The 288,358-nt window shown below is 43.5% G+C and overlaps 2 protein-coding genes and 1 non-coding gene across 6 annotated transcripts in view; 1 reads left to right on the top strand and 2 right to left on the bottom strand.

The window, feature by feature from the left end:
• Positions 1-50,233: 50,233 nt before the first annotated feature.
• On the bottom strand, positions 50,234-50,306 carry TRNAQ-UUG (transfer RNA glutamine (anticodon UUG)). Its single transcript has one exon. It is a non-coding gene; the product is annotated as a tRNA-Gln (tRNA).
• A 38,273-nt stretch (positions 50,307-88,579) lies between these two features.
• On the top strand, positions 88,580-274,612 carry DCLK2 (doublecortin like kinase 2). Of its 4 annotated transcripts, none has more exons than XM_068989715.1 (17): positions 88,580-89,000; positions 110,947-111,278; positions 207,601-207,703; positions 213,070-213,171; positions 214,347-214,397; positions 218,379-218,473; positions 238,087-238,159; positions 239,506-239,614; positions 241,557-241,614; positions 251,410-251,529; positions 252,111-252,257; positions 260,436-260,569; positions 260,971-261,048; positions 267,240-267,336; positions 268,176-268,256; positions 269,471-269,587; positions 274,427-274,612. In XM_068989715.1, exons 1-17 carry the CDS (start codon positions 88,580-88,582, stop codon positions 274,610-274,612), a joined length of 2,304 nt encoding a protein of 767 aa, XP_068845816.1. The 4 variants fall into 4 exon arrangements, with proteins under 4 accessions (XP_068845816.1, XP_068845815.1, XP_068845818.1 ...); XM_068989714.1 differs by having other exon boundaries at positions 238,084-238,159; XM_068989717.1 differs by lacking the exon at positions 214,347-214,397.
• Positions 274,613-284,792: 10,180 nt separating this feature from the next.
• LRBA (LPS responsive beige-like anchor protein) overlaps positions 284,793-288,358 on the bottom strand; it is a 746,329-nt gene continuing 742,763 nt past the window's right edge. The window contains exon 58 of the mRNA XM_068990001.1: positions 284,793-285,857. Coding sequence (XP_068846102.1) covers positions 285,767-285,857 — 91 coding nt within the window. The 3' untranslated portion in view covers positions 284,793-285,766. The remainder of the gene's footprint in view (positions 285,858-288,358) is intronic.

Genomic DNA, 288,358 nt, shown 5'->3' with positions numbered 1-288,358 from the left:
AAGGAATCTGTATGCAGGTCAAGAAGCAACAGATAGAACTGGACATGGAAAAACAGACTGTTTCCAAATTGGGAAGGGAGTATGTCAAGGCTGTATATCATCACCCAGCTTATTTAACTTATATGCAGAGCACATCATGCAAAATGCCAGGTGGGATGAAGCACAAGCTGGAATCAAGATTGCAGGGAGAAATATCAATAAGAAAGCTGAGTGCCTAAGAACTGATGCTTTTGAACTCTGTTGTTGGAGAAGACTCTTGAGAGTCCCTTGGACTACAAGGAGATCCAACCAGTCCATCCTAAAGGAGATCAGTCCTGAATATTCATTGGAAGGACTGATGCTGAAGCTGAAACTCCAAGAATTTGGCCACCTGATGCAAAGAACTGAGTCACTGAAAAAGACCCTGATGCTCGGAAAGATAGAAGGGAGGAGAAGGGGAACGACAGAGGATGAGATGGTTGGATGGCATCCCCAACTCGATGGCCATGAGTTTGAGCAAGCTCTGGGAATTGGTGGTGGACAGGGAAGCCTGGTGTGCTTCAGTACACGGGGTTGCAAAGAGCTGGACATGACTGAGTGGCTGAACTGAACTGAACTGAAATCAGGTTGAGAGAAAGATTGATATTATCCCTGAGTAAACTATTAGTCTTCTTTATGACTCTGAATAATTCATTTATTCAACAAATGTTTATTTAGCTCTTACTTTGAACAAGGAAATGTGCTGGGAGCTGGAGTGAATAATGAACTATAGACTTGTAAGTTAGTATTCACAGTGATTCATTCTTTCAACAAATATGTATTAGCATGACAGGCCCTGGGCCAGGACTAGGGATAAGCAGATGAATAAGAAACAGTCTGTGCTACAAAATTGGAAGCCATATGAAAGGAACTAGCAGAATTTGAACCATAAAGAATCTTATTTTATCTCAGAGAACATTTGTAAGAAGACCAGAGGACTCTATGGCACTGCAGCGTCACATACACTAAAACTGATGTTAGTTTCATTCTGGTTCCCAGCGCATGAGACGGGCATTATACTCATCCCTGTTGTGGTGGTTCATGAGGAAGTCAACCTAGTGAGACTCTATAACTTTTCCAAGTTAGGGATAACGTTTCCAAAGACCTGGGTTTTATTGACACAAGTACTGTGCATTAACTTAGGTTAAAAATGTCTAAAAATGACAGAAGTGAATGTATTTACAAAACCAAAATGGTATCACAGATATAGAAAACAAACTGATGGTTACCAAAGGGAATAGTAGGGTGGGGAAGAGATAAATTAGGAGTTTGGGATTAATATCTACACACTCAGTTCAGTTCAGTTCAGTCACTCAGTCGTGTCCGACTCTTTGCGACCCCATGAATTGCAGCACACCAGGCCTCCCTGTCCATCCCCAACTCCCGGAGTTTGCTCAAATTCACGTCCATCAAGTCGGTGATGCCATCTACACATTACTATATATAAAATAAGGAAACAACAAGGACCTACTCTATAACACAGGGAACTATACTCAAAATCTCACAATAATGGAAAAGAATCCAAAAAAGTATATATACATATATATATGCACACACGTGGGCTTCCAGGTGGTGCCAGTGGTAAAGAACCTGCCTGCCAATGCAGGAGACCCCGTAGACTCTAATTCAATCCCTGGGTCAGGGAGATCCCCTGGAGGAGGGCATGGCAACTCACTCCAGTATTCTTGCTTGGAGAATCCCATGGACAGGGGAGTGTGGTGGGCTACAGTTCCTAGCATCGCAAAGAGACAGACGAGAAGGAAGCAACTTAGCATGCACACATACATATGTATAACTGAACCACTTTGCTGTACACTTCAAACTAAGACACTGTAAATGAACTATACTCAATTTTTTAAATTGTACTCATCCTTTATAAAAATCCTACATAGCAGGTATCATTATTGTTCATATTCTATAATGTGGATGCAGAGGATAAGGGAGGTTTAAGTCAGTGTTGCAATTTCATACAACTATTTGTAGAGCCAGGACTCTGCCCAGGACAACTGCTTGCCAAGCCAGTGCTCCCCACTATATGTGTTAACCTCCTATCCCAGCAGATAAGGAGAAGAATTGGAAGAAGGACCCCAGCCTCCCTGACACCAGACTCTGTGCTCTTCCTACCAGATGCAATTTCTCCAGCTCTGGTCCATGTCTGGTGGCCATGGAGGAACTGCCCTCCAGGACTTTTTGAACCCTTAATGAAATGAGATCCAAAAGGAACTACATAGACGGAATAGAATGGAACAATCTGAGGCAGACCAAAGCTCCTGCCAAGGACTTATCTCTTCTTAAAGAATACAAGAGCTTCAGAAATAAGAGGACCTCAGGACTGACATTCTAGAGAAGTTAGAGCCTCTCAGAGGTGAGCTGAAGGGCGGAGCTGTTCCCCCACCCCCCACCCCAAGGACATTTTACTAACTCTGGACGCAATTTGGGGTTTGGACTATGTAAAGGCACTGCCATGGGCAGAGAAAATGGCAAACTGTAGGCAGTGCTCAAGGGTTAGAATGACAAAAATTGGAGAATTCTGGAGCCTCAGATACACAGAGTTTAACCATCCAAGACTTTACTAAATTCTTAAGTTTCATGAGGCAAGAACTTAAAAACCTCTACCTAGAGTCTCCCATAAGCAGAGCTGACTTTCCCAGTGTCTCTCTTGGTGCTGAGGAAACAAAAACTTGCCCAACTCTGAATTAAAGCCCTGGAGGGCCATTTCCCAGGAAAAGGGACAATCAAAGTGAGACAGGATCTAACTATCTTCATAAGCTGGGGCTGCCATACAGAACACCATAGACTGGGTGAGTTAAACAACAGAAATTTATGTCTCACAGTTCAAGAGATGGGGAAATCCAAGATCAAAGGTGACGACTGAATCATTTTTAGGTGAGGGCTCTCTCAGCTGCCTTCTAGCATGTTCTCACATGAAGGACAAAGAGAAAGATCTCTCTCTTCCTCTTCTTATGAGGCCACAGTCCTCTGGGATTAGGGTCCCACCCGCAAGGCCTTGTATGCATGCTAATAGCTTCAGTCACGCCCGACTCCATGAGACCCCAAGGATTGTAGCCCACCAAGCTTCTCTGTTCATGGGATTCTCCAGGCAAGGATACTGGAGTAGGTTGCCATTTCCCACTCCAGGGAATCTTCCCCACCCTGGGAAGCACCAAAGTGGAAGTGTTAGTCACTCGGTTATTTAACCTTAATTGATGGACAGGGAGGAGGCCTGGCTTGCTGCCATTCATGGGGTCCCCAAGAGTCGGACACGACTGAGAGACTGAACTGAACTGAACTGAACTGAACCTCTTATAAAATCCTATCTCCAACTATCGACACATTAGGGGTTAGGGCTTCAACATATGAATATTGGGATGACGATTCAGCCTACAGCACTTATCAAAAAGGAATCTGGCCTCAACATACCTAAATGTGGTAAAGTAAATTAAACAGAATTTCCTAACAGTATTATGCTAAAGGTTGCAGCCTATAGTTTATATAAATATAGACTCTGTGTCTATATCCACACTCTGTGTGGATTACCTACAAAACAGTATTGAATGCATTTTTTTCCTCTTTGTTGAACCTATTACCTCAAACTATAGCCGTCTGAAAATAAAACCTAAGCAGTGAGCAGTGAGTGATAAACTTTCATAACAATTGATTCCATATTATCACCTTCTCTTCAATGCGGACACGTTACACAGGGTAGTTAATCAGCTCTTCCTGCAGAATTAGATGTTGGCTCAGTATGAGATTTCTGGGATTATCATTTGCAATATAATTCACTGATTTACTGAATATAGTTTATTCAGAGTATGAGTCCCTTTCATCAGACAACTCTTTGAGGTTTTACTCCTTCATTTGTTCTTAGAAAAATGTGTCAATGCCTTAATATTATAAGCAAAAGCATAAAGCAAAAGCAAAGGTCTCTTAGCTGATTCTCAAGTTGTGCTGGAGTCAAGGGTATTTCTTCCTAATTTGGAGTCAGCCAAGTTCAGACTCCAGACACAGGGAAAATGCAGAACAGGACTATCAGTCTTCTTTGTTCAAAACAGATGACTCTGTAAGTATTTGCCTAGTTAAAAATAACAGCATTCTTTCCCCAAGTCATCAGCTGGACAGTCTAGCCTGCTCATATTTTTTTAACCCAGTCAGGGGAATTAAGGTCAAAAGGCTATGTACTCAGAATTAAGTTTTTTTCATCACAGATTATACTTAAAAATTTGTCTACTGTTGATATTTTTCTTTAATGATTTTCCTACTTCTCATTGTGACAAATGTAATGTATTTACCTTCAGTTGCCATTGAACTGCTTCTCTTTCACCAGTTTTTCGTGTTGCTAATAGAAAAGGCGATTAGTTTTTACCAAATTGTTATTTAATTTTCTCTAGGAAGTTTCTAGTACTTCCAATAACAGTCTTGCTTGAATAATTCCATCTCTTGACGGCTGTTTGCTATGCTGTATATCACTTGAACAGTGATGACATTTTCTTTCGATTGTTTCATTTGTATAATTTCCATCCCCAAATGGATATGTCCTTTTATTTGATTCAGAAAGAAGCTTTGTCATATTCTCTCTCACTTTTCTTTTTTTTCACACTCTCATACCTACTCATTATTTCATGTTGAGAATTGTATGCAAGAGTTGGTGTTCGGTCGCTAAGTTGTGTCCGACTCTTTGTGACCCCATGGACTGCAGCGCACCAGGCTTTCTTGTCCTTCACTATCTCCCAGAGTTTGCTCAAATTCATGTCCATTGAGTCGGTGATACTATCTAACAATATATTTGGAATTTTAGGATAACATTTCAGTGGAATGTCCCAGACTGTTCTATCTCCTCCCCATTAATCTATGCTCTGCCCTGCCCCCAGCACAAAGAAAGAAACCATCCAGAGCAAAATAAAGTTATATGAACTTGTAAAGTAAATGTCAAAGCTCTCTCTTTTAAAATGCATGTATAATTTATTGCTATTATAAAAAAGTGACAGTGAAAGAGTAGTTGATAGCATGAATTTGGCTATCAGAGAGCATTGAAGAATAGTTATATTCCAGCTGAGAAGATTTCAGAGCCTTCAGAAAGCCTGCATGTGTTTTTTATTTTAATAATTCATTAGCTACTCAGGGTTAATCCAATGTTGAGCTATCCAGTGCTGCTTTTCAGATCTTCTGGAAAGAAAATGCTATGTTGTTGTACAATCCATGCCCCCTAGGGGGTTCCTATCACCTCTCATCTTAATGTCCAGGAGAAAGGGTACAAAACCCAGCACCGGATGATGTATGTCAATGTGGTTCCTGGTCCCGTTGATAAAGATCACGCAGTTGGCACTGCGTATTGCTGATTGTGATCTCAGCAGTTTTGCTCAGTGTGGGTCCTGGCTACCTGAGATCATCTTTCTCCTCTGAGGGTTTCACAGCAACCAGCAAAAAAGCAATGGAAGGCTGTAAACTTGGTCAAACACACATGGAGCCACGGGGTGCTCTGAGGGTCACTGAAGGGCAAGTATGCTCGGTGCCCCCTTTGTGCCCCCTCCCCTCTGATCACTGACGGTGAACTGAGGCATGCTTCCTCTAATGATTCCCCATAGGGGGATTTTTTTCATTGAGTTCATGCCCTTGACCTTCAGATCAAGCAATGAAATTAAAATGTTCAAGAGCAGCAAAGCTAGGAAAGTTTATGCTTCTCTAAATAGCCACGACATGGCACCCAGGGTGTGATTTCTAAGCTAATATTGCTAACATAGAATTTTTAAATATCTCACTTACTCCACGAATTTTTAATTAGGACATAGAGGTGCGATGACCCTCCATCCAGGCAAGAACACAGTCAGCCTTTTCAACTTTCAGTAGAATGTGAAGCTTGCCTCGTGCATCTTCCTTCAAATAATAACATGTGGTATTTGCACTCTGGGATTTTTGCCAGAATTTAACTTGAACAGGCTGCTCTGCAGCTTCTGTCAAAAAGCAACAGAGAGAAGCAATATTTAAGGAAGATAGTTTATCCAGCCATCTCGTTAGGTATTCTAAACTATCTTCTTTATCCAAATAATCTCCAGAAAGCTATTTACTTCAACTGCATAGACTTTTACCCTTGAAGAACTATCTTCACTGAATTTTCAATTTATTGTTATACATTTGGTAATTGTTAAAGGTTGGCTTAACAAATACCCACCTGAAAAACATTTTCAGCAACCTGATATGAAGAAAAGAAGAGCTGGAAGGTATTAGAAGTTAAGAGTTAGGGGACATTGCTTTGAGGCCTGCTGGTAACTCCATACTAGTTGGGTGATATCTCAAAAGCTCAGTTTTCTCATATTAATAAGGGATATACATTAATGATTAAAGTACCTCTATAGTAACATAGAGGTCTGACACCAGAGTAGATGCTTAAATATGAATTGAAGCTGTATCTTGTATGAAAAGTGTTTCTATTATGTTGTTTATAGTCCTCCAAATAAGAAACCGCTACTAAGAAAATATTCATTCTTTTAGGAAATCATCCCAGTGGCTCTATTGGTGAAGAACCCACCTGCCAGTGCAAGAAACATGATGAGAGGTGATTCACCCCCTGGGTTGGAAAGATCCCTTGCAGGAGGGCATAGTAACCAACTCTAGTATTCTTACCTAGAGAAGTCCATGGACAGAGAAGCCTGGTGGGCTGCAGCCCATAAGGTCACAAGGAGTCAGACATAACTAAAGTGACTTAGCACACAGGCTGATACTTTTTATGTTGACCTGTCTTTATACTTAGAAATGTCTCTTAACAGTAGGCTTCCCTGGGGGCTCAGATGGTAAAGACTCTCCTGCAATGCAAGATCCCTGGGTTGGGAAGATCCCCTGGAGAAGGAAATGGCAACCCACTCCAGTAATCTTGCCTGGAGAATCCTATGAATAGAGGAGCCTGGCAAACTACAGTCCACGGTGTTGCAAAGAGTTGGGCATGACTGAGCAACTATCACTCAATCATACTTCATTTTAAAAGATAAAGCCAATCTATGGCTTTTTAGACTTGGCTAACAGAAAGGGTATAGCTAAATTTAATGCCTAAAAATGATATTTATCTAAGTGTTTTTCATTGTTCCACATGGTCATCTTCGTTTTCTATTTCCGAATCACCCTATCATACCTTTGAAAGCTCAGGAAATATTCAGCTAAATTTTCACTTGATTTTGTCAGTTCCCTGTGTTTTTCCTCACAGTGATTCTTCTACACCTGCAAACACTAACCCACCACCAGTCTCAAAAAATGATCGTAAGTCTATACTGGATTCCTGGGCCAGAACAAGGGACCATAACCAGGTGGCCTAAAACAACATAAATGGGATCTTCCCTGGTGGTTCAGTGGTTAAGATTCCTGTGCTTTCTCTCCTGAAGGCCTAAGTCAGAGGCCTACAGCACGCCCCCCAGCCCCCCACCCCAGGGAACTACAATCCCACAAGCCGCTTTGCATAGCCAAAGAAAAACCAAAAACAATAATAATAATAGTAAAATAAGAGAAATGTATTCTCTCACAGTTCTGGAAGTGGGACATCCAAGATCAAGGGGCCAGCAAGGCCTTGCTCCTCTGGGTAGAGTCCCTCCCCGTCTTCTCCCAGCATCTGATGGTGCCTGGCAATCCTTGGCATCCGACAGCTGGTAGCTGCATCATTCCCCACTCTGCTTCTGCCATCACATGATGTTTTTACTCATCTTTTAAGGCCACTAGCCATGAGGGATTAGGGCACCTTACTGACCTTATCTTAACCTGATGCCATCTACAAAGACCTGATTTCCAAAGTAGGTCATGCTAACAGGTATCAAGAGTTCAGATTTCAATAAATCTTTTGGTGAGGACACAGTCCAACTCAGAGCAACTTCCTGCTTCTCAAAAAAAAAAAAAAACTGATATAATGATTCTAAAATATGTGCACAATTATCCCTCGTGACTCCAAGCCTTCTATATTCCCCCGCAGTATCTGAAGTCCTCTCCTCCTTTTCACCTGATCTCTGGGTCCCCTCTCCTCCCCTGCTTCACCAATTAGCCCCTCTCTCAATCACTCTCTCAGAAATTCACTTCTCCTCTAGAATTTCTTTGCTTTATTCTGCAAACATATCCAAGTTTTCCCATCTATTAAAGCATCTTTATTGTGAATCTGTTTGCCATGTTGAATCTGCTTTTGCCATGACTATTACACTCCTTCTCTTTGGGGTCCGAGTTTATGGAAAACTTATCAAACCTATAAAACTCACCCTCTCTGCATGCCTACCACATGCGCTCATTTCACAGGGGATTGCTGAGTGAAAAGGCACTGTCTGTCCCTGGCACTGAGGTCACAGCTGTGAGCCAGATAAATGTAGCCCCTGATTTCATGAAGAGAAAACAGACACCAAATAATACCTACTTTTCTCCATAAAGGAGAGGATCTAGGGCTGTGAGAGCATAAGGGAGCCCAGATGAGCCTGAGGAAGTGGGGTGTTCCCTGAAGAAGGAGCATAACTTAATAAAGAGAGAATTCAGAAGAATTCACGACACAACAGGGGAAGAGGCAGGCAGGGGGCAGAGGTGGGGTGCAGGTGGGGAGGGCAGAGTCCAGCCTAAGGGATTAGTGGGTGTGAAGATGGTAAGGGAGAAAGAAATTTGGCATTTTTCAAGAAACTAGAAGAGGGCCGGTGTGACTTTAGAGACTCAGGGGGAAACGGTACAAAACTATGTTGGTGGGACACACAATGGATGAATCCTGAGGGTCTTTGGGCCTGCTGAGAATTTGAAATTTACTTTTAGGAAAGTGAGGTGGGGGGAGGCTTTAGATAGGGATGTGATCTGACAGGTTTTCTTTTAAAAGGATCAGTCTGGCTATGCATGCAGCATAAATTGGAAGAAACAGGACAGATAGGAAATAACAATTCAGACATCATTATAGGAGTTCAGCTGAGAGACTCTTCACCCTGGGGTGACGAATCAAGACACGTCCTGGCTGGCCCCCAGGTTTCCAGGTAAACAGCTGGAGAGATGGCAGTGTCATCACTGAAAGAGAAAACACTGATTTCATCAGGAAAACAATGAGATCTGCCCGCAATGCAGGAGACCCGGGTTTCATCCTTGGGTCGGGAAGATCCCCTGGAGAAGGAAATGGCAATCCACTCCAGCACTCTTGCCTGGAAAATCCCATGGACAGAGGAGCCTGGTAGGCTACAGTCCGTGGGGTCACAAAGAGTTGGACACAACCGAGCAACTTCACTTTTCAATTAGGACATGTTGATTTCAAGGTACCCATGAGACTTCCAAGTCAAAGTAATAAGTAGACAATCCTCAACGTTAGTACAATGACCAATAACAAACCCATTGCTGAATGTAATGAGTCCATTTCACTAGTCAGCTCATTGGACCACTCTGAAGCATTTGAAACTGTAGGTCATTCCTTCCTTGAAGCAAGAGATCTTCATCTTTGATTTCTACTAGAGCACTGTCCTGCTTTTTTTTTTCCCTTCTCTGGCTTATCTCCCTCTGTCTAACTTTAAAATATTTGAGATTTTCAGAGCTATTGCTTCCCCCTTATCTCTTCTGATTTACATTTTCTCTATGCCAACTATCTCTCCATTCTGCCCTTGCAAGAGTTTCAAAGAGGATCTTGAATTAATAAATTCCAAATCGGTTTCACCAGCCCCAACTTCCTTCAAGATACAGGTCTGAGCTTCCTCTACCTATATTTTCCACAAGTCGTTCAGAGTCAATAAGCCTAACTCAAATTATTGTCTACCCTCGATCTCACTAGATCATTTCTTCTCCCAAATATTCTTCCTCACTGAATAGCATTAAAAGATGTGTGAGAAGGATGAGGGGTTGTCAGCAAAATTCAATCCGTTTCTTCTAAGTCCTTACAATTGCACCCGGGGAGCTCGTCTCCCATTCCTCCACAGACGTACCTTTCACATGGACTATGGCAACCACGGTCTAACTTGAGGACCAGTAAACATTTTCTTTTTATTTTTGCCAAAGTATAGTTGACTTACAATGTTTTAGATGTAGAGCAAAGTGATTCAGTTATATATACATATATATACACACACACACCCTTTTTCAGATTCTTTTCCATTATAAGTTATTGTTGCTATTCAGTCTCCCAGTTGTGTCTGACTCTTTGTGACCCCATGGACATACCAGGCCTCCCTGTCCTTCACCATCTCCTGGAGTTTGCCCAAGTTCATATTCATTGCATCGGTGATGCCATCCAGCCATCTCATCCTATGATGCCCTCTTCTTCTGCCCTCAGTCTTTCCCAGCATCGGGGACTTTTCCATTGAGTTGTCTGTTCGCATCAGATGACTAAGATACTGGAGCTTCAGTTTCAGCATCAGTCCTACCAGTGAACATTCAGGGATGATTTCCCTTAAGATTGACTAGTTTAATCTCCTTGCTGTCCAGGGGACTTTCAGGAGTCTTCTCCAGCACCACAGTTCAAAGTCATCAGTTCTTTGGTGCTCTGCATTCTTTATGGTCTAGCTCTCAAAACCATTTGTGACCACTGGGAAACCTTGACTATACAAACCTTTGTTGGCATGGTAATGTCTCTGCTTTTCAATACACTGTCTAGGTTTGTCATCGCTTACCTGACAAGAAGCAATCATCTTCTGATTTCATAACTGCAGTCACCGTCTGCAGTGATTTCTTCTTGGAGCTCAAGAAGAGGAAATGTCACAACTTCCACCTTTGCCCCTTCTATTTGCCATGAAATAATGGGACTGGATGCCATGATCTTAGTTTATTTTAATATTTAGTCTTAAGCCGGCTCTTTCACTCTCCTCCTTCACCTTCATCAAGAGGCTCTTTAGTTCCTCTACACTTTCTTCCATTAGAGTGGTATCATCTGCATATCTGAGGTTGTTGATGTCTCTCCGCCTATCTTGATTCCACCTTGTAACTCATTCAGCCCGGCATTTCTCATGATGTGCTCAGCACACAGGTTAAACAAGCAGGGTGACAGCAGACAGCCCTATCATATTCCTTTCTCGATCCTGAACCAATCAGTTGTTCCAAACAGGGTTCTAAGTGTTGCTTCTTGACCTGCATACAAGTTTCTCAGGAGATAGGTAAGATGGTCTGGTATTCCCATCTTTCTAAGAGCTTTCCACAGTTTGTCATGATCCATGCAGTCAAGGGTTTTAGTGTAGTTGATGAAACAGACATAGATGTTTTTCTGAAATTCCCTTGCTTTCTCTATAATCCAGTGAATGTTGGCAATTTGATCTCTAGTTCCTCTTCCTTTTCTAAACCCAGTTTGGACATCTGGAAGTTCTTGGTTCGCGTAATGTTGAAGCCAAGCATGCAAGATTTTAAGCATGATCTTACTAGCATAAGAGATGAGGGCAGTTGCCCAGTTGTTAGCACAGTCTTTGGTATTACCCTTCTTGGGAATTGGGATGAGGACTGACCTTTTCCAGTCCTGTGGCCATTGCTGAGTCTTCCAGATTTGCTGATATAGTGAATGCAAAACCTTGATGGTATCCTCCTTTAGGGATTTGAATAGTTCTGCTGGAATTTCATTGCATCCTCTAGCTTTCTTAGCAGCAGTGCTACCTAAGGCCCACTTGACTTCACACTCCAGAATGTCTGGCTCTGGGTGACTAATGACACCATTGGAGTAATCTGGTTCATTAAGATCTTTTAAAAATACAGTTCTACCATGTATTCTTTCCATCTCTTCTTGATCTCTTCAGTATCTACTCAGCCTCTACCATCTTCATCCGTTGTTGTGCCCATCTTTGGGCAGAATGCTCCCTTGATGTTTCCAATTTTCCTGAAGAGCTTTCTAGTCTTTCCCCTTCTGTTGTTTCCTTCTATTATTAAGCACTGTTCATTGAAGAAGGCCTCCTTGTCTCTCTGTGCTATTCTTCGTGAAAGTGAAGTTGCTCAGTCGTGTCCGACTCTGTGGCCCTGTGGACTGTAGCCCACCAGGCTCCAGTCCATGGAATTTTCCAGGCAAGAGTACGGGAGTGGGTTGCCATTTCCTTCTCCAAGGGATCTTTCTGACCCAGGGATCGAACCCGGGTCTCCAGCATTGTGGGCAGACACTTTTACAGTCTGAGCCGCCAGGGAAGCCCCCAGTGGCTTTGAAACTCTTGCGTTTAGTTGGACGTTCATTTCCCTCTCTCCCTTGCTTTTCACTTCTCTTCTTCATTCTTCCGCTATTTGTAAAGTCTCCTCAGATGACCACTTTGCCTTCGTGCTTTTCTTTTTCTTTGGGATCACCTTGTTCATCACCTCTTGTACAGTATTACCCACCTCGGCCCATAGTTCTTCAGACACAATGTTAATGAGATCTAGTTCCTTGAATCTCTTCATTACCTCTACTGCGAATTCATATGGGATATGATTTAAGTCATATCTGGCTAACCTAGTGTTTTTCCCGGTTTTCTTTAGTTTAAGCCTTAATTTTGCTATCAGAAGATGACGATCTGAGCCACAGTCTGCTCCAGGTCTTGCTTTTGCTGACTATCTACAGCTTCTTCCATCTTCGGCTATAAAGAATGTAATCAATTTCATTTCAGTATTGACCTCGGTGATATCCATGTGTAAAGTCTTCTGTTGTTGAAAAGGGTGTTTACTTGTGTTCTCTTGGCAAAACTAAGTTAGCCTTTGTCCTGCTTTACTTTGTTCTCCAAGGTTTGCCTGTTACTCCAGGTATATCTTGACTACCTACTTTTTCATCCCAATCCCCAATGATGAACAGAACTCCTTTTTTAGGTGCTAGTTCTAAGAGGTCTTCATAGAACTGATCAGCTTCTTCAGCATCAGTGGTAGGGGCATAGACTTGGATTACTGTGATGTTGAATAACTTGCCTTGGAATCGAGATCATTCTATTACTTTTGAGGTTGCACCCAAGTACTGTATTTTGGACTCTTCTGTTGATTATGAGGGCTACTTTGTTTCTTCTATGGGATTCTTGCCTGCAGTGGTAGATATAATGGTCATGTGAATTAATTTCACCCATTCCCATCCATTTTACTTCGCTGATTCCTAGGATGTCAGTGTTTACTCTTATCATCTCCTGCTTGACCACAACCAATTCTCCTTGAGTCGTGGACCTAACATTCCATGTTAGGCCCCTATCTTATATGTTATTACGAGGTATTAGTTATACCTCCCTGTGCTATACGGTAGATCCTTGTCGTTTATCTGTTTCATATATAGTATTTGTCCCTCCCCGCCTTTCTTCTTTGGTAACCATTAGTTTGTTTTCTCTGAGTCTATTCTGTTTTGTAAATAAGTTTATTTGCATCTTTTTTTTAGATTCCACATATATGATACCATATAACATTTGTCTCCCTCTGACCTACTTCACTTCGTATGATAATCTCCAGGTCCGTCCATGTCACTGCAGATGGCATTATGTCATTTTTTATGGTTGAATAATATTATATGCATATTATACATGTACGTATATATACACACACCACATCTTCTTTATCCACTCTTTTTTGATGAACGTTTAGGTTGCTTCCACTTCTGGGCTACTGTAAATTCTGTTGCTATGAACACTGGGTGCATGTATCTTTTCAAATTATAGGTTTTCATCTTTTCTGGATGTATACCCAAGAGTGGTATTTCTGAATCATATGGTAATGCTATTTTTAGTTTTTTAAGGAGCCCAGCAAATATTTTCTGTAAAGGGCAAGAGAGCAAGCATTTTAGGCTTTGCAAGCTATGTGGCTCCTGTGACTGCCACTCAACCCCACTGTTACAGTCCAGAAGCAGCAGCGGACAATATGCAAATGAATGGACTTGGCTGTGAGCCAGTAACTTAAGAATTTGAATTTATTTTTCTTTCCTAAGGAAAGAAAGATGTCTTCAGAATCACACCGACTGATAATATCACAAATGGCTCCTGTCATTGTCCTTAAAAAATTATTTTAAAAATAGAATGTGTATACTAATCATCAGGGAAATGCAAATAGAAGCCACAATGGGATATCACCTCATTCCTGTCAGGGTGGCTATCACCAAAAAGACAGGAAATAATGAATGTTGGAGAGGACGTAGTGAAAAAGGAACCACCATGCACTGACAATGGCAATGAGAATGTGCGGCCGCTCTGGAAAACAGTATGGAGCTTCCTCAAAAATGAAAAATGGAATTACCACACAAACCAGCAATTCCACCCTTGGGTACTTGTGCAAAGAAAATCCAAATACTATTAGAAAGGATACATTCACCTTTATGTTCATTGCTGAATTATTTACACTAGCCAAGATATGGAAGCAACCAAAGTATGTCGACAAATGAATGGATAAAGATGTGGCGTACATACATAGATATGTGTAAGTGAATACTACTCAGCCATAAAAAGGATGAAATCTTACCCTGTGCAACAGTACAGAGGCACCTAGAGGCTATTATGCTAAGTCAGACAGAGATGAATTGTGCATGATTTCACTTATATGTGGAATCTAAAAAGGCCAAACCCATGAATAGACATAGACTCAAAGATACAGAGAATAAAAAGGTGGTTACCAGAGGGGAAGGGGCCTGGGAGGGAAGAGAGAAACAAGTGAGGGAGATTAAAAGGTACAAACTTCTAGCTGCAAAATAAATGAGTTACAGGTATGAAACACACAGTGTGAGGAATATAGCCAATAACTACATTTGTGGCGACAGATGGTAACTAGACTTATTATGACGATCATTTTGAAATGCGTTGAAATACCGGATCACTATGTTATGTAACCGGAACTAACATAGTGTTGTAGGTCAATTATACTTCAGAAACAAACAGACTCATAAAAAGAGAGACCAGATTTGCAGTTACCAGAGGTGGGGTGAAGGGAAGGTTGGATGAAAGCAGTCAGTAAGTACAAACTTCCAGTTACAAGATAAATAAGTACTGTAGATACAATGTACAGCATGATAAATATAATTAACCCTGCCATATGTTTTGAAGTGTGGTGCTGGAGAAAGCTCTTAAGAGTCCCTTGGACAGCAAGGAGATCAGACTAGTCAATCCTAAAGGAAATCAACCCTAAATATTCGTTGGAAGGACCGATGCTGAAGCTGAAATTCCGTATGTTGGCCACCTGGCGTGAAGAGCCGACTCATCAGAAAAGACCCTGATGCTGGGAAAGATTGAGGGCAGGGATGAGAACGGGTTGACAGAGGATGAGATGGTTAATAGCATCACTGACTCAGTGGACATGAATTTGAGCAAATTCCAGGAGATAGTGAGAGAGGAGCCTGGCATGCTGCAGGTTGCAAAGAGTTGGACACAACTTAGTGACTGAGAAACAAATGTTTTATATATACATATATATGAGTAAAATCCTGAATTCTTATCACAAGAAAAAAAATTTAATTAGTCACAAGAAAAGAAATTTTTAAATTCTGTATCAATATAATATGATGAATGTTCCCTAAACTTATTGTGATAATCATGTCATAATGTATATGTTGAATCATTATTCTGTACATTTTAAGCTTATATAAACCATTAGACCCAGGACCAATTGGGGATCAGAGGTGGGGTGCAATTCTTAAGAGTAAAAACGATCTTGCTAAATTTTTATATCCCGTTCAATTATAGCTCAATAAAACTGAATGAAAAAAAATAGAATGTACAGAAAGGGAAAAGATCCAGGGCTATTATTTTCAATTTTCAATTATTTGTAGTAAACAGCTTTATTTTTTCTCATAAGAAGAGCTTTCCCTTGATGCACATATGCAGTTCCTACTGGCCTTTCATAGGAGGCATGTGCCTGCGCTGAAGGAGACTTTTTCCGTATTAGTTCACGTATCATGAAGTACTCTTCTTTTTTTCCCCACATAACAGTATAAAAGCCACTCTTAGCTCTCAAGCAGTACCAAAACAGGTGGCAGGCAGGTTTGGCCTGTAGGCCTTGGTTTATCTTGGTTCCCCAATCAAAATGGTCTCTCTGCCTCTGCATGGCACCCAGAGACGACTCTAAGCAAGCCTGGACATACCTAAGTCCTCTTTCTCAAAATTTTCTGATGTCGCCTTTGCACTAACTAGACTGAAATACAAGGCTCTTCCACCAGGTGGCCCCAAACTTATTTTCTAAACTCACTTCTTACAACCATTCTCCCCCACACAATGTTCCCAGGCTCCAGACAGACTAAACCCCTGGCTATTCCCAAGCCTCGGATGCTCTCACGCCTCTCTGCCCTTACATCTGCTCCAAGTTAACCTAAGGCAGCTTGACCACGCTCGGCTCTTAGGTGCTCTTGGTAGACAATGACAGCCCCAGAAAATATGGGAAGTAGGCCCACTACTCTCGCACAACTCAGCTACTTAGTTACAATGAAAGCAAGTCTCTGGTTAGATTCTTCCACAACTCTAATTAGTAAGCAGGCATAAAACAGAGAAAGCATGTGTTTAACTTGAACTGCACTGAAGTGTGAGATCTTTGCCTACACTATCTTCCTTTAAAATTTCCCTGAGGCAATGAAATAATCCTGGTAGCCAGATTCAACTATCCGCTCAGATTCTGGCAACCAAGAATCAAAGGAATAAGCCATTAAATCCAGAACCGATTGGTGATCGGAGCTGGGGTACAATTCTTAAGAGTAAAAAAGATCTTGCTAAATGTCTATATTCTATTCATGCAAAGCAGGAATGTCTCCAAAGTACACTCATCAGTACACATACACTGAATGCCAGTAATCTGACCACTGAAGGAACATTTCTAATATCCTTTATGATAAATAAGTAGCCACTAATTTTATATATAGTAACTGAATAACTATATATATGTATATAGTTATATGTATATACTGTATGCATAGTATATGTATACATACATACAAATATGTATAGTGTATATGTAACTATATAATATATATTATAATAAATATATAACATTATATAATCCCATATATATGGGATTATTGAGTTACTATATATGACATTAGTGGCTACTGATTCAGCATAAAGGATATTATATGTTTCCTGTAGTGATGATCAGGGATAAAAAATATTGAAGGCTTGCAGTAGCTTCCTCTAGAGTACAGTCTCATGATTAAATGGCAGTGTATACACCCTGGATGTGTCCGTAATCCAAACTACATCAGCTGAAGACTCCTTAAAGTGTAGCTTCAACTAATAAATATTACACACATAAAAACAAATGGCATTCCCTCTTCCTGGAATATTCTTTTTTCTTTGCCTAGAGAAAGCCTATTCATACTTTAAAACTCAGTTAAAAGATTGCCTGTTATTGTAATTCCCACCAGCATACAGGCATTCCCTGTGGTGGTGTTAGTTTAATCATTTGGTAGATGAGGAAACTGAGGTTCAGGTGGCTAAGTGGTCAGCCCAGATTAGGATACAGAGCTAGGATTCAAGCCCAGGATAATCGTGCCTAACCCTGTGAGTAAACTTTTGGGGACATGGTGGGAAAAAAACCTAATAAGTTAAATCCAACCCTACCTTAAGCATCTGTGCTATGTTTTGTGTGACCACGTGCTTGAAGGTGATAGGTGGTTTCGACACTACGCCACGTCTGAACTTTGTGACCCCATGGACTGTGACCCCATGCCAGGCTCCTCTGTCCATAGCATTTTCCAGGCAAGCATACCGGAGTGGGTTGCAGTTTCCTTCTCCAGGGATCTTTCTGACCCAGGGACTGAACCCGGGTCTCCTGCACTGCAGGCAGATTCTTTACTGACTGAGGTACCAGGGAAGCCCTGAAGATGATTGAACTGGGATTAAAGAAAGCAGAGAATTCCGAGAAACGAAAGTACTGAAATAACTGGCTCAGAGATCTGATTTTATTGCACAGGTTTGAGATGACCTAGCACTGTTTTATGCAGGGGTTTTTTGGTCAGGTGTATACCCAATAAAGTCCTTTCTCCTCAATAATCAAGATGCCTGGGTCTCTTACCACCTAAAATAAATGCATTTATGATATATACCAAATAGCCTAGCATGTAATGTATGTGTGTCCAGTCGCTCAGTCGTGTCTGACTCTTTGCGACCACATGGACTGTAGCCCACCAGGCTCCTCTTTCCATGGAATTTCCAAGGCAATACTGGACTGAGTTGCCATTTCCTTCTCCAGGGTAACATGTAATGGGTGTCTGATAAATATGGAATAACGAGCTACATGACTTAGCATTCATTTCACGGTCTAGCTCAATTCCAGGCTCCCAGACATAGGTTCTATCTAATACTCTCACAGAAACAATTTCTTTGATATACCTCTTCTCATATGGCTAAGGTAATGTGAAGATCTCCTTTTAGAATTCACTTTGTTTATTATTGAGCCCTCAAAGGCACCGAGGAACAATGTAATTTTCCCACACAAGGCATCTTTTAGGAGCAGATAACTCATACACACGGTTATTTAAATTCCTCAGACACACCCAGTATAAGAGAGAGACAGTGTGAGAAACTCACAAATGTCTATTTAGTCATCTGGGAAGGATGACTCAAGGCAGCTATAAAATTTCAGTCTTTCCAGCCAGGATAGTAAAGCATAATCCAGCTTCCCCTATGGCAGAAGAAGCAGGGCATTGGTATTTAAAGTCAGTCTTTCCAGCTCACAGACACGTCCAGGGACATGTGAACTCAACAAAAGACAGCAGAGCTCCCTACACAGTGGCTTCTTTAAGGATTTGGTATTATCCTTGTAAGAGGCTCACCATAGAGGCATTTGATCAATACTGCATAAAGACATGATATGGAGGTGGTCGTAGAACTTCTTGACGCTGCTGCTAACAGCAGTGATTGCCTCGTTGGCCTGATGGTCTACAGATGACCCAGGTTTCAATCTGTAAGCACTTGAGAATTCAATGTCCTCTCACACTTTGTGTCTTAGCACTGCTCTAACTCGTCTGGAGAGCAGAGTAATAAGAAACAGTCTATGTTCCTCATTATGTATCATCTTTGACTCAGTGAGAAACCAATAGTAACTCGAGATGACGGATGATGCCCTCCTACCAGAAGTCTGATAACATAGAGGGTCTTTGCTGAGCATGTGACAAAGTGCCAATTTTGGAAGGGAAGGGGGTAAACATTAGAAACTAAACAATTCTGGGTATTTGAAAGGTTTTTTTTTTTTTTTTGAGAAAGGGTCTTATGGGTTTTTCATGTCCTTTCTTGAGTAGGAACAAGACATTTTTACAGTTGCCTGAGAAGCATATTTCCTTTCACCTCTTTACTGAAAGGAAAACTTTCTGAGTTCATCTTCAGATGATATTCATCCTTGTTTCTTTCACAAACAAAATTAGAATTATTAGAATTCTTGAATCTGAAATCTGATTTTAAAACACATACATAGAATATCCCAGGTACAACAGAAATTTCTGGTATTTAACTCCAAAATCACCTTGTACAACAGAAATTTCTGGTATTTAACTCCAAAATCACCTTGTTGAATACTTTGTTTAGCTTTGGTGGCCTTGTTGATAAGCTATAAATGTTAGGTCTGCAAAGGCCTCTACCTCAGGAAGTACAAATGACAAAATTTGTTGAGAGCAGCCTCTACTTAGGGGCACTTCCTAAGTGCCTTATGCAAATGATCTTGGTTCCTGTGACTCTGGTATAGAATAACTGATACAGCTCCCAGGCTCGTGAACCTGGATGGGAGACATGCCCGTGTGTGGAGGATCTTATCTTGACTTGACACTGAACTTCTCTGTGCTTCAGTTTCTCCCTGTATAAAAACGGAGGTAATAGTAGCACTGCTGCGGCTGCTGCTGTACCGTCCCTGCAAAATGCTTTGAACAATTCCTGGCACATAGTAAATGCTCAATAAACAATGGCTGTTAAATTTTTTTCTGACCTTCAAGTGAGGTGAGGGAATAGTTCACCAAAAGTGATCTTACTGGATCCCTCTACTTCTTCTTTAAATTTCCCATTCCTGTGCAGTATACTGACATCTTCATGCCATTTAAGAAATTCTCAAAACTAGGAAGCACTAGAAAGATAATGCAGTTTACAAAATGAAACAATGATATCTTAACCAGTTCAATCATTGGACTGACTGATGGTGTTGAAAAGCCGTGTCTCCACTTATCTCGGGGTTATTTTGACAGCTCTGTTCTATAATTTAAGTGAAGCACGAGTGGGGATGGACTGTGGTGTGCCTTGAAATTTGCACATGCAGATTGCCAAGGGCAGAGTGTATCTCCGTTATTGGTTCTCTATTTGGTTTACTTCTGGGGAAAAATGGAAATTTCTAGGCTATGAAACAGAGAAAATAAGCCAATTAACATCAAAATCTTCAATATGCTCACTAGATAGTCTTTCACATTTTTCAAAAGTAACACATATTTAGTGCGGAATTTAAATTTTTTTCTATATCAAAAGGAAAATAAAATTATTTTGATTCAATCACACAGAGATAATCACTATTATCACTCATATATTGATATGTATAATTCCAGTCTTCATACCCCACCATGTGTTCATACAAATATAAGTAAAATTTGGATTATTCATGACATCCCATTTGAAAATATACTCTTTTTACTTAACACGTCATGAGTCTTTTCCCATTCAAAGAGAGTGTCATACACAGGAAAATCTTCTGGGAAAGAAATAAGTGGAGATCCTGGCAAACAGGCCATAGGTGTGGGGATCTTCTCACAGGACTGGAAGGAATGGTCAGAAGAAGGCAGGACGCTGTCCAAGACAGACAGAGATATGGACTAGGGTTGCAAGATATACAGGGTCAGATATCAGGAAATATCACAAGCACCAATAGCTGAAACTGGAATGCAAGGTAGAGAGTGGCAAATTGGAATAAAGAAAAAACACACAGAGTACAGCTATTAGACTTGGGACTGGTGACTTGACTGCCCTGGTGCTTACACATTACTGAGATGGGCAAGCAGGTCAGACTGACAGATTCCACACCGCAGTACTGGGTTGACTTTGGGATGGAGGCATTTGGGAGAAGAATCTGCTGGTTCTTCCTACAGAGGAAAAAGTAACAGTTTTGATATATGCTAGAGATCTCCATTATCCTTAACAAAGTCAGGCCATGACAACAGCATCTTGCTGACTTCTAGATTACAGTTACAGTGGCAAGAACTTGAAACCAAGGGTTCAAAGGCAGCCTTCAACTTCCAGTCACTCGGCCTTCCCTAAGATACTATGTGCTTCTAATCCCTTGTATTAAATCCCTTTCTGTTGACTTCTGGTCTCCACTTTGACATGTAAAGAGCTTGAATGCTGTGCCCACAACAAGAATAAACTGAAAACCAATAACCCTTCTTAGATCCACCAGAGAATAAAGTCATGGGGCAAACTGTCGCCTCCAAAACTAGAAATGCAGGCAATACAGAGAATTAGAGCTTAACCAGGACCAGAAGCGCACACAGGAGTCACTGTGAAGCCCGCCACGAGCTGGAGCTCATGTTGGAACACTGCAGCTGTGGTCAAGGAACTGCTGGAGGCTCAGCATAGACTAGTCTGAGAGTCAGAAAGTCCAAGGAGGCCCAGTCTTGAGGAAAGTGACTCCCACACTTTCCTAAGCTTCAACTCCAGGAGCCCCACAAGGCTTCTTACTGTGAAAATCAGAGAAGAGTCTGCTAGTTCTTCCCACAGAGGGAGAAGTAATCATTTTGAAATACGCCTAGAGATCCCCACTACCCTTAACAAAGTCTGCCCTCAAAAGAAATTGCATTAGGTCCAGGGGTTAAGACTCCACAGTTCCATGACAGGAGGCACAGGTTCAATCCCTGTTCAGGGAACTAAGATCCCACATGCTGCACAGCCAAAAATAATAATAATAATAATAAAATTACAACTTGTTTTACAAGGCAATAATGGACTGGGGTTTTCCCAAACCCTAGCCTGGGGAGGGCAGGTACCTCCTCCAGCTCCCTTTACCCGTCCTGTCTCACAGCAAGGGGGGAGAAGCTGAGAAGTACCCTTGAAGGTTGTAGGCCAAGGACACAGGCTCACTCTAAGGCAGACCTAGTCACAGGATGGTAGTTTCCCTCCCTCTGCACCCACCAGCACCCACGGGAGGCCTGTGAGAGACACAGGAGATGATGCCTGAAAGAACGGTGAGCCTCAGACCCTATTTAAGGAACCTATGGGAACACCTAGAAACAGTAGGACAGACGAAAGCAAGGACTAAGGGAAATTCAGCCTCTGACAGTGAAATAACTACAGCAAATAGGAAATCCAGCTTCACTCTTAGTCAAAGTAACATAAAAGCTCACACCAAAGGCGTATAAAGTATACGTGTATCAAAGCACCATGATGTACATTTTAAATATTTTATAATTTTATTTGTCCATTGTACCTCAATAAAGCTCAAATTTATTTTGAGGTTCTATTTAACTCATTTCCTTTTACCCAATGCATCACCATATTCAGCTTAAAAAAAAAAAAAATTACAAGCCATGATAAAATTACTGAAACACAGCCTAAAGAGACAAAACGAGCATTAGAACCAGACTCAGATACGGCAGAGATTTGGGAATTATCAGACCAGTGATTTTAAATAGTTGTGATTAATATGCTAAGGATTTTAATGGAAAATTAGACAAATACAAAAACAGATGGGTAATATAAACAGAGATGGAGACTCTAGGAAAGAATCTAAAGGAAATTCTAGAAATAAAAAAATATCAAAACAGAAATTAAAATTGCTTTAATGGGTTCATCAATAGACTGGACATGACCAAGGAAAAATTAGCAAGACTCTTCGCGACCCCATGGACAGCAGCCCACCAGGCTCCTCCATCCTTGGGATTTTCCAGGAGTACTGGAGTGGGGTGCCATTGCCTTCTCCAAAGAAGTGTCAATAGAAACTTCTAAAACTGAATCCAAAAAGAAAAAAAGAATGAAAAAGACAAAACAGAGTATGATTGCAGAGTATGATTCTTAAATCATGGAACAACTGCAAAAGATATGCATAATAGCAATAACAAAAGGAGAAGAAAGAAAAAGATAGAGAAGAAATTGTTGAAGTTAATGGCTCAGACTTTTCCAAAATTAATGACAGACACACAACTGCAGATCCAGAAACCTTACTAAAAATGAGCAGAATAAATATATAAAAATCTTCACCTTGTTTCTCATAGTTAAAATGCATAAAAATCAAAACCCTTTCTATTTGAAACCGCCAAAGTCATTTGTTTCCTTTACTGAACACTAGCTGTGTGACATTCTTACTAAACCACCTAAGCCTCTGTCTCTTATATAAAATGAGGTAATAATATCTAAAAGCTGTTATGATAATTAAATTTGATGTTACAGCTAAAGTACTTAACATAGTGATCTATTTATCTATCCTAAGTATGTGATAGTTATAATCATCATCATTACAGATGATAAGGCTGTAGCTCAGGAAGTCTTCATTTTTCTTTTGGCAAAAACCTGGTTCTGGCCTGAGCCCAGCCTCATGAGGAGCTACATGACCCCAGGTGTGAGGTGGACAGTTTCCTGGGCAGAAAGCCAGGCAGAGCATTCTATTAACCTCCTTAATTCTCGGGAACATGCTCTCTGCTTACCTCTTCAGGGTTCTTGCTACTTTTTTGCCAACTTCCTGCACCATATGGCCCAATCCTATGCCACATGGCTTCCATTCTTCCTAATTCATAATATCACAAGTTCCTTTAACTCTACTGAAGGATCTTTCTGAAATGGTCCTTTTACTCTTGGAATCTTTCCTATTTACTAACTCCAGATTTTCATCATTTTTGCTCTTCTTATCTTTTCAACACATCAGAGCTAATACAGTAATAACATCAACATTTCCCCACGCAGATAGAATAGTATTTGGAACATAGGAAATTTTATCCACCACAGAGACATTCTCGTGGCTATAATTAGGATATTCAGAGCTGATATTTCACACTGGAAGGGCACAGCGATACCCTGAATCATTCCTGGAGCCCAAGGTAGCTCATGTTGCTGGAAGTTGGATACAAAGATACAATCTAATTGCCAAGAGAACTGAAAGAGGATTCTATTCTTCATTTGTGCTCTTGAACAGCATTTGAAGAAACTGGGACTCAGAATGCATGCCAACACTCCCACATCTTCTCTGCTCCCCAGTTTTTGCATATGCCACAGTTATTCCCGAGCTTTTTGCTCAAAAATATGACCCAGCAATCCCACTCCTGGGGATACACACTGAGATAACCAGAACTGAAAGAGACATGTGTACCCCAATGTTCACTGAAGCACTATTTACAATAGCCAGAACATGGAAGCAACCTAGATGTCCATCAGCAGATGAATGGATAAGGATGTTGTGGTACATATATAAAATGGAATATTACTCAGCTATAAAAATGAATGCATTTGAGTCAGTTCTAATGAGGTGGATGGACTTGGAGCCTATTACACAGAGTGAAGTAAGTCATAAAGATAAAGCTGCTGCTGCTGCTGCTAAGTCGCTTCAGTCGTGTCCAACTCTGTGCGACCCCATAGACAGCAGCACACCAGGCTCTGCTGTCCCTGGGATTCTCCAAACAAGAACACTGGAGTGGGTTGCCATTTCCTTCTCCAGTTCATGAAAGTGAAAAGTAAAAGTGAAGTCGCTCAGTCGTGTCTGACTCTTTGCAACCCCATGGACTGAAGCCTACCAGGCTTCTCCGTCCATGAGATTTTCCAGGCAAGAGTACTGGAGTGGGTTGCCACTGCCTTCTCCATAAAGATAAAGACTGCATATTAATGCATATAAATGGAATTTAGAAAGATGGTACTGACAAGCCTACATGCAGGCAGCAAAGGAGACACACAAAGAACAGAATTTTGGACTCTGTGGGAGAGGCGAGGGTGGGATGATTTGAGAGAATAGCGTTGAAACATGTATATCACCATATGTGAAATAGATGACAAGTGCAAGGCTGATGCATGAAGCAGGGCACCCAAAGCCTGTGCTCAGGGACAACCCAGAGGAATAGGGTGGGGAGGAAGGTGGATGGGGGGTTCAGGATGAAGGGGACAAATGTATACCTGTGGCCAATTCATGTTGATGTATGGCAAAAACCATCACAATATTGTAGTTATTCTCCATTTAAAATAATTAATAAAAAATACACTCCAGAAAACTTCTCCCAGGCTATCAAGTTTCAGTTATGCATCTTTTTTTTTCTATTTCTTCAGTTCAGTTCAGTTCAGTCGCTCAGTCATGTCCAACTCTTTGCAACCCCATGAATCGTGGCACGCCGGGCCTCCCTGTCCATCACCATCTCCTGGAGTTCACTCAGACTCACGTCCATCGAGTCAGTGATGCCATCCAGCCATCTCATCCTTGGTCGTCCCCTTCTCCCCTTGCCCCCAGTCCCTCCCAGCATCAGAGTCTTTTCCAATGAGTCAACTCTTTGCATGAGGTGGCCAGAGTACTGGAGTTTCAGCTTTAGCATCATTCCCTCCAAAGAAATCCCAGGACTGATCTCCTTCAGAATGGACTGGTTGGATCTCCTTGCAGTCCAAGGGACTCTCAAGAGTCTTCTCCAACACCACAGTTCTAAAACATCAATTCTTCGGTGCTCAGCCTCTTCATAGTCCAACTCTCACATCCACACATGACTACTGGAAAAACCATAGCCTTGTCTATTGCCCCTTTATTATGTGGGTTGAACTAACCTCTAACTTAAGCAAGTTTCCCTATCCCCAACTGATTTCTCCTGATCCTACTTTACAAAACATTCTAAGACCCAGTTGAAAATAAAGCCGTGAAAAATCTGAATTGTTCTTGGATTGCAAAAAAAGAAACTAAATAGGCAGAGATGAAGTGCACCCGCCCGCAGCCCAGTCTCAGCCCCACCACAGATTGCTGGCATTCCTTTTTGCAGCTGCAGATTGAGTGCCCTGTCCTCCATCTCCTACGTTCTCTGTGGAGGGGCTTCTGCTCTGGGTCTCTGCCAGCTTGTAATGCAGCCCAGCAGGAGATCTCCCTCCAACCACGGCCACTTTCTCTACCGCCACAGCCCAGGGCCCATCCAGCTCCACCCCCGGCTCCTGCTCTCCTCTGGAGTCCGCCCTGACATTTAGTAGCTTTAGAAAAATAAAAGTACTTTCCAAACGAGACAAATGAGGCCCCTAAAGTACCTTTCCAGAGTCCCTAAAAATGAAAAGATTATTAATGACCCCTTCCTCTACTCCTCCACCCCCCAAAATGTTATGTAACTCTTGACGAACAGAAAAGGAAGAAGTTAGATGACTTTGATATCATTCTGCATCCAACTCTCCTTTTAGAGTCTGCCTTTGATGAAACAGCCAAGCTCTACTTCCCTGAAGAGACTAGGTGATCATCTATCTCCCCAACGAACAGATGATTTTGTACAAAACTCATTTGCTAATATGGCATTGATGCTGTGAGTCCATGGGAGGCGGCAGTAAGGAACAAGAAAGGGACTTTTAATTTCATTAATTATTTCAAGCATATAAAAGATATAGAATGAATATTAGGGCTTCCCAGGTAGCTTAGCAGTAAAGAATCCACCTGCAATGCAGGAGATACAGGAGATTTAGGTTTGATCCCTGGGTGGAGAAGATACCCTGAGATAGGAGATGGCAACCCACTCCAGTACTCTTGGACTTCCCTGGTGGCTCAGACGGTAAAGTGTCTGCCTGCAATGTGGGAGACCCAGATTCAACCCCTGGGTTGGGAAGATCTCCTGGAGAAGGAAATGGCAACCCACTCCAGTATTTTTGCCTGGAAAATTCCATGGACAGAGGAACCTGGCAGGTTGCAGTCCATGTGGTCACAAACAGACACAATTTAGAGACTGAGCAAGCTCACAGAGTAAATATAAAGAGCAACCTTATATCAACTATCCAGGTTTCACAAATCTGAACATTTTGCTCTATTTGCTTCAAAGCTCTTTTTCTATTCACATTTACAGGTACAGTTAAAGCCTCCCCATGGTTCCACTCCCCTTGTTATTGCCCAGTGGTGAACATGATCCTGAGTTACCATGAGGGCACTTTTATTCGTCTTCTGCATTAGACTATAAGTTCATCAAGGCCAAAATCCGTACCTTGTTTGAAGTGAAAACAATGGTCTGTTGGCTTTCTAGCCAGCTAAGGAAAAGCAGGAGGTCATTCCCACATCAAAGTCCTACCTCTGCCCAGTAATTCTGGATATATCCAGAGGGGTGATTCACAGAGCAGTTTGTCAGGTGCACTAAGCATTACATAATAACAATGGCAACGTTTATTAAACGCTACTGAGTGCTTCCTCTGCTGAACGTTTTGATAACCACTTTACACGTAAAGTTTTCACCCTAGCAGTTACCTATGGAAAAGTTGTTCTTGTTTTATTTTTTAAATTTAACTTATTTACTTTAACTGAAGGTTAATTACTTTACAATATTGTGGTGGGTTTTGCCTTTCAATGATATGAGTCAGCCATGGGTGCACGTGTCCCCCATCCTGAACCCCCTCCCACATCCCTCCCCAACCCATCCCTCTGGGTTGTCCCATGGCACTGGCTTTGAGTGCCCTGCTTCATGCGTGGAACTTGGACTGCTCATCTGTCTCACACATGGTAAATACATGCTTCAGTGCTCTTCTCTCAAATCATCCCACCCTCGGCTTCTCCCTCAGAGAGTTACAGAGACTTTTCTTCTTAAAGAAAAGTCTGTTCTTTACATCTGTGTCTCTTTTGCTGTCTCACATATAGGGTTGTCGTTACCATCTTTCTAAATTCCATACATATGCGTTAATATACTGTTTTGGTGTTTTTCTTTCTGACTAACTTTGCTCTGTATAATAGGCTCTGGTTTCGTCCACCTCATTAGAATTGACTCAAATATGTTCCTTTTTTTTTTTTTATAGCAGAGTGATATTCTATTGTGTATATGTACCACAACTTTCTTATCCATTCATCCACCAATGGACATCTAGGTTGCTTCCATGTCTTAGCTATCGTAAACAGTGCTGCAGTGAACATTGGGGTACACGTGTCTCTTTCAATTCTCGTTATCTCACTGTGTATGTCCAGTAGTGGGATTGCTGGGTCATATGGCAGTTCTATTTCCAGTTTTTTAAGGAATCTCCACACTGTTCTCCATAGTAGCTGTACTAGTTTGCATTCCCACCAACAGTGTAAGAAGGTTCCCTTTCCTCCACACCCTCTCCAGCATGTATTGCTTGTAGACTTTTTGATGTAGACATTCTGACTGGCATGAGATGGTACCTCAATGTGGTTTTATAATGAATTATGCTGAGCATCTTTTCATGTGTTTGTTAGCCATCTATATGTCTTCTTTGGAGAAACATCTGTTTAGTTCTTTGGCCCATTTTTTGATTGGGTTGTTTGTTTTTCTGGTATTGAGCTGCATGAACTGCTTGTATATTTTGGAGATTAATTCTTTGTCAGTAGTTTTGTTTGCTATTATTTTCTCCCATTCTGAAGGCTGACTTTTCACCTTGCTTATAGTTTCCTTCGTTGTGCAAAAGCTTTTAAGTTTAATTAGGTCCCTTTTGTTTATTTTTCCTTTTATTTCCATTATTCTGGGAGGTGGGTCATGGAGGATCTTACTGTGATTTATGTCAGAGAGTGTTCTGCCTGTGTTTTCCTCTAGGAGTTTTATAGTTTCTGGTCTTACATTTAGATCTTTAATTTATTTTGAGTTTATTTTTCTGTATGGTGTTAGAAAGTGTTCTAGTTTCCTTCTTTTACAGGTGGTTGACCAGAGTTCCAGAAAAACACCTATTTCTGCTTTATTGACTATGCCAAAGCCTTTGACTGTGTGGATCACAATAAACTGTGGAAAATTCTGAAAGAGATGGAAATACCAGACCACCTAACCTGCCCCTTGAGAAATGTGCAGGTCAGGAAGCAACAGTTAGAACTGGACATGGAACAACAGACTGGTTCCAGATAGGAAAAGGAGTATGTCAAGGCTGTATATTGTCACCCTGCTTATTGAACTTCTATGCAGAGTACATCATGAGAAACGCTGGACTGGAAAAAACACAAGCTGGAATCAAGGTTGGCGGGAGAAATATCAATAACTTCAGATAGGCAGATAACACCACCCTTATGGCAGAAAGCGAAGAGAAACTAAAAAGCCTCTTGATGAAAGTGAAAGGGGAGAGTGAAAAAGTTGGCTGAAAGCTCAACATTCAGAAAAAGAAGATCATGGCATCCGGTCCCATCACTTCCTGGGAAATAGATGGGGAAACAGTAGAAACAGTGTCAGACTTTATTTTTGGGGGCCCCAAAATCACTGCAGATGGTGACTGCAGCCATGAAATTAAAAGACGCTTACTCCTTGGAAGAAAGTTATGACCAACCTAGATAATATATTCAAAAGCAGAGACATTACTTGGCCGACTAAGGTCTGTCTAGTCAAGGCTATGGTTTTTCCAGTGGTCATGTATGGATGTGAGAGTTGGACTGTGAAGAAGGTTGAGCGCTGAAGAATTGATGCTTTTGAACTGTGGTGTTGGAGAAGACTCTTGAGAGTCCCTTGGACTGCAAGGAGATCCAACCAGTCCATTCTGAAGGAGATCAGCCCTGGGATTTCTTTGGAAGGAATGATGCTAAAGCTGAAACTCCAGTACTTTGGCCACCTCATGCAAAGAGTTGACTCATTGGAAAAGACTCTGATGGAAGGATTGGGGGCAGGAGGAGAAGGGGACGACCGAGGATGAGATGGGTGGATGGCATCACTGACTCGAGGGACGTGAGTCTGGGTGAACTGCGGGAGATGGTGATGGACAGGGAGGCCTGGCGTGCTGCAATTCATGGGGTTGCAAAGAGTCACACACGACTGAACGACTGAATTGAACTGACCAGTTTTCCTAGCACCACTTGTTAAAGACATTGTCTTTTCTCTATTGTATATTTTTGCTTCCTTTGTCAAAGATAAGGTATCCATAGGTGTGTGGATTCATCTCTGAGCTTTCTATTTTGTTCATTGATCTATATTTCTGTTTTTGTGCCAGTACCATACTGTCTCGATGAACGTAGCTTTGTAGTATATTCTGAAGTCAGGTAGGTTGATTCCTCCAGTTCCATTCTTCTTTCTCAAGATTTCTTTGGATATTCGAGGTTTTTTGTGTTTCCATACAAATTGTGAAATTATTTGTTCTAGTTCTGTGAAAAATACTGTTGGTAGCTTAATACAGATTGCATTGAATCTATAAATTGCTTTGGGAAATATACTCATTTTCACTATATTGATTCTTCTGATCCAAGAACATGATATATTTCTCCATCTATTTGTGTCCTATTTGATTTCTTTCATTAGTGTTTTATAGTTTTCTATATATAGGTCTTTTGTTTCTTTAGGTAAATTTATTTCTAAGTATTTTATTCTTTTCATTGCAATGGTGAATGGGATTGCTTCCTTAATTTCTCTTTCTGTTTTCTTATTGTTTGTGTATAGGAATGCAAGAGATTTCTGTGTATTAATTTTTTATCCTGAAACTTTACTGTATTTATTGATTGGCTCTAGTAATTTTCTGGTGGTGTCTTTAGGGTTTTCTATGTAGAGGATCATGTCATCTGCAAACAGTGAGAGTTTTACTTCTTCTTTTCCAATCTGAATTCCTTTTATTTCCTTTTCTTCTCTGATTGCTGGGCTAAGAATTCCAAAACTATGGTGAATAGTAGTGGTGAGAGTGGGCACCCTTGTCTTGTTCCTGACTTTAGAGAAAATGCTTTCAAACTTTCAGTATTGAGGGTAATGTTTGCTGTGGGTTTATCGTAGATGGCTTTTATTATGTTGAGGTATGTTCCTTCTATGCCTGCTTTCTGGAGAGTTTTTATCATAAATGGGTGTTGAATTTTGTCACAGGCTTTCTCAGCATCTATTGAGATAATCATATGGCTTTTATCTTTCAATTTGTTAATATGGTGTATCACACTGATTGATTCGTGAATATTAAAGAACCCTTGCATCCCTGGGATAAAAGCCCACTTGGTCACGATGCATGATTTTTTAGTATGCTGTTGGATTCTGTTTCCTAGAATTTTGTTGAGGATTTTTGCATCTGTATTCATCAGTGATATTTATGTGGCATCTTTGTCTGGTTTTAGTATTAGGATGATGGTAGCCTCACAGAATGCGTTTGGGAGTTTACCTCCCTCTGCCATTTTCTGAAAGAGTTTGAGTAGGATAGGTGTTAGCTGTTCCCTAAATTTTTGGTAGAATTCACCTGTGAAGCCATCTGGTCCTGGGCTTTATTTGTTGGAAGATTTTTTTTTTTTTGGAAGATTTTTTATTACAGTTTCTATTTCCGTGCTTGTGATGGGTCTGTTAAGATTTTCTATTTCTTCCTGGTTCAGTTTTGGAAGGTTATACTTTGCTAAGAATTCATCCAAGTCTTCCAAGTTGCCCGTTTTACTGGCATATACTTGTTAGCATCTGCCTTACATATTGAGGTGCTCCTATGTTGGGTGCATATTTATTTATAATTGTTATATCTTCTTCTTGGATTGATCATTTGATCATTATGTAGTGTCCCTCCTAGTCTCTTTTCAGTCTTTATTTCAAAGTCTATTTTATCTGATATGAGTATTGCTACTTCTGCTTTCTTTTGGTCTCCATTTGCATGAAATCTTTTTCCAGGCCTTCACTTTCAGGCTATATGTATCTCTTGTTTTGAGGTGGCTCTCTTGTAGACAGCATATATTGAGGTCTTAATTTTGTATCCACTCAGCCAGTTGTTCTTATTTTAGAGACAAGAAAATGGCTTCTAGAGAAGAAACACATCACAGTTTCCAGTGAGAATGCTTGAACCCAAGTAGCTGACTCCTGGATCCTTCCTCATACTTCTTCCTTCAGTGCCATTCTTCCACCAGCTCCATTTCCCAACCCACTTGTCCAAGTTCACTTGTAAAGCCACGTGGAGATAGCTCAGCAGTTCCCTGGTCTCTCATGAGACCATCGCCGCCCCTGCCTCCAGTGTTTGTCAAATGTTCCCAAGCAGAGCAGAAGGGCATCAGGGTGGAATTCTTCCTATATCAGGCTGGTCATCTTGAGAGATTGGGGCCCAAAGAGAAAATCTCCAATGTAGATTTAAAATTAAGTGGCCCTGAAAAACTGCCCTATGATTTTTGGAGTCTTTAAGTCAGAACTATTTCAAAAGTAGGAAAGGTATGATTTTGGCCAAGATGAGGTAAATCCATGTGTCTTTCCCACTGATTCAACTTAAAGCTCTGGACAAGATACAAAAAGAAACTACTTAAAGACTTTAAAAAGTAAATAATAGCAGAACCAATTATTAGATTGGAAAAGAACTAATCCCAGTGAATAACGAAACAATAAGAGCAAATTTTTCAAGGCATTCTACATCCATCTCATGTTGACTTTCTCTAACCCAGTGTTAGACTCTAATCTAAAGTGTTTTTGAAATGGACTTGAGACCCATGAGTGAGGCAATGAATCGGTTTAGTCAATCAAGTGAATGTTGATCAGCATCACTTAAATAGAATAGAATACATCAGCAAATTTTGCAAACTTTTGGTTTGGAAAGCCACTGCACCAACTGGTAGAGCAGAAAAGGGATGGTGAACTACGCATGACAGGACATCTGTCATGCTGGGGGCTCCACAGAAGAGTCCCACTGGAAGAAGGCAGGTTTCTCTCTCACCTAGTGAATGATGGCTCCAGAGAAACACAGAGATTACAAAAAATACTAAGAGTCAGGTTTGGAATTTGAAATTTTCTTGTGGATGGAATAGACAGTTTCCTCAAATCCATTTATGTCTCATCCAAACATGTAAACTTCCTGGAGTTTTTATTAGAAATCACAAATATAACAGCGATAGTTTTCAAGTCTCCCTACTTTCACTAATAAGTAGTTCCAGTTTTCAGCCAACTCTCGATTGTATAAACTGCCCAACTCCATTCTGAAAGAGAAAGATGTTAGCTTTTCAAAGTTAGAAACCAAAATCAAGACAAGCCATTTTGGAACTCTCTCAATGTATAGTGCATGCATGCTAAGTCACTTCAGTCATGTCCAGCTCTTTGCCACCCTATGGACTGTAGCCCAGCAGGCTCCTCTGTCCATGGGGTTTTCCAGGCAAAATTATTGAAGTGGGTTGCCATTTCCTTCTCCAAGGGATCTTCCCAATCCAGGGATCAAACCCATGTCTCTTGCACATCCAGCATTGGTAGGTGGATTCTTTACCATTAACACCACCTGGGAAGCCCCCTCCATGTATAGAGTTGTGTGCAGTTTAACAAACATTTATTGAGGGCCAACTCTACAAGTTACCATGGAGGACAAAGATAAAATGAATATGATAAATTTTCAATTAAAAAGCATGTAGCTAAATTTCTTTGGGGAAAAAAGGGGAGGGGTTATACATGATTTCACTTTAAGTCAATTAAGAAAGACTTAGTTTGACTTTAAATTTTTTTATGTTTATATGTAGATGAAGCTCAATGCAAACTTTAAGTGGGGAAAACTCCTAGAACTAAGTAGAATAATCCTACTGAATAAACATGTACACAAACCAAAACACTTACTCAGTGTTACATTTAGAATTTTATTCATCAAAACATGCAGTGTTTTCACCTGGTGATGTACAGGGTGCTTTCATTTTTGCTAACTTCAAATAGCCCAGGGGTTCAAGTAGGCTTCCCTGGTGGCTCAGATGGTAAAGAATTTGCCCACAATGCAGGAGAACTGGGTTAGATCCCTGGGTAGGGAAGTCCCCTGGAGAAGGGAATGGCAACCCACTCCAGTATTCTTGCCTGGAGAATCCCCATGGACAGAGCCTGATGGGCGACAGTACATGAGGTCACAGTCTGACATGACTGAGCAGCTAACACATTCTCTTTCAAGTAGGAAAGCGCTTGGAGATTCGACTATCTCTGGCATTTCACTTTCTCATAAAGTGTAGTAGCCCATGGAGGCCACGCTGGCTTGCACCCTCAGAAGTTCCATGTGAGAGACTTGAACCACCATCTTTTGGTTTAATGAAAAAATTACCCTGAATGACCAAAATAATATAAGATAAACTTGTGTCACTTAATATCCCTGAGTAGTGACTAAGTTAAAAGTGAAAGAAGAAACACCCAACTCATTGCTTTAAGGGTGATAGGCATTAATTAATTGCAGGAATTTGTTGAACTACAGGAATTTGATGATATTTCGACCTCAGACTACCTGAAATTAATTCCAACCCCACTGGTTACTGATTTCATTATTCCTTGGCAGTACTTAACTCCTTTATGTCTTAATTCCAAATTCACAAGATCTTGTCATGAAGAGTAGCTAAGATAACCCATGTAAAGCTCTTAGCACAGGGCTTAACACACCTTAAGAGTTTATGAAGGTTACCCTTCAGTATAATTATCGGTAATGCTATTCCGTTTCCTGAAAGTTCTTGCTAGCTAGATACTATCTGGTTTCCTGAGGTAATACCATGCTGTCAAAATATCTATATATATAATGTGGGGGAGGGGGAAACTGCCTACATTTTAAACTTTTTTTTAATGTTGGTTTTGTCATTTCTTTTGCTTAAACCCAGTGTTCAGGATGGCCTAATTTTAGAAGCAAATGAACTTAACATTTATTTTCATCACAATTAGAATGATTTGTTCTGCCCTTTCTGTGGGCAGAAACTTAAATCCAAATGAGATTCTGAAGTGGAAAATAACACTCACAAGTAAGTACTGTCACAGCTTGTGCCAGATGCCACTCTCAGGTTTTAGTGCATTAATCCCAGCATCGTTGTATTCTAATACTAGTTGACACCACCAAGATTCAAGTGTATCAAATCTTGTTTCTTCTCACTTCTAGTCCCTCCCTGCACCATTTGTTCGGTTCCAGGACCCACTCCCTGTTACCAGCAGGTTTATGAATTTATCTGCCTGCCTGTCTACACCCAAGACTAAATTCTCTTCTTAGACAGAAAGTGATTAGGTAGCCTCCTGTTCAGTATCAGATTTCAGTTTCCTCACCAGAAAAGTGGACATAGTCATAGTGTCTTCTTAGCACTGAGTCTTTAAGAATTTTCCGCCGTTTGTTGTGATCCACACAGTCAAAGGCTTTGGCATAGTCAAAGGCTCCGGGAGTTGGTGATGGACAGGGAAGCCTGGCGTGCTGCAGTCCATGGGGAGGCAAAGAGTCAGACATGACTAAGGGACTGAACTGAACTGAGAACAGAGTCTAGGCCTTCCCAGGTTTCGCTTGTGGTAAAGAACTCACCTGCCAATGCAGGAGACAGAAGAGTCGTGGGTTCGATCCCTGGTTCGGGAAGATCCCCTGGAGGAGGGCATGGCAACCCTCTCCAGTATTCCTGCCTGGAGCATCCCAAGGACAAAGCAGCCTAGTGGGCATACAGTCCATAGGGTTACACAGAGTCAGATGTGACTGAAGCAACTTAGCATGCAGACACAGCACAGAGTCTAGCCCACAAGAAAGAGTTTAACAGTAATTTGCTGTTGTTCAGTCACTGCCAGGTTCCTCTGTCCATGGGATTTCTCAGGCTAGAATACTGGACTGGGTTGACAGTTCCTTCTTCATTAATAGGAATTATTATTAGCTATCATGAGTTTTGTTATTATTATTTTTAACAAGCTCCATCTTGATATTTTATGTTTTTTTCTAAAAGACTATAATTAGATTCTGGCTTCTTATTTTCCCTTCTGGGATTTCCAAAATCACCCAACTAGGCAGCTGTCCACTAAGCCTAAGCTTACAACTTGGCCCAAATTAGTCCTTAGAGGACTGAGACAAAGTCTTCTTTTCTTTTTTATTCACTACAGAAGTTAGCACAAATGTTAACGAAGATTTTAAAATCTTCATCCAAAGTTGCAGAATAATTTTTAAGAAGTTGCTTTTTTCTTTTCTTATATATATTTTTAAAAATCATGATAAAACAATGTAGATTCTCCACTGGGAAAATAAAAGAGAGAGAAAGCATGAAAATCAGAGTCAATTAAAGAAGAAACGTAAAAGCTTTTGGCCCTAGATTAAGGATGTATGTAAGGAGAAAAAAACCCTTAAACCGAGAAGGTTCCCAGGGTAATAATTTCCTTGTGCTCAGTGACTCTGAAAGCACTGTAATTGTTACTTGGGAACAATTCACGACTTTAAGATTTGTTTTGGAAATGTATAACAAATACAAACCAACAATTGATGCTTCCAAGTTCAAATGAAAGAAAGTTTTGAATCCTTACCAATATTTACTCAAAATCTATGATATTGAGAAAATATTTGCTTTAATAATGCAGCTGCCCACCTAGATTATATAAAGAAGCCAAAATGTTTTTAAGTTAAGAGGTCCTTCTGCCAAAACCATTTAGAATCACAAACCTAGACTAATAGATTCTGAGGCCAGATCCTACTATTCTATAGCCACAAACACTTGGAACCCATGTCACACAAGGGAAAAACAGTAGACCGTCCATAGTAAAGTTCAGTTGTGTTTCCCACCATAGCTTCCTGCTGGCAGCCACTATGTTATTCTGCCACTGTAGGGAGACCCAGCAGATTTGCAAAGTTACACAAATCAACCGTTTCCTTGCCAAGCATAGTGGTTAAGACATGAGGCCTCAGTGTATATCCTGGCTTGGGTATTTACTAGACCTGTGGCTTTAGATGAATTACCTCTCAGCATATTTCACATATTTATTCATTCATTCAGTAAAAGTTTTTGAACACCTATGATGTGCCAGGCACTATATTAACATGGAGGGTACAATCAATGGCGTGTACAAGCAAGCATTGTTTTTGAGGCAGACTCCATAGGTGGGCTAACCAGTAGCCACTGTCAGCTCTCTCCACTGCTTCTGCTCCACCTTGAGCTGCATGGCCAAATTTAACTTCCTTGAGCCATTTCTCTCATTGGTAAAATAGCTGGGTTGATCTATATTTCCTCTATGATCTGATCTAGTTCCATGATTATGTCTGCCTGAACTCTAGGTGTGATTAGTCAAGTTTCTACCTTGTGCAAACGCTAAACACAGCTGGGCTAGAGAGGGAAGATAAAATATGCTAGCAGGGCCATGAAATCTGTGAGAGACATCAGCTGTTGCCTTCATAGCATGTCCATCAGAACCACAAGTGGTCTTGGCCCCAAATATCTCTCCTACCAAGACATCCATGAGTGGTGGGGCCCAGAACCTGGGGGATCACAGCATGTTCTTCCCAACACCCAGCAATCATATACTAGTTTTTTCAAACAAACAGAAAAAAAGGTTAAAACAAATATCAAGGACCGAAAGGGATCACAACAGAGTGAGATGTCATCTGTCCTAAGGAAGGAAGAAGGGCAGGTCCATATAATTTGCCTAGTAATGAACTGTACATAATACAGCATGTCTGTGGTAAAGAAAATTTGTTACTGAAGGAGTAGATTTTGTTATTTGACTGTGGTTGTTTTGTATAGTTTTGGTTATCCTCTTGTATTCTCTAAGCCTAGGTTACACCTGGATGGTAGGCCAGTTCTCTCTTTAAAAAAAAAAATTTTATGTATTTATTTGACTGTGCCATATTTGAGTCACAGCATGCGGGGTGTTTAGTTGCAAACTCTTAGTTGCAGCATGTGGGATCTATTTTCCAGACCAGGGATCAAATCCAGGCCCCCTGCACTGGGAATGCAAAGTCTTAGTCTCTGGCCCACCAGGGAAGTCCACATCCAGTTCCCTCTTGAAGGGTGCTGGAACTCCTGATGTCATACAGGGTAGAAGACAGACCCTGAAGAGGACTCAGGAACCAGAGAGCAGGCCTTAAGAAGTAAGGAGCATTTGCTCTCTTGTTTTCCTTTTCTTGACCTATACTTTGATGAGTAAACATAGCTAAAAACAGTCCTCCTAGTAGAGGGAATTAAGAAAGTTATTGAAATGGGATTTAGGAAGGAGGTTGTGCAGGCAGAATTGGAGCTAGGGGAAAAGGATTTATTATTTGCTCACATTATCCAGGTTCTTATTGCTCTGGTTTTAGTTTCCTTGTTATTATGCCCTAGCTTTGGGGTAAATTTATACTTAACTCTTTAGCCTCTTTTCTACTAAAGTGTATGGTAAGATAAAGTTGTGAAGAGAAGGCTCATTTCTAAGGGTTGTATCAGAGGAACAAAACAACTAGAAGGTATATAATCATAAGGGATTTGTTATAGGGATTTGATAGGTAATTACAGGATCTGCTTAAACAATCTGGGTGAAGCTGTTGGCTCTGCATCTGGTGCTGGATCCTAAAGCAATCAGGGCAGGAAGTTAGGGAAGGAAGATGGATGTGAATCAGAGAGAACAAAGACAAACCAGAGCCTATATTTCTCTTCCTGCCTCTAAACCTGCCACGTTGATGATGCAGTGTCCTGCAGGAGAAGCTGGTGCCCTTCATCACAGATCTAAATACGTACATGGTCCAAGAGTCAGAGAAGCTGCAGGAAGACCTGAAGGGAACTGAAGGGGCTGCAGGCTGGGCTGCACACCCAGCCAGCAAAACTGAGCCAGAAGATAAACAGTCACGCACACAAGCGACAACACCTGGTGCCTCTAGGCTGACTTTCCAGACATAAAAAGAATATGGCTGCTTCCTCACCTTCCAAATCTCATGAAAATTGTCTTTTGTGGCCTCTTAACCCAAATGTGCAAGGAAGGGCTTTCTGGGAAATGTAATTCTAGCTTAGGTAGCCTGACAAAATACAAATCCACCAAAATTCTCATTTCCACACTTGTACCTGATTATTAAATAAGGGGGAAGTTCTCAGGCCCTCATGGTGGAGAAAGCAATCACCTAGTGGTTCAAAGAGCACAGTCCAAGAGCTAGGGCAGCATGATCTAGCTGTCCCTACTGTACTAGAAATTCCACTTACAGTGCCAACTCACTAACTCATGAAAAGAGTCTATTCTTGTACAAGTGCATGAATCACAGATATTCTTCAGTATGAGCCAATAGAACCATCTCCTTAAATTTTCTTCTTCTTTCTCCTACATCCCTATTTCACTGCCCATATGCCTGTGAGCTTCTGGGTCTGGGACTTCCTTCCCAGTTCACTACACTCAAAGGAAGGCTCTTACTCCACCAACCAAACTGTGTACATATTTAACATTCCTACCAATTTTGAAACTATATCTCATGTTCATGATTAAAGATATATTTTCAACAAATAAGAATGCTAAAATTAAGGATTAAGGGACTTTTGCTTCTGGTTAGAGTGTAAAAAGATTCAAATCATTCAGTTCAGTTCAAGCTAAAAAAAATGAAAGTAAATTATAGTAAAAACTATTAAAAGGTAGTACATGATTTGACACAAGATCAAAGTATCAAATCATAGCTGAAACAATAAAAAAGCTGAATAATGAACCTAAATGAACTAAAGGAAACAAATTAAATTCCAACATGGAACTCTGTTTAAGAGAGGAAAGACACATGCCTGCTTTTATCCCTGGCAGAACAATGGCCTGTGGAATACATCTGTCATGGACAAGGGTATGGAAAAACCAGCCCTACTTTGAACACATGTGGGATGATTTGTGTGGCTAGGCTACATAGCAGAGAAAGATCACAAGATGCTCACTGATTCGCAAATCCCAAGACATACCAACAAGAAAATACTGATCATTTTCTCTAAACATTTGAATCAAAAGTAAATTGAACTACTGAAAGCTCCTACAAGTCTAGAAATGCATCAATTACAGGTTAGATTGACTTTCTCTTTCTATACTTCCTTCCTCAACCCAGCGGCTCAAGGAAAGAACATATACTTTTCTATGGATAAAATACTACTTACTTCCACCTCTACTATTTTTTACATATGTTGGTCATGAGTAAAAATATTTCAAAGCTATGCAGAGGACCAAAATCTAACCTAAATTCAATAGTAGAAACTTACCCAGAGATAATGTGATTTTGAAATTAACACAAAGTACTTTAAAATAACTGTGATAAATTTGTTAAGAATATATGGAAAAGGTTAAAAATATGATACATGTGTGGAATTTCGCTAAAGAAATACAAACTACAAAGAACAAAATGAAAAGTCTACAAATGAAAACTACAAAATAAAAAATGAATTCATTCCATGAGATTCACAGAAGACTAGACAACTCATAAGAAAGTAAAACCGAAGATAAATAGCTAGAAATTATTCAAACTGAAACAAAAAAAAGGGACAATGACCAAAAATGAACAGAGCATCTGAAACTGATAGAACACCATTAAATAGTCTAACATATGAAGGAAAACAACCCTGAATATTCATTGGAAGGACTGATGCTGAAGCTGAAGCTCCAGTACCTTGGTCACCTGATGCAAAGAGAGGCCTCATTGAAAAAGACCCTGATGCTGGGAAAGAGTGAAGGCGGGAGGAGAAGGGGATGACAGAGGACAAGATGGTTGGATGACATCACTGCCTCAATGGACATGAGTTTCAGCAAACTCTGGGAGATGGTAAAGGACAGGGAAGCCTGGCGTGCTGCAGTCCATGGGGTAGCAAAGAGTCGGACACAACTGAGCAACTGAAAAACAACCAATATGAAATTCAAGTTACACAAGAGGAGGAAATGAGAAAATGGGGCAAAGAATGACATGAGGAGAAAATATTTGATAAATTTCTAAAGTTGATGAGAGAATTTAAACCCCCTATTCAAGAAATTCAGCAAACTCCAAGCAGAATAAACACAAAGAAAAAAATCTAGATGAATCATAATCAAAGTGCTGAACACCAAAGATGAAGAATCATACAAGCAAACAAATAAAAGAGATGTAACACACTGAGGGGAATAATATTGAAAAAGAATCTGACGTCTCATCAGAAAGATTGAAAGGTAAAAGACAATAAAAGAGCATGTCAACCTAGAATTCTATACCCAATAAAAAGATCTTTCACACTAAAGATAAAACATATTAATATATTTGGACAGACAAAGCTGAGATAATTTCTTTCCAGCAGATGTGTGCTGTAAAAACTATGAAAAGAAGTTCTTTAAGCTGATAGGAGATGATGCCACATGAAAGCCCAGAAATACAGAAAGGAGAGACGAGCACTAGAAAAAAAATAAATATGTGAGAAAAATAATTTTCATTTTTTTGAAAAGATTGTTGTTTAAAGCAAAAATATTGGCAATGTATTATGTGTGTATGGAGGAAAAACTATGGCAATAAGGGCATAAGTGTGGGAAAGGGGTAACTAGACTTGTACTGTTATGTGTTACCTAAATCTTAATGAAGTAATGTATTATTCTTTGAACATACATTGTGATTACACATGGATGCCTATCATAAACTCTGTAAAGCCACAGTTATTAAGACAGAGTGGTATTGTCATAGAACAGACAAATGCTTAATGGAATAGAATGAGAGCATCCAAAAATAGAGCCACATACAAATGGTCAACTGATTTTCAAAAAAGGTGTCAGTGAAACTCAGTGGAAAAGGAACATCCTCACAAAGAACTGGAACAATCCAGATATACATATAGGGAAAAAATTGAACCTAGACCCCTACTTGATTCTATGTTTAAAAAATTAACCTAAGATAAATTATAGATTTAAATGCAAAACTCAGAACCATAATGTTTCTAGAAAAAAAAAAAAAGAATGATGTCATTCTTAAGATTTCCTAGGATACCAGGAACATTAACCATAAAAGAAAAAATGATAACTTGGACTTCATAAAAATTAAAATTTACTGCTCATCAGAAGACACTATTAAGCAAATGAACAGGACAGATACAATCTGCGAGGTCGTATCCACAATGTAACAAAGGACTTGTATTCAGAATAATAGAGAATTCCTACAAATCAATAAGAAAATACAAACAGCTCGAAAACAACAAAGCATTTAAATAACACTCAAGAGGAAGAGTCATGACAAGCAAGGAAATGCAGTTACTCAATATCATTAGTCATCAGGGAAATACAAATTAAAACCACAGTTTCATACATACCGAATGGTTGATGACAGAACGACCAGTGTGGAATTACTGTTAAGGATGTAAATAACCATTTTGCAAAACTGACAGTTTCTTCTACCTATACATAAATCTATCCTATAACCAAATAATTCCACTCATAGGTGTTTACTCAAGAGAATCTATAACTATGTCCACAGGGAAAAAAATACTAATTACTAGAGAATTAATAGGAGGCTTATTCTTAGTAGCTGAAAACTTGAAATAGGGGCTTCCCTAGTGGTCTAGTGGTTAAAAATCTGCCTTGCAATGCAGAGGATGTAGGTTTAATCCCTGATCAGAGAACTAAGATCCCACATGCCACAGAGCGATTAACCTACATGCCGTAATTACTGAGCCTGAATGCTTCAGAGCCCACAAGGCACAACTAGAGAGAGCCCATGTGCCTCCACAAAAGATCCCACAAGATGCAACTAAGATCTCAAGTGCTGCATTTAAGATTTAATGCAGCCAAATTAATTAATTGATAAGTTTTTAAAAGAACTGTTTGTCACCAAATTAAATCTTTTTCACACAAAAAAAACTTGAGATAATTAAAATGTCCATCAACAGGGAATGGAATAGTATACAGGAATAAAAAGGAACAAACTACTGATGAATCAACAACACAGATGCATTTCATAAACGTGAAATTAAGTGAATGAAACCAGACACAAAAGAATATATATTATCCCATGATTTCGGTTATAAGGAGTGCAAGGCCCATGGTAACTAACACATCTGTGGTAACAGACATCAGACATGGTTGCCTGGAGAAGGAAGAATTGACTAGAAAGGACAAGAGATCATATTCTGGGGTGATGGAAATATATTCTAGATTTATTTTTTTTCAGTGTGAAATTACTTCCCTTTATTTTTTTAATATAAATTTATTTATTTTAATTGGAGGCTAATTACTTTACAATATTGTATTGGTTTTGTCATACATTGACATGAATCCGCCGCGGGTGTACATGTGCTCCCCATCCTGACCCCCTCCCACCTCCCTCCCCGTACCATCCCTCCGGGTCATCCCAGTGCACCAGCCCCGAGCACCCTGTCTCATGCATCAAACCTGGACTGGTGATTCGTTTCACATATGATAGGATACATGTTTCAATGCCATTCTCCCAAGTCATCCCACCCTCGCCTTCTTCCACAGAGTCCAAAAGACTGTTCTATACATCTGTGTCTTTTTTGCTGTCTCACATACAGGGTTATCGTTACCATCTTTCTAAATTCCATATAGATGCGTTAGTATACTGTATTGGTGTTTTTCTTTCTGGCTTACTTCACTCTGTATAATAGGCTCCAGTTTCATCCACCTCATTAGAACTGATTCAAATGTATTCTTTTTAATGGCTGAGTAATACTCCATTGTGTATATGTACCACAGCTTTCTTATCCATTCATCTGCTGATGGACATCTAGGTTGCTTCCATGTCCTGGCGATTATAAACAGTGCTGCGATGAACATTGGGGTACACGTGTCTCTTTCTATTCTGGTTTCCTCGGTGTGTATGCCCAGCAGTGGGATTGCTGGGTCGTATGGCAGTTCTATTTGCAGTTTTTTAAGGAATCGCCACACTGTTCTCCATAATGGCTGTACTAGTTTGCATTCCCACCAACAGTGTAAGAGGGTTCCCTTTTCTCCACACCCTCTCTAGCATTTATTGCTTGTAGACTTTTGGATCACAGCCATTCTGACTGGAGTGAAATGGTATCTCATTGTGGTTTTGATTTGCATTTCTCTGATAGTGAGTGATGTTGAGCATCTTTTCATGTGTTTGCTAGCCATCTGTATGTCTTCCTTGGAGAAATGTCTGTTTAGTTCTTTGGCCCATTTTTTGATTGGGTCATTTATTTTTCTGGAATTGAGCTGCAGGAGTTGCTTGTATATTTTTGAGATTAATTCTTTGTCAGTTGCTTCGTTTACTATTTATTATTTTCTCCCATTCAGAAGGCTGTCTTTTCACCTTGCTTATAGTTTCCTTTGTTGTGCAGAAGCTTTTAGTTTTAATTGGGTCCCATTTGTTTATTTTTGCTTTTATTTCCGATAATCTGGGGGGTGGGTCATAGAGGATCCTGCTGTGATTTATGTCGGAGAGTGTTTTGCCTATGTCCTCCTCTAGGAGTTTCATAGTTTCTGGTCTTACATTTAGACCTTAAATCCATTTTGAGTTTATTTTTGTGTATGGTGTTAGAAAGTGTTCTAATTTCATTCTTTTACAAGCAGTTGGCCATATATCCTAGATCTTCACTTGGGTTGTGTTACATGGGTGTATACAGTTTTCAAAACTCATCAAACTATACACTTAGTATCTGTGCATTTTATTTTCTTTTTAAAGAACAGATTTCCCCCCCTCTTTTAAAAGCATTCTGGCTTGGCTGGTCATTGCTGCGGTGCACAGTCTCCTCACTGTGGCACGTGGGCTTTCCCTAGCTGCAGCACAGGCTCTAGTCACCCTGGGGCATGTGGGATCTGAGTTTCCGGAGCAGGGACTGAGCCCACATCCCCTGCATTGAAGAATCCCTTGCAGAGTCTTAACCACTGGACCACCAGGAAAGTCCCTATCTGTGCATTTTATTGTGTAAGTTATCTCAACAAAAAATGTAAAAATTTAAAAACATATATTGAAACTATAAGGAGTAGCTGCAATAACCTTACCACTGATCATTCTAACTCACCTGTACCATAGTAAGCAAGCATTCAGTTCTGAGCTTCCCTAAAACTAAGAAAATGCCTGTGTTTTACCTGAGAGAAAACGTTTTTGACATATAAAGGCCTTCTCCAGTGGTTCAGTGGTAAAGAATCTGACTGCACTTCAGGAGATATGCAGGAGACATGGGTTCAATCCCTGGGCCGGGAAGATCCCCTGGAGAAGGAAATAGCAATCCACTCCAGTATTCTTGCCTGGAGAATCCCATGGACAGAGGAGCCTTCTTCCAATCTATTCCTGTAACTTACAATAGGAGGTATTAAAAAACAAATATGACCTGACTTCCTACTGTATGTGTGCATGGTTAGTTATAACTCAGTTATGTTCAACTCTTTGCGACCCCACGGACTGTAGCCCACCAGGCTCCTCTGTCCATGGGATTTTCCAGGCAAGTATACTGGAGTGGGAAACCATTCCCTTCTCCAGAGGATCTTCCCAACCCAGGGATCAAACCCTAGTCTCCTGCATGCAGGCAATCCTATTGATTACAAATCAAATATAAACTTTGTTGTAGTGTGGCATATAAGATATTATATAGCCTCACTCTATTTAGCTCCCTAGTCTCATTTGCTACTACTCCTTGCTTTGTACCTTAAAGTCTTCTCATATACAATTGTTAAAGTGTCCTTGCACACTCTGTATTGTGTAAAATCCCCATGCCTTGCTCATACTCTTCCCTGTGCTCAAAATTGCCTTTTCAACCTATCTTATCTTCAGTATCTTCATCTTTTTAGGATATGTTCCTTGAACCATCACTTTCCCACTGTAACCAGAATAGACTTAGCCTTAGGCTATTTTAAGTGCTTCAACAAATATGTATTGAGCATCTCCTATGCACCAAGCACTGTCTTAACCCTTGCAATACATCAGTTAACTTATTGAACCACCTTAACATCAGATAAATTTGTTAATTTGCTTTATCCAGCTAAATTCCATGAAGCCAAGCCATGGTTTTCCAAGTTTGTACCCACCAAGCACTGTGTTGGGCACATGATAACTGTTCACCAAATGATGGAACAGGACATAAGATGGCTCTGTGCTGATCAGTAGGAAGGGGAAAGACTGATTCTCAGGAACGGTCTGTGGAGCCCCAGCCTCAGGGGAGCCCCTCAGCCGTGAGGAGCAGCGGTGCAGCTGAGGGCCACGGGGAGGGCCAGACTTTATCGACTACAGTTTTGCCTGGATCTGCCCCTGTGTGAAGCAGCCAGGAATCATTTCGAGACCACATACATGCTGGCTTTGAGTGGCGGCAGATCCCCGCTGACATCCCGCCGGGGGCGTTTGATTGCTGCCCTGTATCCCACACCAGATGTGTTTGGACGGCAGTCTACTTTCTCTCACCCTGGGGTGGCCAGAGGGGAAGTGGGATTAGAGGTAGGTGGGCAATAAGGTGAAGGTTTAAAAAATTATATGCTATGACTGATTCCCTAAGATGATGTATGAGGTGTGATTATAAAGTAATGAGAGATATTTTCATGTGTGACTTGTCTTATGTTTTAATCACACCTCATATATGGAATGTGTGTCATTTTATACAATGTTTGAAAATTACCACAACCTAGGGGATTTGGCAGGAAATGTTAAATTGTTATTGAGTGCTCTTTTGCTAGGAAACTGTACCCTGGTTTCTTCTCAGAGAATGTACGCAATTATAAGACTATGAAGAGTCTTTTCCTTTGAGAATATGTAGTTCTAGGCATGTCACTTAAGAAAAGAGAGAAACACTGTATGTATAAAGTAGTGATCATTTAAACACTTCTCAGCCCTGTAATGATTGTTGTAAACTACCAGGGAATGACGATAAAAATGAAACTTTTGTGAATATATAATAGACACTTATGTGGAATTAAAGAGAAAGGTTATTAATTAAAATTATGAAAGTGATGATAGTAAAGGATTTCTATACAAAACAACTGTCATACTTCTTTCAAACATTTGCCTTTATTATCTAAAGTTCTTCTAATAAAATTCAGGTGAGTATTTGACATGAAAACACTAACACTGAAACACATAGACAGCATTTTTAAAAGCAGAGACATGACTTTGCAATCAAAGGTCCATCTAGTCAAGGCTATGGTTTTTCCATTGGTCATGTATGGATGTGAGAGTTGGTTCTCTAAAGAAAGCTGAGCACTGCACTGAAGAATTGATGCTTTTGAACTGTGGTGTTGGAGAGTCCCTTAAACTGCAAGGAGATCCAACCAGTCCATCCTAAAAGAAATCAGTCCTGAACATTCATTGGAAGGACTGATGCTGAAGTTGAAACTTCAATACTGTGGCCACCTGATTTGAAGAACTGACTCATTTGAAAAGACCCTGATGCTGGGAAAGATTGAAGGCAAGAGGAGAAGGGGACAACAGAGAATGAGATGGTTGGATGGCATCACTGACTCAATGGACGTGAGTTTGAGTGACCTCTGGGAGTTGGTGATGGACAGGGAAGCCTGGTAAGTCCATGGGGTCACAAATAGTTGGACACAACTGAGTGACTGAACTGAATAGTTGATTCATGATGTTGTGTTAATTTTGAGTATACAGTAGACTTAGTTATATGTATTCAGGCTTTATATATATATACATATATATATTATATTCTTTTTCATTATAGGTTATTATAAATTATTGAATATGTACTTTTAAAAACAGTTCTTGCTGTAGCTAAAAGAACACTCATAACTGACTTAACAAGAGAATAACCATATTTTAAGAACTTAAGATTTGAAGTTTAAGATGTCAAATGCAAAAAAAAAAAAAAAAAAGGAAAGAAGAAGAAAAGTAGTCAATTATGAGATTGACAATAATTGGATTCTGTCTTTGGTCACATGAAACTAAATCCATGATTATCAATATTAGATCTTGAGGGACAGATATGGCCAATCCAACATAAGAAGTAAAAATGTCAGCAGAAGCCAGAGTTGCACACAGCAGGCTATAAAAAGGGAAATTCAAGGAGCCATTTATCTTGAGTGTGTAATTTTCAAAATGACTTAGGGCAGTAGTTCTCAAACTTTATGGCTCATAGAAATCACCAGGAATGCAAATTTCTCATTAGTGATAGGACAGGAATCTGCATTTTATTCTAATGTAGGGGGTCTTCTGATTATGTTTTTAAAGTAGCACATAGAAAGCAGGAATTCTTATATAATTTTCATTATGACTTTCCTACATAATTTAATATGGCTTCCCAGGGGGCACAGAGGTAAAGAATCTGCCTGCCAAGCAGGAGATGCAAGAGACACATATTTGATCCCTGGGTCAGGAAGATCCCATGGAGAAGGAAGTGGCAACCATTCCAGTATTCTTGCCCAGAAAATCCCATGGACAGAGGACCCTGGCGGGCTACAGTTCACTGGGTCTCAGAGTCAGACATGACTGAGCTGGGTTGCAAAGAGTCAGATACAACCGAGCAACTCAGCACATAATTTAATAGTGATAAGACTCAGATTTTAAAAATTTAGCAAAACTTACACTTGGGAAATAAATTCATTTAAAAATATTTCCCCTAAGTTTAATTATTTGAAGGGTCTGTATCCTTAGGGTATCTAAGAGAACGCAGTGAGAAGTTGATTTTCTCTAGACTATGATTAATGACTTGAAAATCAAAAAGAAATAGGAGAAATAACATAATATAAAATCTAAGGTTCAGTTTTCAAAGTTAGGGGTTATCATTCAAGATAGATCAGTGTTGCCAGAGGGTGATGATGTGATGTGGAAACCAGGTTGGAGGCACTCATATTCGTATGCATCTAATTTGAGTATGCAAATATAGACTTCTCGCTGAGAAGCCCTTTTGCAAATTTCGCCCAGAATTGCAAATGAGAGCTCAGAATGTACTACTCCCACAGCCTCCGAAGGGTCCCAAGCTGAGCAGATCCCATCTGCCCGGGGATTCTACCACTTGTAAAAGCAGCAGCTGCCACTTCTCTGGTGTATGTTGGTGTGAAACTCCCAAGCGAAATAAAAGATTGACATCTGGGCTTAATTTCACTTCAATAGAAACTATCGTGCTATGTTTGTCATGATTCCAAGAGGTATTTTTAAAATAATTAATGAGAAAGATACATTTCTCAAAACTCCCAATTGAGTTCTCACACATGTTTTGTTACAGAGATGTCTGTCACAGACAGGATTGTATTACTTACACTAATATAAAAGGAGGTTGATAAATAAGGTACTGAGCAACTGTATCATATTTGCTTCAGCAAATATAGAGAAAAAAGCTAAATTTTATTCCAGCTTATTTGTGATATTTCTACATAGTAGGAGCTGTGCACACAAGGTTTTAAAATCATTGGAAACATATTTACGAAAACAACACAAGGGAGATGGCTTCCTTTCCAGGGCCATTAAGAGTGAGGGGAAGGGAGGAACACAGGTCAAATTATATTGCTGCTATGATACAAGGACATACAGATCAGAGAAGGGGCAAAAGGGAGAGTGGACCATCTTACCTGGAGAAGCCTGAAAATTCTCCCTAAAAAGGTGAGCTGAGACACCTGAAAAAATGTTTAGACCAAGAGGATAAGTGTACCCTGTAGGATGTCCTGGGAACTTCCTGGGAATTTGAGGAATACCAGCAATTTGATGGGGTCCAAGGGGGTGCAGATAAATGTTAAAACTAGAGAGGCAGACAGGAACAGGGCTGGCGATTCAGGAGCTCTGTTTCCCATGGGAGTTACCTCAGAACCGCGAGGGTAGGTCTCCTGCATCAGGACCTTTTAACAGATCCATAAATGATGATTATATGTGTTGCCAAGATTGATAACTACAGCTCCAATGCATTCTCGTCAATGTTAACATAGGTGTGGTATGTGAATATTCCACATTTTAACGTGGGGCTTGATGTCATAATGTCCTATATATAAAACACTAAAACTTGAACATTAATTTACTGCTGCAAATAAATAATATATTATTTTCATTGTAGTTAGGAAAACCTATGTGGAAGGGATTTGAGAACGGAGATGGAGGTCCAGGCAGGAGGCTATTCCAGTAGTTCTGGTAATAAGCGTGAAACCAGGCAATATCCTAGGGGATAAACAGGAGGAATGGAAATAAGGCTAGGAAAGAGACCTAGGGACAAGATTTGATCACAGATGCAGCTGTGAGGTGGAGAGTTCAAGGGTGGCTCTGAGGTCTCTGGTCTGGAAGGCCTACGGACAAATTTAGCATGAATATCCCCACTTGAAATATTCAGATTTTACCAGTTCCATCCAAACCAGCAGGATACCGCTTTTTCCATGTGTTCCCTGCTATTCCTGATAACGATCTTCCTTCTGACCATCCTTAGAAACTCACCTACATTTCTCTGTGGTGCTTATCATTTCCAGCCATTTGCTGGCATGATGCACACATGAGTCTGCACAGTGGGTGTGCTCCTAGTCGTTTCCAACCGTGCACAAGACCTCACAGTTCTGCATGGTGAAGAAATGGTATTATGCCTACTAGGTCTCCTAGAAGTTTCTACCTTGAGATGCAGCTCCAAAGCCAGTGCTTTGTTTTGTTAAATTACTTATTAGAATCCTGTGGACTCTACTTAGGAACAGGTTCAGGGAAACTTGATGGTCCATGATTGTGGGCCTGGACAAGGAGTCCCATTTTTTTCTTTCAGAAATTATCAAGCCACAGACAACAAGAACTGAGATATATATATATATATATATATTTATTTATATTTATATTTATATTTATATTTATATATATATGGCTGCCCTGAGCAGCTTGTGGGATCTTAATTCCCTGACCAGGAATTGAACCTGGGCCCTCAGCAGTCAAAGTGCTGAGTCCTAACCACTGGACTTCCAGGAAATTCCCCAAGGCCAGTATTCTTAAACCTATGGGTGTATCATGGGCCCTGTTGGCACTCTAGAGGCAAACTGATCAAACCAGGGATCTCTTTCAGAATATTTTTTAATGCAAAGAGATCAAATACACAGATTTATAAGAGAAACCAATCACATTGAGACATGGCTGTCAAAACAGCTTTGAAAAACAAATGTGTAATATAATACTATGTGTTTCTTTATTAGTGTATTAAGTTCAAAAATACAACAAAATATAAATAAATTAAAAATAAGTTTATCTGTAAAGACTTATCAGTGGGAAGTCTGTTGTAGCTAGATTGAATAAGGACATTAATCTCTGGAGAGGGCTTTGAAAAGGCTATAGGCTTGTCTTGTTGGATAAACAGCTTATGTCAATTTTTTGTTATTGTTACAGACATTGAGACTGCTGATTTGTAAATGTAAATCCTTGTAAATGGTTTGAAGCTTTTAGAGCTACTTTACAAGACAAGAATAGTTTCTGTCGAGGAACACCTGAACTTTCCAAGGTTTTTTGAATTAAACTCCAACTGGAGTCTTTTTTTTTTTTAACCTAAGACTAATGAATTCCCTTTTGGCTAGCTCATCATCTTAATATACTTTATAGCAAAAAGAAAAAAGAGTAAGAGTTCATGGTTCAATTTTGATGTCATCAATATAAAATAACTGGTAGAACTTTCTGAACTGTTTCCAGATGTTTGCAAATTTGTCTTTTCAAAGGAACTGACAGAGACTTTTGCATCTCATCTTCCTGAGATAAAGCATCCACTCCAGCAGTGACAGCAAGATTTCCAAGAATATCCATTTAGGCGACAATAGAATTTATGCACTCTGTTCAAAAGTCTGCCTTACAGAGAGTGAAGAATTCTTATTTAAACTGTCTGGTTTTGCAAACATTTAGAAACTAATTTCTCATATTGATCAACAAACAATTGCAGGTGGCTAATCTTGTAAAGCAGCATAACTCTCTGGGATACAGGTCTAGGACTATTTTATTTGTTTGATGAAAGTATAGAGTTGACCAATAGCTGGCCAGCAACACTGCGCAGTATCTCTAAACATGAAGATTATGGTCCATGTAATCTTTCTAATTCAGAAATAACAATGAATAGTGATATTTTGCAAATCTGCAATAGCTACAGATATGAAAATATCTGTAGATTTTCTTGATAATGAAGTCACAAAAGAAATAACACCACTGTGGTTTGTCATCTACATTCATAATTGAAGGGTAATTAGAATTAGATATATTAAGGGCATATTTTTTTCCTCTTCAAGTTTATAGACTCCCTCAAATTCTGATTTCAATCCATAGAACTCCTGTTCTAAAGGTAAACCTGAGATTTCCGGTTTACTTCTGAAATTCCAAAGGAAAAATAGCAAATGTAAACCTCCAAGGTTCAGTTCAGTTCAGTCGCTTAGTCATGTCCGACTCTTTGTGACCCCATGGACTGCAGCATGCCAGGCTTCCCTGTCCATCACCAACTCCCAGAGCTTACTCAAACTCATGTCCGTTAAGTTGGTGATGCCATCCAACCATCTCATCCTCTGTCGTCCCTTTCTCCTCCCACCTTCAATCGTTCCCAGCACCAGGGTCTTTACTAAGGAGTCAGTTATTTTTATCAGGTGGCCAAAGTATTGCAGTTTCAGCTTCAGTATCAGTCCTTCCAATGAACACCCAGGACTGATCTCCTTTAGGATGGACTGGTTGGATCTCCTTGCAGCCCAAGGAACTCTCAAGAGTCTTCCCCAACACCACAGTTCAAAAGCATCAATTCTTCAGCGCTCAGCTTTCTTCATAGTCCAACTCTCACATCCATACATGACTACTGGAAAAACCATAGCCTTGACTAGATGGACCTTTGTTGGCAAAGTAATGTCTCTGCTTTTTAATATGCTGTCTAGATTGGTCATAGCTTTTCTACTAAAGAGCAAGCGTCTTTTAATTTCATGACTGCAGTCACTGTCTGCAGTGATTTTGGAGCCCAAAAATAAAGTCTGTCACTGTTTCCATTGCTTCCCCATCTATTTGCCATGAAGTGATGGGACCAGATGCCATGATCTTAGTTTTCTAAATGTTGAGTTTTAAGCCAATTTTTTCACTCTCCTCATAAAATCTCATTGTTCAAAACACCTTTGGTGGGGGAGCTGGGGGAAGTATATTAATAATTACATGAGAACGAAAGTCTCCAAACAAGATTGTCCTGTTGTTCAGTTGCTAAGTCATGTCGACTCTTTGCAGCCCCATGGACCACAGTCCACCAGGCTTCCCTGTCCTTCACTATCTCCCAGAATTTGCTCAAACTCATGTGCATTGAGTCAGCAATGCCATCCAACCACCTAATCTTCTGTCACCCCCTACTCTTCCTACCCCTCAATCTTTCCCAGCATCAGTGTCTTTTCCAATGAGTCGGCTCTTCACGTCAAGTGGCCAAAGTATTGGAGCATCAGTTCAGTTCAGTTCAGTCGCTCAGTCATGTCCAACTCTTTGCGACCCCATGAATCGCAGTACACCAGGCCTCCCTGTTCATCACCATCTCCTAGAGTTTACTCAGACTCACGTCCATCGAGTTGGTGATGCCATCCAGCCATCTCATCCTCTGTCGTCCCCTTCTCCTCCTGCCGCCAATCCCTCCCAACATCAGAGTCTTTTCCAATGAGTCAACTCTTCTCATGAGGTGGCCGAAGTACTGGAGCTTCAGCTTTAGCATCATTCCTTCCAAAGAAATCCCAGGGTTGATCTCCTTCAGAATGGACTGGTTGGATCTCCTTGCAACCAAAATATTTGGCTATGCTACTCAGAGTAGAAAGGAGGTTAGCATGGAAAATATATATTACAGAAATCAAAAGTGGCTTTATTTTTACAGAGATTCAATTCTCCCCTTTTACAAAGAATCACAGAATCTGAGGGAATTAGTGATTTCAATCCATTAATAGGTTAAGCTTTTTGCTTATATCTTACCAGATATAATAAGCCATAGCCATCAATAATATAATTTACTTGTGTATGTGAAGATGATTTAAACAAAGTTTTTTGACATGATGCAAAATTTGCCTTGGTCTAACACCCACTTTCTACTAAAAATTTATCCTAATGTGGGGAAATTATCTTAACATACAAGTCTAAATTGTTATTTAAAGTATTTAAAAGATCTTTTTAATCAATTATTGCGTCATTGCCTGTTGTAATCCATGAGCTTATGATACTTTATAGGCTTCCCTAGTGGCTCAGATGATAAAGAATCTGCCTGCAATGCAGCAGACCTAGGTTTGATCCCTGGGTTGGAAAGATCCCCTGGAAAAGGGAATGGCAACCCCCACCAGTATTCTTGCCTGGAGAATTCCAAGGACACAGGAGCCTAGCGAGCTACAGTCCATGGGGTCACAAAGAGTCTGACACAACTTAGTGACTAACACTTTCTCTTTCACTATGGTACTTTATAAGCTCCTTGTATAATACAAGAAAAAGAGAAGAGGCACCAACATGGTTGATCCTTTGCCTGTCACTCGGTACTCAAGGGCTTGAGTGAGCAAGGTTATTGGAGTTTCTGAACTTGACATTTTCCCTGCAAGCTCACCAGGCTGTAGAGTCCTGGTGCCCCAGAGACACAGGTGCAGGGGAGAGTTTGCAGTCTTCACAAGTCTTCCCAAGAGTCAAAGGAAGATATTTTTTCAGAGAAAAATCTCAAAAGTGGAAGTCACAGGTTTTTCTTTGTCGAGGCACAAAATTGAATGAAGCAGAGAAACTGGGAATGAAAAAGAGAAAGCACTCCTTTTTGGAGGTCTACATGTACCAGTATTTAAGATACCACCTCATTTAGTAGTAAGCCTGTAAAAGTACCATTATTCCTGTTTGAAGGTTGAGGAATTTATTAACAGAACTAATTAACTTTTTGGAGGTCACAAAGCTAGGAAGTGCCAGAGTTAAGTTTTGAACCTTAAACTTGATCCTTCAGTCCAGAGCACGCTCTGCTCCTCACTGATACCTCAGCTCAGTTTGAGAGACCAAGGACACCACCATAACCGTGATCCCTTCTTGCCCCTGGAATGTGAAGTCCACCTTCGTCTGAATCCAAGATCTAAGGATGGAAGGGAGAGAGGTAAGAAGGCCTGAGTCCCTGGGAGAAGAAATTCAGGGCTTTTGTGGGTATGGGTCAGGAAGGTGTTTCTTAGAAGAACAAAGTTGATATGAAGGTTAAGTCTCTTCTGTTACAAATGTTGTTGGGCTATAAGAACAGGAAGTTTCTTTCCAAATCTCAAGGAAGATTTTTCACAGCCCAGTGCAATTGTCACTATCACACAACACACTCATTGGGCTTTCAGCCAAGTCAATTATGACTCGTATTCATCACAATGCCAATACAGATTCATCGCAACATGTGTGGAAAACATGGCTTGAAATATTGTTTCATCAATCTTCTTCCCTGTCTAGGGTCCATCCCATAATTTTAGGCCTGAGCTATGTAACTGGAGCTGTTTCTGATTAGCAAAATTAGCCTCCACTCCCCTTCATGTTAACATGTAACACACTTGAAGATAAGACCCTTTACCTCTTTGAGTAAAGGGCTTTCAACAGAAATCACGGTTAATTGAAAAAGTTTCCCTTGAAATACAAAATACAAGGGGGGAAAACCCAGAAACAATAATGAAAAATTATCAGAAATTTAAGATTTTATCTTGAAAGGCAGCTTAAATGTAAGAGAAATTGTACTCATAGTTGTATTCATCTACTATACTTTTCGGTCAAGATACTCCAAAATGTAAATAAGATTATGAAATTTTAAAAAATGAAGGTGAGACTTCATTCATTCTTTCATTCATTCAATGATTTTTTTTTTTTTTAGCACTAACAATTTTTCACACATCAACAATGTATTAGGCATTGAAAATACACAAGTGAGCAAAACAGATATGGTACCTGCCCTCATGGAGATCTCAGACTAGTAAGAAATACAAAACTGTTTTAAAAGTACTCTGAGGATTAAAGAATCCTCAATTCTCTGGCAGCCAAAGACTACGCAGGCAGAGTCAGGGCGTGCAAAGAGAGCCAGAGGTTTTAAGTCAAAAGACTCAAGTTCTTCCCTCAATTCTACCACTATCTCCAAGAACACATTACTTAAAACTCTTTGATAGAAATAACAGAAACCAGATCATATCATTTTAGGCAAAAACCAGTTTATTATAAACATATGTAGCATGAGTAATATTTCTGAACATGTAAATATTACCAGTTTTTCTCAAAACTTCTATTTCCTCTCTATCCACTCCCGAGGTTCCAAGTTTCTGTGATGAGTAATAAAGATAAGGAGAGGAAAGAACAGGAGGGGGAAGAAGGGAGTGAGAACAAGGAGACACAAATCCACACATGCTGAAATGTTACAGAGCTTTTTGTTTGTCATGTGAGTAGTTTCAAAATAGGCCTGAGGAGCCAGGAATCAGGCGAAAGTGGGTTTTTTTTAAAGATGTTCTTATAAAAAAAACATTGTGAATTGTCCACAAGAGACCCAAGACCAGATTGGAATTCAGGTTATTTTTTGCATTCTATGTCACGATTCTTGCCAACACTGGGTCAAGCAGGAGTCCTACTTCCACCAGAGTTTCATTCCATGCGTCCTCTACTTCACTCCAGCGTTGCTGCTGCTGCTAAGTCGCTTCAGTCGTGTCCGACTCTGTGCGACCCCATAGACGGAAGCCCACTAGGCTCCCCCGTCCCTGGGATTCTCCAAATAAGAACACTGGAGTGGGTTGCCATTTCCTTCTCCAATGCATGAAAGTGAAAAGTGAAAGGGAAGTCACTCAGTCATGTCCGACTCTTCACGACCCCATGGACTGCAGCCCACCAGGCTCCTCTGTCCATGGGATTTTCCAAGCAAGAGTACTGGAGTGGGCGTTACATCCCAATAAAAGTGACAAGTGTCTTCTCTAGTCCATTCAGGTTTTGCTCCAAGCTCTGTCTCAGACGCAAGTCTATCTCGGGGACCTGAGGCAGATGAACAGCCTGAATCAGAACCCACAAAAGTTCTCCCACCTCCCTTCACCCCTCTCCCATTACTTTAACCCTCCTCTTCCTGCTTCACTATTTATGATAGAAGAACTGCACCCCAGATCCCCAAGGGACAAACAACTTGATTTTTGGTCACCTTTCCAAACCGTCTTAGAAGGATGTCTGATTGAGCCAGTTTGAGTCAGATGGCCACTCCTGATTCAAACACTACGGGAAGGGCTTTTACTTCTGTGAGACTTCCAATCTCTAGGACAAGTTGTGGGTTTTGTCCCCTCTGTGTTTCTATTTGCTTGGCTATAAGATGAAAATAATTTTAATTCTCCAGTTTTAGCACAGATTGCTGTATTTTAAAAAATTTAAACCTTTTATTTATGTTTAAAGAATTTTTTAAAAATGTGGACCATTTTTAAAGTCTTACTGACTTTGTTACAATATTGCTTCTGTTGTTTTATGTTCTGGTTTTTCGGCCATGAGGCATGTGGAATCTTAGCTCCCCAACCAGGGATTGAGCCTGCATCCCCTGCATCGGAGGGCAAGTTTTAAACACTGGACTGCCAGGGAAGTCCCACTGATTACTGTGATTTTTAAATGAGCAAATATAGATTAAAGTGACCTAGTAACTGTAAAGTTCTCTTTAAATAGAACTTTAAAGTTATTATTTATATTAAAATATTTGAAAGCAATGTGTATAATTACAAGTAATACTGTACTGATGCCAGTTCTGCACCTATTCTCAAGCAATCCTTTTGACTTAAGAGTAAATGTGTCTGCTTCCTGTTCAGATGACAGGATCCCCACTCAATGCGTGTACATGCATATTCAGTCACTCAGTCATGTCTGATTCTTTGCGACCCCATGGACTGTAGCCCACCAGGCTCCTCTGTCCATGGGATTCTCCAGGCAAGAATATCGGAGTGGGTTGTCATTTCCTTCTCCAGGGGATCTTCCCCACCCAGGAATCAAACCAGCAGTACTGATTACTCTTTTGGGATCACAGCCCCTTCAGAGGCAGTGGTAGGAGCTACGGAACCTCTTCCACAAAAACACTCCCACATTCCTAAATGCAACATTTTGTGTATGATTTCAAGGGCTCCATAAACCCCCTAAAGCCCTATCTCTAGCTAAAGATGCAGGGAGTACCCTCAGAGGCTTAGTAACCTGCTTCTCCCCTCTCCACTGACACAAAAGGGAAGTCACCTTCAATAGACTTCACTGTCACAGCTGAATAAGAGCAAGATTTCATCGGGGGGGGGGGGGGAACTGCATCCTCTCAAAAGGTTACAAACTCCACTTTTATCTCTCCAAAAACTATTGCCTTTTCAATTTATCAAACAGTAAGCATCCCCCTTGTGTCATTATGGAATGAGAATTAATGTATTACTATTTCTGTCCTGCTTATTTTCTTTAGTAGAAATTTTTAATTTTTGAGGTTATCATGAATTAAATAAAATATTATCAGGTTCTACTATATGACAACAAAATTCTGAAAATAAATCTTATATAACATTCATAATCAGATATATATAGACAAATGAGAGGTCAACATGTCCACTCAATTTGCATTTAAATACGATGAATTTCTAGTCACTTTTGGCCTCATGATGTCTGGACAGTATTCTAATTAAACTCAAAACTTGATTATTTATTCTACTAATTGTTTGACCCACTAATAATGTAAGTGGTTAAATCTGATGAGCATAAACATGCAACATAGATAACCCACTTTGTATAGGTAGATGTTCAGCTTGAGGTATGTGGAAATTATCACATCTACCAACAGAGAGCTGAAGATATTTCAATAGATAAGGACAAACTGTCAAGTCATATTTGCTGTTGATCATCATGTACCATCTAATATACTAAATCAGGTGGACATTTACCTAAGTCATGTGGAACTCTCACCAGCGTCTAGAGTCTCCCAATGAAGACATAAATTGGGATGACTCCTGAACTGAATTAACCTGGATAAGGCTTTTGAGCCCCTTAAGTGCCCTATTGCACTCCTTTGCTAAATCATACCCAAGTTTGTTTTCATTAAACCTGAGTTAAAAACCTAGTTACGGCATTCACCAGCTACCTGACCTTGAGCAAGTGACTTGGCTTCTCTGCACCAAAATTTTCATAGCCATAGAGTGGGGATGACTCGACAGGTTATTGTGAGGACAAGATAAGAAAATGTGTGTACCCCACACAATGCATGACACATAGTAACTATGAAATAAATGGTAAATTGTTAGTGCTAGCCAGTTTACAAAAATAGCGGCTGAATTTGTCAACTGTCCTTCCATGCTGTAGACATTGCCCACATTCCAAAGACAGGCATGGGTAAACTCTAGTCTTATAAAATTAAAAAATTGATATTCCAATTAAAAAGCAGGAACAATGCTGAAAAAAAGCTATTGTTTATTTGACATTCACAGTGTCCCAGCTTATCTCAGCAATGGGTCTTATGGACCAGAAGCTGATTTTATCATTCAAATGTATCTTTGTGATTTTTTTCTACATATTTTACTAATTTATTATAGTTTTAAGTAATTTATCTTTGTGCACATAATCCAAATAGACCTAAAAATCCATATTCAAATTACCATGGCCTATGTCAGTTGCCTGTAAACTTTTCAAATGAACACTGCTTATTTATTATAATACTTAAGAAACTAAACATACTAGATATTTGCTGGCATTTTAAACTATTACTTTGGTCTACCTGGCATCTGAACCCCCATGTGACTTCTTGTAGGACGCACCACTCACTCCAGAAGTCCAAAAAGGCCAGATTGGTTCTTTGCCAGCCTCCCTTGCAGCTAGGAGATGAGCCCACAAGGTAGGTCGACCCACTATCTCATCACAGATTTTGAATAGGCATGCATGGCACAAGGGGGGAGGGGAGGGGAGCAGAGAATCTGCTTGGCTAAACTGACTCAGCCTCCAAGAGTGGCGAGGGCAGGGGGGACATCAGCACTTGACAGCCAGGGCTACGGTGCCCCTGACAGGCTGATTCCATGAAAGATAATGAGTTAGACATGCAAGTATTTCTTCTCTCACGTTAAAGATGTGCAGAAGTAGGCAATCCAGAGGCATCAGAGACCAGACTCCTACCACTTTTCCCGCTATACTGTACTTGGACATCACACTCTCAATTACTTAATGGCTCAGGATGGCTGCTCTTGGGGTATAAGTCATCACATCCTACATTCCAGGCAGCAGGAAAAAGGCAAAGTGGTGCTCCTCCCAGGTGAATTGCTTCCTTTTTTATTGTAATTTTTAAAATTTATTTTTAGTTGGAAGATGACTGTTTTCCAATGTTGTGTTGGTTTATGCTATGTAACAATATGAATCAGCCAAATTTCTTCCTTTTAAGAAGCTTGCTTAGAAATACTATGTCAAGAACCTAGTCCTGGGATGATACTTCCATCCGCAGCTACAAGGGAGGCTGGAAAATGAATTCTTTATTCCAGGTAGCAAAGATGAGGTGAAGAGGTGCTGCTTCTAAAGTGAAAGGGGAAGGTGAGTGTGAAGAAGGCAGATAGTGTCTCGGCCACACCTCGACAGCAAAACTTGTCCCCGAAATGAAAGTAGTTTATAGTCATGCTCCTGCCACTGTCTGTCCCTCAGGATGCTCCCTCCTTCACCACCCTGAAACTGTTCTTGTCAAAGTCACCAACTTCCAAATTGCCACAGCTCATGACATGTTCCCATCTTTTCACCCTTTAACTTCTGAACAGCACGCGGCACCATGTCCCACTTTCTCCTCTTGGTCTCCGCCACCCATTCACTTTTCCTGGTGTCCCTGCTCCTTCAATGGCTAGTTCGTCTCAACCTTCTTGGCTGGCTCCTTCCCCCTGCCCTCCTCCTTGACAGCACACCCCCTCCAGGACAGTGTGTACAATCTCAAGCTTCAAATACTGTCTCTATTCGGATGGCCCCTAAAACTATACCCCTGCCCTGATCTCCCCTTCTGAGTTCCATACTTAATTTGAGAGGTATCTACTCCATAACCACATGATGCATATCATCTTTGGCATGTCCAGCGTGGCACTCTTATTTCTAAAAAAAAAATAGTGACTGCTCCTCAGATTCTGAAAATGAATGACCGTCTACATGCTGTGCTGTGCTTAGTCGCTCAGTCATGTCCGACTCATTGTGACCTCATGGACTGTAGCCCACCAGGCAATCCCCTCTGTCCTTGGGGATTTTCCAGGCAAGAATACTGGAGTGGGTTGCCATGCCTTCCTCCAGAGGATCTTCCCTACCCAGGGATCAAACCCAGGTCTCCTGCATTGCAGGTGGATTCTTTACCAGCTGAGCCACCCGGGAAGCCCCAGTCATCTACATGGAATTGGTCAAACCGAAATACCACTCACTAGTCCCTGATTCTGGGCCTTCTTTCACACCCACACATTCAGTACATAAATAGAGGGTTGCTAGCACACTTCTAAGACATTTTCTAAACCTGTCCACTTCTCTGCAGCTCCCTTGCTGCCCCCACAGTGCAAAGTTCAGAACCAGTATCATTTCTCATGCGGACTGCAGAACAAGATACCTAACTGACTTACCTGCTTTCATACTCCCTCATCCCACTGTTTAAAATATAAGACAACAGAAAACCCCTTTAATAGCTTCCACTTTTACTAAGAATCAAATCAAAAGGCTCACGAAGCTCTGCGGTGTGGACCCTGCCTGCCTGAGTGTCCTCAGCTCAGCCTTCTCTCTCCCTGTCCAGCAACACTGCCCACTCTGGGCCTCCTTCTCTCCCTTCCACACAGCAGGCTCATTTTCGTTCAGACCTCCTGCATTTGCTCTTCCCTCTGTCTGTACTATTATCCCCTCTGAGATCATCTGGTGGGCCCATCAGCCATTCAGGCATGCAAACGCCACCAGCTCAGACATCCCTTACCTCCTCATCTGATACTGCGCTCCCCTCACCCAGCCGGCTCGCTTTCAGTCTATGTGCTTTGTTTGAAAAAGTGGGATATGGTTGCTTTACACTATTGTTAGTTTCTGCTGAACAATGAGGTAAATCAGCTATCTATCTATCTACACATATATGCCTTCCCCCTTGAGCCTCCTTCCCACCCACACCCCCATCTCACCCCTCCAGGTCATCACAGAGCACCGAGCTGGGCTCCCTGTGCTTCCCACTAGCTGGCTGTTTTACTCATGGTAGTGCATACAGTCAATCCCACGCTCCCACTCTGAGGAGGTATCTTTTAGAAAGTGACTTTTAAGCTGGTATTACAAGTAGGTGGTTAGCCCAAAGAAAAGGATAGAGAAGAGCATCCCAAGCAGAAGGAGGAGCACCAGGAAATGCCCTGCGGGAGGACCAAGTCTAACCAAGGACAGGCCAGCGTAGTGCGGAGTGGCAGAAGCATGCAGGGCTAGGTCTGAGGGTCAAGGCTGGAGCCACACTGTATAGGGCTTTACAGACTACGGCGAGGGCTCTGATCATCCTACGAGTAACGAGAAGCCCTTACTGAATCTTAAAATGGTTCAGGGAGTAGATGCAATTAAAATTAGGAAGCAGGGCGGCTTCACTGGCTTCTGGGTCAGAATGATCGGCTGCATAGAAAGGGAAACAATCCACTCCCTTTTTCTTTTGCTTGACATCATACTTCAAACTAATTGGCATAAAATAGACAAGGATCCAAAGGTCTTAGCACCATCAGATCTGCAGTCTAAGGGAAGTAATATCACTGGACTGCTCTAATTTGACCTTCCTCAGTTGAGTTCAGATCGGAACCTGGTCTTTCGAGATTTGGGTATAATTATTTCAAGTCACCCAACCCACATGATCCAGTCCCCAACCAAGGTGACTGCAGACTCTGAGGGACTTCGGTTTGCCTGGTTACTGTGGCACGGGGAGTTATTCCAGACACATCCTGTAATTCTCCTGCTGGATCCTAGACCCAGGCTTACCTAGCTTCCTTTCTTCCATCTTCCCTCCCTTCCTCTCTCTCTGCTTCCCTACATCCTCTTCCCCTCTGCCTCCTCCTCTTCTTCTTTTTAAAATGGGTTTATTGACATATAGTTTATTTATAATGTCAATTCGATGTTAATTCCTTCTATACAGCAAAATATATACATTCTTTTTAATATTCTTTTCCATATGGTTTATCACAGGATATCGGGTATAATTCTCTGACTACACAGTAGGGCCTTGTTGTTTATCCATTTTATGTGTAATCTCTCCCCCATCCCCTTTTCCTGCTCATTTTCTTCTCTCCATCTCTCTCTTTCTCTCTCCCTCTCTTTCTCTCTCCCTCACATTCTCACTCTTACTGAAAGTCATGAGGTCATCCTGACACCTCCAATTAATTTCAGCCCAACACTGCAGGGCTCCTTCTTGTTTCTCTCTTTCTCTGTCTGTTACCCCCTCTTCTTACCATGAAAACCTTGACTCCCGTCCTCCTCAATATACTGACCTATTTGCTCATGCCAAGAATACACTGACAATTGTTTCAGAACTGCTAAACCGTACTGCTGAGAAAACACATATTCCATATCGTGTTGAATAAAGACCCTGCAGTTCAGAATGCTTAAGTGATTTGCTTTAGAGACTAGAAAGCAGCAGAGCCGAGATTGTCCTTCTCTTCTTCGGATGCCTTCTTCCATGTCCTTCCCACCATTTCTGTTTTTTTTTTTTTAAGACATGAAACAAAATAATTACTCTAAATATTTTATCTCTACTTATAATTTAGCAGCCACACACTTTTCAAACAGTATTCAAGGCGTCAGAAACATCAGGAAGTATAGATGTTGCCAGTTTTGACTGGAGAATTTTCAGTTTTTTCTATACTTTTCATGAGGCAAACACTGAAACACAGAAGCACCTTTAAAAATAACGCAATTTTTAATGCATATTTTTTGAAAAATTAGCCAATGAGATCAGTGAGTTAATTCTAATTAGATGGAAACAGATTTTTGTGAGTTTATTTTGATTCCTGTGACTTTTTTCTACACCCTCCACCCACTCACACCCCCAGAGAAGTGAGCTAAGCAGAAAGATGAAAATTACCCCTTCCTTAGATGGGTGGAGTGTTTCTTTGCTATAGAATCACAGGGTTAAGATTTTAACATTTGATGAAATAATGATACTTTCAGCAACATGGATGGACCTAGAGATGATCAGTCTAAGTGAAGTAAGTCAGAGAAAGACAAATATCATAAGATATCACTTATATATGGAATCTAAAAAATGAGACAAATTGACTTATTTACCAAACAGAAATAGACTCACAGAGGAAGAAAACAGACTTATGGAGGACTTACCTGGTAGCCCAGTGGTGAAGAATCCACCTTGCAATGCAGCAGATGCAAGCTGAATCCCTGGTGGAGGAACTAAGATCCCACAAGCTGTGGAGCAACTGAGCCTTTGGGACGCAACTGGAGCAACTGAGCCTTTGAGACGCAACTCCTGAGCCCACACGTTTTGGAGCCTGCATCACAACTAGAGAGTCCATGCACCATAAGGAAAGATTCTCTGCATGATGCAAAGAAGATCCCAGATGCTGCAATCAAGACCCGAGGCAGGCAAATCAATAAATAAATATTCTTTAAAAAAGAAAATAAACTTATGGTTACCAAAGGGGAAGGGGAGGGGGATAAATTACTAACAGGAGATTGGGGTTAGCAGATACAGAATACTGTAAAAAAATAGTAGGTCCTAATAAGGACCTACTATGGCTTCCCTTGTGTCTCAGCTGGTAAAGAATCCACCTGCAATGCAGGAGACCTGGGTTCAATCCCTGGGTTGGGAAGATCCCCTGGAGAAGGGAAAGGCTACCCACTCCAGTATTCTGGCCTGGAGAATTTCATGGACTGTATAGTCCACGGGGTTGCATAGAGCAGACATGACTGAGTGACTTTCACTTTCACTTCACTTCATGTATTCACAGCACAGGGAACTATATCCAACATCAAAGACCCTGATGCTGGGAAAGATTGAAGGCAGGGGGAGAAGAGGGATGACAGAGGATGAGATGGCTGGATGGCATCACCGACTCGATGGACATGAGTTTGCGCAGACTCCAGGAGATAGTGAAGGACAGGAAAGCCTGGCATGCTGCAGTCCATGGGTTGCAAACAGTTGGACAAAATTCAGTGACTGAACTGAACTGAATAACCTATAATGAATAAGAAATATATATATGTATAACTGAGTCACTTTGTAATACAGCATATCCTAACACAACATTGTAAATCAATTGTATGTTCATTTAAAAAAGTTTTGAGATTGTGCATAAATTTTTTTATATAATTTCAAGTTGCAATCACTGAAGTCACCTTTGTGGGGCTGCTAGAAAGGATATTGATGGCAGGGTCCACACATCACTAGTCAGGCTTAGGTCTCAGAGTATAAATAGACTAACTGAAAATAGCAGGAGTTTTTGTTTTCCCTTGAGCAATAATACCTGGGTAAGAAGCATTGTAATTAGAACGTATACAATAATTACAGATGTGCTGAAAAAGCATGGGTGTTATGCTCCTCAAAATCTATTATTTCATGGTCTTTGAAGCAACCATTATGATACCATGATGTTGAAGCTGTCATTAGAAGATAAGTCGTACCAACACATTTTTGCAAAACAGAGTGAAAAAATCTTAGCCTTTTCTTGTTTGGGGGAAGGAATAAGAAGATCTTACCCAAAGTGTTCAACATTAAGAAGTGTTGAGAATAAATAGGAAAAGCAACTCTATCTATCTATCTATCTATCTATCTATCTATCTATCTGACTCTGTGGGTCCCTGGAAGGCAGGTCTGCTGACTTTCTCTTCCGGGGGCAGCCTGAAGCCACCCGGAAGAAGATCCCACAGACTGTGAGATTAAACAGGAGAAGTTAATGTGCCACCACTGATTACTGCTTTGAAAGAAAGCCACTGTCCTTGAGGCCTTATTTGTAAAAGGGATCTATAAGTGGACTCTCAAGGAATATAGTTTTTGTCCCCAAAACCTGTAGAAAAAAAACAGAGTTCTATGGTCTGCTGTGGGTGGTGAGATGTAATGATGCTGGTGGAACATTATTGCGTCCAAGGACACGGGGACATGCCTTGGGGCCCGAGTGCCAGCCCCTCACTGGCCGCATCCTATCTCTGTGCACCACATGGCTACTGTCTTGCAGTAGTAGCTGCTCAATGAGTAACGCACAAATCTGTCACGTGAACCCCATACTCCACAGAGCAATGAGATTAGGTCCAGGGAGTGATTTGAGAGTCAGGGGTGGGGGTAGAGAGAAAGCACAAATTACCGGGTCCATTTTTAAGTTGGAGAAGTCAGGGGAGCACCTGTGTTTTGCATAGATAAATGTAATCTTCACAGCTGCCTGGTGACCATCAACTTCCCCATTTGGCACATAGGGAAATAAAACTTGCTGACGTGGCTTGGCAAGTGTCATGTTTCTGATGCTAGAATGGAACCCATTTACTTGTTATACTCCAAATCCTTACTCCACATCATACTGGGAGTAAAATTTGTTTCTGGCCAATGGCAATCAGGACCTCCCTGATAGTTCAGTTCGTAAAGAATCTGCCTACAATGCAAGAGAGCCCAGTTCGACTCCTGGGTGGGGAAGATCCCCTGGAGAAGGAATAGGCTACCCATTCCAGTAATCCTGGGTATCCACCTGCAATGTGGGAGACCTGGGTTGGATCCCTGGGTTGGGAAGATCCCTAGGAGAAAGGAAAGGCTGCCCACTCCAGTATTCTGGGCTGGAGGATTCCATGAACTGTATAGTCCATGGGGTTCCCAAGAGTTGGACACGACTGAGTGACTTTCACTTTCAATGGCAATCAGGTGGTCATCAACAGATACAGGAACACTCCTCTTACCAAGGAATGAAAACACTCCATTTTTCCCAGGCTAGGCTGACAAAAGAACTGTATATCTGACTATTCATGCTCCACATGTGAGCACAAACCAGTGTGTTAGGCCCAGGCTATGCATACTCCCAAGTCTACCCCCTCCTTGCTCCATGAGGAGCCCCAGCCACTGCTTCCCGTGTCCTGTCTCCCAGAGCTCTTCCAGAGGCTGCTTGAGGGACAGTCAGGCTGGGACACAGTCTACATTAAGTCCGTGATGGCAGAGCTACCACAGCCCTGGTACCCAGGCCTCGTCTGCCAGGATGCACAGAAGTTCTGCCTCTGGTAAAGTATTCCAGCTGGGTAATCTGCCTTCCCAATGGGGTCGTGTAATTCTGCTAGTGTGTGTTAGAAGAGGAAGTCAAACTGATCCATTCAAAGGAAACTTACAATACGGATCTGCTTTTTTCTTCTAGGCGTTGTTTTAGAACCTGGGGCATCTATGGGGAAGCAGTTCTCAAGAAGCTCATATTCTCTGGGGTAAAGTCAGGTTACTTGACTTGGGGCCGTGCTTTTCGTCTCTGCAGCACATTGGCAATTCCAATAACCCACCTAATATTACATGTATTTCTTTTAAATTTTTTTATTTTATATTGGATTATAGTTAATTTGCAACATTGTGTTAGTTTCAAGTGAACGGCAAAGTGATTCACCAAGAATACTGGAGCGGGTTGCCATGCCTTCCTCCAGGGGATCTTCCTGACTCAAGGATCAAACCTGCGTCTCTTATCTCCTGCATTGGCAGGTGGGTTCTTCACCACTAGCGCCCCCTGGGAAACTAGTTTTATACATACACATATATGTATAGAAGTTCTTTTTCAAATTCTTTTCCCCTTTAGGTTATTACAAAACATTGAGTACAGTTCCTGGTGCTATACAGTAGGTCCTTGTGTGCTCGAGCGTGCTCAGTCAGTCGTGTCTGAGTCTTTGAGATCCTATGACCTGTAGCCCGCCTGGCTCTGCTGTCCATGGAATTTTCAAGGCAAGAATACTGGAGTGGGTTGCCATTTCCTTCTCCAGGGGATTTTCCCAACCCAAGGATCAGACCCACATCTCCAGCATCTAATGCACTGGCAGGTGGATTCTTTCCCACTGTGCCACCTGGGAAACTAGTTATACGTGCGTGTGTTAGTCGCTCAGTTGTGCGACTCTTTGCAACCCCACAGACCGTGGCCCACCAGGCTCCTTCGTCCCCGGGATTCTGCAGGCAAGAGTACTGGAGTGGATTGCCATTCCCTTCTCCAGAGGATCTTCCCAACCCAGGGATTGAACCCTGGTCTCCTGCATCACAGGCAGTTTCTTTACCATGAATTCTTTATCAACTTTTTTCCCATTTCGGTTATTACAGAACATTGAGCACAGTCCCTTGTGCCTTAGCAGCTCCTCGTGTGCTCGTGCGTGCTCAGTCACTGAGTCGTGTCTGACTCTTTGACATCCTATGAACTGGCTCTGCTGTCCATGGAATTTTCAAGGCAAGAAAACTGGAGTGGGTTGCCATTTCCTTCTCCAGGAGGTCTTCCCAACCCAGGGATTGAACCCACATCTCCTGCATCTAATGCACTGGCAGGTGGATTCTTTACCACTCTGCCACCTGGGAAGCCCACAATAGGTCCTTGTTGGTTATCTATTTTAAATACAATAGTGTGTATATTTCAATCCCAGACTCCCAATTTATCCTTCCCAGTCACCTTTCCCCTTTGGTAACCACGCGTTTGTTTACTGTGAGTCTGTTTCTGTTTTGTAAGTAAGTTCATTTGTAGCTTTTTTTTTTCCTTAAGATTCTGTATATAAGCAATCTCATATATTTGTCTTTGACTTACTTCCATATCTTCTAATTCTCACTGCAATATTTTGTAAGAAAGGAGAAAGGAAATACACATGTATCAGTATATTAATAACAAAAACATCCCCAAAAGCTGAAACTCCAAGTTCTACTATTATCCCTAAATAATACTGGAAGGTGTGTTGGGTGTGATTCAGCGCGGGAAATAGAAACCGCTTTTCATACTTCAAACAAAAAAGGATCTAACGCGTGAAATTAGGGGCTGATGAAATGCTTGGAAGAGTTTGGTCTCTAGGAATCAATCACAGAACCGTTCCTTAGAACTGACTCACTGGAAGCTATTCTCTGAGACTACCATTGGAACAATTGAGTTCAAGAACATACAGTCATAACTGTAGTGATGAAATTAGGACGTGGAAATGAAGGAGCTGAACGCGACATTTAGCTTCCTCTCCACAGCAACTCCTCTGAATACATAGAAAGCTAGGTAAGGAAATTGGTAACATCACTAGCAGAAAACTTCACACCCCATGACCTGTTTGCCAATGGAATAAGGTAAAAGTCAAGAAAATGGCCTCCACTTCACTTCTGTCTCCCAAATCTCATGCAAGTTGGAGGAAACTACCATAGGAAATGAAATTTTCAGCATTCCAAACCCTACAACAGAGAAAAACATACTAGAAGAATGATCAAATAAAAATTGAATTAGCCAGTCCACCATGCCCACCACACAGAAGGAAAGGCTGAGTTCACGACGTTGAATGATCACTATGGAATTACCAGGTGAGTCACATCTCCAGCTGGTGCCTAGTGCAACATCCTGCACCTATTAGATGCTCATCAAAAATTTAATAAGTGAAAGAATGAGTCCATGAATAAATGCACTGTGGATGTCACAAAAATGAACCATAATGGTGGCTTTTTTCTTTTAGTCTCCTTTTAAGAAATTATTCCTGAATGATGTAGTGATAGTTGTTTGTTCACTTATTTCAAATACAAACTAAAATACTCTTAACTGTCTCATTTCCCTTTTGTGTTTGTCTAAGCAGCTTTTAAACTAACTTTCTAACTTCCCTGGTGGCTCAGACGGTAAAGCGTCTGTCTACAAGGCGGAAGACCCGGGTTCGAGTCCTGGGTTGGGAAGCTCCCCTGGAGAAGGAAATGGCAATCCACTCCAGGACTATTGCCTGGAAAATCCCATGGACAGAGGAGCCTGGTAGGCTACTGTCTATGGGGTCGCAAAGAGTCGGACACGACTGAGCGACTTCACTTCAAGCAGCTTTTAGAAAGCTCAGGAAGTAACGTTTTAAAAATAGAAGAAATCTAGATTCTTTTTCTTCTTCCTTTTGTTGGACAATGAGTTTCCCTTTCACACTTTTGTGGTTATTATTGCTAAATGTTTCCTCCAAGAAGAAGTCTTCCTATTTGGTTTATTTTTAGAAAGTCAAAAGAGAACTTCTAAGCAATGGCTCTTTATTTAGGCCAGGATAGCAGCAACTTTGAGTAGATTATAAGAATATAGCCCTGCAGTCGGTCAACCTCTGATTCTCTTTGTTCCACATTAAAGAGCATTTTTCAAGACTACTTTTCATTCTCTTTCCCTATAGCATATAGACAATCAAATCCATTTACCCCTAACAAAAAGTCATCCAGATATCTCTTTGCTTAAATCAGAACTAATTAGGATTGGCACTAAGTTGTACAAACTCTTATCACAGTGTTGGGACCAAAAGAAGTTTTAAGAGTCACACTGCACTACTCTATCACTTGTGGGTGAACCTCGTTTATAGGTGAGCACACCGACATGCAGTGAGGTTGAAGATTACCCTGCACATCCAGCCTCTTCTCCTTGCTTTGGTAACATTCTCTCACGTACATTTGTCCATCTAGTAGTCAGTGTGCTTGGCACACAGAGCACTGTGGGAGGACTTGAATGGAGATGCTGGGATGTTTCCAGCCACACACCGCAAGACTACATCTAATGAGCCACACGCAAATCCAACCACAGGGGACAGTGATCCACCTCCCAAAGTGGCATGCATTTTCATGATTGCTCGTCCCTAACCTGGGATTTCCCCCGCAAGACCCAACCCCTCCCTCTCTTCACGTCAAAATCCTTCATGTTCTTCAAAGCCCTGGTCGGTTGTTTGTTTCTACCATGGTCTGGGTGTCTGTGTCCCCTCAAAAGTCATCTGTTGAAATGTTGGTGCCCAGTGTGAGTATCAGAAGCTGGGACATTTGGAAGGTGGTTAGATCAGGAGGATGGAGCCATTATGAACATGATGAGAAAGTGACCCTACAAAACTCCCTAGCTCCTTCTGGGAGGATCCAAAGAGAAGTCTGCAGCCTGGAAGAGTGGCCTCAGCTGACCATGCTGGCAGCCTGACCTCAGACTTCCAGCCTCCAGAACTGCAAGCAGTACATTTCTGTTTGTAAGTGACCCAGCCTGTGGGGTTTTGATACAGCAGCCAGAAGCGACTAAGACAATTACCAAACCAAGCCCTTCTCAGATCCCGCAGTCACAATTGATTACAAGTTTTGTGAATTGCCAAGAGCTTTCTTTTGCTCTTCTGTTATGTCTTGGCTGTCTTCTGGCGGGGTAGATGTTATACAGATGGATACATACCATTTTGTCACGGTTCCAGCACTATGTTGAACTAAGACATGGAAGCCCACTGGCTATGAGCCCTTAGGAACACTGGATTACAAAGCAACATGACAGAAAAGTTTTTAAAGTCAATCTTTAACTGAAAGAAAGGGAACACTCCAGCTGGCAGAAACACAAAGGGAACTGAAAGCCAGAGTAAGAAATGCCAGGACTGGGGGTGCAGCAGCTTTGAGAAGCTGATGGAGACAGTGCTAATGATTTGGTAAGTCCAGGGTTTCAGCGGGGCTTCCCTGGTGCTCAGATGGTAAAGAATCTGCCTGCAATGCAGGAGACCCAGGTTCAGTCCCTGGGTTGGGAAGAGCCCCTGGAGCAGGAAATGGCAAGCCACTCCAATACTTTTGCCTGTAGAATCCCATGGACAGAGGACACTGGCGGGCTATAGTCCATGGGGTTGCAGAGAGTTGGATGTGATTGAGCATACACACACACACAGACATACACACAAACACACAGTGATACTGCAGGAAACCTCAAGCCTAGAAATTGCCATGGTCTTGGGCCTGTGTTGTCTCCAGGACACCAGGAGGATGTTGCTATTAAACTCTGCTACCCAGGCAGCATGGGACAAGCACAGACAAAAATGAGCCTCACTGCAGCGAGCTTGTACTAAAAATCCACGTATAATGTACAACAAATAACCAGGGATATAATAAACAGGAGGTTTTTTAATCTCAAAATTTAGTATACAGGAAAACAATCTAAAAGAAACCATAGTCCACATGTTTAAAATTTTGAAAATCTGAAAGGCATTGGAAAAAATAAACAAATGGCATCTGTGTATGCTAAGTCACATGTTGTGTCTGACTGTGTGATCTTATGGACTGTAGCCCACCAGGCTCCTCTGTCCATGGAATTCTCCAGGAAAGAATACTAGAGTAGGCTGCCATGCCCTCCTCCAGGGGATCTTCCCAACCCAGGGATAGAACCCACGTCTCATTCTCCTGCATTGTCAGGTAGGTTCTTTAACACTAGTGCCATCTATTAAGCCCCAAATAAATGGCAATTCACTACAAAAGAAAAGGCAAAAATTTAAAACAACAAATAGAACATCTGGAATCAAGTCCCCTTAAAACTGAGATCCCTTACAGAGTTAATGATTTATCTCTCTATCCACATCTTTATTCTCTTTTTGTCACCTCTGAATTCAGTCCTGTGCTAACTGACCACCAGAATCAGATGACTGAGACTGCTGGTGTTGATAACACTGTTAATGTTCTAAAATTGTTAGAGTGAGTGAGTGAGTGAAGTCGCTCAGTCGTGTCTGACTCTTTGTGACCCCATGGACTGTAGCCTACCAGGCTCCTCCCTCCATGGGATTCTCCAGGCAAGAGTACCGGAGTGGGTTGCCATTTCCTTCTCCAGGGGATCTTCCCGAGATATCACCATCAAACATGCAAGCCCAGGTTGTTTCTCCAGGGCAAGATGAGATAACAGATTTCTAAGTGACAGATCACCTGGACAAAAAAACTGCAAACCAGAGATACCCTAACACCCAAAGCTATAATTAAGATATGTCACAACGATTAGCCCTAGTTTCTTTGTTCTTCCCCTTTAAAAAAACCCTCTAACTCAAACACCAAGTTGGAGTGGCTCTGAGGCTTGTCTCCCCCTCCCTTGCTTGGCACCCTGCAATAAATCCTTTGTTGCAAACTCCCACTGCCAGAGTTTGGCTTTCTGAGCCACAGACACAGAATCCTTGCTCGGTTACACACCTAGATGAATGGTCATTTAAATTTACCACTGGACAAATGGTCTGAGCAGTAGATTAGAGTCAGCTGAAGAAGGGATTAGGAAACTTGAAGGTAGATTTGAACACATTTTCCTCACTCTAGGACAGATGAAGAAACAGAAAATACGAAAAGGCACAGAGAAAAAAATGTAAAGGTCCAGCTTAACATCTATTGGGAATTCCAGAATGAGAGAACAGACAGGATATGGGAGATAAAATATTTGCAGAGATAATGGCTAGTTGACTATATCAATGCAGATGGTGACTGCAGCCATGAAATTAAAAGACGCTTACTCCTTGGAAGAAAAGTTATGCCCAACCTAGACAACATATTAAAAAACAGAGACATTACTTTGCCAACAAAGGTCCATCTAGTCAAGGCTATGGTTTTTCCAGCAGTTATGTATGGATGTGAGAGTTGGACTATAAAGAAAGTTGAGGGCTGAAAAATTGATGCTTTTGAACTGTGGTGTTGGAGAAGACTCTTGAGGGTCCCTTGGACTGCAAGGCCTGGGTGTTCATTGGAAGGACTGATGTTGAAGCTGAAATTCCAATACTTTGGCCTCCTGTTGTGAAGAATTGACTCACTTGAAAATACCCTGATTCTGGGAAAGATTGAAGGCAGGAGAAGAAGGGGACGACAGAGAATGAGATGGTTGGATGGCATCACCGACTCAATGGACATGAGTTTGAGTGGACTCCAGGAGTTGGTGGTGGACAGGGAGGTCTGGCCTGCTTTAGTCCATGGGGTTGTGAAGAGTCGGACATGACTGAGTGACTGAACTGAACTGAACTGAACTGAATGGCTAGTTGATAAAATCAGTTGATAAAAGATATATTTCTTCTTTTACTGGATAACTGCTTTGGGGCACAAACTAATTATTCATATTTACATTCTTAGAGCATTGTAAAAAAAAAAAACAGTGTTAGCTGCTCAGTCGTGTCCAACTCTTTGCAACTCCATGGACTGTAGCCTGCCAGGCTCCTCTAGTCCATAGCATTCTCATAGACCATTGTAAGAACTCTTAAAATATAAATTTTTAGTATAATGCAAGTTACAAATATTAATAAAGGAAAAATATTCAAATAAGATGTGAGAGAAATACAAAGGAAGTGCTACTGATGAAGAATTTATAGCAAGAAATTGCTTACATCTGGGATTATTAAAGAATTCATGGAAGAAGGAAAGAAGGACACTTTGACAGGTAGGAAGGAGGGGTTGGCCATTCCCAGCAAACAGGATGATCTAACAAAAGGCACAGTGGTATTGATCTGGTAAGGCACAGAGTGGGAAAAGGCAAAAAGCACTCAAGAAAAGGCAAGTAGTCCATTCTGGGTAAATCAAGGACTCGTCGTGGGAGAGCAAGAAAATAGAGCCAGATGATACAGGCCTTGAGTGTCAGGTTAAATATTTCAGGCTAGTGGAGGAAGAAAAAATACTTTAAGTAACTGGCTGATGGAGGTGTTTCAGCAATGGGGTGACAAGATCAGAACCGTTGTTTAGGATGATTGATCCAACCAATAATTACACACAATATGAACTAGAGGGAAGACACAGGAGCCAGGGAAGTCAGTCGATTTGTGTGTCACAAAGGACGCTGGCTAGTGACAGGAAATGCAACTCTACCCGACTGGAGCAAATAAGTTTTACTAGGTCATGTAACCAAAATGTGCAGGGTAGATCTGCTCAGGTGTGTCTTTACTCAGCGTTCCATAATGAAAAGTTGAGGGACTTTCCTGGTGGTCCAGTGGTTAAGACACTGGGCTTCTACTGGGCGGGCTGTGGGTTTGCTCCTTGGTTGGAGAACTAAGATCTCACAGTCCACACACCATAGCCAAGAAATTTAAAAAAAATTAATTAAAAAATAATTTAAAAGAATGTGGCCTCTGTCCTTGGATACTGGGAACTAACCTATAATTCACTGGAACTTCCTAAGTAATAAGAATATTTTTGTCATTCCTAATGGACCCTGAGAGTTTATGCTAATACTGTGACTCATGTTGGGTCCCTCATTTATACTAAGATGATGACTCATGAGGGTTTGGGAACTGAGCCCAGTGATATCAGCCTGATCTCCACAGAGGGGAGAGGGCCTGGAGATCGAGTTTAAATATATGACTAATGGTTCCATCAATCATACCTACAGTGAAATTCTAGTGAAACACAAGACAACGAAGCTCGAGAAAGCATCCCTAGCTAACAATATTCTGTACATATTGCTACGCATCAATGCTTCCCGACTCTGCAGAGAGAAGACGCAGAAGCTTTGCTCTTGAGACCCTCCTAGACCTCCCCCTCTTCTTTTGGCTGGGCCCATTCTGCATCCTTTTGGCTACAACAAGACTATCACTGTAAATACAGTGCTTCCCCAAGGTCTATGGATCATCGCAGTGAATTATGAAAACTGAGGCAGTACTGTGTCCCCTGTAGCCAGTTAATCAGAAGAGTGGGTGGCCTGGGAGCTCCTGAGCTCACTGCTGCTGATGGAGGCAAAGGCAGCTTTATGCAGGACTATGCTCTCTACTTGTGAAGGCTGGCTGAATTCTGGGCCATTAGTGTCAGAGGTCATTGCATCCAGCAGTGCAAAGACCCTGAGGTGGGATCATGCTTGGCTCACTTGAGAAACAGCAGAGGGGCCCAGGTCTGAAGGTGAGTGGTGGTTAAAGTGACATATATATGAGTCTGATTGGTAGCCAGTCAGCTCACAAAAGCACTGGAGAGCTTTTAAAAGAAACGAGTGTCAGGGAATCTATCCTAGGTAGATCCAATTAGTTTCTCTTGGGGGTGGGCACAGGCATCTGTATCATTATAACTTCTTCAGGTGATACAGTCTGATGTAGGCCCTTGCTGGCCATAATGTAAGGACATTAGATATTGTTCTGAGTGTAAGGGGAAGTTGATGATGCCTGTTGAGCAGAGTGACATAATCTGTCTTAAGGTTTTAAAGGACTCACTCTAGTTGCTGTATGAAGAATATTCTGTAGTGGGACAAACTGGAGGCAGGAGGTCAGATGAGAGATGAAGATGGCTTAGAATAGGATATTTCTGTAAGTGGCAGAGAGGAACGGTTCTATGTGGGATGAATTTTGAAGGAAAGCAATTTGCTTATGAATTAGATGTGTGGTTTGAGAGAAATAAGTCATGAATGAGCACATGATTTTTGGTTTTTGTCTCTTTTGGGGCCTCAGCGACAGAGTGAAAGGTAGTGCTAATCACTGGGACCAAGAGAATGTGGTCAGCTGGCCAGGACTGCCTCACATGCGCATCCCTAAAGCAAGAGTGAAGTCAGTCTTGCCTGAAACACATATACTAAGAGCATAAGAGAGTATTCCACCAGAGTGAAAATCAGGGCATGCCATCAGAGGCCGGGGGAAGAGATGCTGGGTGAGCCAAGAACAACAGCTCATTAGACGAGTAAAATACACTTCAAAAAAAAAAAGCTCCTCCCTTTCCCTTCCCAAACGATTCAGCGCTAAGGCAGTTAGGTGTCCAAGAGGGTAGTCATGGTGGACCAGAGCACGGTGTCTGGCCCCAAGCAGGGTGAGGAAGGTATTCCGATCAGGAGGCACCAGCGGCAGCCAGGCACGGTTGCTGGAATCTGGGAGGGGCGGGAAAGTCAGCACACAGGAGGACTGGCCTGCGGGGAGTGTCAGAGCCTAACCAGGATGAGGAGACCAGCCAGGAGGACCAGCCAGTGTGGAGCATCCAGGTAGGATAAGGAAAGTGCCCGTGCAGGACGCGGCTCAACACAGGGTCCTGGGGTCTGAGTCGGGTGAGGAGGACTTCTGTGTGCAAAGGGGGCTTCAGCGTGAACTGACAGTTTTCAAGATACTGTGTGTATACACATATTTCCTAGTTCTGTCCACTAAGAAGCCCAAGAGCAGATGAAACCCAGGGACAATAAGCATGCCTATTACCCCAATCTTGGCTACCAATTAGCATTATTTATCAAGTTCAGTTTAGTAGCTCAGTCGTGTCCGACTCTTTTCGACCCCATGAATCACAGCACGCCAGGCCTCCCTGTCCATCACCAACTCCCAGAGTTTACTCAAACTCATGTCCATCGAGTCGGTGATGCCATCCACCACCTCACCCTCTGTCGTCCCCATCTTCTCCTGCCTTCAATCTTTCCCAGCATCAGAGTCTTTTCAAAAGAGTCAATTCTTTGCATCAGCTGGCCAAAGTATGGGACTTTCAGCTTCAGCATCAGTAAAGGAAGAAAAATAACTGATTCCATGACTAGGGCAGAGAAAGCACCACACAAGTCCAAAACTTAAAACCAAAAGTAAGTACTAGAAAATGATGGGGACAGCAAAAGGGCATAGACGTCAGCTTGAATGCATTGATGAAACTGGGGATGATTTGAGCATTAAACACAAATAATGATAGTAATTGACTAAAATAAGATACCATGAGTCAAAAGTGATAAATAAATAGATTGAAAGCTTGAGGAATATAATGATAGTCACATCAGTTACAAAGTGTCTTCTGACAATACTAGCTAGTTACAGGAAATACAATGAAATACTTACTAATTTCAAGGGGAAAAAAAGAGTGAACTTACATTGAAGAAGCCTGACAGGTATCACTTAATTAGGTGATCAAAGGGAACATCACTGGTAATGAGACAAAGTGAAATTGACCTCCCCCCCAGTATGATACCAAAGTGCACAGCATCACTACTCTGATATTCCTGCCAAAGACATATAACTTGAATCTAATCCTGAAGAAGAATCAGACAAACCCAGCTGAGGGTCTCCTCAAAATCACTGGCTGGTAATTTTCAAAAGGGCTTCCCTCCTGGCTCAGTGTTAAAAATCTGCTTGCCAATGCAGAATACAGGGGTTCGATCCCTGGGTTAGGAAGATCCCCCAGAGAAGGAAAGGGCAACCCAACCCAGTATTCCTGCCTGGGAAATCCGATGGACAGAGGAGCCTGGCAGACTACAGTCCATGGGGTCACAAAGAGTCAGACACGACTTGGCAATTAAACAGCATGCTCAGTTACTAGGTCACGTCTGATCCCTCTGCCAGGCTTCTCTGCCATTTCCTTTCCTGGGGGATCTTCCTGACCCAGAGATGGAATCTGCACCTCCTGCTTTGGCAGAAAGATTCTTTACCACTGAGCCACCTGGGAAGCTCCTCTCAACAACACAATCTTCAAAAGTGTCAATCAAAGTCATGGAGGTCTAGGAAAGATCGAGGAACCATTCTAGTTGAAACAGACTAAAGAAACAAGACAGAGAAGCACATAGTGATCCTGAATTGGATTCTTTCCCTTAAAGTGACATTATTAGGGCATCTGGAAAATTTGAATGGGTTCTGAGGATTAGGTGGTAGCAATGTTATCAGTGTTAAATTCCTGACTTTGATACTTGCATCATCCTACTGTGTAGGAGAATGTTTCCATTTTCAAAAAAATACACGGTAAATTATCTAGGGATGATGAGACATCATGTTGGTAATTTAATCTCAAATGATTCAGGAAAAAACTGCTTTGTACTGAATTTGCACTTTTTTCTGTCAGTCTGAGGCTTAAACAACAACAACAACAACAACAACAACAGGCAAACCAAAAAAAGAAAAACAGAAAACTTAAGGTACAGATTGTTTTGGTATGTCAAGAGTCTTCCAGCCCTATGGACTGTAGCCCACCAGACTCCTCTGTCTATGGGATTCTCCAGGTAAGAATACTGGAGTGGGTAGCCATCCCCTTCTCAAGAGGATTGTCCCAACCCAGGGGTTGAACCCTGGCCTCCCACATTTCAGGCAGATTCTTTAACATCTGACCCACCAGGGAAGCCCCATAACTAATAGTTCAGTTGCCCAGGCATCTCTGACTCTTTGCAACCCTATGGACTGTAGCACGCCAGACTTCTCTGTCCATCACCAACTCCCGGAGTTCACTCAAACTCATGTCCATTGAATTGGTGACGCCATCCAACAATCTCATCCTCTGTCATCCCCTTTTCCTCCTGCCTTCAATCTTTCCCAGCATTAGGGTCTTTTCCAATGAGTCAGTTCTTCGCATGAGGTGGCGAAAGTATTGGAGTTTCAGCTTCAACATCAGTCCTTCCAATGAACACCCAGGACTGATCTCCTTTAGGGTGGACTGGTTGGATCTCCTTGCAGTCCAAGGGACTCTCAAGAGTCTTCTCCAACACCACAGTTCAAAAGCATCAATTCTTCAGCACTCAGCTTTCTTCACAGTCTAACTCTCACATCTGTACATGACCACTAGAAAAACCATAGCCTTAACTAGACAGACCTTTGTTGGCAAAGTAATGTCTCTGCTTTTCAATATGCTGTCTAGGTTGGTCATAACTTTTCTTTAGAGCCCCCTAAAATAAAGTCAGTCACTGTTTCCCCTGTCTCCCCATCTATTTGCCATGAATAACTAATAGAGGAAAACATAATTTTAGAGCTGACTGATACCATTTAGTCTGTGACCCAATCCAGAATTTTAAAATCATTCATTTGCTCCAAATAATTATTAGTAATTCTTTAAGGCTTTCTTAAATTATCATAATAGATTTTTCTGATATTGAATGTGGATGCATTTCTTTAAAAGTATTTTTAATTAATATATGAACATTTTTTTAACATAATGCTATTGCATACATAAAAGACTGTAGTACAGTATAAACATAACTTTTATATGCACTGGGGAAACAAATTTGTATGACTCACTGTGATATTTGCTTTATTCTAGTGGTCTGGAATCAAAGTGGAAATATCTCTGAGGCATATCTATACTATTGTAGTAATAATAATAAACAGTAACTATAATTAATCATAATACTGAAAGAAATGTAATTTTACATTGCTACCAAACTATTAAAAATGAACATATCAGTTACATTAAAATATATATTATTAGGCAATCATATGCATATACCTCTTTACCTTAAATGTTTTATATATACATTATATATATGCAGATATAAAACATATACACACACACACCTACACATACAAACAAGTGAACAAACACAGATACACATGCATATATGACAAATAATTTGTATGACCAGTAAATCATGATCAATAGCAGTTACTTCACATAGGAGTCTGGAAAGTATCAAAGAAAAGCTATTTTTTTAAACTACATGCATAGCCAAGTGAGTACAGATTTACTAGCAGGGACTGAACAAGTCTGAATAGTATCATTATTTCTCTATATAAAATAAATATATTGTTTTAATATTCAAATATTTCAAATATGTATATGAGGTACAAAACATTTGTCCTAAAATAACCAGCTAATTTCCACTACAAACCTACCATAGGTATAAATTTTTTAACCATAAACTCCTAAAGAGACCTCCTTGTGATGAATGAATTTTGAAAGCCTGAAATGACCATCTTCTAGAGTTAGCATACCCTGGAGTCAATTTCTATTTCTGCTGCCTAATCTTTCCTATTTCCTTGACTGTAATCTGTTTCTTTAACTAGGTCATAACTGCTTATTAATCATTATGAAAGCTTTATTATCCTTTAAGTACTCATGACCATCATTATTTTAATCTCATATATAGAATGACAGGAACACAGTTTGTCATATTCAGTATTAATATAAACATGAAAGGTGCTATCGAGAGGAGGAAACCACTATCATGATTGATTTTAAGACAAACACAATAATTCTTTTGAATTTTAAATGAAGCAAAAAGCCTACATTCAAAGGGCAAATTGTATATTGGGTTTGAGAAATCTGATTCTTCAGAAACAAAATGAGAATACTGTAGTTCTTTCCCATGGTCTTCCACTTTGGATATTACTAAATATCAAATAATTAAATAACTGTTGAAAATCACTGACTGGATCTCCATCCCCTTATCTGAAAGTAGGAATACTAAGAAGTGCTCCTAGACTTTCTTCCTAGGGAGATTTAAGACAAATAAGTTCAAATTTCTAGAAAGAGTTACTTTATGATTTTCATGTTTCCATTATTTTCACTTTAACAATTGTTGCAGATGGTGGTGGTTTAGTTCCTAAGTTGTGTCTGACTCTTTGATGACCCCATGAGCTGTAGCCCACCAGGCTCCTCTGTCCATGGGATTCTTCAAGCAAGAATACTGGAGTGGGTTACCATTTCCTTCTCCAGGGGAGCTTCCCCATCCAGGGATACAACCTGGGTCTCCTGCACTGCAAGCAGATTCTTTACTGACTGAAAAATGACAAAATATTGAGTATAATTTGAATACAGAGAATTTACTTGAAATGTGAGACTCTTTGACTAGACACTTTGCGGAAGTGAAATGGACCAGTAGAACTATTAGAACTATTAAACCATAGTTTTCTTATAAGGAAAAAACAAACCCCACCCATTTGTATTCTACAAACATTTCAAGCATGCATATCTGAATTTTTCTTCCACTCATCTGATATTTTCATTAAAAAATTAAACTTGAAATTTTTGAAAGACTTAATCAATGTTCTAAACCTGAAAGAGTAGTTTTAATCCTTCTCTCATCTATATTTGCAAAGTCATTTTATTTGTGAAGTGCTACAAGCATCATTGCCGCAAAGGACAGTAAAGCTCTCAGGGGAACACAAATTGAGAGAACAGTGTGAATCTTTTTTCCCAGTCGTGGTGCCGGTTATACGGTGGGGTACAGAGTCTCTGAACCTCTGGGCTTTATACATTTTCTTGTAAAAATGTGATTTAAAAAAACCCACTAAGTTTATAATCATTAAAGATTATTAAATAAAAAATAATGCTCTTTCAAAAATTCAAGTTCATAGTCACCCAGCATTTTCACTGAAAATAGCTGTTTCATCACTGTTGCTTCTGGAAGAAATGCCTGGCACACAGTGAACAGAGATGAAAACATGAGACAGCAGAAAGTCTTAGCACAGTGCAGTCTAAAAGGCTCGCAAGCACCCTTTATGTAATAAATAATGGAGTGGCTGGAAAACTGCCTCTGAAAGCAGAAGGTTCTGGCCAAAAGTGAAGAGTAGCCAATGCATTTGAGAAATGAAGTAGTGTGAAGCAAACCCAGGAGATGTTCAAGCAGAGTTTCTTAGGTAAAGCTTCACATGGAAGCATGGAATAAATAAATCTCATTTAAACAAATTATGCCACATAAAAATTGGTATTGTATTTCTTAATCAATGTGGAAATGGGGGTAGGGGGCAGGAGTTACCACTTGGCTAAAGGCAGCTCTAAAATTCTATTGCTCACATGTGAAATCTGAAGAGAAGTGTCGAGAACAAAGAACAATCACCTTTCTTTCCAGCCTGGTTGAATTTTTTTGCCCCAGTGGTTTTCAGACGATCCGTCTTGAATAGCATCATGAAAAGTTTCATGTGCCCTGAATACTTTGTGATTTAAAAATATTATATATTAAGAGCAGAAAGGAGTTCTTTCTAACCCTGCATAAAATAAATGCAGAAGAGATTTTGGATTGAAATTCTTGGAGCTTAGATATGAAATTTTTTTTAGGCATTAAACAACAAGAATTTGTTTTCTCTTCTCTCGTGGTTCTAGGGGCCAGAAGTCCAAGAACAAAGTGTCATGGGGCGATGTCCCCCTGAGGTTCTATGAGGGGCCCTTCCTGCCTCTTCCGGCTCTGACGGTGGCTGACACTGCTTGGCTGGGGCTGCGTGCCCCTGCCGTCTCCTGGTGGGGATCCATCTTCATGTGACATTCTCCTCGCGTGTCTGTATCTCTTCTTATAAGGCATCTTATGTGAGATTCAAGGCCCACCCTACTCCAGTAGGACCTCATCTTAACTACTAACACCTGCAAAGGCCTTATTTCCAAATAAGGTCACCTTCTTTTTCATTTGTTTTTGTTTTGTTTTGTTTTCAACTGGGGTATAGTTGTTTTACAATGTTGTGTTCGTTTCTGCTGTACAACAAAGTGAGTCAGCCATACGTGTACATATATCCCCTCCCTGAGGAACCATTTTTAAGTACTTTGCACAACAATTTTTATTCAGATAAATGTTTGACTAAGAGGGGTTCCCCGATAGCTCAGTTGGTAAAGAATCTGGCTGCAATGCAGGAGACCCCAGTTAGATTTCTGGTCGGGAAGATCTGCTGGAGAAGGGATAGGCTACCCACTCAGTATTCTTGGGCTTCCCTGTGGCTCAGCTATTAAGGAATCTGCCTGCAATGCGGGAGACCCGGGTTCGATCCCTGGGTTGGGAAGATCCCCTGGAGAATGGAAAGGCTACCCACTCTAGTATTCTGTCCTGGAGAATTCCATGGACTATAAAGCCCATGGGGTTGCAAAGAGTAGGACACGATTGAGTGACTTGCACTTTCACTTGGAAGGATGAATGATTAGCAAATCAGATAGTGTTTCTTGGCTAGAAAAAAGGGGGTGCATCTCAGTAAAGAAAGGATATATCTTACTCTGCAAATTCTGCAGCCCCTTGCAAGGGGAGTATTGGCTTTATAAATTTTAAATCACAAAGTAATCAAATTAATTAATAGTTGCCTACCTAGTACTCCCAAATTTTGTTTGCATTAGAATGATAATGCTGAAACTAATTTTTCCCACCCCAATAAGTCTTTAAATTTGGGCCAGCTGGGTCTTGATATAAGCCATATTCACTATGCAAATATCTTATGAAAAGTGATGGCATCTTAATTCTTCTGCGAAGATCAGGGATAAAATTCTTCAAACAGATTAATGTAAAAAGCAGGCACAAAATGACTTTTTAATTTAGGAAACAGCTTTGGAAATATTAATACTTCTCTCTCCCCCCCCCCCCCCAACCCTCTTGAAAAGCCATCATCTTTGTCTACTTAGGGATAGAGCCTTAGGGAATAATGTTAAAATGCTGGCATATTACATCATTGTACTCACTGTTTAAGAAGGGTGAAATCTTTCATTAGGAATCCTTGAGTGAGAACATGTGTTTACATCCTAAAGCTTGACTGACTGAACCTGTGCTCCCAGCCTGCACGACGACCCCAGGGGGTTCCTGGTAGCCATAGCCCTACATAGTCCTTTCCCACATGAAGCAGGACTGACCTGTGTAACATCATCTCATTTGCAGAAATGACCGTGTATTACTTCCAAGCCTACATCATGAAAGACATCTGGCTTCCACCAAAATGCAGTGCTTGGGTGCAATCTCAAAAATGACAGAATGATCTCTGTTCGTTTCCAAGGCAAACCATTCAGTATCACAGTAATCCAAGTCTAGGCCCTGACCAGTAATGCTGAAGCAGCTGAAGGTGAAAGGTTTTGTGAAGACCTACAAGACCTTCTAGAACTAACACCCCAAAAAGATGTCCTTTTCATTATAGGGGCCTGCAATGCAGAACTAGGAAGACAAGAGATACCTGGAGTAACAGGCAAATTTGGCCTTGGCGTACAGAATGAAGCAGGGCAAAGGATAAGAGAGCTTTCCCAAGAGAACACACTGGTCATATCAAACACCCTCTTCCAACAACACAAGAGAAGACTCTACACATGGACATCACCAGATGTCAATACTGAAATCAGACTGATTATGTTCTCTGCAGCCAAAGATGGAGAAGCTCTATACAGTCAGCAAAAACAAGACTGGGGGCTGACTGTGGCTCAGATCATGAGCTCCTTGTTGCAAACGCAGAAAGAAGTAGGGAAAACCATTAGACCATCGAAGTATGACCTAAATCAAATCCCTTACAGTTATACAGTGGAAGTGACAAATAGATTCAAGGGATTAGATCTGATGGAGTGCCTGAAGAACTGTGGACGGAGGTTCATGACATTGTACAGGAGGTAGTGATCAAGACCATCCCCAAGAAAAGGAAATGCAAAAAGGCAAAATGGTTGTCTGAGGAGGCCTTACAAATAGCTGAGAAAAGAAGAGAAGCTAAAGGTAAAGGAGAAAAGGTAAGATATACCCATCTGAATGCAGAGTTTCAAAGAATAGCAAGGAGAGATAAGAAAGCCTTCCTCATTGATCAGTGCAAAGAAATAGAGGAAAACAATAGAGGGAAAGACTGGAGATCTCTTCAAGAAAATGAGAAATGCCAAGGGAACATTTCATGCAAAGATGAGCACAATAAAGGACAGAAATGGTATGGACTTAACAGAAGCAGAAGATATTAAGAAGTGGTAAGAATACACAGAAGAATTATACAAAAAAGGTCTTCATGACCCAGATAACCACAATGGTGTGATCACTCACTTGGAGCCAGATATCCTGGAATATGAAGTCAAGTGGGCCTTAGGGAGCATCACTATGAACAAAGCTAGTGGAGGTGATGGAATTCCAGCTGAGCTATTTCAAAGCTTAAAAGATGGTGCTGTTAAGTGTTGCACTCAATATGCCAGGAAATTTTGAAAACTCAACAGTGGCTACAGAACTGAAAAAGGTTAGTTTTCATTCCAGTCCCAAAGAAGGGCAATACCAAAGAATGTTCAAACTACTGCACAATTGCACTCATCTCACATGCCAGCAAAGTAATGCTCAAAATTCTCCAAGCCAGGTTTCAACAGTATGTGAACCGTGAACTTCCAGATGTTCAAGCTGGTTTTAGAAAAGGCAGAGAAACCAGAGATCAAATTTCTGACATCCGCTGGATCATGGAAAAAGCAAGAGAGTTCCAGAAAAACATCTATTTCTGCTTTATTGACTATGCTAAAGCCTTTGACTGTGTGGATCACAACAAACTGTGTAAAATTCTTAAAGAGATGGACATGCCAGACTACCATACCTGCCTCCTGAGAAATCTGTATGCAGGTCAAGAAGCAACAGATTAAACCGAACATGGAATAACAGACTGGTTCCAAATTGGGAAAGGAATACATCAAGGCTGTATATTGTCACCCTGCTTATTTAACTTACACGCAGAATATATTCTGCGAAATGTTGGGCTGAATGAAGCACAAGCTGGAATCAAGATTGCTGGGAGAAATATCAATAACCTCAGATATGTAGATGACACCACCCTTATGGCAGAAAGTGAAAAAGGACTAAAGAACCTCTTGATGAAAGTGAAAGAGAAAAGTGGAAAAAGTTGGCTTAAAACTCACCATTGAGAAAACTAAGATCATGGCATCTGGTCCCATCATTCATGGCAAATACATGGGGAAACAACGGAAACAGTGACAAACTTTATTGCCTTGGACTCCAAAATTACTGCAGATGGTGACCACAGCCATGGAATTAAAAGATGCTTGCTCCTTGGAAGAAAAGCTATAACCAACCTAGACAGCATATTAAAAAAACAGAGACATTACCTTGCCAACAAAGGTCCATCAAAAACCATAGCTTTGACTAAAGCTATGGTTTTTCCAGTAGTCATGTATGGATGTGAGAGTTGGACTATAAAGAAAGCTGAGTGCCGAAGAATTTATTGCTTCTGAACTGTGGTGTTGGAGAAGACTCTTGAGAGTCCCTTTGATTGCAAGGAGATCCAACCAGTCCATCCTAAGGGAAATCAGTCCTGAATATTCATTGGAAGGACTGATGCTAAAGCTGAAGCTCCAATACTTTGGCCACCTGATGCGAAGAACTGACTCCTCAGAAAAGACTCTGATGCTGGGAAAGATTGAAGGGAAGAGAAGGGGACAACAGAGGTGGATGGCATCACTGATTTGATGGACATGAGTTTGAGCAAGCTCTGAGAATCGGTGATGGACAGGGAAGCCTGGTGTGCTGCAGTCCATGGGGTCTCAAAGAGTCGGACACAAATGACTGAACTAAACTGAATAACAAAACAAATGAACCACCCATTTTAAACCATTTACATAGTTGAAAGGCTCTGCAGTTGCTACTACTGAAGGAGGACTTAAGAAATTGGGCATTTAGGTTCTTGTTTCTCAAAGTGTTGTACCAAGACTAGCAGTACTGGCATTATCTGGGGCTTCCCAGGTAGCTCAGTGGTAAAGAATTCGCCTGCCAATGCAGGAGATGCAGGTTCGATCCCTGGGTCAGGAAGATCCCCTGGAGTAGGAAATGGCAACCCACCCCAGTATTCTTGCCCGGAGAATTCCATGGACAGAAGAGCCTTGCGGGCTACAGGCCATGGGGCTGCAAAGAGTCTGACAGAACTGGGTAACTGAGCACGCAGGAGCACACATGCACGGAAACATCAGAAATACAGAATCTCAACTTTCACCAAAGACCTAGTGACTCAGAATCGACATTTTATGAGATTTCCCCTACTACGTGTAAGTATGTCAAAGTTTGAGAATCAACAATGATCTGTTTGAATCTTAATGTTACATCCTATCGTTGGAAACCCTGGCTGTACCTGATACGTAGTTCTAAAAATTACGGTTTGGGAAGCCCAACTCCAGAAATTCTGATTTAATTGGCTTGGGTTGAGGTCTATTATGCTGGGAGGGGTTGGGGGCAGGAGGAGAAGGGGACAACAGAGGATGAGATGGCTGGATGGCATCACTGACTCGATGGACGTGAGTCTGAGTGAACTCCGGGAGTTGGTGATGGACAGGGAGGCCTGGCGTGCTGCGATTCATGGGGTCGCAAAGAGTCGGACACGACTGAGTGACTGAACTGAACTGATGTCTATTATGGCCATGGACCCAATTTCACACGCCCACATGTGTCCTGAGCCTGTCCTGGGGGAACTATGGGGCCCTGAGCAAGAAGGAAGCTTCTGGGGCACTGCATGCCAGTTCAACTTCACAGCTACTGAGAAACTCCATCATATTTTCTGCCTTTTCTTATTCATGCTCCTTCAGGACTTAATTCATTCCAAGAAAAGCCTTTGGTGGTTTGGATTTGCTATCTAGGGCCACTAAGAGAACCAGGTGCTGAAGGCCTCAGAGTAATTTACCCACCTGTCAGATTAGCACCAAATTTCTGTTAGTTTCATCTTTTCCTAATGGTGAAATGGAAGTAAATATTATTTCTCTCAAGCCTTTGGAAAATATGCTTTTACTGTTGACCAGGCACTACTAAATTAAGATTTCCAGTATGACAGGTGCTTACAAATAATAGACCTATTACTTAACAAGAAGCTCAAATTGATAATAAGTATCACTTAGATGCAGGTGGTGGGGTGCGGGGATTGTCTGTTTATTAATGCATCCCCAGTAACAGAAACAATGCCAGAAACGTTGCATGCTTTAATAAATGTTTGTTAATTAAATTCCTCAAGAACCAATAATGTCTGACCTTTCATTCATTCAAAGTTACCGAACGTACCGTGTTAGCGAACCTGCAACAGAAAGTGTTTTACCAAAGGATTTTTAAATAAAGCTCCAGATTTCCTTTGAAAAATAAATTGTGTGCCCCAATCCAATGCCATGTTTCAGGTGCCCTAGTTTGACCTCGGCTCCTCAGTTGGAGGCTGGCAAAGGGATGTGATCCCTGCCCTTGAATCTCCTTCCTTTGTAGTTTTTTTGACCTGCGCGGTTCCGTTTCCCAGGCGGAGGAGCGCGCGCCGCGGCTGCGCCCATCAGCGCGCGGCGCGGGGTTGTGGCTGTCAGGCGGGCGGGGCCGCCTAGGACCCGGGAGGATCCGCTTCTCCGGCGCCGCAGAGCCTCGGCGCCCCCACGTGCGGCCCCCTCCTCCTCCTCCTGGCCCACCTCCCTCCCTCCGGGGTTTGGCATTCCTTGGGGAGCGGGAAGCCCCCTCCGGCCCTGCAGCGCGCCGGGCAGGCGGAGTGGTCGGGCCCGGGGGCGGATGCTCGTGGGTGGGCCGGGCCAGCCGGCTGCGGGGGAGGCGGGCTGCGCTGTTTCCCGCTAGGGCCGGACTCTGCGCGGGACGAGCCTCCGCGCGGTGCTCGCGGGCGGGGCCCGGGGGCGAGCGAGGCGGCGGCGGCGGCGCTGCAAGCCGGGCCCCGGGCCGGGCCGACGCCCCCGCGGCGCCTCTCCCACGCTCGCGGCCCCTCCCTCCCTTCCCCCGGGCTCCCGGGAGCGGCGGGCGGAGGAGCTTTGTGTGCGCCCGCGGGCCGGGGGCGGGCCCACCTTGACGGCGGCCGGCGGACTCCGGGGCGGGAGTGGCGCGGCGTGACCGCGTGGAGCGGGGGCGTGGGGCTCCCGGGCGGCGGGAGGGACCGAGCGAAGCGCGCCGGACAACGAGCCGGGCAGCTCGGCGCTGCGGCCACTTTTAGGGGGCGCGGGCCTCCGCGGCTCCACCTGCGCGGAGAGGGCGGGATGTCCGGGCCAGGTGTCCCGGCGCGCTGAGGCTCTCTCGCGGCCCGACGTTCCCGCGCCGGTTCTCGCCTTGACCGCGGGCTACCTGGAGCCTCCGGCTGGGACGTGCTCGGCCGGGCGCCCCCCCGGAGCAGCCGCGATGGCCAGCACCAGGAGTATCGAGCTGGAGCACTTTGAGGAACGGGACAAAAGGCCGCGGCCGGGGTCGCGGAGAGGGGCGCCCAGCTCCTCCGGGGGCAGCAGCAGCTCGGGCCCCAAAGGGAACGGGCTCATCCCCAGCCCGGCGCACAGCGCCCACTGCAGCTTCTACCGCACGCGGACGCTGCAGGCCCTGAGCTCGGAGAAGAAGGCCAAGAAGGCGCGCTTCTACCGGAATGGGGACCGCTACTTCAAGGGCCTGGTGTTTGCCATCTCCAGCGACCGCTTCCGGTCCTTCGACGCGCTGCTCATGGAGCTCACCCGCTCCCTGTCGGACAACGTGAACCTGCCCCAGGGCGTCCGCACCATCTACACCATCGACGGCAGCCGGAAGGTCACCAGCCTGGACGAGCTGCTGGAAGGTAGGCGGGGAGGGCCCGGCGCGGCAGGTGCGGCCCCGCGGGCGACAGGTGCAGCGGCTGGGCAGCCTGCGGCGGGGCGGAGGCGGCGGTGCTTCCAGGCGGCCGCGGGGATAGTGTGGTTCTCTCTGCTGTTCCACAGGCTCTGTGTGTGGGGCGTGCTTTCACAGACCCTCGGGCCTTCCTAAGAGATGTGTTTTTTAAAAAAGTGAGAAATCCTAATGGGATTTGTGACATCTCTCAATATGGATGAACTTCTTTTGATATTCGCTCTTTTGAAGTGCTCCATCATTGTGAAAGTGGCTCTCCCATGAGGATCTGGGTAACCCTCTAGCTCATAAGCTGTCTGTCCATCCCTCTGTGTGGAGCTCAGTACGGGCACCTGTGGTGTTTCGGCTTTCAGGACCCTGTTGTACCGGGTCTGCTCAGAAGCTGTGTTCGTGAAACACTCTAGGTTGCCTTTCCTGGTGTGCGTTGCAGCAGAAGTTCCATGAGGTCAGGAGAGGTGATCGGAGACTGGTTCTCAACCTTGGTTGCATCTTGGATCACTGGGAACTTTAAGAAGTAAGGGTGCCTGGGCCCCCTTCCCAGGTATTTGGATGTAAATTGGTTTGGGGTATGGTCTGACCATCTGGAGTTTTAAAAGCTCCTCAGGTGATCTGAATGTGCTACTGAGGTTGAGAAGGGCTGTGATAAGGGTATTCCACGATTGGTTGGTAATGAGGTGCTTCCAGGTTAATCTTTCCTAGTTAGGGAGATAGAGGCCCCAGAATCAGCAATTGAGGCCTGTTACAAATTAGGCCTAGCGTGTCAGCCGTGCTGGACTCAAGGCTGTTTGGCCTTATGTTGGGTCATCCTTTAATTCCTGCACTATGTAGACTTCCTTCCCTTCAGGGAGAGAAATCAGTTACTAGTTAAGAACCTATATGCAGAATGAAACAGGACCCATAAAGTTCAGAACCCAAGTATGTGCTGACTGTGTTTATATACAGCCTGCTCTCATGCATCTTTTGTATAATTTATTTTTTTTTAATTTTGGCTGTGCCCTGCGGCATGTGGGATCTTAGTTCCCAGACCAGGAATCGAACCCACACCCCCTGCAAGAAGTGAAAAATCTTAAACAGACCTCCAGGGAAAGCCCCTCATGCATCTTAATGCAAATGGCACATAGTGCTCTGGTAGTCGTCCCTGTATTGGCTTGGCAGGAGAAGGAAACTCAACTTGAAGCCAACTATTTTTCTTATAGTAACTCAGCATGTTGTTATGCTCTGAAGGCTTTATGTCCATTTTATGCATGGGGAAACAAGCAACACGCCTTGTCATACAGGACATGCAGTATATGTCCGTTCACCTGCAATTCACTTTTTAAAATTTTTATTGGAGGATAATTGCTTTACAATATTGTGGTGGTTTCTGCCATACATCAACATGAATACATACATCAACATAAGTATACATGTGTCCCCTCCCTCTTGAACCTCCCTCCTGTCTCCCACCCCATCCCACCCCTCTAGGTTGTCGGAGAGCACTGGGCTGAGTTTATAAAACAGTTGTAGCCACACTGTGGAGTCTTTAAAGTGGTTGGGTTTCTGTTTAGTCACTGTTAGGGAAAGTTTTCCCTGCCCTAGGCTAGATGAGGACTCAGCCAAAACTACATTGTCTTTTCTCTATGTGTGTGTTTGTGACTTCACAAATTCTCCTGCACATTTGAGTGTTTTGGTTTTAAAGGCTGCCTGAGGTGATAACAGCCAGCAGAGGATTAGAATGAAGATACATTGTTAAAAGGGTTTTATTGCTTCATCCTGTTGCAAACTTAAAAGTAACATTTGCCTAGATACTTCAAAACTGAGTAACAAATTTTCTGATTGACCGGAGGCTAGGCTAGTGGCCCCATGGAAGGATGGAGACAATGTCTTTTGCTTAAATATTCATTACTCACATGCGCTTGGGAAACTGTGCCTGGTGTGCCCTGAGAAGGGACAGTAGTTTTAATATCCTTTTCTGAAATAATTTTAACAGTGTTACCTGCATGAAATGAATGTAATCCAAAGGTGAATATCCAGGGGGCATGGTCAGTATTTCCGTTATGCATATTAAATGAGAACACATATTGTGTACTGAGTTTGTCATTGCTCTGGTGGCACATGGCCCACTGAGTCTAATTCTCAAATTCTCCTACTGATTTCTGTAGGACAGGGAACCGTAAGTATACGGAGTCCAAATTACACCACAATATGAAAAGTGATAGAACATAAATATTGGCAACAGAGATCTGTTTCCCTAGTATAGCCAATTGCCCACTTGTTTCAAATGTAATAAACTTATATATATTTAAATGTAGTAAAATCACTGCAAATGAAAATTTAAGCACTTCTTTTGTCATAGTGGCATTCTCTTTGACAATAGATCTTTGAGTCTTGAATTTCCCACAAAATGAATGGACTACCCTGTTTCAAGGCAGTTTTTAAGAAAGACCCATCGATGCTTAATACCAGCCATTCAGTAATTTATATAGTTTCAACATTTAGTTAAAATTGTGTATTAAATGTTCAGCTTTATCATGCAGCAGTACTAATGAGCCGTCTGTGAAGTTATTTGCATCAATATCACCCATGTCGTCAAAACTGACTACTGCATCTTAGTTCATCATTTTTAATAAAGATTTTCTGATAGTATGTTTTTACATCATTATGTTTAGCTGTTCTCTCCTCTGCTTCTTCCATTCTGTGAAATTTGTAGTTTAGGAGATACTGTTTTTCCTAAAATGTTTTTTTTTCTAAAATATTTGCTGTGAAGAATAGAAAATGATGACTCAAGATAGCTGGGCATGAACGCTCATTCAGAGCCTCAAGTTCACTGAACTTAGATGACAAAAGAAATTTGCATGGCCCAGATTTTTTTCTTCTGCCCTTGAAATCCTCTGGAGACTAAAACCTGTTCAGGTGTAGGCTGGTCCTTCTGCACTGCACTAACCAGCAGGCACCTTGAAAGTGAAAGTCACTCAGTCATGTCCGATTCTTTGCGACCCCATGGACCATACAGTCCATGGAATTCTCTAGGCCAGAATACTGGAGTGGGTAGCCTTTTCCTTCTCCAAGGGATCTTCCCAACCCAGGGATCAAACCCAGGTCTCCCGCATTGTGGGCGAATTCTTTACCAGCTGAGCCACAAGGGAAGCCCAAGGATACTGGAGTGGGTAGCCTATCCCTTCTCCAGCAGATCTTCCCAACCCAAGAATTGAACTGGGGTCTCCTGCATTGCAGGCAGATTCTTTACCAACTAAACTATCAGGGAAGCCCAGCCTAATGGTTTAACTCCTCTTGCTGCGTTAATTTCAACAAGTTGGTGCTGTGCATCCCTGTAATCCTATTTAGTCCATATAACTGGATAGGGACCTTCTCCCAGAGGACTGTGAGTCATAGCAATCAGTACTGGGAAACACAGGTTGAACTGTCTGAAGCCATGAGCTAGCCAACCGTGTCACAGCTCTGATAAGTAACTGAGGATGTCCGGCTTACACGTTCCTAGGTTCTCAGAACTCTTGGTCTCAGTGTTGGAGCTTGAGCTGTAATTATTTTGATGTTCCAAAGACAGATGCCCAAGGACAGTGGAAAAAATGCATGACCAAGTTGATGTCCCTAAGTTCTGCTGACTGTGGATTTGAAGAAAATTCACCTCCATTCATGGCCTCAGTGTCCTGTAGAATGGAAGGTTGGCAGATCCCCTAAGTTAGATCCCGTCTGATCTAAAATATATACCCTTCCCCTGCCTAAGTGGTTATTTATTGCGTGATGGTCTGGGGTGCCTTCCCTTACCCAGAAACTATCTTCCAAAGAATTGGCAAGGCAGCAAATGCCTACACTACAAGGAGTGGGTATGTGGCTCTGATAAATTGTTTGCAAGGAGCCTGAATAGTTGCTGCCTATATCTGCTTCTTTCATTACAAAGTAATGTGTCACTTTATATCATTTATACCTTTTCCCCCTCAGTCAACAATGAGTAAACCTCTTCCATTAAGCTGTCTTAAATTAGCCTGAATTTGAGAAAAATTAAGTTCTAAAAGAAATCAAACATTTGAAACTTCTGAGGTTTTCCTACTGTGCCTAGTTTATTGAATCTCTGGCTATTCAGTCTCTTTGGTTATTCAATCTCCTTGAAGGTGTTGGATCAAAATATAGTGACAGTTACTTTTGAGTAAAAAGAACTCACATAAGAACTCACATTATAGGTTTTATCCCCCTTGAAAGGTAGACTTTTATACTAAGAATAGTACCTGAGCTCTTGGAACTTGTTATAGTGAAAGCAACATAAACCCATGAAATATAAGATATTTGTGTGTGTGCGTGCTTGCTCAGTCATGTCCCATTCCATGACTCCATGAACTGTAGCCCTCCAGAGTCCTCTGACCATGGGATTTCCCAGACGAGAATACCGGAATGTTGCCAGAGGATATCCCAACCCAGAGATCAAACCTGCATCTCTTGCATTGGCAGGCACATTCTTTACCACTGAGCTACCTGAGAATTCCCTGTGAGATATTTGCACATGGTGAAAAGCAGGGCACATTTATATACAGCAAGTATGATGACTGGACATAATAGTTAACATTGGATCTTCACTCTGCAAAACCTTCTCTACCTGGGAGACTCCTGTCTCCTTCCAGACCCCTTCAAATATCAAATATCACCTTTCTGTGAACTCTTCCCACATCTCAGGGTCATTGGTCTCAAAAGTGTTGTGGATTGAGAAGATAGTAGTTTTTCAAGGTGTTGGGGGTGCAGTTTTTTCCCTCACGGTGCTCACATTCTAGAGGGGGCTTCACCGGTGGCTCAGTGGTAGAGTCCACCTGCCAGTTCGGGAGACATAGGTTCCACTCCTGGTCCAGGAAGATCCCACATGCTGTGCCGGACCAACGGACCCCGTGTGCCAAGAGAAGCCACTGCAATAAATAGCCCAGAAAATGACTTTCTTGATTGTCAAGAGAGAATTCAAACTATGAATTAAGTTTGAATAAGGTTGTTCCTGTATATCTGTGAAAATGTGTGTTTTGGAAAATTGGATTGTATTTCCAATGAATCAGAGATGCCCTGCTGACTCATAGTGGTGCAGGCGATGTACTCTTCTGCAGTGCTTGCTTCTATAAATCTGATTTTTTTTCCTTCATCTCATTTCCTCAAAACAGGGGAACTCAGGTCTGCTATAATGCAGCTGCATAGGAGGCTCTTTCCAGGGGCAAAGGGAATAGAAATTTTCATGTGAAGCATAAAGAATTCTAGAATGAATTCTAAGATGAAAGGAAATGCTTGGGAGAACATTTGTGAGATGAGGTTCTGACACAGTGATACGCTGGTAGTTAAGAGAAGATCACCATTTCACAAGGTTTTAAACTATGGAAATGGGTGTTTTTATGGTCCCTGATGTAAAGTGAAGGGAGCTAGAATCCTTAAGCAGTGATTATCACACTGCTTTCTTCATCATACAGAGGTCAGGGAATTTCTGAGCATCTGTACTGCCTGGCTAGGTCTCTGCTTCTCATCCCCACCAGCCTCTGCTCCTACCACTTCTGTTTTTTCTCTCTTCTATTGATAAAATAAACCGTTACCGTAAGGATGATATATCAGTCACTGTAGATGTAAAGACAGTTTTAGGATGTTTTGTGTATAGTTCCTAAAATGAACCCTATATTGACCTGTACACCTGCGCAGTAAGGTCTGTGCATTCAAATTCTGCAGGGTGCCTTACTTGGCTTCAGTGTCCTCATCTGCAAAATGAGGAAGGTTAGTCATTGCTAAGAAGTCGTCCTGCTTAAAGTTCAGTGATCTTGAGAAATGCTTCCGGAAGTGGGAAAGAGAAATGATCTGTCTGCCTCCATGTCTCTCTTTAAAAATTGGCCAGGTTTTGTGTTTGAATGTGGTTACCCAGGTTCAGATGGAGTTCTTAGGATCTCCAGTAACATCTTGGAGGTTCTTCTCCATAGAATGTTCTTAGGAAAGAGGAAATTACAAACCCATTGGGGGTGGGGACCATGGCCATCTTGTTCATTCCTTTTTCCTGTCAATAAATAATTCTGGCACATGATGTTTATTTATTTTACCTTTGTGCCGCATAGAAGATAATTTTGATAGGTGGGATTAAGTGGGTATTGGTTTCTAAAAAATCTTTCTTAGTTAAGACAACCGGCTGAACAGTTGGCTAGATTTGCAGAGATGGACTTAGTTCATGTCACTGGCAAATAGTCCTTGTCTCTTGTCTCAGTTTTGAAATAAGATTTTATTCAAGGAAAAGGGATGCAGTATATTTATATGTTAACAACTTGTCAATTTCATTAGTGTCTGAGATGCCTGACTTGTTTTTTCTCTCTGGAAATCTTTCATAATCAAATTCTTATACCTTTATTTTGAATGTGTGTGTTAAATCCCAGGACTATTCTAAGCCCCCTACTATTTTCAGCATCTGCTTCGAGTTAGTTCTCTGACATAACAAAGACTTAGTTTTGTTCATCTTTTCATATTTTTATTTTAAGCATTGTATTTAGAGAATTTATTTCATATATAGTTTAGATATGATGTGCGTTGTACTGTAGTTTTAAAATTCTCTGTGTTGGGACTTCCCTGGTGGCTCAGATGGTAAAGAATCTGCCTGCAATGCAGGAGACCTGGGTTCAATCCCTGGGTCAGGAAGATACCCTGGAAAAGGAAATGACAACCTACTCCAGTATTCTTGCTTGGAGAATTCCATGGGCAGAGGAGCCTAATGGGTTATAGTCCATGGGGTTGCAAAGAGTCAGACATCACTGAGCAACTAATGCTTTTCATTCTTTTATTCATTAGAGCATGCAGTAATTTCCATTCTAATTCAGGCTATTTGATCCTGTTTGCCATATCTCCTGCAGCCTAAACCGCTAGACTGGCCATATTGTAATCTGTCAGAAGCTACTACCTTTGAGACTGAAGGAATGGGAAAATATTGATTTGTGAGATCAACTTTGGTACTTTTGATTATAACATTTACTAACATCTCAACATAAATAATCTACTGTTGTGACCTACTATGTTTTTTGTTTATGCATTGGTTAAATTACAATCACTAGCAACCAAAATATATCACAATAGAAGTTTTAAAATTCTCATTGATTTGTTTCTTCCTTCACTGTATATGTTTTACAAATTTCAGATTACTCTGTTAATTTTTTGTCGTTTAGTCACTGAGTTGCTCTTTCCAGCATCTGGCTTTGCTTCTGTGACCAGTCACATCCACTATTGCATAGAAACCTGGAATGTTAGGTCCATGAATCAAGGCAAATTGGAAGTGATCAAACAGGAGATGGCAAGAGTGAACATCGACATTTTACGAATCAGAAAATGAAAATTGACTGGAATGGGAGAATTTCACTCAGATGAACATTATATCTACTACTGTGGGCAAGAATCCTGTAGAAGAAATGGAGAAGCCATCATAGTCAACAAAGGTCCGAAATGCAGTACTTGGATGCAATCTCAAAAATGACAGAATGATCTCTGTTCATTTCCAAGGCAAACCATTCAGTATCACTGTCAATATCAGTGTATCAGTATCAACATCACTATCACTATCAACATCAGTAATCCAAATCTATGCCCCAACCAGTAACGCTGAAGAAGCTGAAGTTGAACAGTTCTATGAAGACCTACAAGACCTTCTAGAACTAACATCCAAAAAAGATGTCCTTTTCATTATAGGGGACTGGAATGCAAAAGTAGGAAGTCAGGAAACACCTGGAGTAACAGGAAAATTTCGCCTTAGAGTACAGAATGAGGCAGGGCAAAGGCTAATAGAGTTTTGCCAGGAGAACACACTTGTTGTAGCAGACACCCTCTTCCAACTACACAAGAGAAGAATCTACACATGGACATCACCAGATGGCCAACACCGAAATCAGATTGATTATATTCTTTGCACCCAAAGATGGAGAAGCTCTATACAGTCAGCAAAAACAAGACCGGGAGCTGACTGTGGCTCAGATCATGAACTCCTTATTGCCAAATTCAGACTGAAATTGAAGAAAATAGGGAAAACCACTAGACCATTCAGGTATGACCTAAATCAAATCCCTTATGATTATACAGTGGAAGTGAGAAATAGATTTAAGGGACTAGATCTGATAGATAGAGTGCCTGATGAACTATGGATGAAGGTTCATGACATTGTACGGGAGACAGGGATCAAGACCATCCCCAAGAAAAAGAAATGCAAAAAAGCAAAATGGCTGTCTGAGGAGGCCTTAAAAATAGCTGTGAAAAGAAGAGAAGTGAAAAGCAAAAGAGAAAGATATACCCCTTTGAATGCAGACTTCCAAAGAATAGCAAGATGAGGAGAGATAAGAAGGCCTTCCTCAGTGATCAGCACAAAGAAATAGAGGAAAACAATAGGATGGGAAAAACTAGAGATCCTTTCAAGAAAATTAGAGATACCAAGGGAATATTTCATGCAACGATGGGTACAATAAAGGACATAAATTATATGGACCTAATAGAAGCAGAAGATATGAAGAAGAGGTGGCAAGAATACACAGAAAAACTATACAAAAACAATCTTCACAACTCAGATAGTCATGATGGTATGATCACTTACCTAGAGCCAGATATCCTGGAATGTGAAGTCAAGTGGGCCTTAGGAAGCATCACTACTAACATAGCTAGGAGGAGATAGAATTCCAGTTGAGCTATTTCAAATCCTAAAAAATGATGTTGTGAAAGTGCTGTACTCAATATACCAGAAAATTTGGAAAACTCAGTAGTGGCCACAGGACTGGAAAAGGTCAGTTTTCATTCCAGTCCCAAAGAAAGGCAATGCCAAAGAATGCTCAAACTGCCACACAGTTGCACTCATCTCACATGCTCAAAATTCTCCAAGCTAGGCTTCAACAGTACATGAACTGTGACTTCCAGATGTTCAAGCTGGTGTTAGAAAAGGCAGAGGAACCAGAGATCAAATTGCCAACATCCATTGGATTATCAAAAAGGCAAGAGAGTTCCAGAAAAAATCTATTTCTGCTTTATTGACTATGCTAAAGCCTTTGTGTGGATCACCACAAACTATGGAAAATTCTGAAACAGATGGGAATACCAGACCACTTAACCTGCCTCTTGAGAAATCTGTATGCAGGTCAGGAAGCAACAGTTAGAACTGGACATGGAACAGCAGACTGGTTCCAAATTGAGAAAGGAGTACATCAAAGCTGTATATTGTCACCCTGCTTATTTTAACTTCTGTGCAGAGTACATCGTGAGAAACGCTGGGCTGGATGAAGCACAAGCTGGAATCAAGATTTCTGGGAGAAATATCATTAACCTCAGATATGCAGATGACACCATTCTTATGGCAGAAAGCGAAGAAGAACTAAAGAGCCTCTTGATGAAAGTGAAAGTGGAGAGTGAAAAAGTTAGCTTAAAGCTCAACATTCAGAAAACTAAGGTTGTGACATCTTGTCCCATCACGTCATGGCAAATAGATGGGAAAACAGTGGAAATAGTGACAGACTTTATTATTTTGGGCTCCAAAATCTCTGCAGATGGTGACTGCAGCCATGAAATTAAAAGACACTCCTTGGAAGAAAAGTTATAACGAATCTAGACAGCACATTAAAAAGCAGAGACATTACTTTGCCAACTAAGGCGCATCTAGTCAAAGATACGGTTTTTCCAGTAGTCATGTATGGGTGTGAGAGTTAGACTATAAAGAAAGCTGAGTACAGAAGAATTGATGCTTTTGAACTGTGGTTTTGGAGAAGACTCTTGAGAGTCCCTTGGAGTGCAAGGAAATCCAACCAGTCCATCCTAAAGGAGATCAGTCCTGGGTGTTCACTGGAAGGACTGATGTTGAAGCTGAAACTCTAATACTTTGGCCACCTCATGCAAAAAGTTGACTCACTGGAAAAGACCCTGATGCTGGGAAAGATTGAAGGCGGGAGGAGAAGGGGACAATAGAGGATGAGATGGTTGGATGGCATCACCAATTCAATGGATATGAGTTTGAGTCAACTCCGGGAGTTGGTGATGGACAGAGAAGCCTGGCGTGCTGCAGTCCATGGGGTCACAAAGAGTCGGACACGACTGAGCAACTGAACTGAACTGAGTCACTGGGTTGTGCTTGATTCTTTTTGACCCCATGAACTGTAGCCTGCCAGGCTCCTCTGTCCATGGGATTTCCCAGGCAAGAATACTAGAGTGGGTTGCCATTCCCTTCTCCAGGGGATCTTCCTGACTCTGGGATTGAACTGGTGTCCCCGGCATTGCAGGTAGATTCTTTACCACTAAGCCACGGGGGATGCCCTTGTTAATTTTTGTGTAATAGCAGTGTAATTGTTTCTGGAAAACAGTGTTGGATGCTCTCTTCCCCAGTATCATTGGTCATTATCTCTGTTTCTTAACAGTACTTTTATCTCATCTGTTAAGAAATCAGGAAAAGAAAAAGGGAGTTACGGAAACTTGCTACTGGTTGTATTCTTCATCAAGCCTTGGAGAACGAAACAACTTGAGAAACAGCCTGATGTAAACTCGTCTTTTCTTAGTTTAGTGATTAAGGCTAATAGCTAGAAAGTTTCACATAAACTTTGTATGTGAAACACTTAGCAGAGTTCTAGCATGCTGGGGCGGAGAAGGCACTGGCACCCCGCTCCAGTACTCTTGCCTGGAAAATCCCATGGACGGAGGAGCCCGGTGGGCTGCAGTCCATGCTAAGGGTCAGACACGACTGAGCGACTTCCCTTTCACTTTTCACTTTCATGCATTGGAGAAGGAAATGGCAACCCACTCCAGTGTTCTTGCCTGGAGAATCCCAGAGACGGGGGAGCCTGGTGGGCTGCCGTCTATGGGGTTGCACAGAGTTGGACATGACTGAGGCGACTTAGCAGCAGCAGCTTGCTGTGGCTCTTTGATTAATGGGAGTGCTCCTCAGCATCTCAAGCAAAACTGTGTGTCCTTGTAACTTCCCCCTGTGATTCTAGAGCCACCCTTTGGAGCCGTAAGACTTCAGATGGGACTGAATGGCAGCGCTTCACACATCTCATGACAGTAGTCATGCTTCCTCTGTTTCCCCTTTCTGCCCATCCCCCAAATGTAACCACATTTTTTTTAATGAACATCTGGTTTCTTATCTTTTAACCTCTTGACTGAATTTTTTTGAGTTCTCACTATCAATCTCTTGCTTAAAATTGGAGCCAAGTCTTCCTCTAAGATGAGTAGTGAAATTTAAAGGTGGACTGGGGAAACCTTGTCGAGGATGGTTTACTTCTATTCAGATGATGAGCCAGTTGAAGGACTGACCCTGTGTCCATTATGCCCCAGCTTACTTACAGATAAAGCATGATGGGCAAAACTTTTTTCTATTTCTGTTTTGACTGCATGGCTCCTAGTTGTGGCATGCAGACTTCTGTTTAGTTGTGACACATGGACTCAGTAGTTGCGGTACACGAGCTTAGCTATCCCATGGCATGTGGGATCTTAATTCCCTAACCAGGGATTGAACCCGTGTCCCCTGCATTGGAAGGTGGATTTTTAACCACTGGGACTCCAGGGAGGTTCCCTAGATGGGCACATTTTGGTTTGAAGATCTCTTTCTCAGTATCCTTAAAACTGCAGCATTTCTCAAACTTCTTGCAGTGTTGGGATAATTAAAATTGAAAAACAATGTAAAAACCTAGCAGCCAAGTTGCAGAAACCCAGCACTGCCTTAGTTATTTTAAACACACTGTCACTTAAATATTTATTGAGGTAGATGTACCTGTGCATATAGGTCTTAGACACCAGTACAACTAGACAAACAAATTGATAACCTAAAAGCCAACAAAACTCTGTAACCAATAAAAATGCAAAATAGCGACATAAAGCTCCAGATACTATTTGCTTAAACTAAATTGTTATTCCCAGTGTGATCGTGGTGCTGAACACTGATCAGTCTTGGTGTGCTGAGTTTCAGAATGTCGTGTGATGAGTCTGTTTTGTACAAGTAATGAACCTTCATTCTCACAGGGTAAAACTGTGTCCTCTGGCCTTAACTCTCTGTGCAAATGTCTTGTATGTAGAGTAAGTCCCTTCCTCCTCTTTACCTCCCAGCAGAATTGCACAACATGATGCCAGAAGTGTGGAGGCTGTTTGCACAGAGTGGCCTGACTGCGCTTGGTTTAGAAATAGACATTCAGCTGTCCCAGATAGGATGGTGTAAGCATTTTAAGTCTTACTGTCAAATTAAGTACAGAACTGGGAGTTCCCTGGTGGCCTAGTTGTTAGGGTTCTGGGCTTTTACTGCCATTGCCCGGGTTCAGTCCCTGGTCAGCGAATTGAGATCAAGGAAGCCATGTAGCCAGAGAATCTCATGGACAGAGGAGCCTGGTGGGCTGCAGTCCATGGGATCGCTAAGAGTTGGACGCGACCGAGTGATTTCACTTTCACTTTTCACTTTTGTGCATTGGAGAAGGAAATGGCAACCCACTCCAGTGTTCTTGCCTGGAGAATCCCAGGGACGGGGGAGCCTGGTGGGCTGCCGTCTATGGGGTCACACAGGGTCAGACATGACTGAAGTGATTTGGCAGCAGCAGCAGCAGCAAGCCGTGTAGCTCGGCCAAGATAAATAAGTACAGAATTAAAATTGCCATGATGGATGCTTGTGGATTGTGGGGTATGGTTGGCTCAGGTTTGAGGAGCAAGAAGACAGATAATGAATTTGATCTGTGGGTTCCATCCTACTGGGAGATTGTTGTTGTTGAGTTGCCAAGTTATGTCTGACTGTTTGTGGAGATTAGACTTTTTCTTTTCCCCCCAGCTTTAAGGCTTTTTGGTTAGTGTGTAGCATTTTTGTTTTTACTTTTACATGATTTTGTTGGTCTTATGTTAACTTTGCTCAAATTTCAATGCCGAAGCACGGAGTTGTGGACCTGCTTCCTAGACGTTGTGATGTTCGGCGTAGCTTTCCCACCGCTTCTGCAGTGGAGGGCGCACAGGCTGTGTCCCTGCATGTCACTTCAGGAGGTTGTCTGCAGCCGTTGGCCTTCAGATGTGCTGAGGCGCGCTGGTCTTGGAGGTGAAAGATCTCGTTTTGCGTCCTCAGCCCTGCCCTGTGGGAAAGACTCATATTCGTTTTGTGAAGGTGGCCGCAGTGGTCCAGCATCCGGGTGAGAGCCGTGAGTTTTGTGTCACTCTTCCGGTTCACGTAAGTTTAAATTCTGGACGTTGTATGGTTTGGGTAGAAAACCCAAATTAAGCAGTTTGCCATGACAGGGTAGCAAGTCCGTCTAACTTTTCCTTACTCTGTATTTTTCTTAACCAGCTGGGTGTGGGAACTTATCTTCGGTGTGGTTTAGATGGAGATACTCACATTATTCCTGAGGAGGGCATGGCAACCCACTCCAGTATTCTTGCCTGGAGAATCCATATGGACAGAGGAGCCTAGAGGGTCGCAGAGAGTAAGACACGACTGAGCAACTAAGCACGGCAGAGCATTCACTTTATGGTAGGACAGTCTCACAAATGTTGTGCTTGACTAAGGACATCAAATCATCTTATAGGTGCAACATACCCAAGTTTATTTTTCTTGGTTACATTCCTGTATGTAATGTTTTTCCTCAAGTTTGGAAGTTGGGAAAGAATTTAGGTTTCTAAGATTTTTTTGGTGATATTGGACCTAAAGTTTCAGCCATAGTTTCTTTTTTTCTTTCCTCTTCTTTGTTACCGTATTTAAATCTGTGTGTGTGGGCGGGGGTGGGGTGGGTGGGGGAGGTTTTCTCTAAGCTTGATGAGTCCTTGCACTTTGGACTTGTAAACAAGTTTTCTTTTTCATCAGGAAGTTCTTGCTTGCTTCTACTCCCAGAGTTAGGTATAGTCTCAGTGTCCAAGTTTTGTGTATCTGAGTTTCTGCCATGAATGTCAAATAGTTTGTAAATATAGCTAATTAATGCTGTTAGACAGTTAATGTAAATAGTTTAACAGAGGCGGATAGGAGACTTTCATAGTAACCGGTAGGGCTAAAACATAGTGTTGTGGAACTTCCAACTGTGAATTTGCATTTAGCTGTTTACAGTTTGTAACAGTAAGTGGCTCAGTGGTAAAGAATCTTCTTGCCAATACAGGAGACATGGGTTTGATCCCTGGATCAGAATGATCCCCTGGAGAAGGAACTGGCAACCCACTCCAGTATTCTTGCCTGGGAAATCCCATGGACAGAGGAGCCTGGCGGGCTACAATCCATGGGGTTGCAAAGGAGTCAGACCCGACTTAGCAACTAAACAACATACAACGGTAAGTTGATGTTTTAAATGTTGAGGAGTTACTGTAATTTAGCTATTAAAATATATTTCATGTATAATTCACACAAAAACACATGCACACGTTTCATTGATTGAAAGACATTTATTGGGGGCCTCCCTGATGGTTCAAACAATGAAGAATCTGCCTGCAATGCAGGAGACCCAGGTTCGATCTCTGTGTTGGGAAGAGCCCCTGGAGAAGGAAATGGCAACCCCTACAGTATTCTTGCCTGGAGCATTCCATGGACAGAGGAGCCTGGTGGGCTATAGCCATAGGGTCGCAAAGAGTCAGACATTTCTGAGCAACTAACACTTTCACTTACATTTATTGGAGTGAAAACGTGTCATGGTCTGAAATGAAAACATTTCAGTAGGTACTAGGCAGCCCTCCCAGCCTGCTTGTCTTCCTCTGTGCTGCAGGTTGCCCTCTGAGGGGCTTTCGTGACCCGAGAGTGTCTTGGACCACACATGACATCCATCAGGAGCCTGGCCCGGGCCTTTCACGGTCACTCCATGTGACAGCTACACTGTGCAAATGTTTAACCCAGGAGCAATGCAAATCCAAACCCTGAGGTGTGCAGGTTTGCTCTGGAAATACGCGTCTTCGTCATGACTTTGACAAAGGTGTTCTGGGCGCCTTCTATGTACCAGGTGCTGGGCTAGGTGCGGGGAACATGAAGATGGGGGTGCCGGTATTTTCAGGGAGCTTCCAGTCTGGGCATTGGCTTGTAACCAGATTGTGTTCCAAGTCAACTGTGAAATTAGGAAGCCTTTCTCACCTACTCTGGTCACACGTTCCAGTGTTTCTGGTTCAGATGAATGGTGGTGAGGCCTGGGCATCTGGGTTCTACAATAAAACCATCATACACAAAAGAAATTCTCCCCTGAGGACCAGCAGAAGAGACAGATAAAGAATAAATGATTATGAGAGGTTAGCACACTGTAGACTCCAGATACAGTAAATACACCGAAGAGCAACCTAATTTTAAAAAGTTTGAAACTTACCTATAGAAAATTCATAAAACATACATGTATAGCCCAGTGAGTTATTAGGAAGTGAACACCTTTGTGACTCCTATCAAGAAACAGAGTAGTGGGAGCTCCCTGGCTGTCTAGTGATTAGGACTGTGCTTGCACTGCCAGGGCCCTGGTTCAGCCCCTCTTTAGGAAACTAAGACCCTGCAAGACGCAAGGCATGGAGAAAAAAAGCAGTAGGATGCTGCCAGCGTCTGAGAAGCGCTCCCTGTGTCCCTTCCTAGTCACGGTAGTCCGTGCTTCCCTGCTTCCCTTTGTGCTTCCCTTTGTGCTTTTACTGCTGAGGAGGGCACCTCTAATCAGTATAGTTCAATTTTATTTGTTTTGAGTTTAAGGAAATTAAATCCTACTGCATTCTATTCTTTTTTCGTCTTTTGCTCACTGCTTGTAAAATTCATCCAAATTGTTGCATGTGGCTTGTTTGTTCATCACTGCATAGCAGTACGTCATATGACCACACCGCGGGCTGTTCTCTTGCTGGACATGTGGGTTGATTGTCATCTTTGATTACTGAGCAGCACTTCTGTAAACACATTTGTGTGTGTGTGTATAAACTCTGGTGCCCATATACACCAGTTTCTTTTTTTTTAATTAATTTATTTTAATTGGAGGCTAGTTACTTTACAATACTGTAGTGGTTCTGCCATACACTGACATGAATCAGCCACGGGTGCACATGTGTCCCCATCCTGAACCCCCTCCCACCTCCCTCCCGACCCCACCCCTCAGGGTCATCCCAGTGCACCAGCCCCGAGCACCCTGACTCATGCATCGAACCTGGACCGGCGATCTGTTTCACATATGATAATATACAGGTTTCAGCGCCACCCTCTCAAATCATCCCACCCTCGCCCTCTCCCACAGAGTCCAAAAGTCTGTTCTATACATCTGTGTCTCTTTTGCTATCTCGCACACAGGGTCATCGTTACCATCTTTCTAAATTCCATATATATGCATTAGTATACTGTATTGGTGTTTTTCTTTCTGGCTTGCTTCACTCTGTATAATAGGCCCCAGTTTCATCCACCTCATTAGAACTGATTCAAATGCATTCTTTCTAATGGCTGCCATATACACCAGTTTCTTCAGGGAATTTTCCTGGGGTGGAAACCTGTATGATGTGTACATGGTCAGCTTACTTATCACTAGGTAATGCCCCCCTGTTTTTCTTCAGTGATTGAACCAGTTTAAAGTACATGGAAGTTCCAGCAATATATCAAAATTCCTATTGCTTTACCTCCTTGCCAGGGGTGATGAATCTTGACTGATCAGTAAAAAAAACAGGTAACGAGAGAGGAAGAGGAAGGCTATTTCAAGCATGTGAGTGAGAATGAGAAAAGAGGGTGTGGTGAGTTTGGGAGGAAAGTGCATGCATCTGGTGTGACGGTACCTTGGGAGCCTGGGCGGAAGTGGGGGGGGGTGAATGGAAGTGTGTGATAGGCCGGGCAGTTGGGCCTTTGTTCTAATGGCGGCAATGCAGGCAGAAGACATCAGATCTACACTTTTCAAAGCTTGCTGTGACAGCTCTGTGGGGGGTGAGCTGCTGAGGCCTGCCACTGACTCCTCTAATCAGGGGAGACCCAAGAGAGGGCACGGTTGAAGGGTGAGCTCCCGAGATACTCAGGCCACTGTCAACAGTTCGGCCAGTTCTGCTGAACGTGGGTAAAGAGAGAAGAGAGGCAGGAGTCTGGGTTTTTGCCTGGGTGTCTGTGTAAGTGGTGTTGCATTAGGCTGGTGAATTCCAGAAGTGAAGCGTTTGAAGTCGAGTGGCAGTGCTGAGGAGTGAAGTTAGCTTCAGACATGGCGTTCGAGATAACCGCACTTACCTGGTAGAGATGGTTTGTAAGTGGCTTGAACTCGAGAGGGCTGGACTGCAGGTGTCTTCAGCGTCCAGGTGGTTGTTGAAGCCATTTGCAGGGGTGGATGCTGCTGCTTACAGGGTCTGAGGAGGATGGGGTGGATGGAGGGTGGGAAGGGAACTCTGACAAACAGACCAAGGAGGAGCACCAAAGAAGTGAGGTAAGCCAGAAGAAATTAGATCGTGGAGGCTGAGGAAGAAAAGGATTTGCAGGCAACAACTCGTGACTGGTGTCCAGCGCCCTCAGAAGACATCAAGTGATATTTCAATATGTGCTTTTCTTGTGGCAGGAGAGACATGCTTGGCGTTAGGGCGTGTCAGCCAGGGGGGCGCAGGAAGCAGAGGTGATGCCGCAGGGGCTTACGAGCAAAATGTGGGTGAGGAAGTGGGGAAAGCAGATGAGGACTGTCCCGCTGGCCACTGCGTGTGTTGGTGGCTCAGTGATGCCCAGCTCTTTGCGACCCCATGGACTGTAGCCCGCCAGGCTCGTCTGTCCATGGGACTCTCCAGGCCAGAATACTGGCGTGGGTTGCCATGCCCTTCTCCAGGAGATCTTTCCAACCCAGGAATCGAACCCAGGTGTCCTGCCTTGCAGGCAGATCCTTTACCGTCTGAGCCACCAGGGAGTGAACGGAACCCAAAGCGCATCAGGTAGAGGGGGACGGGGAACGAAGAGGGGAGGATTTGTGTGTGGTAAGGTCGGAGACACTTGTATATAATCCTGTGTGAACAAAGAAGAATGTGCCTGACTGGAAACCTCAGCATGAGAGGCAGGAAGGGTCCAAATGTGGGCAAAGGGGCGTGACGTTGAATGGGAGGAGAGCGCCCTTGTCACCGAGACGGGAGAGGAGGCGAGAATTGGTGCAGACTGAAGCGTGTCTGTAAGAGATGGAGGTGTTCAGAGAGGAGGAGTTTGGGAAGTTCCCGGCTTCTTGCCTCTTAAAGAGGAGGCAGTTCATTTGGTTCAGTAAGGATGAAAGTTAACGGTTAACAGGTACCCAGGTTACATTACACAGCTGGTGACGGTCGGTCTGTCAGCCTGCTCAGCCTGAAGTTATAGGGAGCATCTCTGAACAGATGTCAGTGGTAAGAAGCTGCAGCCATGCCTCTGGAGAGAGGCAGAAGTCTTAACGCCTCTTCTCTGGAATATGAAAGTGAAACTAAAGTCGTTCAGTCATGTCCAACTGTTTGCAACCCTGTGGACTGCAGCCCGCCAGGCTCCTCTGTCCATGGGATTCTCCAGGCAAGAGTACTGAAGTGGGTTGCCATTTCCTTCTCCAGGGAATCTTCCCAACCAAGGGATTGAACCTGTGTCTGCCGCATTGCGGGCAGACTCTTTACTGCCTGAGCCACCGGGGATAATAATTGAGCATGTGCTTATTACATTTTATTTGGGTAATATTGCATTATTACTTTCTTAATTAAATCTGTGATTTAAAAGAAAAAAAAATTCTCTCACAATGTAGCATTTTATCCATATACCAAGGTTCACTACTTGAGGATATACTTTGTCAGCTGTGTCCTTAGCATAAAATGCACTGCCGTTTGGAAAACTTGTTTTCTCTCTGGAGAATGTGTAGGAAACAGAAGACTCTTTCACTGACCCAGGGGGGAAGTAGGTGCTGATGAGGGCAGAGAGGAGGGATATTTTTACGAATATTTAGAAGGTTAATACGACACTGTACAGCAGTGATGCTCCAATAAACTCCTTTTCTTGGTATTCATTTATTTTGGTTGTGAGTAGTCTTGGTTGCTGTGCACAGGCTTTCTCTAGTTGCGAGGAGCAGGGGCTACTCTCTAGCTGTGACACACGGCTTCTCATTGTGGTGGCTCCCCTGTTGCAGAGCACGGGCTCTAAGGCAGCGGCCTCAGCGGTTGCGGCCCTTGGGCTCCAGAGCGCTGGCTCAGTAGCTTTGGTGCACAGACTTAGTTGCCGTGTGGCATATGGGATCTTCCCGGACTAGGGATCGAACCAGTGTCCCTTGCATTGCAGGGCAGATTCTTAACCACTGGAGCACAGGGAAGTCCAAAATCTTTTTTTAAGAGAGAAACATTTAGAAGATAAAGCAGATGGAATTTGATACCGGAATATAGTTTGTAGGGAAAACCGTAAGGGTGAGGGATGATGCCTAGGTCTCTGGCTGAGGAGTTGAATAGGAAGTGATGTTCCTCACCAGGATGGGGAAAAAGGGAGCAGTGACACATTGGCAGGGGGGCAACAGATTTCAAACAGAAGCATAAATCTGGTTGTTGGAAGACGGATTGCTTCTACTCAATCTTGTAGTTGCCCGGTGTCTAACAAAGAATAAGGTTTTATTGTTTAATTGCAGGAACTATCACTGCCTTAGGAACCAAAATGTGTAAGTGCTTTTGTCCACATAGTCTCTCCCTGTAGGCAGATCTGTGTAAATGACAGAATTGTAGTCAGGAGATTGTTTGATGGAGGGGAACCAGGAGAGGCTAGTTGAGGCATCTCAGTGGCTACTTTGTCAAGGTGTGACATCTTTATATAGGGATTTCTGTGTCCAGAATACAGAAACTCAGGGCTGACCTCAAAATCATGTCTTGAAACTTTGTGCTGAAATGTTGAGTGCCAAGGATACCAAGGTGGGTTTGCTGTCATGGGGGCACCTGTCGTGTGAGCAGGCACTCCAGTGAATGGTGAGGAGGAAGTCTGGGCTAAACAGAAGGGTGCTCTATGAATGCTTGTGTCTGCCATGGGTGCAGAACAGGATGAAGCTCTGTTCAGCAGGCATTAGTCAGGCCAGGTTCAGAACTTTACATGTTTATTATAGAACTGATCCACAAGTTTCTAATAGAAACATTATGAAGAAAGGAAGAGAGAGGAAGGAAGGAAAAATTTATCAGTAACCACACACAAAATGGAGAGACGGGCTTTCTTTACCTGTTTTCATTCTGGCATTCTGAACTCATGTAAAGAGGCAAAAGGAAAATGTAAAAGGCAGCTTTCCTGGTTGACATATCAGCTTTGCAGGGGCTAGTTTGATCAGGGTAATCTGACATATTAAATTAGCGCTTGTTTTGCCATTATCATTTCTCTTTATGTTTGGAAAGACTCTCCGCTAGCTGATTTCTCTGGCCTTGAAAAAGAACAATCCCTTTTTCTTGCTGAGATTCCTTCTCTTATCTTCCAACTTAATGTTTTGGATCAAACATGCAATTAAACTTTATCATAGGTAAAAACAGTAAGTTTTTCAATGTGAGAATGGTTTTGTCTATAAAATGAAAGCAGGATTGTAATGGTTTATCTTAGCTCATGAATACATGTATGTGATATATAGTTCCATTTTTCTAAATTTACACTTACTTTTGAATTACATGCTGTTTTCCCACATTGTGAAAAATGATAAGCCTACAGAGATGGAAAATCTCTAAATGGTGGTGGTTGGGCTAGATTTCAGAGTAATGGTGAAGAAGAAGCATTGAAGCCTGAGGCTGGTTCCCTAACTTTTTGTGGGCAGTGGCCCAGTTGGACCTTTAAACAGAAGATGCTGCTCCTCCCTTCAGATACTTTTGTGTCTCATCTGTTCCTGAATTGTTCACATACCTTTGGGAATCTTTGCGATCTCCATTAATTAAGACTTCAAAACGTTCTGATAATAGTTAAAAATAATATTTGCATTAATAGGTTTTCCTCAAGAATTCCCCTCTACTTGTTTTGGTTATTTTGTTTTTAGCATTTAAGGCTTGTATCATCTATTTAAAATGAGGCCATTATATTACATATGTGACAAAAAGTGAATTCTTTTTGAGTTAGAAGATACTTTAGAGAAAATCTTAGCATGTAATCCTTTTATCTTTTATACCAGAAAGTTGAGACTAAAAGAATTAGGTGTCTTCTGAGTTTCCTGAGAGAAAAATTGTGATTTTTTTTTTTCCAATATATAATTTTGGAACTTAAAATTAATGAACATTTGGATCAGTTTAACCAATTGAAAAATAATACAGTGGTTATGTTTTACTTAGTAAAAATTAAGCCGAAGCCTACATGAATAATGAACACATCATTTTAACTAATAATCCTTCATTTAAGTAGACATTGCAAAGGGTATCTATTTAAATTAATTATTTTAAATTCATTCTGCCATTAAGAAAAAAAATCTTGTGGTATATTTCTTTGAGCTGACAAAACTCTAGCTTCATTTTTGTAGTTTCGTTGAGTAAATGATCATATAACTGAATATAATTTAGTCAGCTCTGTGAATTTTGTAGAAATTTTTCTTTGAGGGCTGAAATACATAATTGGAAAGAGGAGGAAAACAGTTTTACTTCTTTATGTGACTATATTATCTTGTGATATAGTTATTTCTTCCAGAATGAGACATTAAAAGTTAGTTAATGGGCTTTTGTAAGCAAGGAGTAACTTAGAATTCGCCTGGTTCAACAACTTCCCTTTATAGACAATGATGCTGAGAAGCAAAGTGCAGGAAATTCCCCGGTGGTCCAGTGGTTGGGACTCTGCACTTTCACTGCTGAGGGGTGGGTTTGATCCCTGATCAGGGAACTGAGGTCTCACAAGCCGCTTTATGCAGGGTGACATGTGACCAGAAAGAAACTCAGATCTTTAGTTTCTTTGTCCTGTGCGTTTCACTCATGCACGCATTATGAATAGCATCACACAAGATGCTGTGGGGAGAATGCTGAACCTATTAAGCTGAAGAGTCACTCAATGGACTTACAGCATTTGTGCTTCATAGAAAATGCTTCCACAGTGGGAATAATTACATTGATAAACCTGATTTTTTTTTTCTTTTTAGGTGAGAGTTACGTGTGCGCGTCAAATGAGCCATTTCGTAAAGTGGACTACACCAAAAACGTTAATCCGAACTGGTCTGTGAACATCAAGGGTGGGACCACCCGCTCGGCTCCTCCCTCCTCAGTGAAGAGCGAAGTAAAGGAAAGTAAAGATTTCATCAAGCCCAAGTTAGTAACTGTGATTCGAAGTGGAGTGAAGCCTAGGAAAGCTGTGCGGATCCTCCTGAATAAGAAGACTGCTCACTCCTTCGAACAGGTCTTAACCGATATCACCGACGCCATTAAGCTGGACTCAGGAGTGGTGAAGAGGCTCTGCACGCTGGACGGGAAGCAGGTAGGAGGTTTCGAGCCCCACATGCCCTAGCTTGCTTTTAAACCCCTCTGTACCACGGGAGTTACCTAGTTAACAATATGAATGTCAGAGTTGACTAGAAATGATTCTCCTAGTTGTACTTGTGAGGAGCGTGTGCATCTTGGTCTTTATCATGAAAAATGTAAGCAAGGGGCTTCCTTGTCTCTTTACCCAAGTATCTCTAAAGAGATGTAGAGAAATCTATCATAAACTTTTTGAAGTATAGTGTTACTGTTGTTTAGCAAAGTGATTCAGTTCGTTTCTGTTATGGTTTGATCATAGGCTGTTGAATATAGGTCTGTGTGCTATGCAGTAGGGCCTTTTTGTTTATCCATTCTGTATATAAAAGCTTCCATCCACTAGCCTCAACCTCCCACTCTGTGCCTTCCCCAGCCCTCTCCCCTTGGCAAGCACCAGTCTCTTCTCTCGGAGAAGGCGATGGCAGCCCACTCCACTACTCTTGCCTGGAAAATCCCATGGAGGAGCCTGCTAGGCTGTGGTCCATGGGGTCGCTAAGAGTTGGACATGACTGAGCGACTTCACTTTGACTTTTCACTTTCATGCATTGGAGAAGGAAATGGTAACCCACTCCAGTGCTCTTGCCTGGAGAATCCCAGGAACGGGGGAGCCTGGTGGGCTGCCGTCTATGGGGTCGCACAGAGTCGGACACGACTGAAGCGACTCAGCAGCAGCAGCAGCAGTCTGTTCTCTGTGTCCATGATTCTGTTTCTGTTTCATACGTGTTCATTTGTGTCATATTTTGGATTCCAAAAAGAAGCGATATCATCTGGTATTTGGCTTTATTTTTCTGACTTCACTTTAGTACGATAATCTCTAGTTGCATCCATGTTGCGGCAGATGGCATTGCTCCCTTCTTTCTGTGGCTCCGTAATCCTCCGCTGGGTGTACGTGGCGCACCTCTAGCCGTTCCCCTGTTGGTGGCCCTTTAGCGTGCTTCCGTGTCTCGGCTGCTGTGAGCCTGGGGGTGCGTGCACCTTTGGAATCACAGTTTTCTCTGGGTACATGCCCAGGAGTGGGATTGCTGGATCATACGATAATTCTGTTTGTAGTTTTCTGAGGAACATCCATACTGTTTTCCATGGTAGCTGTGCCAACCTAGAGGGAAATGTGAACTTCTGAGGGGAGAGTGTAAGTTGAAAAGGCTGCTACATGAAAATGAAATATTCTGTATTTAAGAATGAAAACATCTGTTGACCAGTAGAGTCATTATGAGTTTGGGTAAATCACAGAAGTAAAAATAAAAGATATTTAATGCTTTTAGGAAACTGTTTCCTGCCTACTTATGTATAATCTAGAAAATGTGTTTCAAAAATGTACTTTCATAGGAATGTCCGTGTGAGTTTCATAGGGAACAGTGGAGGTAATTAAGCAGCATTTCTGAAAAATCTACACAAATTATACAGGCATATGCAGGCCAAATTATAGTAACAATATACCAGGGAACCTAATATGCTAAAAAAAAGTTGAGTAGATAGCAAGAATGCATGAATAGTAGCTATACAAATATTGAGTTTCACCACAGTCAGATTATCATTTCTAAAAAGAAACATGAGACTTCCAAAGTGTATTTTTTCCTAATTTCAGTAGTTGTTTAGATTTACATTGTATTAAACATTGTAGTTTCCAGCATTCAGTTTGTTACTTTATTCCATTTTATTTCTTTCCTTGAACATACTTAATTTATTTTGAAGTGTTTGGCTTGTGTAGTGCTGAGAATGAATAATAAACACTGGAGCAATGTCTTCTGTAAAAACACAATTAGTTTCTAATTTTCTAAGACCAGATCTAGTTACTGGGTTGTCATCTTAAACATAAACAAAATTTTATACAGTAGATTCTAAAAGTTCTGGTACATGATAGTGAGTTTACAATGACTTTATTGATTAAAATTAATAGTGAGAAGGCATAACATTTCATAGAAGCCTGTCCCAAAATAGATTCACAATATGAATGGAAATAGACACTTTACATTTTAAGTTACTAGCACAGCACAACACAAAGCACCTTAAGATTCATCTTGCAAGTAAGTGAAAAAAAAATTAGACCACAGGACAGAAAGGAGATTTGGTAAATCAAATAGCTGGTTGTTGGTGGATGCATAGAAGACTAGAAGTGGGAAGACAGATGTGTAAGATGCCTGACAAAAGGAAAAATGAAAATCAAAGGTGCAGCAAATTAGAAAACATAAATAGAGTATAAACTGGAATTCAGTAAAGACTTTAAAAGCAGAAAAAGATTTGGAAATCTCCAAGTGATTGTTGTTCAGGGAAAATGTAAATAAACTATAGAAATTGAACACCTAATTAAAATAGAAATCACTGAAATTTTAGTATTCAGAAAATTATCTTTGAAAAAACTCCAGGTAGAAATATTTATATTTAAAAATGTTAAGTAAAGCACAAGCAATGCAAATCACCAACATATTAAAGACTATTGTTGTGAGTAGACTTAGACAGAAATTGAAGGATGGCTTACTATTACGAAACCCTTTCATACATGAGATCTAGAGGAAAAAGCAGAGTACACACGTTCCCAAACACTGCCACAAAGGCGTTGACAAAATACAAATCTATATTCTGTTAAAGATCTAGTAGTAAAATGGGGGATGAGTTCTTTAATACACTAAGAAAAGAAAAATTCTTACCTGAAACAAAAGCCCATGTCAGTTCAGTTCAGTTGCTCAGTCGTGTCCGACTCTTTGCGACCCCGTGAACCGCAGCACGCCAGGCCTCCCTGTCCATCACCAACTCCTGGAGTTTACACAAACTCATGTCCATTGAGTCGGTGATGCCATCCAACCATCTCACCCTCTGTCGTCCCCTTCTCCTCCAGCCTTCGATCTTTCCCAACATCAGGGTCTTTTCAAATGAGTCAGCTCATCACACCAGGTGGACAAAGTATTGGAGTTTCAGCTTCAACATCAGTCCTTCCAATGAACACCCACAACTGATTAACTTTGGGACGGACTGGTTGGATCTCCTTTCAGTCCAAGGGATTATCAAGAGTCTTCTCCAACACCACAGTTCAAAAGCATCAATTCTTTTGTGCTCAGCTTTCTTTAGAGTTCAGCTCTCACATCCATACATGACTACTGGAAAAACCATAGCCTTGATGAACCTTTGTTAACAATGTCTCTGCTTTTTAATATGCTGTCTAGGTTGGTCATAACTTTCCTTCCAAGGAGTAAGCATCTTTTAATTTCATGCCTGCAGTCAGTCACCATCTGCAGTGATTTTGGAGCCCCCAAAAATAAAGTCAGCCAGTGTTTCCACTGTTTCGCCATCTATTTGCCATGAAGTGATGGGACCAGATGCCATGATCTTTGTTTTCTGAATGTTGAGCTTTAAGCCAACTTTCATTCTCCTCTTTCACTTTCATCAAGAGGCTCTTTAGTTCTTCTTTACTTTCTGCCATAAGGGTGGTGTCATCTGCGTATCTGAGGTTATTGATATTTCTCCTGGGAATCTTGATTCCAGCTTGTGCTTCTTCCAGTCCAGCGTTTCTCATGATGTACTCTGCATAGAAGTTAAATAAGCAGGGTGACAACATACAGCCTTGACGTACTCCTTTTCCTATTTGGAACCAGTCTGTTGTTCCATGTCCAGTTCTAACTGTTGCTTCCTGACCTGCATACAGATTTCTCAAGAGGAAGATCAGGTGGTCTGGTATTCCCATCTCTTTCAGAATTTTCCACAGTTTCTTGTGATCCACACAGTCAAAGGCTTTGGCATAGTCAATAAAGCAGAAGTAGATGTTTTTCTGGAACTATCTTGGTTTGATGATCCAGCGGATGTTGGCAGTTTGATCTCTGGTTCCTCTGCCTTTTCTAAAACCAGCTTGACCATCTGGAAGTTCACGGTTCACATATTGCTGAAGCCTGGCTTGGAGAATTTTGAGCATTACTTTACTAGCATGTGAGACGAGTGCAATTGTGTGGTAGTTTGAGCATTTTTTGGCATTGCCTTTCTTTGGGATTGGAATGAAAACTGACCTTTTCCAGTCCTGTTGCCACTGCTGAGTTTTCAGAATTTGCTGGCATATTGAGTGCAGCCCTTTCACAGCATCATCTTTCAGGATTTGAAATAGCTCAACTGCAGATGGTGACTGCAGCTATGAAATCAAAAGGCGCTTACTCCTTGGAAGAAAAGTTATGACCAGCCCAGACAGCGTATTAAAAAGCTCTGAGACATTACTTTGCCAACAAAGGTCCGTCTAGTCAAGGCTATGGTCTTTCCAGTAGTCGTGCATGGATGTGAGAGTTGGACCATAAAGAAAGCTGAGCACAGAAGAACTGATGCTTTTGAACTGTGGTGTTGGAGAAGACTCTTGAACGTCCCTTGTACTTCAAGGAGATCCAACCAGTCCATCTTAAAGGAGACCAGTCCTGGGTGTTCACTGGAAGGACTGATGCTGACGCTGAAACTCAAATACTTTGGCCACCTGATGTGAAGAGCTGACTCATTTGACCCTGATGCTGGTAAAGAGTGAGAGCAAGAAGAAAAGGGGACAACGGAGGATGAGATAGTTGGATGGTATCACCAACTCAATGGACATGAATTTGAGTAAACTCTGGGAGTTGGTGATGGAGAGGGAAGCCTGGCATGCTGCAGTCCATGGGGTCGCAAATAGTTGGACATGACTGAACGACTGAACTGAAACTATGGTGGAGGTAGTGAAGATAATGGTGACCTCCCTCAAAAGATCCCATGCATGCACTGCTACAGTCCGTGCCCCCAACCCTGCAGCAGGCCACCAGTGACCCACGCCTTCACTGGAGATTTCCTGGATACCCACAGGCAAGTCTCCTGTGGGGTCACTGCTCCTTTCTCCCGAGTCCTGGTGCACAAGGTTCTGTTGTGCCCTCCAAGAGTGTATTTCCCAGTCTTCTGTAAGTTCTGGCAGTTCTGGTGGGGTTAATGGCGACCTCCTCCAAGAGCACTTATGCCACACCCACACCCAGAGTCCCTGTCCCTGTGCCAGACCACTGCCAACCCGCCCCTCCGCAGGAGACACTCACAGATCTGTCTCAGTCTCTGTGGGGTCCCTGGGTCCTGGTGCACACAAGGTTTGTTTGAGCCCTCTGAGTGTCTCTGGTGGGAATGGGGTTTGATTCTGAACACGAATTCGCCCCTCCCACCATCCCGCTGGGGCTTCTCCTTTGCCCTTGGATGTGGGGTATCTCCTCACAGCCACTCCAGTGCCTACCGTCTTACTGAGGTTTCTCTGACCTTGGGCATGGGGTATTTCCACACAGCCGGTCCGGTGAAGCGGAGCAGCCTCTCCAGACCTTGAACATGGGGTATCTCAAAAGCCCATGTATTGGAAAACAAATGAGTTTCAGGAAGTGTTTCTATGACACTCAGGCACCTGATAAGGATGCCTGATAGCACCTGGTACTGTCACGTTGATTTTTGTTGTTGTTCTGTCACTCAGTCATGTCTGACTCCGTGTAACTCCATGGAGTGGAGCACACCAGGCTTCCCTGTCCATCTCCTGGAGCTTGCTCAAACTCATGTCCATTGAGTCGGTGATGCCATCCAACCATCTCATCCTCTGTCATCCCCTTCTCATCCTGCCTTCAATCTTTCCCAGCATCAGGGTCTTTTCTGAGTCAGTTCTTCACATCAGGTGGCTGAAGTATGGAGCTTCAGCATCAGTCCTTCCAAAGACTATTCAGGATTGATTTCCTTTAGGATTGACTGGTTTGACCTTCTTGCAATCCAAGGGACTCTCAAGAGTCTTATCCAGCACTACAGTTTAAAAGCATGAGTTCTTTGGCGCTCAGCCTTCTTTATAATTTAACTCTCATCAACTCTCCTGATTTTTTGTACTGATTAAATGCAGTTTCCTTAAGAATGTAAATAAGATTGTTTTGGAGTGAGGAGAGCAATACCTGACAAAGTGGTTTTAAAAGTCAATCTGAAAAAATAAGCAGGAAAATTTTGGAAATAATGATTCATTGGCTGTCATGCTGCCAGATATCAAATCCACATCCTCATAACCATACCAAAAATAAGCTCCAGGTGTCTTAAGCATAGAGATGTCAAAATGAGGCAAAAGAACGAAAGGATGATATGTAGGTGGTTGCAATGGGAAAGGATTTTCTAAGTATGAAAGCAGTGGAAAAATTAATTATGAAGGGAAGGTTGATTGGTTAAGCATACCAATTTTAAGTTTCTAGATGTCAAGCAAAGATATGTCCATTTATATTGAGTCATAGTAGTTTAATATGAAAAAACCAACATTACAATGGAAAAGTAGATAAAGGGCTAAACAGACAATTTGAGAAGATAGGATTATAAATTGTATGCATAAAGAAGTTCAGTGTCGCTAACAAGAATGTAAAATAAGGCAATGAGATATTATTATTACTATTTAAAGTTGATAGTTTTTTTTAAAAAAGAAAATGTTATTGTTTAATGTGCAGTGAATTGGCATTTCCAAAGAGTGGAAGTGTACTCCATCTCATCTTTATGGAAAGCAATTTTTTTGTATAACTTCAAAATATTTTTCCTGTTTGAACTAGTAAATTAACTTGTAGGAATTCATCCTAAATAACTGAAGATGCAAACATAATTGTGCATACAAATTTTCTAGCAATCAGATCAAAAGATTGGGAATAATTTAAAATCTCTAAAGTAAAAAGCAGTTAAATGGTATTACCATTAAGATTTATGTGTAGTAGGTATTGAAAATTGTGGTGGAGGAATATTTAAAGATAAAAGAAAATGTTAAGTGGAAAAAGCAAGGAAAAAACACTGTAGTATGTTTTCAGTTTTGTGTTAAGTAAGAAAAGTAGAGGAATAATTATTTTTAATGAATTCAGAAGGCAACAAATTAGAGTTAACATCAGAAATCCAGCATTTGCTGTTTTGATTTCCACTGCTTCTTTCTCGTGTCTGCTTAGAAGCAGAAACTCAAGCACTGAGAAAGAAAATAAGACTGATTTCAATCCGATCATAGAAATTAAAACATTGAGTTAATCATTGAAATGTTGGCATGTGGTTACATGTATCATTTTTGTCACTGTTCATGTCTTAAAAAGATTAAAACATTATTTCCCATGTGCAAAGAAAAGAAAGATTTTTAAACTTTGAAATAAAATGTTGATTTGGAAAAATTATAGATTTCATTTTTGATAGACACAGCTTTGGCATATTATATTTTCAGATTGCCAGGTACCCTTAAAAACTAATTTTCTGGGCATGGATTCAACATTTGTACTGTAGGTGGATTTACTATTTAAAACATCAAGTTTATCTTTTTGTTGGTTTATAAGTGTGAAGAGATTAAATCTTGCTTTGAAATAGCCTGAGATTTGTCTTGTGCTTAAGATTAATGCAAACTTTTAAGAGGTCAGTGTCCATTTTAATTTTTTTTCCCATAAAATGAATTTCTCAAAACTATCTGCTCTCTAAAAACTCTCAAGAAAAGAACAGCTTTGCTTAGTTGATGAGAAAGGAACTAAGATGTGTTCATGAATTGTCTCTGCACAAAATTTTAGACTATCTGCGTTGACTTTAATGTTCTTTTTCCTGGTTACTTCCTACTCACGTTTTGTTCTCACTTTAATTAGTCTGCTCTTTGACACAAGGATAGAGGTTAAATAATTTGTAGGCAGTTAATCAGTTCTTCATGAACAGTCTAGTGATCCCATTCTGACACCTGTGCTAGAGTTTTGAAGGGCCCTGGTTATCTTTTCTGGCTTGAAAGCTTTTCTTGGTTGAAGAGGTACCTGTGTGCCATGTGCCTGAAGCATTTATGTTGTGAAAACCATGTCTGTGAAGCCTTTCCTCTCCTCTAAACCGGTGAGCCCATCTTCCTAGTAGTATTATCTCCATTTACAAGGTCTGACTTGGTTAGTCTGATGTATTTTATGTCTCTCTGCAAAATCACTTAAGATAAAATCACATTTCAAGATTTGTCCATGAGAATTCTTGGGTTTTCTTTAGCATTAAGCTGCAGTGCTCAGCTGGGTACACGTTTGCCTTTAGAGGACTTTGCAATGTCTGTGAGTCGTGCTTTGGTGATCTTGACTGGCATTTAGTGGGTAGGTGCCAGAGGAAACTGCTGACCCTCCTGCAATGCACAGGACGGCCACAGAATAATTCTTTGGGGTCCAAAATGTCAATAATGCTGAGTTTCAGAAATCTTGGTGTAAAGTAAGTGAAATGCTTCAAAGGGAAATGATACTTATTAAAATATCAGCTTTGTTATCATTTAGGTCACATGCTCCAAGTTCGGTTTATTGCATACCTCATAGATATTCTCATAACCTTTCTGTCTACTTTTAATCTAACTGACTCAGGTGGGTTTGAATGTCACGGTCTGTAGTCTTTATCCTCCTGGATTTCAGACTGTTGGTCTTCATTGTGCAAGGCTGACATACTGTTGGGTAGTGTAGTTTCACACGGAATTAAATAAAGATGTCCCAAGTCATTTTACCTGTATTTAAAGAGAAGCCTAAGACATCAGGATTTAATTTTGTAAAATCTCAAGTATTTAATACTTAAAAGTGATGTTATATTTATCAATTTTTAAAAAATATACAACCTAGGTGTTTGTAGATGGGATGACTAGAAAAAAACATTTGTATAAATAGAAATCGTTACTATTCCCCTAAGTAGTTTTTTTTAACTTGAAATTAATTTAGATTAAATGCTTGACTTTTGTTTTTGTTCTTAAAAACAAAATCTTCTTGAATTTTAAATTGTTTAGGAAGAGGTTTACTTTTTAAATTTTGTGAAAATCAGAGTGCCTTTCTTAGAATAAACTGCAGCAGGGGAGAGTTCTCTTTTAAAAATGTCTTTATTCTGTTAAGGGACTGAAAGGTCCAAATATAGCTTTTGTCCACATGTGTAAAAAATTCTAGCTTTTAGCTTTCACAGAAACAGCAGAGTTTTAATGTAAAAGAAACACATTTAGTGGAACTTTGCAACAAGTTGATTCTTGTCATGGGCAGAGGAAAACAGACTCAGAAATTACTTGCAGTTGACGCTTTGGGGGTAAAATGCTTCCAGACTTTGGGACCAGCGCCAGCCTCAGGATGCCTGTGTACCATGGGGCCTCTGTGGGGAACAATGGCAACCCCTTGGAGGGCATCCATCTTATCAGCTATCTTAGTTTATGAAGATTTCCATCCTCACTTTTTAAAAAGTTTTTTTTATGGGTACTATACTATGAATAATACTTCTTTTGTGTCTTTTTCCAGCATCACATTTTTCTAGTGGAGATTCATTTCTTTGTAATGACCCAACCGTATTTATTTAAAGCAAAAAATCTCTAAAATTGCTGCAGAAAAATCAAATGGTTGAATATAAATGTTTTCTATAATTCATCTAATCCTGATACTCTTCTCCCTTGAGGTCAACGAGAACAGTTCGGTTTTAATTCTCACATTGCTCCCAGTTCCCGCATTTCCTTTTGTAGATACTAAAAGTCCAGACAACAGTGTTTTGTCCTCCTAAATAAATTCACACCTCTGAAGTATGAATAGGTAATCTATCTCAAGTCGTGGAAAATTTATTCCAATCAGGAGTCAATAGACTGTGAGTAACTAGGGGGTTTTTTCAGTACAGCTGGGGTCCAGGTATAGAGAGGGAGAGAATGTTCACTTGTTTTTTGATCCTTAATCTAAGCAGAAATATCTCTTACTTTAAGAAGGAGGGGAAAGCTTATCTTTGTTTTTTATGTAACAAATCCCGTTTTTCAAAGAGTGATCTGAAAGGTGGGAAGAAAGACGGAGCATTTAGATATCACTCTTCAAAGTTTGTGTTTTGCTATTCTGATATCCATGGTATAGGCAATTTCCCCTGACCTTAAATAATAGTTTTTCCCTTTTATGGGAAACGGTAGGAAAACACTGAAATTCGGTAATGACTGCAATTGCAAACTAGGAGAAGAGATACTTAAAAACAATTTTAGTTCTCAGTGAATTATGCAATGTAAAGTGTAGGTGAAATAAAAATGACATCACTGAAAAATCTTGTTTCCTTATTTATGCCTTTGATGTCCAAGTTAGAGTAGTGCATAGAACATAAAGATTGTGTGAAGTTAGTTTCACTTTTGTTATAAATGTATTTTCAGTGATTATACTAATTATTAAAATGTATAATTTGTCACATATGTATTGTGCAGTGCTTAGAGTAATAGCTTAATTAGCTAATAGATATAGCTAGCTGCTTACGATGTCAGGCATTAACGTTATCCTTTGCATTAGTCTTCTCCACTAGTCCTCACAGCAGCCTTGAGAGTTGGGTATTGCAGTTTTTACTTAGCACTGAGCAAGCTGAAGTAGAGAAATCAAGTAACTTGCTCAGAGTAATGCACTGGGGTTCTTACCCAGAGAGGATGGTCCTGGATGCCATACTTTTCACAGCTACACTGTACGCCCTCTGTGGTCAGGCTTTGGGAAAGGCTCCAGTGATATTATTAATAATAATGAGGGACAGGACAAATAACTAATAAGTTAAGCACCTTATGTCAAACAAATTTTTTTAGGTTTTAGCATGATGCAACTTTACCTGGGGTTTCTCTAAAATCTGTGTAATATTAGGTGGTGTGGTTAAATTGTATTTTGAGTCAGTCAGTCATTTCACTTGCTCAGTCATGTCCAACTTTTTGCAACCCTGTGGTCTGCAGCACGACAGGCCTCCCTGTCCATCACCAACTCCTGGAGCTTGCTCAAACTCATATCCATTGAATTGGTGACGCCATCCTATCATCTCATCCTCTGTGGTCCCCTTCTCTTGCCTTCAGTCTTTCCCAGCATCAGGGTCTTTTCCAGTGAGTCAGTTCTTCACATCAAGTGGCCAAAGTATTGGAGTTTCAGCTTTAGCATCAGTCTTTCCAATGAATATTCAGGACTGGTTTCCTTTAGGATGGACTGGTTGGATCTTCTTGCAGTCCAAGGGACTCTCAAGAGTCTTCTCCAACACCACAGTTTAAAATCATCTATTCTTTGGCGCTCTGCCTTCTTTATGGTCCAACTCTCACATCCATATATGACTGCTGGAAAAACCATAGCTTTGACTAGATGGACCTTTGCTGGCAAAGTAATGTCTCTGCTTTTTAATATTCTGTCTAGGTTGGTCATAGCTTTTCTTTCAAGGAGTAAGCATATTTTTAATTTCATGGCTGCAGTCATCATCTGCAGTGATTTTGGAGCCAAAGAAAATAAAGCCTGTCACTATTTCCATTGTTATATTTTGAGTAGGATCTGAAAAGTGAAAAAAAAAATAGGTGAAGGAGTGATTATATGCTTGACAAAAAAATGCTTCAGTGTTATTTTATAGATTAAAAAAAAATAAATGTGACATTGCAGAAATTACAGGGAAGGCTAAATGTACAATCTTTCCACTGTAGCACTTTGTTTTCATAATCAAGTGTTTCTATCAATATTTTCATTTACACATGTTTCATTTAAGAGAAAAGTATTCTGGTAAAATCAGTATATTTTTACTGGAAAATGCAAAAGATTCAGGGAAATGCAAAGAATGAAAGGTTTTTTCCATGTCTGCCCTGCTTCCCCAGTCTCACTCTACTTCTTAAAAGGAACCATCTAATAACAGTTTTGTTAATGTGATTTATTTTTATTTTTACTTTTCATGGTACAGAAAGGCTTTAATATAAGTTTACATATAGTATATTGCATCTAGTGGTAAGGAACACAGTGATAATTTTCAGACATAAAAGCAATAATGGCGAATATTTACTGTACTACACTTGATACATGTTATCTCACTTAATTCTCACAAAAATCATTGAGGTGGGTACTATTTTATTACTTTTCTGTCCCTGTAAAGCAGAGACATTACTTTGCCAACAAAGGTCCATATAATCAAAGTGTGTTTTTTTCAGTAGTCATGTACGGATGTGAGAGTTGGACCATAAAGAAAGCTGAGCACTGAAGAATCGATGCTTTTGAACTGTGGTGTTGGAGACGACTCTTGAGAGTCCCTTGGACTGCAAGGAGATCCAGCCAGTCCATCCTAAAGGAAATCAGTCCTGAGTACACATTAAACTGATGCTGAAGCTGAAACTCCAGTACTTTGGCCCTCTGATGCAAAGAACTGAGTCACTGGAAAAGACCCTGATGCTGGGAAAGATTGAAGGCAGGAGGAGAAGGGGACGACAGAGGATGAGATGATAGGATGGCATCACCAACTCGATGGACATGAGTTTGAGCAAGCTCTGGGAGTTGGTGATGGACAGGGAAGCCTGGCATTTTGCAGTCCACGGTGTTGCAAAGAGTTGGGCATGATTGAGCAGCAGAGCTAAACTGAATGGATGAGAACTGTCTCAAAGAGGTGATGTAACTTAACCAGGGTTGCAAAGCTCATTTACCTGGGTATGTACGCACAGCGTTTTCATAACATGGATTTTACGTGTAATCATGTATCCTGCTTTTCTCATTTGTTAATCATACTCTTCCATGTCATATAATTGGCATATTGCATACTTAATGACTGAACCTAGTGGTCAGTTGTCTCAGTAGACTGTCATGTCTCTAACTTATTGTTGGACATTTGGGTTTCCAGCTTCTGTCTCTTTTTTTTTTTTTAATCCTGTGATCCTGTTGCTACATACAGATTTTAACATTACTAGATCAGTTCATCAATTAGATCAATTCCTTTCTTTAGGATGCATTCCTAGAGGCATATTCCAAGAAGAGATTTTTAGGTATTTGGGGATACCAGAGATACAGTCAAAGCTGTTGACACAAAGTTGTCTAGTTGGCAACACTCCTGGTTTGTGCCCCAGTGTCTCTGAAGCTTGGAGACACTTAAAGAGTGGATTAGATAGGACAGCTAGGCGAAGTGGTCATACTTGATTTCTTGCATGGAAAAATGCACTTTATGCAAAATATCTGTTGTGTAAATCGAAGCCCATATGCATTCCTCTTACCACCTTTGCTGCTTGCTGTTCTAGAGAGTAGTTTATAAGGAGAAAAACCAGTTGACCTGTGTTTATCGGTTGTGTATTCAAGGCGAGTGCCAACCAACCAGTGTTGAAGATGTTAAGCTTATTAGTAGGGAGAAACAATTTTTTTAAGCAAGTAGCCCACATTATGGTACTATGTCACCTTAATCTTGAACTAAAAACCTATCATTTCATTCAGTTATTACTATTTTTTTTAATAACTTTTGCCTAGATGCCAAAAGTCCCATGAATATATTTCTGGTATTTAGTGAAGTCAGGTAACTTTTAGCTGTATGATGCTTTGACTCAGAATTGAGTCAAGGATATTACTTGGAATAGTTACTTTGTAAAGTTTATCGCTTTTAGTCATAGCGAACTCTTGGATTTGTTTTGTTGTTTTCGTATGCTATCGTGAGTGTCCACTGATCATAATTTCTACCAATATATATAGTATATAATAGTACTTTACAAGTTTTACTGGATTTTATGGAAAGGTCATTTATTCATCATGCCTATGGTAATAGCAAGGACAGGTGGAAAGTCAGCATGGTGTTTTAGAATTTACCGTTGAGATAGGAAACTATTTAGTACAGCTTTCTAATTTTATAGATGAGAAATCTTTCAGGGCTCGTAATAGCTTTTGAGGACATGATGAAATCTGTGATTTTTCTCTTCCAAGTAAAGCCTGACTCAAAATTTTATGTATGATCAGCTTGTTTGCAGTTTAAGAAACTCTTTGGCCTGTTTTACTCTGATCCCTTTAGTTGGGGGAACTGTTTACTTTCAGCCTTAAAATCATTGATTTTCCTTGAGAGCAGAAGTTAAGCTTGATTATGGTCATCCACATTCTTAGAGTGCTGTCTCATAGAAGAGGAGTTAATTGGATCTAAACTAAAAATTACTTTATGAAGAAAAATAGTGCCAGAGTCTTTATTTGCTCTTTTAGTAATGCTGTGCAATCTCCTGGATTTAAAAAATTAACCTCTTGCATTTTGCTTAAGTAAGGAAGAGCACCACACTTGAACAGTAAAACTAGCTTTCATGAATATTTGCTGTGTGTGTATTTTTAGAACTTTTAATTGTAGCCTGATGCAGCTGCCAGACTCCCAGCAAAGTGTTGGAAAGCCCGTAGTCATTAGAGGTTCGCCTCCACAGAAGTTTAATTTTCTGGGCCTGAGGATTGTTAGAAATGAAGTAACACATACCCAGAAGGAGCATTCTGCTTTGCCATATGCATTTCAGGGTATAAGACTTGAAATAGTAAAGTTTATTTTAAACTTTCTTTTTTTGTTTTGTAATGGTTTATGGCAAGCTTCTCTAAATGTGAGCATAAAGACGCTTGATTATATTTTTAAATATTGCTCTTTGTTTGCCCACATGGTAAGTCATTAAATGCCATTTTAAATGTGAGTTGTGGAAGATATCTAAATATTATATCTATGTATTGGTACTTATTAAAATGACATCAGTTACACTATTGTGTTTCTGAAGAATTAAGTTTATTAAACACCTACGTTTAGTATCACTTATATGTTTTTAGTGGTAAAATATTATGGTTACACATGCTATTGTGCAAATGCAAATTAAAAAGACAGTATTTTTAATGAGATGCAAAAGTTGTGTAAATGGAAACTTGTGAAAGCCTAGCTATGTAATCCACATTTTAATGTTTTATGTGTCTTTTCAGTTAATACCCCTGGAGAAGGAAATGGCAACCCACTCCAATATTCTTGCCTGGAGAATCCCATGGACAGAGGAGCTTGGCAGGCTACAGTCCATGGGGTCACAAAGAGTCAGACACGACTGAGTGACTTCACTTCACTTTCACTTTCACTTAATACAGTCCAGATTTTTACATGCAGATAAAATGTATAACTCTTCTAGAAGGTATTATAGTGATTTTCACTTCTAGAGCATTCCTGCCTAGGCAGCATTAGTTCATCAAGGTCTTAATCACTTCTTGAGCTTCTAGGAGTTTAGAGAGTTGACATCAGTGTGATTTATGCCCGTAAGTAGCTGATTATATGCACTGGAATCAGAAAATACAAATTGAAATTTGATTTAAACATATTCATTTCCTGTGATGAGCTTCCTTGGTGGCTCTAATGGTAAAGAATCTGCCTGCAATGCAGGAAACCTGGGTTCGATCCCTGGGTCAGGAAGATCCCCTGGAGAAGGAAATGGCAACCCCCATTCCAATATTCTTGTCTGGAGATTCCATGGATAGAGGAGCCTTGCAGGCTACAGTCTATGGGGTCGCAAAGAGTCGAGCATGGCTGAGCACACACATGCGTACAGGGATTCAGTGACTTTCTGATTCAATGGTCTTGACTGGGGGGTAATTTTGCCCCAGAGTGGGACACGTGGAAATTTCTGCAGACATTTTTGGATGTGGTAACTGGAGTGGGCGGAATGGGGGAGTATGTCCTCCTCGCATGTAATGGGGTAGAGGCCAGCAATGCTGGTGTGTGCCTCCCAGCACACAGGACATCCCTTCACCACAAATAATTATCTGGTTGAAAACATCAGTAGTGCTGAGACTGAGGAACCATGGCCTACTTTAATGGGTGTAAAGTAGGAAAGAAGTGGGGTATTGAGGGACATGCAGATGGTTTTGGAATGGCCAACGTGAGGGATGTAAGTAGATACACATGGTTGAGTGTAGGTTTTGAAACTAAAAAGTTAGTCAAGGGAAGGTTATACACTGGATACACTGTATTTCCAGAGATGTGACCCTCATCTGTGACAGGTTGTCAGTGAAGAATGGTAACAGGATTGGGCTTGCATTTTATATTACAGTGTTTACTCTGGAGAGTGTAAAACGAGCTCACAAAGATGACCAGTCCTAAAGGATTGAATGTCCCCAGAAGCTGTCTCAGATAATACTATTTCTAAGGTGTAATATATTTTATAGTTTCCAAAAATGCTTATGGGAGTTCCTAAACTTTATTCCATATAGGACACAGACATTCCTAAAGAGATTTAAGTAGTTTCAGAGGGTAAAGATTTGGTTTTAGCAGGCAATGAGAAAGAATGGGTCAGAGTCATGAGATCTCTTTAAGTAAGTGGACAGAAAGCATCATTTGGCTGGAGATTTTCCAAAATCTTCATAGTGATTGGAAGTAAGTAACATTTTATCAATATTAGTGTTCAAAAAAGAGCATAAATTTTCCCTGTACTTTTTATGTTTTCACATTATTTGAGATGTTTGTGGCAGGATGGATATAGGGATTGTTACTCAGAAGTAGTTCTGGAATGTGGGTAAACACTACCTTTCTACCTGATGCAAAGAACTGACTGACTGGAAAAGACCCTGATGCTGGGAAAGATTGGAGGCAGGAGGAGAAAGGGAGACAGAGGATGAGATGGTTGGATGGCATCATCGACTCAGTGGACATGAGTTTGAGCAAACTCCAGGAGATAGTGAAGGTCAGGGAAGCCTCACGTGCTGCAGTCCATGGGGTCGCAAAGAGTCGGACACGACTGAGCAACTGAACAACAAGTGCCTTTCCTCATGTGCTGCTGGCCCTGTGGATGCTTTTTCTCCTCCTTTCACAACACACACCTGACAAGACCAGGTGATGTATGACCAGGGGGCAAATTTATGTTTGGGAGCACCTGTTACTGCAGTATGGAAAGTCCTGCAGTATTCTGTCCTCGGGAACACGTTTGCGAATGACTTAAAAGATAATCACTGTGACAGCTAGGAAACATGAATACAGAAGCGCTTCTTGGTAGCAAAAGAAAAGGTACTTTCCCTTAAAATTATTAGCATGGCTTAGAAGGTAAATGGTTCAGTCTTCATGAACCAGGTCATGATAGATCTATGAGAATACTTCAAAACCTTTGATAGCTTTAAAAAAGTGAACACTCCTGTGCTTTGGCTAATAAGATGTGTCTTCAGAAATACATTGATGAAAGTCAGTTGTTGAACTATTTCTGCTTTATCTTCCTAAAATCAAAGATAATTTTATTTCTTCCTAAAATCAAACTTTTCTTCTTTACTCGTGGACGTAGAAATTGCTTTGAAGAGGAGATCTCCATTAAATGATTTGACTTTTCATGCAGCTGTACACAGAGTTTTCATGCTGATATATTTAGGCTAATTTGATGACATGTGGGGTTATATTGTTTATGCTGTGCAGTGATGCTTGGTTAACGGCTTCCTCAAATGATGTTTAGAGCAATTTAGGCAACTATATGGAGAAATGAAAGAGCGCGATTAAGTCCATGGACTTTTCTCCTGGAAGGTTTTTTTTCCTTACACATATATAGGTATCTCGGAGAAGGCGATGGCACCGCACTCCAGTACTCTTGCCTGGAGAATCTCAGGGACGGAGGAGCCTGCTGGGCTGCCCTCTATGGGGTCGCACAGAGTCGGACACGACTGAAGTGACTTAGCAGCAGCAGCAGTTAGCAAACATCCAGTCTACCTAATGAACCTGTAATACTGAGGCAAAGTACTTAATATGTATTTACTTTGAGCTTCTGAATGCTCACCTGCTCAACTCATTCAGATGAAGTGAGGCCTCTGTTCTTGAGGAGCTTATACTCTTAAGTGGGGAGGAAATATAAAACACAAGATGTAATTAGACATTGACAAAGGCCTGGTAGATAGGGGTCTTCAGCTAAAGAATAGATGTGTGAACTGGAGGAGTTGGGAAGAGTTCATGAAGAAATAAGGATTCCCTGTTAGCTCAGCTGGTAAAGAATCCTCTGCAGTGCAGGAGACCCCAGTATGATTCCTGGGTTGGGAAGATCTGCTGGAGAAGGGATAGGCTACCCACTCCAGTATTCTTGGGCTTTCCTGCTGGCTCAGCTGGTAAAGAATCTGCCTGCAGGGCGGGAGACCTGGGTTTAATCCCTTGGTTGGGAAGATCCCCTGGAGAAGGGAAAGGCCACCCACTCCAGTATTCTGGCCTGGAGAATTCCATGGACTGTATAGTCCATGGGATTGCAAAGAGTTGGACATGACTGAAAGAAATAGGATTTAAATTGTATTATGGATGGGGAAGCTGATCTAGAAGGACTGTTCCCACCCCACCAGATACACACATACACAACAGCAGTAAGGGAAAAGAAAGCATAAAAATGAATGACAATACTAAGGGAAAATAATGTCAGGTCACAGTAGGAAAGGAGTTTGAGGAATTGGAGGGAGGAGTGGACTTACATTCAAAGAAAGAGCAGTGTGGAGAAGGGACTATCAGCTTTTGATGAAACAGCAATGTGTTAAAAATCTGCTTTGGAGGGACTTCCCAGGTGGTCCAGCGGTTAAGACTTCGCCTTCCATTGCAGAGGGTACAGGTTTGATCCCTGGTTAGGGAGCAAAGATCCCACAAACCTCAAGGCCAAAAAAGAAAAAACAACAACCATAAAACAGAAGCATATTGTAACAAATTCAATGAAGACTTTAAAAAAATTTATTTAAAAAAATCTCCTTTGGGGTCAGTCTGCCGCTGGACTGATTTTGGAATGGAAGGAGAAGGACTGCACGGCCCATCAGAAGAGCTTCCCCGCAAACAGGGTTTGGTCCAAAGTGGCATGGCAGAAGTGGGACAGAGGAAACGATGGGAAGCAGAGAATCCAGGCTGAATGGGTGTGAAAAGAGTATGCTGGTGCCCTTCATACGATCACTGAGCCGCAGAGCTGGCTACAGGCCTGTCACAGAAATGCTTCAAAGTCCTGGCTTCCTAAGGGGCCACCAAAGTTGGAACAAACAGAAATATCAGGGACCCAAAGTATAGCTTCTGCAGTAAGTTGATCTTTTTATTAAAGGCACATGGAAGCTCATTATTATGTTTGAGGTAGAAAAAAGCCCAGTACATTTCCATCCAGGAATAAATTAAACCAATTTCTCTTTTAAATACCCACTTCATTTTATGTTAGCCGCTTTCTGGTGGCCCAGACTGTAAAGCATTTGTCTGCAATGCGGAAGACCCGGGTTCTATCCCTGGGTGGGGAAGATCCCCTGGAGAAGGCAGTGGCAACCTACTCAAGTCCTCTTGCCTGGAGAATCCTATGGACAGAGGAGCCTAGTGGGCTGCAGTCCATGGGGTCACAAAGAGTCGGACACGGCTGAGCGACTTCACTTTCACTTTCAATGAGACAGCAATAACATTTTTGTTTAATTCCATATCACAAATTGCTTATGTGGGAGTTTTGTGTTTTTTCCCAATAGATGTTCTTTGTGTGAAGAAAACAAACTGTTGTTTTTTACCTAAGTAAAATTTAAGCCTTCTTTATGTAGCAAATATCCTTATTTTGCTGTTAACCTGAAAACGTGAGAAAGAGCTGCTTTGTGCCTGGAGCGGACTTTTCAGATGTGTAAGAGCCCATGAGACTGTTCTGTGAGAAGACAGCTGAGGTCCGCATATCTGGGTCTCTTAGCCGACCCTGCAACCATCCTCGGTTACCAGAGCGACTGGGTGCTCTAGTCGCTGTTGTTAGAAACCTTCTTACTTGAGGTGGAAACGCTGTAAGAATCCTGGGGAGCCATCCTCAGACCGTGCCACCATTAACTTGGTAGCCATTCATTTGTTTCCTATGCCTGTGCCTCTGTTTTGTAAATAGATTTGTAAATGAATGTGTTATCATGCTTCATATTGCGCGTGTAAGCAGTGTCTTAACGATCTTCGTCTTTCGCTGTCTCACTGACTTGACTTAGTGTGAAGATCTCTAGATCCATCCATTTTACTGCAGGTGACATTATTTCATTCTTTTTTTAAACATTTATTTTTAATTGATTGCTTTACAGTCTTGGCTTGGTATCTGTCATACATCAACATGAATTCGTCATCCATTATGTCTATGTGTGTCTATCACATCTTCTTTCTACATTCATCTATTAATGACAGTTTAGGTTGCTTTTATGTCTTGGGTATTGTGAATAGCGCTGCCATAGACACTGAGGTGTGTGTGTCTTTTTGAATTACAGTTTTCACCTTTTCCAGATATATCCCCAGGAGGGGGATTGCTAGATCTTATGGTGACTGTATTTTTATTTTTAGTTTGGTAAGGAGCCTCCATACCGTCTTCCACACTGGCTTTGCCAGTTGGCATTTCCACAAGCAGTGTATGAGGGTTCCTTTTTCTCCACACCCTCTGCACCATTTATTTGTAGACTTTTTAATGATGCCCATCCTGACTGGTGTAAGGTGTTCCCTCCTCGTAGTTTTGATTCACATTTCTCTAACGATAGTGAGTATGAACATATTTTCATATGCCTGCTGACTGTCTGCATTTCTTCCTTGAAGAAATGTCTGTTTAAGTCTTCTGTCCATTTTTTGATTTTTTTTCATATTAAGCTGTATGAGTTGTTAATATATTTTGCAAATTAAGCCCTTATTGTTTGCATCATCTGCAAATATTTTCTCCCATTCCATAGCCTGACTATTAATTTTGTTTATGATTTCCTTTGCTGCTCAAAAGCCTTTAAGTTTTATTAGGTCTCATTTGCTTACTTTTGTTTTTATTTCCATTACTCTAGGAGATGGTTTCAAAAAAGTACTGCTGTGATTCATGTAAAAAAGTATTCTGTGTTTTCCTCTAAGAGTTTTATAGTATTTGGTCTTAAATTTAGGCTTTTAATCCACTTTTAAGCTCATTTTTATATGTGGTATTAGAGAATTCTAATTTCATTCTTTTACATGAAGTGAAGTCGCTCAGTCGTGTCCGACTCTTTGCGACCCCATGGACTGTAGCCTATCAAGCTCCTCCGTCCGTGGGATTTTCCAGGCAAGAGTGCTGGAGTGGATTGCCATTTCCTTCTCCAGGGGAACTTCCCAACCCAGGAATCAAACCTGGGTCTCCCACTTTGCAGGCAGAGGCTTTACCATCTGAGGCACCAGGGAAGCCCTCTTTCACTGAAGCCATCCAGTTTTCATAGCACCCCTTACTGACGAGATTGTCTTTTCTCAGTTATATATTCTTGCCTGCTTTGTCGTAGATTAATTGACCGTAAATGCATGGGTTTATTTCTGGGCTTTCTATGCTGTTCCATTGATGCATGTATCTGTTTTTGTGCTGGTACCATACTGTTTTGATTACTGTTGCTTTGTAGTATAGTGTGAAGTCAGAAAGCCTGATTCCTCCAGCTCTGTTCTTCTTTCTAAGCATAGTTTTGGCTATGCGTGGTCTTTTGTGTTTCCATGCAAATGAAAATTTTTTTGTTCTAATTCTGTGAAAAATGCTGTTGGTAGCTTGATAGGGATTGCATTGAAACTGTAGATTGGTTGGGTAGTATGGTCGTACTAACGATACTGATTTTTTCCAATTCAATAACACAGTTAATTTCTTTCATCAGCATCCTATCATTCTCAGAGTACTGGTCTTTTGCCTCCTTAGGTAGGTTTGTCCTAAATATTTTTTCTTTTTGATACAGTGTTAAATGGGATTATTTCCTTAATTTCTCTTTCTGGTACTTAAATGTTAGTATATGAGAAATGCAGCTTTGAAATAGCTCAGCTGGAATTCCATCACCTCCACTAGCTTTGTTTGTAGTGATGCTTCCTAAGGCCCACTTGACTTCACATTCCAGGATGTCTGGCTCTAGATGAGTAATCACACCATCGTGATTATCTGGGTCGTGAAGATCTTTTCTGTACAGTTCTTCTGTGTATTCTTGCCACCTCTTCTTAATATCTTCTGCTTCTGTTAGGTCCATACCATTTCTGTCCTTTATCGAGCCCATCTTTGCATGAAATGTTTCTTGGTATCTCTAATTTTCTTGAAGAGATCTCTAGTCTTTCCCATTCTATTGTTTTCCTCTATTTCTTTGCATTGACTGCTGAGGGAGGCTTTCTTATCTCTTCTTGCTATTCTTTGGAACTCTGCATTCAATTGGGTATGTCTTTCTTTTTCTCCTTTGCTTTTTGCTTCCCGTCTTTTTACAGGTATTTGTAAGGCCGCCTCAGACAGCCATTTTGCTTTTTTGCATTTCTTTTCTTGGGGATGGTCTTGATTCCTGTCTCCTGTACAGTGTCACAAACCTCCGTCCATGCACTCACTCTATCAGATCTAGTCCCTTAAATCTATTTTTCATTTCCACTTATAGTCATAAGGGATTTGCTTTAGGTCATACCTGAATGGTCTAGTGGTTCTCTCCACTTTCTTCAATTTGAGTCTGAATTTGGCAATAAGGAGTTCATGACCCGAACATGTATGCCCATTTTCTGTTGAGGTTTTAGTTTTTATCCTAAGTTGATATTGAATTTTATCAAAAGCTTTTCCTGCAGCTATTGAGATGGTCTACCGGGATTACTCTTTAATTTTTTAATGTATGTCAGATTGGTTTGTGGACATTTAGAAATCCTTTCATTCCTGAGATAAATCTCACTTGATCATTGTGTGTAATCCTTTTAATATATCATTGGAGTTTAGTAGCTAGTATTTTGTTGAGTATTTTTGCAAATGTTTTTGTCTGTGATATTGGCCTATAATTTAATTTTCTTTTCTTGTGATATCTTTGTCTTGTTTTGATATCAAGGTGATGATGGCCTCAGAATGAGGTTGGAAATGTTCCTTTGTCTGCAATTTTGGAATAGTTTCAGAAGAATAGGTGTTAATTCTTCTCTAAATGTTTGGTAGAATTCACCTGTGAAGCCATCTGGTCCTTGACTTGCTTGGTGGGAGTTTCTCAATTAATGAATCAGTTTCAGTACAGGTAACTGGTCTGTTTGTATTTTCCATTTCTTCCTGGTTCAGTCTTGGGAGATTACAGCTTTCTGAGAATTTATTCATTTCTTCTAGATTGTCCATTCTGTTGACATATCAGTTCAGTTCAATTCAGTTGCTCAGTCATGTTTGACTCTTTGCGACCCCATCAACTGCAGCATGCCAGGCTTCCCTGTCCATCACCAACTCCCAGAGCTTGCTCAAACTCAATGTCCATCGAGTCTGTAATGCTAACCAACCAGCTCATCCTCTGTCGTCCCCTTCTCCTCCTGCTTTCAATCTTTCCCAGCATCAGGGTCTTTTCCAGTGAGTCAGTTCTTTGTATCAGGTGGCCAAAGTATTGGAGTTTCAGCTTCAACATCAGTCCTTCCAGTGAATATTCAGGACTGATTTCCTTTAGGATTGACTGGTTTGCTCTCCTTGTTGTCCAAGGGACTCTCAAGAGTCTTCTCCAACACAATTCAAAAGCATCAGTTCTTCAGCACTAAACTTTGTTTATAGTCCAACTCTCACATCTATACATGACTACTGGAAAAACCATAGCTTTGACTAGACAGACCTTTGTTGGCAAAGAAATGTCTCTGCTTTTTAATATGCTGTCTAGGTTGGTCATAGCTTTTCTTCCAAGTAGCAAGTGCCTTTTAATTTCATGGCTGCAGTCACCATCTGCAGTGATTTTGGAGCCCAAAAAATAAAGTCTGTCACAGTTCCCACTGTTTCCCCATCTATTTGCCATGCAGTGATGGAACTGAATGCCATGATCTTAGTTTTTTGACTGTTGAAATTTAAGCCAACTTTTTCACTCTCCTGTTTCACTTTCATCAAGAGGCTCTTTAGTTCACATATAGTTGCTTGGAATAGTCTCTTACTATCCTTTGTATTTCTGTGGTGTCTGTTGTCTTCTTTTTCATTTTTGATTTTGTTGGTTTGGACCCTCTCCCCTTTTTCTTAATGAATGTAGCTAATGGCTTATCAGTTTTATCTTTCCAGAGAACCAGATTTTAGTTTCATTGACCTTTTCCATTGTTTATAGTCTGTATGTCATTTGTTTCTGCTCTTTTTTTCTTTCCTTCTAATAACTTTGGGCTTCCCAGGTGGCACTAGTGGTAAATAACTCACCTGCCAATGCAGGAGACATAAGAGGTGTGGGTTCAGTCCCTGGGTTGGGAAGATCCCCTGGAGGAGGGCATGGCAGACCACGCCAGTATTCTTGCCTGGAGAATCCCATGGACAGAGGAGCCTGGTGGGCTACAGTCCTCACGGCTGCAAAGAGTTGCTTGTGACTGAAGCCACTTAGCACACTAACTTTGGGTTTTGTTTATTCTTTCTCTAATTGCTTTAGGCATAAGATCGGTTGCTTATGTGAGAATTTTCTTGTTTCCTGACGTTAGGTTGTATCGCCAGAAACTCGCCTCTTAGAAATGCGTTTACTGCATCCCATATGTTTCAGATCTGCATATTTTCATTTCTCTCTAGGTATTTCTTTAATTTCCTCTTTGAGTTCTTTAGTGATTCATTGGTTGTTTAGTAGCATATTGTTTATAGTCTCCATGTGTTTCTGTTTTGTGCAGTTTTTTTCTCGTAGTTGATTTCTGTCCTCATAGTGTTATGGTTGGAAAAGATGCTTGATACGATTTCAGTTTTCTTAAATTTACCGAGCTTTGTTTAGTGGCCTAGCATGTGGTCTGTCTTGGAGAATGTTCCGTATTCACTTGAAAAGACTATGTATTCTGCTGCTTTCAGATGGAATGCTCTATAAATATCAATCAAGACCGTCTGGTCTAATGCGTCACTTAAGAACTGTGTTTCCTTATTGATTTTCTGTCGGGATAATCTGTCCATTGTTGTAAAGTGGGGTGTTGAATTCCTCTGCTATTTTGTTAATGTGGTTTCTCCTTTTATGTCCATTAACGTTTACCTTAAACATTGAGGCTCTCCTGTGTTGGGTGCATATATATTTACAGCTGGTACATCTTTTTCTTGGATCGATTCTTTTTTCGTTAGAGTGTGTCCTTTGTCTCTTGTAACAGTCTTCATTTTAAAGCTGATGTTGTCTTACGTAAGCCTCACAGCTCTGCCTTCCTTTTGATCTATGTTTGCACGGAATAGCTTTTTCCATCCCCTCCCTTTCAGTTTGCATGTTTCTCTGGATCTGATGGTAGCCTCTTGTAGGCAACATACATGCGGGTTCTGTTTTTGTATCCAACAGCCAGTCTGTATCTTTTGATTGGAGCAATTAATCTGTTTACATTTAAGGTAATATCAATATGTATGTTCCTGTTGCCATTCTGTTAATTATTTTGGATTTGCTTTCGTAGGTCTTTTTCCCCCTTCTTTTGTTTTCTTGTGATTTGGTGACTATCTCTACTGTTATGTTTAGATTTCTTTTCCTTGTGTCTATATCTGTTATAGATTTTTAGTTTGCAGTTACCATGAAGCTTTTGTATAGCAGTTGGTTTAGGTATGTGCTTGTTTTAAATTGCTTCTCTCTTAATTTCAAATGTATTTTAGATACCTTGCGTTTGTACTCTCCTTCCCTCGTGATTACTGGTTTTGATATTATATTGTACATCTAATTGTTTTGTGTATCCTTTAACTGCTTATGGTGGATACATATGAATTTACTACTTTTGCCTTTTAACCAACCTACAAGCTTTGGGTGTGGAGATTTCTTACCTTTATTGTATGTTTGCTTTGCCAGTGAGCTTTTCCATTTCATAATTTTATTGTTTCTAATTGTGGCCTTTTCTGCCTAGACAAATTCCACTAGCATTTGTTGTAAAGTTGGTTTGATGGTGCTGAGTTCCTTTAGCTTTTGCTTGCCTGTAAAGCTTTTGATTTCTTCATCAAATAGAATGAGAGCCTTGTTGGATACAATATTCTTCATTGTAGTTTCTTTTTCTCTTTCATCACTTTAAGTATATTATGCCATCCACTTCTGGCCTGCAGAGTTGCTGCTGAAAGCCTTATGGGACTTTTGCATGTTATTTGTTGCTTTTCCCTTGTTGCTTTTAATATTTTCTTTTTATCTTTAATTTTTTATCATTTTGACTAGTGTTTCTTGGTGTGCCCCTCTGTGAGTGATCTGTTATGGGACTCTATGCTTTCTGGACTTGGGTCACGCTTTCCCAGGTTAGGGAAGTTTTCAGCTATTCTCTTTAAGCATTTTCTCAGCCCCACCGCCCCCCTTCTCCTTCTGGGGTTCCTATAATCCCTTAGCATGCTTGATATTGTTCCAGAGGTCTCTTAGACTGTCCTCATTTCTTCTCATTCTTTTCTCTGTTCAGCAGCAGTGATGTCCACACTGCTGTACCTTCCAGCTCACCGAGGTGATGTTCTGCCCCGATTAGTCTACGCTGATCCCTCCTAGTGTATTTTTCATTTCAGTTATTGTGTTCTTCAATTCTCTCTGGTCGTCCTTTATATTTTCTGATTCTTTGTTAAAAACTTCTAATTTCTTGCCCTGTGCTTTCATTCTTCTGAATTCTTTGATCATCTTTATGATCATCACTCTGAACTTTTTCTCAGATAGATTTTCCATCTCCAGCCCGTCTTCTGGGATTTTATTTTGTTTCTTCAGCTGAAACATATTTCCCCGTTTCCTCATTGTGTGTAAATTGCTGTTTGCACTTTTGTGTATGCGGTAGGTTAGCTGTGTTTCTCAACCTTGGAGAAGTGGACTCTGTAGAAGATATACATCCCAACAGGGCACTTCCCTACTGTCACCCAATGCCTAGAGGCCAGCTCACCCCAGGGTGGTCTCTGGCCTGCATTTGTGAAGTTGGTCTGCAGGCTGTGGAACTGGACTTTCTTGCTTTTGGTGTCTGCCCCTGGTGGATGAGGCTGGTGTGGAGGTTTGGGCAGGCTTTGTAATTTGAGGGACCAGTGCCTGCCCACTGGTGGGTGAGACTGGGTCTTGGTCCCCTGTTGGGCAGGGGCATGTCTAGAGGCTCAGGGAATCTTTAGGCAGCTTATCTGCTGATGGGTGTCCCTGCCTAGTTTGTTGTTTGGCCTGAGGTGTCCCAGCAGGTGAGCCTACAGGCTGTTGGGTGGGATCAGGTCTTGGTACCAAGATGTCAGCCTCTAGGAAAGCTCACAGATCGTTTCCGGATGCTTATCACCAGTGTGCAAATCCCCAGGGAGAGCCAGAGTCTGCTCCTCCCTCCCCCACCCTCCCCAGGAGAGCTCCAAGACTAGCAGGCTCCTATCAAATTACTCCTTTGCCTTTGGTCCCTGTACGTGTGAGATTTTGCATGCGCCCTTTAGGAGTGGCTCAGAGGCTAAAGCTTCTGCCTCCAATTCGGGAGACCTGGGTTCGATCCCTGGGTCACGAAGATCCCCTGGAGAAGGAAATGGCAATCCACTCCAGTATTCTTGCAAAGAGTCGGACACGACTGAGCGACTTCACCTTACCTTACCTTTAGGAGTGAAGTCTCTCTGTTTCCTAATCCTGTGGTGCTCCTGTCATAAAGCCCCACTGACCTTCAAAACCAAATGCTCTGGGGGCTCCTCGACCTAGTGCTGGGCCACTGGGCTGCGGGGCCTGATGTGGTGCTCAGAACACTCATTCCTGTGGGAGAATCTCAGTGATACAGTTATTCTCCAGTGTGTGGGTCGCCCACCCAGGGAGTATGGGATTTGATTATATCGTGTAGCCATCCCTCCTGGATTTCCTTTGTGGCTCAAACATTGAAGAATCTGCCTGTAACACAGGAGACCTGGGTTCAGTCCCTGGGTGGGAAGATCCTCCGGAGAAGGGAATAGCAACCCACTCCAATATTCTTGGGGCTTCCCTGGTGGCTCAGAGGTTAAAGCGTCTGCCTGGAATGCAGGAGACCTGGGTTCGATCCCTGGGTCGGGAAGATCCCCTGGAGAAGGAAATGGCAGCCCACTCCAGTACTCTTGCCTGGAGAATCCCATGGAGGGAGGAGCCTGGTAGGCTGCAGTCCATGGGGTCACAAAGAGTCAGACATGACTGAGTGACTTCACTTTCACTTTCTTTCCAATATTCTTGCCTGGAAAACCCCATGGACAGAGGAGCCTGGTGGGTGGAGTTGCAAAGAGTCAGACATAGTCAGACACCTTTATCTCTCCTGCCCATCTTGTTGTGGTCCCTTCTTAGTTGTAGATCTTTGCTGGTAGGCTCCAGTCTTGTTCAACAGTGATTGTTCTGTGGTTAGCTGTGATTTTGGTGTGCTCTTGAGGGGAGGTGAGCTTATTGTTGTTCAGTCACCTAGTCATGTCCAACTCTTGTGACCTCATGAACTGCAGCACGCCAGGCTTCCCTGTCCTTCATCTTCTCCTGAAATTTGCCTAAGTTCATGTCCATTGCATGGATGATGCCATCCAGCCGTCTCATCCTCTGATGCCCTCTTCTCCTCCTGCCCTCAATCTTTCCCAGCACCAGGGACTTTTCTAGTGAGTTGGCTGTTTGCATCAGATGACCGAAATACTGGAGCTTCAGCTTCAGCATCAGTCCTTCTATGAGTATTCAGGGTTGATTTCCCTTAAGATTGACTCATTTGATCTCCTTGCTGGCCAAGGGACTTTCAGGAGTCTTTTCTAGCACTACAGTTTGAAGGCATCAATTGTTTGGCATTCTGCCTTCTTTATGGTCCAGCTCTCAAAATTGTTCATGACCACTGGGAAGACCATAGCCTTCACTATACAGACCTTTGTTGGGATGGTAATGTCTCTGCTTTTCAACACAAAAAGCTTTGTAATAGCTTTTTGCCGAGAAGCAATCATCTGATTTCATGGCAGAAGTCACCATCCACAGTGATTTTGGAGCCCAAGAAGAGGAAATTTATCACTACTTCCATCTTTGCCCCTTCCATTTGCCATGAAGTAATGGGGCTGGATGCCATAATTAGTTTTTTAATATTTAGTTTTAAGCCAGCTCTTTCACCCTCATCAAGAAGCTCTTTAGTTCCTTTTCATTTTCTGCCATTAGATTGGTATCATCTTCACATCTGAGGTTGTTGATATTTCTCTCACCTGTCTTGTTTCTAGCTTGTAACTCATCCAGCCTGGAATTTCTCATGATGTGCTCAGCATATAAGTTAAATAAACACGGTGAAAGCAGACAGCCAAGGTGAGCTTCAGTTTAGTTCAGTCGCTCAGTCGTGTCCGACTCTTTGCGACCCCATGAATCGCAGCACGCCAGGCCTCCCTGTCCATCACCAGCTCCTGGAATTCACTCAAACTCATGTCCATCAAGTCCGTGATGCCATCCAGCCATCTCATCCTCGGTCGTCCCCTTCTCCTCCTGCCCCCAATCCCTCCCAGCATCAGAGTCTTTTCCAATGAGTCAACTTTTCGCATGAGGTGGCCAAAGTACTGGAGTTTCAGCTTCAGCATCATTCCTTCCAAAGAAATCCCAGGGCTGATCTCCTTCAGAATGGACTGGCTGGATCTCCTTGCAGTCCAAGGGACTCTCAAGAGTCTTCTCCAACACCACAGTTCAAAAGCATCAATTCTTCGGCGTGCAGCTTTCTTCACAGTCCAACTCTCACATCCATACATGACCACTGGAAAAACCATAGCCTTGACTAGATGGACCTTAGTCAGCAGAGTAATGTCTGTGCTTTTGAATATGCTATCTAGGTTGGTCACAACTTTTCCTCCAAGGAGTAAGCGTCTTTTAATTTCATGGCTGCAGTCACCATCTGCAGTGATTTTGGAGCCCCCAAAAATAAAGTCTGACACTGTTTCCACTGTTTCCCCATCTATTTGCCATGAAGTGATGGGACCAGATGCCATGATCTTTGTTTTCTGAATGTTGAGCTTCAAGCCAACTCTTTCACTCTCCTCTTTTACTTTTATCAAGAGGCTTTTTAGTTCCTCTTCACTTTCTGCCATAAGGGTGGTGTCATCTGCATATCTGAGGTTATTGATATTTCTCCCTGCCATCTTGATTCCAGCTTGCGCTTCTTCCAGCCCAGCATTTCTCATGATGTACTCTGCATATAAGTTAAATAAGCAGGGTGACAAGATCTATTCTGCCATCTAACAGAAGCAGAAGATATTAAGAGGTGGCAAGAATACACAGAAGAACTGTACACAAAGATTTTCATGACCCAGATAACCACGATGGTGTGATCACTCACCCAGAGCCAGAGATTCTGGAGTCCAAAGTCAAGTGGGCATTTGGAAGCATCACTATGAAAAACCTAGTGGAAGTGATGGAATTCCAGGTGAGCTATTTCAAATCGTAAAAGATGATGCTGTTAAAAGTGCTGCACTTAATGTGCCAGCAACTTTGGAAAACTCAGCAATGGTCACAGGACTGGAAAACTCCGAAGAAAGGCAATTCCAAAGAATGCTCAAACTACTGCACAATTGCACTAATCTCACATGCTAGCAAAGTGATGCTCAAAAGTCTCCAAGTGGGCTTCAACAGTATACAAACTGAGAAATTCCAGATGTTCAAGCTGGATTTAGAAAAGACAGAGGAACCATACATCAAACTGCCCACATCTGTTGGATCATCAGAAAAGCAAGAGAGTTCCAGAAAAACATCTACTTCTGCTTTATTGACTATGCCAAAGCCTTTGATGGTGTGGAACACAATAAACTGTGGAAAATTCTGAAAGAGATGACAATACCAGACCACCTGACCTGCCTCCTGAGAAATCTGTATACAGGTCAGGAAACAACAGTTAGAACTGGACATGAAACAACAGACTGGTTCCAAATTGGGAAAGGAGTACGTCAAGGCTGTGTATTGTCACCCTGCTTATTTAACTTATATGCAGAGAACATCATGGGAAATGCTGGGCTGAATTAAGCACAAGCTAGAATCAAGATTGCCGGGATGACACCACCCTTATGGCAGAAAGCAAAGAAGATCTAAAGAGCCTCTTGATGAGAGTGAAAGAAGAGAGTGAAAAAGCTGGCTTAAAACTCAACATTGAGAAAATTAAGATCATGGCATCTGGTCCCATCCCTTCATGGCAAATAGATGGGGAAACAATGGCTGACTTTATTTTTGGGGGCTCCAAAATCACTGCAGATAGTGACTACAGCCATGAAATTAAAAGACACTTGCTCCTTGGGAAAAAAGCTGTGACCAACCTAGACAGCATATTAAATAGCAGTGACATTACTTTGCCAACAGAGGTCCATTGTCAAAGCTATGGTATTTCCAGTAGTCATGTATGGATGTGAAAGTTGGACCATAAGGAAAGCTGAAGCACCAAGAATTGATGCTTTTGAACTGTAGTGTTGGAGAAGACTCTTGAGAGTCCATTGGACTGTAAGGAGATCCAGCCAGTCAATTCTAAAGGAAATCAATCCTGAATATTCACTGGAAGGACCGATGCTGAAGCTCCATTGCTCTGGCCATCTGATGGGAAGAACTGACTCCTTAGAAAAGACCCTGATGCTGGGAAAGATTGAAGGCAGGAGGAGAAGTGGATGACAGAGGATGAAATGGTTGGATGGCATCACCAACGCAAAGGACATGAGTGAGCAAGCTCTGGGAGTTGGTGATGTGCAGGGATGCCTGGCATGCTGCAGTCCATGGGGTCACAAAGAGTCAGACACAACTGAGCGACTGAGCTGATTCTGCCATCTCGGCACCTCTCACCATCCTTGCCCTCGACTGTTCTGTTCCTTCTCTGGGTGACATGTGCTGCCCCTTCTGCTGAGTAGGAAGCCTGGGAGCAAGACCAGCTACATCATTGGTAGGGCCCAGTGCAAAATGAAAATGCAGGACTCCTTGTGGAGATGAGTGTGGGCATAAGCTGTGGCATCCTCTCTTGCTCTCAGGGTCTTGTGAGACTTGGAAGGACTCCTCGCCTGCCACCAAACTGGAGAGCTCAGGACTGGCTGCTGCTCACACAGCCTCACATGTCCCGCCTGTGCTTCGGTGTCAGGGAGAAGGGAGCTCCCTCCAGCTCTCCATGTTCAGCTCAATTTTGTTAACAGTAACATTCTTCTGAGAGGAGTGGTTGACTTCTCAGACATTCAGTGCCAGGTGGTAGGTTCCAAAACACAAGAGAGCCTCATTGTTGATGGTAGTTATGTTCTATAAAGTTGTCACAGACACTGAATTAGCAAATACTGATATATTTCTCCTGGGTAACAGAGTTAGGTTCCTGTGAACCCATGGTCAGAACCTTCATCAACCAGTCAATACACAATCTTGTTTTAAGTGTGTTTCGGTTGACTGAAGCATTATTTAATATATTTTTACTATATAGTGTTCATCCATTTAGGACGATGCACTCAGGACCGACAATGCTGTAACTCATGGCCACACGAATTGTGTCTAACACGTGTATTTTTCTCTGTGAGGCACATCACAACCTTCTTGAACCTAGGAACATTAGGTAGCACTTCAGCTCTACATTTGGGGGCCGTTTTGAGAGAGAAATGATAGCAAGCCCCCAAATACAAAAACAGTGGCACTAAATAGATCATGAGAAGTACGTGAGCAGGAACCCGACAACAGAGTGTCACTTCGTTCAAACTCAGCTGGGAGTTGTTGGGTGGCATGTCAGCGAATGACTGCAGAAGTGCCAGGAGTGTTGATTTAGGGCCAAAAATACACTTTAGAAAGTAGGCAAATTTGCAACTGTAGGATCTGCAGCGGAGGATCAAGTGCACTTTGAATGTCAGCTGTTTTATCATAGTGAGCTGACTTGTAATGCAAAACTATGTATCAGCATGGCAAAAGGTGGTTACTGTTTGTTTGTCTTTTTGAAGGCTGGTATAAGATGTAATACATTCATATGACAACCAACACAGTGTTTTTTAAAATTTGAGAGAGCTGATTCAGAAGATAGAAAACGTTGTTCTGTGCCAGACATTTTCAGATTAAACCTGAAATACATTTACTTCTCTCTGATAAGAGAATGTGAAGGTGTTGTGGGTTTGATAACCCACGGTACTAATAACCATCATTGAGTGTCAGCTAATTACAATGTGTAAAAATAAAGTATCCAGCTAATGGTAGGTTACATTAGTTTCAGTTCATGAGTCATCTTGTGTAAACAAAGGTTGTAACAAAATGAGGAGATGAAAAAAGTTGAGATAGTACAGACTGTATAAGGGCTGTTGTTACTCCCTTAAAGACACTGGCAGGCTCCAAAATATTGTCCAGTCTCTCCAATGATTGCACGGTTAAAGGAATTCCTTTGGAAAGCAGACTTCAGTGTTTGTGATACAACATTAAAATTCAGGAAATGAGACTGCACGTTTTGAAAGCATTCTCCTCTGAATGACACTTTTGTGTTCAAAATATTGTGAGACATTCCTATGGACATTGCATTTTGTGAAATAAATAGATCAAGCAGTACTTGCTGTGTTGACAAGATAGCTGGAAACATCTTGGAAGATTTCAGTCACTCATGGATGCAGTGTGTGTCTATTTGTATTTATGTGTATGCAGCAAGGGCTCATGGTACGTGTCAGTGTTTTTTGGTTTTATTTCTTGCATGTTTTTTGGCTTTGTTTTTTGATCTCCAGGGAAGTCTGGCAGGTTACAGTTTATGGGGTCACAGAGTCAGACACGACTGAACGATTATAAGTTGTCTTATCACCTTTAAACCAATCATGTACAGTGATGGTATAATAGTTAAGTACCTGGGTAGCATCGATAATTGCTTGCTTGTTGCAAAGGTTTTGAAATATCCAAAAGTCTTTTGTTTTTCTGTTTTCTGAAGCCTGGTGTATTGTGGGGTTATGGTTTGAGTTTGTGGTTGTTCTTCACAGTAGTTCCGTGAATCATGTTCCCTCTCTCCTGGCGGCCTTCCGTTTCACTCAGGAGGCCAGACTAGCAATGGCCTCACTCTCTCTCTTGTTACTATTTTGGTCTTTAAATGAGTTCATCTTCTAAATAACTGTTTACTGACTTGCCTTAGCCAGATGATAATGTTAGACCATTGACAGAACCTCAATTTCATTCATTATATAATGAAATGGTTACTTAGAATGCTTTTAAACAATTTATAAACCAAATTTTAGAAGACTGGTTTTCTAAATTATTATTTTTCCCATTCTCTGGGCAGTGGTTTTAAAAAACGTCAAAATCCACTGTGCCTTACCTCCCTTCACAAACATACACGTACCATACATATGTGTGTACACACACACACACACACACACACACGATATATATGTGCGTGTGTGTGTATATCTGTATTCCAGAGTTCTAGGTTGTATTTGGGAAAGGCATCATTCTTAGAGACTCAAAGTGCATATTAGCATATCAGACGCTTTGAAAAATTCTGCAGTGACAAAGCCTGTTGGTACAGGAATCTCCAGCTTTGGGGCCACAGCCTGGTAATGGTCCATGGCTTGTTACAAGCCAGGCCGTACAGCAGGAGATGAGTTGCAGAGAGCGAGTGAAGCTTCATCTGTATTCACAGCAAAGGTTTTGAAATATCCAAAAGTCTTTTGTTTTTCTGTCTTCTCAAAACCCATCTGTTTTCTGAAGCCTGGTGTATTGTGGGGTTACGGTTTGCGTTTGTGGTTGTTCTTCACAGTAGTTCCCTGAATCATGTCCCCTCTCTGCTGGCTGCCCCCCATCGCTCGCATTACCAGCTGAGCTCCTCCTCTTGTCAGATCAGTGGCGGCAAGATAAATATAATGCACTTGAATCATCCTGAAATCTTCCCCCGCTCCCTCAACCCTCCTGGTCCGTGGAAAAATTACCGTCTGTGAAACTGGGCCCTGGTGTTGGGTTAGAACGTTGCCCAAAGTATTTGATCATAGATCCCTTCATTGTGGAAAACCCTATTAGTATCCCCTTGAGCTCATGATCTGTAAAATGCTGCCCTGAAGAGAAACAGGCATTTAAATGTTATTACTCAAATATAGCGAGTGTCTACGATGGGCCAACCACCAAGCTAAGCAGAAGGCATGTAACTGGTGACTAATGGTTTTCACCGCTGTCACGGGGAGAGCAGTGGATGAGACAGAACACAGTGTGATGGGTGACGGGTGCCTGGTGGTCAGTACAGGCGCTGCTGAGAAAGACCATGAAGGGTGGAGACTAACCCATCCTCAGCAGGAAGGGTTCTTTCATTTACTGTGCAAAGATGTCTCAATGGGTTGAATGGGGGCTACAGCTGTGAATAAGAAAGTCCTCTGCTGGCGTGAAGGTTAAATTCCATCATGGAAAGGCAGAAAATAAGTCATTTAGCATTTTTGATAGTAAAAAAGTTCCATGAAGAAAATGAAGGTTTGAGATAGATGCGTGAATATGCAAGAGAGCTGGAAGGGGGTAAGCAGCTGTGAGGGTTCTGGTGAGGTGGGAACCCCAGACTTCATAATGGCATCATGAGTGTACAGAGCCATGTGGGTTTTATTCAGCTGCATCCATTGCCCAGGTGAGGAGCAGAGTATTTAAAAGCTGGGTTGACAGGAACTGGGGATTTCTCAGTCGTGGGCAGTTAGGGGATGATCAGGTCCTGGTAGTAGATCATGGACGCTGAGCTGAATGGGGAAGAAACCTGTATCGGGAGCAAGGACGGTAGTAAATGGTTCAGATCCCAGAGATCAGTCAGTTCAGTTCAGTTGCTCAGTCGTGTCCAACTCTTTGTGACCCCATGTACTGTGCACGCCAAGCTTCTCTGTCCATCACCAACTCCCAGGGCTTACTCAAACTCATGTCCATAGCATTGGTGATGCCATCCAACCATCTCATCCTCTGTCGTCCCCTTCTCCTCCTGCCTTGAATCTTTCCCAGCATCAGGGTCTTTTCTAATCAATCAGTTCTTTGCATCAGGTGGCCAAGTATTGGGGCTTCAGCATCAGTCCTTCCAGTAAATATTCAGGACTGATTTCCTTTAGGATTGACTGGTTTGATCTCCTTGCAGTCCAAGGGACTCACAAGAGTCTTCTCTAACACCATAGTTCAAAAGCAGAGATCAATATATGGGTGTATTAGGACTGAAAGGGCTAGAAAAACAGGAAGTTTGTGGTCAGGGGGCTGTATTAAAGATTCAGAAGTGGGGGTCCCCAGAATGATGCGGTCTGGATTGCAACAGTGAGCCTCGGTGACTGAGGACCTGCGGTGGTACTGGCCTTGCTAGGGGTGAGGAGGTTGTCCTGACCATCAGCATGGGCTGTGATGTCACTCAGGATAATAGAAGGGGATACTTGGTATGGAGAGACCATGAACCAAGGTCTCAAGCTTTTCGGAAAAGAGGGAGACTGTCAGAACTGGAAAATATGAAGTGATAAATTAGATGGTGTGAGACTCTGAGGAAGAGGGGATTTCTTTACATTCAGTGTGGAGAAGGGGTCGGAAGCATCACAGTGAAGATGTAAGCAGGTTCTTCTTACCCTGCAATGTGGGAGAGCCTCCAGGTGCCTGGAGTATGGCTTCACCATAACCTGGGCTCTGAAGAGGCTGTGACTTCTCAGTGCAGTTGGTAACTGGCTGAGAAGTAGGTTGGTAAAGCTCAAACCACGTCTTCTAGCTCTCTCTGCAGGGCCTTTCTTCCTAGTTGCAGAGATGTAGAGGCTACAGAATAAAAGATAATGATAAATTTATAAGCAGCCAAATAAATACTTTTTTTTGATGAATGTTATTGGTAGTCTATCTACTGTGTAAAGTTGTATACATATTGGACCAAGCTTCTGGATTTTCATTTTTGAAAATCAAATTTGAAAATTTCTGAAAACCACTTTTGAGCTGTGGATGTCCAATATTTGAAAAATTATGTGATTCACAAAATGACTGCTCCCAGATCTCCATCTGTGACCTGGTTTTCCTCCCCACCCCAGGTCCCGTATCCCTGCCATATCCCTTCTTTCCCTGCCATCCTGCCTTGTTGTCCCTAACAGTGGCCAAAGTATCCAATGGAAACCTCAGCTAGCCTCCATCTCATCCTAGAGACTTTTGAGAGGTCATTGCTTCAAGTGCGTCTTCCTTGGAGCCTTAGCGAGAGGTACTGGTGCTGGAATGGTTTGTTTTAGAGATAAAGAATGGGAGCTTTGGGGGATTCCCCTGGCCATCCAGTGATTGGGACTCTGCGCTTTCACTGCCAGGGGTGAAGTTTTGGTCCCTAGCCAGGATCCGACAAGGTGTGTGGCATGGCCAAATAATAATAACAATAATAAGAGCTTTTCATTTGCACAGAAATTGATTCCTGGGTCCACCTTTTTTATTAATGGGATAACCTTCATCAAGTAACCTCACTGCTCTTTAAAAAATGCCAGTAAAGTAAGATTTATGCCAGAGCACTTAGCACAGGGCTGACACATGGTACTTGGCAAATGAAATGTCCTCGTTCTTATCGGCATCCCCAGAGGTCCTTGCAGGAAGTAGTAGTGTTAGGGGCTGCTGGGGAGGAGGCTCTGGAATCCATTGTCTCTACAGGGACATCCTTACTTTTGATGTGCTTCTCTGTGAACGTGACCTGAGTCGCTGTCTCCTATGGACTGTGAAGCCCTGCCTGAGAGGGAAAGGCCAAATCTGGCCTGTGAGTAAGCTGGCCCTTCATCTTTTAGGACTGTCAGTTAGGGGTCCTGAATCACAACCGTCCATCAGAATCACCTGTGGAGTTTAAAAAAGAAAAATAGACCCCACACGCCAGGAGATTCTTGTTAATAGACCTGGGGTAAGGCCTGCACAAGAAGGCAATGGCACCCCACTCCAGTCTCTTGCCTGGAAAATCCCATGGACGGAGGAGCCTGGTGGGCTGCAGTCCATGGGGTTGCGAAGAGTCGGACACAACTGAGCGACTTCACTTTCACTTTTCACTCTCATGCATTGGAGAAGGAAATGGCAACCCACTCTAGTGTTCTTGCCTGGAGAATCCCAGGGACAGAGGAGCCTGGTAGGCTGCCGTCTCTGGGGTCACACAGAGTCGGACATGACTGAAATGACATAGCAGCTTAGCAAGGCCTGCACAAATGCATTTTTAATGTATATAAACAGGTATATGAGCTGATAGACAGTAGGACTAATAATCAAAACTTCCCAGAGCTGTCAGGATGAAGCTTGCCTCGTCCATCACAACAGTTCACAGAATTATGTCAGTGATCTCTTGTTGCATAATAAATAACCTAAATTCAGTTGCATTCAGAAATCAGCACAATAAGCATTGCTCTGTCGCCCTTTCAGCCAGCTATGCTGGCTGCATAGCTCTGCTGGTGCCCGCTGAGCTGTGAGGCAGAGTGGGGGTGACCTGGCAGGGGCCGCTTTCTGCCACAGCTTTCTCATGCTCCTGCCAGCGGCGAACCTGCCCAGGCCTTCCCAGCGTCTGTCAGAAGCCCAGGGGAGCAAGTGGAAATGTGCGTGGCCTCTGGAAGCCTGGACTCAGAACGTTACTTCTGCCTCATTCTGTTTTGCAACAAGCCCTTGTGTCAAGGGCTGGTGAAGTGTATGCCAAGGACTTGGGTGCAGGGAGGGGTCAGGATCGGGGGACAGTAGTGAGGTCTGTCCCAGATGCCAGAGACGTGTCCCTAAAAGCCAGAGACGTGTCCCTACTAGTGAAAGTGAAATGACTGCAGATGGAAAAAAAATGTTGATGAAGCGTCCACTCTGTCGGGCTAAAATACCAACAGAAAGTGATGGAAACTGCCCGTAATGAAGGATTAGGGATACACGTTATTAGTTCCTCTAGGAGTGAAACAGAGTTAGAGTGTGTGTAGGATTTGGGGAACTTCCCTCGCTTTATAACTTTTTCCTCCCCGTAGGAAAAATCACACAGGATTTAAATGAGTTTGGGGAAATTACTCATAAAATGTAACCCACTTGTATTTTCCTTATTTCCGTTCCATAACAAAACGTGTTGTGAAAATATTATTGGGCCCCCAAACCACATCCTTTCTCAGCTGCCGTCTAATTATAACCTCGCATATGGAAGGGAGCTTTGTGGGAAGCATTAGGTATTGGATTTTTTTTGTTTTTCTTTTTGGTTGGGTGCTCAGGCTTCTCTAGTTGCGGTGCGTGGGCTCAGTTGCCCCACAGCATGTGGAATCTTGGTTCCCTGACTAAGGATTGAACCCGCATCTTTTGCATTGCAAGGCAGATTCTTAACCTCTGGAGTACCAGGGAGATCCCTACACATCGGCTTTTAAGATAAAGAAATTTGCTACTTCGTCTGATGCTTTCATTGCAGATGTGTGCATGAAATTTTTATCCCTGCCTGTTCTTCATTTGTAGTGAGAGAAGTTACTTCACACGTTACTTATTGAATTAGATGTAATAAAATATGAGAGTAGCTTCAAAGTTGAATATCATAAACCAGTAATAAATGGAAGACATTTCTCCCAAGAATAGAGGGTAAACTGGTGGGCTTCATGGCCCGATTACCTGGGTATGACTTCTGGCTCTGTCACACTGGCTGTGAAATGTTGGGCAAGGTGGGTTAACTCCCTTGCCTCAGTTCCTCCTTGTTTAAAAGGGAGTGAGCGTCCAATCTGGGCTTCCCTGGTGGCTCATCTGGTAAAGAATCCACCGGCCAATTCAGGAGACCTGGGTTCCATCCCTGGGTTGGGAAGATTCCTGGAGATGGGAATGGCAACCTGTTTCAGTATTATTGCCTAGAAAATTCCATAGACAGAGGAGCCTGGCAGGCTACAGTCCATGGGGTTGCAAAGAATTGGACACACATACCCACGCAGCAGTCCTGTGTACTCTTTAAGGGGGCATGAGGATTCAGCGAGGTGTATTCTTGTAAACCTTGTCCTACGCACAGTGCCTGGCCTACTGTGACTATCAGTAAAGGTTACTTTTTTGCCGCAATAGATGAAATATAAACAAAATTACTATTTGGCAAATTATGCTCAGTGATAGCTAGACCAAGTCTAAGACTTATGAACTTAGAAATCTGAGTGGGAGAGTCTGAAAGGTTGTATCTGCTTTGGAATTTTTCAGGTCTCAGTTATTTAAAGGTGAGCATTATTTTGCAAAAAGAAACATTTACTGGGGACCTGCCAGTGTACAGTAATGTGTGATCCCTAGCAAAGAACTGAAGATATGGTCTCCATCTTCGAGAAGCTCACAAACTGTTGGGGAAAAGCACAATTATAAGTCTGAAGTGATGCCAGCGTGAAGTGATGCAGTGCAGACTGGGTGCCTGAAGGAGTGTGCATCCAGGCTGCTGGGTGGGTGCCAGGGAAACTCTATCTGTGGTTTCAGATGGCACTCGGTGGTTAGCCACGGCGTGGGGTGGTTATGTACTTATACAGGGGCGCAGGGTTAAATTGTGGTCTCCCAGGTGTCTGCAGCTGAAATGAGAATCCACAGAGGGAGAAGGGGAGTTTTGTAGCTGACGCTCGTGTTTCTGAAGTCTCTGAAAGTCTCTTCTTTCCAAGAGAATGCAGAAAAGAGCTAAGTCATTTCATGCAGAGGCTCTCACAGAGCGACTGGGTCATGTGTCGTTCACAATGAAGTGTGGTGTTGGCCCTTGCTGGGAGAAGCAGAAACCAGCTTGTTCAGGCTCCGGTGGCTCTGCAGTGCCAAACCTAATGCCGGTTTTGAGCCAAGAATATAGTTCGGGATATTGGAGCATTATTGTCTTTGCAGTCTGTCTTTTTGAAAAGGATGATTTCAATGTTTATATGAAGTTAATCTTGTTTGTCTGTTTCTTATCCAGCTGAGGTGGTTTGTTGTACATTTTGGCGAATGTAACAAGCAAAATATACCTCTGGAATGTCACTGCTTAGTCCCCACTTAGCCTTATATAAGTCTATAAAGGTGCCGTTGGTCATTATCTCAGTATGGCGTAAAAGTGAAGCTTTAATAAACCATTGTATTAGTAAGTCAATAAACCATTAATATTAGTAAGTCAAGGAGGGGAATGTAGAATATAATTTTCCCTTTGTAAAAACAAGAAACAGAACAGGTTTCTTCCATAAAGTACATTAAAATGACTCAGATTCTAAAATGAAATTGGTGATGATTTGTCAGTTTAGCTTCTCTATTTGTTATTAATATTTTGCAGTACTTCTGTCTTAGAATTTAAGCTCCAATAGAAGAGATTAGATACCTTTGTTCTCTTTGGGTGAGTGGGGCTGTTGAGGAAATACAGAATCGGCTTCCCCAAGCAAGCATGTGGGCCCCTCTAGGCCCCATGGGTCTCCAGAACCTGAGGGGCCTGTGGCAGTGACAGCAGAGGCGTCTGTAGGTTGAGGTCTCCGGTGGTGATGCTGTGTGGCTGGCAGGAGAAAGTGCCAGAGTCACTCGTGAAGACAGTTCTGGGGAGAAAGGACTTTTTCACAAAAGACTTTACAGCAGGCATGAAATAACTACTGCCCTGTGCTCAAATGTTGCAGGTAAGTCAGTGCACTGATAAGAATTTTTCTATATTCTGCTTATTCTTCCTATAGCTTGCTTTTCACAGGGGTGAAATTTTGTGATGGTGCTGCTGTTTTATTTTTATTTTCTTAAATGTTTCTTGTGATAGTCCATGTATATTTTTAGACCTTAAGACAGTGAGTACTGTTGTTGGCGTTGGTTAGTTGCTGAGTCGTGTACAACTCTTGTGACCCCGTGGACTGTAGCTACCAGGCCCCTCTGTCCACGGTATTCTCCAGGCAAGAATACTGGAGTGGATTACCAATCCCTTCTCCAGGATATCTTCCCAACCCAGGGATAGAACTCACACCTCCTGCATTGTCAGCTGGGTCGCTTACCACTGTGCCACCAGGGAAGCCCAATGAGTTCTGTAAAGAGGTTATGTTAGTAGTAACAGTGTCGTGATTAGAACTAGGTAAATAAGATAAGAGTAGCAGGTTATAACTAGAATTATCATGTTTGTGTATCTAATGCTTTTCAAAGCTTTTATTGATTGTGTAGAAAAGCTGGATGAGAAACTTCTTTATTCAGATTTTTTTTTTTTTTTAATGTTTACTGTCAAAACTCTCTACCTAGTTAGGGGAATGAATGGCACTTCATTTTAACTCATTCTTTTCCTACATACTCAGCTAGGCAGGTATTACATTTATGATTTTGAAGCCATACTACCAACTGTGTGTGGCTTTGAATGTTCTGTTTTTTGTTTTTTTTTTTTGGGTGGCAGAAGTCTGCATGGCATTTTCTTAGCCTACGAGTTTTAATTCCATAATATTTCTTAGTTCTTAACACTAGGCCATATTTCATTAAATTCTCAGAAAATTAATCTTATAAAGGTTGTAGGATGATTCATGCTCGCCTTCCTTTCCCAGATCATGACTCATTTTCAGAGTTGTGTTTGAAAAGCTATGTAAGGTAAGGTGAAATATTTAGAGTTTGGCACTTGGCTATTTCCCCGACTGCCCACGTGGTCTCTGCCAGCAGTGCGTGTGATGACAGGGTTAGGTTTTATTTCTCAGGTGTTTCTGTTGGTGTTTCATTTTGAGGATCTAAACGGAGGGTTAGAAGGGAGTGCTGAAACAGAGGAGTAAGCCCTTAAGATTTTGGTTCCTGAGAGATGGAAACCATTCAAAGACATCTGGCACATAGAGCTTTGTTAGCTTCCCAGTATTTGGCCCTTAACCAGTTTATCGGCATCTTTACTACAAGACCAGTCTTCCAGGATTCATTTTCTGTCTTCGCAGAGTTCTCATTGGAAATATGCAAACAAGTCATGGCAAAAAGGAGAAGTTGAAACGTATTAGGCATTAGAGAGTGATAAACTTGAGGTACACATTCATTTCTTGGCAGAAAGATGTGAAGGAAAATGTGTCTTCAGAGCAAATGAGAACTACTCTACAAAGTTTTGAAAGATGCCTTTGAAATTCTTTGTTTGCGTGGTTTGCTAACTCTTTTCCTCAGGAGAGTAGTATGATTTCAGGCTCTGAAGTTAGGGTCATTGTGGTGAACCGTACAGCTGTAATTAGAACACAGTTGGCCTGAACCCTAGTTTGAAGTTTGAGGCTTGATACGTTAAATGCATTAGTTCTCTTTTCGGAAAGATTTCTGTAACAGTGAAATCAGACTGTGTTATGTTAAATTGTTAGTATCTTTCTTTTAGACAGAGGATTGTGGAATGTCTGATTTTTTTCCCATTACTCAGGAAAAAGTTTTATAATCCTGCCATGAATCAAATAATTATTTAGTGTAGTTTCCACTTAATTCCCTGCATTGCCAAATATTCTTCTGTGAATCTTTCATCACTCCCTTCTGACTTCCTCTTTAGATCTGCAGTCAGTTTTCAGAAGCACATCTGTCAACATCTTGTGTATAATTAGCACAGTGTCTTAGGAGATATCATTTGAATTACCCAGCAGGGATATTGATTGAGTAATTTGAGATGTCATCATTGACCCCAGATCTTCCTTCTCTGAATGGTAATAGTAGATAATGGTTTCTGAGCCATTGCACCCTTTCTGTTTAATAGAATGAAGGGTTGAAAAAAAAGAAGGAGAGGAGAAGGAAAGAGAGTCTTTCTGGATGTTTTTAGTTTCTTTTGTTTCCTTTATGTATTATTTAACATGCTAACCTACAGCATTTGTTTCCCTCACTTATGTTTCAAATTAGAGTCAGTTACCTCTGGTATTTGTTGACATCAGAATCGACTTCAAGCATTTTATTTATGGAAGCTGTACTGGAGTTAACAATGAGCCAAGCTCCAGGAGAAATCATATGGTAAATCAAGTATCTGAGTTCAAGAATTTATGCTTAACAGACACAAAAGTGCCCAAGATGCAGCTCATCACTTTAGTGAACTTGTGGTTGAATAGTGAAATTAAGTATAAAGCAGATTCAATGAGAAAAACAAAAGCCCTCAATTCTGTGTAAGGTTTTTCATAAGAGCCTTGGAAAGAATGTTCCAGACAAAGAGATAAGATGTTTTAAAGGGATGCTGACTCAGATCCTCCTCTTTCCTTGGGGCTGCCTTTGACTGTCTCTGCATCACCAGGTACTACCCCCATCCCTAGGAAGGCAAGTCGTCGGTGGTTATGGGAGCAAACTGGAGTCTCTGTGCCAGATTGGGGTTTTGAATTGTTTACATGGCCTTTCTGAACCTGTGTCCTCCCTTGTGAAAGGGGACGATAATCAGACTTCTTGAAGAAATGCCTTAATAGATGATGAAGAAATGTTACCTCTTACTACTTTTGCACTTTTTCCTTTAAAGTCCAGAACTGAAGAAGTGAAAGCTCAGTCGTGTCTGACTCTCTGCGACCCCATGGACTAAGTCCATGGAATTCTCCAGACCAGAATACTGGAGTGGGTAGCCTTTTCCTTCTCCAGGGCATCTTCCCAACCCAGGGATTGAACCCAGGTCTCCCACATTGCAGGCAGATTCTTTACCAGCTCAGCCACGAGGGAAGCCCTTTAAAGCCCAAGTGGTGGCAGAAAGACTCTGTTGTCATTCACTTTTGCCAATTGAGACTGACTGGCATTGTGGGAAATAATTTTTCTTGATAAAATACTTACTGAATACCTACCATGTGGCAGAAACTACACTGGTTGGTTTAGATACATTATCTTACCTAATTATCATGACAGATGTAAAGAGGTAGGTTGCCTTAGCTCAGTTTTGTTGATAGCAAAGTAACCATCTCTTTGAGCATCAGTTTCTCTAAAGTCACTCCACTTTGGGGTATGTAGTTGGAGCTGAAATGCCAACTCCTGATCCTTTTGACTCTAAAAACTCATGTTTCTTCTCCAGTATCTCACAGAAATAGATATAAATAATGACTCTCAAAAATGCAGAGTACCCAAACTTCCTATCAAAAGGGGGTTTTCTGTTGAAAACGCATAGAGTATCAAAGTTTCTCAGGCCCTGATCCTGAATGACTTCACAGACAAAATCATTCAAATAATGATTGGAAATAATGGAAATAAACTTTTGAGCAAAACAGATTCCTTCTTCTTAGCCTCCCGTTCATCTTCAAATGGTGGACGTCACTAATGTCAAGGACCTGAGACCCATTTTAAGATTAAAAATGGTGAAGTACCTAACCCAGTAAAGTCATTTGCTTATGATAAGACTTACAGGAGAAAAGCAGGTCATGTTTTAGTCTTAACCTCCTCCCCACCAGGTGCAGCCCAAGGACTGGCATCAGCGTACCTCAGAAGTTTTCACAGATGCAGACTCTCAGGTTCAATGTTAGCTCTCTTGCCTCTAACTGTGCATTTTCCCAGCCTCTAACTGATCTGTATGCACAGACTCGCTGTTTAAAAAAGCAATACAGGAGAAAACTCTCTGTACCTTACCTGGACAGTTGTACTAATTATTAATGTTGGAAGAGAGTACAACACCGTAGTCTATTTCCTAAGGTGAATTTATGAACCAGTTGCCCAGTACTGTGGTGCAGTTGTAGAAAGCTAGTTCGTTCTGCTGAGACCCAAGTTTCTGGATTCAGACGGCCTGCATCGGGTCCCAGCTCTCTCACTGAATCAATGTGTGAGCTTGGGTGAATACATCCCAGAGGCTGTGATGTGTTCTACTTAAAGCTGTCAAGGACCAGACCCAAAGCAATTACTTTCATACTGCTGCTGTGATAAATTGGAATAAAATGGTAAGAAACACACGCGTCAAGAATAAATTGTACAGCTGCTTCGTCCCCTGTGTTTGGTGCCTGTTGGCTCCCGACTCTGACCTAGCCATAATGCAGATTATACCCTTGTTATTCAACCCCATTATGCACGGTTGTGTTGTTAAAAGTGGGCTGCAGAGGGAACACCTGTACTTCATAGAAGGTTGCCTCCCTCTGGAGCGGACGCTGGCCAAGCACAGGGCCGGATGAGCGATCCACTGTCCAGTGTGCGGAGAGCATTGCTGGTACCTTATCCTCCTTCTAGCCATGATATTGTCATTTCGTGAGTTACAGTAAGTAGGTTAAGTGAAATACGAGTCTGGGCAATATTTATCGGTAGAGTGTTGAAAAAATATCTTGTTGAATAATGAACAGAGTAGATGTTGAAATAAGGGTTGCCCTGGAAAGTGAACCGTGATCATGTTAAACAGTTGCTCACAAGAGGAATTGCAGTAGAAATCCTCTTGTTTTAATGTAATTGATCTAGGAGTGTTTGGTGGATCAAAAGTCTTAGATCATAAAAATTACATGTTCTTTTTATAGTAGAGTTCAACTTAAAACAATAAGTACACTCTGATTCACCAGACACTCGATGTCAAGGCCTTTGCTTGGATGGTAATCAGCTAAAGAAATGTCTACCTTCTCTCTCCCTCTCTCGTGTAAACCACATCTACAGTGTTGAGTCTATAATTGCTACTCTCAGTTCTTAAAGATGGAATGAGACATTGGATACATGTGAGTCAATCTGAGGGAAGAACCCATTTAAATTTTTATCATATTTCATCCCCCAAATTTAAGATGTCTTGAGAACATTTAATTCAGTAGTAGTTTATTTGAATAACCTATCTTTATGGAGCATTTTCAAATCATTCAAATTAATTTCCATTGAGAAACTTGATTTTCATATTCCTGTTTCTACAATGTATGTGATGATTAAATTGCAGTTTTAGCCAGCTCAAGTAGCATAAACAGTTTTGCTAAGAAGCAGAACTGACTTAGTAAGTTTAGTATCTGTTAAACTCAGCTGTTGGAAGTCCGTAGGTTTCAGGTACCCGGATACCTTGAGTGTGTCGTTCAGCCAGCGTGTTTCACAGAGGAGATGGAGAGCGTGGTGGAGAGACGGCCAGTGTTTATGGTAATATTCAAATATTCATTTTGACCGCTGGCTCTAAGATACCTGGCGTGAAGTGAAGTGTCTTATTTTTTGGAAGTTTTTTTTTCCTTCTTCCTACCGTTTTGTGAGGACTAAAGGTCATTTGGCAAACATGTGCTGTTTCACAACACATTATTAACAGCTTCTTTTCTCATGGGACAAGAAGCAAGCATGTATTTTTCTTTGCTACTGTGAATGTCTCTCACTCCAGTCTTTGGAATGGTGTTTAATGCAGAAAATCTGCACTGATTCTGGACCTGAGGGGAAGAAATCTTGTCACGTTGGTTGGGGATAGAAATGAGGTAGTCCTGTGACTTTTAAAATACTACAGACATGTGCATCCAGTTCTTGTAAAACCAAGAGGACCCGGTCCTGATCTGAGCAAAACTTCACGTGTTTAACTTGCTTGTGTTTTTAAATGAATGTTTTTGCTTTTTTGTTCAAAGGTTATTTTGACAAAGAGCATAGTTGAAGTACATGAACGTGAAAGAAAATGAAGTCGCTTACTCGTGTCCGACTCTTTGCAACCCCATGGACTGTAGCCCATCAGGCTCCTCCATCCATGGGATTTTCCAGGCAAGAGTACTGGAGTGGGGTGTCATTGCCTTCTCCAGGAGATCTTCCTGACCCAGGGATTGAACCCACGTTTCCGGCAGATGCTTTACCATCTGAGCTACCAGGGAAATTACATGAGGGTTAGTCATATCATGCTGACTTCTCAAAAATGAAGGGAGGGTTTTTTTTGTTTGTTTTTTGTTTTGTTTTGCTTCTGCGACTTCATTTAGTTTAACTGAATGTGTTTGAGATAAAATTTTTAAAAAGTGAGAACAGTGTATATCGTGGAAGTCATGCATAGGCTGTTTCTCATTTCAGAAGGGTCAGTGCTCTTTCACGAGCTTTGTGATGAAAAGGATGCGCTGTCCCTGGTCTGACAGAGCACTGGCTGGAGACAGAAGCCTGGATTTCACACCCTCACCTGGGTGATGTCTGGTGAAAGTGTTGCTCACTTAGTCCTGCCCAACCCTCTGCGACCCTGTGGACTGTAGCCCCGCCAGACTCCTCTGTCCATGGGATTCCCCAGGCAAGAATACTGGAGTGGGCTGCCATTCCCTTCTCCAGGGGATCTTCCCAACCCAGGGGTGAAACCCCAGTCTCTTGTCTCCTACATTGACAGGTGGGTTCTTTACCGCTAGAGCCACCTGGGAAGCCCATTTCCGGGAAGGGCACCGACGTAAAGAATTTGCAGAGGACTAAATGATTTGGGGGTCTGGGAGGCACTCTGGCCAGTGTATCTGAGCCCATGGAAGATTTGAGGTCTTCAGGCCGGATATCGGGATGAGCACGTGTAACTCTGCAGGACCCGGAAAGGAATAAACTAGAGAGAGTTCAGGCTAGCTCCTTGCCCAAGGCTACTGCTTGCCCTCTGCCCTCTTCAATCCATTACTTTGGAAGTTTGGAAATATAGCAGCATTTTGAGTGTTTTATTCCTCAAGAAGCTTGAAATGGAAAATGTGTCTAGGTAAAACCTAAGAAGCTCCAGTGAAGGTTTCTCCATAATTATTGATGAGATATTTTAAAATGTGGCTCTGGGTAAAATTTTAGATAGTCAAATGAGGTGCTTTGCATAATATTATTTTTGTTACTGTAATACCAGCTCACTCAACTGACGTATTTTAGGTCAGTTTGAATCATGTACCAAGTTCAGTGAAGTGTAGAAATCATTTTATATATATATATGTATGTATATGTGTATCTATATATGTATACATACACACACATTTAACATATAAGCTGAAGCTCCAGTACTTTGGCCACCTCATGCGAAGAGTTGACTCATTGGAAAAGACTGTGATGCTGGGAGGGATTGGGGGCAGGAGGAGAAGGGGACGACAGAGGATGAGATGGCTGGATGGCATCACTGACTCGATGGACGTGACTCTGAGTGAACTCCAGGAGTTGGTGATGGACAGGGAGGCCTGGCGTGCTGCGATTCATGGGGTCTCAAAGAGTCGGACACGACTGAGCGACTGAACTGAACTGAACTGATCTGATATATTCATTTACATATATATAACATATATAAAAGGAGAGGAAAACCTGAGGAAACTGTGACCATAGCAACAAGATTTGGATCCTATGAGTCTTCTTCGGGATATCAGATTTTGGTAAATAACAACTGAGTGGGAAATGCATATATAATTTGAAAGCACCTGTGTGACATAACTGATTTTTGGTTTTATTAGGTTTTTCACTTTCTATGCACATCAGAAAAAGTGAAAGGCCAGTAACTGGTTCAAAACAGTGAATTCTCTGTACACTGCCCCTAGAGTAGCTGCTTGGTGACTTAATATTTGGAAATGATCATAACTAATGGTCATGGTGTAAGTAATATTATTATCCATAACAAATGGATCATAACTAATGATCATAATGTAAGGCCAAAAATATGCTTCACCAATGCCCAAAGATTAATTTAGAAAATAAAACCCAGCTCTTCTATTTCAAAAGAAAGACTCTTGTTTATATACTTTAAACAGTGCTTTCAGTGATACATTTCCTGGTGGCTCAGACAATAAAGAATCCGCCTGCAATGTAGGAGACCTAGGTTCAATCCCTGGGTCAGGAAGATCCCCTGGAGGAGGAAATGGCACCCCACTCCAGTATTCTTGCCTGGGAAATCCCATGGACAGAGGAGCCTGGCAGGCTACAGTCCATGGGGTCACAAAGAGTGGAATACGACTGAGGGACTGACACTTTCACATACTTTCAGTGGATCAGACTTACAGAGCAGCTTTGAGGTCAGTATATCCACTTGTCAGTGAGAGGAACCCTGTAAACGCTTGGTAAATGTTTTAAGATATTAAGCAATGTGCTGTGAGAACAAAGGAATGACTCATTCTGACTGAGAGGCTCTTCCCTCCTCTCAAAGGTTGGAACATTTAAACAGGGCTTTGGTGAATGAGTGAGGGAGGAAGTGTGAGCAGAGGCATGGAGGCGTGGAAGTCCGTGGGCCCCTTGGCGACCGTGGAAGAGCCCGTCATTGCTCTGCTTGCTTCTGTTTTTCAGGTGGCCCCTGACAGCTTCGGGGCTCTTCTGCACAGCCCCGGTTCCCCTCCCTCCCTCCAGCAAGCATCTCTGAAGGAACTCTTGACACATGAGCCTGATTTCAGAGTCAGACTCTCTTTGGAGACCCAGTGCTGTCAGTGGCTCTGGTCAGAGGCCATCCTGGGCTGCGTGGAGAGAGATGGTCCTGTGAGGGAAAAGTGTGTTCTGTTATTGGAAGAGTTGGGGTGTGGGTGCTGGGCCTAGTTTGCAGCACAGGCTTGGTTCGGAGGTCTCCTTGTCTTCAGTATGCACAGTCGTTCACGGCAACTCTTTCTCTCCCACTGCTGGTGGACACTTACCAGAGTCCTTTAATTACATTTTCCCCCTACCAGAGTGGAATCTCCTTGAAATCAAGGATTCACTTACTCACGTCAGTAGTGTTAACACCCATTTTGTACCCAGAGTCTTGCTCTGCATTAGGGATGCAGAGACAAGTAAGTTTGGACCCTGTTCTGTTAGGGTGCTTACCATGGAGTAGGGACTTAGGTTAGAAAGGCCATTTAAATACTCAGGCTTTACATCAGGACCCTTCATTTCTGTTAAAAAAGGTTTAAATTTCAGATTCAACTTGAATTTTTAGGTGGAAAGATGGTGTGCACTTTATTTCCTTGCTTTTTTTAGAAACAGGCCTTCATGTTATTACCAAGTAATTTTTAAACACATAAAAGGAGCTAATCAACTAACTATAGAAGCCTCTGCTAGCTAAGTTTGCAGAAACAGAAGTGGGGTGATGGGTTTTTATTTTTTGATGTCTGTCTTTGTCATGTTAGAAAGCTTATTTTTATAAGCAGTGAACAACACGTGTGAATGCACATTCTCATTTAAGTAATCGCTCTGTTACCAAACCATACTTGGACTTGCGCGCCCTTGAGCAATAAAGCCAAACTGCCACCCCTAGCTGGCGGTGAAGGGAAAGTGCAGCATTTATTGCAGGAACCAAGTAAGGAGTCTGGGCAGCTAGTGCTTAAAAGATGCAAAGTTCCCCAGAGCTTGCAGAGACAGGCTTTTAAAGACAGGGTGAAGGAGGAGGGTAGTGAGGTGTGCAGACAGCTCGCAGACATTCATCTGATTTGCTGGTGGCGAGATGATCAGGAGTCAGCATCATCAACCTTCTGGTTCCAACCAGTCTGGGGTCTCTGTGCTTATGGGCAGCATATAGTTACCTTCTCCCACCTGGTGGGAGGTTTCAGTAGCTGTAGAACAGCTCAAAGGACATGGCTCAGAATACTGTCTATAGCTCCTGAGGAGAAACCGAAGGCCCTTGACTTTGTTTAATAGCTACATGTGTGTTCACTCATGTCTGGCTCTTTGCGCCCTGTGGACTAGCCTCATCTGTCCATGGAATTTTCCAGTCAAGAATACTGGAGTGCGTTGCCATTTCCTCCTCCAGCAGATGTTCCTGACCCAGGAATCAAAGCCGTGTCTCTTGCGTCTCCTGCGTTGGCAGGCAGATTCTTTACTGTTAGTGCCACCTGGGAGGCCCCTGTTTAATGGATAAACTATCATTGTCTTACTCAACTGTTTCCCTTTCTTCTGCATTTTCTCACTTCTCTGATTAAATTTACTCTTTGGAAGGTCTAAGAGGCTAAAGTTTCTCTGTAGACAAGAGGTAGGTGGAGAACACGGGGGAGGAGGGAGCACAGTCTGTTCTGGGAAGGCGCCATAAGGCCCTCCTCTGTTACAGCTCATGAAGACGACTCAAGAGAAAGTTAATCCCGAAGGTTGAACTCACCTCCATCGTGAGTATACAGTATACGTTACGCATAACTTTTCTGTGGATCAAGACCTTTATTTTCGGGCTCTATACCAGCTGAAGTGTATACTTCATATTAACTTTGTGTGCGTGCCAAGTGGCTTCAGTTGTGTGCCAGTCTTTGTAACCCTATGGACCGTACTCCACCAGGCTCCTCTGTCCATGGTATTCTCTAGGCAATAGTACTGGAGTGGGTTGCCATACCCTCCTCCAGGGGATCTTCCTGACCCAGGGACCTAACCCCTGTGTCTTCTGTCTCCTGCCTTGGCAGGCAGGTTCTTACCCCTGGTGCCACCTGGGAAGTAATTTGTATTAACTTGAGGGTTGGGAATATATTTTTCAAGAGACTCAGTCTTTATGTACAGCAAAGCATTACTTTTTGAGAAAAAGACAATGGCTGTACTGAATTTGAGAAGTGAGTAACAGCAGCATGTCTGAAGATATGTTGGAAGTGACCATGGGCCGTGAGGATGTCCCTCTGGAGGTCAGGAAGGGCAGGGGCGCTGAGTGTTTCCTGACAGTACTGAGAAAGGCTTCCAGGCCCCAGGGGAAGAGTCTTGAGAACTTCGTGGCAGTAAGTAGTGCTGGGCATTGACCGTTAGGTTGGGTTGTGTTTAGCCTAGAGAAAGATGACGGAGTAAAGACTGCACATGGGTGGGCAGAGAGGCATTCAGGGGACACGGCAGCCCTGAAGGAGGTCGTCTGCACAGGGGACAGAGCAGGAAGAAGAAGGGGCCTAGGACTGAGCCTTGCAAAATTTCCGCCATAACAGAGCGAGGAGGGCAGATGGAGGCTGAGGAAGACAGATGGGTGTGGAGTAAAGAGCCAAGGGGTAAATAGGCCTTTCAGGAAGGAGGTAAATGGACAGATGCTGGCAAGAGGTCTTTCTGAGGTGAGAACTGGAGATTTGGCTGCATGGAGGTTGCTGGTGATCTGGAGGCGTCTGTGAGGCGTGGGGGCAGAACCCACACTCGAGTGCCTTCAGGTGTGGGGACGTGAAGACGCTGGTGACGATGGTCTGCCAAGAATGTTGGCTGGGGAGGAGAGGGAAAAATGCGGAAGAGTAAGTGGGGTTTGCAGAAACTTTGCTTTTGAGGTGGGAGAGATTTGAGAAACAGGTGAATGCTCTTGCAGATTATCCTATAAAGGAGGGAAAAAGGATAAGGCCCTGAGAAGACCGGAGGAGGTAGGTCTTAGATCACCGTGGGGAGGAACACGGCCCTGTTGTAACTGGAAGGAAGGTATAAAGAAATAGGTGTGTGTGTAGATTCTGGGGAGTTGTTTTCCAGTGTGGCTGTATCAGTCCCAGTCTTGAAAACTGCAATGGTAGATATGTTTCTGTATTAGCCACTTCAGTGTTTCTTAACTTTTCTTTTTTGTTATTACCCTCTAGGGAAAAATTCTTAAGTAATTAAATGTATGAATTTATTAATTCATTCAAGATCTTTTAATTTAATTGTAATGAGATAATTAGGAATGAAATTTTGTCAGGTAGGGCTGAATTTTGGAGGGCCGCAAGCTGAAGCCAGGTAACTTGGCTTGGACTTGAATCCACAGATTGGGACAAGTACCCATGGTCTTTTAACTGAGATTACACCTGGTTTCGGAGAAGGCGATGGCACCCCACTCTAGTACTCTTGCCTGGAAAACCCCATGGATGGAGGATCCTGGTAGGCTGCAGTCCATGGGTCTCGAAGAGTCAGACACGACTGAGCAACTTCACTAACACTTTTCACTTTCATGCACTGGAGAAGGAAATGGCAACCCACTCCAGTGTTCTTGCCTGGAGAATCCCAGGGACGGGGGAGCCTGGTGGGCTGCTGTCTATGGGGTCGCACAGAGTTGGCCACGACTGAAGCGACTTAGCAGCAGCAGCAGCAGCACACCGGGTTTTAGGACTTAAGCAAGCTCAAATTCTTTATATCTCGTTGCAGAAAGAATTCACTGAGAGACAAAGTGATAATGAGAAGTGGGTTTATTTAAGAGGAATGTACTCTACAGGCTTCCCAGGTGCACGGGGTAAATAGGAGGAAACAGGACAGGGCACGACCTTTAAAAGAATGACACAGCTTGAGGACAAGATGAAACTGGCTGGAACCAAACAGGTCCAAGGTGGTGGACAGGCCGAGCTCCACTGGACATTGAGCCTCAATACATGCTCTTTGCAACATGTCAGCAAGCTGAAACACACAACCACAGGTGCACGGTGTGGGAGATGCGGGTCCAGTCGCTGGGGGTGGGAAGATCCCTTAGAGGAGGAAATGGGAGTCTGTTGCGGTATTCTTGCCTGGAAAATTCCATGCCCAGAAGAGCCTGGTGGGCTGTAGTCCATGGGGTTGCAGAGTCAGACAGCACTGAATGACCGACTGAGCATGCACACGTGCGCACACTCCACAGAGGGAGTGTGGGCCGGCTCAGAAGATGAGAGCAGTGCCGGGGTGTGGGGTTGTCAGTTTTTATAGGAGTGAGTCGTTTCATAGGCTAATGAGTGGGAGGGGTGTTCCAGCTCCTTTGGGGAAGGGGTGGGGATTTTCAGGAACTGGGCTGCAGCCTGCTTTTTGACTTTTGTGGTCAGGCTTGGAACCGTCATGGCACCTGTGGTTGTGTGTTTCAGCTTGCTGACATGTTGCAAAGAGCATGCATTGAGGCTCAATGTCTAGTGGAGCTCGGCCCGTCCACCACCTTGGACCTGTTTGGTTCCAGGCAGTTTCGTCTTGTCCTCAAACTGTGTCATTCTTTTAAAGGTCGTGCCCTGTTCTGTTGCCTCCTATTTCAGCACCACATCAGAAGCGGTACCATTCTCAGCTAAAACTGAGCAGGGCTCTGCGGGGCCCTCCCAGGTACAAAAGCCCTTCTGTATCCCCATGCTTTTATTTGTAGGCCTTCCCTGAGCTCCAAAGGGCAGATTCAAACAATTTTTAATTAGGAAAGTGAGGCAATGCAGGTAGAAAGGAAATGCAGTCAAATGGTGTAGCCATAGAGTTCTAGCTCCTCCTCAGTGAATATATATAACAGTATTTCTTTGTGTTCTTCGTAAGAAACTAAGGCCCCCACCCAGGTGGAGGATGGTAAACTTCAGGCTGACGACATACAATTCCCGGAGTGCGGCCCGGTTAACCTCACTGCTAACTAATCATAAGAAAGGCACGCATCCTGCAGCCCTCCCCAACAAATTTGACTTTAAAAACTCTTCCCTGAAAACCACCTGGGATCCGGGGCTTTGAGTGTGAGCTGCCTGTTCTCCTTGCTCGGCCCCTGCGATAAACGCTTCTCTGCTCCCTACTCCGACATTTCGACTTGTTTGGCCCCCAGTATACGTCCGGCTCGTGTAGTTGGGGGTGCCAGCGCATCCTTGATGACAGTGTGGCGATTCCGGGCTGCTCAGGGGAGCACTGGGCTGTGAAGGAGAGGCCCCCATGGGCTCACCTGTCTGTGAACATGTACCGTCTACACGTCAACTTGATGGCGTTTCGTCTGCCTCCAGGTGTCCTCTAAGGGGGCTTCTCTGCCTGTCTGCCACTCTTCGGGATTTAACACTCACCTTTTGTCACCTTGGAACCTGGCAATGTCGTCTAGAAGGCCTGGGCTAGCGGGCTGGACGCACTTCGGGCCTGCGTGCCCTGCCTGGCTTTGAGAGAGGGGTGTTGTGACTTGAAGTGTTGGGCATCTGCACATGCAGACAAACCACGACGCCTGCTAGTCCCTCTGAACAGGGTTGTCACAGTGTGCTATTGTAGGGGACCACCATTCATCACACAAAATGTGTTTCTTTGTCCTGTGATTGTTTGAAGCTGGCTATTTTCTAAGAAATAGCAGATTGGAAAAACTCTTGAGGACCAAGCAGGAATTACACTTTAGGAGAGGCGTCTGTTTGTAAGGGAAAATCTCCATTTGTAAGGGTGTCTCCTTCAGTGTACCAGGAAGAGGTTGTTGTTTAGTTGCTAAGTCCCTTCTGACCCTTTGTTGACCCCATGAACTGCAGCCCACCGGGCTCCTCTGTCCTTGGGATTTCCCAGGCAAGAATACTGCAGTGGGCTGCCATTTCCTTCTCCAGGGGACCTTCTCGACCCAGCAACTGAATCCATGTCGCCTGCATTGGCAGGCGGATTCCTTACCACTGAACCACCAGGGAAATCCAGCCAGGTCGAGGAGGACCACCAGATCTCTAGAAGCTTAACAGCAGAGAAGGTGATGACTTCAGTCTGCACACCAGATTCGTTTACTGTCCTTTTCCTTCCATAACTGGCTCTCCCCACCCTCAACATCCTTTTTTTTTTTTTTTTTGGTCTATAGTTGAGGATGCTATTTAAGGTGAGGGCTTCAGCCAGTTTCTGTGAGTTACTCAGTTTTACTGGGTCTTTCCCATGTATACATGTTATTAAACATTTGTTGGACTTTCTCCTGTTCATCTGTTTCATACTGATTTAATTCTTATACCAGCCAGAACAACTTAGAAGAGTAGAGGAAAAAAATTCTCCCCCCTGACCCAGTAGTATACGCAATTGGAATCTTGATTGAAGAAAGGGAGCCGTTTTCTACTTTTCACAAAGGTGAATTGATAGTGACAATGAAAGTGGTACAGTTAGGAAAGTGTGTTAGAAGGACAATCTTGGAGGCAAGAAGACGTTTGGATTCAGTAAGGATTAGGACATGAGGGCAGGAGGTGGCTGAGAGAGAGGAGCATCTTTCTTTGTTTCCTCGTTAGAAAGAGCAGGAGTCCCTGGGCATGGGACTTACAACAAGAGCAACATATAAAACAATGGTCCAGCGTATGAAAGATTTCCTTTCTCTTTCATCCTCTTGTTTGCAGACCTTCCCTGATTGCCCTTCATTGTAGCAGAAGGGGTGCTTTGAGAGTAGTATTGTCTTTCTCTGATAATCATATGCTAATTATTTTGCAGCTTTTGAAACTATGGACATTTGTATTCTGGCACTGTGTTGATGTGGAGGTCCTGAGGATGACTTGAATTTTATCCATGTACCTAAGGATTCGTGATGACCCTGGGCAGTTAAAAAACCCGAAACTCAGAGAGGTTAAATAGCTTACCCCACCTCCTACAGGGGTATTGTTGAGGCTGAGGAAATGGCAGTGTTGAAGAGCTAACGGACTTACTTTGTTTCAGAGTGGATTTGGAGTAGAGCCTAATACTGGTGTTCCTTAATGCGTTCGAGACTCCAGAGGGTGCTGATTAGGCAGACTATCCCGTCCAACCAGAATGTTTGCTTCCTCTGGACTCCCTCTGTGAGCAGGAAAGGGAGGAGAAACATTTGTGTTATTTGGTCACAGGCAGAAGGACACTTACAAATCCTCTACTGCAGGCTCTTCACTTTATTGGTGAGATAATTAAGCTCCAGAAAGGCTGAGACTTGACTGAAATAACAAAGCTATTTGGTGGCAAGACTCCTGTCTCCAAATTCATTGATTTTTTTCAATCATATCCACTCTTTGAAGTTTAAAAAACAAACATGCAAAAACTCACTGAGCTAGTTAAAACCATTTGCATTAAAAGGAAATGAGTAAGAAGAGGGAAGCAGTATTTAGGTAAAACATTTGATTGCTTTATAGAAACTTTAAATTATATAGATTGTGAACAGGGGCTATAAAAATCAGAGGCTGAGGATGCAGAGAACTTAGTTTAAGGGTAGTTGGGGAAGCTTCCCTTTTGTGATGTAAATCAGTACGGAACTGCCTGGATGCAGGCTATCTTAACTCATGCGGGTCTTGTAAAACAGTAATAAATGTGCTTTCTATTTGCAGTTTCAGCTAACCTCTATAAATTAGAAAAATTAATGGATGCTGGTGAATCTGAAGCCTGGAGAGCCACTTGATAGGTCTTCCCTCAAGAGCCAGAGATCCGTTTCCTTGTGGGTTCACAGGGTAATAGATCTTGGATGTGCATTACAAAGAAGCAAAACACAAATTTTTCAGTTCCCAAAGGTCTAAGAGCTTTTCCACTTGTTTAGATTCTATCAGATAATTTATAAGATGTGCAGCTGATAAAAGACAGTGTAACACCTCGTCACTCAGGACAGTGACTCTCTGAAGCTCTCTGGAATCAGTTTGGTTTTCTAATATATTAACAGTTTGTGAGGAAAGGAAGGAAACCACATCACATCCATTTAAAAGTATGCACAGATGTGCCCCAAATCCACAGACAGGGGTTGCCATTTGTAAGTATTTTATGCCGTGGACAGGTTACGAAGTGCCTGGAAAATGGGAGATGAGAGATCACAATTTGTGAAATTGTGACGTTAGAACTGAATTGTCCAGGGAACATAAATTAAAAAGAAAATAATAAGATATGTGTCTGCTGCCTTACCACTGTACGTGGAGAGTCCCTCAAGTCCAGATCCTGTGAATTACAGGGGCTGATGGGGTGATTCTTCTAGGGAGAGTCGTAAACTTGTTTCCTACTGTGACTTGCTTCATGTCCTCACTTTCTGTTTATTGATTATGATTTACTTTTTAATACACTAAAGGTAAAATTATCAGGACCAGAGGAGCAAATCTAGATGGCATTTTTTTAAAAAGTGGATTTTAGGACTAATATAAATCTATTAAATAGTATTATCCTCTGTGTACATTTGTATGGCCTCCCTCCTAAAAGTTTCAGGCTTATATTAGAAAAAATCAGAATGTTAATTTTAGTTGACATGATAAATAGCTAGATATTTTAAGGTATTTTAGTGAAGATAATTTCAAATCAAATGTGCAGATAACTTTTAATAATGTCCTCTGAACTTTTTTCCCCTACGGCTATTATTTCACAGTCTTTCCAGTAGGATACTCTCAGTCCTACTGGAAGTACTTACAATGTTGTTTCATCGCTCAGTCATGTCCAACTCTCTTGTGACCCATGGACTGTAGCCCACCAGGCTCATCTGTCCATAGAATTTCGCAGGCAAGAATACTGGAGTGGGTTGTCATTTCCTTCCCCAGGGGATCTTACCAACCCAGGGATTGAACTTGGTGTATCCTGCATTGGCAGGTGGATTCTTTACCACTGGGCCACCAGGGAAGCCCAGTTACAACATAGAAGGCAGTAACTCAAACTCAGGTTCAGAGAAATCTTTCGACACTTTTATTCTATCTCCTGATCTCATCATTCAGCTGAATATTTATTATGACCATAGAATTGTCTATTGGGCAGTAATACTGAGAATGAGCTACATCTGTGACGTATCTCCCTTTCTTCCAAAATTGGCAAAATAACAATTTTTTTTTCCTCCTTTCAACATCCCTTTTATTTTTTTACATTTGGCCAATTTTATTTCCTTTTTTTTTTCTTTTTTTTTTTAATTTTAAAATCTTTAATTCTTACATGTGTTCCCAAACATGAGCCCCCCTCCCACCTCCCTCCCCATAACATCTCTGTGGGTCATCCCCATGCACCAGCCCCAAGCATGCTGTATCCTGCGTCAGACATAGACTGGCGATTCAATTCTTACATGATAGTATACATGATAGAATGCCATTCTCCCAAATCATCCCACCCTCTCCCTCTCCCTCTGAGTCCAAAAGTCCGTTATACACAGCTGTGTCTTTTTTCCTGTCTTGCATACAGGGTCGTCATTGCCATCTTTCTAAATTCCATATATATGTGTTAGAAAATAACAATTTTTTAATCATTTTCCAGCACAGTCACCTCATCAGAGGGAGGTGATGAAACCAGACATTTAAATTGTTGTTTCCCTCTTTCATTCAATAACAGATCATATGTTAGTTCAGAGCCCAGGACCTAAGCCACCTCCTACCCCCTTGTTGCATAACTTAATTTCTGAGCCCCTTTCCTTACCTACACAATGAGGGTAATTATAGTGCTTGCCCTGCGAGGATTAAATAAGGTTGTGAGGATTAAATAAGAGAACATTCAGGAAGTGTTCTCTCTGGCTTCAGATAGTGAAGTGAAGTGATGTGAAAGTCAGTTCAAAAGTAAGAACTCAGCAAATGGTAGTTATTGTTGAGTACTTACTATGTGAAAAAAAAAAAGTTGCATAAACAAGCTCAAGAAGATTGTGTTTGAGGCACTCTCTGATATAACTTATTTAATTTGTATGAGATTTTTCTGTTTTGAAAATACCCTGGCTTGCATTCCCATTTGAACCTCATAATATTACTTTTTAAAATGCTCATGATTAAGATGAATGACCATAATTAAGTTCTCGTCAGTCTTAGGAAGCTGGCTATTTTAATTCCTTTCAGCTTTCTGTGGTTAAGGACAGTACCACACCATTAAGCCGCCTTTCCAGTTCTCTGTCATATCCATTGTATTTCTGATGTTACTGTACAGTTTTTATGCAAGCAGTGAAGAGGTAAGCTTCAGTTTCACCTCGGAAATTGGGGCATAATGTCTACTTTCTAAGATAACGGCTCTTAACGCCACATGCATGTTGGGATCACCTCGTGGAGAATCTGAACGCTACTGATGAAATACAGATGCCTGACCCCTCATCCCGCTGCTGCTGCTAAGGCGCTTCAGTCGTGGCCGATTCTGTGCGACCCCATAGACGGCAGCCCACCGGGCTCCCCCGTCCCTGGGATTCTCCAGGCAAGAACACTGCAGTGGGTTGCTGTTTCCTTCTCCAGTGCATGAAAGTGAAAAGTCAAAGTGAAGTCGCTCAGTTGTGTCCGAGTCTGTGCGACCCCATGGACTGCAGCCTACCAGGCTCCTCCGTCCATGGGATTTTCCAGGCAATAGTGCTGGAGTGGGGTGCCATTGCCTTCTCCAGACCCCTCATCCTAGAGGGCCTGATTAAATGGTCTGGGGCTGGAACCCACAACACCAACATGTGAGAAATATACAGCTCCAGTGGAGACCACTGCTCTAAGGAATATGTTCCTACTTTGGTGCACACACCTTCCCCACCCCCCTTTCCTCCCCTAAATTAACAACGTATAATCCATTAGCAAACAACAACAACTCTACATATTCTGTAGATTTGCAGCTATTAAAGACACATTCAAAACAGTGAGAGGCTATTCTGGGGGGCTCCAGAATCACTGCAGATGGTGACTGCAGCCATGAAATTAAAACAAGCTCCTTGGAAGAATAGCTGTGACCAACCTAGACAGCATATTAAAGAGCAGAGACATTTCTTTGTCAACAAAGGTCCCTCTAGTCAAAGCTATGGTTTTTCCAGTAGTCACGTATGGATGTGAGAGTTGAACTATACAGAAAGCTGAGCGCCGAAGAATTGATGCTTTTAAACTGTGGTGTTGGAGAAGACTCTTGAGAGTCCCTTGGACTGCAAGGAGATCCAACCAGTCCATCCTAAAGGAGATCAGTCCTGAATATTCATTGGAAGGACTGATGCTGAAGCTGAAACTCCAATACTTTGGCCACCTGATGTGAAGAGCTGACTCATTGGAAAAGACCTGATGCTGGGAAAGATTGAGGGCAAGAGGAGAAGGGGACGACAGAGGATGAGATGGTTGGATGGCATCACCGACTCAATGGACATGAGTATGAGCAAGCTCCGGGAGTTGGTGATGGACAGGGAGGCCTGGAGTGCTGCAGTCCATAGGGTCACAGCGGAGCAACTGAAGTAAACTGAGAGACACATTAATAAGTGTGTATAACAACTAAAGCGACTTAGCAGCAGCAGCAGCATCCTATTTAAAAGTATTTGAAATCTAATGTGTAGCTTAACCATATGTGTCTCTTCAGGTAGTAAAGATTTATTTTTGCTTATTTTTTTAGTAATGATTTATTTTGAGCTGCAATAACATTATATAGAGGAAACAAAACTCCCCTTGGTTCTTGTCTTCTGATCCTACTGTTCGTTTGAAGACACTTATTTATGAAAACACTTGTTCTGGTTTATGGGAGTAATTTCTGATTTTGTAGACATGAAATGGGTTCAGTCATCCGAGACAAGTTTATTCATAACCTTTAGTGAACGTCCTTTGAGGACGTGAATATTCCTTCTGTGGTTAGTGGTGGAACATACCAGTAGGGAAGGGACTTCCTTTTTTAAAGACCCTTAACAACTGTGGACTCCGGAGTTTTATAATTAAATGACTGGTCATTGAACTGTGAGTGTTCATTTCTGTGGTTTCTTCTGGTCTTTGTCTGCCTTTGGGTGTATTAGCGCTATTTCTGTTCTATAAGTCTAGCAGCTGTTAGAAATATCTCAGATGTTTGCTGAAATTAGGTGGTGATTTTATATACAATGCTGCTGATTGGATTGCTCAGGGTGGAGGTTTGCTTTTTTTTTTTTTTTTTAATTTCTCTTCTAGCATAAAGTTGGTTAGATTGGGGAATTGCTCTGATTTCTGAAAATTGGTTTTTAAATGTGCAGCATGTTACCGCAGTTGTTGCCATAAACAGCTGCAAACTGTGTATTAGCTTGAACACATGGTAAATGTTTTCTGGCTAGAATCATGAATGTTGCTTGCAGGAGAGAATTTATTTTAGAGAGAACATAAATTGGCCTGTAAAAAAAACCAGTGGGAACCTTGAACCTTGAGATGCTATAGTCCTGAGTCTCTTGTTTAGCATCCATATAGAGCTATCCTGAATCCTTCGGTTACATTCCAGTCTTATCTACATGCATTTTGGTTGACTCGCTTGATGTCTGAGTCTGGATTCTAGTCACCGTGGAAAGTGTTTATCTGTCTGCACCCAGGCTTGGTTGCAGCGCTCGGGATCTCCGATCTTCATTGTGGCCTGTGGATTCTTTAGGTGGGACGTGTGGGATCTAGCTCCCCGACCAGGAATGGAATCCAGGTCCCCTGCATTGGGAGCGCAGAGTCTGAGTCTTAGCCACTAGACCACCAGGGAAGCCCCTGCAGAGAGTTCAGAGGCGAATGCCAACACAGTCTTTGTTTAAAAATCTCACCAAAGTTCCACTTGTTCCTAGTGTTGACTGCTGATGAAAAATTAGTCTAAAAAAAAAAGTAATAAAAATTTTATTTGAGTCAAATTTGAGGATTATAACCCAGGAATAGCACCTCTGAAAGCTCTGAGAACTGTGTTGTCTCAGACAAAGCAGTCAAGGCACGGTTCAGTTTTTTGAGACAAAGGGCTGTACTTTAAACGATTGATTATCATCGACAGTTTACAGAAACCAGAGCGAAGCACCATTGTGGTGAGTCATGTGACCCCTTACAAGATCCTGATGGAATGCTATCACTTAAGAAGCGTTTTATCGAGTTAATTATTTTTGGCTGCACTGGGTCTTTGCGGTGGGCGGGGACCACTCCTGAGTTGCCGTGCACAGGCTTCTCGGCGCAGAGCGTGGGCTCTAGGCCGTGGGCTCAGGGGCTGTGGCACGTGGGCTCAGTTGCTCCGTGTCCCGTGGAATCTTCCTGGACCAAGGATGGAAGCTGCATTGGCAGGTGGACTCTCAACCCCTGGACCCCTGGAAGCCCAGGATGTTATCTCTAAAGGGATCCTCCTGCTGCTCTTCATGGTTAAGCAAGTTATTTCCACTGATTGGGCAAGTTTAGTCAATGCGTGTTGTATAGTGAGGGGAGATGGGGAGGCCAAGAGGTAGAGAAGAGTTTTTTATGTTTGATGCTGAAAGCTCAGCTTTCAGGTTGACTATGGGTGTTGCGTCGAATCTCAAGGAGTTTTGGGAGAAGTAGAAAAGAAAGGCTTTATTGCTTTGCCGGCAGAGGGGCTGCCAGGTGCTAATGGCCTCAAAACTATGTGTTCCAACTTGAAGACAGTGAGAAGTTTATAGTAATTGTTCAGAGGGGACAGGATCAGCTCCTGAACATCCTGTTGATGGGTTGGTGGTGAGGTAAGTAGCAGTCAGTGTCATCAACTTCAGGTCGCACTGGTCTGCGGTTCCCTGAGCTTGTGGGCAGCAGACTGTCGTTAATCAACTTCTCCCACCTGGCAGGGGTTTCGGTGTCTGCAGACTAGTTCAAAGGTGATGTTCTGTGTATCCCTTATGGGGAAACAGGACTTTGCCCCAAGGCTGCTCTTGACTGTCTGTTTCTCTCTAGTTTCTCATCCCCTCCCTTCGCTAATTAACAACTGGTTGAATCTGCAGTTAAATCAACAAGTTCTTGAATTGGAACTCAGGGAAGATCACAGAGGATGAATGAAAGCTACCAGACCACCTGACCTGCCTCCTGAGAAATCTGTATGCAGGTCAAGAAGCAACAGTTAGAACTGGACATGGAACAACAGACTGGTTCCCAGTCGGGAAAGGAGTACATCAAGGCTGTATATTATCACCTTGCTTATTTAACTTCTATGCAGAATACATCATGCAAAATGCCAGGCTGCATGAAGCACAAACTGGAATCAAGATTGCTGGGAGAAATATCAATAACCTCAGATATGCAGTGGAGAAGGAAATGGCAGCCCACTCCAGTACTCTTGCCTAGAGAATCCCGGGGACAGAGAAGCCTGGTGGGCTGCTGTCCATGGGGTCACACAAAGTCAGACACAACTGAAGCAACTTAGCAGCAGCAGATATGCAGATGACACCACCCTTATGGCAGAAAGCAAAGAACAACTAAAGAGCCTCTTGATGAAAGTGGAGAGTGAAAAAGTTGGCTTAAAGCTCAACATTCAGAAAACTAAGAATATGGCATCCGGTTCCATCACTTCATGACAAATAGATAGGGAAACAATGGAAACAGTGACAGACTATTATTTTGGGCTCCAAAATCACTGCAGATAGTGACTGCAGCCATGAAATTAAAAGATGCTTGCTCCTTGGAAGAAAAGCTATGACCAACTAGACAGCATGTTAAAAAGCAGAGACATTACTTTGCCAACAAAGGTCCATCTAGTCAAAGCTATTTCAGTGGTCATGTATGGATGTGAGAGTTAGACTATACAGAAAGCTGAGCACCCAAGAATTGATGCTTTTGAATTACAGTGTTGGAGAAGACTCTTGAGAGACCCTTGGATTGCAAGGAGATCCAACCAGTCCATCCTAAAGGAAATCAGTCCTGAATATTCATTGGAAGGACTGATGCTGAAGCTCCCATACTTTGGCCACCTGATGCGAAGAGCTGAGTCACTGGAAAAGACCCTGATGCTGGGAAAGATCAGGGTTTTTTACTCTCCACTTCCATGGGATGTAAAGAGTTGGACATGACTGAGCGATTGAACTGAATGAAGCCTATTTCTTTAATCCATGAAATAGGGAACACAGAAAAGCTTTGTGCCCAGGGGCCCCACAGTGCCCTGATCCATTAAAGGTTATTGCTAGTCACGAGGGTCTGATTGCTCAGTTAATGATGTTAGTGCTTTCCTTTGCAGGGTGCAAGAATCTGGCTTCATTAAATTTTTGTTTTCTTTTGCTATCTCCAACTATCTCAGGGGCCTGGTTTTCCAAAGTACAGAGTTTCTTATCTCGTCTTTCATCCTGGATTCCTTACGTGGTGCACTATCAGTCAGTGACTGCAGTGGCTAACGACTTGATCCTTGTTCAGCTGGATGGTGGGCAACACTGTTTCACCCAAGCCTTTTCAGTTGCTGGTGTAATGGAGAAGAGTATTTTCCCTGGTGTCTTATCTCTGAAGGGGTGAAGTTCTGGATGCCGACTTCTGTGATGAGTAAACATTTTCCTATTTTCTTTGTGTGACAAATGAGTAATTAAAATGCAAATGTTAGTGCATATTTTATCTGAGGTTTTAATTAGAGCACAGCTCCAGGCAGTGATTAAAAGTCCTCTCTGCTCCTGCAGCCTTTGTGCACTGTTAGGGAGAGCCGGGCTCTCACTGGGCTGATTGCCGGTCCTTTTCTGATTAGGAGACAACCCTCAAAAAAGCAGTGCTTCTGGCTTTTTTTCAGACCCCTCTGAATGGCAGGAAGCCTAGCCTCCTTTTCAGGATTCTTCCTCATTGCAGGGATAAATGGTGGGCGTGACGCTGCCTAATGATGCCTGTGATCATGTAAAATAGCCTCTGATTACAGAGCAGCTCAGGGGGCCTGCCTGGGTGCATTATTCTCTTGAGAGACGTATTACCAGGGTGGGGTTGAGGGAATTCTCTTCCATATTCAGGAGATAAATTGCTCTCATCAGAGGACCATCAGTTAGTTAAAAGCAATTTAAAATGTGCTTTTCTCATTTCAGGGAAAAATGTCAAAAAATTTTCTATTTCAACTAGAAAGAGGAAAGGAACATCCCAAAAGCCTGGCCTCAGACCTACAGACTAGTAGCTCTTTGGGCCTTTGCACTAGTTACATCCTCAGCTTAGGAAGGGCAGGTGCTCTTTGTGGCTACAGGAGTGGCTCTGAAAGGCTATGTCATGTTTTGAACATTCATGGACAGTTTCCTATAAAGTTGCAGAAGAAAACAGTCTGTATCTGCTTGTGAACTTGCACCAATCTGCTAGTTATTTGTCAGCCAAATTACACTACAGACTTCAAGTTAAGACCCAACAGAATTTGTTTTGAGACCTAGATCTAATAATTGATCGGAAGAGTGAAACTGTACGCCTCTGAGTGGACTTCAACCAACACGTTAGGTCTCTAACCTGGCCAAAGCCCAGACTGGGACTTGAACCCATGGTCTGTTAATTAGAATCACTCAGCTGGTGTCTAGACTTATTGAGGCTTAGGTTCTTTGTATCTCAGCACAGAAAGAATTCAGTGAGAGAGAAAGTGATAGGTAAGAAGTGGATTTATTTAGAGAGACACACTCTCCATGGACACGGTGTGGGCCATCTTATAAGGTTGGAGGCCCTGAAATATGGTGTGGTTAGTTTTTTAGTGGGCTGAGTTAATTTCATAGGCTAGTGACTGAGAGGATTATTCCAACTATTCTAGGGATTTCTAGGGATTTCCAGGAATTGGGCCATCACCCACTTTTTGACCTTTATGCTGGCCTTTGGAACTGTCATGGTGCCTATAGTTGTGTTATTTAGCTTACTCATATGTTAAGCTGAACATTCCCTGAAGCTCAAGGGCTAATGAAGTCGGCTTATCGGCCACTTTGGACGTTTTGGTTCTAATGTTTGTGGTGTCCTCAAGCTATGTCCCTGGTGGCTCAGACAGTAAAGCGTCTGTTTACAATCCGGGAGACCCTGGTTCGATCCCTGGGTCAGGAAGATTCCCTGGAGAAGGAAATGGGAGCCCACTCCAGGACTCTTGCCTAGAAAATCCCACAGACGGAGGAGCATGGTGCAGGCTACTGTCCATGGGGTCGCAAAGAGTTGGGCATGACTGAGGAACTTCACTTCACTTCACGCTGTGTCATTCTCTTCAAGTTTGCGCCCTGCCCCCATCCCTCATATTTCAAACTAGAAAGGCATTGTATCCTGTGGTTTTCCTGTCCCCTCCGAAAAAAAAAGGAAGGGTCAGTACTGTGTGTAAAACTACCGTTAGGCTATCAGTTGACCATGACGGGAACCAAGGTCTCCACTTCTGTTTGTGTAGCAGCTATTGCAGTCTGAATGTTGCGCTAGCCTTCTACGAATACTCCTGGGTGAACACTTTGCAGTGAGTTGGCAGTGACACTTACTGTAGTATGTGCTGTTCACATAATCGGTCAATGCTCTTGAATGACCCATATTTCTCACTGATGAACTCTAGATTTTAGCTTGTTCTGACTATTAAGCTGTTTACCAGTTTCTCAGTGATGTTGCTTTTGAAGGTCAAAGATAGGTGACTCGTGTGATATGGACGTGTGATGTTTAATGGTGCAGGAAGGTCCCATGACCGTCCCAAGGCTCAGGAAGAGCCTCTTTTGCCATCGCTCCACATAAGAAGTGAGAGGGCCCACCTGAGAGAATCACTGTTTGTGCTGGTCAGATTTCACACATCTTCTTTGTTCTTAGCTTTTTGGCTTAGGCAGGCAGACTGGTGTTCCCTGTAGCCCTCTTACCCAGACCCCGCCCCCAGCTGTTCTAAATAGAGAGTGGTCATTCACATCCAGGAGTGCTATCAGATTGGGGAGACTTCTTATCTGACACAAAGGAGAACCTCGCCTCTGGAAACTTATTAAAATATTTCCAACATAAAAATTAATTTCTAAACGTCCTCACACTGGACTGAACTGGTAAAGTTGTCAGATTCAGAAAGAAAAAAAAATGTTCAGTAGACATTTATACTAAAAAATGATTTATTGCTTATCTGAAATTTACTTATTTTTTTCAATTAAAAAATTTTATTGGAGTATAAAGTTGATTTACAGTGTTCTGTTTTAGGTGTACAGTCAAGTGAATCAATTATATGTATGCAGAAAGTGAAAGTGTTAGTTGCTCAATCATGTCTGATTCTTGATGACCCCATGGACTGTCCTGACAATGGAATTTTCCAGGCGAGAATACTGGAGTGAGTAGCCATTCCATCCTCTAGGGGATCTTCCCAACCCAGGGATTGAACCTGGGTCTCCTGCAGGTTCTTTACCATCTGAGCCACCAGGGAAGCCCATGTATACATATATCCAGTCTTTTCAAGATTGTTTTCCCATGGTCATTACAGAGTGTTTATGTATAGAGTTCCCTGTGCTATCCAGTAGGTACTTATTAGTTATCTGTTTTACATATAGTGGTGTGTGTATGTCAGTCTCAGTCTCCCAGTTTATCTCTCCCCCACCCCCTGCTTATCTGAAATTTAAATTTAACTTGATGTCCTGAATTTTATCAGGCAATCATAGATGCAGGTAGTGTTAAAAGAAATAGAAAAAAGAAATTAAAGGAATTTCCTTGAGTGGGGAAAGGGAGAAAACATTTTTGGACTACTGGTACCGTAAGAAAAGTTGCCCTCAGTCCAGTTTACAAGAAACTAGAATTTTTCAAAGTTAGGCTAGAGACAATGAGAAGGGGGAAATGGATGGCAATACGCGCACAGTAGGAGTAGTGGGAGTTACAGAATACGAAGGCGTCCCTGTGATATGGGGATGCGAATCACAACCTGTTACAGGGGAAAGGTTCCTTATAGATTGCCTAGTCTGATTTCTTCATTTCTCCTACAAGGAAATTGGAAGTGACATGCTTAGAGGCTCAGTTACCGAACCACATGTTCAGCGTCATTTGGAGGCAGAGCCAAGAACAGAACCTTGGTCTCTGACCCTTCCTTTCTGAAGACCTGTACATTGAGACTTTGACACACCAAGTTTAGAGTCAGTCCACAGAAAATCAAGTACTTTTGATGATGGAGACATCTGAAGAGAGCTTTCTTGTGTAAAAAGATTTATTATTAAAATTGAAGCAGCACTTATCAAAATCCATCTTTATTTCAGTAACTGCCCTCTCCCTCCTACAGTGACCAGATTCACAACATCCTCAATACATATTCCAGACTTTTTTGGACTCCTAAAGGGAGCATCCCAGTTGACTAACCTATAAGCTAAGGGAGTTGGCGTTACATGATCTTAGTGGGAGCTTCTAAGTCTGGGACTGAATGATCTGTATTGTCTTTCTCTCTCTTTAGAAGTTTAGAGTCCTAGTGATAGAAGGCATACTCATACAGCGTGCTCAGTCGTGTCTGACTCTTTGTGGACTGGAGCCCACCAGGCTCCTCTGCCCATGGAACTTTCCAGGCAAGAATACTGGAGTGGGGTTCCATTTCCTACTCCAGGGGATCTTCCCAACCCAGGGATCGAATCTGAGTCTCTTGCATTTCCTTCATTGCCAGGTGGACTCTTTATTACCAATGCCACCTGGGAAGCCCACTCTAGGTCATTATAAAACTGGTCAAAAATTAATGTTAGTTGATTAAATTAACTAAAATTCAGTATGTTTGTGCCTAAGGAAGGAGATAGCAGTATTAACTGGAGTGAATTCTCCAGAAGAATAGGAGTTAAACTTAACCTTGAAAGCGCAGAGTGTGCAGACTAGGTTCAAGGGTGAGGTATCAGGTCAGTTAAGTTGCTCAGCCGTGTCCGACTCTTTGCGACCCCATGAATCGCAGCATGCCAGGCATCCCTGTCCATCACCAACTCCCGGAGTTTACCCAAACTCATGTTCATCGAGTCGGTTATGCCATCCAGCCATCTCATCCTCTGTCGTCCCCTTCTCCTGCCCTCAGTCCCTCCCAGCATCAGGGTCTTTTCCAGTGAGTCAACTGTTCACATGAGGTAGCCAAAGTATTGGAGTTTCAGCTTTAGCATCGAGTCTTTCCAGTGAACACCCAGGACTGATCTCCTTTAGGATGGACTAGTTGGATCTCCTTGCAGTCCAAGGGACTCTCAAGAGTCTTCTCCAACACCACAGTTCAAAAGTATCAATTCTTCGGCGCTCAGCTTTCTTTATAGTCCAACTCTCACATCCATACATGACCGCTGGAAAAACCATAGCCTTGACTAGACGGACCTTTGTTAGCAAAGTGTTGTCTCTGCTTTTGAATATACTATCTAGGTTGGTCATAATTTTTCTTCCAAGAAGTAATTGTCTTTTAATTTCATGGCTGCAGTCACCATCTGCAGTGATTTTGGAGCCCAGAAAAACAAAGTCTGCCACTGTTTCCCCATCTATTTCCCATGAAGTAATGGGACCAGATGCCATGATCTTCGTTTCTGAATGTTGAGCTTTAAGCCAACTTTTTCTCTCCATTTTCACTTTCATCAAGAGGCTTTTTAGTTCCTCTTCACTTTCTGCCATGAGGGTGGTGTCATCTGCATTTCTGAGGTTATTGATACTTTCCCGGCAATCTTGATTCCAGCTTGTGTTTCTTCCAGTCTGGCGTTTCTCATGATGTACTCTGCATAGAAGTTAAATAAGCAGGGTGACAGTATACAGCCTTGGCATACCCCTTTTCCTATTTGGAACCAGTCTGTTGTTCCATGTCCAGTTCTAACTGCTGCTTCCTGACCTGCATACAGGTTTCTGAAGAGGCAGGTCAGGTGGTCTGGTATTCCCATCTCTTTCAGAATTTTCCAGAGATTGCTGTGATCCACACAGTCAAAGGCTTTGGCATAGTCAATAAAGCAGAAATCGATGTTTTTCTGGAACTTTCTTGCTTTTTTGATGATCCAGCAGATGTTGGCAATTTGATCTCTGGTTCTTCTGCCTTTTCTAAAACCAGCTTGAACATCTGGAAGTTCATGGTTCACGTGTTGCTGAAGCCTGGCTTGGAGAATTTTGAGCATTACTTTACTAGCGTGTAACATGAGTGCAATTGTGCAGTAGTTTAAGCATTCTTTGACGTTGCCGTTCTTTGTGATTGGAATGAAAACTGACCTTTTTCAGTCCTGTGGCCACTGCTGAGTTTTCCAAATTTGCTGGCATATTGAGTGCAGCACTCTCACAGCACCATCTTTCAGGATTTGAAATGGCTCAACTAGAATTCCATAAACAAGACATAAGGAAAAGCATAAACAAGACAGAGAAAGAAAAAATGATTATAGAATGTTCTAGAAATTTAAACATTGGTTATAGCATACAATGTGTGTTTGGAAATTGTGTCAAATAGTAATGCTGCAACCTCCGCTGTCCTCTCCGGTCTCACCCTTAGTCTTTTACAACGTAACTGAGCCACCCTGGCTTGTCAGGTCTGTTTATTCTGACTAGTCTGTCTGTCCACCTTCTCTCCAAGGAGGCTTTTCCAGAGTCCTCTAGGCCACTCCCTCATCTGACAGAACAGAAGATAAGTCAGCACGTGAGTCCCTCTTATGCCATGTCCAGAATGTGGCTCAGTAATGTTGTTAAAGGATTGGACATGACTTGGCAGCTGGACAACAGTCCTGTTTCCTGCTTACAGAAATCGCATGCATCCCTTGCCCTTAGTTGTTGCTCCTCCAGGATCAGGCATTGTGCCTTACGTGCAGTTAGTGTCCAATAACGTCATTTGTTCCAAGCTGTTTGCTGTTCTGCATGCTTGACTTAACAGATGATAGGAAAGAAGTGTAAATGTTCTTTGATGAAAGAGACCTCCCTTCCCTTTGTGCTTAACGCAGTGCCAGGAACACATAGCTAATCTCAATAGACATATGTGTGGAAACATGTGCGTGTGTGATGAAAGGAATCTACAGCTCGTATACTCCAAACCCCCAGCTTTATGGGTGAGAAAACTGAGAACTGGAACGGGTAGTAACTTTCTCAAGATTACTAAACAAAATTTTAGGCATTATTATCCGGGCCTCCTCACTCTAGGGGGTGCTTTTTTTTTTTTTTTTTTTCTTTTAAGAGATGTCTTGCTCTTTCTCTTCTTTGCCTGGCAGTATATAAGAGCAGTTAGCTGGATTCAAGGGTGGATTGTGCGTCTCCCTGTGGTGTGCCCATGTCTCATTGTCCATCTCTCCTTTTGCCGTTATTAGGACTAACGTGAAAAGAATGCCTAGGAGCCAGGGGACCTGGTTTCTTTCTAACCCTGCCACTGCATTTGTGCCTTTGAGGATTCACTTATTTTCTCTAAGTTTCTGTTTGCATGTCTAACGGAGTTTAGCACCACGTAAACACTCAGGCCCCTCTAGTTACACTCAGTGATTCAGCCGTAGTTCTGTATTTTGTTGACTTTTGGGGGTTCAAGAATGTTCCATTCTTCTTTTGCTTTCCTCTTATAAAGGGTTTCCACAGCATTTGCCAAAAGTAATGGCTAAGACGGTAAAGAATCGGCCTGAAGTGCAGCAGACCCAGATTTGATCCCTGAGTTGGGAAGATCCCCTGGAGAAGGGAATGGCAACCCACTCCAGCATTCTTGCCTGGGAAATCCCATGGACAGAAGAGGCTAGTGGGCTCCAGCCCATGGGGCTGTAGAGTCAGACATGACTGAGCAACTAAGCAGAGAGAGAGAGCAGAAAGGTGTAAGCATGTGTGGGAGTGAGGGGTGGGAGTGAGGGAGGGGAGCGCGGGGTCGGGGATGGAGCCGGGCTCCGGGGCGAGACTGGCTGGTGGTTCCTGCCCTGCTGCCCACCCTTCCCCAGGTGGCTCAGCGTGAAAACACCAGCCAACTCAGCAGGATGACTGTGGGCTTCATGGTGTTACAAACCTTCTCATTGTGGGTGCCCCAGCTCTAGTTCTTATGAGGACGGTGTATTTGGTATCCATGTCCACAAAGCAGAAAAACAAAATAGCAAAAAGACAGGCTCTCCCGGGGCGTCACTGGTGGTGGAGCAGCGAGGCGCCTTCCTGAGGCACTGTGTGAGGAAACCACGGCGCCCTCGGGGAGGGAGAGAAGCGTGTGTACCCTCTTCACCTCTTTTTAAGTGCCGAGCTTCCCCCGAAGGATGTGTGTTTTTTCTAGAAGGAAAAGCCTGTGCTTTTGACAGCAGAACCGAAGTAGAGAAATTGAGCTTGACCTACTTCCTTAGCAGTGCAAGCCTTGCATTGTCCTCTCAGGCGCTATGAAAATCCTTGAACTGGGAAACTGACAGCTGCAATCAGACACTTGCATGGAGGGAAACATCATGAATTTTAATGGGAGTGCTGCTCCTGCATGAGGTTGGGAGAGCAGAGAGCGTCTAGCCAATTCAAACAAAGGGAGCAGGGGGGCGGTTATTATACCAACCGCTCACGGCAGTGATGAGAGCAAAATTCAAATTATTTATCCCACACGATGTTGGTGATTTACCAGGGAAGGACTGCGAAACTCTTGTAAAGTGGACAGGGCTGTGAATCTTCTGTGATTATTAATCCCACTGTACTGAAGGCAGAGAAGGCGGGACAACAGAACCTGACTTGTCCGCATCAGCAGTGCCCGGGAAGTAAGCTGGAGAATACTGGCACCACCACCCGCTGACAGCGCTTTGGTCCCGGGCACACGTGCACGTCCACAGAGTGGGCTTCAGCACGCCCTTCCTGCAGCCCTCCTGAGTCACCACCAGCATCCTGTTTCCTGCGATGGAATCCGGTCCCATCGTCAGGTCCTTTTGTCACACGGTTGCTTCTTGCCATGAAAATTCCCAAAGCGGTCTCCCAAGGAGTGACCAGTGCAGTTGTTGTTGTTGCTCACTCACTCAGTCGTGTCTGACTCTTTGTGACCCCATGAACTGCAGCACGCCAGGCTTCCCTGTCCATCACCAACTCCTGGAGTTTGCTCAAACTCCTGTCCATCGAGTAGGTGATACCATCCAACCATCTCATCCTCTGTCGTGCCCTTCTCCTCCTGCCCTCAATCTTTCCCAGCATCAGGGTTTTTTCCAATGAGTCAGCTCTTCATAGCAGGTGGAGCTTCAGCTTCAGCATCAGTCCTTCCAATGAATATTCAGGGTTGATTTCCTTTAGGATTGACCAATAAAGAGAACGTGTAAAAAGAATGCTTCCCTTTTGAGAACATGGTCCTGTCTGTCTCTTTATGACTGTGCCTGCCGAGCCACACCCAGACCGGTTGCATTTGTCAGAAGCCCAGCTGCTTCAGAGAGTGAATGCATTGTGAGCCTCTTTGTTCCTGTTACATGATTGTGCTTCATTTTAGGAGGAAGACCCGAGTCTTTATCAGAAAAAGAATGTGATCATTTCAGAACTCCATTTTTCTGTGTAGATCTTGAAATAATTTTTTATAGTGAAGATGGCATTGAAAAAATACATGACGAGCTTTGTTCATCAGGTTCCTCTGTTGGTGAGATTATTTAGCCTGGGAATAGTTCAGCCAAAGATGGTCTTCTGAGATGGTGCTGGCTGCCGTTCTGTTTATTGGGGAAGGACTGAAGAAAACCTCCACACACTGCGCAGAAGCAGCAAGTGCCATTCCAGAATGGATTAACGATGGAGCTAATTTCTTGGTCTGTGAGCAGGCTCCCCTCCTGTAGTAGACAGGGAATGAGATGAGTAAGGTCATCCCTTAGTATCCTCGCTGGGTAAACGGGTTCCAGGACCTGCTCTGGATATCAAAGTGCACTGAGGTTCAGTCCCCTTAAGGGGCCTCGACATCCACGGTTCCACATCCTTGGATTCGACCATGTAGCAGTTCTGTATTTAATGAAAAAAAACCCACGTATGCGTAAATCTGCACACTTCACACCGCTGTTCTTCAGACGTCAGCTGTGTTACTATGATATAGAACTGGAACTCAAGTCAGAGCAAGGCAGGACACCTGAGAAATGGAGAGGAGGAACGGAGCTACCCTTTACTAACCGGACTGTGAAGGGGGACTCATCCTCAGTCCCTGCCAGGACTCGGCACTCGCCTAGAGGTGCTGGGGCTGAGTTTGTGGGCTGTTTGGCCCAGACCTCACATTTGTGAAGGTCTCATATTGAGTCTTTTAAAATATCACTGAATGAACTTATATAGTTGTGCAAATCTGTGCAAAGTCTCTTGAGTCACGTCCGACTCTTTGGAACCTCATTTAACTGTAGCCCACCAGGCTCCTCTGTCCAAGGGATTCTCCAGGCAAGAATACTGGAGTGGGTTGCCATTTCCTTCTCCAGGAATATGTAGTTGTAGTTTTGTGTGTATTTAAATCATTTGCTGTTGCGTGTAGAATATGTCATGACTACCTTAACCTGTTTCTGCACTTGAGTTTTAGTAAGTGGAAGTGTTCCTCCCTCCTCACCCCTTTCCCTGGTCTCTGAGCACACTCTTCCTGCCCACAGCACTCCAAATACTGGGGTGTCCTAGGGGTCCATTTGATACTGGGGTCCCATTTGTTTTGTCCTGACTGTAAGCTGGGAGTGTTCCCATCAAGTCATTTAAGTTGCTAGATCCTAACCAGCTATGGTGGAAGAGGATAGATAGGTGGGTGGGGTTTGTTGTGATAACATTATTTACATTTGGGACCCTGCTGGTGGTCAGATCCTTGCTACTGTGCAGTCATGCCACCGTTCTGCTGACATCTGTTTCGTAGGGCCTCGGTGGTCCACGGCCATCCCTGCAGTGTAGTAGTAAACCCTGCCCCGCTGTGAGTCTAAGCCTGCTGAATCTGGAGTGCCTGCCTCTGCACCACGCATCCACCCACTCACAGGACGAGCAGTCCCTGTGTGTCTCTATCCAGGCGCAGGGCTGGTGCTCTGGGTACAGTGTGGAGAGACATGGACACGGGCTGCAGCTGCCACGTGTTTCCCCATCCTCCTCGCTGCTCCAAGCTCACGCCGACCTACCTAAGTCCCCATCTGGACGTCCCATCTGTCCTCAGCCACCTGCTTGGGTTTCCAAGGTACCTTGCCACACCACAAGAGAGTGGGGGTAACTTCTGTTCATATGGAGGAGAAACAAGGCACCAAGACCAAGCATCTTCCTGGAGAGAGGCTGAGAGGCCCTAAAGCTGTGGTGAGGCGGGGTATTCTTTAAGTCATTCAGGTGCCACAATGGATTGGAAGATGGCCAAGACGGAAGGAGGCTCTTCTTTTCAGGCTAAATAACAGCCTCCTTGTTGGGAAGGGAATAATCAGTCCCAGCTGGAGCAGAGAGCCCACGTTCCCTTTGCTTTTCCATTCGAATCTAATCTCATGACATGAGCTTCTGACATGAGTAGCGTTCTTGCCCAGACTTGTGGCCCCAGGGAGGGAGGGGATGGTTATTTAAGACAGCTGGCTCCTCATGCAAGGCATATAACTTGATGATAAATGCTTACAGACAACTTCCCTTACTCACTGGTCCCAGTCCCAGTTTAACTGACAGCCCTGGAGACTTGGGGCAAAGAGAAACAAACAAACATAGATGTTTCTTTGAAAGAATATCATGTCTCTGGATGCAAGAAAAAGATAAGAAATTCTGCAGGCATCCAGCTCATCGGTATTTCCCAGCTTACGGAATTCTTCAGGGAGGAATTCCTTTTATGCATTCTCTGTGAAACAGAAGTTTCCTGTGCCTTTAAAACCTGTCTGGTGTTATAGTGTACAATAAATCCAACGTATGATTTTGCTTTTTTCTTCCTTTGCTCTGTCTTTCAAAAAGAACTGTTCCTATGAATTAGTAATGTTAAGTCATTTTGCAGGTGTTTTTCTCTGAAAGCTTAGATATAGCTCTGTCATGAATAATTTTAAGTTTTAGTAATTAAACAATTCTTTCTTTCAGAGTTTATTCTCTTTTGGGTCAAAAAACCCTGTTCTTGGAATAATAGTTTTGCCCAAATCTCTGGACCTAAATGTCAAACATTTGCTGCCCATTCTTTTCTCATAATTGGAGATGAAGTCTGTGGGCAAAAAAGGAAGTGATTGACACATCTTTTCTTCCATCTGAGAACTTATGGGTCACCCTAATGGTTATAATGTACAAACTAAAATGATTAGTCTGAATAATAGTCATTTATCTGAGAGATTCTGAGTTTTGAGACTAGAATTTATCTTTGCAATCAAAAGTAATGTTAAGTGGTACATGATGATCAAGGTTTTAAAAGCAAAAACTTTAGGAATGGATCAATGAGCCAAAAAAAAAAAATTAATACAAAAAAAAACTGATACCTGAATAGATTTTAAGATCAATACCAACTGAGAAAAGCAAATTGCAGGATGATGTATTTCGTATGCTATAACTTACATAAATTTTTACAACATATTAAACAAATTCCTGGTTTGTTGTAATATTGCTACAAGGTCTAAAAACGTGGCTTGAAAGGACCTAGGCTGAATATATCACGGTGTTTTGGGGAGGTGGTGGAGAAGAAAGGCAGGCAAGAGGAAGGGGAAATGGGACTTGGGACTAGGAACAAAAGAGATTTTAACTTAGGTTTTATTTCCAAATATTAAAGGAATCTGAGGCCAACGTGACCAAATAACATTCGCTAACTCTGGGTTGGGGGCTGGGCATTATCTGCAGTAGTCTTTGGTCCTAAAATATATTAAATTACCTTAAAATGAAACAACAGCAAGAAGATTTTTCTACCTTCATTCTAAAGTTTCAAACCAATGGGAATAGACTTGCACAGTCAACAGATACATGTCTTCTGTGGGGTTTTGTATTTTTGACAAACTGATGAATCTGACTGCCGGGTATCTTTACTGCTTTAAGTCCTCCAAAACTGAGGGCCCCTTCTAACAACAGTGCAAATCCATTATGTATATGTTAGTGTAACAAGTTCTGGCTGTGTTTCAGGAACAGGTGCCTTTTAAATAGGAAAATCTAATTGTGGTCTTTGCCTCCGCCAGTATCACTTTCATTTTAAAAGTGTTGCCATAAATAATTCAAATGGATGGCATGCTTTCCATTTCTAAATAGCCACAGGCATGTAACTTACTCAGAGGATGTCTTTGGCTGTAAAAGTGAGACCTGCGTCTGGTAAGAAGACTGTGTTGGAAAAAATATTCTCATTGCTTTTCATGTAGGATTGATGTTGCTTTAAAAATGGAAATTTTGATTCCTTGTCACGGTGAAAATAAATGCAGCCATAGAAACCAAAATCTCAAGGTTTCTGTGGCACAGAACTGCCCACTTATTTTGGATTCAAATCTGGCCTACTCACCAGGCTGGACCACAGCTTAAAACAGGAACTATATGAAGGGAACTTTGTCGTTAGACAGTGTAAAATTTGGGCACTAAAGCTTCTTCCAGTAAAAGTTTACTCTTGTTTTACTCTTGTTTCCAAAACTTGAATTATCTCTCCTGAATGTGAATGCAGCAAATTAAAAGTGAACAGTGCTGAAAGAGTAAGTGGGGTGGTCCTCTTGATGCAAGAAATGGAGATTCAGAGCATGATGGTGTTGCCTACAAAAAAGATGCATAACTTGAGAGTTGTGAGTTAAATTTTATTTGGGGCAAAATGAGGACTGCAGCCTGGGAGGCAGCACCTCAGATAGCTCTGAGAGACTGCTCCAAAGAGGCAATGGGAGGAAGGCCAACATATAAAGCTTTGGTGAAGGCAGAGTTCAATACTATTAAGCACTCATTTTACAAAAGGTTTTCTGCTAGTTAGGAGATCCCATGTCGCCATGAAGGAACTTAGTGCTTTTCTAGAAATGAAGAGATGCAAGGATTGAGATCATAAAATCTGTTCCTAAAAACATCCAACTATCTAAAGACCTGTCCCACCAGATCCCTTGGAGCTCAGAGTGCCTTCAGTTCAGTTCAGTTCAGTCGCTCAGTCGTGTCCGACTCTTTGCGACCCCATGAATTGCAGCACGCCGGGCCTCCCTGTCCATCACCATCTCCCGGAGTTCACTCAGAGTGCCTCACTCCACCTGAACTTGCTCAGGGAGTGTTGAAGATCAACAGCTGCAGCAGCACAGGGTTCAGTCTCTGCAGAGACAGATGCAGATGCCCCTGTTGTTCAGTCATTGGCAATGCAGTTGGTAAGTGCCAACTTGTAGTTGACAATGGCAAGAGAGGAGAAAAATAATTAAGATGAAGCATAAACAACAGACATGATTCCTTTTTAAAGACAGGGATGGTTTTCCTACAAACCTAAATAGCCCTACTACCTGAGAACATGCAGTGGTGTTTGTTCTGGCAGTGCTGAGTGGTTGGTGTTTTCCAGAATAAGTATAGAATTAACTGACCAAGTTTTTCCGTACCCTGTTCTCTAATGGTTCTCTTAGTCTTGATTCCCAGGGTCTTTACTACCTGGATGTGCTTACCATATGCTAAACCACATGCAGAGGATGAATTTCCAGAAAGTGTTGCAGGGTTTACCTTTATGTTAAAATCTTAAAGGTCACAATATTAATACATATTATACTCTAAGAGTCTCCAATCTGGAAGCAAATGGAGTGCTGAAAACCATATGATTCCAACTTGTGCTTGTAATTTATGTTTAGTAAGACTTAGCCAATTTGTTTGAAGATATCAATTTCAGAATATATTTAGTATTCCCGAAAGGATAGGTGGTTGGCCTGAACTTGTCCTGACCTTATGGCATTACTTAGAGGTTGATCCTTGGGCGGGGGGAAATCCTAGATATATGCTTGCCTTTCATTTTCTTCATAAAAGTATAACATAGAAAACTGGTCTGATTATTTGGGTTTTAGATAAGTATGTAAAAACTTCTTTGAAGTTTTTATACCCAATAAGTATAAAATCTTATACTTTAAGATTGTATCTCAATAAGGTCTTTTATGTTGTTTTCATAGACTATAAATCACACTGTTGACTTCCCTGGTAGCTCAGCTGGTGAAGAATCCACCTGCAATGCAGGAGGCCCCAGTTCAGTTCCTGGGTCAGGAAGATCCCCTGGAGAAGGAATAGGCTACTCACTCCAGTATTTTTGGGCATCCCTGGTGGCTCAGCTGGTAAAGAATCCACCTGCAATGTGGGAGACCTGGGTTCGATCCCTGGGGTGGGAAGATCATTCTGGCCTGGAGAATTCCGTGACCTGCATAGTCCATGCGGTCACAAAGAGTCTGACACAACTGAGCGACTTTCCCTTTCACTTTCTGCTTAATGGAAACAAGTGTGTGGTCAGGTACGAAGGATGCATTCCAAGTCAGATAGGCAGAGTTCACATCCTGTGACAGGAAAGAGTCAATTTTGACTCTTCCATGCTAGATCTGTTTTTTTGACTTTAACCCTTGTTTGTTTGGTGGTTTTTGTTTTTTTTTTTTGACACTTTCGTTACTATATTCATACATGATGGCCTGCCTCAGAGAATCCTGCCCCTGTGCCTGACTGTTAAGCTAAAGTGCCTTTGTTCAAAACCCTGTCGACCTGTAGATGGCAGGAGGAAATTGAAATCGACACATCTACCTGGCCTGAGGCTTGCCATTCTCAGAGATATTTGCAAAATTAATGGCCTTTTTTTTTACTTTGTTTCCTTGCCCCGACCCCAATCTCTGATCCATAAAAGAACTTGGCATCCAGACCCCAATAAGATGGTTATTTTGAGACATTAGTCTGCCATCTTCTTGGTCAGCTGGCTTTCCAAATAGTCGTATCCTTGCCTCAACACCTGGTCTCTTGGATTAGACCGAGAGACTACCACACTAGCCTCTCATGCAGCGAGCAGAGCGAGCTTGGATTCAGTAACAATGTCAGCTCCTCCCTCACTGGCTGTGTGACCTTGACCAAATTACTTAACCTTTTTGAGGCAGCAGTTCTGTGTAAAATAGGAAAAATCCTGCCCACTTGACAGGGTTGTTCTGGGAGTTTAATGAAATTGGTGTGCAAATGAGAATCGGGGTGTACAGTGTATAGGTATGTATGCTCTGCTTGTTCTCTTTCTGTTGGAAACAGAAGATTTTGGATTAGAAAATTGCTTCCTTAATTTTGATTCTCAGTTGCCTCTTCTGTAACACTGACAATACCATTTTTTTTGTTGTTTATGGTTGATGCCTGAGTCCTAGGGAACATTGACTCAAAATTCTAGTCCCATCTGCTTGAAAACATTTAGGTCCCACTTCCCTGGTGGCTCAGAGGTTAAAGCGTCTGCCTACAATGAGGCAGACCTGGATTCGATCCCTGGATCAGGAAGATCCCCTGGAGAAGGAAATGGCAACCCACTCCAGTATTCTTGCCTGGAGAATCCCATGGATGGAGGAACCTGGTGGGCTACAGTCCACGGGGTCAGACACAACTGAGCGACTTCACTTCAGAATTAGAGGAAGACTCATGATGGTTGGTATAATAGATTTCCTCTGACTACTTCACCTGAATTCTTCTAAAATTTTGCTCCAGCCTCTCTCCCTTGATAGAAAACTCTGGAGTAGGTTTGAAACTGTTTGTCTTGTAGGATTTAAGACTGAGTCCCTCAGTGGAGGCAGTCAGAGGGTCAGCTTAGAAATCACCTCCTTTATAGAAAGAGTGATCTCGCCTCCCAGAATCAGTAGCTAAATATCTTGTGAATTTTTCAAGGTCTTTTCGTCCTATTGATAGAAGTACTTTCTGAAACCAAATCTTAGCCCTCAAGATTCTCTAATTAGTGTCCATTGGTGAATCATCATAATTGTGGGGAGGCCACAGTGGGAAAAGGAAGGTTAGTCCAGTATTTTTCAGTGAAAGCAAAGTAAATGTAGGGAGCTCTCTGTAGATGAAGCTGAGAAGCCCTTTACTGTAAGTACTGTCATCTTTTAGCTTCAGTTCTGTTTCCATGGCAACCACAGGGTTGATGCGTGCCTGGCTGAACGGTTTTACAGGAAGCTGAAAAACATTGCTATTCTCAGTAGCTTTCTTTTTTGCTGTAGAAAGGAGTCTCTCCCTGACTGGAGGCCAGCCAGCATTTACTGGGAACAAAGCAGGCTATTTATGCTGATTGTGTTCTGGGTAGGGAAGGAACAAATAGGGAGAATCCCAGCCCCTGGCTACTGACCTGTGAGTTTATTTTTCTGGTTGTTGTTTCCAGCATTTTGGAAGAACCAGATGACTTAATTCAGATATGATTTTCCTGTTCATTTTAAGCAGAATTTATATTTCAGAGGTAGAATTGGGTTTAAAAAAAAAAAAGAGTGGTGGTGGTGTGTGTCTGAGATAATGTTAGTTATGATGAAGTCAGTCTGCTGAATTTGTAGCTTTGAAGTATCTATTTGAGTTTATTTAAAAAAAAATGTGTCCCCTGCTAGCAATAGAAACAGGAGGATATTGGTTCAGTCAGTTATTAGGCTTATCCCTTATTATACATTAAAATTGTCATTTAGGTATTTTTGCATCTTAAAGTGAACATTTTTATTTGTTTACGTAATAGAAAAATTACATGTGGTAGAATATGCCTTGAGAGTTCACTGTGCAGTTCTCTTTGGCAATTTATTACCATTTCTTAGGAAAAAACAAAAGCAAAGGTATTGATACAATTCCATTAAAAGCCTGTATAATAATTTTAGTTTCAAATAGAAGCCACTTACTGGGCTTTCTTTCTGGAGCTCCTTCAAACCCTCTTTATAAGTAAACTAGGGAACAAAATAAAATTTCTGCCTAACTACTCTTCAGCAGAGGGCACCTTTCAAAGCCGAACCCTGATAGTGAAAGCATTTGATGTCAACAGAAGCTGTGGACTTTTGTTCTATTTCTCTCTTTCAGATATACCCACACACACAGTTAAAATGAAAGAAAATCCATAAAATTCCATCTTGCAGTTTTTTAACTTCTGATATCCATCATGCCCTTATTTCTTTGATAAAGTATGATTCTTGTTCCAAAAAGTAGAGATTTCAGAAGTTCTGAGATTTGACCCTGATTCTGTTTAGGTAAGTTGATGTTTGTTAGTTTTAACTAGGCTCTCACTGAGATCCAGGATGATTCTTTTGCATTTTTATCAGGTCTTGGAGATTTTCAGTAAAATAGGCTTGGAAAATAGCTCAAGAGAACTTGTTTACTATAACCCTAGGTCTTTGAATGGCACCAAATGGCAGGTTTAATTGCAAACTTCCTGCCTTTGGATCTCCTCTACCAAATGGTTGCAGCAGGAGAGTTCATGAGCAGTTTTTGATGAGATTTAATTCCAAAAAGAGTTATGTGATCTAAGATGAGTATTCCAAGGTGTCTAGAGCCAAAATTTGATTACTAGGTATTTGCTGAATACCTCCTCTAAGGAGCTAAGGGTTTGATTGGTGTGGTCAGAGAGTTTATAGATTATCTTGATACGACCTATGGACTGTATACCACCAGGCTCCTCTGTCCATGAAATTCTCCAGACAAGAATACTGGCGTGGGTTGCCATTTCCTCCTCCAGGGGATCTTCCCGACCCAGGGCTCGAACCCAGGTCTCCCGCATTGCGGGCAGACGCTTTACCGACAGCCAGCAGGGAAGCAGCCAGAGAAAACTGCCATTATAAATCTGGGAACAAATATTACCTTGTGATAATGAATTGATAGGAACTCAGAAAGAGTGTGAGATGGAGCCTCTAGGAAGGGCTTCCTGGAACAGAAAGGAGTGAGGGCATTTCATTAATTCAACAGAAATTCATTGAACACATGCTCCATGCCAGGTGCTCTGTGCTAAGCTAGAAATCTACTAATAGTAATGACGATGAGCCTGCATGTGTGGAACTCGCACTGTGGTGAGAGGTTCAGACACAAAACCAGGCTACTGCCTCACTGCTAACATCTATATGGAGAAAGAGAGTATTAAGGCATGAAGATTTGGAGGGCATGAAGATTTCATTGACGTTCCCTTTGAGGACATGTGAAGCTGAAACTTGAACAGAAGGAAATCCCAAATGGACATAGCTGTTACCCACTTAAAATAGCGCTCCTTTTTTTCTTCTCTCAGAGAAATGCACTCAACTTTTCTAAAAGCACTGTCCTAAAATATAAATAAGCTTTTCTTAGAAACTAAAATGTTTAGACTATACTACTTCGTAGTAGGAAGTGATCTCAAAGAAATTCAGCCTGTTTTACCATCAGCTCCTTGGCAACTCTGGAAAGGGTAGGAAATAAAAGATTTCCAGAGTGCTAGGGGGTCAGGAATCAGAGACCTTGAGTTCAGAACTTGGGTGTCTAGGGACGAGGACAGCTCTGTGTCCTCCACCTGTTTTCTTTGGAGGAAATGGTTTATTATGCTCAGAATGCATGCAGAGTATTTTTATCAGACCTCATGCCTTTGTGTCTCTTTCTGTATCCTCTAACAGAGTCCAAATAGGAAAAGAAGAGGGAAAAAAAAGTGGTTGTTGCAATTTATTAAGTACTAGCCCTGAAATTATGGCTGCCACCTCTTCACCCTGGGCTCATTAATCTGTCTACTGAAGTATAGAAAAATTACTGTTTTTAAATGGCTCACATTCGTTTGGAAGACTCAGATATGCTCCTGCAGATACATTATTTCTCAGTTGGATGTTTCCCCATTAGATCCTGCTCAAGGCTTTAATTTTGTACCTTAGCAGAAATACTACTTTACCTTCATCTGTGTAGCTTGCTTTCTAAGCTACAGAGCATCCATTATTCGTGAGGAGCTTTTTGCACAGAAAAAAGAATTTAGAAGCAAACTGTAAGAGGTCTTTCAAATGGATATGCTTTTCCTCGTCCTTGTTAAGAATGACTTTGAGACATTATTCAAGGTATTGATAGGCTTTTCTTCTGAGTCAGATTTAATGACATGGCCCATAACTGAATGTTAAATGCTGGTTTTAAAAATATATGAGAAAAGGAACGAACAGGCTACTGGAGTTAAAGAACAAGACATATGTTAAAAAAACCATAAGAGAATTCTCTAAGTGTCTAAACAAAAGAAATACTCTAAAGGTGTTGAGTATTTTACCGGATGCGGTTTTTCGTCAGATTATTGCTTCTCTGCATTGCTTTATCCCTCTTGTAGCTGGGGTGCCCTTCTGTTACCACCTTTGCTTACTGCCATGTTTCGAGTGATACTTACTCCTTCTCTTGTTCGTCTCCACCACTACTGCGTGCTTCTTGTCTTTTGTTTATGCCTGGCATCCAGTAGGCATATGATTCACGTTAGAATGAATGTGCAGTAGTGAATTAATGTGAGAGTTGTTGTAACTTACAACATTACCCTGGGCATTTTGTCTGATGTTTTATTTTGAAAAGTATCGACTGACTTTGGGGTACTACAGAGAACAATTAAATATGTGGCCTGACGTGCTTGTGAGATTTAAGCACGGCCAAGTAATGACTGTATTACATGGGGACCTACTATTCACAAATATAATTTTGGCATACAATTAGATTGATATGCTTGGAGTTCTATCTTTATATACATTATCTAAAAACATCGACATTTATAGGTATAGCTTATGTGCATAAGCCAATGTTTACTACATTTAAGTCGAATCTTTCTTTTCTTGTTTTTAGTTATTCTAGGTAGAAGCATTTTTTAATATATGCATATAAACATTTATGTGTATGTTACATATGTTTACTCTATATGGTTTATTTTCTATGACATGAATCACATTTTTGTATGCAATTTCTGGGAGCTTAAGAGATCTTAAGTTTGGGGGGCACTGATTTTTCGCAAGTGAAGGGTGTCAGTGGAAAGTTTCGAAGGCATCAGCGATATATTTTCTGGGAATATATCTATCTTATTGAACTTGTATGAAAGCGTGTGTTTTTTTGTTTTATTTATACTTAGGGAAAAGATTATCCATTAAGTTAAATTTTAAAAGATATTAGAGGCCATGGATTAATGAACATGAAGAAATAACACGTACTAGCTCCTTTCACATACTATCACATTTTGTCCTTAAAGACGAAACTGGTTTCTTGCCCATTATATAGACAGAGAAACTGAGCCTCGGAAGTTAAGTATCTTTTCTGCCTGTAGAAGAGGGAGGAGGCAGTCATGCTCAGCCAGGTGGTCCTGTGCTTGAAAGCGTACATCGAGCCTGGGCTGGGCTGACGCCTGTATTTTAAATAATGCCATAAGTGCATTATCCTATTCAGCGAAAGTACAGAGAGAACTGAAGTCTGCTCATTCTCCTCCTGTGCGTTTAGCTTTAGGTCCCCCTTCTAATCATGCTTGTCCCCCTTTAACCGCGTCTCTGCCCGCTGGCGTCTGTTTCTGCTGTGCTTTAAGTTTGCAGTTCAGTTAAACACAGTAATGGCAGTGCGTAGCAGTCCGTGTCCGCGTTGTGAAGAATATGAACAGAGACTTGCATTTTATCTGTGCTTTTCACCAGCAACAGAGTGAGAGAAGTTCCCATTCATTCCTTATGTACTCGTTTTCCGTGGGCTCTAGGTTTTTGTATCATCTGTGCTCCTGGCAGTTCTCATCTAGGGACTGATCAGGTGCAACTCCATGAAATGGTAGCTATTCCAGCTTAAAAAGACTTTGGTTTTTCTAAAACACTGTAGAGGTCGGATAGCTGCTTTCTGGTTTTAGAACCAAGAATGTCTGTCATGCAGGCTGGGGGATGCTGAGTGGATCCCCAATTCTGTCTTCAGGCATGTCATACTTCCCTCCCTAGGCATCCTCCCCACAGTCCCAGACTGTAATTTCACACCTTTTTTCCCTCCTCACATCTGCTGTACTTCCTCCCTCCTCCCGCCCCCTGCCTCACTTTGAGCTGATGACTTTGCTTCAGTTTTCTCAGTAAAGCAGGCAGCACGCTCACCCCTACCCCACCACTGCAAGTCCTCACCTAGCAGGTTCCGTCCGGTCCTTCCCTTTATTGTGGAAGGCTGCCAGTGGCCACGTGCAGGCCGAGCGCTTCTGCCTGCCTGCTGACTCTCTCCCCTCTCACAAAGGGAGGCAGCTCTGGCAGTTTCCTTCCTTGCACCCCCATTTTTGTCCCACTAGATCGGTTCAGTAGCATAGTAACGCGTTATTTCTCTCACCTGGAGAATGAGTTCCCTTAACCACGGGCTCATCTCTTCCTTCTGCCACCTGCCCACCCCCTCTGCTCCACTTTCTCGGTCAAAACTCCTTGAAAAAGTTGTCTGCATTCTTTGTCTCCAGTTCTTTTCCTGTCCTCTGCTAGTGGTCGTTCAGTCGTGTCTGACTCTTCGCGACCCCATGAACTGTAGCCTGCCAGGCTCCTCCGCCCATGGGTTTTCCCAGGCAAGAATACTCAGTGGGTTGCCATTTCCTTCTCCAGGGGATCTTCCTGACTCAGGGGTCAAACCCAGGTCTCCTGCATTGGCAGGCGGATTCTTTACTGTCTCATCCATCCTCCGTTCAAGGTGTTGCAGTCAGACTTGCTCTTCAACCACTGCACCAGAGCTAATTCTGATATTTTGGATCCCAGTGATCTCCGTGTTGCTGCATTCCACAGTCACTTCTCAGCCTTCATCTAACGTGGCACACCAGGAACGCTGACCTGCCCGATCGCTCCTCCCCCTTGAAACAGTTTGCTTGGCGTCCAGCAGACACCGGCTTACAGACACTCGCTTCTCTTCCTCCCTCGTTGACTGTTCCCTCTCTGTCTTCTTCACTGGTTCTGCTTCTTCACCCTGACCTTGCAAAGTTGCTGTGTTTCAGAGCTCAGGCTTTAGACCACTTCCCCGTGTGCACTGCCATAACTGATCTCAGGATTTTAAATATCATTCAAGTGCTGGTGAGTCCCAAATATGTATCTCCAGGGCAGATGTCTCCCATGAATTTCAGATTTGTGTCTAACTTTCCACCTAGCAACCTCCACTGTTTAACAGGCATTTCCCAGTTCATGTTCCCAATCTGGATTTGTGAAAATCCTCGCTGCCACTAACCTTGCCCATTACTTTGTGCTCTTCCGTTAGAGTTACTGGCAAGCCTATCCTTTTAGAGGCTCGAGCCCCAGACCGTGAGCCATCATAGTCCTCTCTCCTGTCAGGCCCCAGTATCCAAGGGGTGGTGAGACCCTTTCTCGTTCCACTCACTCCTGCCACAGGCCCCTCTCATTGCCTGACTAGTGATAGCCTCCACTGCTGTCTGTCCTTGCTCGTTGACGGTTTAGTCTGAACACAGTGTGATCCTGTCTCAAGGCATGTGGTGCAGCGCTCTGCTCGGGAGCCTCCAGTGGGTTCGCATCTCACCCGGAGGGAAGCCAGTCCCGACCAGCCCCACCCCGCCGGCCTCCCTCACCCTGCCCGCCTTGCCTCCCGCAGCGTCTCCCTCTTTGCGTGCTCTGTGAGTGTTCCCTGTAAGCATGCCAAGGCTTGTGCGTGTTCTTTGTTCACTCCTGGAACACTCCCCCACCCCACCTTGTTCCTAGACGTTCATGCAGCTTCTCTCTGACCTCTCTTAATGTTTTGTTCAAATGTCACCTTTGCAAGGAAGCTGCTTATTGCAGCACGCGCCCTGTGTTCATCATTCCGCTTCCTTGCTGTCTTTCTCTGTAGCTCTTAACGCTTTTGACATTGCATACATTAATTCCTTATTGGAGTATGATTTCTTTCCAGGGTTGTGTTTCTGCTGTGCAACAGGGTGAATCAGCTGTGTGTACAGAGTATATCCCCTCCCCCTTGGACCTCCCTCCCCTTTCCATCCCACCCCTCTAGGTCATCACAGAGCACCGAGCTGAGCTCCCTGTGTGATACAGCTTCCCACTAGCTGTCTGTTTTACACACGATAGTTTATATGTGTGGAACCTAGAGAAAGTGTGCAGGTGGACTTGTGTATTCTTATCACACATCAGCTCACACTGCTTCCTGAGGGCGAGGCACCCCCTCCCCTGATGTTTCTGTAGCACCTAGTGTGCTGCCTGGCTCGAAAGTTCTCAATACAGATTCGTTGAATGAATGGAAACTGGAGTTGCTTAACGTTTTATGAGATATGTCAGCATCCTGAGTATACCTTAATAAAATAGAATTAGTCAAAATACATGCTGGTTCATCTCGGTTTTATCATTTATGTGACACCTATCATTTCTTGAGAGTAGTGGTCACTTATTTTAGGTAAATCTGAACCTAATTGCTAATTTATACGGTTTGCTTAACTGTTTAACCAAATGTGTATTTAACGGCTGGAACCTGAATTAAAAGAGTGCAAACATCTTATGCAAACCATGTTTGGAAGTGCAAACAAATATTGACAGGTGAAATCATTAAACAGTTGATTAGGAAGAATTAAATAGGACTGCTCAGGCAGGGGGAATAAACTACCTTTTTTATGTATTTTATTCCCTAGACTTGTTAAATACCTTTATTCCGCATAATAGGGAACTTAATTATTTAGCATTTATTCTACTCAAAGCCAACTAATTTAGTATCAGATGAAATGTTTCCTTATAAAATTAATTTGCTTTACAAACAGATATTCACACATGTATATTTTAGAAAATTCACTTGTCATATTTTGTAAATTTATTCAAAAACTAGTGAAATGTTCTTTAAAAAAAAAAATGGATTAAACTTTGGTAGATATTTGGCCAAGAAAGTAAAACTCAATTCAGTTTGATTTGAGAACAATTTATTAATTATATGTGTGTAAAAAACGAAACAGAGGGAGATGTGAGAGACATTGCCGTTGTTCACTTGCTAAGTCTCATCTGACTCTTGGGAACCCCAAGGACTGCAGCACGCCGGGTCCTCTGTCCACTGTATCCCAGAGTTTGCTCAAATTCATGTCCATGGAGTCAGCAATGCTACCTAACTATCTCATCCTCTGCTGCCCCCTTCTTTTTTCGCCTTCAGTCTTTCCAGCCTCAGGGTCTTTTCTAATGAGTCGGCTCTTCGCATCAGGTGCCCAAAGTATTGGCGCCTCAGCGTCAGTCCTTCCAGTGAATATTCAAGGCTGATTTCCTTTCAGTTCAGTCGTTCAGAAGTGTCCAACTCTTTGTCACCCCGTGAATCACAGCACGCCAGGCCTCCCTGTCCATCACCACCTCTTGGAGTTCACCCAAACTCACGTACATCGAGTCAGTGATGCCATCCAGCCATCTCATCCTCTGTTGTCCCCTTCTCCTCCTGCCCCCAATCCCTCCCAGCATCAGGGTCTTTTCCAATGAGTCAACTCTTCACATGAGGAGGCCAAAATATTGCAGTTTCAGTTTCAGCATCAGTCCTTCCAATGAACACCCAGGACTGATTTCCTTTAGGATGGACTGGTTGGATCTCCTTGTAGTCCAAGTGACTCTCAAGAGTCTTCTCCAACACCACAGTTCAAAAGCATCAATTCTTCGGCACTCAGGTTTTTTCACAGTCCAACGCTCACATCCATAAATGACTACTGGGAAAACTATAGCCTTGACTAGACGGACCTTTGTTGGCAAAGTAATATCTCTGCTTTTGAATATGCTAGGTTGGTCATAATTTTTCTTCCAAGGAGTAAGCGTCTTTTAATTTCATGGCTGCAGTCACCATCTGCAGTGATTTTGGAGCCCCCAAAATAAAGTCTGACACTGTTTCCACTGTTTCCCCATCTATTTCCCATGAAGTGATGGGACCGGATGCCATGATCTTCGTTTACTGAATGTTGAGCTTTAAGCCAACGTTTTCACTCTCCTCTTTCACTTTCATCAAGAGGCACTTTAGTTCCACTTCACTTTCTGCCGTAAGGGTGGGGTCATCTGCATATCTGAGGTTATTGATATTTCTCCCAGCAATCTTGATTCCAGCTTGTTCTTCTTCCAGCCCAGCATTTCTCATGATGTACTCTGCATATAAATTAAAGAAGCAGGGTGACAATATACAGCCTTGACGTACTCATTTTCCTATTTGGAACCAGTCTGTTGTTCCATGTCCAGTTCTAACTGTTGCTTCCTGACCTGCATACAGGTTTCTCAAGAGGCAGGTCAGGTGGTCTGGTATTCCCATCTCTTTCAGAATTTTCCACAGTTTCTTGTGATCCACACAGTCAAAGGCTTTGGCATAGTCAATGATTTCCTTTCAGTTCAGTTCAGTCGCTCAGTCGTGTCCGACTCTTTGCGACCCCATGATTTCCTTTAGGAGACATAAATAACTGTAAAGCAAGGTAGAATGTGATAAGAACTATAAAAGTATATACACGAACTCTGGGATTCCAGGTGAGGGGCTGCACCATAGAGTCAAGTTTAAAACAGAGATGTAGACTGGAGGACCTATGTCAAATCCCTGTGCTTCTGTTCATTACCTGTGTGTGAGCAAGTTGCTCACTGTAGAATGCTTTTTTTTTTTGTCATTTGTAAATGAGGAGTGATGATGGTATCAACATGATGGTTATTGTAGGGGTTAATGAGATAACACATATACACTACACAGAGACAATTCTGAGAGGTTAAGCGATGCCGAAGCTCTGTAAGCCCTAAACATAAGTGATGGTGGTGGAGGTAGCAGTGGAGATGGCGTCTGTGACACCACTCAGCCCAGAGGAGTTATTCTGTGCCTGAGAACTCAGTGCCAATAGGAACAGGCCACACAGTTCATTTAGCAGACATATGTGAAGCATCCACCGAGGCCAGGACTCTCCTAGACCCTAGGGAACAATGAATGGGCAATATCACTGCCTCCCTGAAGGTCACGGCACCAAAAGGTGGTCAGAAAGGTCACTTAAGGCAGAGAAACAACATGGGGGAAAATACACTGATAAGAGCCAGCACTGAAGTAGAAATTACCCACATGTCCACTAACTGGTGAGTGGATAAACAATTGTGGTGTATCCATGCAACCAAGAATGCTCACCTCTAGAAAGGGATGAAGTAATAATACCTGCTACAGCATGATGAGCCTTGAAAACGTGCTCAGTGGCAGAAGATTCTTGCAAAATGCTACATATTGTGTGACTTGATTTAGATAAAGTGTCCAGAATAGGCAAATCCATACAGACCGAAAGCAGATTTTAGGTTCTTGGGAGTGAGGAGATGCAGACCTGGGGAGTCGATGATAATGGGCCCTGGGGGAGGTTTCTTTTTAGTCATGACAGTGTTCTTACGTTATGGTGACTGATGGTTGCAGAACTCTGAGTACAGTAAAAATCATTGGATCGAATGCTTTAAATGAGTGAATTGTATGGTTTGTGAATTATGCTTCAGTAAAGCTGTTTGACAAGAAAGAATCACTGGACTAAACGAGTAGTGACCCTGAAGTCATCTCGGTGTGGGTAGGGAGCAAGTGTGCAGAGTCAAGGGTAGAAGGCCCAGGCAGGCCCCGTCTTGTGTGCCCTGTGCAGGATCATCGTCTTGTCAGGGAAGGAGGTCAGTGAGCCCTGTAAGCAGTGTGGGTTTTGCAGGAAAGAGAGTGGGTCGCTAGAGAATCGTCACATCCCAGGTCACATCTGAGTCCCTGGGGTGGTCGCCAAGTGTGGGTTCCTGGCTTCGCAAAGGACAGAATTCGATAGCAAGCCATAGCAAAGTGAGAGAAGGTTTATTCAGGACCGAAGCATACTCCACAGAGTATGGGTCATCTCATAAGGCAAGACAGTCCCCAGGGTATGGGGTTGTCAGTTTTTATAGGCGTAGGTAGTTTCGTAGGCTAATGAGCAGGAGGAGTGTTCCAGCTCTTTTAGGGGAAGAGGTGGGGTTTTCCAGGAATTGGGCCACCGCCCACCCTTTATGGTCAGCCTTGGAACTGTCATGGCGCCTTGTGGGCGTGCCGTTTACCTTGCTGATGTGTTATAATGAGTGTATAAAGAGGCTTAAGGTCTAGTGGAAGCTGACTCATGCACTTCTTGGATCTATTTGATTCTAATCAGTCGATGTTGTGTCCTTAGGCTATGTCGTTCTTTTAAAGGTTGTGCCCCGCCCCTTTCCTGTCTCATGGGCACCCCTATACCATAGCTCAGTTGGTAAAGAATCTGCCTACAAGGCAGGAGACCTGGGTTTGATTCCTGGGTTGGGAAGATACCCTGGAGAAGGAAATGGCAACCCCATTGGAGAATCCCATGGACAGAGGAGTCTGGCAGGCTACAGTCTATAGGGTTGCAAGAGTTGGACGCGACTTAGTGACTAACCCATCATACAGTAACAGACTGCATATACCGTTTATTCCCACATCTGTGAGAACAGTGATGACTGGAGCTAGGGGAGCAGTGAAGACTGCAGTTAGAAAACCTGTTGCTCGACAATGGCACGTGCCCAGGCAAGAAACAGTGAGAGCTGAACCAAGGGGTAGGAAGGAAAAATGACCTGAGGGGTTGATGGTGAAGGGAGGAAAGGATGAGTCCCAGGATTCTACCATGGACAAAGGATGCATGTGATCACCAGCTGAGGGGAAGAGAAGCAGGTTTTCCCGAAAAGGTGAAGAATGTTATTCTTCTATTATGAATGGCATGTTGGCGTCTTCCCAAGATTCATATATCAGAACCCTAATCCCCACTGTTGATGCTGAAAGCTTGGTGAAGTTGATGCTGAAAGCTTGGTGAAGTTGATGCCAAAAGCTGAGCCTCTGTGCACCAGTGCCAAATTAAATCTCAGAGACAGAGTTTTAGGTAAAGTAGAAAAGAATAGCTTTATTGCTTTGCCAGGCAAAGGGGACCACAGCAGGCTCCTGCCCTGAAAAACTATGAATCCTCACCCAGAATGATTTGATGGGGAGTTTTATAGCAAGGGTGGGGTGGCTGATTCAGGTATATGCAGGTCCTCAGTTCAGTTCAGTCGTTCAGTCCTGTCCAAATCTTTCCAAACCCATGGACTGCAGCATGCCATGCTTCCTGTCTATCACCAACTCCTGGAGCTTGTTCAAACTCATCCAACCATCTCATCCTCTGTTTCCCCCTTCCCCTCCCACCTAAAATCTTTCCCAGCATCAGGGTCTTTTCTAAGGAGTCAGTTCTTCACATCAGGTGGCCAAAATATTGGAGCGTCAGCTTCAGCATCAGTCCTTCCAATGAATATTCCAGTTCTGATTTCCTTTAGGATGGACTGGTTTGATCTCCCTGCTGTCCAAAGGGCTCTCAAGAGTCTTCTCCAGCACCACAGTTTGAAAGCATCAATTCTTCAGCACTCAACCTTCTTTATGGTCCAACTCTCACATCCATACATGATCACTGGAAAAACCTTAGCTTTGATTAGATGGACCTTTGTTGGCAAAGTAATGTCTCTGCTTTTTAACATGCTGTCTAGTTGGTCATAGCTTTTCTTCCAAGGAGCAAGTGTCTTTTAATTTCATGGCTCCAGTCACCATCTGCAGTGATTTTGGAGCCCAAGAAAATAAAGTTTGTCACTGTTTCCACTTTTCCTCCATCTATTTGCCATAAAGTGATGGGACCGGATGCCATGACCTTAGTTTTCTCAATGTTGGGTTTTAAGCCAACTTTTTCGCTCTCCTCTTTTACTTTCATCGAGAGGGTCTTTAGTTCCTCTTCGTTTTCTGCCATTAGAGTGGTATCATTGCATATCTGAGGTTGTTGACATTTCTCATGGCAGTTTTGATTCCAGCTTGTGCTTCCTCCAGCCTAGCATTTCTCATGATGTACTCTGCGTATAAGTTAAATAAGCAGGGTGACAATATACAGCCTTGTTGGTCTCCTTTCCCAATTTGGAACCAGCCTGTTGTTCCATGTCCAGTTCTAACTGTTGCTTCTTGACCTGCATACAGATTTCTCAGGAGACAGGTAAGGTGGTCTGGTATTCCCATCTGTTTAAGAATTTTCCACAGTTTGTTATGATTCACACAGTCAAAGGCTTTGGCATAGTCAATAAAGCAGATGTTTTTCTGGAATTTCTCTTGCTTTTTCTATGATCTAGTGGATGTTGGCAATTTGATCTCTGCTTCCTCTGCCTTTTCTAAATCCAGCTTGAACATGTAAAAGTTCTTGATTCACATACTGTTGAAGCCTAGCTTGGAGAATTTTGAGCATTACTTTGCTAGCGTGTGAGATGAGTGCAACTGTGTGCTGGTTTGAGTATTCTCAAGCAGCATCACTTTTAAGGATTTGAAATAGCTCAGCTGGACTTCCATCACCTCCACTAGCTTTGTTCATAGTGATGCTTCATAAGGCCCACTTGACTTTGCACTTCAGGATGTCTGGCTGTAGGTGAGTGATCACACCATCGTGGTTATCTGGGTCATTAAGACCTTTTTTGTACAGTTCTTCTGTGTATTCTTGCCACCTCTTTTTAGTATCTTCTGCTTCTGTTAGATCCATACTGTTTCTGTCCTTTATTGTGCCCATCTTTGCATGAAAGATTCTCTTGGTATCGCTAATTTTCTTGAAGAGATCTCTGGTCTTTCTCATTTTATTGTTTTCCTCTATTGTTGGCTATTTCTATTTCTTTCCTTTATTTTAGAGAGTGTATTAAGAAGTAGAGATATCACTTTGCTAATAAAGGTCCAGGTAGTCAAAGCTGTGATGTTTCCAGTAGACATGTATGGGTGTGAGAGTTGGATTATGAAGAAGGCTGAGCACTGAAGAATTGATGCTTTCAAACTGTGGTGCTGGAGAAGCCTCTTGAGAGTCCCTTGCACAGCAGGGATAGCAAACCAGTCAGTCTTAAAGGAAATCAACCCTGAATTTTTTCGGAAGGACTGATGCTGAAGCCAAAGCTCCAATACTTTGGCCACCTGATGTGAAGAACTGACTTACTTGAAAAGACCCTGATGCTGAGGAAGATTGATGGCAGATGGAGAAGGGGATGACAGAGGATGAGATGGTTGGATGGTATCACTGACCTGATGGACATGAGTTTGAGCAAGCTCTGGGAGATAGTGAAGGATAGGGAAGCATGGCGTGCTGCAATCCATGGGGTTGCAAAGCGTCAGACACGACAGCGACTGAACAAGGCAGTCGCCCTGATGAGCCCCTCTGCTCACTTTCACTTGGCCTCAGGTAGGTTTTTAGCTGCTCCTTCCTTGATTGGCAGCTATCGGAATCTGCCCTTTGAAACTCAGGGGGAGGTCCTGGAGGCTGCATTCTGTTCCCTACAAACAGGAAAATGGGAGACAGAAAGTCTTCTGTTTTTCCTTGACCCCCACGGGATTCTTCTTGGCTTCAATGTGATGGTGTTAGGAGGCGGGGCCCTTTGGGAAATCAGTGGGGTTGGGTGAAGTCGTTAGGGAAGAGCCCCGTGGAAGGACTTGCACCCTTATGAGAAGAGGCAGGAGACAGCTGCTCCCTCCTGTGTCTTCCCTGCACCCCGCCACGTGAGGGACCCGGTAAGAGGGTCCTCACCAGAACCCCACCACGCTGGCACCCTGATCTCAGCCTTCCAGCCTCCAGAGCTGTGAGAGTAAGTTTTTGTCATTGAAGCTGCCTTGTCTGGGGGAATTTCTTACCAAACTGACTAAAGCGCTGCTGCCTGGGCGGATTTCAGTGAGGTGCGGAAGACACATCTTGCTTGATGAGAATTGGAGTGACTGGAGCAGGGTCCTCGTCTGTTCCATTCGCTGTGTCTTGTTCACTGTCTTCTCTCTAGAGCATTTTCTTTTAACTCTGCAATGAAAAATATGTTTTTTCAAATAAAAAGCTAAGTAGTGATCAGAAAGACAAGGAATTCTTGAGATAGCACAACTTTTCCAAGTACTAGAAACTTTATTAAACTTTATTACTTTTTAAACACTTTATATTATTATTCAGAGAGGAGTACTTTTTTGAAAAAGAAATCGTAGACATCCCATTAGAAAACAGGTGAGAATGGAGCCTGTCTGCATCCCGAATCCTAGAAGATGGTTCTTCTTGTCACCACTTGGATGAATGGATAAATGTGCTCCCTGGGGTGGGTCGAGTTCTATGGAATCTGAAACTTATACTGTGTGGGGGAGGGTTGAAAAAAAGAATGTGAAGTTAAGACTGTTTAAGTACAGGGCCTTGGAAGGGCCCTCATTAGCTTTATGACAAGTCTTCCTCTGATTCCAGTGATGGTGGCAGAGATGAGTATTAACACATTGTACTTACATGCCTGGCACTCATTCCGAGAGATTTTCGTACATCAATCCTCATGACAACCTAAGGCACACTGTGCCAGAGATACAGAGGGGCCACACCCGAGATGACGTGGCTGGGATGTGGAGCTGCTGGGAGAGAGGAAGTGTAGACGAGCAGACTGCGAACAGAGAGCTCCATCTGCCCCAGCGTTGCCCCCTGTTCAGGGAAACCTGGAACACATCACTGAGCCTCCTGTGGATGCCTTTCACTTCACCTGTGAAACAGGAATATTGGTGCCAGCTATGAGCCCCTCATTTTGTTGTTCTGAGGTCAGGAGACAGTGTGTGATAGTGCTTTGTGAAGAGTAAAATGCTTGGAAATAGTTTTTCATTCCAACTCACTGTTATAGGTGAGGCTTGAAAATATAAATTTTGTTGACTTTTATTGCACTTTTAATATTTCTGATTTACTTCTTGGACATGATTTTTTTTTTTTTTTTTGTAGGTTACTTGTCTGCAAGACTTTTTTGGTGACGATGATGTTTTTATTGCATGTGGACCTGAGAAATTCCGTTATGCCCAAGATGACTTTGTCCTGGATCACAGTGGTAAGGCAATTCAGTGATCATCTTTGTAACCCTGAAGTGGAGGTTTAGGTTTGGCATTTGGTGCATGTTAAGTGGTCTGGTTGTCAAAGAAAGAAGTAATGAAGAGTTAATTTAATTAGATCATCATCTACTCTCACTCTTAGTAGAGTTAATTTCTTTGAATTAATAAAAGTAGAAAATACAATGAGGCAGTTATCTAGTTGCAAAACCCAAAAAACCCTAATTCCAAGTAGTTAAATATTTTTTGGGGTTTTTTGCAAGTTGGTTTCTTCACTTTTTTACTGCATTGTTACACTTTCAAAATTGATTCCTCCCTTCTTCCAGAATGATGCCTTGGCTAGGCCACCTTAAAATATGGATAGTACTGAACCTGAAAATAGTTAATTATACATTTCTCATGTCCATAAAGAGATGTGTAAAAGAATAATAATATGTTAGTAATGATTATCTCAGATTTCTTTGCTCTGTTTCCATCTTTTTAAAAAGTAACATGAATTGTTATATATGCAGAAAAAATGAAGCTATTTTCATTGATAAGATAAGAAAATCCCTTTCTCTTAATTTTAGCCAAAAAATGGAGTTTTCGACTGTTTAGCAATAACCTCAGTGATTTCAGATGTTATTGATTATGGGAATATTGCTATACTCTGTTACCTGAAATTTAAACTGATTAGAGTATTAGTGATTATTAGCTGATAGTGAAGTCAACTTCATCTTTAAATGAGATAGAATCATATAGACAAAACGTTTCGCAGAGAAGAGAGATGTTAGAGGTTTCAATCCCATGCTTTAATTTCATCAATGAGGAGAGCTGGCTTTTCAAAAATTAGACTAGTGATAAACCCCTTCCAGTTGCAGTGACTCGACAGTCCAGAATTAGAGAAACATATCACCAAATAAATATGGTGATCCATAAACTTTTAAAAATTCAAGATGATACATGCTACGGTGTCAGACTTCTTTGTATAATTCTTTCCTGTTATACTATATCAGTTTTCTAGGGGTGACTTATCTACTGAGTGCTTGGGGCTCATTTATCTACTCTTCTTGGTTTTCCACTTTGTTTTTTTCCCCACAGGTGCCAAATTTCTTGAGGGTTTCTGTAGCATCTTATATCTAGCCCTGCTTTAGATGAGTAATGCCACCAGAAAGACCTTAAAGAATTAGCGATATTATCTATGTTAATACTCTCACCTGTTCTTATGGGTTTACTGAAAAATGTAAATTTACATATCATCTCTATTTTACATCTTTTTTGACTGTAGCTTAATTTTGTTTCGTAATGTTTCTTTGTCAGTGTTTATCATTTTGAAAGTTGAGACATTGAAACTCGGTGTATTTCAGGTTGTAAAGTTAATTTGGGTGGCAACACAGCAATAAAACGTTTATTGAGCACTTACTATGTACATACTAGGCATTGTCCTCAGTGCTTTTATGTTAATATGTTGTTAATTTACCTGCAGTATTTGAATCATTCATAGGTTTTTGTTGTTTTGGCTACCAATGAACTCCTATAATTAGAGATAGGAGAAAGTTACTGATTTCTTCCCTCTTGATCACGAATTACTTAACCTTCTGCAAACTGGGGATAATAACGGGCTTTTCCATAAGATTTTGTGAGGGTTAAATGAATTAATATGTGTAAAACAGTTGGAAGGGTGCCCATTACATAGTATATGCTGTTCCTGTTGTTAATGTTATTATTATATCATCACCATTAAGTCTGTCATGCGAGTGAATATTCCTCGGCTCTTTGTCTCGTCACAACAAAGATTTGGAGCCACGGACATTAAAGCCCTTGGCGCGTCACAGCTCTCGGGTCTTGGACAAACTGTGTTATAGCTCTTAGGCACATCAGTGTTACAGCTCTATTTTATTTAGGAGATAGCAGGAGAATCCATCCTCAAAGCGTGAGGGCATGCCAACCCAAAGACTCGAAGAGAAGAGAGTGGAGGAGAGAGAGAGAAGGAGAGAGAGAGAAAGAAGAGAAGAGAGTGGAGGAGAGAGGGGGGGGGAGAGAGAGAGAAGAGAAGAGAGTGGGGGGGAGAGAGAAGAGAAGAGAGTGGAGGAGAGAGGGAGGGGGGGAGAGAGAGAGAAGAGAAGAGAGTGGAGGAGGGGGGGAGAGAGAGAGAAGAGAGTGGAGGAGAGAGGGAGGGGAGAGAGAAGAGAGTGGAGGAGAGAGGGAGGGGAGAGAGAAGAGAGTGGAGGAGAGAGGAGAGAGAAAGAAGAGAAGAGAGTGGAGGAGAGAGAGAGGGGAGAGAGAGAAAGAAGAGAAGAGTGGAGGAGGGGGGGGAGAGAGAGAAGAGTGGAGGAGAGAGAGAGAAAGGGAAGAGAGTGGAGGGGAGAGAGAGGGGAGAGAGAGAAAGAAGAGAAGAGAGTGGAGGAGAGAGAGGGGGGAGAGAGAGAGAAGAGGGGGGAGAGAGAGAGAAGAGTGGAGGAGAGAGGAGGAGAGAGAGAGAAGAGAAGAGAGAGGAGGAGAGAGAGAGAAGAGAAGAGAGTGGAGGAGAGAGAGGGGGAGAGAGAGAAGAGAAGAGAGTGGAGGAGAGAGAGAGGGGGAGAGAGAGAAAGAAGAGAAGAGAAGTGAGCGGAGGGGAGGGCGGGAGAGAGAGAAGAGAAGAGAGAGGAGGAGAGAGAGAGAAAGAAGAGAAGAGAGTAGAGGAGAGAGAGGGGGAGAGAGAAGAGAAGAGAGTGGAGGAGGGGGGAGAAAGAGAAGAGAGTGGAGGAGGGGGGAGAGAGAGAAGAGAGTGGAGGAGGGGGGAGAGAGAGAAGAGAGTGGAGGAGGGGGGAGAGAGAGAAGAGAGTGGAGGAGGGGGGAGAGAGGGAGAGAAGAGAAGAGAGTGGAGGGGAGGAGAGAGAGGAGAGAGTGGAGGAGAGAGAGGGGGAGAGAGAGAGAAAGAAGAGAACAAACTGGAGGGGAGAGAGAGGGAGAGAGAGAGAAAGAAGAGGAGAGAGTGGAGGAGAGAGAGAGGGGGAGAGAGAGAAGGAGCGCACGCATGCAGGAAAGAAAGAGAGAGAAAGCGCTTCGGCCCCTCCTCTTACATGCCCCCCCCCCCCCCCCCCCCGGCCTGCCCTGTGCAGACTGGGCTTGGCCAGGAGTGCTGTTGGTTCTACCTGAAGTCTTCACTCTGGTCCTTGGACCTTCTTTTGTCCTATTTTCGCGGGCTTTTCCCTTCCTTGTCTTTTAGCCACCGCCGTTTGGGACTCCTTTTCCCTATTCTACCTACCTAACAGGTCATAAAATTTTACTGTGTAAACAAGTCTCAGACCTAATTCTGCCACAGGTGCCTTTATTAGGAGTGATATCAAAAACTCAGCCTCTGTGCACTGGTGCTGAGTCAAATCTCAGAGACATACATAGTTTTGGGTGAAGTAGAAAAGAATAGTTTAATTGCTTTGCCAGGCGAAAGGGGACACAGTGGGCTCCTGCCTCTCAAAACTGCATGTCCCAACCCTGGAGGATTTGGTGAGGGGTTTAACAGCAGTTGTTCAAGGGTGAGGTGTGTGCAGAGCCTGCACGCCTTTGACCTGTTCTCAGGTGGTCTTCTGATGAGTTTTTCTGGTTCATAAAGGTGGTCTTCTCTGGAATGAGGATTGCTGATATCTTCCGTTTACTGGGGGTTTGTTCTGTAAAGAGCTCAGAGACACTGTTCTGTGTGTCCCTTGAGGCAGAACCAGGGCCCTGCCCTGAATCTGCGCTGCTGTTTCTTGGCTGCCCCTCCCTTGCCTCTTCATTGCCTTCCTTCCTTGACTAGCAACTGTTGGAACCTACCCTTTGGAGCTCAGGGAAGGTCATGGAGGCTGGAGTCTGTTCCCTACAAGCAAGGGACGGGGGCGAACAGGGAAAGGCTTACATGCCCAGGAGCTTCTACAGGGTCCTGTTTGGGTTTAGGAGGCAAAGATTAAAAAAACAAACAAAATCTGTGTGACTTGTAATCTCAATGAGTCCCAACTCTGTCCTTTTATACTTCTGACAACATCTTGCATTAAAAAAATCATTCAAAGTTCATAAAATTTAGCTAACCTAGTCTTAGGGCAAAATCCTGTGTTAGTGAGCTGGGTGCAGGGCTTACTCAGATTCCTAAGCCTTGGGGTGGTTCTGGTTAGTAGCTCTCTAGGGTTATACATCCTGTTCATGAAAGAGTGGCAGTGCCTTTAGGAAGGTTCTAACTAATACACACACCACTCCTTTCAACACTGGAATACTTTCTAACATCTATAATGCTCATGAACTAAACTGCTGTTGGTACAGCCCCCTTGGAGTAAGGTTTTGATTAGAGTCTTTCAGATGCTAACTAGCCTCCCCTGGTGTGTATTTTGCTGATTAGTGTACTTCACTTGTTAATTTATTGTCCCTGGGGGTATAGATTAAAACCAACCCATATTTTAATCTTTCTGCATAAATTGAAGTATTTTAATGTGAATTTGACAATACATTATATAATTTAATCCTTATGACAAGCCTGTTAAGCAGATTTAGTCTCATCCCAATTTCATAGGGAGAGAAAACTGAGACTTAGACCTAAGCTAAGTGCACCAGTCAGCAAAGTCACACCCATGATTCATCCCAAAGCTGCAGGACTCCAAAACCCACATTCTTAATTGTCTGAATTGGAAGTGATTATTTTAGCTGGGTAGTTAGTTCTGGTACTCTACGTGCCGATTTGTGCTTCCCTGGTAGCTCAGCTGGTAAAGAGTCTGCCTGCCACGCAGCAGGGAGACCTGAGTTCAGTCCCTGGGTTGGTAAGATCCCCTGTAGAAGGGAAAGGCTACCTACTGCAGTATTCTGCCCTGGAGAATTCCGTGGACTGTATAGTCCATGGGGTCGCAGAGTCAGAGATTACTGAGCCACTTTCACTTTCACATGCTGATTTATTTGGCAATTTATGGAAAGAACAAAGCTATTGTTTAAAGCTGGTTCCCTCATTTTTGATGCTTTGTACTTTGGGCAGATGGAAAATAAGTAAGGGGTTCATAAATTAGAATCCTATAGCCTTTCAAATTAAGATTAGCTGAGTTGGAGAGAACTCTCTATTATAGCCTTTGCCTACCAATGCTGTTGATCAATAATAATAAGTTGTACATGTGGAGATTAGGTTGTGTGTGTGAATCAAATATTCTTGACTGAGCACTTACTATATATGGATTTCTGTATTAAGGACTCCTTCTGGAACAATGAGGTGAATGACAAGGTCTGAAGCCTCATTTACGAAAATCTCAGGTGTGCTTTTGGGATGGATGCTTTGTATATAAAAGTCATTTAACAGTAATAAAATGATCAGGTAATGGTTCTAGGCACTAAACTACTGGAATGTGGTCTTTCTAGAATTAAAACTAGATCTCTTTAAAGCGCTTTCCTTTCTTTCTAGAGTGCCGTGTCTTGAAGTCTTCTTATTCTCGCTCCTCAGCTGTTAAATATTCCGGATCCAAGAGCCCTGGGCCTTCCCGACGCAGCAAGTCACCGGCTTCAGGTAGTTACAGGGAGGGAAGCGGGTAGTCACAGATGGAGCACGTTCTTCGGTTTTCTTTAGAATGAGTTGGTAGTCGTGCCCATCCTTGTATGCAGCCAGGTTCCAACATAACATATAGATGGCATGATTTTTAGATCAAAAGTTTTAAGTCTGTTTCTCCAAGTTATAACAGGTGTCCTAAGATACTTGTTTTGTTCTGACACATTTTCTCAAGAGCAATCTTATCTAGATTCTTTTCCTGGTATTTACATAGAAGTGTTTTCACATTTTGACCACTGTGTCTGTATTTAAAAAAATTTTTTAATGGATATTTTCTTCTCTTATTGGTTTAAAGTATAAGCCAATAAACCCACCTAGCAAAACTATTTCCTCGATAAGGTTCCACAGGCTTTTCCTTTGTTAAGCAATTTAATCGTAGCAACAATTATTGTTGGAAGTAATACTGCTTATTTCAGAGTCAGACTTAACCTCTACATTTCTTTCAGATCCTAAACCTATAGATTTGTCATAATTTTGACAGCTTTTGACATTTTTAAAAAATTAAAATGTCCCCCAAATCTTGATATTTTAATGCTAAAAGGCTCGCTTATAGTATGCTAATATCGTTTCCCATTAAGGAAAGGATTGTGAAAAAACATGATTTTACATGTGAGGAATCTAGAACATGTGAAAGTAATATGAATAAAAACTGTCTGAAGCTTCAACCTATCTATAAAATACCGAGTTTCGGGGGTTTCTGCTGCTCCATCTTCTGCACCGACCCCGCTTTCTTTAGGTGGGATAGTTTCCCTTCTTTCCATGTGCACATTTATTTTATTATTTTTTTAATGAATTTTATACATATTTTCATTTATTTAATCTTCTCAGTAACTCTAAATTTAGATATTATTCTCAATGTAGAAATGGAAGAAATTAAGAGATTCTTAGTAAGACTCTGAATGGCCTCACTCCCAAAGCCCCCATGCATCCTTAATGCCATATTTTCTCTTATCATGTTGCTGAGCTGATTCACTATTGTGAGGCATTTGGGGTTATTTCTGATTTACTGTAGTGATAATTCTATCCCATAAAATTTTTTTTGTGACCCTAATCATCCTGGGGCGTGTGCACATTTAGACCTGCCGAATAACTGCTCTCCTTCCTTCTCCCCCTTTGTCAACACTGAGTATGTGCAGTAAAGAGGGGTGGCCACTACTCCAGTGCCCACTCTGCAGCCAGATCCCCAGGTGAGCAGGAGAATTATGGCTTTGTCGCTCTGCTGGGTTTTTTGCTTTTGTCTTCTGCCGCCTTTTCTGTTTCCTTTTGCTCCATTTCCATGCCTGTATCTGGCTTGTACCAGTGGACATCTGTGCTGCAGCAAGTGCGTCCTGCTTCGGCTCCCTTGCTTGTTAGAGAGCCAGGCGCCTGCAGGAGGGAGCCCCATGTGTAGTCTGCGTGCAGCCACAGTACGCGGTGATGGGGGAGGCGCAGTGCTTCAAGGGGTCTGTCTTCAAGTTAATTTCGGAAAATAATCTGTTAGTGAAAAAGGCTAAGGGTTGTTGGTAATACGAAAATGGCCATAGAAGCAATTCTCCTCCTTCCCTTCTTCCTCACTCTGGAGTCAATAAGCCCAGTATTCTCTCTCTAAAAATATTGGCAATATGAATATTTTTAACCGAAAGCATCTCTCTGATGTTAAGCTTATTTCAGATCATATTTTGCTTTCTGTAAAGTATTGGCTTGGCTGCAAAATTTGTTTTTTAAGATCGAATGGAAAAATCCAAATGGTCTTTGGGGCCAATCCAATATTTCAAATGCTGGGAAAGCTAACGTAACCTGAAATTTGCATGAATACACTTCACTGGGTTTACTATATGGTAGACGTAGACTTTTGTCGGGTTCTTAGCATTTGTTTCAGTGATAGCTTTCCAGATGCTTATCGTATAACTAAAATAACTAAATAAGAGTGGAGATCAAAGTTCAAAGTGGAGTGGAGATCAAAGAGTTCGAAGATCACATATTATGATTACTCTAATTTTGGCTACCCGAGGTCTAAAGAGGGAAATTAATTAAAAACACGTTTCATAGCCATACTTGTCTTGCAGACCAACTGCTTCACAGAATAGTCTAATAAATGTATAAATCTTCTTAACTAGAATTTGAGATGCTTAAATAAAGTGATTTAAGAAAATCTTAACATTTCACTACCTCAGATTTTCAGCTGAGTCCATATTTGGATTTGGGTTAATCAAGTTTATCTTAAACTTACAAGTAAGAGTTGTGAGATATAAACCACATCTCCATGGTTAAATGACTTCTCTAAAAGAGATTAATCCAAAAGCATGTTCAATACATACTATATCGTTATAAAAAATAGTTTTGTGTTATTAAAAGCCACAGAACCCAGATGGATAACTTGCTTTTACAGGCACTTTTGCTGTAGTGTACCCATTACCATTTAGAACATTCCATGGGACTCCCTGGAATTTCAAACAGAGCAATAACTTTGTAAACATAATCTTGTGCTTTTTCATTATTGGGACAGAAGTGCTCCCATCATTGAAGTCTTCTGATTGACTAAATCCCTCCATAAAACTCACATTTATCAAAATAGCTAAATAGTATGTAATAAGTACATAGACATTAACCCGGGTAACACAGTGGGGAAAGGGAAAGTGGCTCAGTCATGTCCCACTCCTTGCGACCCCATGGACTATACAGTCCACGGAATTCTCCAGGCCAGAATACCGGAGTGGGTAGCCTGTCCCTTCTCCAGGGGATCTTCCTGACCCAGGAATCAAACTGGGGTCTCCTGCGTTGCAGGCAGATTCTTTGCCAGCTGAGCCACAGGGGAGGCACAAGAATCCTAGAGTAGGTAGCCTGTCCCTTCTCCAGGGGATTTTCCTGACCCAGGAATCAAACTGAGGTCTCCTGCATTGCAGGCAGATTCCTTACCACCTGAGCTACAATAGTCACCATAATGTGAGCATTTAAAATTCTCACTTAAGGTTTCTAGCTTGTGACTCTTTGTCCACCCAGATAAAAAGTGTTCAGATAAAGCGAACAAGAAAGCCCCATGTCAATTTCTTACCTTACAGTTGAGGGAAGGGTGGATAAAAGCCTTATTTGGGGGAAAGAAAATCCAGGTCTACTGAAGGAGAGGGAGCGTCCCAGAGATGCTGGGCGTTGTCCACCTTCCTGTTGGGGCAGCAGTGTCACGGCAGAGAGCCCAAGGTGACCCTGTCCCAGCTTCCAGTTACCTTCCCGGAAATGGAGCAATGTGCCAATAAAAATGACATTAAGAGATCACTAGACAGCTTTTTTGTTTGTTTGTTTTGAGCCTTTGAAATACTATCAGAAGCTTAGAGAGCTGTCTATGGCTTAGTGTCTCCAGGATGGGAGTTATTTAAGGGTAAATATGAACATGTATTTGTAGATACCAGTTCAATCCCTGCCAGTGAGTTTTGTTAAGAAATTATGTTTAGGCAGGAGGTATTTTTAGAGACATTAGTTGGCCACAGGGATTACCATTTGCAGAAACTAATTTTTCTTCTTTAGTCCCTTTCCCATCACTGCTCCAGGGAAATCTTTGATTGCAGAGTAATTTCTGAAGATCAGTGAAAGGTAACAACACTTGGGGAGGGGAGGACCTGAACAGGTAGTTGTGTTGAATGACGAGGAAATGGAGCCAGACTCAGTTTCAGCTCCTAGAAAGCTCACTAGCTCATAGCTCATAAATATCTCTTTTCTATGGGGATTCCTACCACCAGTTCCCTTTAAAGAGAATTTTTAAAAGAAACAGCACTAATTGAAGTGTGACTTTATTGAAAAATAAGCAGGACTGTTGACTACTCTAAGAAGTTTCTAATTGACTGTACAGTTATTTGTGTTGTACTTGTGCTGTAAATACCCACATATGTTTGTTCAGAAAATCTAGATAAGGATTTATGAATGAGCGGTTTTAAACTAGAAAAGTTAAAGTTTGGTAATTGAAAAATAACTGTAAAACTTTTGCATCTTTGCTGAATTTTTACAGTGAGCCATACAATAAACAAACATGAATGATTCATCTCATCACAAATATTATGCTTATTGATCCAGAATTCTGCCTCCTTTCAAGGACTGGTGCTCAGTTTTTTGAGGTCACCTTTTCAGGAGTTTTGCATTTTGCTTTTTATACTTAATAGCATCATTTAAAATAACAGTTGTCTGCTCCCTTGTATTAAAAAGATTTTCTTAAAAAAGGAAATGGACTTTGCTTGTCTTTCCATAGAGATGAATGGCAGTTTTCATCTACTTGGGGTAAAAGCTTTGAGAATTAATGATAAAAGGGGTTAAAATAACTCCCTAGAAAAGGAAAAAAAAAAAAAGCAGTACCAGATGTTAACTAATAGCTTTGTGAAATTACAACAGAAGTGGTATAATTAGGAATAAGCCTGAGTCACAGTGGGATGTGTGACTAGCACTGTATAGTTAGTGTAAAATCTGCAAGCTTACCCTCTCCTGGAAGCCGCCATGGCCATGCTTTTCCTCACCTAGTCTCTAAACTGAGGAAGTGTGTGGAAGGTTAGAGGAGGGTGTTGGAGAAACCCACCAAGATTTGCTAAATAATGGGAAAATTAAGCTAAGAAGACAAGAAAATGGAAGGACTCAGAAATAACTAGTCCAGATAAAAGGAAATTGGAAGAGTGCCTTTTATGACCTTTAAACAAATAAGTGGGTATTACAGGGGGAAATGACCAATAATTTTCTTTTTCCATGAAGAATACCCTTAGGATATGTGTTAGAGTTATTGTATTGTGGAGTTGATCTGGGAGAGACAGAGAAATGCCTCAGTGATTCAGCCGGTGTGGACAGGTTGTAGGACAGCCTTCCGCGTGAACAGTTACAAATATGACGGCCATGCATTTCTCTACCCTCGCTGGCATGCCGGATTTGTGGACAAGTTCCCGTTCCCATCTCGAGCTCCATAACGTTCTATATATTTGTTTATGTTACTGCTGGAAAACTATTATTGAAAATCCAGTTTCACTGCTTATTTGCCTGATACTTTGTCTGCAATGCAGTAAGACACATTGTTTTGCTTTTTGCTGAGTTGCCATCTGCTTTGAGCTTGCAGTGAGTCGGAGCTCCGGTGGAGCTGTGTGGGGCACGTGCTTAGTGTTTCTGCCTGGCCTGGTGGCTCTGGGTTCTGATGACCTCTCTCTCCTTTGCTGTCTCAATGTCAGTTAATGGAACTCCCAGCAGCCAGCTCTCCACTCCTAAATCGACGAAATCCTCCAGCTCCTCTCCAACCAGCCCAGGAAGTTTCAGAGGACCAAAGGTATGAGATGGGACATGTGCCGTGTTCCTGCGATTCCGTTCTATTGCATAACTTAGCGGTTAGTTTCTTCTGGGACTTGGGTGCAGTAACGAATCAAAAAGGAAAGAAGTCAGGATTTGGAGCCAGGAAGACTTGACTTTGGATCCTGTATCCTTTCTGTATCTCGTAATTTGGGTCAATTTACCTAACTCTTCTGAGCTAAAGTGTTCCCATCTCTTAAATGGGAATATAAAATTATGGTTAGGGTTGACCATGATGTGGTTTTATATCAGTAAACAGTAGTTTTCCTATTATAATCAGAATAATTTGCAATGGCAAAGCTTTGGAGATTGATTCTTTTTAGAAATCTCATTTAGAAACCATGATTCTTTTTGGAAATCTCATTTAAAATTATGATTTTAATATTGTTACCATAATTCGACTATGTAAAAGCCTAAAATAGAGTGAAATTCTAGTATAATACTTATATACAGAAGTTAGTAACACAAGAAAAATATGTTCATTTTGGTGAAGAACTTAGAAATAAATCTTAGGTTTTGACTGTGATCTCCTGAAAATATGAACAGTCATTTAACATGATTAAGCAACTGGTTTGATATGCATTTTATCTAGTCGAGAAGACTGATGAGTGAAACCAAATTTGCAGAATTTCAATAAGTTTTATTTGACTTAGTAGCTCTCAGTAGTTTCAACTTTTGAGTAAATTTGCCTGATAAAATAGCGGTACATTTTTTTTTTAATTGAAGGATAATTGCTTTACAGAATTTTGTTGTTTTCTGCCATACATCAACATGCATTAGCCATAGGTATACATATGTCCCCTCCCTTTTGAACCTCCCTCGCACCTCCCTCCCCATCCCACCCTTCTAGATTGCTACAGAGCCCCTGTTTGAGTTCCCGGAGTCATACAGCAAATTCCCACTGGCCATCTATTTTACATACGGTAATACAAGTTTCATGTTACTCTCTCCATGCATCTCACCCTCTCCTTCCCCCAGTCCCCGACCCTGTGTTCCTAAATCTGTTCTCTGTCTTTTTCTCCATGGATGACCTGCAGATAAATTAATCAGTACCATCTTTCTGGATTCCTTGTATATACATTCGTATATGATATTTATCTTTCTCTTTCTGACTTACTCTTGGAGTGTTTAGTTGACATTGGACGTATCTTCATGGTGACAAATACATTCTCTAAAACTAGTGACCCAAATGTTTCAGGTATCATCCAAGTGGGAAATTTTCTTTCCCTTAAGGATGTTGAGAAACATTTTCACTGGTAAAGTGAAAGATAAAAGGCCCAGCGTCCCTTGTGAATTCCGGGCGGGAACCTGCTGGGCTGGCAGGGCAGTTGGTCTGCGGGTTCTCCTTGCCTGCCAGGGCTGTGTTCTCCATCTGACACTCCGGTGTGCTTGTCGGGTCCTGAGAATGTTGTCTACCTCCAGAGTGAACTTGCTATATTCTTGTCTAAGTGCCTGACATCAATAACAGAAATTTCCACTGGAAAAGGACAGATCATCTGGTTTTGTGCCTGCTTGCTTATGTATGTTGGTAGAATTTGGAGGGATCAATAGTCAGTTTGGGATTTGGAGCACAGAGCTCTAGGTAACCTCTAAGTGCTGGAAGTTCCTGATCTTCATCAAAAGAACTGGCCATTTTCTGAAGTGCTAAATTGGCTTAGGTCAGTGCTTAATACGATTTCAATGGAATTCTTAAATGTCAACTCCAAAAGAAAAGCTGTATCAATTAAAAATCACTAATGTAATTATTTTCAGCTTTTCTTTCCCAGCTTCTTTTCCCCAGAATAGACTGGAGGTGCTCTGTGTTTTAATCCAGGTAACTTTCAAGAAAATTGAAATAAAAATCAAGTCGATTTACCTTGTTTCCAGTTTCGATTGTTTTATCCTTTATTAAAGCAAAAGCAAGCGATTCCTAGTGCTGGTGATTGTCAACCCACGCAGACCCAAGCAAAGCTTTCCAGTGGCCCACCTGCAGGGCTCACTTGCATTTCTCCCCCGGCTGTTGCTGGAGGCAGGACTGCTGTGGTCCTTGGCCTCTGGTTGTCTGCGGCCATGCCGGAAGGGTACCTTAGACCGTGCTCTCCTGGGTCTTGGTTGTTTTCCCCCTTTTTTGTTATCCATTGGTGATGTGGACTCTTGTCTTTCTTCCTCATCTGTCTTCAGCTCTTAGCCCACAATCGTTCTTTCCTGTGGATGCCACCAGGTCAGTTGGTGCTGCTATGCTCCGATGCAGACTCATTCTTTTACACATGTGCACATACTTGGAGGAGATCACTCACAGAGGTGGAAATCTGAAGTGAAGAGTTGGGTTTCTTGTTTACTAGGACAGTAATAGAATAGTAATATTTTAAAAAGTATTTATTTTTGGCTGTATCAGGTTTTAGTTGCTTAGGATCTTCACTGTGGCACGCGTGTGCCGGCTAAGCCACTTCAATCGTGTCTGACTCTTTGCAACCCTATGGACTGTTACCCACTAGACTCCTCTGTCCCTGGAGTTTTCCAGGCAAGAACAGTGGAGTGGGTTGCCATGACTTCCTCCAGGGGATCTCCCTGTTCAGGGATCAGACTCGAATCTCTTGTGTCTCCTACATTGGCAGGCAAGTTCTTCATCACTAGAGCCACCTGGGAAACCTCTCTGGCACACAGGCTGTCTAATTGTGTTGTACAGGCGGGCTTAGCTGCCCTGCAGCAGGGGATCAAACCCATGTGCCCTGCATTACAAGGTAGATTCTCAACCACTGGACCACCAGGCAGGTCCTCCAGTCGGATTTTTAAGACATGCTAACACGCTTTAATATGATTGCAGAGACATTAGATAAAATCATTCTCAACTACAATAGATACATCTCAGTATCTAGAGTAACCTCAGAATTCACGGTAAGTGCTCACGGATTATTCATTGATGCAGAAAGAGATGAAGAAAGTTACAGGAAATGCTGATTCCTGGTCAAGACTGACATTGAAATCACCAGTAAGATAAAGGGTAACAGTCCTTTCATGACCTCCCACCCCTTCCTTTCTCCTCCAGCACACCTGAGGCTTGGCTGACAGCTGAGACTGCCTCTGGGTTTCTTTTGATCATCTGTAAAATAAGAACATTTGACTCTAGATGAGTCCTACAGTGCTAAGATTGTAGTTCTTGTAAGTTGTCCAAAAACCTGCCTAGGATGCTGGGGAATCCATTCTTCTTCCTCTTACTCAAGCTGATACAGACTCACTGAATCTTACATTAAATATTTGAAGCTAAACAAGTCTCTGCTACACCCATCAGCTGTTCGGACATAAAGCTAAATATCTGTAGCCCCTGCCTGTTCCCGGGGCTCATACTTGGTGGGCATTCATTTCATTGCAGATTCCCCACAGTCGTGGTGTGTATTGTCCTTGGATGAAAACTTGCCTTTGAAACACTGCAGCTTAGGCGTGCTCCTTGCTGTACGAAATACCCTCATCGTGATGTCACTGTAAGGCTCTAGCCAGCATCTGTCCACGTCTGCATTATTTTCCTGTATTAAGTGACATTACACATGGAGAATTACAGATAATTATCAGGGTTAGTGCTAGGCCTTTTCCTTCCCCTTCATTTAAAATAGCTCATTAAGATCCATTAAGAGGGGATGTCTGGCAGTGGAGGGCCGTTCTTCATGCGCAGCAGCTCTTTACTCCTATTTACCCTGCTTGGATGCTTTTATGGCTCTGTGGGTAGTCTTTCTCCAGAGCACTGCAAACGCAGGCAGCGCGGGCCAGGACAGCTCCCGCCGTTCTCCCAGGACGCAGCTTTGGGCACAGGGCCTCCTCCCCGCCCCTCCCCCACCTTGGCTTTACTTAACAGGGGCTTTGGCAGAGGTGAGCAGCATTTGCTATTCCGTCACAACCCGCCACCCCCCACCTTGTGGCAGATTCTGGGAACCATTCTGGCATTTGGGTGGAGACACTAAAATAATTGAAAAGGAAAAATGCTGAGGTTGTGTTGTTTAATCTCAGACTCCAGGGAGGCAGTGGTGTTTTTATTTGCTCCTCGAAAAACGTGGGGATTCAGAAACAGCTCCCCATCCCCTGCACAATGCCCTCATTGCTTTCCGGGTCATACTCTTGTGAGGAAGACAGCTCCGCTCCATTCAGACGTGTTCACAGAAGGTCAGGCTCTCCAAGGGGCTGGACCAAAGGCAGGAGAGGAAGCAAAGCTTTCCTCAGATTGTGTTTTTGGCAGGGTGGGGCTGTTGAGAAATAGGGTGGCAACCAAGTCATTAAGGTTCTTTAAAGCTAAAAGTGAACGACGTTAGGACGACTGAGACTTACTTGTTCCTCGGTTATAACTCGCTGGCTTTGCTGGAGAGTTACCTAAAATCATAGAGCGTGGAAACCGGAAGTGACCCCGGATATTTTAGTTCATCTTCATCTTATAAATGGAGAATTTGACAGAGATACGAGGTGAGTTGCTCAAGTCCCAGCGGCCAGTTGGGATCTCTGACCCTCTCAAGCGCTTCATGTCTAACCTTTGACCTTCCCCACCCGCCATGGGTCTGCTTCCATGACCTCAGCACAGGCGCCCCTTGGAAAGCTGTGCTGCACAGGTCTTTTAGGAGGTGGAGTGCCTGGGTTTAGATGCTCTTGAGTAAAACTGGACTGTGAGACTGGGGAAGGAACAGGGAGAGGGGAGGGTTGAGAAGAGGGATCCTGGGCTGGGGAAAGGCTGGGTGGAGGGAGGGGGAAGGTAGAGGAGAATGCCTGTTGGCAGGCTTTCCTGGGAGACTTTGGCGGAAGAGATTGTTCATCGTATGCAGTGATGATTCTTTTCAGGTGAATTGGTTACGCCGTGTGACCAGCAGTTCTGCCTGACCCCCTAAGGCTTAGTGGAATGACAGAGTCTGCAGTAGCTTAGGGTTACTGGTTTCCTTTGGAAGCCAGCAGTGGAGCTGAGTGTGGTCGAGATCGGCACAGGTTGGAAACGGATGCTGTGGTCCTGGCCCAGCAAGCACGGGGTCCTGGATGTGGGATGATGTTCCCCAGTGGTCCTGTGACCACAGGTCGTGAGCACTGTGGCATGACTGGGACTTGAATGTAGGTGACGCACGGGACCGCTCCTGGCCCCGAGGACAGTGAGAAAGCAAGGCTGGCCTGCTGGATGCTTGGAACGTTGTCCTCAGACCAGAAACTCATAAAGGAGGCTGCTGGGGCTACTGGGCAGGTCCCCACGGGACACGTTCCCCAGAACCTAGACCCTAGGGCTGAGAGGCTGGCCTTGATTTTTGTATTGATTTGGGGAATCTGGCTTTTCTAAACACAGGGCCCCTCTTGTTGACAGTCATGCAGGGAGGAGACGTTTTTGCAGCCAGAAACGGGCCTCCTCCACCTCCAGGGCACCAGGCTGCCCACCTCAGTCAGGCCTCTGGGGAGTCAGGCTGTCCTAGGCCTGTGTCAGGAGGGCACACGTCTCCTCAGGACTCTTGTTTATTTTCCTGCTATTCTCCTTGTTGTTCAGTTGCTGAGTTGTGTTCTGCTTACTTAGCAGAATTTTCTGTGAAAGTCCAATCTGCCCCAGTTGAGAGAGGCCTCCTTAAGCCCCCTTAGACTTCCCTGGTGGCTCAGATGGTAAAAGCATCTGCTTACAATGCGGGAGACCTGGGTTCGATCCCTGGGTTGGGAAGATCCACTGGAGAAGGAAATGGCAACCCACTCCAGTATTCTTGCCTGGAAAATCCCATGGACAGAGGAGCTTGGCAGGCTACAGTCCACGGGGTCGCAGAGTCAGACACAACTAAGCGACTTCACTTCCCTTAAGCCCAAGGGTGAAGGCAGAGACAGTGCCCCCCTAGCGTGCAGTCACATAGGGTGAGACGGTCTGAGAAGGGGGAGCTCCCAGGCCCCTGGTCTGAGACAGACACAAGAGGCTGAAGTGGTTCAGCGCGGGAGCTCGGAAACTGAGCTGTCCGGGTTCCGTCTTGGCTTGACCACTCACTAGCTGTGTGGCCTTGCACAAGTCACATCACCCTTATCTCGGACCTGCTGCACAGGGTTGAGCTTAACTGATTGAATATAAAGAAAGCACTTAGAATAATTTTGTTATTCTGTTATGCTATTGTTATTCTTCCACATTCTGTTGTCCCATTTATATTACCAGAAGCATTGGGGTGTCCAGGTTCAGTTTTCACATCAGAGAAGTTTCACTTAGGGAAAAAGAAATTGATATGCAATGAGGTAAGAAGAAGGAAAGAGAAAGTGAGAGAAGTCAGACTTCTCTGCTGACATTATTACCTTCTCTGCTTTCCTCTTATGACTTGCCCTCCCAGCCCTACGTTTGTCTCTATTTTCCTGCCCTCTCTTAAAAGTTTTTGAATTTATTTATTTTGGGCTGCATTGTGGCGAATGGGCTTCTCTCTAGTTGTGGCACACACACTTAGTTGCCTGTGGGATCTCAGTTTCCCGACCAGGGCTCAAACCCACGTCCCTTGCATTGGAAGGTGGATTCTTAACCACTGGACCACCAAGTCCCTTCCTGCTATCTCGACATAGTTCAGCCCTATTAGTAATATTGTTAGTAACAAGCTATCCCCAAATTTAGCAGCTTGAAAGAACAATAAAAAATTATTTCCCCCCACAGTTCTTGTGGGTCAGGAATTCAGGGACAACTTAAGATCTTAGATGGGGTTGTAGCTGTGCCCCAGGGCTGCAATCACCCGAAGCTTGACTGGAAACAGAGGATCCCCTCCCAAGGTGACCTGCTCACTTGGAGGCAAGTTGTGCCAGCTCTTGGCAGGAGGCCTCAGTTCCTCACTGGGTGGATTCCTCCATAGGTTGGCTTCAGTATCCTCAGAATGTTGCAGCTGTGTTTCCTGAGAGTGAGTGATCTGAGAGAGAGTGCTAGGTCCTGTCTGTGACCTAGCCTCGGATGTCAGGGACAGTGTCGTTTCCATCAGAGCTTAGGAACTGGAGATGTCGGTCCAGTTGAGTGTGGGAAGGGACTCCACTCGGGCATGACCGTCAGAGCGTGGGGACTGGCCTGGAGACTGGCTCCCACACCCCTTCTCCCTGCTTTCAGCTCGCCCAGAATTTCTCTCCTGGGCTGCCTCTGCTTGCTCAGTAGCTCTCTGTCCTCTCTCCCCATAAATCTCACTGCTCTCTTCTCCCTGCAGTCCTTTTACTCTGTAGACCCATCGCCCCTGCCCATTGTTTTCTCTCCCCACCACCACTGACATTTTCTTCTCTTAATCCCTGTCTTCCGGATCCTCCATTTTCTCCTTGACCTCAGCCTGTGATCTCCTGTTTCCTCTACCCAAGCTCCTCGGCGTCCCTTCGATCTAGCCGATAACCTTCCCTTCAGGAATATTTACTGTGTTTAAATCACAGCGTTTTCTTCAGGACAGATAGGCAATAAAGAGTACTAAATGTGTCATCAGCTGCCAGATGGATGAAGAAAGCATTGCCCTGAAATTTAATTCATCATCCACGTCCCACTTTAAGACTTTCAAGGCTGTAGTAATTCAAGGCTTCAGAGTGAGGGGCACATCTGTGGACACCGGGGGCTGAAACGTCTCACGTTTTGATGCTGACGCGTATGCCCAGGGGCTGTCTACTGTGAGCATTCTTGTTGGTTGAAAGAAGAAAGGGAAAAGAGGACGTTGGAACATTATCCAACATCTTGAGATTATAAACTGTCTGATGTGCTGATGTTTTATCTGATGATGTCTCCTGGGTCTCCTGGCGGTGAAAGATTTTCCAGATTTGTGAAGTGTGATGAAAGGGCTGGTAGTATCTCATACTGATTGGCAGAGCTAAACTGTAACTCTTTGACCTTCTGAACTCAAAACTTCTTTGCGAAGCTGTGAAATGTAAATCCACGGTAGCTTCTGACCTTGGAGAGGGTTTTGGCTTTTCCCTGGAGCTTAGGCTTTCTTTAGTATTTAAAAACTAGTTAATGGTCTTTAGTACGAAGAGACTGACACCCTTTATTGCCTCAGAAATGGTGAGTGGTCAGTTAATCTCCGCATGTAATGATTTTGTTGACAGAAAAGCAGAAGAGGGACTAAGCAGTTTTGAAGATTTTGGTGCCCTAAAGAAATCAATCATCATGATGACTCGCAGATTCTGTGTGAGGACATTGATTTGTACGTTGTAGTTGGTCAGCAGAAAAGAGGCATTTGGTGCATAAATGGCGCAGCTGGGTGGAAGCCCACTTTTATAGGGGTGGAGAGTTTGCCAGGCAAATTGGCGTGTAAGGTAGGATCAATTGTATACACTTTATTTGAATATAAGCAGCATATGTGTTTATCTCAAACACCCTCTTATTCATAAAAGTGGGTCATTAGACATTCTTCACGGTCATGCATCAGTTAATTGGGTGGTGTTACTGCTTAGAGGTCGTGGCATTGAGCTGTCCCGTGCCAGTGAAGAACAGGAGTGGCCTATGCTGTTGACACTGAAAGTCACAGCCACCTCTCCCAGCACCCAGGCACCCTGGACATCCGTGGAACATCACACTGGGAGTACGCTGACATGTTTAGCAGGCAGGCGTGGCCATACCACTTGTTGCTCAAAATCCGGTAAGCCAACACTGCTTGAAAGGCTCACTCAATAGGGATGTGATGAGATTCTTTGCTGGTTTTGGCAAACCATGTCATCAGCTGAGGTGGCAGCGATACTCAGAGGAAGAGAAGGCCAAAGTCGGCAGGTTCCACACAGGCCCTTTTGTTACCGGGTGCAAATTCATACTGCTCACCACAGGACAGGCCAGGAAATTGAGAGAGGAGTTGTTGAGGCGGAGTAGTGACTTTATTCGTAAAGCCAGAAGACTGAGAAGATGATGGACTAGTGTCCTAAAGAGCCTTCTCACCCAAGTTAGGATTCAGGCTTCTTTTATACCAAAAGGGGAGGGGTCATGGTTGGTTATTGCAAACCTGTTGGTGCCTGAATCCTTTGTTCTTGCAGCTGCGGGTGTAGGTCAGGTCACAATGTTCCTTTAAACCTTCAAGACAACTGTTATTCTCTGTTCTGCAACTTTATATCTCTATATGAATGGAGAAATGTTACCCCTTTAAAGATCAGAGCCTTGATGATGGGCTGTCCTGTATATTTCAAGCTATAGGCAACATTCTTTTAGTTATTAACTTGTAGCAAAAGCAATAGAATACAAAGGTTAAAGTCAAAGAAACAGCCAGAATGGAGTGAGGCTTGTTCTTCCCTATTACACTTTCATGGACTTGAGCTGGCCCCTGTCCCAAACCATGTACATTCACAGACAGTGGGGTTCTGTGTACTGCTGGTCTCCACCATTAACTGTCACAAGTCTCAGGTTCCACTGATTGTACCAAGTGAGACCAAGGCTAAGGTATGGCTATAGGTGAGAATATTTTGTATATTATGAATCTCTAGGTGCTGATTCAGATTAATTGTTCTTCTATCTCATTACTAATACTGAAGTATTTCAGAGTACATTGTCATAAATCCAGTATGAACGTGATGAAGCTTCTCTCTATTTCTTTAAATAATTTTATCTGTTTAATTTTGACTGTGCTGGGTCCTCGTTGCTGCATGGACTTGTCTCCAGCTGCATTGCAGCGAGGCGGAGCTCCTGTCTCGTTGCAGTGCTTGGGCCGCTCATTGCAGTGGCTTCTCGTTGCAGAGGACGGGCTCCCGGGTGCAGGGGCTTCAGTAGTTGCGGTCCCTGGGCTCTAGAGTACAGGCTCAGCAGTTGTGGCGCACAGCCTTAGTTGCTCTGAGGCACATGGGATCCCACCAGACCAGGGATCGAACCCGCGTCTCCTGCATTGGCAGGCAGATTCTTTGCCACTGAGCCACAAGGGAAGCCCCAGGCTTCTGTTTTTAAATGGATGCCTGATTTACACTGGTTTTCCTTCTAATTGATGAAACTGATGTTTCTGATAGTTTTTAAAAATACTACAAAAAATGATAATGAAAGCGAATTTATTTATCAGTACAAGTAATAATGTAGCATCCTGATTTTTTTTTTTTTTAAATCTTCCAATGCACTTCAGAGGTCATCATTTTAAAGAACAGTTTTTTCTGAAGACCTCTTTATATGAGGAAAGGCTGTGTATTTATTTATTGACTTAGATATTATTTGACTAAATTATAGGAAGGTGATTATAGTTATGTAACCTGAAAGCATGTTCAGATACTGCAATGACTATTTTGATCAGTGAATTGTACTGGGTGCAAAACTTCATGAGCAATTCAAGGTTGTAATGTGAGACTAGCCCAAGAGCTCCTGGGCTCAGCAGCCAGACCTGAGTTTAGATCCTGAATTTACATTTGCTGTGCCAAGTGGGCAAGTTATATAACCTTTCTGAGCTTTGGTTTCTTCACAGATCAATGGAGATGAAATAATACCTAATTCATAAGATATAAAAGTATTCATTTTAGGACTTGGCTCAGAATAGGCGTTCAATCAATTGTAATGCGTTTCTTTCCTTTACTTACAAAGAGAAAGTTCTCCTTGGGCTATGGATGACTCACAGTGGTTAGGTTACTGGATGAGTGACAGAGAGAAGTTAAGGTAGCTGAACCATCAGTTATAATTACTGCGAGAAACTTCCTCCATGGAGGTTCTCAACTGTAGCTACACATTAGATCTTCTGTGGAGCTTAAAAATGTCTTGAGACCTGGGCCCTACATGCAAGGATTCTTTAAATCTGTGGTGCAGCCTGGCAACAGAATTTTTCAGATCTTCCCTGGGAATTCTAATATACAGCCAAGGACGGAAAACTGCTGCTTTATAACATCATACCCTGGGGTTTATTCTGTTCTAGCGTTTAAAAGTGTAAGAATTATGTTCGAGGAAAAGCTTTCCTAAGAAAGTTCTTGTGGACTAGGGATTTATTTCTCTGTGGCCAAATTTGGCCCCATCGCCTGTTTTTCTCAATAAAGTTTTATTGGAACGCACCCATGCTCATTCATTTCTATTTGGTATCTGGCTGCTTTCACACTACAACAGCAGTTAAGTAGTTGTGACAAAGACCACGTGACCCACAAAGGCTAAAATATTGCTCTCTGACCCTTTACAGAAGATGTTTCTGACCCCTGCAGCAGGCCACTTAAAATCACAGTGCCATTTTCCAAGATGCATTCAAGAAAGTCAACTCTCTACACAAGTATATCTGCTAGATTCTGTTCAAATGCTTCTTTTTATGAAAACCACAATGAAGTAGGGACCAGCATTAGTAGAACTGTTTTTGCCTCTTTTTTCCCCTGAGAATTGCATGTTTATGAACAAAACTTCACAATTTTAATATAGCATTTAACATTTCTCTTTAAATTTCATAGAAATAGTAATCCACTTGTCAAAGAAAGTTAATGTAGGACACTGACTTCTTTGCTAAAAATGTGGCAAGCTGGCATGTCATCGGATGAACTCAGTCTGCCAGGAATGCTCTTTTAAATGGTGCTAGCAGTTGAGGGCACTTTATAGAATTTATTTTTTTTGCTCTGTTTTCAAGTTTTTTTTAAAGTTCTTAGCAGAAGTGGATTCTGGTGCAGTAGCCTTCCGCATAAAACTGGGGCTGCTGCCACCAGAGAGAAGGCCAGCGGTGGTGGAGGGCGCAGAGAATGCACTCGCAGGGTCTTCGGTGTTTTCCATCTCTTCCCTTCTTTACCCTCTATGACCTCATCAGGAAAAAATCCCCTCTTCTCCACACCTCTAACATCAGTGCATCTTTTAAAAATACATATTTATTTATTGGCTGTGCTGGGTCTTTGCACCTGTGCACAGGCCTTCTGTAATTGGAGCGAGCAGGGGCTGCTCTCTAATTGTGGTGGGCTGGCTTCGCATTGCGGGTGGCTTCTCTTGCAGATCGCTAGCTCGATAGCTGTGGTGCCCCAAGGCATGTGGGATCTTCCTGGGCCAGGGTCCGAACCTGTGTCGCCTGCACTCACAGACAGATTCTTAACCACTGGACCGCCAGAGAAGCGTTTTGCATCTTTCTGAACCAGTTAGTAATTATGGAAAATATCCTGAAAGAGTCCAGACGCTCCCTCCCATCTGTTTACACTTTATGGAAGAGCGTCTCGATCACACGCAGCACCCAGGCACCGTCCTCATGCTGTCTCAGTGTCCTGGCTGCTGATGGAAGCATGAAGCACATTAGCATTTTAAGAGATTTTAATAAAAACATTTAGCTGGACAATAGAAACGGGACAGGTTTAATCAGGAATGCCGTATTTTATTCTCTCCTTGCTTCAATCAGAGAATAGTTCTCTTGCCAGGGATGGGAAAATCCATACATTCTGCCTGGTAAACGGAGGGGATTTTGTAGTCCTTGCTTTTGCTCTGTGTTTTCCTTCCTCTCTGTCTGCGTGTCTCTCAGGGCACCAAGAGTGCCTTATATGTAACAATGGACACTTCATGTTTGCCAGGGATCTCTCCAGAGATCTTGGTGAATACTCAGCTTTTCTTGGATTCTCGGAGCATCAGGCTGGGAGGTCAAACTTAGAGGGTAGAGGTGTGATTCAGGTGTGCCAAGTGCAGACTCATGCTGTAGTGAAACAGCTCCTGCTCATGGGTTGCAAACCATCAGAAAGAACCACATTCTGGAACAGTGAGGTTTCCAGGAGTGGTTTTGCATGTACACATATGCCTCTTCATTAGACTGTAAACTTCCAGGCTCTAAAGACCATAGCCCTAATCTTTGCATTCTCTAAAAATCCGGCACAGGTTGTTGCTGATGGAGGGAAGGAAAACTGTCCCTGCATCTAATCATGTCCTGTCTGTTGAGCTGTGTTATAATGTAATGATTCCCTCATTTTTTGTATGCATTTTCATTTCCTTCATGAAAGCTTTTTTTTTCCCAAATAAAGGAACATGTTTGGACAGGTAATCAGATATGCCACTTCCGTTAGCTCTCTTATCTTTTAAACGCTGGAGGTTTAGCACTGTGAAACAGTGTCATTCTGTTGGAGAGTTTTGAACAATGCTGTTCCTGCCATCAGCCTTTGCTGAGAGAGTGCATTTCCTGGAGGTTTAGTGAGACCTTTGTCAGATACATGTGGAAGCAGCCCTTAGCGTTGCCCTGCAGCCTCACGTCGTCCCCGAGCCGCCTCGGGCCAGCTTCAGCCTAGTTCTCATTTTGGTCACTACACTGTCAGCTTCTACCCCCGGCTCTGTATCCTGGTGTCTTTTCTGCCCCTTGCCAGCTCTGAATCCCGACACCAACCAAGTTTGTAAGCACTGGGAATCAGGATAGGTGTGAATGAGAATTTAATCAAAAGAAACATTGAGAATGTGACTGAGGTTGGCGGGAATTCAGTTAGTACTCCAGCAAGTCATCCGTCCGTGTGAACATGTACAAGGAGGTAAAGATGCCTGCATTTTTCGCCTCTTTCTGGACTTCTCTCTTAGAGAGCCCTTGAGTCACACAGAGCACATCAGTTTGTGATGAACTAACTTACTCACATAGCTCAGGGAGGAGACCTGTGAGAAGAGCTAAGCAGGCAGGCCTAGAGGAGAGTGGGGCAAAGCCAGGCAGCGGTGGAGCTGGGGTCTGCACCCCGCACACTTCCCAGGCTCTGAATGCTAGGAAGGGAGGTGCTTCCTGCTCAGTGCCCAGGCCAGACCCAGCCTGCTGTGCCCCGAGGGTGTGGGGCGGCCCCGTCCTGGGTATAGACATGCGGGTCAGCCAGGCCACTGTCCACCGCTGCTCCCCCAGGCATCGACAGTCCACCCCCCGATCCCTGTAACCTAGCGGTGAGCTGAGGTCAAATGCATCTTTCTGTTTACTTTTTGACATATGAAACTTCCCCCCCAATGACTTTCTTCTTATCCTTATTCTATTAAGAATCTGTTGTTCAGTTGCTCAGTCATGTCCGACTCTTTGCTGTCTCTTGGATTGCAGCACGCCAGGCTTCCCCACCCTTCACCATCTCCTGGAGCTTGCTCAAACTCATGTCCATTGAGTCAGTGATGCCATCCAATCATCTCATCCTGTGTCTTCAATCTTTCCTCCTGCCTTCATCTTTCCCAGCATCAGAGTCTTTTCCAATGAGCCAGTTCTTGGCATCAAGTGGCAAAAGTATTGGATCTTTAGCTTCAGCATTAGTCCTTCCATGAATATTCAAGGTTGCCTGGCTCTAGGTGAGTGATCATACCATCATGGTCATTAAGGTCTTTTTTGTACAGTTCTTCTGTGTGTTCTTGCCACCTCTTCTTGATATCTTCTGCTTCTGTTAGGTCCATACTGTTTCTGTCCTTTATTGTGCCCATCTTTACATGAAATGTTCCCTTAGTATCTCTGATTTTCTTGAAGAGATCTCCAGTCTTTCCCATTCTATTGTTTACCTCTATTTCTTTGCGTTGATCACATAGGAAGGCTTTCTTCTCTCTTCTTGCTGTTCTTTGGAACTCTGCATTCAGATGGGTATATCTTTCCTTTTCTCTTTTGCCTTTCGCTTCTCTTTTCTCAGCTATTTGAAAGGTCTCCTCAGACAACCATTTTGCATTTTTACATTTCTTTTTCTTGGGGATGGTCTTTTTTTTGGGGGGGGGCGTGGTCTTGATCACTGCCTCCTGTACAATGTCGTGAACCTCCGTCCATAGTTCTTCAGGCACTCTATCTATCAGATCTAATCCCTTGAATTTATTCATCATTTCCACTGTATAACCATTAAGGATTTGATTTAGGTCATACCTGAATGATCTAGTGGTTTTTCCTACTTTTTTCAATTTATGTCTGAATTTTGCAATAAGGAGTTCTTGATCTGAGCCACAGTCAGCTCCCGGTCTTGTTTTTGCTGACTGTATAGAACTTTTCCATCTTCAGCTGCAAGAAATATAATCAATCTGATTTCAGTATTGACCATCTGGTGATGTCCATGTGTAGAGTCTTCTCTTGTGTTGTTGGAAGAGGTGTTTGCTATAACCAGTGTGTTCTCTTAGCAAAACTCTGTGGGCCTTTGCCTTGCTTCATTTTGTGCTCCAAGGCCAAACTTGCCTGTTAGTCTAGGTATCTCTAGACTTCCTACTTTTACATTCCAGTCCCCTGTGATGAAAAGGACGTCTATTTTTGGTGTTAGTTCTAGAAGGTCTCATAGGTCATCATAGAACCATTCAACTTCACCTTCTTTGGCATTAGTGGTCGGGCATAGACTTGGGTTACTGTGATACTGAATGGTTTGCCTTGGAAGTGGAGACCATTCTGTCATTTTTGAGACTGCACTCAAGTACTGCATTTTGGACTCTTTTGTTGACTATGAGGGCTACTCCATTTCTTCTAAGGGATTCTGGCCCACAGTAGAAGATGTAATGGTCATCTGAATTAAATTTGCCCTTTCGGGTCCGTTTTAGTTCACTGATTTTCTGGAATGTCGTTGCTCACTCTTGCCATCTCCTGTTTGACCACTTCCCGTCTACCATGGACCTGACATTCCAGGTTCCAATATGCAATATTGTACTTTACAGCATCAGACTTTACTTTCACTACCAGACACAGCCACAAATGGGCGTTGTTTCTGCTTTGGCTCAGCCTCTTCATCCCTCTTGGAGCTTTTCTCTGCTCTTCTCCAGGAGCATACTGGGCACCTACCAACCTGAGGAGTTCATCTTTCAGTGTCATATCTTTTTTTGCATTTTCATACTGTTCATTAATGATCCAATTGATACAAATTTAATTTGGATTCCTTATTTCCTTGAGTGACAATTTTCAATCTAGCAAGTGTTGGATTAGAAGAGAGAAGTGACTTGGAGTGAATTATATAGAAACATCTGTTGTAGCCATTGTACACTCAACAATTCAAAAGCCTTTCTTATACACTCATTTCAAGGCCCTATGTTAGGCGTTTTGAGGAAAAGTGCTGATAACTAATGTTGAGTTAGTACTGCATGTTGTTGACTGTGCTAAATGGTTTATGTTGCTGCTGCTGTTACTTAGCTACTCCATCATGTCTGACTCTTTACGACCCCATGGATTATACCCCTCCAGGCTCCTCTGTCCATGGGATTCTCCAGGCAAGAATACTGGAGTAGGTTGCCGTGCCCTTCTCCAGGGGATCTTCCCAACCCAGGGATCAAGCCCAGGTCTCTTACGTCTCCTGCATTGGCAGGTGGGCTGAAGACCTGAGGGTTGTTCTGTTGGTTGCGAAGACTCAGTGAGGCTCTGGGTCGGAATCAGAAGTCTCCTCTGGAAGAGCTGCTGTGGCAGTATTCGTGGCGTGGGGAGCCTGCCGGTGACTGAGGCGGCCTCTGGGGGAGTTGTCAGAAGCCGAGGCCCACCGGACTGGAGTGGCTGCTGTGTCCACGAATGCTGCAGAGGACGTGGTGGCTCTCCTTCCAGCTTCCCTTCATGCCGCCCTCTGGGGCTTGGGTTTCAAACTCTAACTTTTAAATATTCCAGCATGAATTCCTGCTGAATTTGGATCAGTTTTAGCAGGGTAATTAAAAGGAAACAAGCAAAAAAGCTAAATTTTGGAAAACTTTGTCCGCCAATGACCTGTGTTATGAGGAAAGAGTGAGTGGGTTCTGAGGAGCCAGCTGCTCAGCCACCTGCAGTTCTCGTCAGGTGAAGGTGGCCAGAGAGGAACACACATGCACACCCACGTTCCTGCAGGGCTACTCACGTGTCAGAGTGCAGGACACACTTAGGAGAGGCGCGCTGAGTCCTCAGGGCAGCGCTAACGTGGTGCCTCTCAGCGCTGGTTTTCAGTGGCCTTGGGTTTCCTAACAAGACACACCACTCCTGCTTTTACCATCCACACAGGTATGCTTATGTGAAATCTGAGGAAACAGCTCAGTTTTCATATGCCTGTCATTGCTGAGGCTTGTATTTTATCCCCAAAGAACTTCTGGATGATCCTGTTTGAAGGAATGTTATAAGTATTGGGTTTTCCTGGATTGAATGAAACTCAGAATCTGTGAGGTTTCCTGCTTTACCCAGAGTGGATTCGGGTCTCCAGCTTGCAGGCCGTGGGTGGCTGGGTCCCTGCCCTGGACCTGTGCTGGCTGTGTTTTCGTTTAGCAAGTATTAGTTGAGTGGTGTGTTCACCCGGCCCTGTGGTTCACAGAGGGAATGCAGGGATGAAGAAGGCACAAGCGTGTAAACTATCAGCACCAAAAAACGCCAGAGTTGCTTCTTAGTGTGTGATTAAGTCCTTTGACCATGTAAACTCCTAAAAGGAATACTTTTTTTTATTTTTAAGAGAAGAAAGAAAGGTAAAGAAGAAAGAGAAAAGACTGAGTTGGGAGGTGTAATAGCCTTTGGAAATTAAGAAAAAACATTCCATAGGCCTACAGAATAATAAACAATACATAAAATAGTAGTAAATAATGATACATATTTTATCATTTGATGCATTTGAACTGTGGTTTTGGAGAAGACTCTTGAGAGTCCCTTGGTCTGCAAGGAGATCAAACCAGTCAATTTTAAAGGAAAAGGAAATCAATCCTGAATATTCATTAGAAGAATTGATGCTGAAACTGAAGTTCCAATACTTTGGCTACCTGATGTAAAGAGCTGACTCTTTAGAAAAGACCCTGATGCTGGTGAAGACTGAAGGCAGGAGGAGAAGGGGATGACAGAGGATGAGATGGTTGGATGGCATCACTGACTTAATGGACATGAGTTTGAGCTCTGGGAGATGGTGAAGGCTATGGAAGCCTGGAGTGCTGCGGTTCATGGGGTCGCAAAGAGTTGGACATGACTGAGCAACTGAACGATAACAACAGTGACAAACGTATGTATCATAGGCAGAATCAGTTTACCTATGTGTGCTCAATTGCTTCAGTTTTGTCTGACTCTTGTGACCCCATGGACTGTAGCCTGTCAGGCTCCTCTTCATGAGATTCTTCAGGCAAGAATACTGGAATGGGTTGTCATTTTCGACTCCAGGGGATTTCCCCCACCCATGTCTGCGGGCATTTCTTGTATTGCAGATGTAATCTTTACCTACTGAGCCACCTGGGAAGCCCTTTTCAGTTTCAGTTCAGTTCAGTTGCTCAGTTGTGTCCGACTCTTTGCGACCTCACGGACTGCAGCATGTCAGGCTTCCTTGTCCATCATGAACTCCCGGAGCTTACTCAAACTCATGTCCATTGAGTCAGTGATGCCATGCACCCATCTCATCCTCTGTCATCCCCTTCTCCTCCTGCCTTCAGTCTTTCCCAGCATCAGGGTCGTTTCAAAAGAGTCAGCTCTTCACATCAAGTGGCCAAAGTATTGGAGTTTCAGGTTTAGCATCAGTCCTTCCAGTGAATATTCAGGACTGATTTTCTTTAGGATGGACTGGTTGGATCTCCTTGCAGTCCAAGGGACTCTCAAGAGTCTTCTTTGCCACAGTTCAAAAGCATCAATTCTTCTGCACTCAGCTTTCATTATAGCCCAACTCTCACATCTATAAATGACTACTGGGAAAACCATAGCCTTGACTAGACGGACCTTTGTTGGCAAAGTAATGTCTGTGCTTTTTAATATCCTATCTAGGTTGGTCATAACTTTCCTTCCAAGGAGTAAGCGTCTTTTAATTTCATGGCTGTAGTCACCGTCTGCAGTGATTTTGGAGCCCCCCAAAATAAAGTCTGACACTGTTTCCCCATCTATTTGCCTTGAAGTGATGGGACCAGATGCCATGATCTTAATTTTCTGAATGTTGAGCTTTAAGCCAACTTTTTCACTCTCCTCTTTCACTTTCATCAAGAGGCTTTTTAGTTCTTCACTTTCTGCCATAAGGGTGGTGTCATCTGCATCTCTGAGGTTATTGATATTTCTCCTGGCAATCTTGAGTCCAGCTTGTGCTTCATCCAGTCCAGGATTTCTCATGATGTACTCTGCATATATGTTAAAAAAGCAGGGTGACAATATACAGCCCTGATGTAGTCCTTTCTCAATTGGGAACCAGTCTGTTGTTCCATGTCTAGTTCTAACTGTTGCTTCTTGACCTGCATACAGATTTCTCAGGAGGCAGGCAGGTCAAGGGGTCTGGTATTCCCATCTCTTGAAGAATTTTCCTCAGTTTGTTGTGATCCACACAGTCAAAGGCTTTGGCATAGTCAATAAAGCGGAAGTAGATGTTTTTCTGGAACTCTCTTGCTTTTTTGATGATCCAGTGGGTGTTGGCAATTTGATCTCTGGTTCTTCTGCCTGTTCAGTTTACTGAAAAATTTAGAGATATTTGTGTGTTGGACTGGGAACTTCAGCTTTTTGTTAGGTGGGAACCTATCATTTAGTTTAATCTTCTATTTCCCTCTGGTTCCTAGTTTTAAAAAATAAAAACCTTATGATGCTGCAGAGGCATTCCTACTGTCTTAGGAGGGTGAAGGAGTTGTTTGGGTCAGGGCTGCTGTCTGGGTATTGAACCCTCTGGAGGGTGTTGTGCTGTGAGTGACTACCTTGTTCATCGCTGATGCCGTGAAAATGTCCTTTTCTTTACTTCATTGAGATCAAAAGTAACACAGTGTCAAAGAAGAGGAGCACAGTGTCAGTTCTCATGATACTAATTGAAAGTACTATGTCTAAGGGATTGTATTAATGGGACTCTGTATAGGAAGAAGGGTGAGACGAGAAGCAAGGGGATGCTTCCTCTCTTTCTGTGTGATTCTATGTGGAAACTCACCCACGTAGTTGAAAAGCTGAATAAATAACGAGCACTGTCCTTTTGCAGCAGGTTTCTGCACATGGCCGATCTTCTTCCAATGTCAACGGAGGGCCTGAGATTGATCGTTGCGTGAGTCCTGAAGGTAGCTCTCAATGTGTGTGCTTTTTTGTAAAGGAAGCCACCCATGTGAGCTTGGTGGACCCCCACGCCCACTTGTGCTGTATGGTGGTCTCTCCAAAGGGCAATGAGATCATGACCCCAGTTAACCTCCTCAGCCTTAGTTGTCAGGGGTCACATCAGTGTCAATTAAGCAATCCCAATTTCAAATTTTAGTTCTGGGTTTCCATTATTTTTCCTTAGTGGCAATCTGCTGGGAAAGACTGAGGGCAGGAGGAGAAGGGGACGACAGAGGATGAGATGGCTGGATGGCATCACTGACTCAATGGACATGAGTCTGGGTGAACTCCAGGAGTTGGTGATGGACAGGGAGGCCTGGCATGCTGCAGTTCATGAGGTCGCAGAGTCGGACACAACTGAGTGACTGAACTGAACTGAATCTGCCTACAGTTCCTAAGTGTAGATTTTCATTTTTCTTAGATAATTTAAGTAGGCTTCTTTCTTTGATGTCTGCTGTGTACAGTCCACTTGGGGATGCATTGTGAAAAGTGGCCAGTCTTAACCACTTCCTCCTCGTGCTCCTCCCCCCACCTTCTTTTTGAGATAACTTGGAGCCAAAATTGGCATTAACTTAACTTAGCTTAATTCACGACTGGCCAGAATTTTCTTTACTAGAAAATCTTGAGGAAAAAAATTTCTAAGATTAAATCCCCACCATCACCCCCTTCCCCTTTCCCCAGGATTGACAAAAAATTTACAGTTTAGTTAGACTTCCCTATTACCCAAAGTTAACCACTTATTTTCAGCTGATATTTCAGGAATTTGTTCAGTCACTCAGTCGTGTCCAACTCTTTGCAACCTCATGGACTGCAGTACGCCAGGCTTCCCTGTCCATCATGAACTCCCAGAGTTTGCTCAAACTCATGTCTGTTGAGTGGGTGATGCCATCCAACCGTCTCATCCTCTGTTGTCCCCTTCTCCTCCAGCTTTCAGTCATTCCCAGCATCAGGTCTTTTCTGATGAGTCAGATCTTTCCATCAGGTGACCAAAGTATTGGAGTTTCAGCTTCAGCATCAGTCCTTCCAATGAATATTCAGGACTGATTTCCTTTAGGATGGACTGGTTGGATCTCCTTGCAGTCCAAGGGACTCTCAAGAGTCTTCTTGATTTTTGTTGGTTTCTGATTCCAGCCAACAAGGCTAAAAGGAAATTGGTGATTCATGTGTTTTATTAAGAAAATATGCTCAGAGGATTTTCTTTAGTTTTACTATAGATATAGAAGTGCATTTAGATTTGTTATTTTACAAATATGTAAACATCAAGGTGAAATGTGATGTGTTCGTTAGCGTACGCGTTTATCCTTTTTTGCAGGTGTGGATGGACACAGGTGCTCTGAGTCGTCGACTCTTCTCGAGAAATACAAAATTGGGAAAGTTATTGGAGATGGCAATTTTGCAGTCGTCAAAGAGTGCATGGACAGGTGAGAGAAGATAATTGCTTGTTCGCGGATGCATACATTTCTGCTTTGGAACTTATTCTTACCTGAATGAACAGAAGGCCTTCTCCAAGACTCCACCCTAGGGACAAGCGGTTTTGCATGCTCACAGGCAGCTTGACTGTAGCCCTCCAGGCTCCTCTGTCCCTGGGATCTCCAAGCAAGAATACCGGAGTGGGTTCATGCCCTTCTCTAGGGGATCTTCCTGACCCAGTAATCAAACCCGCATCTCCCTCATTGCAGGCATTCTTTACTGTCTGAGCCACCAGAGAAGCCCTTCGCATAACATAAACCAAATATTGCTCAGATTTCTAATGAGCCTTTAGAAGGCATATTTTAGATGCCTGTTGCTTGGGCAACGGTCTGTGTACCAGAGCTAAGTAAAGGAGCTCAGGAGACAAGGAGCTGCTTTCTGCACCATATAATGAGCAGTAAACCTCCACCAAAGATGCAGCAAAACAGAAAAACTGTAGTTACCAGAACTTCCTGGAAAACTCACCTCCCGCCCACCCCCACAACAAAAATTACCACTTAGAACAGCTAGAACAACAGCCTGTAAGTACAAAGACTCTACTCTGAATTTTTTTCCAGTTTTAATATTGTTTACCATTTGAGAAATCACGACCTTGAAATAAGGCTGGAAGAGCAGAAATATTATTTGAATATGTGCAAAAGTTGGCTGCTTCTGATCTTGAATAAGTCAGAATCCATGTATCCTGAACTACTGGTGATATGAAATTAAATATTAAGTGAGGGGGTTACTACAGGGGTTAAATGGATTAATACAACTGTAGCATTGAGAACAAAGCCTGCCACAGGTAAGTGCTGTAGGAGATGTAATTTTTTTTTAATGAATCGTATTCTTTCCCATTTCTGTCTGGCTCATGGATGAGACCTGATTCGTCTCTCCAAGTAGAAAGCAGGTTTATACTCTATACGCATATATGCAAACACGACTGGGTGACTAACACAGTATATATACATGCAGACATGCATGCTAAGTTGCTTCAGTCGTGTGCAGCTCTTTGCAGCCTTGTGGACTGTAGCCTGCCAGGCTCCTCTGTCCCTGGATTCTCCGAGCAGGAGTACGGGAGCGGGTTGCCACGCAGGGATTGAACCCACATCTCTTACGTCTCCTGCATTGGAAGATGGGTTCTTTACCACTATCTATACCATATACTAATTTAGATAAAAGTTATTCCTCCAAGGTAGGTCATCAGTGTGTACTGTGGCCACCTAGCAAATGTAGCTTGTGATTGGGAGAACTAATGCATTCCAAGAATACCACAATGTTCTTTCTTGAACTGTTCTTCTGAATTCTGAAAGATGTATTTTTGGCATGTTCAGCTTAAATGATGTGATTAAAGGTTAAATAACATCATCCAGATTCTTGTGTCCAAGGAAATGATGTCTCTAAGTACCAGACTGGGGTGTTTAGAGGTGGGAGTGAAATGGCAGCAGATTGACTGAGAATGGATAGTGCAAGTCTAGGGACTTTTCAGTTTTGAATTGTGGCCTGATGGACTAATGGATTCTTGTAAAGACATTGATAAAAGAAAATTTTCTGTTACTTTGATTCATTTTTCTAAATTTTATTCTGTCTCCTAAGAGAACTATTTTTGAGATTTAAGTGTGGAAAAATATCTTTTGCCCAGCTTTGATGCAACAGAATTTAACTATTTTAAATATGTGAGTTACTTAATAATATTGTAATGATTGATATTTATAAAAGGAAATTGACAGTGTGGCTTTGTGGGTTTTTAAAAAATCTTTTGGGGAGTATTTTTCTCCCAGACCCCACTCAGCATCCTCTCTGGGGTATAGAAGAGGAAGCCAGTCTTTCTTCCCAGAGTCTCTGTAGAGGGAATCAGGAAGGATGGTGTCTTTGATGTATGTCTTTAAATGGCCTTCCTCTGCTTATTCATAGGTCAACCGGAAAGGAGTTTGCCCTGAAGATTATAGACAAAGCCAAATGTTGTGGAAAGGTACAGTATATATAAATATGTTGTAAAAAAAAAACAAACTGAAAACACTTAGAGCTGTTTACTGTGGTGAAGGAATTTAAGTGGTGATTTGATAAGCTCATAACAGGAATTAACTGCTGGTAGTATTGGGGGAAACCATATCAAGCTTTTTTTTTTCTTGCCATTTTTCTGAAACCTTAATCCTAAAACAGTAATTTGATTTGATCTTTATCCTAACCATCGAAAAATGTAAGTTCTCTTCTCTGGGAGATGACTATTTCAGAACCTAGTAACACAAAACAAAGTTGTGTCAAGAACAGTGAGGGGTCTGAGACTTGACCCTACTTTCAGACTAACACATTAGCCTTCTAGCTTTATAGATGTGGCAGAAGACAGCGTTCCTGAGTCACACACAAAAAAACACTTACTTGTGGCATAGCAGGTAGCGTGAGCTCCGTGCTGGCGTTGGTTCCTCTTAACTCCCAAGGCCCAGAGTGGGTCTGTGTCACAGCAGAGGATCCCTAAGCTTAGGAAACCCCCCAGTCTTAGGGGAGCCACTAGTATCCTTGCCAAGCTCTGCCTCAGAGGAGGACATTATTACCATGGTCAGGAAACAGATCCGCCCTCCCGGCCAGGGCAGTCACCATCTTTGTGTTCCAAGCATGTTGGCTGTACAGACATCTTTCCAAGGATGTAGTAACAAGAGCTGAATCAGAATGTGCACACACACCATGGATTGTCTCTCCAAGTGGATGAGCTTTGTTCTCCATCCCACTCTCAAGATCCAGCTGGGGGGGGGGGGCGGGAATCAAATGAGGGCATGCTGCTAGGTTACTGGTATTTTAACTACATTTGAAAAGATGAATATTCTCTAATAATGATGACAGAGACCTTTTTAGATTCCTTTCTGGTGGCTAGCTAGCAGGTGAGAGAGCAGGCTCTGGTACTCGCGGTCCCACTCTGAGCTCCTGGCACTGCAAATGTGGCTAGTCTGAACTGAAATGTCTGCTAAGTGTGAACACGCAACAGATTGTGAAGACTTAATCCTCAAAGAAGAATGTCAGATGCTTACTATCTTTTGTATTTGATTACATGTTGAAATGGTAATATCTTGAATATCTGGGGTTAAATAAGTCATAAATTTTACCTGCTTTTTATATTTTTTAGCATGGCTACCTAGAAAATGTAGATTTACATGTGTGGGTCACGTTGCTGTTGAACAGCACTACTCTAGACAGATTGTATTAAGTTTAATCCTGTGTCTTCTTGCTGTGTGACCTTGGAAAAATTAGTTAGCCCCTCTGTGCCTCTGTTTCTTCCTAATAACTAATAAAATGCAGTTATTAATAATATTTAAGATATAAGTTATTGTGAATTAATTAAGACATGTAAGATATGCAGAAAAGTACCAGTATATGGTACAAGTTTAACACATGTTAGCTGATAATATTATTAATAGGCCAGAGGGATTCAGAACTTATTACTAGGAGGACTTGATGTGACCGTAGTGGTCTTGTATTTATGGGACTTGTAAAACTATTCTTCATCAGACATTTACAAAATTGTGGATTTTTAACAGAAAACCTAAAATAATTGTGGTAAAATTTCTCAGGGCCCCAGGATGTAAATCCAATAGGCAAATTTGTCATACACTGTTTTTTTTCTTTTACTACATTGTGACAGCTAATGAAGCAGAGTCTGTGCAAAATGCTCCCCTTTATTTGAATAAGGTTTTTCTAAATTTAATTTTCTTTAAGTAATTCTGTATGTTTTTACCTATTGTGCTGACAATCTGATTACATTTTCAACTGCTAAGACTTTCTCCATATGGGAGTGGGTGTTACTCTTTGTATCTGATATTGTGTGATTTAAGCAGAATGTGTTGTAATTTGGGGAGCCAGGTTCTAAACAATTGCATTAAAGTATTTCTTCATAAAAAGTTTAAAAATAATTATGATGGAAAGAATACTGTTTACCTGATTAAAATTTAAGCAGCAGTCTCAGTAGTAGTAAAAAAAGATCTTCATGCAAAAAAATACAGTCTGATACACCAAGTATTAAGACAAATGAATAGGTCACTTCAAACATTTGGGTGAAGGAAAAAAAAATTGAGGTATTGTTTTTCCTTGTTATTGAATGTCATTGTATTTTTATAGTTCATGCTCATATAGTTAGTTTTCATCCTTCTATTTTGCTTACCTGAGCAATTATTTCCACATTGTAGAAAATTATAATTTCAAAACTTTTGAAAAAATGGATACTTGATTACAATATTGTGTTGGTTTCAGGTGTACAGCAAAGTGACTCAGTTCTTTCTTTTCAGATAATATCACTTTCATTATGGGTCATTATAGGATGTACAGTAAATCCTTGTTGCATGTCTGTTTTATGTATAGTAGTTTGTATCTGTTCCTCTCATACTTGTTTTCAATAAGTAGATTTTTCCACTGAATTTTATGCTTCGGGAAAAATGGTATAGAGAATTTTTTTTTAAAACAAAATCTTAGGGCAGGTATTAAGACACTCTCCTGGGGCATTGTTCCTCATCTCTGCTTTGTGAGGTGTACACAGAAAAGTAATAATGCTGAAAACAATGTCTGCCATTTATCAAAATGTAATGTCTATCCGAAATGTATTATCTATCCATTTATCAAAATGTATTATCTATCAAGGCTTGAACATTTAGGAATTTCGCACATTATCTTTAATGACTTGCAAAACAGATGTATTGGTTTTACAAATAAAGACAGAAATACAGATTAGATGGCTTCCCAGAAGTCACACAGAGGCAGAACAGTGATTGGATCTTTGGATTAGTCCATCATGTCCTCCTCCAAGTTCAATTTCTGCCTTTGTTCCTGTAATAAGAACCTGGGGGGAAATTCTTAACCTCCGACTTTCTATTTGCTTTTTCTATAATGTGTATGAGTGTTATTAGATTAATTCACTGTTTATCTAACATCTGATGTTTGTGTGAGAGTCTGTGCTAGGAACAAGGTGATTTAATATACAAATTAATACCAATTCTGTAAAGAGTGTTTCGGGAGTTCAGGGAAGCAGATGAGAGAGAAGCGGATGCTCGGTGGTGATGCCTTAGAGCAAGAAGCACTGGAGCTGAACTTGAGCAGTGGGGTAGCGGCAGACTGCGGTCCATGGAGTCACAAAGAGTCAGACGTGACTGAATGACTGAGGGCGCACGCGCGGCTTGAAAAGGCAGGAATGACAGAAGAGCCTTAGAGGCGGTCAGCACAGCCTGAGCAGGGGCCCAGGAGATGGAAAGCATGTTGGGTTCTTCCAAGTAGGAGGTTTTCTTAAGTTGAAGTATAGTTCATTTATAATGTTGTCTTTCTGGTTTACAGCAAAAAGATTCAATTGCACATATATTTTTTTAAATTATAGGTTAATACAATGGTGACTATCTTTCCCTGTGCCATATAGTAGGGCCTGGTTATAGTAGGGGTATGCTAGTTTGTATCTGTTAATACGAAACTCCTAATTTATCCCTTCCCCACCCCCTTTCCCTTTTGGTAACCATGGTTTGTTTCCTGCATCTGTGAGTCTGTTTCTGTTTTGTAGATAACTTCATTTGTGTCATATTTTAGATTTACATACAAGTGATTTGGGGCTTCCCTGGTGGCTCAGTGGTAAAGATTCTGCCTACGTTGCAGGAGACCCGAGTTTGATCCCTGGGTCAGGAAGATCCCCTGGAGGAGGAAATGGCAACCCACTCCAGTATTTGATATTGTACAGTATAATATTTATCTTTGTCTGACTTACATCCCTCAGTGGGATAATCTCTAGGTCCATCCATGTTGCCGCATATGGCATTATTTCATCCTTTTTATGGCTGAGTAATAGTCCCTTGTATATGTGCACCACATTTCCTTCTGCTGGTGGACATTTAGGGTGCCTTCATGTCTTGACTGGAGAAGGCGATGGCACCCCACTCCAGTACTCTTGCCTGGAAAATCCCATGGACGGAGGAGCCTGGTGGGCTGCAGTCCATGGGGTTGCGAAGAGTCAGACATGACTGAGCGACTTCACTTTGGCTCTTCACTTTCATGCATTGGAGAAGGAAGTGGCAACCCACTCCAGTGTTCTTGCCTGGAGAATCCCAGGGACGGGGGAGCCTGGTGGGCTGCCGTCTGTGGGGTCACACAGAGTCGGACACGACTGAAGCGACTTAGCAGCAGCAGCAGCATGTCTTGACTCTTGTAAATAGTGCTGCAGTGAACACTGGAGGCGTGTATCTTTTTGAATTAGAGTTTTCTCCGGGCGTGTGTCCAGGAGTGGGATGGCAGGGTAATATGGTAACTCCACTTCTAGTTTTTTTAAGGAACCCCCCCATACTGTTCTCCTTAGTGGTTGCACCAATTTTTATTCCCACCAACAGTGTCTGAAGGTTCCCTTTTCTCTATACCCTTCTCCAGAATCTATTATTTATAGACTTTTTAATGATGGCCATTCTGCCTGGTGTGAAGTGATATCTGATTATAGTTTTGATTTGCATTTCTATGACAATTAGCAGTGTTGAGCATATTTTCTTGTACCTAACTGGCCATCTGTAAGTTTTCTTCAGAGAAATGTCTTTTGAGGTCTTCCCATTTTTTGATTTGCTTGTTTGTTATTTTGAATTGTATGAGTTGTTTATATATTTTGGAAATTAAGCCCTTGTTTGCAAATATTTTCTCCCAGTCTGTAAGCTGTCTTTTTATGTTGTTTATGGTTTCCTTTGCTGTATGAAAGCTTATAAGTTGAATTAGTTTATTTTTGCTTTTATTTCTGTTGCTTTGGGAGACTGACCTAATGTCAGAATGTTTTGCCTATGTTCTCTCCTCGGAGTTTTATGGTGTCCCATTTTGTATTTAAGTCTTTGAGCCATTTTGAGTTTTTTGTGTGTGTATGGTGTGAGGGAGTGTTCTGACATCATTGATTTATATACCAAGTAGGAGATTTTTGCAAGATCTATCTTGGGGCCAGATTTATGGAGGCTTTTGAGAAGGCTATGATATTGATAAATTTAAGAATTCTTCTATGCCTAATATTCTAAATGATAATCATTCTAAATATTTACTGAATCCCCACAGTGTGTGAGGATTCAGAAAGCCTGGAGCTTTCTGTAGTGTGCTTAGAAGTGGCCCTTCCCTCCTTTTCTCCCCAGCGTTCTGCATTCATTATCTACATGTCATGGGTCAGGGCAGGACAGAAATCTAAATGGATGCTGAATTAGCTTCCTGAGGCTGTTAGAATAACTTCCCAACCAGCTTGATGACTTAGAGCATTTTTCTCACTGTTTCAGGGGCTGAACTCTGAAATCCACTTTTGCTCTGCAGGCTGTGGGGGGAACTCTGTTCCTTGACTCTAGGTAGCCTCTGGGAGCTGACAGTATTCCTTGGCTTGGAGGAACACATCACTCCGAACTCCGCCTCCAGCTCACATCTCGCTCTCTTCTTTGTGTTTATTTTGCTTCTTCTGACTGTGAACTTTCCCTCTGCCTCTGTCTCATAAAGACACTTGTAATGGGACCCGGAAAATCTACGGTTTTTTCTTTGTTGCAGTGGCTTTAATCATATCTCCAGAGACATTATTTTTCCTCAAGTACAGTAGTATTTACAAGTTCTAGGCATTAAGACCTGATAACTTTGTGTGGCTGTTATTTAACCAACCACACTCATGACATAGAACTATTGAACATCTCGTCTCTCTCACTGTATCATCCTCAGAGGTACTCACTCCATAATATAGATACTGGCTGTAAAACTTGTAACAGTGAGCGGTGTGTGATGTTTACTCAAGAATGAACCGTGCTGGTTGCTGGAGAGCAAGGTAAACAAAGACCTCCAAGGCAGCAGGTGACCGGAGTGAGCACAGGGCGCGATGAGGACAAATTCGAGGGTTTCCTAACCCAGCCGTGATTAAGCAAGGGAGGCTACCTGGAGGAGGTGAGGTCCCCCATGGTTCTGAGGAATAAATAGGAGCTCATCAAGAAGTAGGGAAAGGAAGTTCCAGACAAAATTGCCTTTGCAGATGCCTGGAGAAAAAAGATTGGCAAAAGGGATAAGGAGGGAATGGATGTGTTCTGAGGCTACTGAGAAGGCAGGCCTGGCGGGGATGGGTGACTGATGAGCTGGGCAGGAGGATGCGGGAGGGAGGGTCAGGGCAGAATGCCCTTTTGCTCTCGGCACCCAGGTTCATTCAGTGAGACAAAGGACACAGGCGGGAAAGACTGGACACAAGACGAATTTGGTTTGGGAGCATTGTTTATTCCCCAAATCCATTTGTCTCTGGCCCTGTCTGTCTCTCTTTTAGATGTTAAAAACTACGCTGGCCAAGGATAAGGCTGTATCCTTTGCCAAGTTGGCAGTTTTCTTTGTCATTTATTCTCACACACAAAACCTTGGCATACTGCCAGGAAATGATTCATATGTAAATTATTTGGAGTTAGAATCATGAATCACTTAACATGAATAATGGTGGGTGGTTGAATAATGTAAGTTCAGTACAGTTAGAGACAAAAGTGATGTTCATCTTGTATTTAGAAATATTTTTCTGGAAAATGTAACCTAGAGAGCATCTTTATATATTAGAAACAATGATTACATATGGGCTGTTTCAGAAGTAGGAAGATAGCATTTTTAAAGATTTTTGTGCACCATTCCATTTTGCTTCTGAGGATGGTTTACTTTAAAAAGTGGATTGGTCCTTCAAAGACATTTTTACAGACATAGTCAGAGGTTGGGAAACAAATAGCTCCCACATCCCAACAAAAACCTTCAGTATGTGCAAAGAATACTAGGCATTGTTGAGTAGCATACAGCAAGCCAAGATAATAAATAGTGGTGGAAAAAATGTTGTTGGAATATCCACTTAATATTTGAAACATAACACGGCCGGAGGCCCAGGGCTGAGTTGCACAGTGCGTCCCAGAAGAGGCTCTGCTGTGCCTTTGCGTGAAGAAGATGACTTTGGAGAGGTGCAGGCTCCCTGAGTGCTGGGCTCTCTAGTTTAGCTCCAGTCTGAGTGCATTCTTGGGGTACTGGTGATGTGAATTATTTTATATATGTCCCTGGAAATTAGCATCACATGCAGAGCCCCTGAATAGAGGTACATTTACAGACTCCCCCCCACCTCGGGCGATGGAGAGGTGGGAGGAGAGCTGACATGATAGATCCATTTAGCTTCAAAATCAAACGCCTGTTTTACTACAGTGTCGACTTGGCGTCACACAGAGTGAAATAAACTCATTCGGTTGCCTTTACCTGTTCACAGGGGTACAACCACCTCTGCAGTTACTGTGATTAAGGACCCGGTTGGCACAGATGAACCAAAGGCTTCTGAAGAAGTGTGTGAACATGGACCATTTTTTGAGTCTTTGTCCCCATGGCCACAAGGGCTCGGCTGCCCAGCCGCTTGCCTTGGGAGGGCCCAGGGCTCTGTGCCTGCCTGGTGACGCTGCCACTCTGTAAGTCAGCGCTGTGCGGCCGGAGCCGGATCGGCAGCCCTGCGGCCTCTCTGCCGTGGTCGGTTAGGATCTGAGACCTGCCACTCTTCCCTGGGTGCCGAGTCCAGAGCCAGCTACGTCTTCCCAGCCCTACTCATTAGTAGGCATAGGTGCTCTGCTTGGTACGAAGCCTAGTGTGGTCCTGCCTGGAGCCTACCTCAGGGTGATGGTGCCTCTAGTTCCAGCCTTTCAAGGGATCAGATTCAGCTTGGCAGTGGTCATTTTCATTTTGAAAGATTCCAAAAGATGTCAGCTTGGATGTCAGGAATCTAGGTTTCCATCCCCCCACTCAAAGAACTGTTTTAAGAATAAGTGTGGAGATGCTACGCAAGCACCCTGTACAGTGACTAGGGAATGGTGGTTTCTTTCCCCTGTGCGTGTGCTAAGTCATTCAGTCATGTCCAGCTCTTTTCGACCCTATGGGCTGTAACCCGCCAGCCTCCTCTGTCTACCAGATTTCCTAGGCAAGAGTACTGGAGTGGGTTGCCAGGCCCTCCTCCAAGGGATCTTCCTGACCCAGGGATTGAACACACATCTCCTGGGGCTCCTGCATTGCAGGCAGATTCTTCACCACTAAGCCCCCAGGGAAGCCCTTTTCTTTCCCCTGCTGCTGCTGCTAAGTCGCTTCAGTCGTGTCTGACTCTGTGCAACCCCGTAGATGGCAGCCCACCAGGCTCCCCCGTCCCTGGGATCCTCCAGGCTTCTGTTTAATGTTTGCACTGTCATTTGCCAACGTTTGGACAAACATGGTGCATTCAACACTCAAAGAACACCACTCACCATGAGGCTGCCACAGACTTTTGTCTGGATATTATTTATTGGCTTGTTATAATTTATGCTTCCATCTATTGTCCAGAAATATTTGAGATTGCTTTGAGTAAAAATACACATACACATGGAGGCATGGAGATAAGCGAGGAAGCATAAATGGTACACTGAACTAGAGATAAGATAACGATCTTACTACCGCAGAGGGACATTCAGTTTAGTTCCGAGATTCATGAGGGCAGAGGAGGCAAAAAGGGTGGTGAGAGGGACACGCACACACGATGCACGTGTGTGTATTTGGGTACTAAATGGTAGCTCTTATAAGGTAAACTTATATAAAGAAAGCTGTTTGAAAACCTAAAGTGTATAATAGGGCAATTAGCAGTCTTACAGAACATTCCCTAAATTCTAAACAATTCGTTATTACAGTTAACGAGGACCAACAAATGTGACATTATTGAGCAATTTCTAACGCCTCATAATAGAGCAATCGTTGTTCATGATTCATGGGCTGGCATACTAAGAATAATTCCTTAATGCTGTGAGTAAACATTTTGCTACGGTGCTGATCCGAACCACATTGCCCACCAGGACTGACAATCAGGTGGTGTTTTCAGAGAAGTGATTAGGGTTGGAATGAGGATGGTGGTCCCCCTGGTACTATAAGCTTCCTGACTTCTGAAATACAAGATAGGGAACATCTATCTGGTGAGTGGTTTCATACCCAAATACAGAGGAGGAAACTCTTTTTCATAAATTTCAACATAAAATTCAAATTCGTGTTGGTAAATAGTTTAAAAGCTAAACATGTTTATAAGGCTGGAAGTTGTATCCCATCAGTTCAGTTCAGTTCAGTCGCTCAGTCATGTGCGACTCTTTGCGACCCCACAAATCGCAGCACGCCAGGCCTCCCTGTCCATCACCATCTCCCGGAGTTCACTTAAACTCATGTCCATTAAGTCAGTGATGCCATCCAGCCATCTCATCCTCCGTCGTCCCCTTCTCCTCCTGTCCCCAATCCCTCCCAGCATCAGAGTCTTTTCCAGTGAGTCGACTCTTCGCATGAGGTGGCCAAAGTACTGGAGCTTCAGCTTTAGCATCATTCCTTCCAAAGAAATCCCAGGGCTGTTCTCCTTCAGAATGGACTGGTTGGATCTTCTTGCAGTCCATAAGTATGCCAAATTTCCTTACATGCTGTCTTCATTTCTGAGTGTATACTGAGAGGGAAAAGTGATTCCAGCTGCATTACACAGCACAGTGTGGCCAGCCCAAGCTCTCACAGCATCAGGAGCTCTTAAAGTGTTGGGAATGAAGAAGAGGCAGGAGGGAGCATGTCCTACAGTCCAGATAGCACACCGAGCGCTGCAAGGGCTGTTTGAAGTCCTTGCATTAGTTTCCGTGAGCCGCCACACCGCTTGTCTTGTCCCCAGGGTGCGGTTTGTCTCCACTCCTGCAGGCTCAGACCCACAGCCTGTGTTGTCCTCCGGCATGCAGGAACAGAGCCTGTTCCGTCGTGTCTGATCACCCCTCTAAACCCTTTTCCCCAGGAACATCTGATTGAGAACGAAGTGTCGATCCTGCGCAGGGTGAAACATCCGAACATCATCATGCTGATTGAGGAGATGGAGACCGCCACCGAGCTCTTCCTGGTGATGGAACTGGTCAAGGTAAGAGGTGGAGAGATCCCAGGAGGGTCCGTTAGTGCTGGATCCCGAGGCTTAGCAGTGTTCTCAGAGACCCTCACTGGAAATGCACGCTGCTGCCTTGAAACTTTCGTTATTTGTGAAATGGCTCTTCATTCATTTGCGCGGCACTTGTGTCTTTTTTTTCCTCGTCTCTTTCAGGCTGAGGAGCTTTGTTTGTCCCCGTCATAGCCCTGCCACTGTTGATTTTTTAAAATTAAGCTTGTTTTTATTTTGTACTGGAGTATTCCCGATTAACAACGTTGTGATAGTTTCAGGTGGACGGCAAAGGGACTCGGCCATACGTATACATGTATCCATTCTCCTCCAAACCCCCGTCCCATCCAGGCTGCCACATGGCATTGAGCAGAGTTCGCTGTGCTGGACAGTAGGTCCTTGTTGCTTCTGCAGTTTAAACATGGCAGTGTGTACATGTCCACCCCGAGCTCCCTAGGTATCCCTTCCTCCCACCCTTCCCACTTGGTGACCGTAGATTTGTTCTCTGCGTCTGTGAGTCTTGTTTCTGCCACCGTCGATGTTTTGATGTGTTCTTACATGTTCTCTAGGGTGGAGATCTCTTTGATGCAATTACCTCTTCAACCAAGTACACGGAGAGGGATGGGAGCGCCATGGTGTACAACCTGGCCAGCGCCCTCAGGTACCTCCACGCCCTCAGCATCGTGCACCGGGACATCAAGCCCGAGAACCTCTTGGTACGTGCTCCCTGCCTTTCTGTTCCAACTCTGGCCTCACTCCCTTTAAAGTGGCAGAAGTCACACGCAGAGAGTCTTGTGCAGACTGTGACATTCTATACCAACCCTGCAGGTAAGGGGCCAAGAGAATTTAAATCTAGAAAATCAAGTCAGTGACCATAAAGTCTTAACGGATTTCTTGAACTGATCTGCACTCCGCATTTACTGTTTACCAGACATCAGAAGGCATATTTTCTTTCCTCTCTTTTGGGAAAGTTCTTTGTGGCTGTGCTGGGTCTTTGCTGCTGTGCAGGCTTTGCTCTAGTTGTGGTGTGGGGGCTTCTCACTGCACTGGCTTGTCTGCCTGCGGAGCGTGGCCTCGAGGCCAGGCAGCCTCAGTAGGTGCAGAACATGGGCTCAGTAGGAGCACAGCTTCAGTAGTGGTGGCACAGCGGCTTAGCTGCTCCACGGCACGTGGGCTCTTCTGAGACCAGGGATCGAACCTGTGTCTCCTGCATTGGCCCTGTGAGCCACAAGGGAAGCCCAGAAAACCCATTTTCATTTATGTTTTAATGGATGGTACTAACTGGAGAAAGACAAACAGGAAATTACTTTATGAGGCAAAAAATTCTGCTGGATAAATTGGTGACAGAATTAGAGGATCACAGACAGAAGTGGAAGGGTTCGCCCGTGTGCAGGGCAGAACTTTGGAAACCTAACAGTCTGTTCGGCTCAGCTTTGCGGGTATGGAAATTGAGCCCCAGGGATGCTGACTCTTCTTGTTGGGAAGTCTTCTTTGTCCTGCTGCTCTAGAGGGGCGGCTACTCTGTTACAGTGCTCGGCGTCACAGTCTGGTACAGTCCACCCTTCCAGCCTCTTGTCCTGGTCCTCCCTTCCCTACCCATCTGGCCAGCACGACACTCACCTTGAACCCAGATGTCGCTCACTGCATGGTGGCGACCTTAATCACTAAATGTAGCCTGCTGACTGGGGACAGTGCTTATGTCTACACTGTAGAGAAATTTAAGAGAAGGCAATTTGGGAGTTCTCCCTACACAGATCCACCAGTACACACAAGATACGAGGCTTCTCTGTTCCCACCTTTCAGGGCTGAGCATCACCGTCATCATCCTTACTTTTTGGCAGGCGAGGTTATCTGCGTCTCCTGTATCACGTTCATCCAAACACAGGTTTCCCCAGGCCCCAGCGTTGGTGAAGACGAGCCTTTTATCAGCAGTGTTAAACCTCACTGTTGATGTCCAAACTGGTCATCATAAAGTGATACAGTGTGCTCAGTTGGTAAAGAATCCACCTGCCAGTGCAGGAGACCTGGGTTCGATCCCTGGATCAAGAAGATCCCTGGAGAAGGAAACGGCCACCCACTCCAGTATTCTTGGCTGGAACATTCCATGGACAGAAGAGTCTGGTGGCTACATTCCTTGGAGTGGCCAGAGTTGGACACAACTTGGCAACTAAAGCGCCACCATACTGGTCTTGTTTGCAGCATCCTGCCCCCCAGCAGACAGGTCCATCTCAGAAGATACTGAGCAAGGCATGTCTTCTTGACATCACCCCAGCCTCCTTGAGCAGAGGCAGTCAGTCCTGGCCCCCTCTGGTTTCTGCTGCACTACCGTGGTTCTGTGATTTTATCATTTATTTATCTGTCATTTTCTCTAGGTCAGTTCAGTTCAGTTGCTCGGTCATGTCCAGTTCTTTGCGACCCCATGGACTGTAGCACACCAGGCTTCCTTGTCCATCGCCAACTCCCGGAGTTTACTCAAACTCATGTCCATTGAGTTGGTGATACCATCCAGCCATCTCATCCTCTGTTGTCCCCCTCTCCTCCTGCCTTCAATCTTTCCCAGCATCAGGGTCTTTTCCAATGGGTCAGTTCTTTGCATCAGGTGGCCAAAGTATTGGCATTTCAGTTTCAGCATCAGTCCTTTCAGTGATTCAGGATTGATTTCCTTTAGGATGGACTGGTTGGATTTCCTTGCAGTCCAAGGAATTCTCAAGAGTCTTCTCCAACACCACAGTTCAAAAGCATCAATTCTTCGGCGCTCAGCTTCCTTGATAGTCCCACTCTCACATCCGTACATGACCACTGGAGAAACCATAGCTTTGACTAGATGGACCTTTGTTGGGAAAGGAATGTCTCTGCTTTTAATATGCAGAGAGTCTAGGTTGGTCATAACTTTCCTTCCAAGGAATAAGTGTCTTTTAATTTCATGGCTGCAGTCACCATCTGCAGTGATTTTAGAGCCCCCCAAAATAAAGTCTGTCATTGTTTCCACTGTTTCCCCATCTGTTTGCCATGAAGTGATGCGACCAGATGCCATGATCGTAGTTTTCTGAATGTTGAGCTTTAAGCCAACTTTTTCACTCTCCTCTTTCACTTTCATCAAGAAGCTCTTTAGTTCTTCTTTGCTTGCTGCCATAAGGGTGGTGTCATCTGCATATATGCAATCTTGATTCCAGCTTGTGTTTCATCCAGCCAAGCATTTCTCATGATGTACTCTGTATATAAGTTAAATAAGCAAGGTGACAATATACAACCTTGACATACTCCTTTCCCAATTTGGAACCAGTCTGTTGTTCCATGTCCAGTTCTAACTGTTGCTTCCTGACCTGCATACAGATTGCTCAAGAGGCAGGTCAGGTGGTCTGGTATTCCTGTCTCTTTAAGAATTTTCCATGGTTTGTTGTGATCCACACAGGCAAAGGCTTTGGTGTAGTCAATAAAGCAGAAGTAGATGTTTTTCTGAAACTCTCTTGCTTTGTCAGCAATCCAGAGGATGTTGGCAATTTGATCTCTGGTTCCTCTGCCTTTTCTAAAACCCGCTTGAACATCTGGAAGTTCACCATTCATATACTGTTGAAGCCTGGCTTGGAGAATTTTGAGCATTACTTTGCTAGTGTGTGAGATGAGTGCAATTGTGTGGTAGTTTGAGCATTCTTTGGCATTGCCTTTCTTTGGGATTGGAATGAAACTGACCTTTTCAAACAGTCCTGTGGCTACTGCTGAGTTTTCCAAATTTGCTGACATAATGAGTGCAGCACTTGCCCAGCATCATCTTTCAGGATTTGAAATAGCTCACCTGGACTTCCATCACCTCCACTAGCTTTGTTCGTAGTGATGCTTCCTAAGGCCCACTTGACTTCACATTCCAGGATGTCTGGCTTTAGATGAGTGATCACACCATCGTGATTATCTGGATCATGAAGATCTTTTTTGTACAGTTTTTCTGTGTATTCTTGCCCCCTCTTCTTAATATCTTCTGCTTCTGTTAGGCCCATACCATTTCTGTCCTTTATCGAGCCCATCTTTGCATGAAATGTTCCCTTGGCGTCTCTAATATTCTTGAAGACATCTCTGCTCTTTCCTGTTCTCTAGGTAGTAGGCGCCCATAGAGCAGGTGTGTGTTCAGCCACCTTATCTCCTGGTGCTGAACGAGCGCACAGTGGGTGAGAAGTCCATGGCTGGTGACTGGCCATGATGGTCACTCAGCTCACCTGAAGCGGACACTCACAGCCAGGTCTTACACCCTGCGTCCTGCGTCCTGCGTGCAGCACACCAGTACTTACTGAGCAGAGTGTGCTTTGATGGGTGGGCTGTGGCACCATTCTTGGGCCCTCCTGATCCACAGTTCTGTTCCCCTTTCGATAGTGCCGTTTGATTATCTTTCAGCATCCACTTAAAAGCGTGTGACATTTGTTTTCTTACCGTCTTCTGCCTTGAGCGAATGTGTTTTCTTTCTGTTAGGAAAATAAATACCCCTGGTATGTAAAGCACGATGTGTCATGGGGCTTGGCGTTCTGACCTCTGAGGAGGAGTGGGGACGGTGGCGAAGCAGGCCCCTGGCCGTGAAGACCCGCTGTGCTGCTGCACCGGAGGCTGTGGGGTGTGGCAGTGTCCCCCCAACCCCTCCACCGCCGGCCGAATTTGGCCGTGGGATTCCCTAGCAGAGGTGACAGGGCTCCCCGGTGTTCCCGAGGACACCCTGCCCTCCACGCCCTTCCGTAGACCCGAGGGTGTCCTGTCCTGCTCAGCGATCCCACCCCTCCCCACAAGCCCACGTCTCCCCCTCCGCACTCACACTTCCTTACTGTGTGCGGAGGCTCAGGCCCACACCCCTCAGCCTTTGCTCTCGTTATCCGTCGGGGAAGAGACCGAGGCAGGGACTGATGGCTCCAGCCTGCTGTGTCTCGGATGGCGGCCGGGAGACCGGAGTCAGGGCCTCGTCTGCCTCCCCTGCCCCGGCCGGGTGTCCCCCCTGCCCCAGCCCCGCTCTGCTGCCCAAAGGGGAGGAGGAGGAGGAGGATGGTGAACCTGGATGAGGCCTGCATGAGGCTCCCGTGTGACATGCGAGGCCTCTTCACCGCGTGTCTCAGTAAGATACGTGTCTGCCACTGCCGACCCAAGGGGACCCCTGGCAGACCTAGGGACAGTCGGCATGCTGGTGCCAGCCCGGGATGAGAGAGTGCCACCGCGGCGCTAGAAGCCGGTCCACAGAGGGGCTGCCAGCCCCTCGCTGCTCCGAGAGAATCCCGTCTGTGAGCACCAGGGCATTCAGACATCTCATTTGCATCCCCTCGTCTGGCAGCTGTGTCGTAATTTAAACCCTGCCAGCAGAGATGTATGGGTCCCCGTGTCAGGGAGCACAGGGGTGGCCGTTAATGCTGTGAGTTACAGCCGGTGGTGCCCGGTCAGAGTTAACTGTGAAAGACCAGTGATAAATTCTGCCTTTCCAGGGGTTCTGGGGACAGGGGAGAGGAGAGGGCTGGTTTCTCATATTTGAGGTCCTTCTAAATCACGATGCTGACATTTTATTTAGAGAACTTGCGGCATGCAGTTTGTATGTGGGATCAGTTTTGCATTCTGAGAGCAGCTCGCGACAGGGCCTCTCAGCTGGTGGCGGAGCATCTGCGCACAGCAGAGCCAGCGTTCCCACGGGGGTGCTGGGTTACGTCCCACCCGGAGTCTGTACACCCGTAGCCTTTCAGACGCAGGGGAGTGCAGTGGATGGGAGTGGACTGGTTTGGAATCCCACTTGGCCACCCGCTCGAAACTTGATTTTGCTGGGCCTCGGTTTCCTCATCTATAAAGTGGAATAACAGCTGCCTTCCTAGTTGCCCAGCAGGGTGACTACAGAAGTGCGATGAGACGGTGTTTGGGAGACTGTGGGAATCTTCCAGGCCTGCGAGGATGGGCACTACTGAGGAGAACTGAACTCTGCCAGAATGAGGCCTTGGAGTCACCATGCGTTTATCACCTCTGCCTTAAGATTGGTCTCCTAAAGCAAAGCCTGAGGGTGCCAGCATCGGTCTCTTAGAGGAGCATCATGAATGTGTGTGTGTGTGTGTACCTGCAGATTTGTAGGTGTATGTATATATTTTTTTTCCTGCTTTAACGACAGTCTCCAGCTAAGACTTGAAATTTGCTTACATTCTTTTTCACATGTTTGCCTCTGTGTCTAGCACTGCGGAGTGATGAGTCAGGTAAAATATTATCAGTTCAGGCTTATCTGCCCTATTTGACACTGCCCTTTTGATGTTCAGAGTACCCGTTGCTCAAACATTATTCAGTGACTGTAGACTCTTCATTCCCTTTCTGTTTATGGTCCTGCATCTGACTCTGAATTCCTTGTAGGGGACATGAAAAATGGGACTTCTGGGACCTCTGAGTATCCAACAACAGCTCTTACATACCCTTAGGCATCCCTAAATTGAATGTCTAAAATAAACATGATTTTTTTTTAATGTACCTAATGAGTATATTGTAAAGTTGTAAAAACAAAATGACATTAACAAAACTTTTTTTTACTCTCATGATACATTTAGAATTATAATGTTCTTATCACTGCAATTGCTTAGGGAATTTCTAAAGTCTGGGTTGCAATAAATGCATCATAAATTTTAACTATAATTCAGGGTGTTCTCGTTAATGTTTACATTAAACGTAATGGATGGAAAGTCGTCCTAAGACTATGCATGACTAAGAACCTGGTTTCTGCTGCTTTAGGCTGAATCCTTAGTAGCTTTGAATATGCTTCTGCTGAGCTGTGGGCTGACGCAAAGTGATAAATGTCTGTGAGGGCCCCCAAATCCTCACTGTCAGTCCTGTGAAACTGGAAAGTCATGAAGATGCTTGCTGAGTGCGGTCTTTAGTACATCAGCGTGGAAGCAGTTATTAAAATGCTGAGGTGGAAACTATTCCTCTTCAACTGCCGAGAAGCATCACAAGCGAGAAGGGTATTTCAGTGTCCCCCGTAAAAATCCCCATTAAGACGGGGGTCATTGGCATTAGGAAGGCCTGAGGTTTTTGATATTTTTTTTTTATTGAGGAGTTTATAAATCACTCCCCATCATTAAGTATCAGACTAATGGATGGTGTCGTTAATGTGCTTATCTTGAAAAAACATCATTTGCTAAATTTTTCTCTTCTCTTAGTAAGTAGTGACTTAGATGAAAATCTGGTTCAGTTCATAGTGGGATACAAGGAAACACAAACAAATATGTTTAAAATGTAAAAGTAGAGGAAAGATATGACAGAAGTTCCTGTTAGGTTTTTGCAGTTATTTCGACATTCAGTGTTTTCAGAATGGACATCTAAGAGGCAAATAGCTTATTAAAACGCTTACGGTCAGCTCTCAGATTATGTTCTCATATACACTTGTTTGCTTCGAAAACCATCCATTTAAAATAACTTCCAGACTTTTATCCCATAAGGAAAGTCTGCTTACATATAAAATTAATTTTTCTGAATTATGGAATGAGCATGTGTTCATTGTAAACATTCTGGAAACTTCTGAAAAGTATAAAGAAAAGTACAGTAACCTGTAATGCTGCCACCTAGCGTAAACTTAACATTTTAGGGTATTACAGTAAATATGTATATATATATTCCTTTTTCTTTAATACACTGAATATTTCCCATAAGATTAATATTTACGTGAATTGTGCTTACTAGTGACTGTATAATATCACTGTAGGGATTTGCTATGATTTATTAAGTCATTAACCTGTTGGCAGCTTATGTTGCTTCTAGTTTTTAAAAACCAGAAGATGAATTCTGAGGTTGGCATTCTTGGATATAACCCTTGGATCCATCTCTGTTCCCTCACAGCAGGTTCTTAGAAGTAAATTTACTGATCACAGGTTATTAAGGATATTAAGAAATTTACATAGGACTGCCATACTTTCTAGAAAAGTTGCTTCGATGTCAGCAAACACATCACATCCTCACCAGCATTGTTAAACCTTTTCCAAGATGATGATCCACCTGATCTAATCAGCCATTCCTTCCAGGAAAGAAGGAACATTTACCCAGTCCTGATCTGACCTTCATCTCATTTCACCCTCACACCAGCCCTGTGAGCCAGGGACCAGCTGTTATCCCATTTCACAGATGATGAAACATGCCCAGGGTGGGGGAGGGGCTTTCAGGGGTCAGGTCACCAGACAAATTGGTGGAGTGTTTCTTCCTGCAGGCTTGGGCTGTCTCATCCCAAAGGTCATTTTCTTTCTAGATTTCCAAAGTTCTCCCCTAGGTAGTATCACTGTTTATGTTCATCGTTGTCTAGAGAGCAAGTCCTAATTGTATCTTGTAAACTAAACATGTGAGTTGGAGAGCACCTAGTACTTTAGTGGACAACCTCTAATGAACACCATTTCTGAGGCTCTCAAGTGCCAACCCCACCCCCACCCCCACCCCCAACATGCACACTGCAGAGTTCAGCGTCCTGCCTCTCAAGTGAACCAGGTAAGCCGCCCACCTCCCCTCAGCATGCACGCGTGTTCATTCTACTCCTAGGTAAGGGACTTTTTGCAAATGTAGGAAATATTTTTTCATATTTCACACAGTCAAAATCACACGCAACATCTCTAAAAAGAAAAATCAGCTTTAAAAAGCAAGAGAGGGACTTCCCTGATGGTCCAGTGGTTGAGACTCTGGGCTTCTAATGCAGAGGCTGTAGGTTCGATCCCTGGTCGGGGAACTAAGATGCCACATGGCCAAAAAATCAAAACACAAAACTAAAAAGCAGCAGAGATAAACCATGGCCTTCATATCAGAAGAAGAGGTGTCTTACGATTTGTTGGTAAATGTGTCTGTGTCATTTCTGCCCAATTCCAAAGGCTCCCCCTCTTGCGATCCCTGAGGGAAAAACACTTCTGAGCATTCGCTGGTTTCTGTTCCAGGTGTGTGAATATCCTGATGGGACCAAGTCTCTGAAACTGGGAGACTTCGGGCTGGCCACTGTGGTGGAAGGCCCACTATACACCGTCTGCGGCACCCCAACTTACGTGGCCCCCGAAATCATTGCTGAAACCGGGTATGCCTCCTGGGGGGTTGGATTAGTGCTTGAACTCTGGGAACAGGCATATATGCCACGACTGCTGCTGTGGATTCACATGCCTCCCTGGAACATGGGGGGCGGGAGAGGCTGATCCCTGCACCGTGACTTTGATACCAGGAGCTCCAGCTTGTGCTTGTACTTCCAAGAGCCCTGGGCCTGGACCTCTGTCCCAAGGCCAGTCTTGGAATCCAGATAATGGCAAGCTTGGGAGAAGAGCAGACACCTTGTCCAAAGGGTAGTTCATTCATCTGCATGAAACGAGGGGTCTGGTACTGAAAGGCCTTTTCCCCTAACAAGCCAAGGCATGTGCCGCAGTCCTGTGGCAGGTTGGTGGGAGTAGCGTCCTGTCTCTCCTCCCGCCCGCTCTGTTTCCCCAGCTATGGCCTGAAGGTGGACGTCTGGGCGGCTGGCGTGATCACGTACATACTGCTCTGTGGCTTCCCTCCCTTCCGAAGGTCAGTGGCTCTTCTAGTGACCATCTTTGAACTGTAAACTCTCTCCCTTTGATCAGGAAGCAGACATTCTACTCCTGGCAATCAGGACCGGAAACAGGTCAATAAAAATGTCAGTAAAAAAATTGTATAAACATACTGCTCACTTTTTAATCTTAATTTATAACCTATTAATATACATTCCGCGTCCGCACTTTTGAGGTGGCCCAGCCCTCTGCTCTGTGCCTGGTCCCCTGGGTTTCCCACGGCCACTCCTCCGTAAATCTCACCCCGCAGTCCAGTGTCTGTGATTTCCATTCCGTCTTTTTCAAGAGGAGTGAGGTTTAAAGATGCTCGCCAAGCAATCTGATCCTCCCAGGTAAGACTTGCTCTAGTTCTTAAGGGTTGTCTCTTCTACCTAATCTGACAGCTGTTTTTTAACAACTCACTTTGCAGAGCATGTGACCTGGTTCTTGTAGACACAGGGAACTGGTTCTTTTTCAATTAATTTTATCCATTTATATACTATTTGGTTAAGGAGCATTGCAAATAGTTTTGGCATTAACAGGCCTGGGAAGGGCAGATTGACCCTTCGTGACCATACACTCACCTGCTGGGAGGACAGATGGCCGCACACGGGGTCCGGGTGTGTGGTGGGGACCCCCCCAAGCGGTGTATGAACAGGAGCCATGTGGGGCTTCACCACAGTGTCTCTCTTAACCAGTGCTGTCTCCCTCCGAAGCACACGAACACTTGGAAGCAGATGTTAATCTGATAATGCACGTCTGATGACTTTCCTCTGACTTTTCTTGAATGCTGTTTTCCTTTTAATCTTCTCTTATGGTCATTTTACAGCTGTTTGTAGAGTAGCTATACAGTGGGCCAGGCATCGATCTAAGTTCTGGGAATTGAGTGGGAAACAAAACTTATTCTGTAAGGCCATAGTGTTTATAGAGTGTAGTCAGTCAGTAAGTGAAAAAATAGATCTATTTCTTCCCTCTCTCCTCCCACATTTTATTATAAAAGCTTTTTATTGTAGAAGCTTTATTATAAAAGCTTTTTACTATATGAAGCTTTTTATTATAGAAGCTTTATTATAAAAGCTTTTTACTATATGAAGCTTTTTATTATAGAAGCTTTATTATAAAAGCTTTTATTGAAGCTTTTTATTATAAAAGCTTTCCAACATACAGAAAAGTACAAAGATATGACATTTATCTTTTTAAAAAATGATCTATTTTTAAAATATATTGTTTAACACTGGGTCTTGGTTGTGGCATGTGGGGTCTAGTTCCCTGATCAGAGGTTCAACCTGGGCCCCCTGTATGAGGGGCATGGAGTCTTGGCCACTGGACTACCAAGGAAGCCCCTAATGATCAGTTTTTAGTTGAGTTGAATAGTTGGTTTTGTTTTTGTTTTTGTTTTGCTTACATTAAATATACGAATAACACAGATGTGAGTCTCTACTTTTGAGAGGCTTATTGGTTTGAAAACACAGCATGAGAATATTGATCAAGCAGAATAACTGAGCATGAGGTCATGCCAAGTTGAGGGCAGGCTCAGCTGAGCACTGGACGTCACAAAAGGTTTAATGAGATACGACATTGGAGTGGGACCTCATCCTCGTGGCGTGGCTTGGGTTTCTTTCGGTGGAAGGCTCTTTCCGTCTGGCCATCCATCAACGTCTTGGTTTCCCACTGAGGTCATTGCCAAGGTGGCTTATTCAGACTGTAGGATGTGACATCTGTTAGTTTTTACTGAAGGATAGATTTGTTCTAAAAGTAGGGGTATGAATCATTCTGGGGATCGACTGAGCCATTCTCTTGCCCTGGGCTGGCTTAGCAGGAGCCTGAGGTCAGTGTGGCTCACTCACATGCCTGGTAGCGGCTCGGTGTCAGCTGGGACCGCAGGTCTGACTTAGCCACGTGCCCGCCAGCATCAGAGAGCTAGCGTGGGCTTCACGTGGTGGTGGTGCCAGCTTCCTCAAAGCAGCAAGAGGGAGCAAGTTCCCTGCCCGAGTACCGTCCAGATCTCTGCTTGCTTCACATTTCTTGATTAATGTCCCATTGATCAAATGAAATCAAATAGCTAAGCCTGGGGTAAATGTAGGAGAAGTTTGTGTTCATAGAAGGAGGGAAGTAATTTGGGGCTATTTTTACAGTCACATGGTGCCCTGTGGTTTCAACTGGTTTCAGTGATGACTTGCTTTGGGAACCAGTCAAGTGCAGAGGATAGTGCAGTTTGATAGCAGGTGACCCAAGGGCCCGGGGCTTCCCTGGTGACTCGGTAAAGAACTTGCCTGCCAATGCAGGAGATGCAGGTTCTATCCCTGGGTCAGGATTAGCCACTGGGGAAGGAAATGGCAACCCACTCCAGTATTCTTGCCTGGAGAATCCCATGGACAGGAGCCTGCCGGGCTGCAGTCCATAGCATCGCAGAGTCAGACACGCCTGGGCGACCAACCACCACCGACACATCCAAGGGCCATTTACAGCAGTTTCCCTCCTTGGTTAGCCCAAGCTGAGAGCAGCTGGAAAAAGGTACGGAGGAGCAGTTGTGGAGGAATGTGTGCTCACACCTCCCTCTAGTGTTTCCACTTGCCAGTGCAGCCTAGAAGTTTTTTTCTCTTTGACTTCCTTGTTACCGTTTAACAAAAGAGAGACTTGAATTAACAATACGTATCTATTGTTACTTGTTACCTTGGTCTCTCTGTGGAATCTTCAGATCAGTCTGGCTAATCAAAAGCAGTAGAAGTACATTCTGAAAGCTGCTGCCTTAGAGGTTATATTCAGAAGCTGGTCCTATAACTCTAGATAGCTTACCTTTGAAAATGTTTCCCTCTCTCATATCATGTTGTGATGAAAGAGAATTTATTATGTTACATGTTAGTTGTGGACGCATCTTCATAGCATAGAGAGACGTTCTGGATAGATTTTATAACCTACTATAATATAAAATATTTACATTTTTTATATATCATATATATCAAACTATGGAAATGGTCCTTTAAATAATGATAAATGACTATGGTTTAAGATTAAGCAAATCTGCATAAATTTGCTTCTAAAATAAAAGTCTTTCCACAGATAGCTCAAAATATTTTCATTGTTTTCTAAAAAAGATTAATTGAACCCAAAGCTTTTTAATTAAAATTGCTCCTTGGAATTGACAGTTTGAGCTTCTTTACCTCTAGTATTTCCCATTCTTTTTTCAGGATTTTCAGGCATTAGTCTTAGGCTGACATGTAACATTTCATTGTTACTGAGAAGAATGTTGCTTTTCCAGGGTTTAGGTATTGCTTAAGGAAGCCTGTTCTTAGGGCCACTGATACCAAATAATACTTGCCTGACGATCCTGAGATATTTTATGTTTCTCTTAAACACACACCCCTACCCCCTATAAGTGAAATGTTTTGCACATCATTTGTGAAATAGCTTACAACATTTTTCACCTTTAACACCTCTGCACTGGAAAGAGTGTGTACACAGAGTCTTTTGCTGTTTTCAGAGTTTTTCTTACTGGCACTTCCAGACTTACAGCACTATACTGTTTGAGAATTAAAAAGTGGCTCAGATGGTAAAGCTTCTGCCTGCAATGCAGGAGACCCGGGTTCAGTCTCTGGGTCAGGAAGATCCCCTGGAGAAGGAAATGGCAACCCACTCCAGTACTCTTGCCTGGAAAATCCCATGGATGGAGGAACCTGGTAGGCTACAGTCCATGGGGTTGCAAAGAGTCGGACACGACTGAGTGACTTCACTCACTGAAGCATCTCAGCCAGACTGGAGTGTATACATGTGTTAACCCACCCAGGGGAGGTTTAATCAGAGGGACTTTTATTCTGTGATGACTGAGAAGGGTGCCTTCTCCGCAGGTCTGCTCTGGTGAGGACCGCCGGAACACCAGGGCTCTCGCAGTTCACAGCACGGGTCCTCAGGGTGCCCCTCTAATTGCCCAAATCCTGGGGTTGTGCTGTTGACTCAGGCTATTTGGCCAAGAGCCTAAATCCTGCAGACACACACCCAATGTTTTAGCTGTTTGTTAACAAAATAAAGACCGTGTGTATCAACAGAAGCTATTTGAGATTCCAGAAGAAGACCACGAGGGAAATGCATGCCACCATAGAGAGGAATGGCTAAAAAGAACGGTTCTGGAAATGGGTGACTTGATATATCTTCTTCTAACATTGTCTCCTGGGGTCCTCTGGTTTTCTGAAAGTTTCTATAAAATCCCGTTGTGTTTTTAGGCACATTCTTCATTCATTTTTAAGGAGAGATGAGCTGAATTAAGTCAGTAGAGAGGTGACAGTGAAAAGGAAGGAACATCAAACACCTGGAAACGAGCAGCCTGTGCTCACTCAAAGAGCATCAGTTTCTCGGGGAGCAGGGCTTGCAGCCACCACTCTGAGTGCTGCCTGACGTCACGAAGCAGCAGTGTCGATTCCGCTCAGCTTGGTTTGATGTGATGAACGTTCACAGAGCTCACAGACTCTGCCCTTCTTCCTAGAACAGGAGTGAGGCAGCCACCTCATCACACAGCCCCAGAGGCTGTCTCTGGACACTTCCCTGAGTCACCTGTTTCTGGGGATGCCACGCTCACCATTGCAGAGCCTGGAGGGCTGGTAGTGTGGCCAGGCTCCTGTGCAGGAGGCTGGGCAGGGTCCCACGTGAGCACACTGAGCAGCATGTGGGCAGGGTCCCACGTGAGCACCCTGAGCAGCGCGTGGGGCTGAAACGTTGCATCCTTGCCAAGTGATCAGGGCTTCCCTAGTAGCTCAGTTGGTATAGAACCGCCTGCAATGCAGGAGACCCCGGTTCAATTCCTGAGTTGGGAAGATCTGCTGGAGAAGGGAAAGGCTGCCCACTCCAGTACTCGGCTTCCCTGGTAGCTCAGATGGTAAAGCGTCTTCCTGCAATGCGAGAGACCTGGATTCAATCCCTGGGTCTGGAAGATCCGCTGGAGAAGGAACTAGCAACTCACTCCACTATTCTTGCCTGGAAAATCCCATGGATGGAGGAGCCTGGCAGGCTGCGGTCAATGGGGTTGTAAAGAGTCGGACACGACTGAGTGACTAACACTTACATTTATTTGCCGAGTGAGACTGAACTTCTGCTCCTGGATTTTGACCTTGACTCCAGCAGCCCATCCTGAGTTTTCTTCTAGGCTTTGCAGTGGCCTAGAGAGCCAGTGACTTGCTTCCCACTCTGGCCATTGATGTGTCCACCAAGGGAAGGGGCCACGTGGCTGTGGAGATGCACTTTCTGGGAGGTAGGGGATGTCCAGTTTCCTGAACTTTTCCCAGCAGTATTTCCGCATTTCCCTGGCACTGTCCATCAAAAATGAAGTCATCTGTTACTCTTTAGACAACCTGTGTGCAGGTGCACCTCTGAGAGAGGCAGGCAGGGAGGGGTGCCCACCTAGGGGGCTGCACCCCTGCAGTTCTAGTGGGTGTCCTCAGATGATGGGCTTTTTCTCTCAAACTGAGCCTCAGTGAAAGGTTTCAAAGGGGAGCATGTTCCGCTGTGAATGTTTACCCAGACTCTGAACTCCTTATACCTGTCGCACGTGCTGGCTGCTTCGCTGGTCTTTAGCTGTTTTGTTGGGAAGGTAGAAGGGGGAAGGACAAGGAGATCTGACTCGGGTTTGCTGCTCCCCCGACTTGTTATTATACCACGAAGGACTGGGGGCAGATGCCGAGCTGCTTGTTTTTTTGAAATGAGGACTTACATTTTTTGTGGATTCCATTTTTTCTTGAGTCTTTATTTTTTGTGGAAAACTACACGTGACATAAAATCTATCCCTTGAACCATTTGTAAGTGTGCAGTTTCAAGTGTTAAGTGGTATTAAATACATTTAAACCGTTGGTAAGTGTCACCACCACCCATCTCCAGAACATCTTTGTCTTCCCACGCTGAAACCTGGTACCCACCATACAGCGTTCTTGCATCTCTGCTCCTCTCTCTCTCTGCCCTGCTCCTCCTTTCTCCACCACCCACCCTCCTCCCCTTTCTCGCTGATTCCCAGGCCCCTGGAAATGTTCCTTGGTTCATCACCTAGAAGGCAGAGTGTGTCATCCCAAGCGCGGTTGAGATGCACAGCCAAGCTGTGAAATGCCCACACCAGAGACACTGGACTCCCCTGTCCCCCGTCCCCGTGAGCTTTTTATCACAAAGCCGAACGGTGACGCTGACCCTTCTGTTTCTCTGTCACTGACTCAGTGAGAACAACCTCCAGGAAGATCTCTTCGACCAGATCTTGGCCGGGAAGCTGGAGTTCCCAGCCCCCTACTGGGACAACATCACAGACTCGGCCAAGGTACCCATCCCGGCCTGGCTCTGGGAGGCTGTCGTGTTGAGGGGCCCCCTCCTGTCCCAGGGGGGCTGTCGTCATGTCGAGGGGAGCTGTCGTGTCGAGGGGCCCCCGCCTGTTCCTGGGAGGCTGTCGTGTCGAGGGGCCCCCTCCTGTCCCAGGGGGGCTGTCATCATGTCGAGGGGGGCTGTCGTGTCAAGGGGCCCCAGCCTGTCCCGGGGGGCGGAGGCTTGTCGAGGGGCCCCCGCCTGTCCTGGGGGGTGGTGCCGTGTTGAGGGGCCCTCGCCTGCCGCGGGGGCCTGTCGCCGCTCTTGTTGTTGAGCTCCAGGTCTGTCTGCACGTGTGGCTCACCCTGCAGCGTGGTGCCTTAAATACTTCGGCGGATTCTGAAAGCTGGCCTGGCTGTCTTCCCAGTGTGCCGAGGCCTCCCCCTTAGGGCTTATAGACACTTCTCTAAGGCCTCCCTGTGTGTCCCTTCATTTGTTCGAGAGCTGTGTCATAGCCCCCTCGGCCTGCAGGCGTGGCCCCGTGCGGCCGGTGGCGTTGCCAGAAGGGGCAGCTCCGCAGCACCGGGCTGTGGATGACGCCGGTGCCCAGAGCCCATAGGAGGGGACGCCATGGTTTGTGTGGACTCGGGCGAGACCTCTTGTCTCGGTGCTGCTGACGCGGCGGCCGTGCCTGCCTCGGAGGCCTGGGGAGGTGGCCGTGTGATCGCTTCTGCGTCCAAATACCGAGCAGCGGTGCTGGCTATCCCCTGAGGTACTCAGTGCAAACTCACGGTTCCTGTGTCTGTTGTTGGTCGCCCCACTTTTGCCCCCTTTGTCCTCTCCTCTCTTTCTTCCCAGGAATTAATCAGTCAGATGCTTCAGGTCAATGTTGAAGCGCGGTGCACAGCAGGACAGATCCTGAGTCACCCCTGGGTGTCCGTAAGTACCCATGTCCGCAGGGAACCGACGTCTCTGTGTCCTGTGGGCCGCAGCGGGCCTCCTCGCCTGGGCTGTGGCGCAGACCGAGTTTTGGGTCCACGTCCTGTGGCGGATTGAGCGTCCTTTTCCGTAATGAGCAAGCGGCATGCAGCCTACTCTCTGGCAGGACACAGCTGGCGCCAGGCTCCCTCTGTGAGCGGCCGGGCTCATCACGGTCTCTGCAGGCTGCGGCGTCCTCACCTGTGAGGTGCGGGGATTGGCCAGGATGCTCTCTGAGGACCTTTCTGTCATCCTGGGGTTTGAGAGTCTTCAGAGCTTGCCCATAGAGGAGCCTGTGTCAGAGCCTGATCTGTGCCTTCCTGGCACATGGTCACGGGAGCGCTCCTGCTCCCGGTGGGGCGGGCAGGAGCCGGGCAGAGGATATGTGGGGTTTGGGGAGTCCTCTGAGTGTGGGCAGTGCCTCGGGGCCCGGGTGAAACAGTCCACACCAGGGGAGTCTGGGTCCCCCTCTGTCCTGGGAGCCTGGGGGCAGTGGCATTAACGCAGGGGCTCTTGCTGACTTCGGGGGCGCCCTGTGTACCTCGGCCACCCAGACTCTGTCCCCCACATTCTGACAACTCCATTCAGACTCTCTGGGTCCTGTTATGTGACTTGGTTCTTGGACCAAGTAGCTGAGATGCCACATTTTTTTATTGAGTGATAAAGACTAGACACTACCTACATTCTTGACTAAAATGATAATTTTGACATTTCCATGGGCAGGATCTGTACTAAATTAGGTGGCATTTGTGCTGTGGAGGACAGTCTCTGGGCCCTGCAGAAGGTCCTTCTGCCCTCTCCTCAGTGCACTCCACACCTCAGGAGGGAGGTGCATGGCAGAGGGTCTTTGCAGGGGGTAGGGGACCACCCCATCCCACTCCAGACCTCAGGAGGGAGGTGCATGGCAGACAGTCCTTCCGGGGGGTAGGGGACCACCCCATCCCACTCCAGACCTCAGGAGGGAGGTGCATGGCAGACAGTCCTTCCGGGGGGTAGGGGACCGCCCAATAGCAGTCGTTATTTTCAGTTACTTGACTTACATGATTCCCCTGATCTCACGGCTCAGATGGCCCATTAGGAGGAGATGGTGGGAGTGATGGATGGTGTGTGACTGCTGAGGAAGAGACAGCGTGGACCCGAGACTCAAAATACGTGTCTTTGATTCTTTTCTATAGGATGACGCCTCCCAGGAGAATAATATGCAAGCTGAAGTAACAGGTAAACTCAAACAGCACTTTAATAACGCGCTCCCCAAGCAGAACAGCACGACCACCGGGGTCTCCGTTATCATGGTAAGTGGAGCGTGTGGTCCGCCCTTGGGCGCTGCAGGTCCGGCCTGACTGCTTGGCTGACAGTGAACCTTGCCGGGTCAGCGGCCCAGGTGCCCCTTTGTGTGGCCCTGGTGCCTTCCGGGCTCCTCCCTCCATGGCAAGGATGGCCTGGCAAGTGAAGGGCAGCGTGTGGCCGGCTCCCAGTCCACGGGTCCTGGGATCAGAGGGTGTGCAGGTTCCAGCCAGGCCAGACTGCAGGGCCCTGGGCCCAGGTCCCCTCCTCTTCTCCTGGGCTCCGTGGACCCTGGGCTGTGGCGTCTGTCCCAGCTCTGCTTCCCCCACTAGAGAGGGCTCCCCAGCCAGGCGGGACTTGCCGCCAAAGGCAACGACTCCCTGATTACTCAGGGCTTCACAAATAGATTATTTGAGCCGTGAATAATTCTTTGGGACTGGGGATAAGAAACAGCTAGAGTTAAGCAAATTTCACTTTTAAAAAATCAGTATTTTGTGATTTTTAAAAGTTCAGAAGAATGAAAAAAAATTGGGTTTTTCAGGTTTGGTAAAATTTTATGAGAAGTTAGTAACACAGATCCCCATATTTGGTCAGATCTTCCCTCTAAAGTGTTTTTGAGGCAGCTTACCTAAATCCCTAAACACAGCAAATGGAAAATGGCATTAAAGTACGTGAAGTAACATGAAAGTAGGCCAGGGAGCGGGAGAAGATGGCAGAAAAGATGAGAGTGAGTCAGAAGTGTGGCCAGCAGCCCTCCCACCAGCTGTCCAGACCCTGTCCTCGCTCCCGTGGGCCGTGAAGCTGGCTGCTGCCCCCACCCCGACCCCTGCTCATAGGATCGGGAGCAGCAAGGGCTGCCTTCCCGGGGAGAGGCAGGCTTTCTCTGGAGGTGGGGACTCAGAGCCGGACAGCGGGTGACGGGCCATCCCCCTGCTCCATCACTCTGGCCTCAGGCGGACCCTCCCACTCTGGAAAGGCTGGTTTCCTCCCTGCCTGGGAGGAAACAGTCACCTATTCTCGCAGCTCCGATCCTTCCCTTGGAGGCCTGGGTGCAGGTGGGAGCCGGGGGGCAGCCCGCTGCTCTGTCCCGGGATGGGGGGCCCGCTCCCCATCCTGGGGACCCCTTTCCTCCTCCCCTGCCAGGCTGCAGGCCCCCCGGCGGCTCTGGGCCAGACGAGAGGGAAGGCCTCTTGAGCTGTGGTTTTCCGGGATCTCAGTAGTGTCCTGCCAAAAGCCTGAGGCAGTCGGAGCTGTCACAGAGCGGCAGCTGAGACCCCGCGAGGAGAGCCGCCCTGCCTGAGCCGCGGCAGGAGAGCCTTCTCAGTGAGTCACCGCTGCCTGGGCTCGGGTCACAGCCCTGCCGCCAGCCATGCCATTAGGCAGCTCCAGAGGAAATCTAGAAAAACATGAAGCATCAAAAATTGCCACACTCACCATGTAATGAAAAACCTTGAGAGTTAGCACACTTTAATAACTACACGTGAATTAAGCTTCCTAGTCTCCTCGAGGAAGAAGCTTTATAGGATTTGCCCAGAGCTCACGAGAGCTGCCCCCTCATCCCCTGGGTCACCTGTTGACTCATGGCCCAGACACGGGGCCTGAGGCCCACCAAGGTTCTGGAACGATCGGCCCTTTTGCCTTTCAGCCCTTTTGCCTTTCGGCCCAGTATAGGCCCTGTTCTGGATGAGGATAATCCAGGCCCTCTCAGAACCTACATCTTGGGGTTTACAAGACGTTTATGGCTTTTTTTTTTTTTTTATGGTTTATGGCTTTTTTCCATTTGCTGATGAAGTTCAAGCATTGTGTCAAACTCCTGACCTTTAACAGGATGTTTGCATGAATGAACACTGCTTTATTTTTTGTGAGTCTAGCAGTGATTGTGAGCATTGTGTGTTCACCTGTGTATTGTCTTGTTGGGCATGTTGGCAGGGCTCCATCTCACCCCCCGTTCCCCACCTAACTCTGCAGCTCCTTAGTTCTGGGGAGGTGCTGGCTGACCCATGAGGTCCAAAACCCATGGGGGAGCCAGGAACACTTGTGGAGGGACCATTTCTCCACGGCCAGAAAGCCAGCCTTGGAATCTGGCTTGTCCCACGCAGCCCTCCACGGGGAGGGCATCCATCCTCACCCGACAGAGGCCTGGCCGGGGCATGGTTGTGTCCGGGCAGCTTGCAAAGCTTCCAAGTCATCAGTCATCACGCCCTGCCGCCCCCGACCACCACTAGCTTCAGCATTACTGTGTGTGTGTCCTGCCCTTGGGGACAGTTTCAAATGTTTTCTTAAGACTCCTGATTCACACACAGCTCTTCCTGGTATGCACATGTTCTCCTGTCTGGGGCATGTAAGGCTCGGGCGGTTTCCTGCTGATACAAACGGCACTGGGGACAGTGTATCCGTGTTCTGAGGCGGGACCCTCTGGTTGGGTTTGGTTCCCTTAGAACCCGCAGAGTTGGAGCCTGGGGCTCCGGTGGGGAAATGGTAGGCCAGGAATGGTAGATAACGGCGAGCAAATAAAGTTGATGCTGTTGCCTGCCTTTTGTTTGACAGTTTGACTTGACAGTTTGAGAGACACTTCAGAGTTTCACTGTGTACCCCGCTGAGACTCTGGGGACCCCGGAGCAGCGTTCTGGTATTCACGTGCTGTGCTTCCTCAGAGCGGCCTCTAATTCTCAGCCCCTCTTATCTGCATGCTTCTCTCAGACTTTGACAGCAGCGTCCAGCTCTCAGCTTCTCATGGGTGCAGGCTTCCTGTACCTACTGACACCCATTTTGGCCAAACACACCCGTGAAAACTTTACTTAGAATTCTTCAGCTTGCCACATCACCTTGCTTCCCAGACCAAAAGCTGGTGAGGGCATGGGAGGAGGACCCCAGTCATTCTCCTGCTAAAGGTTATCTTTCACTGAGGTCCAAATGTGTATCTTTTAGTGGATGACAGCGTTAAGATGGGAGCCTTTGTGAAGGCTTTGGTTCTTTCTGCAAGTACATTTGCAAGGAGGCACTAACTATCCTCAGTAAGACAGTGTGCAGTCGGCTAGGCTTTGGAATGGGAGAATGCAAGAGGATAGGGTTTTGGTTTAAGGTGGGCCTGTGGTTTCAGATTGCACTTGCACTGACTCTGACTTGTCCTGAGAGGCTTAAGGAAAGGCCCTCGCCCAGAAGAGGCCATCTCGTAGTGGAAAAGGGAATTAGTGATAAGAAACCCCTCGTGGCTGCATTTTGTAGCCTCGTAGCTGACTTGAGAAAGGATGGATTCGAAAGGAGTGCTTCCTCACGCAGGGGACTGTGCTCCTTTCAGGGGGACGCTGGGAAGGACCGGGGCTTAATTTAAGTTAGACAAAACTGTTTCGACTGTGCTGCTTCTGCTGAAAGTAAGTCCAGCTTCTGTCCCCGCTTCTCTCCCCGCTCCGTGCGCCTCTCCCGCCGCCTGCATTGCCTCCCTCTGGCTAGGCCCGAGGCGACGGTATGTACTAACTGCACCGCTCTGCTTCCTCCCGCTGCCGCGCTCGTGTTCTCGTCGGGAAGAGAAGAGGAGAAGTAACTGCGGGGACGCTGATGTCTTTGGCCCAGGGGAGGCTTTTGGGTGGAAAACAGCGGAAGAAGCCTCTCTGCACGTTCCGTGTTTTCCCTGAGGGGGTGGCCTGGCCTCTGCTCACACTGGGTGCTCCGAAGCTTGTTAAGGTGCAGGGCTGAGTTTCTGATTTGGCTTTTCCCCAGTTACCTCTTCTCCAGGAAGCGGAAAGTGCCCTTGGCAGTCACTGAGTGTTCAGGAAGGGCCTGTGGAGAACACCTGTCTTCCAGTCTGCCCCAAGGGCCCTGCAGGCAGCCCCGATTGTTCATATTTTCTCCAGGCACTTTTTTCCCCTCCTGGAGTCCTGGAAGAATCAATGGTTCCTTTCCCGTCAAGGTGGTTAGATGACAAGAAAAGGACTTCTGGTCTACATGCCTTTCAGCTAAAGGTGCTGAGACCCGACAGAGCCCCGCGTTTGGAAAACCTGATGAGAGGGCGCCTGGCCTGGCTTCCCTGGCCGAGCAGCGGTCCTCATACCAGTCAGAGGAGGAGGCAGGCAGGCCAGTTCCCAGCTCCAGGCTAGGGTCAGAGAGCAAGGGACACCTGTGCCCCTGGGGCAGGGGAAAGTCAGAGTGGTAGTCGCTCAGTCATTTCCTACTCTTCGTGATCCCATGGACTGTCGCCCACTAGGCTTCTCAGTCCGTGGAATTCTCCAGGCAATAACACTGGAGTGGGTTGCAATGCCCTTCTCCTGGGGATCTTCCCTACCCAGGGATTGAACCCTGGTCTGCATTAGAGGCAGATTTTTTTTTTTAACCATCTGAGCCACCAGGGGGAGCAGGTCACAACCCTTGAGGGTGTGAAGACACCCCACAGGAAGAGAAGACCAGGGAGGCTGGCTGGAGGCTGGAAAGATGGGCGATGTTGTTACACCCTGCATTCGCAGGCTTTCCATAGATTTCCGGCCGCCAGTGCGGCGGTGGCTTCGGGGCGGGGTGAGGGTTAGGTATTATGGACGATGTGACTTAACCTTTCCAATCTCCTGCTGAGGAACCTTCTTTAGAGAAGTTAGCAGTCAGGTGCCTTGCATTCCCGTGCAGTTTGCTCTTGTCCAGGACGCCTCTGGGCTCAGATCCCAAAGGCTCCGGCCGGGCTGTAGGAGCAGAGGCCGCGGTGAGGGATGGCGGGACTGCTGGGCCGACCGGGGGGCGCCGCTGGGCCGCGGGCGTTACTTCTCCTCTCCCGTCCCGCCCTGCATGCTCGGCGCGCCCGCTCGCTCGCGTTGCCCGGCGCGGGCGGCGCGCTCACGTGTCTTCGTCTCCCGCTCTCTCCCCAGAACACGGCTCTAGATAAGGAGGGCCAGATCTTCGGCAGCAAGCTTGGCGCCGACGGCGGCCGGCCAGGCCTGGAGCCCGCCGCCCCCGCGCCCGCCGCGCCCCCGGAGCCGCCCCCGCACCCCGGCCCTCCCGCCCCCGCCCCGGGCAGCGAGCGGGCGGGGACGTGGCGCCGCCACCGCGACTGACCCGCTGCCGCGCGCGGCTCCGCACGCTGCCCGGCCGGGCGCCTCCCGGGCCTGGAGGGGCCCGTAAGCGTCGGCTTCGGGGACGGTCCTCGGAGCGGCGGCTTTCAACGTTCCGCCTTTTCAGTTCAGTGGACGTTGGACGGCATCGCCAGGAGACTGCAACTTCGATCCGGCATCCAGCGCATTTTTATAGAAACGCTTCGGATGAACCAAGGTCTCTATTTAAGTAAACTCAGAGGGCTCCTTTTTTCCCTCTCTTTAAAACAGCTTGGAACTGTATCTGACCCTTCGTGGGCACCCTTCCTCTGCTGCCGGGGCTCGGGGGCCGGCTTCCAGCGGAAGTCCTGGGCCCCCGGTGGACCCCCTGGTCCCAGCGCTCAGCCCATTTCGGGCTCTTGCAGGTGCGGGGCGGGGGGGCTCACGTCAGAGGACCCCGGGTCTGGACTTGGGCATAGACCCCCAGAAAGGCCGCTGCTTCCTCCACGACGTGCGTTTCCTCAGCTCTTCCCACGTCTGTATCGGGAGATGCCCGGGACGTTGTCCTTGGGGATTTTCGAGGAGAGGCCAGGTGCATGTGCGTCGCCGGCGGGGCTTCCTTCTCCAGGTCCGACTGCGGGCACAGCAGGACCGACGTGAGCCCCTCGGAGCCCCCCAGTCTCCCTGCTCCATCCGCTTCTCATCCGCGGCGGGGACAATCCCAGGACGCGCGGGCACTGTCGGGACTGGGCAGGAAGGTGCCTGCAGACGTCCTCTGTTACTAACCTTCTGGAAGGCTGCTGGCAGTTTTCCCTTTTTTTCCACCACCCTGCTGTTTCTAATGATTGTACATAATCAGTGTATTTGTTTTCCCTGCTCATCTTCTAAAGGGGTGAGCCTGTAGTTCCTGCTCACTGTTAGACTTTTGCCCCCTACAAGTGTATCCAATAAACTCTTCCTTCTTGAGAAGTAGCATTCAGGGTGGGCAGAGGTTCCTGTGTGGCTGTTTGCATTGCAGAGTGTGTGGTCAAAGCGACGCCCCCCAGGGCCGGGTTCTGGAAGGTACCGGTGTTTGCTTTTGTGTTGGGGACATGGCTGGAGAGGAGAGGTGCTCGGGAAGAACACACGGAGGTGTGCTGGATGCAGGTATATTTGATCACAGGTGCAAAAGCTCACAGCCAAGGCTCCAAAGCTGTCTGGGGTTATTGGCTTACAGCACAGGGCTCTGATAGAACCCGGGATCCAAAGGTCAGGCTTTCCAGGAAATGGGGAGTCAGGGCGCCATTCTTGTTTCTCTGTGTCTGTCTCTTTCAGAGACTGTGCCGTCTCTTGTCTCTGCTTTTTTCAGTGTAATTTGATTTCTGTTCTCTGATGACAGCTACTTGCTTGGGCTTAGCCTGGAACTGCTCTGTCCCCAGCTTCTCAAGTCCATACAGCTCCACGGCTTGAAGTCATCTCTTCAGCTTTGGATCACTTTGCTGTGTGATGATTTCTCCCTGGGCTGAGCCAAACCAGAGGCGGGTGACAGAATGCAGATGGGTGTCAGGGGATGCAGGCTTCAAGAGGAGGGTGGTGATAGGCAGGTCCAGAACATTCTGTTGCTTTCCTCACTAGTTAAAGAGCAAGATTTTTTTTTTTTTTTACAGCTTCTAATAGAAAAATGTTAATGAAAGTGAAGAGGGACTTCCCAGGTGGTAAAGACTCTGCCTGTCAATGCAGGAGAGACAGGTTTGATCCTTGGGAAGATCGCCTGGAGTTGGAAATGGCAATCCACTCCAGTATTCTTGCCTGAAAAATCCCATGGACAGAAGAGCCTGATGGGTAGCAGTCCATGGGGCGGCAGAGAGTCACACACGACTGGGTGAGCGTGGAATGGACGCGAAGAGCTAATGTAACAGGAGAAAAATGAAAATGGAAGAACGATGGTGCGAGGCTGTTAGTGCCCGAAACTCGACCGCATTGCTGGAACTGCGAGGTTCAGACATTTGCCAAAGACTTAAAGAAAGTGGCCAGGGCAGTGCCAGTCACAGGTGAGAGGACGAGACCCTCTGTCCAGCACGCGCTCCCACGCTCTGTGCCACACTCGATGGCCTGAGGACAGGAGTTGCCTGAGTCCAGGGTGGTGGCATGGCCTCGCAGTGACTGAGCAGCTCTTCAGTAAATACCTTCATCCCACAAACACCCAGAGCGATGAGTGGTGGTAAAGGAACAAGCCTAGAAGTTGGGTGACACACCAGGGTCACAGACGTGGCAGGAGACAGAGCCTCGATGTGCTAAGTGAGGGCCTGGGCGCTGGCGGCCAAGGAAGGGCTCCACCAGCATGGGCAGCTTGTTCCTTGGTGCACACGTTCAGCAGACATTTATTGAGATCTTGCACTGGTCTCAGGATCCAAACTAAATGCAGGTGCCCAATTACTGGGTTCCTCTGCTCCTGCACAGTGGGAGAGGCATGGGCTTGGGTTATAGTCAGTCCCTTATTCCAGCAGGGGGATCTTGGCTACAGAAGGTAAAGCAAGGGAAGTGGTGACCTGCTGACGTCACTGGGGGGGCCCTGCTGGGCTCAGCCATGGGTAAGCCTGAGTCTGCCTCTCCTGAGTCAGGAAAATCCCCTGGAGAAGGGAATGGCAACTCGCTCCAGTCTTCTTGCTTGGAGAATTCTATGGGCAGAGGAGGCTGGCAGGCTACAGTCCATGGGGTTGCAAAGAGATAGGCCCTTTGCTCAGAAAGGTTGCCTTGAGATAAAAGTATATGGAATATACGGATTGGAAGCATTTGGCATCACTCCCCCCAGAATACCTGCATGAATGAGATTGTGAAATGAGAATCAGGAGGCGGCGAGGACAGACCCAAACAGATAAACTACACTGGGAGAGAGGGCGCTGGGCAGTGATGCTGTCTCAGATGAGGACCTCCAGAGCAGTTGGCCATCCAGTGGAAATACAGTGTAAGCCACATCATTTATCTGATACCACATTAAAAAAACGTAAAAAGGAACAGGTGAAATAAATTTTATAGCATAGTTTATTTGGGTATATTTAGATATATTTGGCTAAAGTATTATTTCAACATGTAATCAACAGGAAATCATCGGGATGTTTCCCCTTATTTCTTTGTACTAAGTCTTTGAAGCCTGGAGTGTACTGACAGGGACAGCACATCCCAAGCTGGACGCACATTTCAAACATGTAACAGCCTCGTGCCCCTCCCCCTGCCACGCTGGAGAGTGCGGCTCTAAAGAAAGGCCTGGGCACTGTTTCCCTGCTTAGTTTTGCATACGATGTGAATAACGGTGAAAAAAGACTCCTTATTCACTGTTGTAAATTTTTTTTATTGGAGTATAGTTCCTTTACAACGTTGTTCAGTTTCTGCTGTGCACTGAGATGAATCGGCTGTTGCGTAGACAGACACCCCCTCCCTCGGGAGCCTCCCTCCCTCCGGGTCGGAGCCCCAGGTGCTGCGCGGCGGCTTCACGCCAGCCGGCCGTGTTACACGTGCTGGTGCGCATGCGCAGCGCTGCCCCCTCAAATTACCCCAGCCCCGCCTTCCTCCTGCCAGTGCCCACGCGCCCATTCTCTGCATCTGCGTCTCCATTTCTGTCCTGCAGATAGGTACCATTTTTCTAGATTCTATATATATGCTTTAATATATATTTGCTTTTCTCTTTCTGACTCACTATGTATGACTCTCTAGGTCCATCCACATGAACACAATTACTCAATTTTATTACTTTTTATGGCTGAGTAATAGTCCATTGTATATAAGTACCATTCTTCTTCTTTTATCTGTTCTAGGTTGCTTCCCTGGCCTCACTGTTGTGAACAGTGCTGCAGTGAATATTGGGGTACCCACGTCTTTTTGAATTGTGGTTTTCTCAGCATTTATGCCCAGTAGTGGGATTGCTGGTTCTATTTTTAGTTTTCTGATGGACCTCCACACTGTTCTCCTGGAGAAGGAAATGGCAGCCCACTCCAGTGTTCTTGCCTGGAGAATCCCAGGGACAGGGGAGCCTGGTGGGCTGCAGTCTCCGGGGTCGCACAGAGTCGGACACGACTGAAGCGACTTAGGAGGAGGAGGATACTGTTCTCCATAGTGGCTGTATCAATTTACATTCTTACCAACTGTGCAAGAGGGTTCCCTTTTTTCCACACCCTCCCTAGCACTTATTGTTTATAGACTTTTTGATGGCCATTCTGACTGCTGTGAAGTGACAACCTCATTGTAGTTTTGATTTGCCTTTCTCTAACAATCAGTGATATTGAGCATTTTCCCATGTGTTTCTTGGCCATCTGTATGTACTCTGGAGAAATTCCTATTTAGATCTGCCCATTTTTTGATTGGGGTGTGTGTGTGTGTTACTATTGAGGTGCTTGTATATTTAGGGGGTTAACTTTGTCAGTTACTTCATTTGCAAATATCTTCTCCCATTATGAGGGTTTTCTTTTTTTCTTGTTTATGGTTCCTTTGCTGTGTAAAAGTTCTTAGGTTAAAATTATGTCCCTAATTTTTGTTTTTATTTTCATTAAGAGGTGGGTCAAAAAGGATCTTGCTGCAATTTATGTTGAAGAGTGTTCTGCCTGTGTTTTCCTGTAGGAGCTTTTATAGTGTGTGGCCTTACATTTAGGTCTTTAATCCATTTTGAGTTTATTTTTGTGTACGGTGTTAGGAAGTGTTCTAATTTCATTCTCTTCCATGGAGCGGTCCTGTTTTCCCGGCACCATTATTGAAGAGGCTGTCCTTTCTCCACCGTATATTCTTGCCTTCTTTGTCCAAGATAAGGTGCCTGTAGGTGTGTGGGCTTCTCCGCTGTTTTAAACGGGATGGATTGATTTCAGGCGACTTCAGCAGGTGAGGGCACTGGTCCGAACCTGAGGTGTGAAATCAGAGCGTGAATCCTGTAGAGTCAGTGGCCAAGGCCGTGGCGGTCACTGCCGCTCGGGAGAAACCCGGGCGGGGAGAAGCACGCCGAGCGTCAGGTCATCCGGCGCCAACAGAGCCGCGTCCGCGTGAGCCGCGCCCTGAGAAGCCTGTGCGGGTCTCGGGCAGGGCCCCGTGCTGGGTGAGTGGTGCCGAGGAAGCAACCACTGCCGCCAAGAAGGCGGGCAGGTGGCGGAGGTTTAGAGCCCCGGCAGCCGAGGGCTGGTGGCAAGGCGGCCAGGTGTCGGCTGTGACGAGCCAGAGGGCCCTCTGCTCGCTGTGTTCCTTCGCCGAGAGCTGCTCTGCGGCAGGGGGTGCAGACGTCTGTGGGGTGCTCGGGGTGTGGCCCGGGTTAGTGGGCTGGAGGCCTGGAGGGTCAGGTATGAGCGCAGCATTGGAGGAGGCGGCCAGTGAAAGCGTTGGCTGCTTTCTCAGGGGGCGAGCGGCTGGTTCTGGGAAATGCCTAGGTGTGAAGTGACTTAGCAGCAGCAAGTGAAGGAGATCAGCCCTGGGATTTCTTTGGAAGGAGTGATGCTAAAGCTGAAACTCCAGTACTTTGGCCACCTCATGCGAAGAGTTGACTCATTGGAAAAGACCCTGATGCTGGGAAGGATTGGGGGCAGGAGGAGAAGGGGATGAGATGGCTGGATGGCATCACTGACTCGATGGCAGTGAATCTGGGTCAACTCCGGGAGTTGGTGATGGACAGGGAGGCCTGGCGTGCTGCGATTCATGGGGTCGCAGAGGGTCGGACACGACTGAGCGACTGAACTGCACTGAAGTGATACTAGAAGTTCCCAGTTTACAGAGTACCTCACCCTGTGTTGTTTGAGCCACATCACAGCCCTGAGAGAGGCACTCACTTCCCTGTTCAACAGATGGGGAAACTCAGATGTATTCTCAGGGCCCAGAACCGGGAGAGGGCTCCCTTGGCCCTGGGGCAGGTGTCCTGCGTCTGCCTTGCCCCTCCAGGCAGTCAGGGATGCTTTAGGGGGAGCGTCTGTATCCTGAGGCGGAGTGGGCCGGGCCGTGGGAGACCCCTGGCAAAGTGGTGGAAAATCTAGGCAGCTAAGATCCCCTGGAGGAGGGCACAGCAGCCCACTCCAGTCTTCTCTCCTGGAGAATTCCCACGGACAGAGGAGCCTGGTGGGCTGCAGTCCATGGGGTCGCAGAGTCAGACACAAGTGAAGCGAGTGAGCAGGCAAGAAGTGATCAGGCCACAGCAGGTGTGGTCTGTTAGATGAGGGAGGCTGATGTGTGCAGCTCTGGTGAGTCCCGGCCAGTGGATTTCAGGGGGCTACTTCATGATAAAATCCACAGCCTTGAACTCAGTGGGGATATGTCGTCACCGTCGGGCAGCTGAGGGGAAGGAAAGGGTATTTGGTATAGAGACCACACGGAAGCCTCCTTCACTTTGGGCAGAGCTGGCAGCATGGCCTCGGTGTGGTCAGGAGGGTTTCAGCCGGAGTCTGAGTCACCTGCCTCAGAGGCTGGGCACCCGCTTGAGGTCAAGGCTGGGGAGCATCTCAGCTGATCCAAGTCTGAAGCTGCAGCAAAGCCGGCTGGTTTGGCGAGGAAACTCACTCCTGGACTTGCAACAGGAAAAGAACTCATTGCGTGCTTCTGACACCTGACGGCTGAGGTCTCGAGATTCAGAGGAACACTTGTAGGCGGCCTGTGCCCCTGGCCTGCAGGTCAGCCCACCCTGTTCATGCCAGAGAACGATGTGTGCGCCCCGACTGAGCAGTCTGAGTTGCTGGCTCCGAGCTGCAGGGCAGGGAGTCACGTGTCGGCGCCGTTCATCGTAGCCTCAGGCTTTTACGTTGTGATCCTGTGATTGGGACACCCAGGACTCTACTTTTCAGGTCTACTGAAAAGAATGAGCCAAAAGATGTTGTCCCCACTCATCTGAGAGGAAATAGAAGAGACAGAATGTTTTTGATTTGCTATTTTATGGTCTTTTCCATCTTCCTTGATTCTCCCTTGCAGTGACAAGTTGCGATGCCTACAGGATTAACGTCATTTATGTTACAAAAAATAGAGGCAGCAAGGCTGATCACTCTCCTAGTTGAAGCAGAACACTCTTTTGTCCCTCTGTGATGGGGCAGAAACAGCCCGGCGGAGGCCCTGGTGTGTTCAGCGGTAGGCGAGGTGTGTGCAGATACTGACCTTCATGTGCCCCCGAGTGTGGCTGGGAACGTGCTCTGGCCTAATGTGAGGTCACGAGGTGACATGGCGGTGTGAGGCTGGCCGCTGCTCCATCACCCAGTGACAGCAGAGAGTGCCAGCGCCTGCCCATCACGCTCAGCGTGGGCCCCTCCCCGCAGTGTGCGGACATGGGGCTGTGGAGGAACCTATCGGGGCTGCAGTGCAGGAGCGGGCGAGGCTGACGCAGGAAGGAGACCCAGACCGGGTCAGAGCTCTCAGCCCTCTCTGGGAAAGACATATCAAAGGTCCCCAGTGAAACTGTCCTGTCAAAGTCCTGTCCGGCTGGATCTAAAATGTGTGACATTTATTTTTTTTAAATGTTTATTCATTTATTTGACTGGGCTGGGTCTTAGTTTCAGCATGTGGGATCTAGTTCCCTGATCAGGGATTGAGCCGGGCCCCCTGCATTGGAAGAGTGGGATCTTACCCACTGGGGCACCAGGGAAGCCCTTTAAATTCAATCATATTTGTGGAAAAGGGTGCAAAGTGGACATGCAGTCTGGCTGCGTCCAGATTCCCTGGCCATCTGCCAGCTTGACCCCTGCGACCTCACTGCCCCTCTGACAGTGGAGTGGGTGCGGGGGGTGGACACACGGCCTCGGGTGTGGGCAGGCCCCTGGCAGGCTCCGTTCTCCCTGCTGAGTAGGGGTGGGCAGCCTGGGTAGGAAACGCCCAGCCTCGGGTCCTGCTTCCCGTGGTTCCCAGGGAGGGGGCCGTCCCGCATGCCGAGAAGCAGAACTGAAGGATGGGGACACTTCAAGGCAGAAGGTTCCTTCTCAGTGGACTGCCTGACTGGAGCGTGTATTTATGGATGCTGGGTCCCCGGTGGGAACAAGCTTCTCCTGGGTGTGTTGTTCACCACTTCATATCGGCTGGTGTTCCCTCTGCTCCAAGCCTCGTGCCTTCTCCTGGAGGTGAGGGCTGTTTCCTTCGTTACAGAGCCTCAGGGACTTAATGGACGACGTCTCAGTCAGAATCCACAGCATCGGCGAGAAAAACCGCACTCTTGCGAGGCAGGGCGACTTCATGAAGCGTACTCTCTGCTGCGTGGGCTCCCGGCTGCCGAGGGTCATCCAGTTTCAGCCCACAGCACCTCAGTTTTGACCTGTTTTCATAGATGGTTTACATGTATTTGAAATTTTTTTATTGGAGTATAGCTGCTTTACGGCAGCGAGTTAGTTTCTGCTGTTCAGCAGACTGTATCAACTCTATGTTTGTGTATGTCCCGGCTTTTGGACTCCTTCCCCATTTAGGTCACTGCAGAGCGAGGCCCCTGTGCTGTACAGGGGGCTCTCCTCAGTCATCTGGTTTATGCCTAGTATGGTCTACATGTACACAGCTGATGCGCACCGACCCCACTCTCCGGAGTCATCCACCCCCTCTTCCTCCCTTGGTGTCCACGTTTGCTCCGTCTGTCTGTGTCACTGTTTCTGCTCTGTGTATGGGATCGTCCTCCAGCTTTTCAGATTCCACATGTATGTGTTAATATACACTTCGTTTTTCCTCTTCCTGACTGACTGCATTCTGTGTAAGTCTCTGTTCTACCCACATCTCTACAAGCGGCCCAGTCTTGCTGCTTTTTATGACTAATATTCCGCTGTATATGCTTTCCACATCTTCTTTATCCATTCTTCTGCTGATGGACCTAGACGTAATTTTTTTAAAGGAGTGAAAATTGGATAAATACGTGAATGTTGGGTAGATCCGAACATATACTGTACTGAGCAGATTCTATTGCCCAGAAGCCCCGTGTTGATGCCAGCTGAGTTCGTTTTATGAGTACATGTAGCTGACCCTCCACAGCCAGAGCTCTACATCTGTGGTCAGTGGAAGCTGTGGGTGGGGAGCAGCTGAGGTAGTGTGTTGATCCCAGCTGTTAAATGTTTCCGGGGATTCTCTTAGTTGTAAGTTTGAAAACAGTGGAGGCAGTGGAGGCACTGGTTGTCTTCTTAGGCAAAAGGAAGCTGCTTCATGAACTTGGCTTCAGGCTTGTTAACATGGACTCAAGTATCAGATGCCTGGTATGTGACTTAGAGATTCCTGTTCCTTCTACCACTTTGCATGAAGCTCCCAAAGTGTGACATCACAGGTTGATACCGTGAGGATATTCATTGAGCAGTAACTCACGTATGTCTTTGATTTGGAGATGTACTTCCCCTCGCCCACATTTCAGCATCTATTGTTTTGTTAGTGGTTTGTAAAACAACTGTAACTGTGGATGTTAGAATAGTGTATAAATTCTTTGGTTTTATGGTTAAAGGTCTAGTGTTCTCATTTAGTTAAGAGGGAGCTCTCTGGCCAGAGGCCCATTTTTCCTGTTTTTATTCAAGAGAATTTCTCTATTGGTTATTGTTTGAAAACTGAATGAACCAAAGTTTAATGTTTTCTTTGAGAATAACTGTATTATCATTGTTTCAAAATTCGAAGTAAAATTGCTAGAAGCTGACATGGTTCTAGGTACCTATATAAGCATGCTATGCTGGGAAAAACAGGGTTTGGTTTAAATTCTGGCATAGTGCTAATACTGAGCTGTCTAGTATTAGTGTCACTAAATCTTTAATTTTCTCAACTATAAGCATAGTGTTATTTTGATGATTACATGGACTAAAGTACTTGTTCTAGAAAAAAAGGAGTAAAAATATTTCCAACAATTCAATTACAAATACATTTTATTTTTTTGTCAAACCGAGTTGTTCCATTCCTAATTTTTGCTTTTAGAAAATAGCTGAATGTGTAGAAAAAATGGTGCATGTGTGCTAAGCGACTTCAGTCGTGTGCAACTCTCTTGAGACTCCATGTACTCTAGCACACTAGGCTCATCTGTTCATGGGATTCGTGAGGCAAGAATATTGGAGTGAGCTGCCATGCCCTCCTCCAGGGGATCTCCCCAACCTGGGGCGCAAAGCTAGTCTCTACCTGCACTGGCAGGCGGGTTCTTTACCACTAGCGCCGTCTGGGAAGCCCAGAAGGAAAGGAGGTCACCCCTTTTAGGTAAGTAAGTTGCAAGAGAAATAGAGATGGAATGTCAGTTTCAACTCAGAGTTCACAACTTACAAAGTATTTATTTATGCCATACAGACCTTTTCTCAGATATTTTTCACAGAATTCCACACAGCAATCGACTAGAAAAGTAGAATTCTACAACAACACCAAAATAACATTTTCGTAGTACAAATTGCTAATCAAAAGGAAGAGGAAGATTGTTTAATAACAAATAGAAGGTAAAACAAGGGTTGCTTCACACAGCACCCAGTAGCCACAGGGCTCAGCCTCAGTATGGGGGCACAGTCAACCCTCAGGGTGAGCTTTGGTACTTACTTGCATTTACTTTAAAAAAGAAAAACAAAGTGCTGAGCCCAAGAACATCTCCATCATTTCGTTCTGATCTGCTACGAGGACAGATGAAGAAAACACTGCGATATTTCACACTTGCTAGAACAGTAGGTCCTTTAAGATGACCACACAATAAAATAAGCCTCCCCCAAACCATAATTTTCTAGGTCTAAAACATGCTTGAAAGATAATAATATTGATAGAAATAATTCATTGAGATGTTTCAAATTACATTTACCATAATTTAAACATGACTATTTAAATCCCAGAAATTTCTGTGCTGAAGAAGCACAGTTGTTTGGAAAAATACAGAACCCAAAGTACAGCATAAAATTCCCGTGTCCCAGGATTATAACCCATCTTGTTAAAATCATACATTCTCAAGATTACAGATAAATGGGAAGTGTTTTTCATATATAACTAGAATAAGTGGGTTTACTTACTCCACTCTTTCTGTAATTGGTGAAAATAGACTTCTCATTATGACTAAAAATATAGATCTTTTTAAAACTACAGAACCCAGCAGCCAGTTTTCTGCTTTGCTGTTCCCCCCCAAAAAAGTCAAGCAAAGTCTACAAAAATAGCAATTAACTTTAAAAAATATTTTGCTTCTTGGAGCAAATTGAAGTTTACATTCGGATGTGATAGCTATTTCTACGAGAAAGCTGCTCAGGGCACTTCCTGTGCTGGGGCTGGGGGCACGGCTGAGCCCAGCTGTCACCGTCAGTAGCGGCTTTGGTACTCATGGTGCCACCGGTTAAAGTCGTTGTAGAACAGAACGATGCTTCCTGAGGCCATGCCAGCAATGATGCACCTGGGAGGAGCAGAGAGAGGAGGAGTTTACAAACCCAGGAGTCTAAGGCTCTGCTACTAAAGAAAGGCCTGCCTCCCCAGAGCCACGCAGTAAATACAGCAGATGGCAGCCAGACCTACAGTTTGTGAGGTTTGTGGTATGTTTTCTGATAACTAAAATGCAGTCTTGGGTAAGCTCAGAGTCCTAGCTCTGTCACTCTGCAAGGGTCCAATCCACAGCTCGCCTTTATGTTGAAAGTACAGCCAGTATGTGCAGGATGAGTCACAAACCTGAACAGACTAGCCATTTCTGAGGCAGGGAGTATGGGCAAGTCAATTTTGTATATTAGGTATCAGAATGAAAATAATGAAAATCTCAAAGCAGCTGTTGGTGGAGGATCAATCACAGAGGTATTTGCCATGTACAAAATGAAAGCAGACTAAGAAATCAGTGTTGGGCCCAGTTTCGGCTGTGCTCTGGCGGAACACCACACTGCGTCCACCTTGCTGAGGGTGGCCACCCGCTGACATGCTCACTGCAGGAGCTGCGCCTGCTTCCCCCCGGCCCCGAGCAGGTGGTGCAGGGAAGAGATGGAGCAGTGAGACAGGCAGTGCAGAGCGGCCTCTCTGGGAGGCAGACGCCTGTTTATCATCTTAGACCCTCCTCTGTCTAACCCTCTCGGTCTCAGGTTTGGTTAGGACAGTCCTTAGAGGTCATCCTTAGTAGTGCCTCGTATCGAAATTAGGGACTAAAATGGGTCACAACAAAAACCCAACTAAACACAAAAGGCAGCGATGAGGATATGAGGGGCAAAAAAGCACTGAGACATGTAGAAAGCAAATAATACAATGGCGAGAGTCTCTCCCTGTCGGTAATTACTTTACGTGTAAGGTGATTACATTCTCCAATCAGGAGGCAGAGAGACTGGCAAAATGAATAAAGATGTGATCAAACTATATGCTGTGTACCAGAGACTCCCTGATCTAAAGACAAACAGGTTGAAGGGATGGAAAAAGATATTCTATGCAAATAATAATGAAAACAGAGCTACAGTGGCTATACTAATATGAGACAAAATAGGTTTTAAGTTGTAAGAGACAAAGAAGGATGCTATATAGCAATGATAAAAGGTGTCAATTCATCAAAAGCATATAGCAATCACAAACATATGTGAACAAAGAGCACGCTCAAGACGTATGGAACCAACACTGATGGAGCTGGAGAGAGCAGTTCTGCAACAATAGTTGGAACTTCAGTGATGGGCAGAGCCATCAGAAGGAAGGAAGCAAATCATTCAACAGTATCTGAACAACACTAAAAACCAGTCGGGCCTAAGACATATATAAACATTCACCCAACACAGCATGCACAGTGGACATTCTCCGAGATAAGCCATATGGTAGGGCACAAAACACTTGAAATACATTTTAAAAAGACTGAAATCATACAAAGTATTTTTCCTAATCACAACAGAATTAAACTAGACATCAATAACAGAAGCAAAACTGGTTAAGTTTGACCTGATAGGTCAAAGGAAAAGTCTCTAGGGAAATTAGAAAATACCAAGACAAATGAAAACAAAACAACAAGCCAAACCTTACAGGATGCAGCAAAACCAGTGCTAAAAGGGAAATTTATAGCTGTAAACACAGATACTTTAAAAAAAGAAATATCTCAATCAGTAACCTAACTCTACACCTTAAAGAACAAGAGAAAGGTGCCAAGTAAATCCAAAGCTAAGCAGGAATGAAACAGTAAAAATCAGAATGGGAATAGAAGACAGACAGAAAAATCAACGGCAAATTGGTTCTCTGAAAAGGTGAACGAAATCGACAAAATGTTAGACTAAGAAAAAAGACTCAAATTACGAAAAATCATAAAGTGGAGACATTATTACCAATTATATAGAAATAGAAGTATTATCAGAGTACTAGGAACATCCATATGCCAACAAATAGGATAATCTAGATGAAATGGAAAAGTTCTTAGAAACACACATTATTCCACAATTTAATCATGAAGAGGAAATCTGAATAGACATAGCTAGTAATGAGACTGAATCAGTAATTAAAACCCTCTCATTACTGAGAACTTCATCAGAGACATCTACCACACATTTAAAAAAGAATGAACACCAAACACTTTTAAAAACTAAAGAGGACATTTCCTAAGTCATTCAATAAGGCCGACACACCCTGATATCAAAGTGAAACAGACACTACAAGAAATGAAATTACAGACTACTATCCCTATGATTACTTATACAAAAATCTTTAACAAATACCAGCAAACCAAATTCAGTAGCATATTATGAAGATTATACACCATGAAGAAAGTGGGATTTATTCTTGGAATATAAGGATTGTTTCAATTTTTGTTTGATATACAAAAACCAATTGTAATATATCACATCAATAGAATTAAAAACAAAAAATCCCATGTGAGAAAAGGCATTTGACAAAATCCAACATCCTTTCGTGATTAAAAAAAAAAACAAACAAACCTAAGACCAGATGGAAAGT

Source organism: Capricornis sumatraensis, chromosome 17, assembly GCF_032405125.1.
Source record: "Capricornis sumatraensis isolate serow.1 chromosome 17, serow.2, whole genome shotgun sequence".
NCBI classification, from domain to species: Eukaryota; Metazoa; Chordata; class Mammalia; order Artiodactyla; family Bovidae; genus Capricornis; species Capricornis sumatraensis.
The sequence above is the reverse complement of the archived record's forward strand: the minus strand, read 5'-3'. Positions and strand labels throughout refer to the sequence as shown.

What these genes read in the sequence shown, in the direction of transcription:
- DCLK2 (XM_068989714.1), top strand. Translation starts at nt 88,580, where the DNA reads ATGGCCAGCACCAGGAGTATCGAGCTGGAGCACTTTGAGGAACGGGAC. An exon ending in CTTTGTCCTGGATCACAGTG is followed by an intron (nt 207,704 to 213,069) that starts GTAAGGCAATTC and finishes CTTTCTTTCTAG; the next exon opens with AGTGCCGTGTCTTGAAGTCT. An exon ending in AAGCCAAATGTTGTGGAAAG is followed by an intron (nt 241,615 to 251,409) that starts GTACAGTATATA and finishes CCTTTTCCCCAG; the next exon opens with GAACATCTGATTGAGAACGA.